The sequence below is a fragment of the Podarcis pityusensis genome, assembly GCF_964106645.2.
Source record: "Podarcis pityusensis genome assembly, chromosome: 5".
Lineage (NCBI taxonomy): Eukaryota > Metazoa > Chordata > Lepidosauria > Squamata > Lacertidae > Podarcis > Podarcis pityusensis.
In genome coordinates, this window is record NC_138032.1 from 77648051 (window position 1) to 77878346 (window position 230296).

The 230296-nt window shown below is 42.8% G+C and overlaps 8 protein-coding genes and 3 long non-coding RNA genes across 22 annotated transcripts; 7 read left to right on the plus strand and 4 right to left on the minus strand.

Moving 5' to 3' along the window:
- Positions 1–1119: 1119 nt before the first annotated feature.
- BMPR1A (bone morphogenetic protein receptor type 1A) lies at positions 1120–58279 on the plus strand. Its single transcript, XM_081005010.1, has 13 exons — positions 1120–1617; positions 25796–25916; positions 37263–37476; positions 39987–40149; positions 42421–42523; positions 43189–43288; positions 45149–45248; positions 46744–46888; positions 48406–48598; positions 49260–49557; positions 51158–51333; positions 52275–52405; positions 53054–58279. Exons 3-13 carry the CDS (start codon positions 37410–37412, stop codon positions 53177–53179), a joined length of 1602 nt encoding a protein of 533 aa, XP_080861136.1. The 5' UTR covers positions 1120–1617; positions 25796–25916; positions 37263–37409; the 3' UTR covers positions 53180–58279.
- MMRN2 (multimerin 2) lies at positions 57018–83657 on the minus strand. The gene is made up of 7 exons (XM_081004910.1): positions 83172–83657; positions 69913–70035; positions 68658–68764; positions 66895–66969; positions 65964–66116; positions 62557–64431; positions 57018–60334 (listed from the first exon to the last, which is right to left on the minus strand). Exons 1-7 carry the CDS (start codon positions 83429–83431, stop codon positions 59955–59957), a joined length of 2973 nt encoding a protein of 990 aa, XP_080861036.1. The 5' UTR covers positions 83432–83657; the 3' UTR covers positions 57018–59954.
- Positions 83658–90817: 7160 nt separating this feature from the next.
- Positions 90818–91361, plus strand: LOC308477649 (stathmin; the record flags this gene model as incomplete). The annotated part of the gene is made up of 1 exon (XM_081006378.1): positions 90818–91361. Exon 1 carries the CDS (start codon positions 90906–90908, stop codon positions 91359–91361), a length of 456 nt encoding a protein of 151 aa, XP_080862504.1. The 5' UTR covers positions 90818–90905.
- Positions 91362–100846: 9485 nt separating this feature from the next.
- On the plus strand, positions 100847–121023 carry SNCG (synuclein gamma). The gene is made up of 5 exons (XM_081005120.1): positions 100847–101203; positions 110915–110956; positions 111399–111526; positions 116538–116630; positions 120627–121023. Exons 1-5 carry the CDS (start codon positions 101083–101085, stop codon positions 120645–120647), a joined length of 405 nt encoding a protein of 134 aa, XP_080861246.1. The 5' UTR covers positions 100847–101082; the 3' UTR covers positions 120648–121023.
- A 1906-nt stretch (positions 121024–122929) lies between these two features.
- LOC308478202 lies at positions 122930–124994 on the minus strand. Of its 2 annotated transcripts, none has more exons than XR_013986907.1 (3): positions 124484–124994; positions 123868–124060; positions 122930–123067 (listed from the first exon to the last, which is right to left on the minus strand). It is a non-coding gene; the product is annotated as an uncharacterized lncRNA (long non-coding RNA). The 2 variants fall into 2 exon arrangements; XR_013986908.1 differs by having other exon boundaries at positions 122930–123070.
- LOC308478201 lies at positions 124161–129442 on the plus strand. Its single transcript, XR_013986906.1, has 3 exons — positions 124161–124363; positions 127168–127230; positions 127721–129442. It is a non-coding gene; the product is annotated as an uncharacterized lncRNA (long non-coding RNA).
- A 5692-nt stretch (positions 129443–135134) lies between these two features.
- On the plus strand, positions 135135–138764 carry LOC308476926 (uncharacterized protein). The gene is made up of 3 exons (XM_081005122.1): positions 135135–135404; positions 137562–137624; positions 138530–138764. The coding sequence occupies exons 1-3, from the start codon at positions 135341–135343 to the stop codon at positions 138655–138657; spliced, it is 255 nt and encodes an 84-aa protein (XP_080861248.1). The 5' UTR covers positions 135135–135340; the 3' UTR covers positions 138658–138764.
- An 828-nt stretch (positions 138765–139592) lies between these two features.
- GLUD1 (glutamate dehydrogenase 1) lies at positions 139593–175157 on the minus strand. The gene is made up of 13 exons (XM_081005005.1): positions 174576–175157; positions 161709–161789; positions 160572–160627; positions 159860–159923; positions 157633–157727; positions 153316–153495; positions 148266–148403; positions 146717–146854; positions 146504–146584; positions 143974–144097; positions 143251–143342; positions 141710–141772; positions 139593–140973 (listed from the first exon to the last, which is right to left on the minus strand). The coding sequence occupies exons 1-13, from the start codon at positions 175021–175023 to the stop codon at positions 140854–140856; spliced, it is 1680 nt and encodes a 559-aa protein (XP_080861131.1). The 5' UTR covers positions 175024–175157; the 3' UTR covers positions 139593–140853.
- A 426-nt stretch (positions 175158–175583) lies between these two features.
- Positions 175584–210790, plus strand: SHLD2 (shieldin complex subunit 2). 7 transcript variants are annotated; one of them, XM_081004926.1, is made up of 12 exons: positions 175618–175962; positions 177111–177425; positions 178615–178690; positions 181343–181440; positions 195270–197430; positions 198449–198556; positions 200186–200380; positions 201100–201234; positions 203285–203491; positions 204001–204235; positions 208462–208577; positions 210270–210790. In XM_081004926.1, exons 5-12 carry the CDS (start codon positions 195993–195995, stop codon positions 210440–210442), a joined length of 2607 nt encoding a protein of 868 aa, XP_080861052.1. In that variant the 5' UTR covers positions 175618–175962; positions 177111–177425; positions 178615–178690; positions 181343–181440; positions 195270–195992; the 3' UTR covers positions 210443–210790. The 7 variants fall into 7 exon arrangements, with proteins under 7 accessions (XP_080861056.1, XP_080861052.1, XP_080861055.1 ...); XM_081004929.1 differs by having other exon boundaries at positions 177111–177159; XM_081004925.1 differs by lacking the exon at positions 178615–178690 and having other exon boundaries at positions 177111–177565.
- LOC308477000 lies at positions 182641–229296 on the plus strand. Its single transcript, XR_013986331.1, has 3 exons — positions 182641–185944; positions 186326–186926; positions 229287–229296. It is a non-coding gene; the product is annotated as an uncharacterized lncRNA (long non-coding RNA).
- LOC308477471 (synaptotagmin-15-like) lies at positions 211775–227219 on the minus strand. 5 transcript variants are annotated; one of them, XM_081006084.1, is made up of 10 exons: positions 224398–224497; positions 223945–224080; positions 220783–220960; positions 218188–218330; positions 217483–217778; positions 216839–217009; positions 215208–215328; positions 214193–214372; positions 213953–214092; positions 211775–212210 (listed from the first exon to the last, which is right to left on the minus strand). In XM_081006084.1, the coding sequence occupies exons 1-9, from the start codon at positions 224404–224406 to the stop codon at positions 213959–213961; spliced, it is 1368 nt and encodes a 455-aa protein (XP_080862210.1). In that variant the 5' UTR covers positions 224407–224497; the 3' UTR covers positions 211775–212210; positions 213953–213958. The 5 variants fall into 5 exon arrangements, with proteins under 5 accessions (XP_080862210.1, XP_080862212.1, XP_080862213.1 ...); XM_081006085.1 differs by lacking the exon at positions 211775–212210 and adding an exon at positions 226870–227219 and having other exon boundaries at positions 213948–214092; positions 224398–224525; XM_081006086.1 differs by lacking the exons at positions 223945–224080; positions 224398–224497 and adding an exon at positions 226870–227219.
- Positions 229297–230296: the final 1000 nt, after the last annotated feature.

Genomic DNA, 230296 nt, shown 5'->3' on the forward strand with positions numbered 1-230296 from the left:
GTGCGTTGGCAGCACCGTGCAAACAAGGTGGAAGGGCAGCATTCGCATTCACAACTCTCATAGGAAGCACGGCTTCAACAAACAACGGCGGTCAGCGCTTTCTGCATCCTGTAATACCAAGTTGGGGTGGGGGGTGGATATTGGACTGAATCACATCAGGGAGACTCAGGGCCGGATTTAGGTTTGATGAGGCCCTAAACTACTGAAGGTAATGGGGCCTTTTATATGTCCGGCTCTCCTTTGTCAACAGCAAATTGTTGATTTTTTTTGCGTTGAATGTATGCTATATGGTAATTTATGGCTCTAATAGGTATCTAAAGCTTTTGCACATGTTGCCATGCAACCAGTCCACGAGAAGGCACCCTATACTGTATATAGAAATGAGCAAACCAGTTTTATTTTAGGGAGCAAGCGGTGCCCATTACTTACATCATAGGAGGCTACACAACACAAAACACTGTTGCTGTATGTAGGTTTTATTTTATTTGTTTTTTTATCTTATATTTTGGAAATGTACACCCAGGTTTGTTTGTTTTTAATTTTTTTGGGGGGGGGGCCAAGAGAGTGGGGTCCTAAACTATAGCTTGTTTTGCTTATACGTAAATCCGACACTCCCTCTCCACGTATCAGGTAGGTGAGGAGATTTGGTGCAGTAAGGAAACACGTCCCCACCCCCGTCGAGGGTTTCCAGGGAAGGGAGATGGCGGAGGAATGTTCCCCCGCCCCCCGCTTCTCCACAGCGCCTCGGGCCCTTCGGCAATCTCCGCCGCGCGTTCGGCCGCTCCTTCGGGGTGAGGGGCGGGGAGGTGCCGAGCGCCGCCGAACGAGCCCAGGTTGCTGCCCGTACTAGGCAAGGAAAAGAAGGAGCAACACGGCGGCGGGCGGCGTCGAACTAAGGCCGGTCTTATTCGGCGGGTTTCCGTCGAGGAAACGCGAGGAGAGAACGGGAGCCAGAGCGAGACAGACAAACAGACAGACACCTCGACGGTGCCTGCCAGCGAGGAGAAAGAGCGCGCGGCGGCGTCCGCCTCCTCTACCCCCTCCTTTTTTTATTCCCCTGCGCGCGAGCGAGCGAGCGCGCGCCCCCTCCTCGGCCTCCTATTGGACGCCCTGCCGCCTCTCTTCTCCTCTCCCCGCCTCCCGTTCCGTGGCGGCTGCTGCTGCTGCTGCTAGAGCTGCTTTCAGAGGCAGCGGCCGTGATTGGAATAATCCGGGCGTTCGCTCGCTCCCGAGAAGCCCCTTCGTCGTCTTCGCTCACCCCTCTGCCCAATTATATATATATATCTCGCTCGCGCGCGCCTAGGGCACTCTCATGCGCACGCGCGCGGATCTGAGGGGAACGGCGAGCCCGGGCGTCGAGTGAGCGGGAGGCGAGAGAGCGAGGCCTGCGCGCCTGTGTGTTGTGGGGCAGCCCAGCCACCCTCTCGGCTCCCCGCCTCCCGCCGTCTAGCCCAGAGCCGCGTCGCAAGGCCGGAGCGGCGGTGAGGAGGCGGAGGGCGCCTTCTTCTCCCCTCCCCAAACGACGACCCTCTTGACCCGCCTCTCAAGCTCGGACCGCTCCGGTGGGGGGCAGAAAGGAAACCCCTTGGCCAGGAGGATGACGGGCCCCCGACGAGGGTGAGTGGGGCGCGGTGTGTGGCGGCGGGGAAGGAGGGGAGATAGGTGAGGGAGGCGACTAAATGGCGGCGGGGGAAGGTGTGGAGTCCGCAGGCAGGCCTCCCTCGGGTTTCGCCCTCCCGCCTCCTCGTCTGAAAGGGGAGACGTGTGGACGTGAGTGCGTTTGCTTCCCCCTCGCAACCGGTGCAGAGGAGGCCTGGCCGGTGGCCCTGACGGAAAGGCTGCCCTCCCCGTCTTGAATTTAATAATAATACATTTTTATTTGTACCCCCACCCATCTGACTGGGTTGCCCCAGCCACTCGCACGATAAAAGGTTAAAACTTAAGAAAGGCTTCCTTAAAGCGGGTGGTGCGCACCGTTCAGCTCGGTGGGATTCACTCCGGATTAAGTATAGGATCGGGCTGCTGAAGAGAAGCGAAGTCGGCCGGCCCCGGAGTTCTTGGTGTCGACAGAGAATCGACGCCTCCAATTCCACCCCCCCCCCCAAAAGCGGCCCGCTGTGTCTCACTACATAACTTTTAAAAAAATAAGTCCCAGGTTTAACTAATTAAATAACTCGGCCTGAGCTGTTTGCTAGCCGTGGAAATGGCCAGCTAACAATAGGTCGTTTCCATTGCTGCTTCTCTTCTCTGCCTGCTACCATTTGGAGAAGGGGGTCTTTTTTTCTTTTTTGAGGGTCCTGGGATTGGTCGTTTGCTAGGAGCCTTTTGGCACTTTTAAGTTGCCCTTTCTCACCTTTCCGTTTCCGATCCTGGTGTAAGTTTTTGCGTTTGGTTGTCTTCCTGGAGTGAGTGGTGCTACTTACTTAGGGGAGAGGCCCTTCATTTGTAGTGTTGATTTTTAATTAACAGAATTACTTAATATCCTTTCCACTGCAGCCACCAAAATAAGCAATAAATATTAAAGGAGTTGATAGCCGTCATAATTAGAAGTGTTAATCAAGCTCCAGTAGTGCGGTGTGTGCTACTTTTCTGCAGTGTATTCAATGTTACAGTGACTAGGTAACCCAGTAGCAGTTGCACTTACTTCTTGGCACATTTGACTTGGTTGGAAATAAGATCAGTGGGCCTTGGTTCCAAGCAGTGGACTGCCAGTTTTTGAAAAATGAAATTTTATAAAATGTAAAGTATAAATCTCCTACTAAAATGAGTACAGCAGTGCAGTTATGGCTATGTCTACTCACAAGTCCTTTTGAATTCAATGGGGCTTACTTGCAGGATTGCAACCTCAGTGTCTCTGGAAGTTTTAGGTTTTAGGTTTTGGTGTTTGAATGTGGTGGTTGTAGCACCTGTTTTGTTCAGTCACATATCCAGGAATAAATTAGCTTTAATGAGGCAAGACATTCATTTGTGACTAGCTGTTTTTTGTTTGTTTTTTTGTATGGTGAAAATTGATACATCTGGTTTGATAAGTCCAGTATGATGATATATTCATTGGTTCTGTAAAAGGTAAAACAAAGTAAAAGAAATGGGTTGGTAATGTTGTTGTTTAGTCGTGCCCGACTCTTCGTGACCCCATGGACCAGAGCACGCCAGGCACTCCTATCTTCCAATACAGTTCTATAAAATGAAAGTTCTGTGATACAAGGAAAGAAAATAGTTTATAATAGACAGCTATTGTAGCTAAATGTTTCACAAGTATGTTCTAAATCATTGGATAGCCAATCTGCAACATGGGTTCCAAAAGTGGTTCAGGAAGTGGGATGTTGAGATGTACTTGGGTCCTTTTGCCCAGTTTTGGCATTTCTGTGCACTTCTGCCTCCCTGCCTAGCACTCACTCTTTAGACAAGAGGTGGAAAGTCCGCCAAGTGAACTTGTTTGTTGGTTGGCCACCACTGTGTTAAATTCACTGTAGTGTTTTCTTTTTACATTTTGTCATAACAATTCATGTGAATTAGAACTCTCCAGTTAGTTATGTTTATGAGAGTTTAACAGGTGTATTTTCTATTCCAAATACATGACTTGACTTGCAGATGCCTTGAACTGGCACCACACCAGAAGTCCTGATCCTAGTTCTCTGTTATATAGGATTTAAAAATCAATGTGAAGTTAACAGAGAAGACAATTGCATTTATTAAGTTTGGGTCCTGCAGTTCTTGAAATATACTCCAAGCTCAAAACAATTTGGTGCAAAAAACCCCAAACTAAATCCACACAGTGGATTCAGTTGTTTGAATGCTAGATCAATATATTTTGTGATTTATTCATATTTAGACTGTAATGCACAAATCTATGAAAAGCATTCATACTAATTACACTCCTTCACACTAGACTTGGCTGTGCCCAGTTAATTTGAATGTAGTTTGCCTCCAAGTAAGTGAATTAGGGTTATATATGCCTAATAGTTTAAAGATTGCAGCTTGGTTCCTTGAAATTAAATAAGGTGTTGAGGGTTATTGTTCTACTTTTCATGCATTTAGCAACTATGTTCAATTATTTGAACTGTGTAAATACTACATCACATCTGTGTATCTTTTCCTTCGTTTTAAGAAGCATGAGAGTTTTTGTATTGATCTGATATGTAAAAGGGCACCTACTGTAGTTGCCTTTGCCTAAGGCTTGGTTTTGATACATGTTGTTTCTTGTATGTGAAGGCATGTTGTTCAGATGGCCAATACATATCATTAATTTTTGAACGGCAGTTTTGTGAATCAGTTCCTGAGAACCACTGTGAATCCCAAATTCTAATAATAAACTCAGTTCTCTTAAGTGTGGATCCTTTAGGTAGGCCAAACAGCACCCATCTGTTTACAAGAGGAAGGTATCAGCAGGCTTCCAGGGGTGGAGAGGAGCCAAGGTTTGGTGAGGCATTATTCCATTAGCTCAAATGGGCCTGGGAAGAAACCCCCGAAATAGCCCAATGAGGACTGAACATGGTCAGTGGATAGTCAGTGCTGGCTAACAGGGGTGGTGATGAAGAAATGAAATGGAGCGTTCTAGGAGAATCGTTGTTCAGGTCAAATCCTGAAAAGGAGTACCCCTATGCTGAAACATTTTGCTGCGGGGCCTTAGTTTAAGTCTTTCTGTCATCTTATGATCACAAAACTAGTGTTCTTACATTAAATATATACTGTAGAAAATGAAGCTTTCTTACTGCAGAATGTTAGCTTCTTGACAATAACTTTCAAGTGCACAAAGTTTTTTAAGGTACAGTTATTGAAAGTTCTGAAGAAGCAGTGGAGTGAGATCTTAAAGGTTAAACATGTTTTCTGATGGAATGTTCTGACTAGCATTGTTTTGGGCCTAAATTGTGCGTTCTGAATTTGCAACTCCTTCTGATAAAGCTCCCTCTGAAGCAGGATAAAAGTTAGGCTGAAAGTGTGTGTGAGAGAGAGATTAAAGGTATTTTCATCATAACAAAAAGAAGATTAAGGGGGTATGTTTTTGAAGGCCATCCTCAAGACTATTTAGTTTGCAGGTCAATGGGTTTTAAGGAGAAGAAAGATATATTCAGTATATAATTGGTAAAACTTCGTAAGCTTTGGAGCAAGTTGCCTGCTGCAATGTAACTTTATGTTCTAGCAATGTAACTTTATTCTAAACAAATTCACTGAACTTGGTGTTTTTTAGTTTTTTAAAGTTCCATCATTTCAGTTGGGCTACTTGGAATACTGTACTTCATGAGTAAAATATGTTGTTTATAGTTCATTCCTACACATATTTACTCAGAAGAAAGTCCCAGCATGTTTAATAGAGCTTACTCCCTAGTAAATATGTCTAGCTAACACACATCCCAGATAATAACTGTCATTGAACTTTGAGGACCTAATTTTCACATAGACATGTGTAGGATTGTGCTGTTACTTCTCTCATGTAATATGTACCATATATTAATTAGCAGTGTATACAGTGGTACCTCGGGTTAAGAACTTAATTCGTTCTGGAGGTCCGTTCTTAAGCTGAAACTGTTCTTAACCTGAGGTACCACTTTAGCTAATGGGGCCTCCCGCTGCCGCCACCCACACGATTTCTGTTCTCATCCTGAAGCAAAGTTCTTAACCCAAGGTACTATTTCTGGGTTAGTGGAGTCTGTAACCTGAAGCGTCTATAACCCGAGGTACCACTGTATAAATATTTGCCCACTGATGTTCTTAAATTTGAAGGTAATGAAAGTTGATCCATTAAAATCTATTACAACCTGCCACTTTTTCTTACCGTAGGCAGGTAGCAAGGGTCCTCAGGTAAGTAAATTTCTCTTGAGAATACTCCATGTGGGTAACACCCCCCCATACAATCTAGGTACTTATCTTTGCTGTTTAAAGCCATGAGAGAAAGCACAGATAGTCCAGTCATTACTGGCAGTCTTGAAACATTAGCGTTATGCCACATGTGAGCAACCTATGAGGTACATATGACCCTCAGAGGCCTTCTGTGCAGTACCCATGGGTGTCCCAAGATGCCACTAAAATCCCACATTCCTCATCACAGCATTTCATTACTCACATTCATTGAGGGAGTTAGGCAAGTGCATGCTCCCCTACCCATCAGTATTGTGCTTCTCTCATACTTCTTTCTGAAAGGCCCTGGGCTAAGTAGCTGCACAATTTGGGAGAGGGCTTTTGCAAGTAAGCTAAGGCTCTCCTTTTTTCGTAGCCTTTCTCATAGTTCAGAGCCACACTGCAAGCTGAGCTAGTCCACGTCTTTCATTTCCCCTTGTTGCCTTGCAGATCCCACCCAAATGGGAAAGGTTTGGCAGAGGGACTTGGTGCTCCTGATTTTTGTGTATGTGCATACCGTATTTTTCGCCCTATAGGGCGCACTGGCCCATAGGACGCACCTTGGTGTTTTTTTTGGGGGGGGGGGAATGAATAAAAAAAATTATCCCCCCCCCCGCCACGGGGCTGGGGCAGGGGAAGCCCGAGCTTCCCCAGCCCCCAGAACAGGCTGCTATCCGCAAGCCTTGCGAGCCCGGCGGCAACTCCCGGGCTTGCGACACCTGCGCGAAGCATGGGGCACCCTCCGGAGGGCACCCCGTGCTTCGGGCTGCAGGCTGCTGCCCGCAAGCCTTGCGAGCCTGCAGCAACTCCCGTCGGGCTTGCAAGGCTTGCGGATAGCTTCCTGAAGCCTGGAGAGCGAGAGGGGTCGCTGCGCACTGACCCCTCTCGCTCTCCAGGCTCCAGCGAAAGCCTGCATTCGCCCCATAGGACGCACACACATTTCCCCTTCATTTTTGGAGGGGAAAAAGTGCGTCCTATAGGGCGAAAAATACGGTATATTGGATTCTGTACTCGTCATGTTTGTAGCTTCAAAGAGGAATATCACCTCTTCCCCTCCTCCTAGTCCCGGCTTCTGTTAGTAGCCTACAATATACCATAGTGCAGAGAAATTTGAGCTTTGGGATGCACCAATTGATGGGGTCGGTAGGTGTCTGTGAACAAGCATTGTGTATATTAAATATTATTAACTATATTGTGAACACTTTAATTTACAATATGGATATTTAATTCAACGTGTGGTTCCTAGGCTCTGTGTTGAGGTATTATTGCGGCCCATTTGTTCTGAGATATTGTACCACCATGATATGGATGGCAGAAAAGAGGTGTCTCCACCCACCATCAAAATTTGGCTCCCAACGATTTCCCCCTGTTGATTGTGCCTCTTAATCCTGAAAAATTTGCCCTCACCTGCTCTATGGGTTGCAGGAACAAAAAGAATGGATAATTGAGAAAAAGAGCTGTGTTGGTAGGGATGACAGATGCGCTGTACTACAGAGAGAGAAGAGAGCGTGAATGGTATGCGGAAAGAAAAGGAGGGAAAGCTATTGGAGAAGTATTCAAAGAAGTGGTAGAACAGAGCAAAAAGGGACTAATAGAATAGGCTAAAAAGAAAACACTGTGTTAAAATAACAAGTGGCTCACCGAGGTATTGGTATGGTGTGCCCCTGCACTAAGTGTGAAGATTTGCTCCCAGGTAGTGTAGAGAACTGGCATTGGACACATCTTCATATTTCCTTGTGATAGCTCATTTTCAGCTCCTGTGTTTTGTTTTCTTTTTCCTCTTTTCTTTTGCAAGTAGACCAGAGGTGTCCAAACTTTTTTCAAAGGGGGCCAGATTTGATGAAGTGAAGGGCCGTGAGGGCTGACCAAAGTTGTTGAGCTTTTTTTAGGATTGAAGTTGTGGAGGTATTAGGCCCCCGAAACAGACTTTGGACACGCCTGAAGTAGACTGTTGTAGTGTGTTGTTACCTGCACACCAAGTATGAGGGGGAGGAAGTTATTTACCACCTGTATGCCATGGATGCTGTCAGTAGTGCTATTTTCTAGAAAAGAGGTGCCAGAACTCACCATGAATGCCTCCCTTGTTCTCTTATAATGGCAATGGCACCCACCTGAGAGGTGCCAGAACTGAGTTCCGGTGAGTTCCAGCTGCAAACAAGACCTGGCTGTCAGGTAGATGCCCTGGACACTTAGACAGTATGTTCCAGACAGAACTGCTCATTGGAAGGGTGCTGCGAGGTTGCTAAAGAATCACATTTTTACCAGCCACAGTATATAGTAATTGCATTATACCTGAGATACAAGCACTTCCCTGAGGGAAAACATTTGGCTTCCTTGCAACACATGAGCAACAACTGAACAGTTGTTGCGTTATAAACAGATGGCCTGGAAAAATTCCAAAGTGATGTCTGCAGTGTGCACTAGGGATTCTGGGATACATATCTGGGAATGCATACTTGTTTGAACTTCACATTTACTGTTGTTCACAGTACTGAAATTAGATTATCTAAAACCTAGGAAACCAGGGTGAGCACAAACCAGTTTGAAAATTAGTAATCACTAAGAAAGCAAACTGAAGTGTTAATAGTGAGTGGCAAACGGGTCAAAGGCAAGGTTGAATTCTTGATTTAAAAAAATAGTTTTGTAGGTGCAAAATGTAGATATCTGGCTTGATTATTCTAGATTATTCTTGAATCTTGTGTGAGTCACATCTGTTTAACCTAACAAGCCCGCTAAAGTTATTAGCTCACAAAGCAATTACTAACCCACCTGCCTACATATACCTGTATCTGGCCTAAAATAAAAATTAAAAGAACCAGTCTTTGTAAAGATTCCCTATCTAGTTGCTTAGAGACAATTCTTATTTGCAGCTGGGCAAGCCTAGGTTGGTTTGTTGTTTTTGCATGGTCATGATAGTGTGTATTGTGATATTCTAGGATTATACTTGTGTTCCAGAAATAGGAAAATATTCTGCTGCATACAGCAATGTGTTGCACTGCTCTAGAATCTTTGCTCCAAAAATAAGACTCATTTACATACTACTACATTACCAGCAAGTGATCAGTTCCACAACTGTTCCAGCAATACAGTATTAAGAAGCTGCTGTTTTAAAAAGGATTTATTAAATGTGAAAAACTTTGTTTCCTCAACCACAGATAGTTGTATGACTGCACACTTCTACTAATGGACCTGGTAGTAGATATGTTTAATTCAGAGCAAAGTGTATTGAGCTTCAAGTAGAAATGTAAGAATCCCCAGAAGTGCTCCAGTATTGCATAACTTAAAGCAATATGCATTTGATCATTAATGTGGCATATAATAAAAGCAGCAGCACATCTCCTCTGAAGTCTAGACTGTGATTTGTAATCTCTCTCACAACGTGCCAGCTGAATCTTTCAGCCAAACTATAATTGACTGAATAGAACTATGAAATGCTTTCTGCAAAAAGTGTCAGTCTAACAGAGATTTTTGAGACTAGATTGATTTTAATCACTGAAAAAACAGATTGTGAATCACATTTTCCATGTTAATCCATCTATTTCTTGAACAAGCACGCATACCATTTGGCTGCTAAAACAAAATGTTTTCTGTGTTTTTTGCAATGTAATAAAGTGGCCTAGCTATACTAAGCACTATGCAGCCCACATGCCCTTTGCACTACAGAATTTGTATGTGTTTAAAGACAGAAAGCCTTCACAGTTGCTAATGATTTTATTTGACTTTATTAATAAGGACAATAATCAAGAGCACTTACTTGAAGACAGCATGCTAAGAACTATTCAGAAGCAAGGGTTGGTAGTTAATAGAACAGCACTTCTTCAAAAAATGGGAAGTCTGTATCCAGGGCCTTTGACTCACCTTATAAACCTGTAATCTCTTATTCAGTTGGGAATAAAGTCAGTTGAACTCGATAGAACTTACTTCTGAGTGCATATGTATAGGATTGCACTGTAAATGTTAGGGATGTGCATTGGGTTCAGATGAATCCTAGAATGAAGTGGACTGCCTCATACAAATTTTATGTTTGCCAGAGGTAAAGCTCTTTCTACAAGGTGGCTTGCATTGAAGCAACAACTTTGCCTTAGAAACCTAGACAGTCGCTAAAAATAATATGGACAAGTAGCTGCTGAAAGCAATGGTATTGTTGCTAAGCTTACTGTAATGTCAAGCTGGTTCAGACCTGGCCTTGGAACTGAATCAGACTTGGTCACCCTGATGGGTGACTTTTATCATGAGAGAAACATGGGAAGGAGTGTGACCTTGTTATTTCTGCTCAGTCTCTCAGTGGCTTTTGATAGTGGCTTTTGATATTTTTGACCATGGTATCCTCCTGGACTGACTCAATTGGATGGTTATCCAAGGCATTGTATTACACTGGTTCCATCCTTAGTTTCAGGGCTCCTGGCACCTGTGTTAGAGAGTTCTGCATCTTTTCATAATAGTTAGCTGATTTCTGATTTTAAAATTTTGCATAGTTTTTATTGTATGGTTTTATGGGTGACTGTTGTAAACTATTCTGATTTTTTTTTTAATGACTAGCAATATAGATAAATTGTTCCAATATAGCTTTTTATTTTATTTAGATGCATTAAAATTTGATAATTTTACTTAATAAAATACAGTTTGCTGTCAGATACAAACTGTTTGATAATATGCATAGCCTTATTACTCCAAATAAACCCCTAATTTACATTTTGTAAACTGGGGTGGATATGTTAAGCCCCTAGAGCTGTATTCTGCAGAAACTATGGCTCTCAGTGTGGATTTTTTAATGCTCTGTTAATGAATTTTAAAGCAGTATTAATCAGGTTACTTCTTGACTTCCACACTCTTAATAGTGCTTTTCCAGGTCACACCTTTTTTTAATGTGAAACTATTATGCTGAAAAATTTTCTGGCATAAGGAATTAGAAGAGAGAGTGTAAATTAAATTGTGGAAAGTCAAACAACAGATGTCAGCTTTGAAGTCTGAGATTGTCCAATAAAAATAAACTAGAAGAAAGGGAATCAAAATGTGGAATTAAACATCTGCTTGGCAGCTGTGGATATCTGTCTGTCTTAAATTCTAAGATGTGGCACATTGCACCTTCTATTTCTTTACATTTATATTCTATCCTATTTTGAAGGTTTACAATCAAACTATAAATCTCCATTTAACTGTCTCCATTGTTTCTTTCACCTTTTGCAGTGCAGCCAACCCAACCATTATGAGCCCTGCCAGTCACAGTGTCCTTTCCCGTTCTCATTCCAAAGCTGCTGTGATACTCAATACAGTGGTACCTCGGGTTAAGAACTTAATTCGTTCTGGAGGTCCGTTCTTAACCTGAGGTACCACTTTAGCTAATGAGGCCTTGCGCCGCCACTGTGCGATTTCTGTTCTCATCCTGAAGTAAAGTTCTTAACCTGAGGTCCTATTTCTGGGTTAGTGGAGTCTGTAACCTGAAGTGTCTGTAACCAGTGGTACCTCTGGTTACAAACTTAATTCATTCTGGAGGTCTGTTCTTAAGCTGAAACCCTTCTTATCATGAGGCGTGCTTTCGCTAATAGGGTCTTCTGCGCGCGCGCGCCTCTGGTGCACGATTTCTGTTCGCATCCTGGGGCAAAGTTCGCAACCAGGAGCAGCTACTTCCGGGTTAGCGGAGCTCGTAACCTGAAGCGTTTGTAACCAGAAGCGTCCGTAACTAGAGGTACCACTGTACAAGAAACCCAGCTCCCAATAAATGTATATCTACTATCCCAAACACTTCCTGTCTCTTAACCATGTAGCCTGATCTTTCCCTCATCAAACCCAGTCCCCTGAGGGTAGCTACCTAAATGCCTGCAGGGATGCAGCTTCCAAATGCACTGACTGCCCAGTGTTAGAAACTGAGATATGAAAGCTAGGAGCCAAATGGTACCTTAAGCCTAGGTTATGGGCGTAGCAACAGAATGTCCAGGTGCACTTTTTCATAACAAGAATGCAAAGCTGAAAATGAATGAACTGCAGCTAAAAGATTATGTTCATTTTTCACTTGGTCTAGTCCTTCCCCTGCCCAGCCCCCTAATATTCTTAGGAGGGTCTCTTCTCTAGTCTTCCAAGGGTACATTGAGGTGGGGAGGACTAGACCATGTGTTCCATTCAAAGTTATATTATGTTGCCTTTCAGGGTAAGCAACTAATTCCCCTTATTAGGGGCTCCTGGAAGACACCCTGGGTACAGATTGAGTTTTCCCCTCCATCTCTTTCTGAGACTGTCCAGGGCAGCACTGAGGAAAATTTGTAACCTCTTCTTGAAAACAACCCTTTTGACATGGAGTAAGTGGAGTTTGGTTTGGGCCCCGGGTGTGCCACCGCTCACCTCAATATTGGATCACTTTGCTTTAAATATCAGCAATTTCAGGCCTGGGAATCTAGGGGAGTCTATAGAATTAGTGACGTACTATATGGAGAACAAGTCATTAAGAAGGAGGCTGTCATTGTGCTGCTGTAGGGTACATTGTTTACATGGTTGTAGCTGCCTCAGGCATGTTCATTTGCAGCAAATCCCTATGGAAGGGGACAAATCTACAAGATGGGGGACCAGCCTCTATGCTTTATAGCAGGGTTCAGCAAACTTTTTCAGCAGGGGGCCGGTCCACTGTCCCTCAGACCTTAGAGGGTGGACAGCAGACTATATTTTGAAAAAAGAAAAGAAAAGAACGAATTCCTATGCCCCACAAATAACCCAGAGATGCATTTTAAATAAAATGACACATTCTACTCATGTAAAAACACGCTGATTCCTGGACTGTGCGTGGGCCAGATTTAGAAGGTGATTGGGCCGGATCTGGATGAATCTCCAAATGCATGAGTAATATTACATTTACTGATACTTTCCTTGCTTCAGTAGTAGTAGTAGTAGTAGTAGTAGAAGAAGAAGAAGAAGAAGACATTAATTTAATTAATTAAATAAATAAAATAATATTTATATCTCACCCATCTGGCTGGGTTTCCCCAGCCACTCTGGGTGGCTTGCGGTACATATAAAAACATAGTAAAACCTCAAACATTAAAGACCTCCTGATACAGGGCTGCCTTCAGATTTTTTCTAAAAGTCAGGTAGTTGTTCATTTCCTTAACAGCTGATGGGTGGGCGTTCTACAGGGAGGATGCCACTGCTGAGAAGGTCCTCTGCCTGGTTCCCTCTAGCTTCACTTCTCGCAGTGAGGAAACTGCCAGAAAACCCTCGGAGGAGGACCTGCATGATGGGGTGGAGACACTTCTTCAGGTATACTGGGCCGAGGTTACTTTGCTTTGTGCAGGTTTGTAACTGAAATAAGTCTGTGCTGTTTGTAATGTTTAATGAAAATAATAAAATTCTCTTTAAAAAAATCTTATTCCTAGCCCTATTTTCCACCCACCCGCAGTGACTTCGAGTGGAAAAAATTCCACTGTTATATTTTTCTGTGCAATATTTTCCATTCCTAAAAATACATTTTCCCCATAAAATTAATCATTAACATAATGAATCAAATAGCTGCTAGTTGTAATGTTGTAATTAACTTTTTCCAGATGATTGTCCCTAGGAAGTACTTGCACACAGCCCTACATACAATTTCAGTACCTTAACTTTTTCTTAAACTTTAACTAACATATCCTAATAAAAACAAATTCCAAACAAATTGCTACCCAAGTGTGCTTTATTGATCCCCGCCCCCACTCAGATAAATTTAAATGCTTCTGGTTTTTTGTAAAATATTTAATATTTATGCAGCATGCAAAATGAACTTTGAATACTTTTGATTAAGGTTTGTTTACCAAACAGAAATAAATCTGTCACATCACCCCTACTCCCAAGTGACTTAAGTTTAAGTTGAGTAAAGTGAGCTAAAAGTTGACAATCAGGGTGCTATTAAAGAAGCAGGAAGCAAAGAAATAAAGGAGAAAGTGAGAGCTGAGAGACAGGTTTTGCTTCCTCACCCACTCACTTGCATGTACCTGTCTGCCTCTGTGGCTCAGGAGCAAAGTAGGTAGAGACAGAAGCAGACAAGCAAAAGAAAAAGGGATCGCTTTGTTTTCTGCTCACCCCCTGCCCCCACAATTCAAGGAAAAAGAACAGGGGCAGCTGATTGGGAGGGGGCAATAGGTTATACCTTTTGCTCCTTCCTGAGTTGCAGCTGCAAAGCTGAACCATAGCTGGCCTGAATCACATATTATGAATATGATTTTGCAAGGCAGTTGTGCACTGAAGCTGCTGGGTGTTTAAGCAGCAGCTATGGCTATAGTACCTTAGTCTGGGACTGGCGCTCATTGCCAGTGCAGTGACCACAGATTAGAGCAGAGAAAGAAAAATCATTTTTGCCTGGACACTTCTATACTATACTGGCATGCCAAATATTTCAAAATTTTAAATATTTTTAGGATTACAGCCCTCAACCATTTCTAATGGATTACTCATATCAGTTTTGAATTAAATAACTGGTGAATCAGTTAAATTTGTGTATGGGAAAAACATTTCTGAAGCATGAAACATGTTTACTTAATTTTTAGAGATGCACACATTTGTCCTTGTAGGCATAATCTTGGTAAAGGCATTCCTCCTGTGGTTGAGAGAAGGGAGAATGCCTCTGAATAAGTCGGTTGGCACCTGAGGTTTTTATAAGCATTGGAAATTAAAAAAATATCCTGCTGTCCAGTTTGATTAGGGGCATCCTTTTAGTTAATCAATATGTTATACTGATTTTTTTTTTTTAAAAAAAGCAAGTTCCAACCATTGCTGTGACCCAGGCCAGTGGCCCATCAATTGGGTTGTTATGAGAGATGTTTCTAGCATGTCAGACTGTAGATTAAAATTATTTTGCTATAGTGCTTTGCCTTCGCTTGAGAATTTGACATCTAACCAATTGTATCAGGATATACTAGAAAACTTCTTTGTTCATATGATTTGACTTGCAGTCTATCTTCTGTTCTAAAATCCAAATGTGCTTCCTGAAATGCTCATGTGTGTGTGTGTTTGTGTGTGTGTGTTTATTTGTGAAGGCTAAAATCTACTTGGTATTTGCAGTGTATAAGAATGGCATGGGAGGGGGGAATTTAACACTAACATGATTTTTCCCCACATTAAGGTTAGAGTCCTATAACCACTTAACTGGGAGTAAGCACTGTTCAGTATTCAGTTCAATGGATTTTGCTTCTGAGTTAGGCATAGGATTGCACTGTAAAATAACTTTTATCAAGGAAATACTGGCTCAGTAGATAGTGTCAGGAGCTCGTCCTACACTCGAGTAGGACCCTGGTAGAGACACATGCCTGATTGGCATGTTCTCTCCCTCCTGGTCGATTGTTTGGAAGTGTCAAAAGCTTTCTTCTGCCCGAACATCACAGTGACCGATGCCAACAGACATCGGCACACTTAGGGATCTGCAGAGTGTTCGCAGTTTGCGTAACAGAACTCAGCAACTCAGTATTTTGGCTAATCAACATGGCTCCCTCTCTCTCTAGCATCGGACAGCAAAAAGAAAGAACAAAGGACAATAGTCCCACTTCACGGAACACAGTAACACAAACATCCTGTCTCCGTCACTTCCCACACTGTGGAGTTAAAACATACCCTGTCATGTGAAAGACAACAATCCCATGACTGCAATCACGGAGCAGGAATTCCAACAGATAGTAGGTTTGCCTATGTTGCACATGAGGCCTGCAGAGAGGTACAACTGTGAAAGAAATAATCTAAAAATACATTGCTGAAATGTTATACATGAGTGAGCAAAAAGGGATGAGAGGAATCAGCTTTACAGAAAGCTGTTGTATCATTGCCATCCTGTTTCATTGGGTCATATACTGTGTCTATCTGGGTGGCAGGGTTCGAAATTAGCACGGTGCCAGGCCTAAAGATTCGTGCCTAAAGACTAAAGATTCTTCATTTGTGAGCACCTCAAAAAGGCTGGGTACCATTTTTGTGTGCCTGGCTGACACTCAAGGATTACTGAAATGCATGTGCTTTGAAGCCTCAAAGTATATGTTAAGGATAGACAAAATGTTAAGGAGTTTAACAATAAAGAGTAGAGTGTTTTGAAAACTGTAAACATAATTTCTACTAAAATGCGATATTAACAATGTGTCATTTATGTGAATTGTGTATTAGTTTGTGCTTATCAAAATAATGAATAAAAAATGTTGCTGACCCCCCCCCCCCATGGCAACTAGACATTCTGTTTTGGTGCCCACAGGCTCCTAGCTTTTCTACCCCAGTTTCTAACACTGCTGGGTAGTGATTATACTCCAATTTTATACCAGCCAATTGAGTTTTAGATTGAAACCCGGACATGAGCACCTACTTCCCATCCAGGCAGGGGTGGGTGCTCACTACCAGCTATTGCTCTGGAAAAATTCTGGGGACTGAGACTTCAAGTAAAGGACCCTGAGTGCCCTTGCTCCTGTAAGTGCGCATGGTCTACTTCTAAAGTGTGCTGTCAGATACCTATGGTTTTATAGAGTGGTAAATAAGTAAGTGTGATATGCAGCACATGCTCATCAAGAATTCTGAGAGGGCCCACCTGAACTCTGTTTACCTTCCTCCTGCACATGCCCAAGTTCACATATGTGTGCTGGCAGTGTGTTCGGACATTAGGGGAAATAAAATCTGCACAAACATCCCATCTCTACCTCTGTCTGTTGTGAGAGAGTGAGAAGGGCTTCAATGGAGTGATACTGAATGATGTCCAGCCACTTGGCAATGGAAATGCACTTGTGCAACTGGATTTCTGGTTTCTCTTCTTTCTCATCCAGCTCCCTGCACACACCCAAAATCTGCTCCAGACGATCCCCCAAGACTCAAGAGCAGATTTTGAAGTTGTGGGGAGTTGTAGTGGGGAAGAAAAGATGAAGGCCTGTTGTGTGAGTGGGTATCTGCTCATGACCTCATTCATGGTTATAAAATCAATTGGCATGTTTATAGAAGAGATACCTGAAATATCTCATGGGAGCCAGTGTGATCTAGTAGTAGTGTGTTGGACTATAACCTGGGAGACCATGGCTTGAAATTCCACTTAGTCATGAAGCTCATGGAGTGACCTTGGACCAATCACAGTCTCTCAGTCTAACCTACCCTGCAGGGTTGTTGTGAGGATAAAATGAGGAGGGGGAAAACTTTGTATGACATCTTGACTTCCTTGGATGAAAAGTGGGATATAAATGTAATAAAGAAATAAACGTTTGTTTGACCTAGGTTTAAATTGATTCATTTTAGTAGTGTTAGTGATAGATTCTTCTAGATCATTTTAGCCTATATAGTAGTTTTAATCAGTCTTACCCATTCCTGCTTCCAAAGGATTCTAAGTATGGCTGTCATAGGAGAAAAGGAGGACATTTGCAGGTGCATAATATCTCCTCTACCCCAAGATACAGCTCGGTCATGATTCATGTGTTGTTCAAGCTGAGGTAACTACCCTCACTTCCTTCTCAGATCAGATAAAGATATAAAGGAAAGGAAAGGCAGTAAAACACACTTTTTAAAGAAAATGTTTCCCAATTAAGGAATGTATTCAATGCTGCATGAACAACCTCCAGTCACACAACAAGGTCTTCCCTTCTTCTCTGGCCATGCAACCCTCAAATCTATATCAGAGGTACTACAATGGTCTGGAGCAAATTTTGAAGTGCAGGGGAGAGGAGGGGAAAGTTACATTGCACAAATGGAGTAGTAGCATTGGATACAGTCCATAGTGTTTAAACTACTCTTTACACTTGGTAATGTGAATTGGGCTGCTCTGCATGAACCATCTTTGAGTGCAATCAAACCAAGTTTATCTGTTTAAACAATGCAATCCTATGCACATGTACTGTACTCAGTTGCAAGTCCACATTGGTTAAAAGGATTGTGATGTATGCCTTAGGCAAGCATCCTGGCGTAGATAGTTCCTCTCTCATTGCGACCCTCCAAATTTCACTTAAGCTGGTAACAAATCCATGCAACAGAGGCCACCTCTGCCTCCCAAAGCACTCCCAGATAAGGGACTGTAGCACTGAAGCTTAAATCATGTTAGAATCAGAATAACTAAAGGAGCTTAGCTTGGGATCGATTATACCCTCTTTTATTAGTTGCTATACTAGAGAAGCTTACTGCTTGCTTAATAGATTTTTATTACTGTACTGGTTACTATTGTGTTGTTTTATATAGCTGTGGTTCTGTCAGCTAAACCTGTTGTCATTGACCGTGTTACAGAAGTAACAAAGGGCATTCTCATTTTTTCATGAAGCGTTTAATCCATATTTGCTTACTGCTGCTATGGAAAAGACAAGTGTATCAGTAGAGAAGCCTCCTTAGGTTGCATGTTGTTATATTTATAGCACAATAGATCCCTGACATGGTTGAAGTTTGAGTGCTTTCCATGCATCTCTGCCAATGCATCTGTTTTCTCTTAATTTATTTTCAAAGATGCCAGAATGAGTGCATGGAGACTATTTTGCCTAATAAAGCAGAGACATTATGAAAGTGCATAAAGGATGCTGTACTGTTGCTTTTTCATAGTGGTAATGTGAGCTGAGACTATAGCTAGGGCTTTGTATTGCTTCATTCTTTGGTGAAAATCAAATGCTGATAAGGATGCCAAATAATTTTGACATTAGTCTTCTGATGCTACATTTTTTCAGTTTAACATATCTTCCATATTAATTTAGTGTTCAACAGTAGGAGATTTACTGGGGGGGGGGGGTTAATAAGTATTTCTGTATCCCTGTCCTTAAAGCTTATTGTCCTATAGAGAAATGCTGGCTCATCAGAACATTGCTAGAGTAAGGTTTTCCCACCCATGCCTGTCACAATGTGAATCAGCCTTCCTGGACTTAGGAAGTCGTGGAAGAAACTGGAAGTAAACACTAGAGAAACTGGAAGTAAACACTGACAAAGAGCTCCCTGTTGTGTGGGAGGAGTAAGCTTTGCTTGGGCTAATTCCAGCTAACATCTACAGCACTGAACCATAGTTTAGTGTTACATGTGAACCCAGCTGGTGTATAACAAACATAAGTGACTCTCCACTTCGCGTTTGTTTGAGACACATTGACTATACCATACAATAAGATGCTCTCTTCTCCCCTTTTGCACTCCCAGTTCCCCCTTTCAGTTCTGTGTTCATGGTAACTATAATTTACCTTTATGTCTGAATGAGGCAAGCTATGGTCACTGTGAGCCATTGTTTACTTTCAAACCAAAATGAGAAACCATTGTTTGAACTGAGCTTGTAATGCTGGTTTGCAGGCAAACTGATTAGATTTAACAGCACACTGTAGTTACCCTGAACCTGGATGGGAGAGAATAAAAGTACACAAACCTGAGGTACATCCCAATAACCAAACCATATAATATCTGAACCAAGTATCTGTACAGAACTTAAATGGAGTTTGCTGTGGCTCTTATAATGGTTAATGTACTAATGGACTGTAAAGAGCGGTATTGAAATTGTTATGTAATTGCAGCCATGTCCAGGAATCATTTGCACAGTTTGCTTTATTTGTATTGGGTGCGTGCCATTTATATATACACAAGTATAACCAATAACAAATCCATTTTACTGTTTGCATCTTGGTTATTCCCCTGTAATTGGTAGAATATCCATTGCATCAAAGAAGACAGCAGCCTCCCTAGAAAGCAGAGCAGAGGAAATCTTCAGAATATAAGTGACTTTAATGACAATTGTTCAGCTTAAGCAAAAAAGTAATGCATGTAGACAGCACTGCAGATAATTCAAGATATGAGCTACACTATCAAGTGCTGTGGATCACAGACTTTAATCGTAAACAAGTTCCACTGAAATCAATAACATTTCTGAGTAAACATTTTTAGCATTGTGCTATAAGTTTATTGTGAAACTAAGATGCCTCAATTCCTGAAAACAGACATACATCAATAGATATGCTTCAATAAATGTTTCTAAAATTCTTCTTTAAAAAAAGAAAAGAAAAGAAAAAAAGCTTAAAACTCCTAATATTTCCCGCTTTCAGCAGAATAACTCTATGAACCAGTGCTGAGATGCCATTTTAAGAGGTTAAATTACTTTCTAAATGTTGCTGTGAAGCAGAAGGGAAGGGAAAAGATCAAGTTACTCATTCTTCATTCCAGAGCCTACCACTACACTTGAAGGCTGGAGACATGCTGGCTAGAATACACAGTTGCCAGTCGTCTTTAGCCCTGCCCCCACTCAGGGGAAAGACCAAAAGAGATTTTCTTTAAAGGGGGCCTGGAAAGGGAAAACAATTTTTCTTTTCTCCAGGATTTTTTAAGTGCAGCTGCCATATCATCTACTATGCTGATCATATAATCACAGTTGTCGTGTTTTTAGTTATTACTTCGCCAAATGTTACTTTTATACGCGTAAGAAAGTTTTGGTCCCTTTACTTTTTTTTCAGGGTGAACATAAACTAACCTAACTAGTTGATAACTGTGTTGCACGAGCTGGTACTTTATTCTTAATTCTGTGTACCGTTATAGAAAGAATGGAGGAAATTGCTTGTTGACTTTCTCTCACAAGGGTGCATGCACTCTTACATAAAGAAATGAACCACTAGTAATAGCTACACATTGACGTGTATTTTCTCTTTATGCTCAAAAAGCTCTTCAGCTCAGTTGTAATCAAATGAAGCAGGAAAGGCTTGTACCTCTTCCTTCTCTCCCTCAGTATTTTTCATTGCAGTCAGGACAGTATGCTCCTGTCCTGGCCACGTCCTGTAAGAACATACCTCTTAATGGTGGAGAGGAGGCTGCAGGAGGGTGGGGTGGGAGGAGAGAGACGACAGCTTAATCAGCAAGGGTCATACATTTTGGGGGGTTGATTCAGAGAGGCAGGCATGGTGATCAGATGGTTACGTTTATTACAATATTGCTGGTTTCCCATAGCTGATCAGGGACATTGGTAGGAAAAGAGTTGGTCTTGAGCACAGCTTATGATGTAAAGCAAAATAAGAGCAATGGCAAATCATGATTTTTGTTTCTCAAGAGGCTAAAGTTTCCCATTATGCCAATAACCGCCACATCTTTGACTTCTCCCTTTTCAGACACATTTATGAGATTGATGTGACCATATGAGGATTAATATATATGGGGCAGATTATGAAACAAGGGTGGGGAAGGCACATCAATCTAAGTTTATAGGAGCTGGTGATTGAAAGATGTCTGCCATTCACCTGGAATTTGGAAACACACAGATGGTGGTTCAATCAGTTTAGTTGGAAGGGGAGGAGGAATCCAGTTCAAATTATTTGTGTGATGCACCACTTGCCTTTAATCTTGGGACTACATAAGCAAATGCACAATTTTATCCATGCAGTTAGCTACTTAAAAATCAAAGGTTGCCTTACATGAATACATTTGTAAGAAATATGTCTAACTTTAATGGAACATTGCTAAAAAATTTCTCTCAACTTTTTGTGTTTATACTAGGTCAATCATTATTATAGCTAGTAATACCTGCCTTTAAAATAAATAAATAATGTTTTGCGTGGCTATTTAGTACATTGAGTTCCACAAAGATGTGATGTTAGTTTGCAGACATGCAAAATATGGAATTTCTATTTTTAACTCGTGCAGTTAGTTGTATGCATGCAACAGAACTGTGAAAAAAAGAATGATACCTCTGATCAGTTTATTGCTAGTTAAAGATGTAGTGACTGAAAAGTCTGCTTTTATTATACTCCAAGTGTGGATATACACAGGAAGCACTGTGTAAAAGTCTCAGCCAGATTGAAATGTGCGTGTTTCTGAGATTTCTCTGACCATTTCTTTCTCAAGTTGCGAGTTGGAAAAAAGGCTCTCGCAGTTTTTAGCAAAGTATTGTCACAGACTGCTGTAACTGCTTGTGGTCCTGCAAAAATTCTATAATCTTTGAAAGTCGTTGGCTACAGTATTTATGTGAAGTACAGTGGTACCTCGGGTTAAGAACTTAATTTGTTCCGGAGGTCCATTCTTAACCTGAAACTGTTCTTAACCTGAAGCACCACTTTAGCTAATGGGACCTCCTGCTGCCACCGCGCCACCACCATTGTGCGATTTCTGTTCTCAACCTGAAGCAAAGTTCTTAACCCGAGGTACTATTTCTGGGTTAGCGGAGTCTGTAACCTGAAGCGTCTGTAACCTGAAGCGTCTTTAACCTGAGGTACCACTGTAGCCCTATGATGGGATGTACACACACTATTGTAAAGTATTTAGTTTCTGTGTTTGGAAAAATTACAGAAGTAATGAAATTGGCATGTATAGTTAGTAAACAGCTTCTGAAACATCCCTCAGAATATGTAATCCATAGACATAACCACAGGAAAAATGGTGGGGATCAAGATGTCTTGCCATAATTTGGGGAAAGAGAATAATTGTGGCCAGTTCAGTTCAGTTCAGTTGCAGTATCTAGCCTCTAGTTTTTATCCCACAACTGATTCACATTTGAAAAACTTTCTTCCCCTATTTTTCCCCCTGGCAGTACTACAATAGCACCTGCTTCTTATATGAAGCCAACACAAGTAGTTGCCTCTCTTCCTAAGATCAGCCTTAAGGCATTGAAATTCCTAGGCAAGCATTTTTCTCCCTTGTTTACCCTTAATACTGGAGAGGTAGAATTGAGGTTTGATTCTTTCTGCATGCCTACATCATGCAATCATGGAAATATGTCTTAAGTAGATTTTTAAAACATGGAGAGGAATTCTTAATATTTTGGATTGGTAATCTTTTTTGTATTTTGGAGGAAAGAATAGATGAACTGAACTTGCTTATTAACAAATTAAGCGGCATGGTACTGTTGGAGCGCTCCTCCATCTTGATTGCTATTACTCCTCAAGTGGAAGAAGCTTCACTTTACTGTGTGTTATGTGCCCTCTGAACTAACACAGGCTGCTTTACATCAGTTCTGTTGTGAAGTTCATTGAACTTCCTTACAGCTCATTGAAGTTTGTGCCGCTCTTCCATGAAAGCCTTGTTGTTGTTGTTGTTGTTGTTGTTGTTGTTGTTGTTGTTTAGTCGTGTCCGACTCTTCGTGACCCCATGAACCAGAGCACGCCAGGCACTCCTGTCTTTCACTGCCTCCCGCAGTTTGGTCAAAACCATGAAAGCCTATGGGTCCGCATTTCTGAAGCAGCCCTGCCCACAAGCCTGCATTTTCTTCTTGCAGAAGGTGATCAAGTCAGTGATTTTAGCTATAAGGTGTGGCAATAGGAGAGGGAGTTTGATCAAGGATTGAATCACTTCTGAAGTCTCATTGAGTGTGGGGTGGGGTGGGGCTTTGACTGGCCCCACCGTTTTCCACAAAACGTCTCAGGATTCCATCTGTTCTAAACCTTGGGCTTGTTTGTGGATGTTATTTTCGCACACATTGTGGCTGTGGGAAATTTAATAAGGTCTCAAGTAGGACATGTAGGTTTGTCAGAAAAATGATATAGCAGATATTCTGTTGGTGTCAGTACAGCAAGAACCATGCTCCTATTTTCAGTGGTTTATATGCGTTCCAACAGACATTAACAAGATTAGTGAGATTTCAGCAAATGCGTAGGAAAAACACTTTATGTTTTGGCTTTACAATTATATTCTATAGTGTGTGGGGAAAAACAAGAATTTTCCAAATATAAAAAGAGTGTTTGATAAAGAGGTTTAATGTCAGCCTGTCTATTCAGCAATGACTGCAGTCTTTAAGAACTGGTGTTATCTGATATTTGAGTTAGTTTCGGGTTGCTCCATTTTACACAAATTTATTATTGATTCCCAAGGCCTGTTAAACCAGTGATAGGAATACTTACAAATGTGCATGGAGGCAGAAACATTATGACCTTCTTGTAATGACAAAGGTTATTATGAAGCTTTGAGGTAGCAATCCTGAAACTTATTTTTTTGAGGGCTGAGTGCTTGATTGTCTGCTCATGCCAAAGGCAGAACTGCACGTGTTAACCTTTGGAATTAGCTTGAGTCAGGCTCATTAGCTTGCTGTGTTCAGCTTAACCAGAACATTATGGACAATGTGGAAGTCTTTCTTTAGCACAGGACTAGGGAACCTGTGTCCCATCAATTGCTTTTGGACTACAGTTCTCGTAATAGAATCATAGCAACCTGACCATTGACCACATTGGTGGGGGCTGAGAAGAGATGGTGACCAACAGCCTCTGAAGGACCACAGGTACCCAGGCCTTCAAGATTTTGAACTCTGCATGCTGACACAATGTAGTTGGACAAAAATCGACTTCAAAATCCTAAAGCACTAATGGGGCACCTGTGGTTCTCCATATGTCCCACTCCTGATTTAGGATTTAGAACCCTTATTTTTGCCCAGCTACATATCAATCATGTGCAACAGCATCATTTTTATGTTTGTAGTGTTTTTTAATAGTATTGAAGTAGCATAATTTATTGCATAGTCATGCAGCCTTTCTGGCAGCTGGTAGGAATATGCTGCAGGCCATGTTGCATTCCCACTGGAGGTGAAGAGCAACCATCAATTGGTGTCAAAATACGCTCGTAACTTTTCAGCTCTTTCACTTGATGGCATAACAGAAGGTGGGGAGAACATCTTTAGTGTTTTTGAAGTAGGCACATAACAAGCTACAGAGCCTTTGTGTAGACATTTTTCTCAGCTGCTTCTGCCTTCATCAGTGTTATGTTCCTGTGTGTGTGTGTGTGTGTGTGTGCGCGCGCACACACACACACACACACACACACACATATATTTCTGCAGGAGGCACAAGGAAGCTGTTTTTATACTGACCTGTAGATCTTAATGAATGGTTAGTCCTCAAATTTATTCCTGGTGCTGAACATGTTTGTGATTTTGCCATGGTCTCAACCTTGTGAATACTAGCCATTCCAAATGGAAATCTGTCATAAGATTTACATACAGTTTCACAAAAATATTGAAGCATGTACATGGACACTCTTAAAGATCTGAACCACACAAGAGTTCTGAACCACACAATAAGGGCTGAGAAAACAGAGCAGTGCCCTTCCATTTTACCCTTCTGTATTTCTGACAAACCTATCCATCTTGCTGGGGTGGGGAGGAAGTTTACAGTAGGTAGAGTCTGTGCAGAGAATTGTGTTCCTCTAAAGATTCAGCCCAGCATAATTATCCTACTTTTCAGGAGTGGCTTGCTATAGTTATACAAACCTACTTCTCAACCTCTTCCACTTCTCCCACACCCTATCAGCCATATAGCTGCTATACAGAGTCCAGGAGCCAGCATACTACCCCACCTTCCAAAATACGTATTCACAATGCAAGATTTCTCCTCTTAACTTAAAGCCAGCTTTGACCGTTTTAATCACTTGCCTTTCCCCATAGAACTGCTTTTTTATTTTTTAAAAAAAGAGACGGGAATGCAATTTTGGGGAGTGAATTGTCAAAATAGATCTTATTTATGGCAACAATTTATTTAAAACTGAGGGCCAAGCTAGGAACTATTACAGGTTCTTTAAGGCACTAGATCACATAGGAAACTGAGAATATTTAAATTCCTGAGTGATAGCATTTTTAGAAGCCTCAGCAACCAGATGGTTAAGATTCTTCCAGTCCTTCCCTAAGTTAACATAGTTACTACACCAAGTTTTATATCCCCACTTCAATTGTTTTTGTTTTTGACTATGCCAAGACTATAGAAGTCTGTTGGTTGTCATCCTGAATTATATACAGTTAATTGCATATGAAAATGGAGCCTGTATGTATGTAACACTTTGAAGAATTGTGTTGTTGTGCATCATTGCAGATGATGGCGAGCATCCAAATAACTACTTTAGGCATATCCAACAACTCGGGCATGCCTAGTGGGATTCATGGTGTTATCACAGACTGCTTTTGAAAGCCCCTTCAAAGTACTTTGCTACACAGTACAGAGAGGCTGTGTAGTGTTAGTTTGTGTTATTTGCAGACTAACATTTATGCGCACAAATACTCTATAGCTGGTAGGATGAAACACATACACATCTTTTTAGTTCTTAAAAAGCCTGTTTGAAATTAAATTCCAACTCTTTTCCTGTCTTACAGCTTTAAAGAAATATGCATTGTTACAATTTTATTTTGGAATTGATGAAGTGGAAATACAGATGAAACAAGTTTGCAGGATATCAACTCTACAGCACCATTTCATCCCACTCATCAGCAAAAGGTAACAAACATCCATTCAAAAATGGGCTCAATTCAAATATAACATTCTTATGGGCTGTTGGATTAGAAATGTTAACTTTTATTTAAAGCACCAATATCCTGCCTATCTTAAAAGTTCAAGGTGGCTAGCAAAATTCTGGGGGAGGGGGGTCTATAATATATCTCCTGGTCAGATTCAAAGCTGCAAATAAACAAAACAAAGCAAAAAACACGAACCAGCCTTCCTTGCTGTGCTGGTTTTTTAGTCCTCACTGTAGCAGGAGGGCATGAGTTTCATTACAGGCACTTGAAACATAATTGACAATCAGCGTCCATTGTATTTCATATTTGAAAATATCATATAAAATGCCTGTTGGCTCTCCTTGTTGGAGAGGCTGATTAAATCCCTTTTCAGACACTTTGTAAACTTCTAGGCAAACTATCAACCAATCCTACTGGTCAGAGTGGCTGAGAAGATCAAAAGGGATGGTGCCTTAACCCTTGGCAGAAAAATAATAGTTTAGCACAGGCTTTCTCAGCCTCGGCCCTCCAGATGTTTCTGGCCTACAACTCCCATGATCCCTAGCTAGCAGGACCAGTAGTCAGGGATGATGAGAATTGTAGTCTCAAAACATCTGGAGGGCCGAGGTGAAGGAAGCCTGGTTTAGCATATGATATTTCAAAATAGTCTAGCTCAGTTCAGATGTTTTTGATTGCTGTTCCGTTTATGGGGTAAAATTGGTCCAATATCTGATCTATCATTACATGCAGAAGTTTGTTCATGGTTGGACACATAATAATGAGTCTCAGCAGAAACTGGCCCAGATAGATGGACATTAGTATGTCATTGTTTAAAGCAATGAAAAAAGAAAAACTTTTTTCTCTGGACCACACCACACCACATTATTTTATTGATAAGAAGTACATTGCAAAACAAGAAGAATCAACTACTAGCAGTGCTTGATTTATCATATAGAAAACAACTACTTCATAACATGATCACGGGACATCCAGAAAGTGTGAAACAATGCAGCTACATAAGAACATGACTCATTTCCAAAATATAATTCTAAATGAGCCTCTTACACATGTATGTTAAGTGTGTATACAAACTCAATGAGAGGTGTGAGCTTGCAGTATCACTTGATGCTCCTAGTCTCATTTTGAAAAGCTAGTTACTCATATTTTGAAAATAGAAAAATATTTTTACATTATACTACACTAAAATGTTTCTTTGATTGTCCTTGAATCTTTGTAGCACATTTTCCAGCCTCTCCTGCCACACTTGTGTGGTGCACCACACCCTCTGAGAACCACTGTTTTAAATGAATGGTGATGAAATCTTATTGGCAAAGTTATACTTCTGAGTATTTTTTAAGAGAAAGGTCCTGTTTACACTCTAGTTTGAAAGATAGGCTTGGATACATTTATCCCCTTCAGAATGCTCTCATTGGATAAGGCAGAAGAGGGAGTTTGCTGAAGATACTGATGAAGTAATAGTAACCAAAGTCCAAGGGAACAAATAGCAAGAAAAATTCAGGGCAACTTAAAGGAAAGATATGAAAAAAATCATTTATGATATTGAAATTTGGGACATAATGGTGAGTGTCAAGTAGAATAAACCCATTCTAGTAAAACACTTAGCTTGGTATTATTGTAATTTTCACCTGCTATTAAAATGAGATAATTCAATAATTAAAATTATGATTTTGTTTCTGTTCAGATAGCTTTCATTGTACTTACTTTTGTGAGAAGTTCTTGATCCAGTATCTAGTTTTATTTCACATTCAGTTTTAAATTGTGTTTTTATGTTGCAAATGCTGAAATTGTGGAGAAACATAACAAAAGATTCATAAAAATGCATCATAGGGGAATTTAGGTAAATATTGTGTACATGGCAAAATACATAATGATCCCAAGCAACATTTCCTTAAAATATGTGTCCCTTTAAAATTTTCACTCATCTTCCACAGAAATGAAGCACTTGCTTTCCTTCCCAAGCACATTATAATTTTATGCTAAGAAACTTTGGGATTCCTCATAAAAAGTCCCCCCCCCCCAATATCAACACTGCTTAGCATTGATTTTCATGAATTGGGGGGTACCATGAAACAACCTTATTTTAACACTTTAAAAAACTAAGGGAAAATACCAGTCTGTTGCTATTGAAGTGTGAACATTATCTTTGTACTCTGTTTTGTTCATCTACTGAAATTTTGATTGGTTTTAGAGTCTGTTTTGAAACTGTTTTTAGACCTACCTTGTTTTGAGCTTCAGGGAATACATTTTTGTGAAAGAATGTGTCCATAGTTGTTTAGTCATAACACATTTATGATACCTAAAAATACATAGTTGCCTGTTTATCTTGCTCTAACTTGAAATCAACCACTTACTTGATAAGAGACACAAAACAGGAGTCCTTACAAACTTGAATTAAATGTTGCTCCACAACTTCCTCTACTATCAGCCAACTGTTCTGCTCAGCTTAATAGTTTTCTGATACCCTTTGTGGGCAACACTGAAAACTCTGGTATTTCTGTTATTGAAACTCCTTTGGCCATAGTTCCTAAGCACAGTTGCTCACAATGCACTCATTGCATTCCAATCAGAGCAAAATACAGTCATACCTCGTGTTGTGTTCCGCTCTTCTTACGGACTTTCAGCTTACGAACGTGGCAAACCCAGAAGTATTTACTTCCGGGTTCGCCGCCCGCGTATGCACAGAAGCAACCTGCGCACTATGTGCAGAAGCGATTGCTCGCACCTCACACATGCTCGGAAGAGGCTCTCTAGTTGTGGACTTTTTGGGGTGCAAATGGCACCCCAAAACGGATTAAGTCCACAACTAGAGGTACCACTGTAGGTTTCGTTGGCCGAGTTTGAACATCATGCTTAAACCATAGTTTCAGTATTATATAAATGATTCTGGACATGAGCCTTGGGTTTGCCCTCTCTTTTGTAGTTCAGGCATGAAAATGAGATTGGAAGAATCTGCTTTCAGGTTAAAATAACCATGGTTGTCACTACAGTTACTCTAGAGTTTAGTTTATTGGAACAAGTTAGAATCAATCCATGGTTTCTGATCCTGGCATTTCCTGTGTGTTGTTTCCTTCAGACTTCTCATAATGAAGCACTCCAGCAGTAAAACAGCGCACAAACCTGATGTTGGGAATTGTTGGATTGACTTTAGATCTTTTCAGTTTAAATGGTGATCCTAAGATAGCTGTGCATCTGAAAGGGCCAGTTCAGAGTTCCCCTCCATCTACTTCTGTTAGAGTGGGGAGAGAGAGAACAATTTGCGTTTAGTGGGAATGGTTTGAACACACATTCTGGAATGTTTCTTAAAGTATTTTTCACCTCACATTAAAAGGTTGCATCTGCTTTGACCATTAGTTTGCTTCCAGTAGTCCTTAACTTACTGAATAAGTAGTTTCTGTCAATCCTTTTGCCCTCATTACATGGGTGTAGCTCGGTTTCTCGTTAGGGGGGCAGGCAAAGCATTTTTTAAGGGGATCAGCCAAAGTTGCTCAGCTTTTTGAGAGGAAATCACTGGTAGAAATATCCCCCAAAAGACATCTGCTGGCGCCACCCCCCAGCTATGCCCATGCCTCACTATACTCCATTCTTCAGCAGGGAAAGATCCATGAATGCCACTGTTGCTAACTCACACTCTTGTGTGACTCTGTTCTTCCACAGCACAGTGGTACCTCATGTTACGTACCGTCCCCCTTAAGAATGCTTCAGGTTTTGCACTCCGCTAACTCAGAAGTAGATGCCCCTTGTTGCGAACTTTGCCCTGGGATGCGAGCGGAAGTCGCGCTCCAGCGGCGTGGCAGTAGCAGCAGCAGGAAGCGCCATTAGCAAAAGCACGCCTCATGTTATGAACAGTTTCCGGTTACGAACGAATCTCTGGAGCAGATTAAGTTCGTAACTGGAGGTACCATTGTAGTTTGCTCACTCTGGCCGTGGGTACTCTTTCCTGACCAGACAAATGGAGATACTACCCTCTTTTCACCAATCGGGGGGAAATCTGCCCCTTTGGAAACAGAATATGCGGTGCAAATAGCACCTCCAAACATAAGGACATTTAATAAATGTGCAACATAAAAATATAAGAAGAGCCTGTTGCATCAAGCCAGTGGCTCATCTGGTCCAGCATCCTCTTCTCACACTGGCCAAACAGTTGCCTATGGGAAGCCGCCTCTCTCCTGTGGTTTCCAGCAACTGATATTGAGAAACCCCAAAGTGGAGGTAGAACATAGCTACCATGGTTAGTAGCCATTGATAGCCATATCTTCATGAATTTGTCTAATCCTATTTTAAAGCCATTGAAGTTGGTGGCCATCCCTGCCTCCCATGGGAGCAGATTTCATCGTTTAACTGTGCACTGTGTCCAGAAGTACTTCCTTTTGTCTGTCCTGAATCTTTCAACATTCAGCTTCATTGAATGTCCCCTAGTTGAAAGACAGAGACAAACCTGTCTCTATCCACATTCTCTACACAATGCATAATTTTGTACAACTCTATCATGTCTCCTCTTATTGATCTTCTATGAAAATCCCAAACTGTTAAAACCTTTCCTCATGGGGAACTATTCTATACCATCGATCATTTTTGTTGCTCTTTTTGGAGCCTTTTCCAGCTCTACACTGTCCTTTTTGAAGTGAGATGACCGGAACAGTACTTAGTATTCAAAGTGTAGCCGCATCATAGATTTGTATAATTGCATTATATCATCAGTTTCATTTTAAATTCCTTTCCGAAAGTTCCCTAGCATGGAATCTGCCTTTTCTGCAGCTACCACACACACTGGGTTGGCATCTTCATCAAGCTATTCTCTCCGAACTCCAAGGTTTTGCTCTTGTCAGTTACCACCGGTTCAGACATCAAGACCATGTATCCTATGCAAAACTAAGTCGTCTCCCCCTGCATCATTTTCATACTTGTTTACATTGAATTGCTTTTTGACATTTTACAGCCCATTCACACAACTTTTAGAAATCCTTTTGGAGCTCTTCACAATTGTGTTGTGTTTTGACCATCCTGTACAATTTAGAATCATCAGTTCCTCAGTTCTCACTCTATAAAATGAGTATGTTAATTACCTTGTGCATAAATGAGAAAGAGTTGCTGTGAATTAGATCATAATTATAAACAAAAGTGTGTTACAGCCTGGTGTTGATAAATGCTAGGGCTCTGTGTAATACTACTCTTAGCTTAACAGTTAGTAATGCAAGAATAATAGAGTGAGCTCCATGTATTGCTTCTCCCACTTCCTTGGACTCCCCCACCCGCCCTCTAATGGTAGAGAGGAAGGGAGGAAGTTCCACACTCTGATTCTGATTACTTAACTATTGTGAAGCAACCAAGAGCATTGAATCTGAAATGTTGGTGTTGCCCCTCTACATTCTTAGTGTTAGATTCACAAATGTTAATGAATGATACTAATGAGTTGGGCAAATCTTCTGACCCAAAGTTCATCTGCGTAAGTCCTGAGATGACATGATTTAACAAATTGTATGGTCTAACTTATCATTCTACACTTTCACTCTTCAAACACTTTCCCATAACTATAGCTGGGGTCCCCCCCCCAGCAGATATGTCACATCTACCCCATTTAAAATCTTAGAAGCCAGTTCCACAGATTAAAATCTGCAGAGCACATGGGGTCATGCCCTGTGTTTTTAATATCTTGCACCCTTAAAAATGTGTTGACAATCAATTGATTTCTCTCCTCTTCATCCCAAACACCCCCTCCAAAACCCAGCCCTATCTAATTCAAAATATTTGTTTCCCTTAAATATTCTGATAGTTCTTTGTTTAATTGTCTGGAATGTCGCTGGCATACCAAGAAGGCTGAAAGTTGTAACACCAAGTTTTCTTGCACTGTGGGTATGCAAGAATTTGTGTGCCTCATTCTTCTGAATTACTTAATGTTTTATATAGCGACACTGAACTGCAAAACAACGGCTTTTAACATTTTATCCTTAAATAAAGTCCTTCACTGTTTTTGTCTGTAGGGATGGCAGGAGGGGGAGATTGCTTACTGAAGGAGAAGACAGTATTCTTATGCTAATCCAGTCTGTGGATAAGGAGCAATGCAGCCATGCAAACAATGGAAGTGGAGCCAGAAAGTCTGCTGTGTAGTCTAGCACGCCTTGAAAAGCATATGAGACAGGGCGCCTAGGGCTGCTTAAGGGGAGGGGCCCAAGAAAAGGGGAGCGCTTTACTCCAAGTTATTTTATGGAACTGGCAGATGACCAAAGAAAGGAACCTTACTACGTAGACAGAGAGAATTAAGATGAGGGGGATGAGAGAAAGGAGTTTCTGAAATCTGCTTTTCAGTTTTCATAGACTAAAACCCTAGCTTTGGCTTTATTTAATGTATGGCTGCAATTGAAACCTCAAATTCAGCTTGAAAAGATTTTCACATAAAACTATAAATATTACAAAAAGCTTATTTTAAGAGAAGATGCCAACTTTGAACAGGGTTTTGTTAGATTCACATGGTTAAAATATCTGATCACACAAATCACTGACCAGCAAAATGCCCATTTCTGTTAATTGCCTTTATATTTAACTTCTGGCAGTGTTTTATTTAATTTATTCATACTCAACCTTTCAAAACCTTCATCTGCACACACTATACAGTTAGAAATGAGGCATACCATCCAGCTGGAGTTCTACTTAAGTGGCTTACCTATTCCTGAAGGAATGAATGTTGTAATCTAAAGTTATCAGCTTGCATGTCTTGCTGAAGAATGATAGCAAGCATTTCTTCTTGGCTTATTATCTTTTCAGTATGCTAATACTAGGTAGTAAAAGCGAGATGATGAATTCTTAAAAGAAATACCAATTGTATAGCAAATTAATATCCTTTTTTGAACGCTATGATTTCTCTACACAAGGGGCAATAAAGCAGGCACCTGGAGAACTCATTCTGCAACATAATACTAACATTTATTAATGGCAGTTGGCAATTCACCATACTTTAAAGGGAGGGCTGTTTAAATTCCATAGGTGAGGTATAAGGATCATAAATAAATATGAACCTGTAGCAGATTATTTTGGTGGTTTTATTTACGTGTTCAGTTTTTAGTATGCACAGTGGTACCTCGGTTTAAGAACTTCTGGTGGTCCGTTCTTAACCTGAAACTGTTCTTAACATGAGGTACCACTTTAACTAATGGGACCTCCTGCTGCTGCTGCGCCGCCGCCACGCAATTTCTGTTCTCATCCTGAAGCAAAGTTCTTAACCCAAGGTACTATTTCTGGGTTAGCAGAGTCTGTAACCTAAAGCGTCTGTAACCCAAGGTACCACTGTATTGCATTTTATGAAGTGAGGGGCTTTTGCAGATTCTAGTCAACAAATTCACAAGTTATCTGTCATTGGGCAACAATGCTGAGCGAATGGAAGTTCTCTCTGCCACCTTTTCCCTGACTACAGTCATACCTCGTGTTACAGACGCTTCTGGTTGCACATTTTCCGGTTGCACACCGTGCCAAACCCGGAAGTACCGGAACAGGTTACTTCCGGGTTTCGGCGCATGGATCGTGACCTGCATGGATCATGTTCGCAACCCAAGTGTCCACTGTACTTCACTGAGAAAAGCTCCTTCACAAGGCAAAGGAAGTGCCTCTCCAGCTCTGCATGGCTGCCAGGCAGTCATGTTTAGTGAACAGCACTGTCTTCTTTGTTCTTGCCTCCTACCCACCCTCCTCACTAAGGAAAAAAATCCTCTTCGAGACAAAAGGAGTGCCAGCTGTGTTAACTCCATGTGGCTGGTGGGCAACAACAGCTGAGTGATGACAGGTTGCCTTGGGGATGCCAAGGAACGCCTTTGTCGGTGCTGGTATGACAACCCCCAATCTAAGCAACTTATACATTGGATGACAGTAAACCCACCAACAAATCACAGAACACGTCTGTAGACACAGAAGTGACATATGAATAGATCACAGAATTTTAGAGTTGGAAAGGGACCCTTAGGATCATCTAGTCTAACCCCCTGCAGTGCAGGAATATGCAGCTGTCACAAATTGGTGATGGTTTTCAGTGGCTCCTTTGTCAAAATTTGATGAGTGGGGAAAGAAACCATGAAAAAAGTATGTAGTGTTCAGACTATTCTAATGAATCTGGCATGCGCACTTACACTCACATTCCTTTTCTCTTTCTTGATTTTCTTCCTTTTCCCTCTCTCCTGACGCTTGTAGCACAGTGCCCTGTGGAACACCCTCCCGGCATATGTCAAGGCAATAAGCAACTATTTTACTTTTAAAAGACAACTGAAAGCGGCCCTGTTTAGGGAGGTTCTTAATGTTTGATGCTGTATTGTTTTCAATATTTGGGTGGAAGCTGCCCAGAGTGGCTGGGGAATAAATTATTATTATTACTCATTTCTACTTCATTTTCCCCTCCCCTTTCCCTCCTCATTCAGTTACTCCACTTTCCAGTTACTCAAATTCTGATTTGATAATTGAAAATCATATAGAGCTGAAAGAGGAAGTGAAAAAGAGCATCACTCTTCTAATTTTGTTCTTAAGTTCTAGTACTTTCAGAGGGGTGGTGGTGTGGTAACCACCCTCATCACAAAGTGGGTAGTGAGCTAGGGATAGGACACTATTGCGTGTCACATGGAGTATCACATTGACCACTCCAGTTATGAACAAACATGGCAATTTAAAATCTTTTAAAATATTCTGAAATACACAGTCCTCTGTTATAGGCAAACTGTTTGTAATGCATTTTATTAATATCAAACAAGTGCATATAAATCTTACATAGCTGATCCTAAAACATTAAGCCAGTTCATTTTGTTCTTTAAATTACACCCAGAAACTCTCCTAATCAAAGCATTTCTTAGTTGAACATAGCCTCATTTTTTGCACTTTTAATTACTTCATTTTCATTTTTATTACAATGATTACAAGGCATTGAAACAACTCTGAAACGCTTTTTCCTCTGGCTCTCAGAGAACTCAAATGTCTGAGCATCTTTCAGAATGTATTAGAAAAAAGCTTTAAATGGCCAGGATAAGCAAGGGGTTATTTGTGTTAGCCCTTGTTGATAGGGTGAGGTAAAAATCAATTAAGTTAGTATGCTACATACAGGAAGTACAAATGACCAAGGTCTGCCACTCCAGAAGCATAAGCTTAGTGTAACTAAATCCTAGTGGTTTATGCAAGTTAGCTGTGCCACAAGTTATGTGGTAAGGTGAAAAAACACCAGATCATCAGCCAGTTGATCCCCAGGGAAAATTGCAACCTGGCTCCGGATATGGGTCATGAAAGCAGGATTTGCAGCTCTGCCTGCCTGTCTGCTTGCCTGCCTGCAATCTCTGATTCTTCAAGGGGAAAAAGAAAGTAAAAAATAAAATAAAATAATCTTAAAGGCATGGTCATTGTCTTAGGTTCTTACACTTGGTCCTAGATAAACTCATCCCTTATATATAATCACCTTAATTTTGGATACTTGGGTCCTTTTAGCCCTGTTGTTTTTGGGCCATCAGAAGTCAAATGCTCACACATCTAGGAGAAAGTCCAGTAATGTTGACTATTACTGGTGTGGGGACCCCATATTTGACAGTCTTTTGTGCTGATTTGTGTGAGTTCACACATTTTACAATGTCTTGCACCCAAGGAAAGCTTTGGGCTGGATGTGATTCAATGCCACCTTGTTGAGGACACTGTCCTGGATCTGTGGGTATATGATTTATGGTGCCCAAAAATATTTTGGGGTCACACACAAAGTTTCTTAGTCATTCCTACGTTCTTGGACTATATTTGGCATGTGAATGCTATATTTTGACACTGACTTGCTCTGAAGGAAAGTGTTGGGCTGGATGCAAATACCGTCTTAGAAAAGAAATTTGAATGCTTATTTTGGGATGATTCAAAACTTACGACGGGGCGTTCAGCCCAACTTATTAACTTTTTAATTGTTATCTGAGGTCATTGTGCATTCATGACCATTACACATGCACAACAATTTTGACTGGGGAAAATTATTCTGGAACTGAAAGGAGACAATCTGCCAGTCATGGAAACGTGATTCAGGGATATAAAAACTTTAGGTCACGTTTTAAAAAGGTTTTCTAATTGAGAATCAATTCTGTGATTCTGTGACAATATTGAGGGCTGTGTACAGTCTGAAATGACATAAAGCAAATGTAAAATCAATACAATAAAAGCTGAAGACTTTTTGACACAGCAACACTATCCGAGACCTAAAGGCTAAAATATTCATTGAGACTTTTAAAAGAAGTTTTAGGTGGAGATATTCTGGACAACTATTATACTCTGGGCATAGCCCAACGTTGAATATACATCAATTGCTGTATCCACAGATAGGCTATTCCATTGCAATGGTTCTATTTCTTGTAGTGAGGAAGCTGCTTTGTTTCTTCATTACTAAGAAGTCACAGATGTGTGAAAAGTAGGCCACAGGTCGAAGGCTGCATGCCCCCTGCATGCGCAAATTGAAAGTGACAGACACCTCTATGCTCTGCCAGTAATTTGCCTCCATGTTAAATGCCTATGAAGCAGTAATTAAAATGAAAAGTTCTTGGGTCCTGCCAACAGACAGATTGAGTTATTTATGGTAGAAGCAGCCACTAACAGTAATTGCAGCACATCCTTGAACAAATACAAGTTTTTTCATTCAAGAATAGCGCCAGGCTGACAGGGGTCAGGAGGTCAAGCCCACTCAAACAAGAGGCCAAAGAAAGGCAAAATCAGTGTTCTGTTCATCTTAACACAGAATCTGTATTGTCTATATTAACTACCTAGGTGTCCAAATTGCTGTTTATTCCTCTGAGACCTAGTTAGGCCCTATTAATCATTTCAAAAACATCACTGTGAGATTACCAAAAGCTGCTACATTTTAATATAACCATGTTTGCCCACTTTGTTTCTGAAGTGTACTTCAAAATGGTAGAGCAAATTTTACTGCCTTCCTTTTTATGCAGTTGAGCAAACATTGGAAAAGTGTTTTCTAGACAGCTTTGTATTTAAAGAAAAGTCTTTTTTTCTAGTAGATGTTTGTGCACTGGTGTGTTAGAATGGAATTATTACCATTCTTTTAAAATTCTAAGTTCTACAGCAATTTCACATTTTTAGCTACATAGGTGTTATCAATCAGCTAGTTGTCAACTATTAATTTTAAAATGTTGTATAGTTATCCAATGGATTAAAATACAAATAGGTCATATTTTAGTCTTTTAAATATACTTGTATATGTTTTATCACTTCAAGCTTTTACTGCATCTTGTCCATTTGATGCCCCCCTCCAGTTTTCAGAGTTTGGGGAATTTGCATAATTTTATTCATCTGTTCAAAAATGCAATTTTGTTTCGTTTCTTTTTTCCAGAAAACAAATTGGAATAATTAAGCAATTGCGTCAACTGGCCACCAAGTCTTCTAGCAGATTTTGCTAAACAGTCCAGCTTAGAACTTGTCAAGCAGCAGGGCAATTTGCCAAAGTTGACAGTGCACAGGAAGGATTTATATTCGAACAATGATTTGTCTGAAAGTTTACATCAGATTTCTGGGGTTCTATGCAGTCATCATTTCTCAAGTTCAAGGTAAAGTCATACTTGTAAAACGTTTGAAAAAGAAAGTTTTTGATGTATGGAATGTTCATGTGCATAGCCAACATTTTATGTTTTAACTGCAGTCTGAAATAGATGCAGATAAGCTGCTGTAGTTTTTGAAACGTAGAAACAACATGGAAGCTGTTGAAATGGAAGACTTTTTTGTGCACACCTGAAAATGGTTTCCATCTTTTTCAGCAACTCTCAAACCCTCTGGTTTGAAACAAAAAACATCAGTTACATTTTTACAGAAAGGGAGATTTCGAACATAACTTTCATAGAGAGTCTATGAAACCGTCTGTCTGTTGTTAACAGGACATGCTGCCTACCTTTTAGTACTATGATCCCACTTTATTGCTAATATATAAGAGCTTGTTACCAAGAATCAGGCTTTCTTGGTTAGTCTTCTATTTCAAAATCAGTACGGGGGGGCAGGGCTGGCTAACTATAATAGACCTTAGTACTGAAAGCTGGAAAATGTTTTGATTTGGTACATGCTTCATTGACATGTTAAGATTTTGCTATAAAAAAATATTCCAGGTTCTGTTTGATGTTTTAATTTGTTGGAAGCCTCCCAGGCTGGAGCAACCCAGTTAGATGGGTGGCATATAAATAATAATAATAATAATAATAATAATAATAATAATAAGTTCTTATTATTTATGCAGTTCATACTAAACTCAATGATAAAATTCCTTTGTATTTTGAATGGTGCAGCATTTGCATCTGTTGACTAATTTCCATCTCTATGGACAGTCTTATTCAGTGAAAGCTTCAGATTTTTCTGAGTTAATGTGGCGGCTATAATATTTTTAGACAAAGGACCCTAAAGGAAAAAGGACACAGTGCACTTAAGGAATCTAAGTTATCAAGTTCTTTCCTCACACAGGGAAGATTACCTAGTGAGTGCACACGCTGCTAGTCAGAAGAGTCTTCTAGCCTCCTTTTGACAAGGAGGGAATCAGGGTAGATATGGCTGTTTTTATGAGACTAATTACTTGAGACTAATTGCAAAGTCATTATTCAGGTATAGGTCTCTCTGAATCACCCAGAAGACTATGTAAACTGTGAGCTGAGTCATGGAAAAAGTCAATCAACTGAAATTTATAGGCGTAGACGAAGGTTCATTTAAGCGAGAAAGCAAAGATGTTAGAGATATCCAAAGATACCTGCCTGTTTTATTTATTTAAAGTATTTAAATACTGCTGCTCAGTTCAACCTCATTAAGTGGTTCACAAAAGAATATCACAACAGGCATCATTTTAAAAAGTTACAATAAAATGGAAATGCAACTGTTTGTTTAGAAGAAGCAGTAACAACGTTATTTGGCTCCTGGACTCCGTTGAGCATGCTCAGTCCTTTGAGGGCACCATGTTGGTGAAGGCTAACTTAGATTCTGTGCCCATTATGGATAGTAATTGAAATAATATTCTGATTTTATGAATATTGTAAGTGTTAGAGGAATCTCAGTTTAATCTGAGAGATGTGGCCTTCCTCAACCTGGTGCCCCCCAGATGTTTGGACTACAACTCTCATCGGCCTCAGCCAGTGCAGCCAATATGCAGGGATGATGGGAATTGTAGTCCAATAACATCTGGAATGCCACAGGTTCCTCACCCCTGCTGTAGAAGTATTCCTACGCATGATCCCTAGCAAAGTAGAAGTTTGTACAAATTTAGTAGGAATAAAAACTCAACAACCAAATGAAAATTGTAAACAACTTACTTTTTGAGATAATGTCAAAAAAAGAGAAATGGATTTGGAATTCATTTCCATTAAATTTCATATAATTATCAGGACAGAACTAACATTTATGTTATTAAAACATAATTATTGTATTATGCTCAGCTGCCTGCAATATCAGAATGTTAACATTGATATTTCAATTACCTACGTTAATTTATGTTTATGCTTGTTAATTTGAAAGTCAGATTTTTAAAAAATTAAAAAGAAATCTGTGGTGGTTCACTTACAGGTACAGTGGTACCTCGCAAGACGAATGCCTCGCAAGACGGAAAACTCGCAAAACGAAAGGGTTTTTGGTTTTTTGAGTTGCTTCGCAAGACGATTTTCCCTATGGGCTTGCTTTGCAAGACGGAAACGTCTTGCAAGTTTGTTTCCTTTTTCTTAAAACCGTTAATACAGTTGCGACTTGACTTCGAGGAGCAACTCATAGCACATGGTGTGGTAGCCTTTTTTGAGGTTTTTGAAGACTTTGGTGATTTTTGAAGCTTTTCCAAAACTTTTCCGACACCGTGCTTCGCAAGACGAAAAAAACCGCAAGACGAAAAAACTCGCGGAACGAATTAATTTCATCTTGCGAGGCACCACTGTAAATAAGTTTTCAAGTTAGGTTTTAAGTATGCAAATGAGCATTCCAGGTTTGCTTTGGGACGAAAACAGAAGGACTATACAGAGGCTACTGCAGCCGAGAGTTCTAAACCTTCAGTGTAACCCTGCCTTCTGAAACAAACCATTATGTTTGTATCTACATTATACAGGGCAGAATCTAGACAGCATGCTCCATGGGACAGGGATGAAGACTGATCCTGATCAGAAAAAGCAGGAAGATGGAGTCACCCTAGCTCCAGAGGACACGTTGCCCTTTTTGCAGTGCTACTGCTCAGGGCACTGTCCAGAAAATGCCATTAACAATACATGCAAGTAAGTGGTGTGGGCAAAATAAAGACTGTTTCCTCATATGTACAAGTTAGAGTAAGGTTAGAGGTTTCAAATATTTTCACTGTCCGTTCTTGTTTCTCAGTTCCCTTGTTCCACCCTTTTTCAGTTCATATACTATTATGGTCAGGTGAAATGACTTTCTGAATTGAGGATTGGTTAAAAGCTTTTAATAAATTTCTTAGAATTTGGCTATACCTTGTCTGTGGCCTCTGAGGAGACACAAACATGGTTTCTGCACCTGCAGAAAATTTCATTCAGGAAACCTACTGTCTTCCAAGGCACCTTTTTAGTGGCAATTGAATTGGTGAGGAGTGTGATGATGAGTGTGAGTTATAATTGTGCTCCAAGTGTTGAGCTCCCATATTTGAATCCCATACACCAGATCAGAGTCGTACTGAAACCAGATATTTGTTCTTTCCCAAGGTTGCCTCTTCGTTCCACCACAATGAGGCCATTGTCTTCCGTAACCTAGCTTCAGAGTTTTGAATGTTTATTTTTCCAGAACCAAAAGCTTCTTGAGTAGTCTGGATCTGTTTATTTGTTATGAGGGTGCCAAACCCAACATTTCACCCACTAGTATCTTCAACAGTTCACCTGTGCCTATGCCTACAGACCTCCAAAGTTCCCTACTCCAAAGTGAAGCCAGAGCTGTAGTGACTTCCATGGTATTCCTCCAAGGTCCACTGCTGGACCTCCACCATGCTGCTACTTGGCTACAACGTTTGGTTTTCACCTGTAATCTGCTTGATTACAAGGCAAATGGAACTGAGCAATGTCTTTTGGAAGGGCTGCACTTGCGTCCTTGACCTCATCGTATCTTTCCTGCCTCTAGTAAGCTAGCTTGCTTTACTACCCGTATGTGTGCAATAGCACAGAGACCACGAAGAACGGGTTGCTTACTTGTAACCTGAGACTTTCCAATAGTCATCTGTGCAGACGCACAACCCACTCCCTTTCCCCACGGTAGATGTAAGTATGGTTGTTATCTCCTGCATAGTCTTCCTATAGGGCTGTGGTTTTTGAACTGAGCAAGAATGCAGGAGCTATGTCCCTGAATGCGTGAGCATGGAAGGTGGGGGCGGGGCACTTGCCAAATCTCTAGACTAGCTTACATGTCTGCACATGTGTGTCTGCACAAATAACAACTCAGAGGACTACAGGTACAGCTAAACAACCTGTTCTTCTTGCATAGCATAAGGGGATCTGATTTGGTCAAATCGTTGGTCACATTAGAATTGTTGCTTTTTATTGCCCTCTAGTGTTTGTTTTTTATATAGTTTCTATATCCAAATATTACATTCATGTGGTTGATAAATCTAGTAGATATAATTTTTAAGATGGAAAACCCATCAAATAATTTTGAAGGCATATGTTTTGATTGATCATAAATGTCCTATTAAATGTTATTAATACTGAATTGAAAGATTTCTTACTTTTTTATTATTGACCCGAAGGGGCCATTTTACCTTTAGCTGCCTTGAATCTCCAGGCATTCAAAGGCTGAAATCTCAAGTACAGCTAATGGGAAACAAAATCTATTGAAATCAATGATACCTGTTTATGTGTGGATAGGATGAGAATGAAAAAAGAAAAAGAAAGAAAGAGGGAAAAGTTCTATAGCACCAAATTTTAATGATATCTATTTGGTGGAACAGACTTGGATCTTGGCACATATGTTGAGGGAGATTAATCTAGACTTCATTATTTAATTTTGTGCTTGAGAGTAATTGAAGAGCCGTATTTCAGCTGGCTTCTCTTAAAAACAGTTCAAATTATGAGATGCAGTCAGAGAAGCTTCCAGATTTTGAAAATATTGAATTGGTGTTTGCTTAATTACTAGGCCTTGAATAAGAATTGGTTTAAGTGCTGATTTTTGCAGGCAATAGAGGATTGATTTTCCATGGGTATGTACAATATTTTCAGTGTCACATGATAGGCATGACTAATGTATAGGAGGAGTCTTAAAGGTTTTTTCATAGTTAGCATTAATCTTGGAATGTAGTCTTCAGGAATAGTTCATCTCCCTGGAGTACCTCCCTGGAGTACCTACCATGACTTTCCCACACCATCAAGTAAATCCAACCCTGTTTTATCTGTTCTGAAGTCCCTTGTTTCCTTTGAGTGCAGTATCATGAGTGCCATGTGTCCATTATACTGGAAGGAAGAATACAAGACAATAATCTAATAGATATAAATAGGTTGGTTGAATGCAGAACAGTACACGGAGAATTGAAGTCAATTCATCTGTTCCAGAACTAATGGACATTGCTTTGCCATAATCGAAGAAGAAGAAAATGGCGAAATTACGCTTGCTTCAGGCTGCATGAAGTATGAAGGCTCAGACTTCCAGTGCAAGGTATTCCAGCTGTCTTCTGTTGCATGTGAACCCAGGCAGCTCCCCACACTTAATTCCAATATTTGCTGTTCATGCAAGTAATTTGCTCCAAAAGCCTAAAATTGGGAGATTATTTCTTTGCCAATTTTATCATTTCTAACATTAATAGGTTGTCTTAAAACCCTTACAGCAAAGCTGTAAAGCTCAATATTATTGTCCCCATAATGTGCACGAGAGACTGATTCAGAGTGGCATACCAAAATGCGAGACATAAGAAGGTCCTGACAGGATTGTGTGAACCTGAATTGTTTGTAGAAGCACAAAAAATAGGTGGGGCACTAAGTGGGGAACACTCTGCTCTCTCTCTCTCTCTCTCTCTCTCTCTCTCTCTCTCTCTCTCTCTGTGTGTGTGTGTGTGTGTTTTGAATGGGCAGGACAGAAAATGGGTGCAGGGGATAAGAATAGAATGCAATATCCTGGGAAAAGGCATGGCTTTCTGGAAACCTAAGCACTCCGTGGTAGAACATTTTGCTGCAGATCCCACTCGTCAGTTTTCTTCTGATCTAATCTACTTAGCAAAAATCTACATAACTTTAATCTTTCCCTTTGTTGTAACTTATGTAGCTATAGAGGGTTGTTCAGAGAATGCTTGTGACAAAATATGCATCATTTCTTTTTCTCTATAGGACTCTCCAAAAGCACAACCACGACGGACAATTGAATGCTGTCGGACAGATTTCTGCAATCGAGATTTGCAGCCCACATTACCTCCTCCCATAAGTCCAGGTATGGTGCTTCCTAGTATTTCCAGAGTATGGTTTGAAGGTATGTGAGACCACCACCTGCTGAAGATGATCAGGCTGGATCTGGTTAGTGCCTGGATGAGTGTCCACCTGGGAAATAAATGCATGTCACACAACCTTGGGTTCTGCAGCAGAAAAAAATGTGGACCATAAATGGAAGAAAATGAATAAATATTCCACAGGCAGGATCCTTAGGGATGTGAACCAGGTTTTTGCATGGGCACTAGGATTTCTGTCACAAACCCTTCCCACTAGTTCCCTTGACTGCAGCAGCTAAACCCAAAGCAGCATACAGCATCAAAAAGTTGGTTTATTTCAGCATAAACATAATGGGAGATAAAAAGTCTGGGGAAATAGAACTATCTTTGCTTGGCACCAAAAAGATGTTGGAATAGATACTGGGTGAATTCCAGCGACAGATTGTCACAGCCAATAAATCCCTCTCCCCAACTACCAGCTGCATAGCCTCAGGCAGACAGAAGACTGGTTATGAGGGAATGCTACCCTTGGGGTAAATTCTCCCCCCCCCCCCACTCCTGATGTAGATGTTAAAGGGGGTGGCAGAAAGGAACCCTTTGGAGCCCCATAGCATAAATGCCAGAGTCAAACATTAGTCACACTGCACCACCTTCTAGAACCAGCCCTCTGTAAGTTTATGTACTATATTTATTACAACTAAATATACAAGTCATTTCATATGGGGATCTCAGTACAGACCAAGTTGCCCTTTCTTCCTTTGGATGCGATAGAACCAAATTAGCTGTGTTTGCTGTTCTGCCCATGCTGATACTTTGCATTGACTATCATATTTGTTCATCACCCCAACCAAGTTTGAGGAGCTTGGAGACCTTAAAGCGATTATAGCATCTTGACAGGCAAACAGTGACATGTTGCCAGTCAAGAGATCACTACCGCTATTCTCATTAGGCTTCCAAAAAAATTATCCAGCCCTCTCAAGGGGCTCCAGAGATCATTAAAAATTTAGGATGCTGCTTGCTGTTTGGAAAGCATTTTTATGGATCTGCGTGAGGGCCTGCCCCCAAGCTATCAGCATTGTTTGGGCTCATTTGTGAATGAGGAAGTCCCTGGTTCAAATTTCAGCTCTGTCATGAACTCACTAGGTGGCCTTAGGCAAGCAACTCACTCTTGGTATCTTCCCTCCCATCTGCAACATGGAAATTAATAGTACTAACTTGACTTACAAGTTTGTTGTAAGGATTTCAGATAATGCATGGGAAGTGCTTTGACCACTTAAAAGTGCTAATGTTAATTATCGTGATCATTATCATCACAGTCATCAGCGTTGCTGCCTTCAGCAGTCTCCCCACCACTTTTCTGATTTTTCACCAGTCTCAGCTTTGCTTTAATTCACCCCCCACCCCGAAAAGCTTGTATTTATTTCCTGGTGCAGTAATAAGAAAGTAGTAAGCGTAATCTGAACCTTAAACCACCACCACCACCACCACCCCCCCGCTTCTCTAACTTGTTTTTCAATAGTTATTGTGTTTCATCAGAGGAAGCTAAACCAAGCTGGATTGTCAGAGGAGTGGTAGTGGGAAATGTCCTGTAAATCACGCACCAAAGTCTTACTGCATTTGATTAAAAAGAATGAGTGAATTCTTAAAATAAAAATAGTACAGGAGCCCTATCCTTGGGGATCCCGCATGCCTACTGGTTAAAAGGAGGCCTTCCACACAATTGCTGTATATGTAGCTATGTAAGAGTTGCAACGGGCAGTGTGGGGATGGATAGCTTTCCAATATTCCCTAAGTTTGTCTCATATTTCCCAGAGATAAATTTACCTTTCATTTTAATTATATTAATATTTTGTTCCTTTATGTAGGTGGCATCTTTGATGGCAGCATACGTTGGATGGCTGCATTTATTTCTATGGCAGTCTGTATAATAGTTATGATCATCTTATTTAGCTGTTTCTGCTACAGGTAAAAATCTTGTTGGGTGATATCCTATTTTTCATGCATAGCGTATTGCAGATTTGTTGCTAACTAGTTAGATCGCTAAGAATGTCTGGAGGTATTCTAGAATCAAACACGGTTTGATTTGCATCAGTGTGAAAATAGTCATATGTATGGAAACCAATCTGATGTGAAACTTGGCACAGATAGCTCACTATTGTGTACACTCTACATATACCGAAATATGGGAGTGTGTTTCAAGCATATGGCCTTGTCCCCACCCTGCATCTAGCACCCTCTAGGTATTTTTGGACTACAGCTCCCATCAGCCCTTGCTAACATAGTTAATGATTCAAAATATCTGGATGTCAGCAAGATGGGGAAGACTGATTTAGAGTACTGCATGTGATCTGGGGTATACCCTTTTCTATGGCAGTCAGAGTCTATTTATGGTTGTGTTTGTATACATACCATATCACATACATACATACCAGGAGGTTGGACTAGATGATCCTTGGTGTCTCTTCCAACTCTACAGTTCTATGATTCTTTGATTCTATGATCTGATGTTCCATATGCAAGGAGGAAGAATGGGGAAAGCAGAAGAGACTCAGTATTGTGCTCCATCCTGTGCATGCACCAGAGGACTCTGTGAACTGATCCTTAGACTACAATCCTATACACGTTTAATTGAGATAAAGCCCAATTGGGACCTACTTTTTAGTAGACATATAGACGATTGCACTATTGACCTAATACAGAGTAAAGATAGCAATCTGAGCAGTATGTGACATTGGCATTTTTAAACCCTATAATTAGGCAACTCTTAGCATGATACTATTTTTGTATCATATTTAGTGTCTTACCTCTGAAACTTGCCATTTGTAACTCACCTTGGTTTTGTTTTTTAAAGCAAAGTTGCAATCTGGCTCAGTCACTTGCTGCATCAGCACTGGAGAGCTTAGAATGGATTATAGCGCAGCTATGCAACCCACCCACCCACCAGTCATGAAACGTTGCCTCAGTGCCAGCATTGCAGAAAGGCTACAGTGGCACCACAGCTTATTCATTGTCACACATATTCAGGATTAGGGTGCCACCGTCCTAATTTAGCTATGAATTGTTCAGTTTTATCTGAGTTTAACTCTGTACACAGTAAAATCAGAAGGGGACCTTGAACTTGTGCTCTTCTTCACACTCTGCTTAGCATGCAGAGAACTAAACTGGGAGATCCAGCAATTTGATATGTGGGTTTAATATCCAGAGCCAATAATAATAAAGGAGACCACAAATTCAAATGACATTGGCCCCTCAGTTCAGGTATTCATTTCTGTGTGCAGTTTGCATTTGTCAGGCAAAATTGAAAAGCAAGAAATGAAACTATATAGACAACATTTGCTCACTGATGCAAAAATTGATTTTAAAAAAACCATCAGTGCGCAATAATTTGGGAATTATGACACTGTATGCATAGTTACTTAAAATAACACCATGTTATATCAAGATGTGTTTTCCCCCCCAGGCATTATTGCAAGTGGGTAGCAAAGAGAGGATGTTATAATCGTGACCTGGAGCAGGGTGAAGCCTTTATTCCATCTGGCGAGTCACTTAAGGATCTTATTGACCAATCGCAGAGCTCTGGCAGTGGTTCAGGACTTCCTCTGTTGGTAAGCCTGTGGTTTACCTGTGCTTCTTCTGCTGAGAGTTCTTTATTTTACAGCAGTCATGTAGTTAACAACTTGCCTGGAGTTTTTTGAAGCTGAGCGAGGAGGCTGGCAAGGTGGGATAGATTGCCCAGTCTTTCTTCTCTGGGCCTACTGAATTTCTATGCTGTCTTCAGAGGACGGTACTTCCCCTCCTCCGTGCTTGCCTGGCACTACTAGTCTCCTAGCATGCTAGTTTTTTAAAAAACACACAACTTATTGGGAAGGCAGTTTTATTTGAGGGGTGTGTGTGGCAATTTAAATACACAATTTGTTTGTTTAGAAAGAAATCTGAAGAACCTATAAGGGAGAGGTGGACCCTGTCCCCAGATCTTTCAGTCCCCTAGGCTGAAGCCACATTAGGTGGAAGATGGACTCCCTGGGTGGGAGAAAGGAGCCTGCACTATCTCCTCAGTCTTCAGCTAGTCTGTCCTGCTTTCTGCTTAATCCCACAGTGTAGTAGAGACAAATGGGGAAGGTTTCTGGGAAACTGATTCACCAGTCAAAATACATCGTCAAACCATTTGGGATACGCAGAGAAAGTTTTCAAGAGAGACAGGTTTATAAAGTTAAATAATAGTTTCTGCTAGTTTTTCCTGTACATTTGGAAAATTCGGGTAGGCCCTAAACTACAAGCATGTGCAAAACATCATGGGAGGTCAACGCCTCCTTTCAGGTTTCAGGAAGGAGCAGCTGACATCTTTATACAGAAAAGGGCTTTATTTTTTCCCCGGTTTGGGGAAAAGGGGAGCAGAGGTGGAAATAGCTTGTCCAGTCAGCTCCCGGAGGGCAGAGATTTCAGCCCCTGATTATGGGGAATCGGTGAAAGAAGTTTGTCACAGTCAGATGGGTAGTCTTGGGGACTGCCTCAGCAATGGTCCTTAAATAAGTAGGGCAAAGTACCGTACTCAGGGTGTGGGAAGCACATATGACACTGACTAGAACAATTATAGATGGAAACGAGGTGAGTGTGAATGTCTCCTGTCCCTCACTCATCCTAAGCTAGGTTCCTGGAGCCAAGTTATTAGAATACAGGTTCTGGTCAAGTGGGTAAACCAGTTCTTTATGGGGTAAAAAAACAAACAAACCCAAACAAAAAACCTCTCACAATTTGTTCTTAGGTTAAAAGATAAACATTAGATTGTTGAAGACGTGTTTATGTCAGAACTGGGTTTTTCTGCACACCGAGTCTTGCCACAGTTCCAGTGAAATTCATTTCATGTTGTGTTGACCCAAGACCAAATATTTCAAATATGTGGATTGGTTCCATAAGCAACAATAAGAAAGAATTCATTTCTTGATCTGGTTATGATTTAGCTTGTTAAATTAGTGGCAGATTTTTGTTTAACTTAACAGCTCCTTTTTAATGAATTGTTTGAGTATCCACTATTTTCTGTGAAGAAGCAATGTCAGAATAAGAGCTTCTAAGCACTTGGTCAGCATCCATAGAATCACTCAGTAATTTTAGATTTCTTCTTCAGGTCCAGCGGACAATAGCCAAACAAATTCAGATGGTGCGGCAAGTTGGAAAAGGGCGATATGGTGAAGTCTGGATGGGTAAATGGCGGGGTGAAAAAGTGGCAGTGAAAGTGTTTTTCACCACTGAAGAAGCCAGCTGGTTTCGAGAAACTGAGATTTACCAGACAGTTCTCATGCGCCATGAAAATATACTGGGTAAGTATTGAAAACTGTTTTTGGATCAAGATGTGGTGTCATTCTGAGAAGAAAGACAAAACCTGCTAAAATCTATTAATGTAGTTCATCTGTAAAGTAGAAATCCTGTTAATTGAAAGGGATGACGATGGGTGTTTTCAGGGTTGTTTTTTTATGATTCTAAAGGCAGGAAACTGAACTCTGTAGTATTTTCCACTCACTTCCAGGGCAAAACTCCATCTATCCTCAGCAGAAGTACTGCTAAGTTAGGAATCTGAGATTTGTAGTATGTGTAATTTATTTATTTTTCACACGTATACCCTACTTTCCTGACTAAGCTGGAGCCCTAGTAATTGAAAACATAAAGCAACAGAACAAATGCTAAAAGCATTATCAAACAATAAAAACAAATCAACAGCAGATTATGAAATTGCCTCTTCAAAGTCAGACTGTAATAAAAACAAAACCTGGCAGATTATATGTTTAATTCTCTTCCTAAAAGACCACGTCTTTTAGGCTTGTGATTTGTTGCCAGGGAGTTAGATGTTTAAATGGGTTGGAATGGTGGAAAAAGCCCCACTCCATGTCACAGAAACGTCTACTCAATATCCATCCCTGGCACAGTGTTAATTTCACTATTTGTGGGAACTTTCAGCACTAACTATGTTTCTAACTTCCACAGGTTTTATAGCAGCAGATATTAAAGGCACAGGCTCCTGGACCCAACTCTACTTGATTACTGATTATCATGAAAATGGGTCATTGTATGACTTCCTGAAGTGTACCACTCTGGACAACAGATCTCTGCTCAAACTGGCTTACTCTGCTGCTTGTGGCCTATGCCATTTGCACACAGAGATATATGGAACGCAAGGCAAGCCTGCTATTGCACACAGAGACCTGAAAAGTAAAAATATCTTGATAAAGAGAAATGGGACTTGCTGTATTGCTGATTTGGGCCTAGCTGTCAAATTCAACAGGTAGGTAATCCAATCCTATCCTTTGTAAACTCATGGAGGTATCTGTGCACAAATCTGAAAAGTGTGATGGATTCATTTGGCTGGTTCACAACTGCAGAATCTTTGTGCATAACAGGAATGTTCCCGAAAGAATAAATATTTTCTTTGCAAAAGTGGACTTGGGAAAGAATAATTGAGACAAGGTATAGCCACAAAATGTTCTTGGACTAGAGATCTCGGAATGTCACGCACACAAAAATAAATTACTCTGCTTTCAAAGAAGAGGGAGACAAATGTTGTTACTGTTCAGCGTTCTATTCTTCCGTGGCAGTTTCAGACACTTCACTCCCTTTAATGCTCAGTTTGAAACAAATTGAACTGACAGCTATAAATTGCATCCAATATGCATTCATCTACAAATAGTTTACTTCATAAAAATTCTTCATGCAGGCTGTTTAAAAGACTCCTTACTCCTGTGATCTTCACATTAGCAGGCAGGTTGGTTATGCTAGTCTTTATTTAGCAGATTTTTAACCCACTACTTAAGATATTTTCTGAACAAGACAGCTTGCAAAGTACACATCCAAAAATAACCAATAAAATATAATGCAATAAATGATTTAAAACATCTTCCTAGTAATTCTATTCAGAGCCATCACAAAAATAACAAATATCCCAGTGTAACACAAGCGTACCAAAAAAAGACCATATCACCATTTCTATGGCTCATCTTACAATTAGCCACTGAAGACCATGGCAAAGAGGTGGGTCTTAAAGGCCCATTTGAAAGTATTGATGGGTGGGATTTGCTGCTATCACGTAGTACAGTGGTACCTCTGGTTGCGAACAGGATCCGTTCCAGAGCTCTGGTCAGATCCCGAGGAATTCGCAATCAGAGATGCTGCTTCTGCGCATGCGCGCGGCGTGGTTTAGCACTTCTGTGCATGCGCGCGCAGCGAAACCCAGAAAAATACTTCCAGGTTTGCCACATATGTATCCCGAAGGATACGTAGCTGGAGGTGAACGTAAGTAGAGGTACCACTGTATTGAGTTCCACAGCTGCGGGGCCACCACCAAAAAGCATCTATTCTGTGTGTCAGTCATCTATCTGGTAGCCATTGGCAGCCAGGAAGTGAGTGCATGGAATTTCACCCAGGTTTGGGGCTGTTGAAGCAGCAACACAGCCCTCTTCTCACCAGCCCAGTCAGCTTCTATGCTGCCTGCAGAGTACGTGGCATCCCTTCCTCTGTGGACACTACGGAAGCCAAACTGGCTGGCAAAGTAGAAGCAAAGCACTCCGCTAGCCAAATCAGCTTTTCTGCAACTGCCACCTGCTTCCTTTGCTAAGAGTGCCTGTGGGCCTCATGGACCAGTCTTTTGCAGTGGGCAGTGCTTCTAGCCAGCACCCTTTTTTTTAATTAGTCTGCTTATTGCTCATAAAACCAACATTTTTGCAAGCTGATATTTTCTAGGGGCTTAGTATCAAGGCTGTGTTACACTGTTAAAAAACCCCCACTAGTTTAACAACTGAAGGGAAAAGCTTCATTATTGTAGCTACTGCTTCTTGTTGCATGCTAGTTTTACATTATTTCAACCATACAACATTTTATGTTAATTTCAGTGATACAAATGAAGTTGATGTCCCTTTGAATACCAGAGTGGGAACAAAGCGTTACATGGCTCCAGAAGTCCTAGATGAAAGTCTGAATAAAAATCATTTCCAGCCATACATTATGGCTGACATCTACAGTTTTGGCTTGATCATTTGGGAAATGGCTCGGCGTTGTGTCACAGGAGGTAAAGCCTACATCTAGTCTTCAAATATGATAATGTGTATGTCCCAAGTCAGGAGTGGGGAACCTTTTTTTGCTTCATGGGCCAAATCCTTACCAGGATCTGCATCATGGGCCAAATTTAATAGGTGTCAAAATCCCTTACACTTAAATCGCAGGGACTTAAGAGGGGAAGCAAGAGAAGATTCACAAAGCCTTTTCCAGGTCTCTTTGTGCTTCCCTTTTAAGTCTCTGAGTTCGTAGGGAGATTTGTAAAAGGCTGTAAGAAATCCCTGTGCCTCCTTTTGAGGGAATAGCAGCTCTGGAGCTGTCTTAAAGCCTCTAACCCCAACTCTTCCTTTTCTCCATGAATCCCCTAGCACTCCCCCCCCCCACCGTCTTAACAATCAGGGGATGTGCCAGGCAATCCCCTGACTGAAAAGTGTATGTGCTGCACCCACAATCTCTCTTGCCAGCAACATGGCCTCCAGAAATTGAAATCGGTGACTCTGATTATTTATAAAATTAGTGTTGCTCTGTACATTAAGTGCTGCTACTCCCAGTGTTCCCTTTTTCTACCAACCCAACTTGTGTGGGGCTTGGGGTGTAGCATGGGTAATGGGGAAGGCAATATGGTTTTGTGACAAAGCAACCTGTCTCTCTCTCTTGCCTATTCTGTCAAGTGTAGCATCTGTTGAGATCAGCATGAATGTTCTCTTTTAGTTTCTCCTTTCTTTGCTGTTCCCTATTCCCTTGAATGTGCAGGTCTCTCAGCCTCTATGTATGCGGCCCACCCGAACTGCTTGCAAGTAGGGTGGAATATTTCCTTTTGAAATGCAAAAATAAGAGCCTCTCTTAAGTCTTGTAATGGCCTAAAATCAGAAGCAGGTTTGGTATATTGGTCTTGTCTGCAGCACATGGGATAATTTTGAATTGCATGCTTAAATTTATATCATTTATTTGCAGGTATTGTTGAAGAGTACCAGCTACCCTATTATGACATGGTGCCGAATGATCCTTCATACGAGGACATGAGAGAGGTCATATGTGTTAAGCACCTGCGCCCTATAGTATCGAATAGATGGAATAGTGATGAGGTAAGCATGCTGAAAGAAGGAGAATCTAGTTGACAATTCTTTTTGCCCCACTTATGGAAATAAATTTTAGATTTGAAGGGAAACATTAACTTAGAATTTTTCATTGTTTGCTGATTGGAATCCCCCCCCCCCCCAGTCTTCACTGTTACCAGTAAAACCTTTTACTATTATTTATCATGATGCATGAACACTACCAATATTTTATTCTTCTCTTATTAGAAAAGGTTTACTTAACAATAATTAACTCCAAACAGCAACAGTATTTCACTTGTATTTGGTATTAGGCAGACATCTTCACTATATTGTTTTTGGTGCCTGCAGAAAACTTTTTTATTTCGGCAAACCTTCCCAGAAATGTAAATATGACATGTTTTTTTAAAACATAACCGTATTTGATTATGTATCTTTTTTAAATTGATGGTTTTAGTTATCTTTTGCATTTTTAAAGTCATTGTTTTTAACATTTGACTTTATTTCTATTGCAGTTCGCTTGTTGGTTCATTTTTGTAAACCGCTTAAAAGCTTTGATTTAATTATAAAAGCCTATAAGTGGTTTAGAAAAACGAGCCAACAGTTGTTAGTATAGCAGTGTACAAATCCTGTTAAATACATAATTGTTCATGCAAGAATTCCTTTTTCTATTTTCAGTGTTTAAGAGCAATATTGAAATTAATGTGTGAATGCTGGGCCCACAATCCTGCCTCTAGACTTACAGCTTTGAGGATTAAGAAGACACTTGGCAAGATGGTAGAATCTCAAGATGTTAAGATTTGACCAAGAAATGCCATTGGACTGCTATGCCTCTTCACTCAAGCAAGTATAGGGTCTGGTGGGATGGGGCTGGGTCTGATTTTCAGCCCCCTTCCTCACCACTTTTACAGGCTGCTAATATTAAATTTTTCAGTACTTTGTAGAAAATGGTATCATGTACACTATATGGTATACATGTGGATAGCCTCATTTTACTTTTTTTTGTTTTTGTTTTGAGCTGCGTTGAGATTTTCTTCACATTTTCAAACTCCCCTAAAACTCATTGAGTTCTGAATTTCATATTCAGATGATAGTGCTTTCTGTGAAAGCCGTAAGTTAAATGAATTAAACAGCGGAGGTGGGGGGAATAAGCTTTTTGCCTACCTGATGATACCTTATCAAGTCTTGGTGGATTAGCCTGCAGTCTGGGGCACTAAATAATTTACAAATTCCTTATGCCTTTTATGGTTTTGTGTGGGCGTGCCAGGATTTTTCTGGTGCCATTTGGAGTACCTAAGAAGCCATTTAATTTCATGCAAAACTACTATTCTCTTTTGCAATGCATATGGAACCTATTTGGATTTCAAAGAAAATCAGTTTCTGCCTTCCTCTGTGCTGCATGGAAAAATTATATACGTTTCATGACCAAAAACCAAAACGGCTACTATAAACCTATGCAGTAAGTCACCGTCAAGTGTGATGTGAAGAACAGACCAGAATACAATTCATACTCCCAGTGCTACGAATTCCCCAAAGACTGAGCACACAACATGGAACAGTTAAACGTCTCCGATAATTTAAGTGCCTGTAATCTTGTACTGTAAACTGTATCTTAGCTAGCTTTAAAAAAGGGAAGTTATTTATATAGTGTTCAGTGTACTTTTATTAGCTACATACCTGCTCTTTTGTATATGTGTAAACATAACATACTCACATCTGAAAATAATGAAACTTAATAATCATATTCAAGGTGAATGTGACTTGCAGAAATGTTGGATAGTCTGTCAAAGTATGTGCATGGATACTACAAAGATATAAAAATTTCCCTTTTAGAGGCATTCATTAAGACCCTTAATGCAATATTAGAGTGAATTCAAATAAATGTGAGGATGTGTTAAAATTTTGTTCTATAGGTTGCAAACAGTAAATGGTCAGGCAAAAGATTGCAGTATTTTTTTTTAATTTATAGATGTACAAATCTTATTTAACATTTCCTTAAATCATTGCTTTTTTCAGTGATGCCTTTAAAGTATTAGTATCAGCTGAACAGTTCACGGGATACATAAGCTATGAATTAATTTATTTTGAATGCAACAAGTCAGACAATATTGTGCCACGGATCTTGAGCAAAGGTGTGTCATTTCTTTTCCGTCCAGTACCAAGAAAGCAATTGGGCTGACGTTCTAAAATGTCTTTTTGTTTTGTTTTGCACAGGTAGCTGGTAAATATTTGCCATAAATCAAATTATTACACTAGACTACTGCTTTCAGGGAACGCTTTCCACCGTTAATTGACGTGTTTAAGAACTTCTGCATGGATTGCTGTTTGTCAGAGAGTATTTTGAAGATTCAAGAATTGTTTGTAGGTACACTCAGTCCACTTGCTGGGCCTGTTTGGCCTCAATATTACATTCTCGTAAGCCGAGTATATACTCTAGGACACTTTCAGCTGTCCACTATGGCTCTGAATAGCAGAGGAAGATCAGTAGTGGTAGACAAGTGGTCTCGGGAAGTCTGTCTGCTTTTACTGATCATCTTGAGGCACCTCTGACATAATCTCTTGAGGAACCCCAGGATTCCTGGGAGTGCAGATTGAAAACTGATGTAGGCTATATTAAAATACAATGTTAACAAATACATGTTTACGAGTTTTGTCAGAATAGTTGGTGAAGTGTATATTTTCCATCATCCAGAATGGAATATTTGTTTTCTTGTTTTAAGTGCCATGTAAGTTGGGTAGCTTTTTAAGTGGTGCATTATATGCTGACATTTAATTTTAATATTGACGAGAATCTAAAATAAAGCAAATGCCAATACTATCTCAGAGCCACTGGGTTGCATCCAAATTAAGTTATTTGCCCTTAAGCCACTTTTTCTCCCAATGAGAACTAACTTAGTAATGACTAACTTTTCACATTGAATTCAGTGGAACCTAAGTTTAACTAACATGGTTTGGATTTAGTCCATTGTTCCTAGAGTCCAGACATATCTATGGGCTATTTCATGTCCCTGATACTCTCTTAGGAGACATTTTAGCTAGAGCAGAGGGAATAGCCCATTATTTCTGAACACACTGCATTTTGTAGTAGAAGCAACAGATGTCTGGCATTTCACTTTCTAATTGGAAGCGCCACATTCCTTCCAGCTATGCAATTAGTAGAAATGAAATTTGCCTCAAAAGGACTTGAGATTGTTAAACAAGTTTTGAAATAATTTCCTTCCAAAATTTAGTACTATTAGCATAATGTTTATGAAAAGTTTTGTTCTTTTAGCTAGCTCAACTGTGACCTTTGCTAATTTTTTCTTCTTGATTTCATCACATGGGAGTAAGATTCAAAATCTCATTTACTAAAGTAAATTTTATTTTTGATCTCTTGCCCTCTCCACCCCTTGGCAATTTTACATAAGAGCAAGGGGAGAAATTGTACTCTGGCTTCTTCATGGTACTAATCATTCTGTGTCCATGTTTCTTTGGATCCCTTCTACCAGTTGTATGACTGTCCCACCTATATTGGGGTTTGTTTTTTAATGACATCTTTAACACCTCTGTAGATCACCTTATTGATCTGACCAAAGCTGTGCTTGGAAGTCATTTGTTGCACTCATACTAATTCAGCAGTTGTAAAAATGTTTGACTAATTCATGATTGTAAATTAATTTTCAATTGGGAGTAGATGCAAGTAGCAATTCTGCTATATGGTTGCACTTGATGTGTGGTAGAATCCTTCTTACTATTTGGTGGCCAAACAGCCTCACATATGAGCTTCTGCAGTGTGGTTTTATCTCCAGGCTACCACCAAATATTCCTGGTGGCAGCTTGCAGACAAATGACATATATCTGATTCACCTGGTGAGCCAATACAATGTGAAGGATGTGGCCACTCACAGAGGCATTTTCAAGTGGCCATGACATCACAGCCAAAGAGTGAGAAGTGACCTTAAATGTGGCAAAATTGAATTATACCATTCTCAAGAGAATTGGTATGTTTTTTAAACATTATTGCCTTATCATAACGCCAACAGACTCATTTCATACTAATGTTATCTTTTATTAGACTATGTTTAGTATGTGTGTGTGTCAATTCTTTAAAAACACATGCTTGCTTATGTCTTCCATTGTGTACTATACACACTAGTAATTTCCCACTTGCAAACGAATGTGTACCTTGAAGCTTTGAGAGTATCATGATAGTTAGATTAATGAAAAGTATAATGGTTTTATTGCTCCCTTGTTCCTTATGAAGCGGACTTTTCAACTCTCCCTCTTTTTTAAGGAAGCTGCAGCATTTTGCAAAGCTGTGCCACCCTTGGGAATTTGAAAGCAGCAGGGGCAGCTCCATTTAAGCCTGTAAGGAAGGTTGGTTAGTGTTAAGAAATTAACCCAAATGCTGAATGTATTTTGCAGTAAGGAATACTAGAGGAACGAGAATGAATGGAAATCTCCCCTTGGAATTCTGTTTGCTTGTTTTCTAAAATATTCCTAAAAGCCAATATTGTAATTAAATTGGGTGGTGTTTTCTGCTCTGCAAAATATTTTTCTCCCATTAACCATTGTCATCTGAGAGAACTTATTAATTATCTAATAACAATCAGCCAAGACTATTGGTATATATTTTGAATATCACACTTCTTTTTTTAAAAAAAAAAAAGCAAAAAGCCATCATTTCACTAAGTTCTGACTAGTGCCATAAAAAAACCAAACCTATTTGCTTCTTATGCCATAAAAATGCCTACCTCCATAAATACATTTCTTGAGTGGCCGCTGTCACCTTTTGCTTGATGTAACACCTTCATATTCCCAGAATCAGCCTCTTTATGAACCCATAACGCCTGTTTGTGTCGCTAACAGCATCAGTTTCCCATGTCTATTTCGATAAATGCTTTCCCCTGATACTCTTCTCAGCTCTAAACATTATTTGTCATTGGCCTCATGACACTACTGTCATTGCATCTGTACCTTTCCAGTGCAAGGGAAACAGACTTTTCCATTTCCCCCATACATTTGTGAGCACTACAACTTCTCTGTTTAAATAGAGTAAGCTGACAACACTACAAATTTGTAGGTTGCCTTCTTCAGTAATGCTGTCTGACGTCAAGGTGTGATCTGAAATACTAGAACAAAATTTATTATTTTCACGCTGCATACTAATTTAAATACTGAGTCTTCTGCCCAGTTTCAATGTGAGAGGACTCAGATTTGGCTGGTCTTTTAGAAAAGTAATTATGTACCTTTTGCCTCATCTTGTGATGGTAGCTATTGTTGGCCTAGTCATTCATATTGAATCCTCATCACTTATATCATGTCTCCCAAACCCATTTTGGTGGATTGCAGAAGTTTGTAGAAAAAGAGACGGGACAGGTCACCAGACACTTCTTTACTACAAGGGAGATTTGTTGTGTAAACAGGAGTGTTCTTGCACAACTCCCACTCATTCTAAACTGGTGTTAAAGTTTCTGGTGGATTGTGCCCAAAATGAAAGACTTATTTCTTGTATCAAATGTGGAATTAACAATACTTCAAATGATCATCTCATTGAACAATTGCCTTGTTGTATAGTACCCCTGAATGCAATATAGATGCCCACATACTGTATTCATGTTTTGTGCTCTGACTTACCCATGCCCAATATAAAAATGTACAATATTGTATACAGAAAGAATAATGTAGCTAACCTATAGAAGATGTAAATAAAAAGGAGAGGGTGAAAGAAGCAGTATGATTATACTCATTTTGTTATATATATATACCACAAGTTTAGAATGTTTTTTAATTGTAACAGGCTAAGTGTCTTTTTGTACAGCATCTGATTTAAAAGGTGCCTTAAGTTTACCATGAATTGCTTTGTTCTGTACACAAATTTATGTCAATGTATCATTTTTAAGTAAATAACCTTATTTTAGTAAACATTAGTAATATATTTGTTTGTTAACCGTTGCATATTGGTGATCAAACATCCACACACATGGTTGTATGCTGAAGATCATGTCTCACAAGTAATTTGTACTGCAGTATAGTCGTACCTTGGAAGTCAAACGGAGTCCATTCGACTTCCAAAACGTTTGAAACCAAAGCACGGCTTCTGATTGGCTGCAGGAAGCTCCTGCAGCCAATCGGAAGCTGTGGAAGCTCCATCAGATGTTCAGGCTCCAAAGAACATTTGCAAACCGGAACACTCACTTCCGGGTTTGCGGCACTTGGAATCCAAGGTACGAATTGCTTCCTTACTTCAGTCTTTCCTGGTAACTTTTCAGATGCACCAAAAGTGGAGCCCCAGACATTGATCATTCACTGGTTCTGTGTATTTTTAAAGTAAAACAGGCCATTCATAATTGCAACAATGTGCACTCCCATGTGTTCAAACCAAGGTCCAAAATACCTTGTGAGAAGTTTCCCTCCACCATTCTGCAAGAAAAATCTCTTGAATCTGGGTGCAGAATTATACCTCATACACAGCATCAGGCTGCTGTTAAAAATGTTACCCCTTCTGTTTTGTTCTTCCATCTCCCCTGTAGCATGTGAAACCGCTTACCTCAAGTTGTACATAACATACGCGCATAAACCTTAGGATTGCCCCTGTCTGCTGAACCTTTTTCTGTAGCATTTATAAAACAAACCACACACATAGTTTAGTTTTATCAAAGTACATACAGATAATGTATATTCACAGTTATCTTTCTGCAGTTTTGGAACTTAGCTGGAATCATGCATATGAGGAGTTTTATTCACAATAATTTGGCCTTGAAATAATCATTTGATGTCCAGTATTTGCACATCTACATGAAACTGGGTTAAATGCTTATCAGTGGAAGTTTTATGATTCCTGCACTTGAACTATTAAAATGTGCAAAGCAAAACTACAGCCAGGTGTACAAAACAAAGAGTATTTATTGAGAATGTACGCAAAGTGATACAGTCCTCGTAAGTATAGACACCATAATTTCATAACACTTTAGGAATAGAAATGCCTCATTTTGTTCATCTGAAAGTCCCTCCTGTGTGTTTTCTGATATCGCTAGCATGACAGAGAATGGCACCATGCCAGTTTTTTTTTTATGTAGGAGTGCCTGTCCTGGATTTTTTTTATATAAAAAAATAAATCTTGAAATGAATGATTTTCCACTGGAAACTTATATCCGGTGAAGAATGAACAATGTTCTTATAAATAAGACAAGGGGAGCATTTTTAGTCTGAGGAAGAATAGAATCAAATGCATGATAAAGTATCAAAGGGATGGAGCGGGGAAAACCTGGGGCTTCCTGATATTTCCCATAATCCCTGACTGATCATGGCTAGGGCCAAGAAGTGTTGGGAATCCAGCAGCAGCTGAAGGCCACAAGTGACCCATCCTTGCTCTAATGTCTTTCACAAAGCCTTTGCAACATACAAACTCCATTTCTTCCTCATTTGTGACACCGCTAAGCAACGACTGAACTATTTCTAGGAAGCAGCACTGAGGCGAATCAAGGGCTGGGACTACATTTAAAAGTGCACACAGCAAAACTCGCCGTCTTTGGGCTAGTACAGGTTAGCCGTGTGTGTATAGCAAAGTATCATTTATGACTTTGGGACCTTTTATTTTTCAAGTTTTGAATATCAGAAATCCAGCCATGCTTAATCCAGCTGGGTTCTGCTTCGCTCCAGTGCCCTGCACCAGTTCAAACCACATGAGCTCACCCTTCTTGAGCTCCACAAGTGCAAAAGTAGCCAGAGAGCCTCCACTTGCCTTTCTCTTTTTGGTGTCGATGAGCGTCATTCTTTGCCGGTTGCTGAAGACCAGTTGCCCCAAGGCAGGTCCTGGTGCAAGCTCCACGCTGATGGCAACAAGGTAAACCCCAGTATGAGGAGACTTGAAGTAGCCGTGTTCAGGGAAATAACCCCCTCCGTAATTAAGATACGTTCCGTTGAGGCTCAGCTCTCCTCTGGCTTCCGAATACCTCACATAAAAGGCCACATATGTACCTAGATGGGGGAGAGGGAGAGTTTACATACAGTGCATACAGTTATCCAAAGTCCCAGAACATTTCCAGTTTACCGTGCAAGATGCTTTCAAGTGTCTCCCAGGCCAGGCGCTGAGGTGAGCTTCCATCTCAAAAACGAGGTAGGTCTTCCATTTCCCCAAATTCTTCCCTGCTTGGATATTGAGTACAGCTGCAGAATTCCTGGATTTGTCACTGCCGCTGCCTCACATTACAAAGCCACCCCTGCCCCACATTCCCCCTTTGCCAGGTACTCGGATGAGGCAAGAGGGGAATGTTTGGGGTGGCAAGAGGTATTTTTCTTTCCCTCCGTGACTAGGTGTTTGGGCTTACGGGAGCGGTAGTTGCTCTAAGGGCTTCTGTAAAGGGAAAAACTACATATTCCAAGGCACACTGTTGGCAACTATGACAGGATAATGGTTTGGGGAGGGGGGGGCTCTTAGTGTGCATTTGTTATACCTACTACTAGGTAAAGAGAAGGGAGGGGATGTTGGGGGGGGCAATGGGGTGGCGAGACCATCATACCAAATCTGCAGGTTGGCTCTGGAAATTTGCATGGGTTTTCCCAGTTGTCAAAATGTTGAAACACACCTTTCTAGACTACAGCTCAGAGAAAACGGAACAAAAGCACTGTTCTGCCAGGAGATGGAGCTACACTGTAATTCAACGAGCAAACTAATTCAAGAAACCACTGTTGAGTTCTGTGCCTCTTTAGCACAAACTCCCCGAGTTATTTTGTTCACTGTTTTACATAATTGGCCGTCTCATGGCACCCGTGCCGCCCTTTCAGGAAAAACAATTCAAGTGGAAACTAAGGTTCGTTTGCATAGGATAAGACTTTAAAATACTCAGTATTATCCTTGCCCCCATCTGTGAAACTTACAATATCTTATGTGCCCTTTTGTTCCATGCAAACCCACCCCTGTAAGCCATTTATAAATCTCACTGAATTTTATCACAGAGTTTTGCCAGCATATGGCATGGCAAAAGTGGCACTCCTATAGAAGAGGGAATTTCAACAACTTTTAAATACTTATTTTCTTTCTGTGCAATGGATTACCTACTTTCCACACTCCAAGTAAACTCTGGTTTAAGTTGAAAATGCTCATTTGATGCTAAGCTTCAGAAAGTGCTGGCATCATAATGGCTCTTGTACCTTTGTTAGGATGTGTTCCGTCAAAATTCAGAGTGTAGCGGACTAAATGTTCTCTTCTGCACTTATTGACAGGACTGGCTTGATGGAGTCCAGAAGCTTCCTGATCAATAGTTCAGAATAAGAGTGGAGTTTGCCGAGAGGAAATATGAAATAGATCTAGAAGTTCCTGTGGACATGAAGCTGCCCAAAGTGGCTGGGGCAACTCAGCCAGATGGGTGGGGTATTATCATCATAATCAACAACAATATCATATGCTTTAATGCAATTGAAATTTAAGAAGTTGCCTTATGCTAGGTCAGGTTATTTGTCTGCCAGGGATGGGGGAATCTTTGGCCTAGTATGTTGCTAGACTCCAACTCTCATCATTCCTGACCATTGGCCATGCTGGCTGGGGCTGATGGGAGCTGGAGTTCAGCAGCATATGGAGGGTCCCAGGGCTCCCTGCCCATGGCCAAGCCCACAACTGCCTACTCTTGACTGGCAGCAGCTGTTCATGGGTGTGAACTAGTTCTTTTCTAACCAGGGCTTCCCATGCTGTAGAACACCCAGCAGAGATTCGGCAGGCATCTCTTGGAGACTTCCTTTCTGCACCACCCTGATGTTTTGTGAGAGGGCAGTATATAAATACTTTTATAAGTACAGTGGGACCTTGGTTGTTGAACTTAATCCATTCCAGGAGTCCAACTCCCAGAACCATTCGAAAACCAAGACGCGGCTTCCGATTGGCTGCAGGAGCTTCCTGCACTCAATTGGAAGTTTGGCTTCCAAAAAATGTTTGCAAACCAGAACACTTCCTTCCAGGTTTGTGGCGTTTGGGAGCCAATTTGTTTGGGAGCCAAGCCGTTCGGCAACCTAGGTACCACTGCCAATGAAATATTTACACTTATTTTGCATCACCCTGGAACATATTGATGGAGGGTAGTTAAGAAATATTTGAAATATAATAAACTTCCCCAAGCTGGTTGGGCCTGATGTCCAAAACATCTAGAGAGCCTCAAGTGGGTAGATCATGATGAGGTTATTATAGGCGGTTGATGGAAGAAACGTACCTGTCTCCAGGATCTCTGCATGTATCTTGTTTCTTCCGTTTAAGGTACCTTCCCTACGACTGCTGGCTTCTTTCTTGTCTCTCATTTTTTGCCCCTCTTGAAGCTGCTTCCTCATCCTCCTGCCCACCAGCGACTGAATCTTTGTGACATCCAAGCTTACATTTGCAGCGGCTAATTCCTTGTTGCTTCCAAACAGCTTTTGAAAGATCTGCAGGTGCTCTTCAAGGATTTGCTGGGCTGACGCAAGGTCTTCCCTCAAATTCTCCACTGAGCCACTGAGTGGTTCCACTAGGCTGGCTATGGTGTAATTACAGCAGAAATCAGCACCATCCCTCTGCAACTTATATTTATGCATCTCCCTGCTGAGGTGCCCAATCTCTTTCTTCAGAGTCATGATATCGTGATATGCTGGGTCATCCAGAGCATCCTCCATGGCAGCTTCATGGTTTGGCTCCATGTGTTCCACTCCACTGCGTTGGGTGGTAACCTCCTGCGCTGTGTCCTCTGTTTTCCTTTCCAACATAGGATGCTTAAGAGATATATGGACATTGGGGTTGTCTCCATGGTCCATCATCTCCAAAGAGTGAATTGTCTTCATAAGATATTCCAGTGTATAATTTTGCTCCTTGAGTTCGTCAGAGATTAGCCTGATAGTCTTTTGAAGCTGCTCTATGGATAATTCTACAGGACTTGAGTCCTCTTCCAACAAGATCTCCATGTTTTCTTCTCCAATCAAGGCCTTTAGTGCTAGCTCATGTCTCATTGCATCAAACAACAAAGAGTTAAAAGAGCTGTTGAGATATTTGATATGCCCGTGCATCTTCTCATCATTTTTTTCCAGGATGCCAATATTGTCAGACAGCTTTTCTGCATGAGAATTGAGGAGGGACATGCCACCTTCCAGCTTTTGACTCTGCTTCTGTTGGCTTTCTAGAACCTGATGTATAATAGGGAAAGCTGCATTAAGATCCTTTAAGCGTGCCTCAAGTTGCTTTATTTCTTCTCTGTTGACCTGAGTGATGTTCACTAGATCCTCTGTAACAACATGTGAAGATGGTGTTTCGCAATGACATTCTTTCAGAGACCTCTCTAAATCCCAGTGGCTGTCTTCAATATTGGACAGAGTGTTGTTGAGAACAAGAATCTTCCTTTCCAGATCATCCCTGTATTCCTCTATTATAAGACTCTTCTCTATTAAATCAACTCTGAACTCCTCCAGGTCGTGCTTCAAGGTGGCTTTCAAGCTCGCAATGGAATCGGTTAGTTCTGTGTAGTCCTCATCAGACTCATCAAAAATTTTGGTCAGCTGCTGTGCATGCGCTGCCAGGGTCTCATTGAGGATCTGAATGTCCCTCTCAATAAATGCTTCGTTTTGACTGCCAAATTGTATTGGGTATACTGCTAAATTTCTATTCAGAGTCTTGAGCTCATCTTCAAGCTTGTTTTGCTGCTGTCTCATGTCTGTCAGGCTGCTGTTTAAGGCTGACAAATAGAAGTGTTGTGTCTTTTGGTGTCTCTTGAGCTTCAGATCAGTGTCTGCTTTGATCATGGTGAGATTGTAGTGTAAGGCTGCCTGCTGCGAGTGTAAATGACTCTCTATTTCTCTCTTCACATGGTCCACTCTCAAAATGTTGGCTTGAACCTTGGATTCAAACTTCGTTCCCAACTCTTGAAAATCTTTCTTGGGCACGGTGCTTTCTTGGAACCTCTCTATACTTTTCCGATTGGCCTCGACGTTCTTTGAGAGATTTTTCACGGCAGCAGAAAGATCCTGTAGACTTTTATTGAAGCTTGCCCAGGCTGGGTCGAAATGCTCCTTCAAGAAACTCTGCACATGGGGAAAGAGTGTTTGCTGGAGGAATTGCTCCTGTACTTCTGAAATACAAATAAAAACAATATAAGGTAACGTGGGCAGTTATTCCTTTAGAATTGTGTGCCTGCCTTTGACGTCAATTCAGAAACTGCAGCTGGTGCAGAATTCAATGGCCACACTGCTGGCTGGAGCAAGACAGTGCAAGAAGATAACACTTTATTGTGGCACAACTGCATTGGGTACCAATTAGCCCAAGGCAACTCAAAAGTGCTGGTTTGGACCTATAAAACCATATGCCACTCAGGAACCCCAATAGCTCAAGGGCCACCTCTCCCTACATGAACCATATCAGATTCTGTGGTCATTATCTGAGACCCTTCTGCCCATGCCTCGTCTGAGGGAGGAGGCACAAGAACAGGCCTTTTCAGTGGTGGCTCCTTGCTTGTGGAATGCTCTCCCAAGGGAAGCACACAGGGTGCCATCTTTAGTTTCAGCCACCAGGCAAAACATTTCTTTTAAACCAGGCCCTCAGCCCCTAAGTTGGAGGGTTTTAGATATCTGTGGCCTCTTACTTGGATGGGACATATGTGATTCTAGGTTTTTATTCTGTTCTGGTTTCTTATAATTGGTTTTAACGCTTATACTATTTTGTACATCACTTTGGGCCACTTTTTTGTGAAAAACGTGACTCATAAATACAATTAATAATAATCATTAAATGCCGATGATGGAATCATAGCTCATCCAATCTTGAATGCTCAGGCCAGCTCAAGCACTCCCCCAGCAAATATACTTAGGGCAGGGCAAGCAGCACATGAATTATTATGTAATACAATTAATTGCCACCCTTCCTTCAGTGAGCTCAGAGTGACTTGAGTGCTCGACACACCCAAACACCCATTTTATCATCACAGTAACCCATAAAAATGGGCTGAGCCAAGCTCAGACAGTGAGCTTGATGACTGAGCTGGGGAAGGAGATTTTGAAGCAGATTTTTACGGCCAGTAATTTTGTGCCATGGTTCCCTCTGAGCACCCTCGATTCAGACCAGGAGTGGAAGGCACTTAAGGACAAGGATTCAGAAGGGGAGGAAGAGACTATGTGGCAAGTTGCAAGGTGCAAAACTTGCTGGAACGACTTCACAGCTCCCGTGCAGTCTTTGAACCCTTGCTGCTATTCTCAGACTCCGGAACCTTGGCGCTTGCTCTCAGACCGGATTTATTGTTGCAGCTCCTTTGCCTTGCAATAACATCTTGACTATATCCTGCTCTTTTTCCAGCTGCTGAGTTCGTACATTTAGGCTGCTCTGCTTAAAGTATACTTCTTTACGTACAAGTAAACACACCCGTTATCTGGTTCTGGGCTGGAGCCAGGACTATGAGCGCAAGTGGTGTGTCAAAACTTGCAAATACAAATGCCTCCTCTTAAACTTCTCCAAGCTAAATGCACACCATTTCCAACCATTCTGCAATAGGGCTGGGCTTCCAGATCCCCAACGTGCCCTCATTTAGTCACACTCCAGTTTGTCAAGAGTCCTGCCCGTCAATGACTTGTGCACCCAACTCTGCCCACCCTTTTGTGGCTGTGCTCTCACCTGATTGGTTGTGGCTCGCTGCTCGCCTTGTGCTGCTGCCGTTATAATGAAGCACCTTCTGTAAGACTCCCAAGTTGCTCGTGGCCTGGTGAATATCGTTCTGCAGATCTTCCAGCAGGGCTTCGTGGCTTTCTTGGGCTTCTGCGATATCTCCTGATCCCAACAACAAAGGGCAGGAACAAATGAAACCATTTACAATGTACCTCAGCCTGGAAGGTAGCATTACTTGGAGGAAAGCATTAGAAAACACTGCAGAGCACCCCTGCACACAGCTAACAGCTGCCTGCTCCACTCTGCCCCCCACTCCACCCCCAGCCCTATAGACCCAGGAGAAATGTCAGGGAGAACCATTACAACACCCGTTGTTCAAGTACAGTGGTACCTCTGGTTGCAAACGGGATCCGTTCCGGAGTTGCGTTCGCAACCTGAGCAGAATGCAACCCGCGCCTGCGTGTGCGTGGAATGTGATTCGCCGCTTCTGCGCATGCACGTGATGTCATTTTGAGCGTCTGCGCTTGCGCAAGTGGTGAAACCCAGAAGTAACCCGTTCAGTTACTTCCGGGTCGCCGCGGTACGTATTCTGAAAGAACGTAACCTGAACCTAACGTAACAAGAGGTAAGACTGTAATTTAAGGAAGATTTGGGCCATTAGTTTCTCATCCATTTGCAAAGCTCTGTTAGGCTGCAACCCTATGCTTACTTACCTGGGAGTAAGTCTCACTGAACTCAGTGAAGTTAACTTCTAAGTATTAATAATAATAATAATAATAATAATAATAATAATATTCAGGTAGCTATGCTTTGCTTGAATAGACCAACACCATACATTGCAAAAATATTCTATCCTATGAAGAAATGTCATGCAGATGGATAAATGGTTTAAGGGATGCATTATTCTAATGGTGAAACAATATATTGAATTAAAACATACTCTGGCTGGAGAACTCTTCTTGTTCTTCCTCCCAGCTTTCCGGCTGATTGGTGGACACCGGAAGAAAATTAGGATCTGCAAATTAAGTTTGCCAAGTCAGTGATTCTCTTTTTGCAGTTCAGCACTGTGGGGGAGGGTATTTTCATTTAGGTAGAGTCTGGATTCATAAAGCATCCCTAACATTAATCTCTTGCTTCCAGACATGCTGGTGAATTAGAATTATAGCACCTAATATATAAATAAACATAATTACCATGGGTATAGTACTGTATGAGTATTCAGAGCACTTCACAGTCATTCTGAGAATCCTTATGACAGCCATGTAAGGTAGGCCAATTATCCCCATATTGCAGCAGTTGGGGCAGAATGAGACCAAAGTACATAGGCTAAGGTCAATGCAATAAAATAAAAATAAAATAAAAATAGGAACTTTGCCAACTTCTCCAACCTCTGCCAATCTCATCCCCCTACTCTACCAGAAGAAGACAAAAATGCAAAAAGATGTGTATCCAGGAAAAGTGTTTATGAAAATGCACATATTTTGTGGGAAAATCACATAAAAATACGCGTTCTATCAGGAGTAACTGCTTGAAAACATGTATATTAGTCAACACTGCATAAAATGTGTTTATTAGGAGAAATTTGCACTAAATGCTGATAATTTTTATGATTTTTCTCAACAACACCACCACCAACAAAACTGAATGTGAGAAATGGGAAATGGGAAAAACCAAAATGGGTAATACTAGCCTGGTAAAGAGGAGACTGAGAGGAGATATGACAGCCATCTTCAAATATCTAAAGAGCTGCCACACGGAACATGGAGCAACCTTGCTTTCTCCTGCCCTGGATGGTAGGACTCGAACCAATGGCATCGAGTTACAAGAAAGGAGATTGTGACTAAGTGTTAGGAAGAACTTTTTGGTGGTAAGAGCTGTTTGACAGTGGAACAGACTCCTTTGGGAAGTTTGACTGTGGAACAGACCTCCTTCCCCGGAGGTCTTTAAGCAGAGACTGGATGGCCACTGGTCATGGATGATCTGGTTGAGATTCCTGCATTGCAGGGGGTTGGACTAGATGACCCTTGGGGTCCCTTCCAATTTTATGATTCTCTGCCCATCCCTTTCCTTCTCCCAGCTGAACAAGACTCACTGCTGTTACCTTTGCAGCGTAGCAAGGAGCAGACTGCACTGCAGTGACTTCCACATTGCAAGGGGGGTGACCCAAGGGGCCTTGGGATAAAAAAGGTAAAAACCGTCCAGGGGTCCTTTACCTAAGTCCAGTCAAAGGTGACTATGGGGCTGTGGCGCTCATCTCACTTTCAGGCCGAGGGAGCCAGCTTTTGTCCACAGACAGCTTTTCCGGGTCATGTGGCCAGCATGATTAAACCGCTTCTGGCGCAACGGGACACCGTGATGGAAGCCAGAGCACACAGAAACGCCATTTACCTTCCCGCCACAGTGGTACCTATTTGTCTACATGGACTAGTGTTCTTTTGAATTGCTAGGTTGGCATGAGCTGGGGCAGAGCAACAGGAGCTCACCCTGTTGCAGGGATTTGAACCGCCAACCTTCGGATCGGCAAGCCCAAGAGGCTCAGCGGTTTAGACCACAGCGCCACCCGCATCCCAGGTCGACTGAACAAGCCTAGCGCATGCCCAGCACAAACTAGATGCATCCTGTAAAGTGCCCCGGTATATTTTATGGGATATCCCTACAGCTGTGTACAGCCTTAACATTTATTCACCTTAGGGCTTTGCTTACCGTGATGTTCACAGTTCCTGCCAAAGTAGCCCGGGCAGCACTTCCAATGCAAAATGTTCTTGACTTTTTGTTTAACCTGATAAACGGGCTTCAAAGCTGCTCTGTACCTAGAGGTAGGAAAGCAAACACTTGAGAGATAGCAGGCAAACAAAATTTCAGATGATGAAATTGGGTATACTGATACCCTGGCTTTTTAATAGAGAAATATGCCAACTGTCACAGAGCATACCAGTTGGTAAATCACCCGCAATTCAGAATTTAACGCTTTATTAGCAAAAACACAATCACTACTGACTTAGCTGAGCGTCAGGCCTAATGAGCACTGCGATTCAGTCCCTGTTGGTCTTCTTCTGTGTAAACAGTTGCTGAGACTGAAACGCCCTGCCTTCCCATAGCCATCTAAGTCCCCTCTTCTCCAGGGCTTTCCCAAAGCAATTGGAGACTGCGCCTGCCTGCAATCTGCTGCTGCTCTGATCATTTCAGCCCTCTTCTGGTTCTGGGAGATGGGAGGAGGGGAGCTTGTCACAGCAGGAGGGGGAGACACCCGTGACTCATCACCCCCTCTTAGCCTCCCCTCCTCCACCTCACCTGCGTCAGCTTCTACTTGCGATTCTCGACTTCTCTCTGCCACAGTCTCTCCCAGCTCACTAAGCCCTGTTGCCCCTCCAGCTTCCGACACCTCTTCCCAGTCTTCTCTTCTCCCTCTGACCCCTCATCATTGTCCCACAACTCCTCCTCAGGCTCTGATCCTTCCTTTGGTAGTTCCCCAGCTGGTTCCTCCCGCCATTCCTCTGCATCCAACCAGTCCATGACACCAACCTAGCCTATAGGGGGGAGGGGACTTCCATGAGAAACCTGGTAGAAAATGCCTCATCCTTGTGGGAGCTGGCATGCAGCAAAGCATAACATTCAGGAATGCACGCAAGAGGAGAGGTCCCACTTCTGATCTCTTTCCATCCTTCTTTCTAGATAACTTGAACGATCTCTTTACGACTCATAGGATTGTTGGGATATTTTTCTAGGAGCATCCTGGCAGCCTCTGCACATATAAGGGAACTGCAAGTGGCTTGGGCTAAGAATCACATCCAGCTGGCAACCTGCCCTTTCTCTGCCCTCTCGTCATCTCTAGAAACAAATAACCTGGGCACTATAGCAATGTGAGGGGAACAGGGGTCTCCCAATTCCAGGATATGCATAGTGCAGGCAAGGCCTTAAAGTTATCATGAAACCCCATTAAAGAGGCTGTCACCCTTACATGATCTTCTGGCAATCTGGAGTCCCATTTGGACATGGTTGCTGAGACTTAATTACGTATTTCTCTGTCTTGCAAACAGCAATATACGTGACCAGGCGGGACTGCGGAAACGAGCACCAGTTCCTAGGGGAGAAGAGGGAAATGCAGGCAGGAATTGTGAGAACAGCTACCATTGGTCTCTATATCAGGCAAACATAACAGTTTTTATTAAAGATCGTATTGTGCAACAAACAAAAGAAAGTACATATAGCATCTTCACTTTCAATTCATAGATTCTCGTTCACAATTTGTTTACATTTGGTATGAGACATTGTTGTCATAGGCATTATTATAATTGGGGTGGGAGAAAGAGGAGGGGGGAGAGTGATGGGGGTATTGATCTTTCATTCTATTGCGCAGTGCTTGTCCAGGCTTTGTGTGACAGCATCACAGGGTTGGAGATTATATATATATATTTGTTGGAATTGCGAGAGATTGGAGGGTCCATTCGGCTTGGTTGGTTTGCTTGAATGTGGAGCAGGGGGGAGATTGTTGAGTCAGATTAACCATACTGAGTCATATGCTGGGGTGGGGGAGTAGGTTATTGTGTTGTTGTGCTGTATTCGTAATAAAGGCGAGCCACACGGGGCTGAAGGCATCCTCCTTTGCTTGTCCCCTTGCTAGTTTAAATGTGTCTGTTATCATTTCTAATAGGTCGGTTTCTCCTACATTTTGGTACCAGTGGTCCACATTCCCTCCTCTATGTGCCTTTCATGAGTGCACAGCAGGCAGAATTTCACAGGGGGAGCTTTTCTAATCAGTGCATCATCCTGCTAACCAAATGCTTCCTCCTCTGGTTTCTGTCTCCCGTGTGTTGTGGCAAAAAATCCTCTCTTCAAATGTACTGTTAAAGTCATAAAACCCCTGTCCTGGTTTGCTTCCGGTTACCCTGCGCCAGGGTGGTGTAGTGGTTAAGAGAGGTAGACTCATAATCTGGTGAACTGGGTTCGCGTCTCCGCTCCTCCACATGCAGCTGCTGGGTGACCTTGGGCCAGTCACACTTCTCTGAAGTCTCTCAGCCCCACTCACCTCACAGAGTGTTTGTTGTGGGGGAGGAAGGAGAATGTTAGCCGCTTTGAGACTCCTTAGGGTAGTGATAAAGCAGGATATCAAATCCAAACTCCTCCTCACCTCTTCTATCCACAGGTCAGCCTTTCAAAACCTGGTGCCCTTCAGATGTTCTGGACTCCAACTCCCATCAGCCCCAGCCAGCATGGTTTAATGGTCAGGAATGATGGGAGTTGTAGTTCAACAACACCTGGAGTTGGTGAAGACTGTGCTGTGACCTGGTCCCAGAGCTCACCTTCTTGAAACTAACAGTTGGCAGACACTATGCTTTGGCATTTTTGCAAACATGAAAAAGGCTGCCCTTTGCCTGTGCAATGTTGCAAAATGCTGTTTGCTGAGGGGCCTCCCATCTTGCTGCACATAGAACTGTGCTGGCACGCAGGTTGCGAATGAGATCTCTTGATAAACAACATTGTGCTGATATAAATATCCCTCTCTTTCTCGAGAAGTAGGCAGGCCAGCAGACAACAACACAAAATGTAACGTTTCCACACAATGCCACCAGCGCCATGCAGGCAATTCAGAAAGGTCAGGAGACCTTTCCACTCGGCTGCTGTAGGCAGATTTGCATTGAAACTGGGTGGCTTTCTGTCGGCGTGGAGAGAGCTCACACCTACGAAAGAATGGCTGGACTTAGCTGCAATTTTATATCTTCCAGTGGGAACTGATCCCTGATAATCACCATACATGGGAAAGTTTTTGCTTTAAGGCAGAGTGGCAGAAACAATGGGAAAGTGCGTAAGGCAGGAGAAAGGAGGCTGAGGTCACTTCTTGCAGGAGCGGGAACTTAGCAACCAGTACACTGAGGCAGGAAACCAAGGAAAGCAAGCCCTGAAAACAAGGGTCGCAATCCATCCAAAAAGTTAAGCACATTTAAAAGTACTTTCCCAAAAAAACCCAGAGTCCTTTCTTTTGGGGATAATTCAGACTGAAATTCCCAGGTGTCGGAAAAGGTTATTTATGTGTGCTACAACTGCGGCCCGTGTTTTGTTAGCCCCAAAATGGAAAATGAGTGAGGTCCCAACCAAAGAAGAATGGCAACTTAAGTTGACAGAATATGCACAACTTGCAGACTTAACACATAGAATAAGAGAACAAGAAGAACATACGTTTAGAGAAAATTGGAAAACGTTTATTGAATATATGGGAAATAATTGTGCACAGCTGAAAACGCTGGCGGCATTAAGATAAGTTCAACAGTGTAAATAAGTTTTGATGGATGCAATAATGGAATACTGAATGGTATAGTTTTTGTAAAATATGCAGGGATTTATGATATGTAAAATGAACCACGGAAAGAGAAGGGAAGTCATTGATATCTTAAGGATGTAAAATGAGTATTTTAAACTGTAAAACAGAAAATTTAATAAATTTAATAAATTACACACACGCACACACACACACAGAGAGAGAGAGAGAGAGAGAGAGAGAGAGAGAATGAGAGAGAGAGAGAGGCCGGTGGTGACACAGGAAAGGGTCTTCTTTGTGGTGGCGCTTTGGTTGTGGAATGTGCTCCCCAGAAAGGTTTGCCTGGCACCTGCATTATTTTATTCATTATTTTATTATTAGTTATTAAATGTGTGCAGCGCTGTTCATTAGCAGATCTCAGGGTGGTTCACATTATAAAAACACAAGGTAAAAACGCAAAACACATAATGAAAACAAGAATAATAGCAAAGCAAAACAATGCCCCCCCCCAAACATAAAAGGACATAGGATGTTTGTCAGCCCAAAGCCTGATTGAAGAGAAATATTTCAGCCTGGCATCTGAAAGTGTATAATGAAGGCGTCAGGCAAACCTCCATTTATTCAGATTTATATGAGTCCTGATTTATCCTACAGGCATAGGGCAGTATACAGAAGCAAAAGAAGTACAAACTTAAGGAAAACTATACCAAATTGATTTTAAGACCTTATGAAACAACAGTACATCAAGGGGAAACTCATAACATTGATCCAAACCCTCCAGGTATGAATAAACAAACACAATTGTATATAACAAAAAGTAAGATTATATGTATTGGGAAAATTTTGGGAAACATCACGCAGGGTGGGTAATATGGAAATAAAACAAAATGGGAATATGAGGGAAGTCCAGAGGAGGGGGGGGGATATGGAAAATTGTTAGAGAAATATTGTTAGAGGATGTATACATGGAAAACCCAATAATACACACACACACACACACACACACACACACACACACCACCCCCCACACACACCCTCCTTGCTCCGCTTCCAAAGACTTGGTGGAAGAGGTACATATTTTCCTTTTGTCTAAAAGAATGAATTGGGCCCGGAGAGTTTCATAGACATGGAGCCACGACAGAAAAGACCCTTTCCCAGGGACCCACACCTCATATCTCATCCAACACATGGACCATTATGAGGTCTTCTTTTGTGGATCTAGGGAGATGGGGAGGTAGATCGGGGAGAGGATGCTCTTTCGAGTTCTTGAGTTTGAGGTTTTCTATGGCTTTAAATGCATGTGAGATACAGGACTGGCGGTGGACTCTGTTTTGTCCTTTGCCTCAGGCAGCAACATTTGTTTGGCTGGCCCTAGGGGTGATGGTTTCATGGGGTTTCTCTACTACGAAAGTGTAGTTCGATGAGATCACCCATTTTATGACACCGTCTCCTAATGGGAAACGTTCTCATTAGACAAAAGTCCAAAGGCGCCAATTCAGAAGCATTACAGGAAGCCGAGGTCATAAGATGGCAGGCTGAAAATGGATTTTTGATCCTCTTAAGATGTGTCCAAGACTTTCCCTGCACTAGATTAATGCAATGATAAAATGTTTTCTCTCTTCTGAAAGCATCTTTTGTTCCTACTTAATTCACATTATCGCCACCGCAACAGAAGAGATACAGCCAATTCAGAAAGTGGTTTGCATTTTGGTTTTGTCTTTACGCAAAGGGATCGTCCGCTGTAGTAACTGCAGCTTAGATTTCAGATTTCCCTTACATTAGCTACCCTGTGCAGGCAAGTCCAAAGCCATTGTCTAGAATAATTGAACAACTCCATGTTTCCTTCTAAACCACTGTCATCAGAGCTTGTTCCTTCTCTGACTTGGCTGAAACCATCCCTTCAGGAATCACACCAATCAATGATGCCCCTTTGCCAAATCAACATAAATCTCAAAGGGCCAAATAATCTTAGCTTTGGAAGGCAGCTTTGGAAGGCAGTTGTGAAGAAGAAGAAGAAGAAGAAGAAGAAGAAGAAGAAGAAGAAGAAGAAGAAGAAGAAGCGTTTAGGGAAGCTTTTAATGTTTGATGTATCATAGTATTTTAATATTCTTTTGGAAGCCGCCCAGAGTGGCTGGGGAAACCCAGCCAGATGGGCGGGGTATAAATAATAAATTATTATTATTATTATTATAAGAAGAAGAAGAAGAAGAAGAAGAAGAAGAAAAGGAAGAAGAGGAAGAAGAAGGAGGTCTTCAGTTGTTGTTTGAATATGTTTTCGTCCAAAACACAGGGGCTACTTCTGGAGACAAACTGCTACCAGCATATAACACTTGGGCAGATCCTGCAGACAATCTGCTACCAAGCCAAGTTCAAGGTTTCAGAACATACATATAAGGACCAAGTTGCTTGATAGGCCACCTTATCCCTTACATATGTTCTGCAGGAGAATTTCTCCTCAATGTTCCCTAAATTTCCACAGCAACTCAGAGCTGGGCTTTTAGTGTGGCTGCCCCTGTTTCATGCAATGTTATACCTGCCGATACCCCATGGAATGGCAGCAGTTTGGCTTTTCTTGTCAAGTTCTCCCTTGTCTGTCTCCAGGTGGAGATGATTTCAGCCTACTCCAGGAGCAAGGAACCCCACGGCCTATAAACTGGATCAGGCCCACAGAGCTATTTCAAGTGGCCCACCATTCCCTGAACCCACTGATATTTTTCTAGAAAGAGGTGCTAGAACTCACCATGAACACCGCCCTTGTTCTCTTATACAGTGGTACCTTGGGTTACATACGCTTCAGGTTACAGACACTTCAGGTTACAGACTCCGCTAACCCATAAATAGTGCTTCAGGTTAAGAACTTTGCTTCAGGATGAGAACAGAAATCATGCAGTGGTGGCGCTGCAGCAGCAGGAAACCCCATTAGCTAAAGTGGTGCTTCAGGTTAAGAACAGTTTCAGGTTAAGTATGGACCTCCGGAACAAATTAAGTACTTAACCCGAGGTACCACTGTAATGGCGAAGCCCACCTGAGAGGTGCAGGAACTGAGTTCTGGTGAGTTCCAGCTGAAAAAAACCTTGCCTGAATCCCCCCACCCCTCACCCCATCACAGCATTGGGCCTTATTCTGACTTGTCGTCATTCCCTGCTGAAGTTCAAGGGACTCAATGCCAGACGGGTTTTCTTCCTCTAAGTGTTGCAATATTTTTTTTTAAAAAACAGACAAACAAACCAAAACAAAACAGACAGATAGATTACATAGATCACAGTGTCTGTGATTTTTTCCCCCTTCTACCTGAGACAGGGGTGGGGTTTATTTGGTTTGGGGTTTTTTTAGCACTTTTGGTGCAAACTTGACGGTTTGAAAAAGGGGCCTGATTAGAACTACAAATGTTTTCCGGTACAACCAAGCAAAGCAAACAAGCAATTAAGCCTCAGCATTGTTCTGGCTTCCCTAGAAGGAGAGCAGTGGGGATTTTCGCGCAGCTTTTATCTGCTTCCAGCGCTTAGGAGAGTTCCTGCAGCCCCCATTTATCACCCAAATGCGACAGTCGGAAATGAGAAGCTGCTTATATTAAAGATCTGGCCAGCCTATCGAAAGCAGGGAAGCCTGTGTGCAAGTGTGTGATAACAACACCGCACCTGAAATAAATCTTGCTTCATGGCTTCGGACTTCCCTCCTCAGTGACAAGCACCAGGCCATGGTCACACCAAGGTCCATTTCCTGTGAGGTGACTTTATTGGAGACCTGTAGCCATTCCTAGCCTAGCTCTGCAGTTATGCAATTTTCAATATTCAAATCGAGCCCAAGGATGTGTAGGCCAACAAACACAAAACTGAAAAGCCCACGGTCAAAACCCCTATGAAAAGGTAAAGGAGCCCTGACAGTTACGGTAAGTCCAGTCACAGACAACTCTGGGTTTGTGGCACTCATCTCGCTCTATAGGCCGAGGGAGCCGGCGTTTGTCCGCAGACAGCTTCTGGGTCATGTGGCCAGCATGACTAAGCCACTTCTGGCAAACCAGAGCAGCGCACCGAAACGCCGTTTACCTTTCCACCGGAGTGGTACCTATTTATCTACTTGCACTTTTTGGTGTGCTTTCGAACTGCTAGGCAGGCAGGAGCTGGGACCAAACAATGGGAGCTCACCCTGTTGCGGGGATTCGAACCACCAACCTTCTAATCGGCAAGCCGTAGGCTCCGTGGTTTAGACCGCAGCACCACCTGCATTCCTCAAAACCCCTATAGCATTGTAATATTCCACCCGCCTCCCAAGGAATTTGTCTGAACTGGGGGAGAGAAGAGAGAAAATGAAAACACATTTGTTCATGTTCTCCCTGGCCTGTCGCAGCTGCAGTAGGGGACAGGCTACCAACCTGCCATTGCTAGTTTATAAAGTGGCATCAAGTATGTCATCAGCTATAAAAATTCAGACTCAGCGCCAACTCCCCAACTGTTTATCTCCCCTCCCCCAAGCAGGTGAGATATGCTGGTATCTCATAATCATCAGGGCTCATCAACTTGGGAAGGTAGCCTGTCTAGGAGAAGGAAAACTCTGATCCTAAACCTCCTCTGGCTTGGAGGACATCTTTGGGAGAAGAAATGGCTGAAGAGTAAACCCTGCACAAACCCAGAGTGGAGTCCCTAAAACGGTTGGATGGTGCCTGGTACATCTCTTTCCAGCAACTCCTGCAGCCAAGCTGGTGCCAAAAGTATTGCTCTGCTTTTCGTTGGACCACTCCACAGAGGCCAAGAGTGGTCTTGTCATCTGGGCAGCCCAGGACCTCCATCCACACTGCCCAAGTTTGCACCCTGGAGAGGTCACTTCGGTGCTGCTTGACTTCACCCCCAGAGGCGTGCTCCATTGTCTCCTGAGACAGATGGATGCCAACAAGTAATCATCAGCTATCCAAAGCCTTCGAGCGCACATATTCACAATTACAACCCATTATTCCCCATTGTTGAAGCACCTGGGTAGACTGTAAACAAAAGCTTAGAGATGGTTTTCTCTTGACACCACACCATTTCTCAGAATGCTATCACCCCCAGCACAGCCCCTTCTGTGGCTCTAAGGAACAGGCAAAATTTCTTCTAGATTTGATTCTCAGGTTAATACACCGATTTTCACTGCTCAATTCCAGCCTCTGCCTGCTTGTCCCTGTTTCTACTGATGACAAGAGTCGGGCCAAATAAGGTAACAGAGTGAAAGTATGTCAGGATTGCTCATCCCGGAAACCACAGCGGTCCAGTGACAAAATGCATTGTCTTTCAGGAAGTATGCAGCTTCCACAACTGAAAAATGTATCATCTGGATAAGACCCAAGATACAAATAATGAATGACACCAGAATTCATCAGAATGCACCATCACAAGACAGAATTCCAGCATTTTGCTCTTTTGAGCAAGAGCCAACCTCCAGAGATGGGGAACTGGTGGGCTGTCAGATGCTGCTGAACTGCAGCTCCCATCATTCCTGACCATTGGCCACACTGTGATAGTGCAGGATCTAAGAACACCCCCAGACTCCACACCAGTTCCTTCAGGAAGAGTGTGGCCCCATTCAAGAGCAGCAATTTCATGACCTCCCAGACCTGCAACCCTTTCACCCATGGAGATGCCACCTCACCAGGATCCAGGCTCAGTTTATTAGTTCCCACCCAGCCCACCTCTGTGTCTAGACACTCGTCTGGGGCCTGCACAGCCATTTCTGATTTAGAGGAAGGGGGGGGGGGGAGTTCCAAAATTTCCTGATCTTAGAACTTGTATCCGGTCACATCACCAAACTTCCTTTCCATATCTTCTTTGTAATCGCAAAATACCGGAAAATGTATTGAAATAGCAGATTCTCCTCCTCCAGACATACATTGAACCAACCACCTGTTGTGAGACATGAGCCGACAGTATAACATTGTATATGACCTTGTGTGGGAAAACATCCAAAGGCCGGGATAGATTTATATATAGCCGACGGATGTCTCCATCTGGCAACTGAAATGGTTTCCTCTCACGCCTACACTTGAGGCCTTTTCAGACACGGTGCATTTCCAACATGGAAAGCCCTTTCAACTTAGAAAATGTGCAAAAGCCACATGGAGACCATCACAACCGCCACATGTGTACGTGAGGGAATGCGTGCGTACCTTTTATTTTTATTTAGAGAATTTATATGCCGCCTCCCATTTCTGTGACAAATTATCAAAGCAGTTTGCATATATAATCAATGAAATCCAATTAGTAGAACTAAATTGGAACAGCAAGGAGGGGCAGGGAAATACAAAATGAATCCCAGAACAGAAAAGATGGTAATCACAGAAGCAAGTTCATTACAGAACACAGGGCTTGTTTCCCCCCACAATTCAGTGCTAATTCCAAGAGCAGCGCTTAATTTCTCTCCATAGAAGTGAAGGATGGCTATTCTCTATCGCCCTCAAAGACACCACTGTCTGGTGGTCTCAGTTTTTAGAGTGGCACAAGAGCCAACTCTTTCCTACTGAACTGGAAACTGTTGCCCTCCAGATATTGCTAGATGATAGTTCCTGCCATGAAGTGGCAGCACAACAGAGAGGAGGAAGAGGATGCCAGCAAGTTGTGTATCCAGGACTGGGCCACACTGGGGCAAGCTGACGATGGGGAAGGAGAGGTTCGTGTAGGAAGTACTCACAGAGTGACAGATGATGACGAGGGGATGGGGGTCAGTGCACAGGAACCAGAGCAGCAGGACCCATCACCAGAGCCAGAGGGGCCTGTCTCCATTAACACGGCAGACTCTGAGGCATTGGGAGCAGCGGCACTCTAGGAGGCTGAGGCAGGCCAGGGCCCACAGCCCAGCTCCCTAGCTGGCCAGGTGGGGCATATTAGCTCTGGGTTGTGACTCCTCACCTGGAGTAGGCTTGGAGCAGGTGAGGACCACATGCCTTGTCAATCCCAGATGCTGCAATCAGCATTCAAAGTATAAAAGGGCAACAGAGCTGAGGTGCTGTGTCTGTTCAACTGCTCCAGGATCTCTGTGGGACTGTGCTTCCTTGGACATGTGGACTGACCCTGGTCTGGGGACTTGACATACTGACTTGCCGTCAGGTCAGGCCAGAGGTTCGGGACAGCTCCCATCATCCTTGACCTTGGTCCATGGTGGCTGGGGCTCATGGGAGTTGGAGTCCAGTGTTTACAGCCAGTTTTCCCAGACCAGACATTAAGCTATCCAGTCTGTAGTTTTCCAGATCCCCTCTCAAATCCCTTTTCAAAAACTGATGTCCACTTTCTGGTCATCAGATGCAGAAGCCAATTTTAGGGAGAAGTCGTGTGGTTTGCTTGGAAGGTCGAGAATTTCGCTTTTGAGTTTTTAAAGAACTCTTGGGTAGATACCACCTGGACCCAGTGATTTGTTCATTTTTAGTTTGTGAGTAAGGTCTAGAAATTTTGTCTCTTTTCACTGTTTCCAACCAGTTCAACAATACTTACATTTCCCACCAGGTAAGATTAAGTCCAGTGTTAGACTCATAGAACTGTAGAGCTGGAAGAGACAATGAGGGTTATCTAGCCCAGGGCTGCCTCTCTTCTGATTGGTTCCATGACCAATTGTTCCAGGGCACAGTATTTAGGAGTGTATATAAATGTTACTAGAGGTAACCAGAACAGGCATGTAGCCAGTTTCTGTGAGGGTTACATAAATCACTCATTACTATGACATTTCCCCCCTTTGGCTGCCTTCTCGATTTCAGTCTTCAACCCAAGAATGCCCTGGGCATTTCTGATTAGGGAGTGTGTGTGCACCGGCATGTGCAAAGAAACTTGTCATAAAACAATTAGAAACAGCTCAAACCATGTGTCACACGTCACCAAGTATTTGGCCTCAACAAACAATTACACCCTCAGGGTTGAGTCTGCGCTAGTTTCATGACACTGGGTGCTGGCATCTCTTTAAAGAGTGGCTTCTCTGTTGTAGTTGCGGATGGGTTGAAGGAAGAAGCTGAGTCCTTACAGTTGAGGTTAACCGATTCTGATCTCCCCACAAGGAATCTGCCCTGCAGTCCTCAGGTGTCAGCCACTCCAGGCGCATTAAGAAGGGAGTGTCTCAAATGCTCCGTCAGGGTAACTTAGATGTCAACGCAGCTAACTGCCCTGTTCATCATGCCGTGAAGATAAACAAAGATCAGCAGCCAATATGATTCACAACAAATCACATGCATGAACAAGCAAAATGTCATCAAAATAATTCTGGTTTGCAGCACCAACACAACCGCAGCATGTAACATACATTACATCATCAGAGGTCAGATTGATGCTGCAGTTCTTGAGGAAGGGGCTTTGGTCAGCAATAGAGTACATGCTTTGCACACAGACTTCTGCATTTCATCCCTCAGCTTCTCTGGTAAAAAGATCTCAGGTAGTAGGACCAGAAATATCTACCTGGTGCCTTGGAGGCTTAGATCTACTCTGCCATTTGGAGTAGACCGTGCTCAGTGGGATGGACCAATAGGTAGCTTTATATTGTTATGGATTTCCAATTGGATTTCTTTTAAGTCCTGAGGCACCCCTGGCCAACCAACTTGAAAAAACATTGTATGTATCATTCGTTGGAGTTTGGTAAATATACTACAGCTGTGTGCAGAAAGTAGTCTGGTAAGACTGCTGCCTGAACGAATAAAAGGAAGTTAACTTTTATTAACTCCTGCAAACAATGTCATCCTGGGCACAAGCTCATGTGTGTCCACTATGGAGTCATGAGGTTAAGGGAACACTAGGAAAAGCTAAGAAAGTCTGACTAGAGAAGGAGAAGGAAGTATAAGCCTGAAAAGAAGTAATGCACATGCCAACAAGTAGCTACCAAAGAAGGAACCAACAGGAGGAAAAACAGGTTGCCCGTCTATAGACCCAGCCCAGTTCAGGTAAACAACTACAAACTTTGTTGCTTTTACTCCCAACACCCCAGCATTTCATCAACGGGATGAGATGACCCAAAGCAAACCACAATCTCTGCCAAGCCAGAAATCTTGGTTTGTTTCCTTTCAGAAAGAGCAGGGAGGAATGAAGTAGGTGCACACTAAGCGATAGTTTATGGCTTAATATGATGTGGGGACACAGCCTATGTGTGGATTGTGTGCACACGCGCTAAATTTCTCCTTCAGAACTTGGCACACTTATTCTCTGCACACCAGTGGCTGCATTGTGCCTCTTCGTAGAACCGTAGTTGGAGTGTTGTGAATATCAAGGAGTTACACTCTGTGCTAAGTGGAAATGCTGACTCAGTATCGTGTGATGGGTCAGCCTTAGGAGACACGGGGTGTTGCCTAACTGGTTTATAGCCAGCTAGTATAAAAAAGGTATGGTTGACTTTTCCTCTGTATGTAATACCACCTGTGTATGCTGATTCCTGGATGTAAGAAGACTGCTTTATGATGATGCAAGACTGCAACTGGAATAAAGCCCTGCTTAAAATGCAGCTTGACTCTCGAGTGCTTCATATGGGGCTGCCGTACATCTCAACAGACGGGACCACAAGAGTCATCTCTAGTCCCACCTCCTGCATCTTTCACCCAACATGGGACTGGAACCCACAACCCTGAGATTAAGAGTCCTATGTTCTATCAACCCTCTCCCATGAGCCCATGTTCTGAGAACCCTTAAACCCTCGGCAAACACAGAAGGGGAACCATGTTGAACATACCTCAGAAGGTAGAGAGCACAATGGAGCACAGCAAACACAATATGGAGACCATGTTTTTTGGGTTTTTTGGAGAGCTAGTAAGCTAAGATGGTAAGAGACACAAACACATTTCCTTTCCACATTTCCCTTTCCACATTTCTCAGCTAAGGTGGGTGCTTACCTATGGTAACTGAGACTTTCAAAGCAAAGGAACCAAACATTAGCAGCACAGAGTTGTAAATATAAAGAGTTGGTTGTTGTTGCTGCGGCTGCTTCTGCTGCAGGCACAGCTCTGCACTAAGAGGTATTGCAATGAAAAATTGATTAAGCTTTCTACATTGGTTTTTATATCTCATCAGCCAAGGACCTCTTTACATGCCCTGGACATCTTTGAAATGTACTGGGGAGCCCTGAGATTTCACGAGACCTTGCCAGGAACTGCCGCAGCTGCTTCTCCTTCTGTGGCAGTGGCAGAGCACCTATAGGGGTGCAGCCCCATGGGATTCCACTTTATGGGTGGGCCAACCCCGTCTGGAAGTAAATCCCATTGAACTCCAAGGGGCTTACTTCTGAGCAGACATGTATAGGATTACACGGCACATCCCATTGATTTTGATGAATAAGTCAACATGAAAGACATATCAGTAATTGATTCTAGCTGAACAACGCTCCAAGTTCTACAGCAATTTAACTCTTCTGCCCTGTTTTACACTGACACTGTTTAATAATTTCTTGTTTGCTTTATTCCGAATTTGATTGCTTCTGTTTTCAAATGGTGAGCCACCTCGAGTAAAAGGTGAAATATAAATCACTATAACAAATACATTTCCAGTTTCACTAAATATTACAAATAATAGCCAAGGCTAGCTCTTCATCAGTTTTGCGTGTGTGTGCGTGTTTAAACTGTAGGTGAATGGCTGTAAAACTTAATGTGCTTGCACAAGTTAGGTCTAAGCACTGAACAGAAACAAACCATCTCGTTCCCTTGCTACCATTAATACCCATTTGTTTGCTTTTGGTTGCTAATAGGCTTACAAGATGAAAAGAATAATTAAAAATATGGGATGCTTCCATATCTATGGCTGTGTGGTCCAGTGACGTTCTAGAATAAACTGCACCCCTTCCTAGAATGCATATCTAAAATCTCCAACTATCCTTCTAATTCCAGAATTATTTCCTTATGAATACAATCCTATACACACTTACCCTGGTGAATGTGACTTATTCTGAGTGAAGCTGACATATTCAGGGCAACCTTCTATGTGTTTACTCATGAATAGGGTGCAACACAGATGTCACAGAAAGTCTTTTTGGCCCATACTTACTCATGATGAGGTTGATGTTCTCTGGCATCATCATAATCCTTCACATCATCAGTCACAATGGTGGCAGCCAGGTGGAGGACTTCTTCTCTGATGTGTTCCTTCCCCAAATATTCCTCTGGCCAAGAAGATGGCTGTGGGTCTGTTAGCATCTTGCGGTCCTGGGGCCACTGCTTGTGATCTGGATGCCCAGGGTATCTTGAATGCAGGTCTGACTCCACCAGCACTAGGGTGCCACAGAGGAAGAAGACCTTAGCTATCATCGTGGGCTCCTTCCTTGGTGCTCTTACACTTCCCTGCACTTCAAATCAAATTGCTCCTGCAATCCCCTTTGCACCATTCCTTAAGCTCAAGCTTGGAAAAAGGAATGGCACGTAACAAAGAACGGAAGCAATGGTATCGGCCCTCCCAGCTACAGTGGAAATGTTAAAGGTCATCAGACAATGTGGGTTCCTGTGGGGGGCCCCAAAGACCTCAGTCGGGGAGGTGGTGTGTGAGTTTGTGTGTAGGAGAGAGGCAGGGGGTGGTCGTGGTTGATTCAAGGGCGGGGGGACGGGGACTTCTGTGTGTTTTCCTTACTAGCTTCTGAAATTATCAACAGACAAGAACTGGATCTTTTATCAGCTGCCTTCTTGCTGGGGAGCAGGAAAAGGATGTTAGCTTTCGTGAGGAGGCAAGGAAAAGAAAATATTTAGTGATGGAGCAGTTTTCCCAAGCCGCATGCCACACACTAAGCAGCCCGATGCAGCCACAGAACACGCTGAAAATTGCTGTGACATAAAAGCAGGGCTACATTTACTTTGCACTCAAACATATTAACATCCTGTGCCCAGGATGTCCAAATTCTGCACCAAGAAAACAGGATCCGAGATCCTGCAGCCTGTATACATAATACTGTTTTGCATAATGCTTTCTGTTTTTGCTATTCATGGGAAGGAGCAAGGAGCTATGCAGGGCATTGAAATCCCACAGCAAATAGTCAAAATCATCCAGCTGCTATTGCTTACATATTTTTGGCTATATTTTTGTAGTCATGAGGTCTAGTAACTTGCTTTTTTTTTTAAGAAGCGAAGGCTGACATTTTCAGAAAACTGAATTCTGTGGTCATTTCCATATTCTCTGCTCCTTTTCTGAACTCCAGTGGAGACCCACAGCCTTGTTTAAAGACTAGTACAAGCTGGTTACAGCAAATACCACAATTTATTTCTATATCTCCTTACCTTATACAGTGGTACCTTGGGTTAAGTACTTAATTCGTTCCGGAGGTCCGTTCTTAACCTGAAACTGTTCTTAACCTGAAGCACCACTTTAGCTAATGGGGCCTCCCGCTGCCGCCGCGCCTCCGGAGCATGATTTCTGTTCTCATCCTGAAGCAAAGTTCTTAACCCGAGGTATTATTTCTGGGTTAGCGGAGTCTGTAACCTGAAGTGTATGTAACCCGAGGTACCACTGTATATCCTACATTTCTTTCATCATGCAACCCAAGGCAACCTACATGTAGTTCTCAGGCTGTCTCCCATCCAGGGCAGCTGACCAGACCCACACCTGCTTAGCTTTAGCAAGATGGTGGCCTCATTATGGCTTGAATGCTTCAAGATTTTGATGCCAAATACAGACCAATATGGCGCCCTGAGAGAGGACAAAATTTGGAATCCACCCCCTACTTTGAGCAAGTACCCATATAAATGTAGGCTTTATTATTTTTACTAATAATTTGTGCTCCTTCAACTAGGGGCCCTGTATGGGAGAACCACCCACACTGCCCTACATCTGGCGCTGATCGCAGGACCATCTTACAACCTTCAGTATTTCAAAGATGAAAACTCTTGCACATTTAAAACATGCCATTCTCACAGCAAAGATCATTCCCTGAGCTGCCCATCCATACTATCACATTGACAAAACTCTCTTCCACCTGCTGCACTGTTCATTTACTCTAAAGTAGTCTGGCTTACACTGATATAGAAGCTAGAAAGATTGGGGATTTGAAGTTGTTAGGATAAAATTGCCATGCCCCAGTTTCACAAGACATTTGGGACAAATGAATCTCTCCAGGAATAATCCATCATCTTCTGTTTATTACAAGCTATACTTTACATCCCTTAATTTGTATTGTGTTGTCTGTCAACTATTATACAGTTCTCTGTACGGATGCTGCTGCTTTCTCATGTTTGATATTTTGCTTCATCTCATTTACCACCCTTAGTCTGCCTAAGTTCCTTCTGTTCAATAAAAATAAATAAAAATTATTTTTTTTAAAATTGCCACCATCCTATTGTAGATGCCATTACATAGTTTGGCCACTAGGCAGGGCTGGACTTAGTTGTATCTGGTTAGAGACAGGAGTTTTCTGTTGCTCTTCTGTCTGTAGAGAGAGACTTCAAGGTTCTTACCTAGCTTCCTAAATAGTGTTTCCTTCCGTGACAACTGTTCAGCACTAACCTGATCAGCTGTTCTTTGGGAAATGACGCACTGTGTGCATTATGTCATGTCTTAGTGGCCACCCTGAGCCCGCATTTTTTAACGCACTTAGAAACTGAAATGCATCCTCCTCCTTCCAGGATTTCTGGAGCCCTGCCTGGGAGAGGGAGTGGATACCAGGAACAGGAAGTGGATACCAGGAACAGGGCAACTCCAACTGACATGTTGCATGCTCCCCACTCCAGGGTTCAGTTCCTTGGAAAGAAGGTCCATGGAGCCTATGTTGTCTTTTGGGTGTATGGTTTTATTTTAACCTGAGGGCAGGATGCATGAGCTCCCGGCATTAAGAGTCCAACAGATCTCACTTCCGCATTAGGTTTCCAGTGAAGACCTCACCGCCACCAAAGCCATAGCTTTGGGATTCAGTCCACAGACAAAGTCAAGGCTGCCTGTGTCTCCAGCTTCCAGCCCAGTCACAACTCTCTCTCAGACACTACCATCCCTGGTTCATTGCTCTCCAACCTAGGATTCAACCATCTAGTCCAGCATCCTGTCCTCACAGTGGCCAACCAGACAGTGACGTAGGAAGGGGGGTGCGGGCCGCCCCAGGTGTCATCACTGGGGAGGGGGGGGTGACAAAATGGCAAAAATATGTGTTTTTAAAATAAGAAATTATTATCGTGGGGAAAAAAGGTTTTAAGTGCTTGTGTTCACAAGTAAATAAACCATAAAATAACACTTGCAACTGTATCTTTCCTTATTTTAATAATTTCAATGTGGTGGTGGGGGGGAGTGACAAGAAATTTTCTGCACCGGGTACCACCTGACCTTGCTACGCCACTGCAGCCAGATGCTCAGGGGAAGCCCACAAGCTAAATCTGAGCACAACAGCATTCTCCCCACTTGTGCATCTCAGCAGTTAGTCTGCAGAGGAGAACTGCCTTTGATAGTGGAGGTATGGTATCATGGCTAGTACCCCCCCCCCCATTTAAATTTTGCTTGCTTTTTGTTTATAGAGTTTCCCACCAGAAGATCGCAGGGCAGGTTACAACAACATAAAAAATACAATTTTGAACATCAGTTCAATAACCTTAGGAAAGTCTTTCTCTCAGCCTCAGTCTCCTGTCTGTGAAATGGGTGCGGGGAATGATACCGATTTGCCATGCAGGGCTGATGATGTAAGGATTATAACAAGCTAAAGCATGGCAAGTTCTTTATACACAAAGGATGTTATTACATCACTGTTGATAATAAGGTCAGGGAGAAAAAGATGTAAAAACACCCAAAAAAGCCCTAACAGCCAGAATCTTTTTAGGACATATTTTTGATGGCAATTCCTCAGGGTCACAATTTCTCTGCATATAGTTTGAATAATTTAAATGAGTTTTATGCTCACAGAACTGGAACAAGGATTCGGCTGTTCTCGGTGAATATATAGGAATGTTGTGTGGATTTACCACCTACTCACCCGACTTAGAAAGTGTGGACTCCTTCTGCCTGCCTTTCTCTCTCTCTCTCTCTCTCTCTCTCTCTCTCTCTCTCTCTCCTTCCTTCCTTCCTTCCTTCCTTCCTTCCTTCCTTCTCACTCACTCACTCACTCACTCACATCTAAGCATATTTAAATCACCTGACTTCCTCCAAAGAAACCTGAGGGAGTACCCCTCACAGAGCCCCTCAATTCCCAGCACCCTTAACAAACTACAGTTCATTGGACTCTTTGAAGGAGGGCATACCCTCTAATATTTCTCTGATGAAAATAGGTTCATCCCATGCCATAATGATAATTTTACTATTTATACCCCACACATCTTACTGGGTTGCCCCAGTCACTCGGGGCAGCTTCCTACATATATAAAAACATAAAAAAACATTAAGCATTAAATAAACTTATCTATACACGATTGTCTTCAGACGGCTCGGGGGTCGGATAACTCCATACCCTCCAACATTTCTCCAATGAAAACAGGGACATCTTAAGGGAATGTGGGACATTCCAGAATCAAATCAGAAACCGGGATGGCTTCTCTAAATCAGGGACGTCCCTGGAAAATAGGGACACTTGGAGGGTCTGGTAATGTACTTTAAATGTATACTGTAGATAATTTGAACTCAAATAGTCTCAGGTAGTAGGACTGGGAAGGATCGCTGGCTGAGATCTTGCTCAACAGCACACCACTTGCTGCATGTAGTCTAATGGTTGAAAGAACGAGCTTTGAAGTCATTGGTCCAAATTTCACCTCAGGATATGGCATATCTGGGTACCCTCAAACAGCACGTTTTCTCAGCTCTGACCCCACACCTGCTACAATAATTTACAAAATTGTTGTGAAGATAGTTCAGGAAGTCTATGTGACAATCCCTAGCACTTAGGGAAACTCCTGTATAAACAATAGGTATTACTGTTTTAACTTTCCAGCTTGTATGCCCTGTAAAGTGCAATCTAGACTTTTTAAGAAAGGGATCCATCAAAGAAAGGAGTCACAAAACACCATCCACTGGGTGAGCAGAAGCGCCTAACATAGCAGAATGCAGGACTGGCTTCAGAATTCAGCTTTCTAAGACTCTGGGCATCCATTGCTTAATATTAATTTAAGTTTCTAGTCCTTTTAGTGTGGAAATGAGCTTGAAAGTGTGTTGAGAAATCTCAGAAGCTGGAGGCATATAACATTTCCCAGCAGCTATGATGCCTCACAAAGCAAACAGCAAAAAAACCAACTTATCCAAAGAGAATTATGCAGATGTGCTCAATAGGCATATTTTATACTGTTCACAGAATCCAGCTTTTCTTGGGGCAGAATTTGGATTGCCTAGGTGCAGAATTTTAATATTCTTCAGAGCAGAACATGTTTGCTTTCCGCTCCTTAAGTAGCATTGTTTCATTACCACATGGCCAGGACTTCAACTCAACAACTGTGCTAAGTGCAGCAGGTCAGTTCTCTTTAAAAACTCTTGGCTCTCTTATGTACCAAGCAAATGATAGGAATATGCAAGCATGAAGACCTGTAATTAGCCTTTATCGCAAATCCAATAGAAGTTGCATTTGCAAGAATCCTCCTTCACCCATCTCCAAAAATCAATTGTGCATGTGCATAAGCCTCTGAGTGTGGAGCCCCAGTGGCAGCCATCAGCGCATGGATAAAAATTCTCTGCAAAGCTTCCAGGAAATCAGGCAAAGAAGGGAAGATGTCTGTGAGGAATGCCATTTTGTTGTCTGCAGATCTGGATCCATTTCAGACCAAGGATGGTCCAGGGCAGATGGTCAGCGCCAGCCAGCATGACCAATGAAGGACTGGAGTTGAAGACTAATAATCATCTGGAGGACCACAAGTCTCCACCTTTGGTGAAGGGTATGACCTGGACGCGGGTGGCGCTGTGGTCTAAACCACAGAGCCTAGGGCTTGCCGATCAGAAGGTCGGCGGTTCGAATCCCTGTGATGGAATGAGCTCCTGTTGTTCAGTCCCTGCTCCTGCCAAACTAGCAGTTCGTAAGCACATCAAAGTGCAAGTAGATAAATAGGTACCACTCCAGCGGGAAAGTAAACGACATTTCAATGTGCTGCTCTGGTTCGCCAGAAGCGGCTTAGTCATGCTGGCCACATGAGCTGTCTGCGGACAAACGCCGGCTCCCTCGGCCACTAAAGCGAGATGAGCGCCGCAACCCCAGAGTTGTCCACGACTGGACTTAACGGTCAGGGGTCCCTTTACCTTTTATGACCTGGACTAGATACATAGCTGATTGGTACAGCAATACATTGCATGCAGAAAATCCCAACTTCTGTCTACAGAATCACCATATAATCTCAGGTTTGGTCCTAGGGTTTCCAACTTGAATAAAATATGGGGGGGAGCAGGTAAGCCCTACCCCACATAACTGATCACATGATGTGGTGCACACACACCATTTGAGTGGCAATGCCCATCAACTTGGAGGTGGCGGCCCCCACAAATATTTTATTGGGGGGGTGAAGACTCCTCATCCCCTAGGAGTTGGCTCCTATGCTTGGTCCACGTGAACAGCAGACAGAGGTGGAAATGAGAAGCAAACTCCTAGTGTAGAGTAAACAGATTGAGAGAAGTTTTTCTGTCCTCTCATAATACCAGAAATTGTGGCCACCTAACAAAGCTGAAAGTTGGAAGATTTCAGACAGGAGAAAGGAAGTTCTTCACACAGTGCATGGTTAAATGACTGAACCCACTCCCCAAAGAAGGAGAGATGGCCACCCACTTGGATGGCTTTAACAGAGGATGAGACAGATTCATGGAGTCTATCAAGGGCTACTAGCCACGATGGCTTTGTCCTAACTCCACTGCTGGAGGCAGTCTGGGACAAGTGAAGGGGAAAATGGAATGGAGTTGCTAGAATGCTGGAGAGAAGCACTCCACACTGCAACATTTCATTGCAGTTCCCATTCGCAAATGCTAAACATTATTATTAAAGCTCCATGTGCAAGGCTGATTGTACTCATGCAGTAAATGTCATAGAAGTCATTTAACCTGTGTCAACTCAGATGTTCAACTCATGCAAGTCCATTTGTTTTTCTGAATCAACATGTCTAACATTTGATGTCAACATGTGCTCCAAGATCCCCCCAAGCACATGGATCTCACATGTAATCTTTGGGCTGATTCATGTGACCCATCTGGTATTTTGTCCCTTCTTCCAGCAGCACCAACACAAGGAGAAATCAGGTAATCTGCCTTGCCTTCACAGCCTCTGTTTATAGAAGTCACTGCATAATGGGCAAACCCAACAGGGCAGAAGTTGGGTTCCTACAGACTCCCCTGTGAGTCTCTGCTTTGGGTGTAACATTGATAGTGAGAATTCAGGGGTGGCTTTCAGAAGTGTTTTCTGACATCTTTACTTTGCTGATACACTCATATTTTGCTCTTGGTTATTAGCTCCTGGCTTTTTCCATGGAGCCAGTGAAGGTCAAAAGGAGAAAAGTCTATTAAGGAAAGGAAAACCCTTTTAAACTAATTGTGTCAGTAACAATATGTCGATTAGTGGACTGCAGCTCTAATCTCAACTTGGATCAATATTTTATTTATTCATCTCTCTCCGTGCTTATCACAGAGGACTCTTTGCCTGGTGTCCAGAATATAATGTTCAGCTCATTTCCTCCTTAGTGTTTTGAAAGAGGAGGGATTTTCAAATGCAAAAATGCATATGTGTATTCAGGACCAAACTTCCAAATTATATTTTGTAGTTGGAAACCACAGAATTTGGCTGAGTCTGTGTGTAGCCGCCGCAGTGACAGGAGCAGTGCTCACCTATTGGAGTTCCTGCAGCAAATTATTTTGGAATCTACTTCAGCCATGGCTTCTTCTGACATTCAGGTGAAAGAACTAGAAAAACGTGCTTCTGGACAGGCATTTGAATTGATACTTGGCCCTCCTTCAAAAGAAGCTGTTCCAGAGTTTCCCCTCTCTCCTCCAAAGAAAAAAGATCTCTCACTGGAAGAAATTCAAAGGAAGCTAGAAGCAGCAGAAGAAAGGCGCAAGTCCCATGAAGCTGAAGTGTTGAAGCAGCTAGCTGAAAAACGAGAGCACGAGAAAGAGGTGCTGCAGAAGGCAATTGAAGAAAATAACAACTTCAGCAAAATGGCAGAGGAAAAGTTGACCCACAAAATGGAAGCTATCAAAGAGAACAGAGATGCACAAATGGCTGCTAAACTGGAGCGCTTGAGAGAGAAAGACAAGCATATTGAAGAAGTACGGAAGAACAAAGAAGGGGGAAAAGAATCTGGTGACAACGAAAGTGTTATGTACTGAGTTGAATAGGATCCAAACTGTAGCAGTCTGATTGGTCCTAGAACAATAGGATCCAAAAGGCAGCAGTCTGATTGGTCCTAGAACAATAGGATTCAGAATGCAGCAGTCTGATTGGTCCTAGAACAATGCAGCAGTATGATTGGTTGGCAGGAACCACCCAATCCTGCTCCAGATAGAAGTGAATCCACAACCTGATTGGCTTACAGTAGAATTCCAGAATTAGCCAATCATGTGCAGCCCATTGTGTAAATAATGTATATAAAGCAGATACTGTGAGGGGACATTATTCATTCCTCCTCACCACTATGAGCTGAATAAAGAGCATGAAATCACTTTGCGACTCTGAGTATATTTCACTGGCGACGAAGGTGGGATCCCGCTGAGCTGACTGCCACACACAGCACCGCAGCACCGCCAACTGCCGCACCGCTGCCTCGCACCGTGTATCCAGGCTTCAGCTCCGGGGCACAAGGAACTCAGAATGGCAGCCAACAGCAGCTTCTCGCCATTCAACCCAGCATCTGGAGACTGGGAAGCGTACGCCTCCCGTTTCACCTTCCTCCTAGAAGCCAAAGGGGTCACCGACGAAGAAGACGCCAAGAAGAGGGCGATATTCTTCAGCGTCTGCGGAGAGGAGACGTTTGAAATCGCCCGGGCTCTCCTTGCGCCTGAAGACGTCGCTACTGTTCCATACAAAACAATAATGGAACAGCTGAAGGGGCACTTTTCGCCGCAGCCCTCAGTGGTGGCTCGTCGAAATGCCTTCTACGCAAAGCGGCAAGCCCCTGGGGAAACCATAACTGGGTTTGTGACCTCTCTCCGCCAAGCCGCCCGGTTCTGCAACTTCTCAGAGCTGGAGAACATGCTTCGTGACCGCCTCGTCGGTGGCCTGAAGGATGAGAAGCTGCAACGGCGCCTCTACGCTAAGAAGGACCTAACGTTCCAGGTCGCTCTGGAGGAGGCCCTGGCAACAGAAGCTGCCGAGAGGTCGACCCAAGAGGCACGGCCGAGCCTGCCATCCCAACCGAGGGTCCACCATGAAGACCTCACCGACGACTCAGGATCCGACAGGGAGGAGGTGCACCGAGTACAGCAGCGCACTCAAGCAGCGCACAGACCACAGCTGCCTCGACGAGAAGGAGGGAACTGCGCAAGCTGCGGGGAGAGTCACGAGAGGAGGACCTGCCGTTTCCGCAACGCAGAGTGCAGGCAGTGCAGAAAATCGGGACACATCGCCCGGGTGTGTCGGGCTCGGCCCACCCGACACCAGGCATCAGATGACCAATCCAAGAGCCCCAGGTCCCGGGGCCCAACGCACCAAGGCAACTCGACGGAGCTCACGGACTTCCAGGTATACCAGTTGCCCCACCCCAACGTAGAGAAAATTTATGTAGAGGTACAGATAGAGGGGGCCCCATGCCGCATGGAGCTTGACACGGGTTCAACTCTATCCATAATCTCGGCAAGGACCTTAAGGAAACTGTGTCCCACTGGGGGTCCCAAACTCAGGCCGGCCCCATTCACCCTCCGGGACTTCCAGAAACGTAAGGTCCCCACAATGGGGGTGGGGACCTTCAGGGTGCAATACCGAGGGCGGACGCGGCAACTGGACTTGCTTGTGGTCAAGGGCCCCTACATTAGCTTACTGGGATTGGCATGGTTTGGACCACTGGGGCTAGCTGTCACCGGGGTGAACCACACTAGCTTACAAGTGGACGTGGACGCCATATGCAAGGAATTTCCAGGGGTTTTCGATGGGAAATTGGGACAGTATACGGGCCCCCCCATTGCGCTACAGCTTGACCCCGCAGTACGACCGGTCAGGCTCAAGGCCCGCCGGGTCCCGTTCGCCTTGAAACCCCGTATAGACGAGGAATTGGACCGACTCGTAGAGCAAGGAGTGCTGGAGCCGGTGCCTAATGCTCCCTGGGAAACCCCAATCGTCACACCCGTCAAGCCTAATGGTTCGGTCCGCATCTGCGCAGACTACAAATGTACCATAAACAAGGCCCTCACGGCCCACGCATACCCAGTGCCAGTGGTCAGCCATGTCCTTGCCACCCTGGCTGGGTCGAAAATTTTTGGCAAGCTGGACTTGGCCCAAGCATATCAACAGCTGCCAGTAGATGAGGCCACAGCAGAGGCACAGACGATTGTGACGCACAGAGGAGCGTTCAGGGTAAAGCGGCTGCAATTCGGTGTCAGCGTGGCACCAGGCATATTCCAGAATATAATGGACTCTCTCCTTAAAGGGATTCGTGGCGTCACCCCCTTCTTCGATGATGTGTTGATTGCCGGCCCCACACCAGAGGAGTTTGAGGACCGCCTCCGCACCGTTCTGCACCGTTTCCAGACGGCGGGTCTCAAGGTGAAGCGGGAAAAATGTCTACTAGGAGTGCCTCAGGTGGACTTTCTGGGATTTATGGTGGACGCAGAAGGGGTCCACCCGACTGGGGACAAGGTACGGGCCATTTGTGATGCCCCAGCGCCCAAGAGCAAGACTGAACTTCAGGCCTTCTTGGGACTATTGAACTTTTACCATTCCTTCCTTCCCCACAAGGCGGCGGTAGCGGAGCCCCTACACAGACTCCTGGACAAGCGGGCCCCTTGGGTGTGGGGCCAGCGCCAGGAGGCCGCATTCCAGGCAGTCAAGGACTTGCTTGTCTCAAACTCGGTCTTGGCACACTTCGACGAGAGGCTGCCGGTGGTGCTAGCATGCGACGCCTCACCCTATGGCATTGGAGCTGTCCTGGGGCACCAACTCCCGGATGGAAGAGAGGTACCGGTGGCGTACTTTTCCCAGACACTCAACACAACCGAGCGGAACTACTCGCAAATCGACAAGGAGGGTCTGGCAATCGTAAAGGGAGTAAAAAAATTCCATGATTTCTTGTACGGGCGGCCCTTCACCGTGGTGACTGACCACAAGCCGTTGCTTGGCTTGTTTGCCCCCGAAAAGCAGACCCCCCAAGTGCTGTCTCCTCGCGTCCTCAGGTGGTCAATTTTCCTTGCCAGCTACCAGTATGCACTGATTCACCGACCTGGGAAGGCGATGGGCCATGCGGACGCCCTCAGCAGGCTACCACTACCGGAAACAGGCCCTGACCCAGCACCTGCACAAGAGGTTATGAGCCTGGAGCTGCTTCCCGACCGCCCCATTCAGGCACAAGAAGTTGCACACCATTCCAAGAAAGATAGGGTCATCTCCCGGGTCCTGGACTGGGTGTGGAGGGGATGGCCCAGCAGCAGCCCCGGGCCAGAATTCGCCGGCTACACAACCCGCAAACATGAACTGTCGGCCCACAAGGGGTGCCTGTTATGGGGAAGCAGAGTCGTTGTTCCCCAGCCCCTCTGCAAAAGGGTCCTCACAGCCCTACACGAGACACATCCAGGGGTAGTAAGAATGAAGGCCCTTGCCAGGAGTTATGTGTGGTGGCCGGGGATCGATGGAGAGATAGAGGCCTGGGTCAAACACTGCCAGGCCTGCCAAGAATCCCGCCCAGATCCCCCAAGGGCCCCAGTCCAGTCCTGGGAGTCCGCCCGAGCACCATGGTCACGCCTGCATGTGGATTTCGCTGGCCCCTTTCAGGGGAAAACATTCTTCATAGTGGTGGACTCCTACACCAAATGGCTGGAAGTCGCACTGGTACCGTCCACTTCCACGTCCGCAGCCATCCGGGTACTACGCAGGCTGTTTGCAACCCACGGGCTCCCTGACACTCTCGTCTCAGACAACGGGACTGCATTTACGTCAGGAGAATTCCAAACCTTCACAGCGCAGAACGCCATCCGCCACATCCGTTCGGCGCCGTTCCACCCTGCCACCAATGGCCAAGCAGAACGCATGGTGCGGACCACCAAGGACACCCTTCGCCGCATGACGCAAGGGGACTGGGAGTACCGCCTTGCCACATTCCTTCTAGCACAGCACAGCACCCCCAGCTCAACGACTGGCCGGAGCCCCGCTGAACTACTAATGGGTCGGCGCCTTGCAATCAGATTGGACCGCCTTCACCCCGATAGAGCTCAGGATGAGGTAGTGGTGGGGGAAGGCAGGAACCCCCGGACCTTCGAGGCCCAGGACCCAGTGTACGCAAAGAATTTTGGGGCAGGCCCAGCATGGGTACCCGCCACAATCACCAGGGTCACTGGCCCCGTGTCGTACGAGGTGCTAACGGATGGGGGGCAATGCTGGCGCCGCCACTGCGACCAGATACGGCGACGATTCCCGGGAGAAAACCAGGAGGAGGACAGGTCAGAGGAGTCCCAAGGGAACAGCGGGGCAGTGAGGCCCATAGAGCAGGAGGGGCCAGCAGGAGAGGCAGAATCAGTAAATACAGAGAGGACCCGTGAGGCCGAAAGGACACCGGAACCAGAACCACGACTGAGCGAGCCGGTTGCACCAGACCAAACAGCCGCATCACAGCCAGCATCCTTGGAACACGAGCCAGAACCCGGAGCCCGGACCAGGGAACACCCCAGGCCACAACGCACACGTAGGCCGCCGGCATACCTTGAGGACTATGAATGCGACCTCCCGGGCAGGACTGGAACTTAGAGGGGAGGGGTGTTATGTACTGAGTTGAATAGGATCCAAACTGTAGCAGTCTGATTGGTCCTAGAACAATAGGATCCAAAAGGCAGCAGTCTGATTGGTCCTAGAACAATAGGATTCAGAATGCAGCAGTCTGATTGGTCCTAGAACAATGCAGCAGTATGATTGGTTGGCAGGAACCACCCAATCCTGCTCCAGATAGAAGTGAATCCACAACCTGATTGGCTTACAGTAGAATTCCAGAATTAGCCAATCATGTGCAGCCCATTGTGTAAATAATGTATATAAAGCAGATACTGTGAGGGGACATTATTCATTCCTCCTCACCACTATGAGCTGAATAAAGAGCATGAAATCACTTTGCGACTCTGAGTATATTTCAGAAAGCGACTGGCTTCATCCTGGAAACTCACTTTCTCCCCTTTGTCTAAATATCCAAAGACTGTATTGGCCAGTGTTTTTGTTAAGTTTCTAGAAAACTGATGTAGAGCTGTATAGTTAGATCCAACTGTACACATGCTTTGGGGAGTTAGAGGGGAGCCCTTTTCATGTTCACTCTTTTTCTAAAATGTTGTCTTTCCAGTGTAGCTATCTTGTTGCATTTCTTCTATTCCAGTGCATTTGTTCCTGGATTGATGGCTAGTGCTGTATTCAGTTCTGACATATTTGTGAAAGAAATATGTAGTGTAATGCTCATGCTGAATCTGTTACACTTCAGAATCTGTCAGTTTTAAACATATTACTGTAACCAAGTGACTTAATAAAAGCTGCACAGTGCTCTTAACACAGGTGACTGTTTCTGAGACTAGCATGACTAAATATGCAACTTGGGCATAGCTATGGCTAGAACATTTTGATGCAATAAAGAACAAAAAATGCTTCCAAGCAAAAAAAGAAAAAAAAGAAAGAAAGAAAGAAAGAAAGAAAGAAAGAAAGAAAGAAAGAAAGAAACCACAGAATTTGACCTGTTGGAATAATGTGTCCACAAACTTAGTTTGGATCCAGACGAAGTCAATTCGGCTTATGTTCCGTTGAGTTAACGAACTGAAGAAGAGAAGAGTTTGGATTTGATATCCCGCTTTATCACTACCCGAAGGAGTCTCAAAGCGGCTAACATTCTCCTTTCCCTTCCTCCCCCACAACAAACACTCTGTGAGGTGAGTGGGGCTGAGAGACTTCAAAGAAGTGTGACTGGCCCAAGGTCACCCAGCAGCTGCATGTGGAGGAGCGGAGACGTGAGCCTGGTTCCCCAGATTACGAGACTATCGCTCTTAACCACTACACCACACTGGAACTGGCCTAAGTTCTGCAAAAAGATTCCTTTAGGAACAAAAGAAGCTTCTGTAGGGCTCTCCATCCAGCTCATTTGGTTGATAATGCCAAGGTTGTAGGTTCAATCCCAATATGGGATTGAACCAATGAATCAATCAATTCTATGATTCTATGAAATCATGGGTCCATCTAGCCCAGGGTTTCAGCCAGGGGATATTCCCAGTCCTGACTGGAGAGGGTGAAGATTGAACCTGCAAAACAGAACCCCTCCACTGAGCCACAGCCTTTCTGACAGACCTTTAGAAGTGGGCCTCTCACCACAGTTCTCCTTCCAGGACTTCTGCTTTCAAATTCCTTAAGGTCACTAGAGAAGGAGAGAGTTCCATCATTGTAAAAGATGCCATTGTCCATTAATATATTACCCTGCTCAGCCTGTTCATATGAGAGAGGGGAATATCGCTCATACGGCATGAGAGTCGTCTCTGTGTGTGTGTCATTTTTCATTTAGACTCCTGTTGAGATGCAGCAAAAGATTGAATTCATAGCTATCCGGGAAGTCAAACTCCTATTATGTGTTTATTGCGCAAGTGATTTATAGGTCATTATTCTTCATGATACTGCGGCATATTCTCTATTCCTTAGCGGGCCTCTCTGCTAACACTTCCAGTTTTGTCCAGTTCTGAGAAGCCACATTTTCAAGGACCCAATTATTTATTCTGCACCTAAGGAAGCCTAATAATAAAAAAGAGATTACCGTACTTTTCCATCTCAAGAAAATGGTGGGAGATGGCACATAGTTTTTGAGCTTTTTTAGGGGAGGATTGCCAGAGTTTTTGAGCTTTTTTTAGGGTGGGTTGCCAAAAATCGCTCACCCACACGTGTCCAAAAATCCGACTCTCATCTGTACCCAATCGCCCGCCCAATTGCCGCAGCGTCAGCCAATCAACACCAGCCATTGATGCAGCAACCAATAACACGCCCAATAGCCACTGACAGCCACGGCAGCAACCAATCAAACGTCCACCCTAAGCACTATCCACTTTTTAGCATATTTTTAAAAGAAAAAAACCTAGTCTTATACTTGGAAAAGTACGGTAGTTATTGTTATACCTCCTGTTGTTCAATTTTATTTCATGCAGAAGCCCTAATGAACAGAGAGCTTGAGAAGCACCCCTGCTTCAGTGGCAGTGGGTCTCCTCTGGCTTACCTTGTGGCAGCACCAAACTGGGTCCAGGAGCCACCCTTTAAATTTCCCACAATGACTCCTATGAAGCATCACTCTGGAACATTATGGGAAATTTAAATGGCAGCTCCTGTACCCAGTCACTTTTTCAAAAGGGAGGCAGAGGGCAGGCATTTGTGGTCTGCACCACTGGGACTCTGGCAATTGCTTGAGAGAGGGTGTTCCTTTTCAGGCAGAATGCTTGAGGAATTTCAAGGTGGCCCAAAAGAAAGCTTCTTAGAGTTCTTCTGCACACAGAGTGAATTTCACCTGAATGGAAACTTGAAGTGTTTTCCAAGCAGTGCTGGTTCCATGTGCCAGTGGGTCCTTGTCTTCTTCTTCATTGGCGATCACGCGTTTCCAAGTAAGATAGTCTTGCATGAACACGGTCTTAACAGTGAGTCTGTAAGTGACTGTGGAGGCCAATTCTGGATCCACACGTCCTTCCACAGTGGGGGCATAGGTTTCTGGGCAGGAGTTGATCACGGTGAAGGTTTGCCAAGCATGCCTTCCTCTTAGCATGTTTCTCCCTTTTGTCCTGAGTTCGTGCTTCTTCAAAGTCCAAGACACCTTTGGTCAAGGCTGCTCTCCAGTTGGAGCGCTCGTAGGCCAGTGTTTCCCAGTTATCAGTGCTTATACTACCTTTTTTTAGATTTGCCTTGGGAGTGGGCCCTTGATCAAGATACTCACAGTGGGGCCTTCTCCTCCTTCACACAGTTGCTGCTACCTTCTTGCTTGGCTCTCCCTCTCCCAGTTGGATCATCTTCTGGAGATACAACCAGATGTGCTCAGGTTTCTGCTCCTCTTGTTGCTTGCTTCCTCACTCAGAGCATGCACCAACAGCAGCAACTACAGCGAGTGATTGACAGCAGTACCACTGCTAAAGGGTGGGCACCAGCTGGGTAGCATCAAACCACTTGTGCGCATTAAACCACAGTTTATTGCAAACTAAGGTTAAACATTGTGCATGAACCAGGGGTCTCTCTCTCTCTCTCTCTCTCTCTCTCTCTCTCTCTCTCACACACACACACACACACTCACACACACACACACACCCCTCTGGGCTAGAGGAGGAGTCTGGACGAGTTATCTCCTCCAACCATTTTAGCTTCCTCTTGGACCATTTTGGCTCCCATATCAATACGTCACTGAAACACCAGAGCTATCCACAGTCTTTTGTTGGGTCTAAGGGCTTGGATCTAGAACAGGCTTCTTCAAGCTCAGCCCTCCAGATGTTTTGAGACTACAATTCCCATCATCCCTTACCACTGGTCCTGCTAGCTAGGGATCAGGGGAGTTGTAGGCCAAAAACATCTGGAGGGCCAAGTCTGAGGAAGCCTGATCTAGAAGGAATACAAAATTTTCCCCATCTAAAGCTGACCTCCTTAGCCAACACATGCATGCAATTGCTGTTTAGTTATTTATTTCAATCAACATCCCTCCCTTCCTCCCCCAAAAGAGCCCAGCTGAAGATCTTGTCTGCTTGTTCCCATCCCCTTTGTCTTCATCCCTGACGTCCATTATGCTGATTCAAGTGTGCTAATTTTGCACAAATGGGGCGCACAAACACAATCAGCTGAGTGGTGCCCTGCTTCCCTTGCCTTTGTCCATGCTAGCTCCAGCTCCAGACCATCACATATTGGGGCGAAGATCCAAAGGGAGACTGTTATGCATGTTGGGCTGAATGCACTTCTCCCTGCAACGAGGGTTCCTGATTGTTGGGAAGATTCTATGTGCATCCAGCAAATGCATGAAAAGGCCCCCTCCTACGACTCCAGACTTATCTGTCCAATGCGCAAAAGCCGAGGATGTGGGGGAAGAGGCTAGAGGGGCAAGGGGACATGTCAGTTGCTAAGAGCAGCATTCAGTTTCTGAATTGAGAAGTGGGCCAGGCCTGCCTGGACACCTTGCTCTGTGATCTGGAAATCCTCATTCGCCCCTGATCCGAAGGGTGTGATGGGCTGATAGCAGGCTATGAGCCTTCCAGTAGAGCCTTCCCAAGCTTTGGGCACTATGATAAGATTCTGCAGCTAAAAGCCCTGGTCATCCCTGGCTCAGATACAACCCTGTTTGAAAGATGAGACAGATTGCTTGCTTGCTGTGAATCCAGGCACTCTCTGCATCTCCTATTTGCTACACATACTAAGCCCCTCAAGATCTTTGCTTTTTTTAAAAAAAAAAGTCTAGTTCCCGGGAGCATGGCTGCAGAAATAAATAAATAAATAAATAAATAAATAAATAAATAAGCCCCCCTCTCCAGCTGAAAAGCATCTACAGAGTGTCCTTGAGTGAGCACTGCAGCAGATCTTTAAAGGCGATGATCTGGATGCTTTCCAAAAAGTCTCTCACTTACCTCGGCATCCTTCTTTCCCCCCACCCCCAACACCACTCTAAAACCTTACCAGGCAAATCCATATCATTAATATTTCAGCACCAGCCACTTCGCAGGCATTGGCTACGCTGCAACGTACCTCATCAATAAGAGCTGGCAAGGACGATACAGTCCACCAGGCGCTGCTTTTCGTCTAGCAGAGGGATAAGAGCAGGAGGAGGCTCTAGCTAGAGAAAGTGAGCAGGAGAGTGGCACTGCAGAGAGCCGGCAGAGTACCACTCCATCTCCCAAAGCTTTTCTACAGGGAACCTCTCGGCAGGTACCGCAAGAGCAGCCCAGCATGGATGTCTTTAAGAAAGGGTTTTCCATTGCAAAAGAGGGTGTGGTGGCGGCCGCAGAAAAGACCAAGCAGGGAGTGACCGAAGCTGCAGAGAAGACCAAAGAAGGGGTGATGTATGTAGGTAAGAGTCTCTTCCTATTACTAAGAGATCTCTGCCTATTAGGAGTGGCTGTTGCTGCAATGCAACGGGGGGTGGGGGGAGAGAAATCCACATTTGCTGGGTGACCTTGGGGAATGACGCTACCTTTTCCATACCCCAGGGGCAGGTAGTCATATTTTCAAAGAGGGTAAAGTGAAGGTGTCCCATAATATGTCCCTTGATGAACTAGTTTTGGAAATATAAAGCACATGGCATGGTGAGAGTGATGCCAACCTCCCCTGGACCTGTGCTTTTAGCAAGGGTTTGAAATGCACTGATGTAAAGGCTGCGGTTTTCTGTATGCACTTCTTTTGGAGTACATCCAGGGAGCAGGACTTATTTCTGGGTACCTCTGCAAAGGATGGAGGGGCAGGCAAGCAAAGCTCTGCTCCAGGAGAAAGCTTCACCTAGGAGCAGTGGTAGGAAAAAGGGTGGCTAACCAGAGGGAGATCATTTATGATTCAGCATTTAAGTCATTATAGGTCATCCCTTTCATGATGCACCGATCTTCCCAAAGATTTGCAAGGGGTATGAATGAATGAATTTATTATTTTGGTCACAGACTGGTTCCAGCCCACATACAGTACCAAGGAAGTCATAAAAACACGATAGGGATACACTTGAATTTGCAATTAGGAAGATTTGCAAGGGGGTCAAGTGGCTGCCAGGGTGGGTGGTGGGTGCTTTGTATATATATATATATATTTAAGTGCTTTTCAGCCTTGCCTTGGTTTTTGCATTTAGTTGTGCATCATTTTCCCAGCAAAAGGAGCTGCTCTGATGCATTTAATTGGCTGACAACAAAGTAGTAGCTTGTGTTATCAATTAAGGGCTGCAGAAGTTCTTGCTCCTTCTAGAAACTCAGTGGAATTTGGCTTCAATTTGCCCTGCAAGGAAGATAGCCAAGTTGCCCTTGAAGCCAGGCACACAGTGGAGAAGCATTTATGAACATGGCCATGGTCTGAGACTAGATGAGGGATTTGTTTTCCTTTTTTGTAGCCTTTTTTTAAAGGCTGCAACCTCATCACTGTAGAAGTAAGCCACGTTGACTTCAATGGAATTGACTTCTGACTAGACATGCATGAGTTTGCACTGTAAGTTCCGTCAATGTTTCCCATTCCATAGGGAGACTGCTGTTTTTACGATGCTCCCCAGAAGGGTGCAAGCTGCTATTCTCTATAATAGAAACATTCACCCTCCAAAAGCCATGAGCATGTCTGAAAGCACATAGAAACTGCGACAAACCGGTGTTCTGAAACTCAGCTGGAACCACTTGTAATCCTGTTAGTAGCAGATTTGCCAGGGTCTCCAATGGCCAGAGTTGGAAAGGTAGTAAATAACTTATCAGAGCTGGCTCCTTCCATTTCAAAGCAAAAATAGAAAATAAGTTCACTCAGCTCAAAAGCAAAATGTTAAGGCTGCAACATCCTCCTTAAAGACTTCACAGAACACTTTGAAAAATGACATGAAAGGTTCCTTCCTACCCTTCTCTCAAATTCTCAGTGCTGCTGGTGATTTTACTCTAGTACTGTAGTCCTCAATCACTTCAGTCACATGCTCCCGAGATCCACTTTTTAATATTTGAGGCATCTCCATTCTTCTTCCTTGGGTGTCCACAGGATTTTTTTCCAACGGGAGAGGGAAAAATTTGAACACCAAAAGAGGGAGCAAGCTAGTTTCTCACACACAAAACAAGAGGAATAGTATGCGTGCATTTTGCTTTGTATCTCAGGATGTACAAATGCTGGTTTAAATGAAAGCTGTCAGTCTAGATATTATGGTTCAACTCCCCTCTGTGGACACCTAGGCATCCATCTTCCTTTCTCTGTTGTGGTCCCCTCTCTCGTCTCCCCTCTTCATCCTCTTAGAGCGGAAGTGCCCATTCATCACCTTGGCAAACACATTTGCTTTGTTACAGTCACGTGGAATGGGAGGGAGATGGTCACATTGTAGCATAGCTGTCAACCTACAGATTTGAAAATAAGGGACCAGCAGCCTTGAAAATAAGGGACCAGCAGCCAAAATAAGGGACGTGCAGCCTCACCTGTTCCAGGCACTCCAGTCTTCCTGTCCTCCTGCAGTCTGGTCAAACTCATGCTGGTAGCTTCGAGAACACTGTCCAACCAACTTTGTAACCAGAGGTTCAACTGAATAGAATCTGAATCACATGCACCACAAGGCCTATGCAGCCTCAACTTAAGATGGCTCCCTGGCCTAGCTTTGCACTGCAAAGTTTGCAGCAGCACATGCAACAAAATGGCGTCCAGCATTCAAAAAACCCCTCAGCTTGCATTAACTAGCCACACACAAGGCATGCAAGCTCCACCCCCAGTTGTTCTTAGACTTCTTATTGGGTGAGCAACACAGCCAAGCAACACAGTTGGAGCCTCCCTCCTCCCTGGCCGGCAGGGAGGGAGGGAGAGTAGCTGCTTCCTTTGAAATTTAAGGGACATCATTTAAGGGACATTTAAGGGACATCTATCAATAAGGGACAGCAGCGGGACATGGCGCTGGAATGAGGGACTGTCCCTTCAAATAAGGGACACTTGACAGCTATGCATTGTAGGTCAAGAAACAACTGAAAACCAGTGCCCAGGAGAAGCCGCTCCGTTCAGCTCTGCAGATTCAGGCTGAAAATTTCATGAGGACGGAAAAGGCTTGCATTCACAGCTTTGCTTCTGAAGTTTGCCTTCTCTGCCCTTCAGATCTGCAATGATCTGACGTGGTCTTTAGAGATAGAGCTCTGCCACCAGTTCTGAAAGCTGCTCCTGAGTGATGCATTGTTGCGGGTCGAAATGGTCCGTTTAAATACTAAGAACAATAATTCGTAACTGAAGCTTTTCAGTACTAAAAAGTGCCAGAGAGGGGCTATTGGAGGAGAAAGACTGAAGAGCTGTGAGAGATGTTGAAGCTGCATCAGGAAGCTTAAAACAAGATTGTCAGCGGTAGATTGTCAAGTATTTTCCAGCCCTCTTGGGCACAGTAGGCTGCCTTTTCTGATTACAGGCGCTCTATATCCTCCCTGCTCAGCCATGGTAATTGCATCCTTCTGAGCAAAAGCATCAGACTTGATCAGTGGTGGTGCATCCTTACTGTGGTTTGGTTTCAATAAGGGCTGGCCCAGGACATTTTGCATCCTAAGATGGAGCAGCAAACCCACACCACACCCACAGACCCACACCCACACACCCCATCAAGATGCATAGTATTCTTCAAAACCAGCCAAGTTATTTTGGCACCTGAGGCAGAAAACCCCACAAGCACCTCCCCCTGGGAAGAAAAGTACAATAACAATGAACAGAATCGCTTAACAATGCGTTGCTCTTTCATGACACCCGTAATCTGCTGCCAGAGGCAGCTGACTCACTCTGTGTAATGGTAGGGCGGCCTAGACGCATGTGTTAGGATTCCGATTCTGCAATAGCAGCTGTCCTATCAGAACTGCAGTGGTCACCACACTGTTGTCTGCATCGCCTTTCTTGTTAGCTATGTGTCTGGGAGGGGTAACCCAAAAGCATGGCCTTTTCTCAAACCTACAATAATATTTTTATTATTTATAACCCACCCATCCAGCCACTCTGGGCGGCTTCAAACACATATAAAAACATAATAAAACGTCAAACATTTAAAAAACTTCCTAATACAGGGCTGCCTTCAGATTCTGGCAAAAAAGTTTCCTGCATATTTCACAACTTTATACAAGGGGATTTTTAACAGGGGCAGCTCTCCTCAGCTTTGCATGACCTAACAAATTTCCTGCTTCTGAACAACTTTTGAAGGTGCACGAAGGAACTCTGCCTGCTTCTGGATCTAGCTGACTTCCCAGCATGACAAAGATTCATCTGCCTATCCAATGGTTTTTTTTAATGACCATGACAAAGCCCTGCATTTAGGCCAGGGGCATCTTTTAAGGAAAGCAGTACAAGCCTCCTGCTGTGTGTCAGGCTATATATCACTAGCTGTAGGGTTAAGAACATAAGAAGAGCTGGCTGGATCAGGCCAATGGCCCATCTAGTCCAGCATCCTGTTCTCACAGTGGCGCACCAGAGGCCTGTGGGAAACCAGCAAGCAAGACCTGCGCACAAGAGCCCTCTCCTCACTTGTGATTCCCAGCATCTGGCATTTGAGAGCAACCTGCCTCCGACAATGGAGGTGGACAGTTCAGGGATTCCAGCCACAGACTTTTAAATCTCCCACTAAAGGAGGAAATAAGGCTTCTACTGCCTGGCTCCCCTCATTTGCTGTTATGAGCATGGCGTGGCTGCAAATACAAAAACATAATAAAACATCAAACATTAAAAACAAAGTAAATGGGAGAAATTGTACTAGTGGCTCCTGTGAACCAAAAAAACAGGCCCATGTAGTAGCCAAAGGGCGCAAATCCTTTTGCATTTAAAAAAAAAGGGTGACTTTAGCCTGTGCAGATAACATTTAACAGCTGCAAAACTAGTGCTTTTAAAATACACTGCTTCTTTCTGATTTAATCTTAACTAGCTAAGTCTGACCTTGGAAGTTGCCACATCTATGAAAATTTTAGCACAACATACTTCCATTGAGACACTGAAGAATTGCAGACTGGGAGTGGGGTTTGCATCCTAACCTGGAGAAGCTCTTTGATCCAATGTGAGGGAAAAGTCCCTCTTTCCCTTGGGATCTTAGCAAACCAGTCCCTTGCCTGGAGATATTCTTGGCCTTGGCATCAAATCATGCCGTTTATTAGCAGCCAGTTTTTTGCTGCACTGAAAGGGATTTCTGGCATATCCCTCAAGATCCCTATTGACTAAGCACAAGTAGCGATACTGATGAGTCACTGCAGAGATGGAGAAGAGCAGTGGCTGGTCTTGCAAAGGCTGCTGCTGCTGCTGCTGCAGGAGGACACAGCATCTCTCTGCCTAACTTGCATACTCCGCCCCTAGGGCACACACTCAAAGCTGAGTTGTTTTTGCTTCACATGGTTAACACAAATCTGACTGCACTGCAGCTTGAGTTGCGGTGCTGTTTATGAGGCCTTGGCCTTTTTCGTTCTGCCAAGTGGTAAGTGGCTCACCTGATAGGCTCTGCAAGCTGTTAGAGCATGAGACCAGAGCCTCCCCAGAGTGTCCCTATTTTCCAGGGACAGTCCTGGGTTTACAGAAGCCATTCCAGTTTCCGATTTGATCCCAGAATGCCCCGCTTCTTCCTAGGATATCCCTATTTTCAAAATGTTGGAGGGTATGGTAGGACGTCCCTATTTTCATTGGAGAAATGTTGGAGAGTATGGACTTATCCGACCCTCGAGCCATCTGAAGGCAGCCCTGTATAGGGATTTTTTAAATGTTTAATGTTAATAAAATAAGAGTAAGAATAATAATAATAGAAGAAGAAGAAGAAGAAGAAGAAGAAGAAGCAGCAGCAGCAGCAGCTGTCCCTATTTTCATCAGGGAAATGTTGAAGAGTATGTGAGGCTCTTAATCCCAGGGTCGTGGGTTTGAGCCCTACATTGGGCAAAAGATTCCTGCATTGCAGGGGGTTGGACTAGATGACCCTCATGGTCCCTTCCAACTCTACAACTTTATGATTATAATATCCAATAGGAGCAATTCAGATAATGTAGCCAAGATATCTCCCCTCAGTGGCAGCATATACTTGCTGTTGTCATGCTCTGTTCCTTAACCACCAGAGACCAGTCAGCCAAATGATGTTCCTAGCTGGTGAGCAGAAATGGGGAGTTTAAAGCATGGAGTAAGAGATGCCTCTCCTGTGGACCATTAAGGCTCTTGAGACCCCATTATCCTGCCCCTTGTCTCCACCCATGCTATATTTTAGGACATCTCCATTGCAGAGCAAGGGACTCACAGAGACCAAAACTCATCATAACAAAAATATGAAGATGGAAGAGCAAAGTTTTATGGACAGATTGCACAATGGGAAGAGCTGGGAGCTGAATTTCTGGCCTGGGGCAAATTTGAAGAGAAGGCAGGGCATACAGCCTGTATCTCTGGAAAAGGAGAGCTAGCAAGGACTAAGAAATTCCAGACTGAGAAATAAGGTAATACAGTGAAGATGAGAGCAGAAATGCTACAACAGGGTAAAGTTATGTGGGAACAGCCTTCATTCTCCCTCATCAATAGACCCTGGTGTTGACCCATTCTGAGGATCTCTTTGAGGGCTGGCTCCAGGTTTGATCTCTACCAAGTACCATTCTGTGAGGGAGCCTTCCAGTCACTAAGATCCTGTGCGCTTATCCATTTATGTAACTGCAATGGGCATCAGGTGGCTTGGGCCTACTATTAAAATTTCCCACAATGCCCCAGATCAGCGCTATACCAGCAGCATTATGGGAAATCAAAATGGCTGTCAGCTGCCTAAGGTTTCCGGGCCTAGCACACAAAAAATTGCTCCACTCTCTGTGTGTGATGTTTTGCACACACACCCCTCAAGTTCATTTATGAAAAAAAGAAAGAAAAGAGAGCATGCTTTCCGACAGCCAGCTGTGGCGGGGAATGGGTTGACTTTGTAACCTTATACACCCAAGCTGCAGGCAAAAGTTTAAGCTGCTGGAACAACACCCATTTTGTCTTTGGTTGGCAACAGCTGTACTTTGTTGGCAAAGCTTTGCGCTGGCAGGTCGGGTTTCATGCCATGCATAAGGCGAGCGTGAAGCCTGACTCACTGGGTGTGGTCCTTAAAGAACACAGAGCAGACCAGACAAGCTCAGAATAGCAACACCAGAGCTGCCTTCTCCTGGCTTTTGCAGGGACTTTCAACTCGGTAACTGTGTGAGACTCCTCACTCACTGCTGTTGCTAGTCCCTCCCGGATAATCTGAAGGAGATGGTGCCAGTAAGGTCATGTAGTAGTAGTAGTAGTAGTAATTTATTTATATCCCCCCCCCCCCATCTGGCTGGGCTTTCCCAGCCACTCTGGGCGGCTTCCCAAAAAATATTAAAATACTGTAATACATCAAACATGTACATAATACCGTTTCCTCTGGCTCTGGTGCATTGTTTCAAAATGCAAGACGCATGGGGCAACGCATTGCTTGGAGGCCGGATCCACGGCCCCTGCGGTTGCCTGACCTTGCCTCACGGATGGACCAGCCCTGCTGGACCCTTTAAAAGGCTAGGCACAGCGCTCATTTGGCCGTGGCATTCATCAAGGGTTTAAATTCCTATGGATGGCAGTGGATCGAGGCTGCGGCGTTCATGTGTGGCTGTGCTAACCTTTCGATGCTCTTTAAAACCTTCAAAGAGAATCAAATGATGTACACAGATTCACAATGCCGTTTTCAGTCAACTCACCAGACAGGCTAGGGCTTGTTATGCTCCTTTGTTATTCCTACAGGCTTAGTTTCCCTTCCAGGCTTACAAAAAAAAAAGCACAGGGGGTGGGGTGAGTGATCTGCTTCTCCTTGAGGGCTGAGCTAGCTTTATCCACGCACCACCCCTTCCCACTTTATTTATTTGTCATTTCCATTTCTAGCCTGCCCTTCATTAAATTAACAGTCCCAGAATTAGGTTGAAACGTGGAGGAGAAATCACGGGTGCAGCTTTGTTGTCAACTCAGGGGCACAGTGTGGGGAGGGCTGCTAGGGCAATTGCCCTGGGCGCATTTTTCGGGGGGGGTGCCACTGCTTCCGCTGCCCTCCCTGAGCCAGCCTTTCGCTGCTTTGCGAAGCTGGGATCTGATTAGATCTCAGTTTTGCAAAGTACCTCAGGGAGGGCGGCCTGAGAAGGATGCAATAGCCACATGCCCTTTGACCCTGGCCGCACAAGGTGGCGAGGCTGGGATCAAGAGGTACGTGGCTATTGTGCCCTTCTCCATGCCACCCTCCTCAGATCCGAGCTTCACAAAGCCACTCAGGGAGGCTGGCATGAGCGTGCAACAGCTGTCCAGAGGCATTGACGGCTGGGCAGGCATTGTGGGCTTCCTCCGTTCCTCACCTCACTTCTGGCACGCATGCGCAAAGACACATACCCGTCCTGGGCACAAGGAGAAAAAAATTGCCTGGCCAGCTGCGGTCAACTGGCAGCAAATTCAAATCCCCAGCACTACCTCTTTTTGAAAAACAACAACAGTATACCTTAAGTTTGAGCTCATCTATAGCTAACCAATGTTTGAAGGGCTACCTCTGCATTTAAATGTGTGGTTGCGGTGGGAGGAAATCACACTACGCTTGTGTTAACACAACCAACCAAATCAGTCATGGAAGATTTCATACCACTCTGTGGATAGTATTCATACTCCCCTCCATTATTATTATTATTATTTTAAAAACTAACACTATACCACTTTCATACAGTCCAAAGGCTCCTTTTATTTAATACATGGATAAACTTGAAAGTCCACGCTTTCAGTTACGCCACACAGACACACAGCAACCCTCTCCCACAAATACCTATTTTCAAGTTTTACTGGCCTCTACCTATCAAATGAAGGGATATTTGGAATTCTGGCGAACAGGTCACTTGAAAATCTTAAAACATAATTATAAAACAACAACAAAGATTTGAGGATCAGTTTCAAATGAGCTGTTTGAGGCACACTCCCAGTAGTTGTTTGTTTGCTAAAAAAACAAAAACAAAACCTTGTTCATGCTACATCAGACCTAGTTTGTTGCAATACATGCTGATATGCAACATGATATGCAGAATTCTTTGATAGCAACTGATCTGTGATTGTAATCATTATCAAGATTGATTGATTGATTGATTGATTGAATCCCCTGGTGTGAACTAGAGGTGGGTGAATCTGTCCATTTCAGTTTCTCTCCTTTTCTCATTTTTCCATTCTTAAGTTCAGTTCTCCACATTTCTGTGATTTTTTTTAAAAAGCCCTCACGAAAATTCACCAGTATTTGAATGTGAATTTCCCCTAATATGCTGTTTTGCCTAATAGACACATTTTAACAAAGCAATTTCCCTAAATTAGTGTGTTTTTGTATCTTATCTTCACTAACATAGATGCATTTTTATGGACGCTTTTACCTCAGCTTGTGGATGTATGTCAACATTATTTGGCTTATGTGCACTGCAACATTCAGAATAGCTGTGCATTTTGATGGATAGCTGTGTTTCAGTTCTTGTATTATTTCAGAAGGTGCAAAGTAAGTTTGCCCCAAAATGCAAACTGAACGAAGCTTCTCCACTTTCCCTAGTATGGATGCAGCCTTAGCTGATTTAGGAGGTACCAACCTCTCATGCAAAAAATACCCGAAGTCAAATCCAAAGAACAAAATGTCCAGCTTAGGGGAAGAGGTGGGTGGAGGTGGCTTTGTTGTGCAAGTGGGCCAAATCCATTTTAGTTGTGCAACCGCAATTTTCTGGTATGCGATCAAATCCTCCCTGCAAAATAGCAACTGTCTAGAACCCCCCCCCCAAAAAAAACCCTTTCTCCTCTCTATTCCCACCTCCCCACACGGGAAAAAAAGATGCCCTCTAAAAGGCTTTTGTGTTGTACATTTGTATGGGCTCTCACCATGCCACTTATCTGAAGTGCCTTATTGTCTTGGATTCAGGAATCTCTGATCCTTTTGTGTGGGGATGAATGATTCATCTGCACTTTGCCTAAGTATGCCTTTGCTGTACATACTGTCATGCTACCGTGAATGTCAATTGAAGGCGCTCCCCCCCCCCCCCGTTTGCTTTTTTACAAAAAGAAAAGCACAAGGATCAATGAAAACAAGCCTGAAAATACCTTTTCCTCCATTTTACAGGGACCAAAACCAAAGAGGGCGTAGTGCAGAGTGTCACTTCAGGTAAGATCATTGCAAATTCCCACGTTATGTATTGAATTAGCAGGTTCCATTTTATGCCTTCGGTTCACTTCCATGAGTGGCGTTTTTTTCTTATACCTGTGACTACACTTACACTCTTTGACTACACTTGTTCCCAACAGAATGGCTCAATTGGTTAGAGCGTAGTGCTGGCAACGGCAAGGTTGCAGGTTCGATCCCCATAAGGGTCAGCTGCATATTCCTGCATTGCAGCGGTTGGACTAGATGATCCTCAGGGTCCCTTCCAACTCTATGATTCTATGAGATTCTGTGAGAGCTGACAGAAAACATTGCCACTTTCAGAGCAAGCAAGACTTTGGCAAGACTTTTACCAAAAGTTTATAATTAGGTCCCCCTCCCCCCCCAAAAGAGAATGGTTTGCACTGTAGCTCATCAGATCTGCCTATTTCTATTTTATGTTTAGTTGCTGAGAAGACCAAAGAACAAGCCAACCTGGTGGGGGAATCTGTAGTGGCCAGTGTCAACACTGTGGCAAAGCAGACCGTAGAAGGAGCAGAGACCATTGTCACCACCACTGGGGTTGTACAAAAGGTAGGCCAGAACATAAGCATCACAAACACATGTTCCCCAAACTGGACTTGCCAGGTAAAGCCCATGGTGGGGTATTTGTAGCGGAAAGTAAGCAGGCTGGATGGATTAATAACTCCTCACCCCTGACAACCTCACCTCTCATCCTTCAGTCATCTGAGAAATAAACCTGGTGAACTCCAGATACTTCACACAACATCTACCATTGTTCCTGACCACTGGTCAGTCTGGGTGGAGCTGATGGGAGTTGTAGTCAAAAACCAGATTGAAGAAGGTTGGTATAGATGGTTAGCACTCAGAAATGTTCTTGGGCTGTGTACACTATAGCTTTAAAGCACATTCTTCCTCTCAAGGAATTCTGGGCACTGTAGTTTATCCTTCACAGTTACAATTCCTGGCAACCCTTAACAAACTACAGTACCCAGAATTCTTTGAGGGAGAAAAAGTCCTTCAGGTGTGCTTTGAAGGTTTAGTGTGTAAGCAGCTTTAGATGACATGGGGGAAAAGAGCAGGTCTTCTCAGTCCCAGGATGGCTATATGCATCTTCTTGGGGGGGGGGGCAGGATAGCACCATCATTGTCCAGAGTTCTTACACACTCCTCTTACAGAGTCTTCATTTTCTGCCTAGCATCTTGACAAACAGAGAAGATGTTTGTGCTTCAGGGAAACCACAAAGCTTTTTCTTTCCTGCCCTGGCATGTGTGAATTTCAGTGCCAAACAACCTCCATTTAACCGTTCTCGTCTCAGAACGGGGATCAACTTTTCCATTCAGATGATGCGGCACAAAGCTTGCTTGCTGCAATGCAGGCACCGACCACTCGTTCACCAGCCAATGCTTGCTCAATTTGTAAGTGAGCCGCGGACGCTGGACCAATTAGGCAGACAGCAGATGCTTGGCCTTGTTTTGCTGCATCGCCTCAGTTCCATTACAGTTTTATTAAGGCTCAAGCCAAAGACCAGAATACGTCAAAAAATAAGTGATAAAATCACAACACACACGGCAATAACACATATATATCCTAAAATACAATTTGAGAACAATTGATTCAGTAGATTCTCTGTGACATAGCCCTGAAACAAAACTCTCTGGAGTTTTTCCTCGCAGAGCATAGAAAGCTATGGATCGCATTTAAAAGTCACATGGTGCAGGCAGTGGCAGACATAGAGCAAAGACAACTATCTTATTGTCTGTGTAAAGATAGCAACATCAGAGGCAAAGGAACATATTCTCACCATCTTCAGAAATGCCACTCTTCAGTGGATTAAAAATGTGTGTGTGTTGTGGCTGCCCCCATCCTCTGCCACTTCTGGAAGTTCCACTCTGGGCATAAGCTCAGGTAAATAGTGTGTGTGGCCAATTTTTGAGACACAAGTTTTCCACCCAACCAGATTTACACAAAACAGTGGGTTAATATTTAAAAATTACACATGTGGCCTCGCCAAGTCTCAGAAAACTGAGGTCCATCGTGGGCATGCATTCAGGTATCCTTTTTAGCTGTAGATGTGGCCAATTTTGTATTTTATTTTTGAGATACAACTGAAGTGCTGGCTGCCACTTGGATGAGGACAACATGAAAAGCATGCCCACACAGGATGCAGCAAATCCACTTTCGGCAGCCACACTTCTACAGACCTAAGCTTTTGGTATGTGCCTGAATCCCTCTCGCAAAATAGTGACAGTCTGCAGGAAGCCAGTGCGAAATATTGGGAGGGCATGTGAAGATAAAGGAATGATGGAAAGGCTCCTGTTTGATACAACCATAAGCGCTGCCCTGTCATGTTCGGAGTTTGTGCTTCTAACTGGGGAAAACTTGTGAAGTTATAAGAGAAGAGAGGAGAGAGAGGAATTAAATTAAATATATATTATGCAAGCTGACACTCCTTCATCCTGGAAATGTGTCGGACGCTACTGTTCCAGTTCAGAGAAAGAGAAAATCTCAAGAGGCTTGTTCCTGCCTGGTTAAAAATAGATTGGTGAGTCAGAGAAGTAAAATCATGGTGTGCGGAATGCGGCCTGAGAAACAAACAGAAGAAGATTCTCAAGCACGTCACTCATCATTAGATACGAGCTGAGCATGCTGGGCAATCACAGGCATCTGATTAATTAGTTATATGTTAATTTGATTTTTAAGCCGTTCTCCATGAACCCTGTTCCCAAGGGTGGTTTACCATACCAAAGGTTGATGAACTGAAACCACAAAATGCCCCAACTTGTGTAAAACGTATTTGAAAAAAATCAAGAACCGTACATGGACATCGGCTAATTTCACTAGCCTTATTGAATCAAAGGCCTGGATGGAGGAGAGAGGTTCAAAAGCCTGATGGAAATCGTGTCAGCCGCACATCCAAAGAAGGGGGTTCCATAGAAGAGGGGCCACTACAGAGGAGGCTCTAACTTGTGTCATTGCATTATGGGTTTCACCCAGTAACGGGACATTTTAAACACACACTTGTCCTGTTCCCATATAAAGAAGGGTGGGTGGGTGGGTGGGTGGATGTGTGACAGAGAGAAGAGAGAGAGAGAGAGAGAGAGAGAGAGAGAGAGAGAGAGAGAGATTTCCCCAAAAGGAGCATGTAAGAGAAGAGTGTAAAACCTTTCCTTACCTTGCTGTGCTCCATGGATTTAAGCAATTCCCTCTCTTCCCAGCTCACTAGTACTATCTGGGGAAAACAGCTTAAAAGCACATTAAGGAGACATAGGATGGGTTTTGCTCCTCTTCTTCCACCAGTACATGCTCCTTCTTTTCAAATGCATTTCAAACCCCCTTGGCTTTACAGAGGAATGAATGCTTAAAATACGCAGTTGTCCAACGTACCCAGCTTAGCCCTGTCAGAGAGTGACATTTCTTACTGATCCTCAGCCTCAGTGTCCTCAGTCTAGTCCTCACCAGCCTTCAAATTTGTGTTCAGATTCAAATTTGAAATTCCAAATGAGGCAATTTATCAGTGTGCATGTTTCATTTCTGAACCTGAATATTTCAGGTTCTATCTATCTATTTATCTATCTATCTAGTTCTTTACTTGAATACATATTATCACCACCACAAACCATACATTTCAAAAATTCAACAGTAAACATACAAGGTCCAGTTAGAGGGAAATTATGTATGCAGTACACAATTGTAGGCAACCGCCAGAAAAAGCACAGAATGGGATACTGGGACTCGGCTTCTTGATAAACCCCCATTTTAATTTTGAAAGCTAAAGTTCCATTGCAGGAATGGGAAAGCTGTGGCCCTCCAGACGGAACGCCATTTGCCATGAGCCCCAGCCAGCATGACCAGTGGACAAGGTTGATGGGAATTGTAGGCCAGCGACATTTGGAGGGCCACAAATTCCCCATCCCTGATTCATAGGCTTCGTAGTATTTGAGCAGTCAATCAATATACTGCCCTTCACCCAAACATCACGGGGGGGGGGGGGGGGTTACAACATAAAGGAAAAAAATGCTAATAATAATAATAATAATAATAATAATAATAATAATAATAATAAACGCCACACACCCCACACACATTTAAAAGGCCATAGAATTGACCAGAATGTGTGGCACGTCTCAGGAGCCAAAGAGGAATGTCAGTGCAATTGCGAGTGGTTCCATTGACCCTCCTTGTGGTGTGTTAGTCTGCCTGTGTCTCAGATCTACCTATGTATATATAGAGATATAGAGATATAGGAGCTGCAACAGAACAGGACGAGGAGGAAGTGCTAGGAAGGAGCAGCAGGGGAGGAAGGAGGAAGCAGGCACAATAGCCAAGCTTCCCCCTGGTGGCTCAGCGACTGGCGATGACCTACTCTCAAAACAATAAATATACTGACCTACTGGCTTGAGGAAGGGGAAAACACCATGGGGACAGCGACCATTATTTATAGGGGCTGTGAGAACTAGATGGAACTAATCTAGGATTGTAACATAGGCTCTAACAGTTTCTGTTTGGCAAATATCCGTTCCCCTGCCCCTAACACCCCACTCGAGCGCCATCAGAAACCTTCTAGAACAGTCCAAACCCCTGTAGTTATTATGTCATCTCTCTGACCAAGCTGAACAGAGCATCTGTTCTTGCTAGACACCAAAGTGCCCCTTCGCCGGAGGTAAAACAATGAATATGCATCCAACCAGGAAGAGGAAATGGGTATGTGAGCCCAGCCAGCCAGGTCTGCTGCTGCCTGGGGGTCTGGTCATGGGGAGCTGGTTCAATGCCTTCCATTGCCAGCCTGATTTTCCTTTGAGGTTGCCAACTCCCCCCTGCTCCCCCCCCCCCGCCACCGCCATAATGGACTGGCTTGCTCTTGAACACTGAACAGCTTGGCATTCAGAAATCAGCAGGTGACACTGTGGGGAGGTAAACAGTTTGCCTGGCTGATGTCTGCACAGCAAGATGGTGGAAGCTGGTTGGAAAGCTGCCAGATTTCATTTTTGTCGCAAGAACGTTGCATAACCTTGAAAGGGATTCAGCAATAACCCTGCTAAGGAGAGGCAGTGAGGCCAAGTGGGCAGAGATCTTTTGAGATCTGGATCCAGAGAAGTCTCACTTCAGCCTTTTCCCCCTGATGATAAAAAAACAAACAACTCTGCAATAGTTCCTCAGTATGCTTCTGCAGTATGTTCCTATTTTCTAGGGATAGTCTCGGGTTTACAGAAGCCGTCCCGGTTTCTGATTTGATCCCAGAAGGTTCTGCTTTTCCTTAGGACGTCCTTATTTTCACCGGATAAATGTTGGAGGGTATAGAGTTATGTGACCCACCAAGCCAATGAAATAAGTAACTATACAACCTTTAGAAGACATCTGAAGGCAGCCCTGTATAGGGAAGGTTTTTTTTTTAATGTTTAATGTTTTATTGTGTTTTTATATATATTGGAAGCTGCCCAGAGTGGCTGGGGCAGCCCAGTCAGATGGATGAGGTATAAATTATCATTATTATGGATTATTATGTCCCTATTTTCACCGGAGAAATGTTGGAGGGTCTGCTCTTGCCCTCCTAATGCTCTGCCTTGTGGTTTACGTCCCACAGGAGGACTTAGAGCACCCAGTGGAATTTGAAGAGCCACCTGCTGCCACTGCTGAAGATGACGCCCCAGTGGAAGCCACAGAAATCAGTGCAGAGGTAAAGCACAGTCACAGCCCAGCTAACCCCAGAATCCTTGGCTGGTCTGGGGTTTTTCTCGCCATCTATTGCTCTTTCCTTACTTTCTCTGTGCTGAGCTGGTTTCCATTTCTTTTCTGCATACAGGTGATTTCAGATCTTTTCTCTGCTGATCATAATGCCAAAAATACTCCCCTTTTGTTTGTCTTTCCAGCTACAAGCCCATTCCTGGCCTGTCTGGCTGGAAGCAGATAGTTGTCATCAAAATAAAATAAAATAAAAATAATACCCTGCCCTATAGTTGGAAGTGGGTCAGATTTTCTCCCCATTGCATACATGCACATTTACTTTGTCCCAGGCTGTGAAAACATACCCCCCCCCCCAATCCTGGGAACTGTAGTTTACTTCTCATACTGCAACCATTCCCAGCATTCTTATCAAACTACAGTTCCCAGGATCCTTTGCGGGAAACTCACGTGCTTTGAATGTATGGTGTGTATGCAGCCCCAGTGCTGCATCTCGGCAAATGGGTTTTACAGATTTCTCAAATGATGCAAAACCCTAACTTTTCTATCAAATTTAAAAGTAGAACAGTGTACGTAGCACAAACTGCCTGCAGCTTGGGGTGGGGTCAAAAAAGAACGACTATCTGTTTCCAGTCTTTGCTTACTAACCTCAAACTACTTACTGGGATGATTCTAGAATGAGTAGTTTGTAGCTTAAGAGCTGACTTTGATGGAGCATTTTTCTGGACCAAGTGACCCCTTGATAATGCACTGGGCGTATTTGTTTGTGCATATATTAAATCTTAGCATATATCAACTTTTTTCACTATTTCATTTTTTTAAACCATTTTTTTAAATTAAGTTTCAAATGCAACTTTTTTTCAAACAACACACACACACAATATAAATCATTCATCCATGGGCAGGTAAGAAATTCTAGCTATAATTCATAACTCCATTCGAATCCTATATGAATATACCAAATCTATCACTTTAACCAAAAAGGGTGTTAGAAGGAAGGAAGGAAGGAAGGAAAATTTATAATTCAGGTTCATTATAGCCTATAAAACTAACTGAGTCACATTCTGGTGGACCTAAGTTCCAGGACAACAAAACCTAGAAGGTTAACCAGAGGGAAAATGGCTAGCTCATAGGATCCCTAGTACAAGCCAATAACGTTAGCTGATGCAAAGCTCAGAAGGTACCTTCAGCGCATTTTGGGGAATGGTACATCTCAGGAAAAGTTAGTGTGGTGTTCTTCGGATTTGTTGGACTCCATTTCCCATCCGTCCCGGTCATCATGGCTGATGGCCAGAGACGATGGGAGTTGGAGTCCAACAATATCTGAACTGCCAGCTTTCCCCCTTCCATGATTGAATAAAGCAAATGAACTCAGGTATCTGGGGTGCTTACTGCACCTTGTCCCCATTGTTTTGCCACACCATTTCTTGATCAGGTAGTGCCGCCAGTGTGGTGTAGTGGTTAAGAGTGATAGACACGTAATCTGGTGAACCGGGTTCGCTTCCCCGCTCCTCCACATGCAGCTGCTGGGTGACCTTGGGCTAGTCACACTTCTCTGAAGTCTCTCAGCCTCACTCACCTCACAGAGTGTTTGTTGTGGGGGAGGAAGGGAAAAGGAGGTTGTTAGCCGCTTTGAGACTCCTTAGGGTAGTGATAAAGCGGGGTATCAAATCCAAACTCCTCTTCTTCTTCTTCTTCTTCTTCTTCTTCTTCTTCTTCTCCTGTGCCACCAATTAAGGTGGGTTTTTGGGTGTGTCTCTGTGTGTGCCCTTCTTCCCAAGAGCTTGCTTAGTGATAGCACACCAAGTCATCATGTTAGTCCTCAGCTGGGGACCCCACCGATGGTGCCATGGTGTCCTTCCAGGTTGGAGAGACAGATGAAGGTGATTTCCATTTGACACCCCAACCCAATAGGAAGGAGGACAGTGGAGAATCCCATAAATACAAAAAGGAAAGAAGAGATATAAACCAGGAATGTGTGTAGGTGCCTTGTCTGCCAGCCAATCATCAGAGGAGATTCCAGCAACTGCCCTCCGCTCACTGCTATAGTTCAGAGCAAGTGAGTAGCAGAGCATGAGACAACCAGCTGCTGCAGAGCAGAGACTAGTTGCTGATGGTGGTGCAGAGCCAGTCTACATGTACAGAACCCTCAAACGGAGTTAATTTGCAACTTGAATTGTTTACAAGGGAATTGCATCCTCTGAACGGTTGCTGAATGGCTCTGTGATTCTTCACTGATCATTCATTTAGAAACACATTCTGCCTAAGCAGGAGCCTCCAAATTCAACGCCAGATTTCCAGAGAAAGAAAGTTATACGACGCTGTGGAACAGGCTTACTCTGACCCACCCACTGTTGGCCCCGACTCCCGCTGACGCATCCCGTGAGTCAGGGCAGGCCTAAGACATTCTGCTGCCTGAGGCAAAGGACAACATGCCCTTCCCCCGACCCCACCCCACCCATTCCATTTACAAAAACCTGACAGGAATGGCATTTGCAGCATCCTTCAATACTGGCAATAGAAAACATGGTTGGTAATACACCACCCTGTGCAAGGCCAACATTTGACTTCCTCCCCCAGCTCTCTTGGCTCTGGCTTAAGTCAGGCTTGAGAAGGAAGTGTGAGGCTCTGACAGGGTCCTAGAGGCCTCCTTCATCCTTCTCCAAGTCTGGTAAGTGCTTGCCCGGCTTTGGGAAGGAGGCAGGAGGATTCTAGGACCCTGTCGGAGCTCTCACAACTCCTTCCTGCAGCCAGGCAAGTACAGTGGTACCTCAGGTTAAGTACTTAATTCGTTCCAGAGGTCCGGACTTAACCTGAAACTGTTCTTAACCTGAAGCATCACTTTAGCTAATGGGGCCTCCTGCTGCCGCCACGCCGCCGGAGCACGATTTCTGTTCTCATCCTGAAGCAAAGTTCTTAACCTGAAGCACTATTTCTGGGGTAGCGGAGTCTGTAACCTGAAGCGTATGTAACCTGAGGTACCACTGTACTTTACCAGACTTTGAGAAGGTGCCCTCCTCGGCTGTGCAGCCATACTGCTCACACTGCCCTAAATCCACCTCTGTAAGATAGAATGCTCTAGCACAGGGGTCAGCAAGGTTTACCTCGCCTGGGCCGGTTAACTCCAGCGGAGATTACTCCGTGGGCCAGATTGCACACGCGTCTGTGCAGACGCAATTTCCGGCTGCGCAGAAGCGAGTCACCACACCATGCTGCGCACTGGGACTAGCCAAGCGGGTGGCTCGGTTCGGGGGTGGCTCGGGGGCTGGTTAAACGACCCCCGTGGGCCACTTGTGGCCCAAGGGCCTTAGGTTCCCAACCCCTGCTCTAGCACACCTGGGGGCAGCAAGCTAGTGTAAGGGGTACAGGACAAGCTGTGTGAAGCACCCAGCCCTGTCCTCATACAAGGCGGATTGCCTAGGAGTTCAGGAGGAACAGCATCTGTTGTCTGAGTCAATTGCTCACTCTGCCCAATGGAAGAGCCAAGCTACCCTAGAGAGGAAATGTATCTAGGATGTCAGCATTCAGCAAATTTCAGGCCCACACGGTAACATATAAATATACATACACACACCCCCCTCCAGATTTCTCAGGGTCATTCCACATTTTCATTTTTCTGCATAACAAATATATTCTTTCTCATTGATGCAAAGGGTGAAATATCTCTTTTCTGACACTGGCACCTTTGCTGAGGAGGGTGTCTACTCAGCACACTTTATTGTTTGTTTATTCCTATGGTGCCACCAAAATAACCACTTACATGCCTGATCATAAATATCAACATGTATGTTGCCTGGCAGAGTGGGGAACCCCTCCTACGGTCTACTTACTCATTACATTTGATGACAGCTCATTCAGAGGCATGTTTACTGCTCCTTTTCAAAACTTTCTGCATGTGTATAGAGATCTTGCTTTCCCCTCTGGCTTCGGAATTGACTTGGATTTTGGTGGGGGGCAAATTAACCTGTTTTCTTGTTTTTCTTCTTCCCAGGGCGAAAATGAAGGAAATTAACCCTCCTAGTGTGAAAAGTGGGAATCCCAGGAGTAAATGCAGAAATGTTAGCTGCCACCAGAGCAGGGAAATCACTCATCCCCTAGGCTAACTTCATTCAGCACTACAGTCTTTCACTTGCCTCATACCGACATATCATAGATGTCTAGCAGACTCTTGACCATCTGTTTTAGGGAAACTGTGTGCGGCAGAGCTCTGTCTGTCCCCGTCTCCCCCACCTCCTTTGTGGCTTCCTTCCTTCCCCATCTTCAAAGCCTTCTGAGTGTGTGGTTTGGTAGCCGTGATATAGCACAGTCGTGGTTGAAATTGCTGGTTAATGTCTTCTGCCCATTAGCATCAGCACTTGAGATCCCTAAAAATGGTGGACTTTTTTTTTTTTTAAGAAAAAAAGAGAGACAAAATAAAACAACTTGTTTCAACTAAGTCTTTGTTTGCGCCTTCTCAGTTTTTTCATCATTCTGACTGTGAGTCTTGTTGGTTATAGTAGTTTTGCCTTTGTAAGAGGCATACCACACCAGCATTAAAAAATTAGAGGGGGGAAATGAGTGAGTGGTTGGTTTATATTATCAGCTGATCAAAGAGGATACATTCATCACAGTCTAATCTTGTGCCGCCAGAGCTGATCCCTTTTCATTAATATCTATGAATGCTTTAAACTCTTGAATATGACAAAATCTATATCAGTATGCCTTCCTCCAAAGCGCATCTCAGATTTGCTTAAATTTGCAGCTGTAAGACAAGTGTATCAGATTGTGGTCTGGTGCATATAAATGTAATTATGCTGAGCTTGCCAAACAACTAACAACTGTCTGAGTTTGAGGCCCCCTTTGAACTTGAGGTCCAGGCCAAATGGCCCTCCTGCACACACAAACACTGTCTGGCCTTGCTTGTGATACAGCTGAGGAAGTGGGGAGGGCCTCTTTCATATATTTTGCAATCCTTAGACTGGCAGGGAAGGGATTTCCAGTGGCATCCAGGAAGCTATCTGTGCAGGTAGAATATAGAAGCTAATCTTCAAAGAGGATGCAAAGCTGTCATTTGGATCCATCGTCTTTTCCTTGCATCCCTAAGATAAACACAAGTCGCCATGTTCCTGGCAGAGGCTTCTGCGAAATGCTTCCCTTTGCAAAATCAGCAAGAGCAGAGCCAGGGCAGTGTTCATCTCTTAACAGAGACCACTCACAGTTGATTTGATGTGATTTGCTCAGTAGCTCTTGGGTGGAGCCAAGGATTAAAACAAAACAGACGATCCAGAACAAGCAGTGTGAGTCATATATTTCCCCTCACTCGCAACTAAAAACAAGCACACTTCTAAATAATCCTTGAGCCAGATGTGTGTGCCTAGTGGTGTTTCTTGCAAAAGAAAAGCCTTCGGGTGTTGCAACATAAATTGGGGTTCTTCAAGCATTTCCTTGCCTCAATTCACAGATTTCGCGGTCTCTGTGTACTGCCCACTATCTATGCCCAGGACATCTTTGCCACATGGTATGGGGCTCAACTGTCTGTTTTTCAACACAGATCCAAAACGTAGGAAGCTGCCATATACTAAGAGTGTGTACACACTACAAATTCAAAACACAAGAATCTTGGGAATTATAATTTGGACAACCACTCCCAACACCCTTAACAATCTATGGTCCCAGAATTCTTTGTATGTGTGATGTGCATACACAATTATACCACTTTAAACATGACGGCTTCCCCCAAGGAATCCTGGGAACTGAACTCCATTAAAAGTGCTGAAAGCTGTTAGGACACTCCTATTCCCTTCACATATCTACTATTCCCTGGGAAGAGGAATTGGTGGTTAAACCACTCTAGGAACTGTAGCTCTGGAAGGGGAATGGAGTCTCCTAAAAACTCTCAGCACCCTTAACAAACCACAGTTCCCAGGAGTATTTGGGGGAAGCCATGACTGTTAAAATGCTGTAGCATTGCTTTAAGTATATGGGGCAGATGTAGCCTAAGTCAGACCACTGGTCTGTCTAGCTCAGTATCAACTATATAGACAGACAGGAGTCACTGCCAACCCTACCTTGACATGCCAGTGTTTGAACCTGGTGTTTTTTTCATGCAAAATATGTGCTCAGCTGCTAAGACATGGCTCCTCCCTGCTGTATAACTGCTTCATCACCTCATGTCTCCCCAAGTTCCAAAGTGGGCAAATGCCCCAAATCCAGGCCTTGTTTTACCTTCCAAGGAACCACTCAGCTCAAGGTCAACACAAAAGACAGCTGCCTCAATGGTGCCTTAACGCCCCATCTGTGTGTTTTATTAAGCCAGCAGCAAGCTGTTTCTGTTGTCTTCTGTTCTCAGAAGTCCATGCATTGCCTGACGGGTTCTTTCCTTTCCTCGCCACCTGACACATCTGGACTGTACTTCATATTTGTTTGCTGGCTTCAGGTGGCTGTTTGCTCTCTCTGCTTTTTAAAATTCCGAGTCAAGAGATGAGAGCCATTAATGGCCTGTCCAGCGCTGCATTAAATGGTGAGCAAAACACGCCTCATTTACTAAAACACACTAGTTTGGCAATACGATTGCTAGAGTCAATACCGGTGATCCCGCGAACGGAAGCTCGGGTAAGTATTGACACAAACTCTGCTGGCTGCATGACTGGATTAGAAGAACCACTAAATAAAACTCGGCTCACCACCATATCAGAAGGGGGAAAGATGGCTTAGTGGTTTTTAGTAGTTTCTTGCATTTCATCGTGTACCAATTCTGTTAAATAAATCAATAAAAAGGAAAGAGTTTGGAAGCAAGTAAAGTACGTAATATGCACAAATTGCCTAAAGAGGGTGTGCATACAAAAGACTGTTAAGACTTAAATGAATTAACCGAACCTATGCCATTTAAGATACTGCATCTATCCCATGAATGGTGCACAAAGGAGGATAAGGGGCCTGTACAGAGACATCTGACCACCAGTATGTTGTGTTCTTGCAGGCCTAGGACAAGGAGGAAGGGCCTTGGTTTCCTATACCCTTTTTCGAAGGATGGTACTTTGTAAATAAATGTTTAGTGCAATAGAAATGAAATCCATATGTCAGAGCTAAAAATCAGAATGCAACCTTTGAGGACACTTCTGGAAAGGCAGGAGTAGCCAATGTGGTGTACTTTGGTGTATAATGTGGTGTACTCTATCCAACATGACAAATAGTCGGGGGTGAAGGAGAGTTGTGGTTCAACAACATTGGAAGGGGGGCACCACATTGATTACCTCAGTATTGTGGATACACAGGCCCAGATACGAACGGACATTGGTGCCTCTCTCACACAACTGCCTCTGTGTTGCTCCGTGCTGACGTACCCGCCATTTGCTCAGTTATTTTCCACCGAGATTCTATTCAGAAGGGATGAGCACTATTCCCACTGATGCAGAAAGAAAACGCTTGCTGAGACACACCTCCCACCTGGGAAAGGCGAAGAATTTGGCATTTTGACACGTGCCTTCAGTTTCGTTTATCTGGGCTTAAAATGCTAAGCTACCTGAATGCTCCACCTATTGAAAATATTTGCCCAGTGAGCATGGGGGGGGGGGGGTCTTGGTTTATATATAAAACCAGCATAGGCTGGAGACACTGCTGCAGAATGTTTAGAAGGCCGATGTTTTAAATTTGGTTAAGGACGGAAGCTGTTGAAAACAACCATGTCTGGAAAGCAACCATGTTTTAAGGGCTTCACTCAACAAGCTGAAGGGACCGTGCAGGATGCTGGTAAGAAACTCACTCATCTATCTATCTATCTATCTATCTATCTATCTATCTATCTATCTATCTTGGTTTCACTTCAGATGTCCAATGAAAAGGAGTTTTGTTCTCAGGGCTGGTTTATACATTCTCAGTAGCATCAAGCTGGTCTCCTTCCTTCTTGGTCTCTGCTTCTTGTAAACCAGAATGCACCCCTCTGAAAAAGCATCTTGCAGATTGAAGACACTTCCAACTATGATTCTATGACTCTAGGAACTAACTCTTCCAACTCTATGATTCTACAACTCTGTGGCATAGCAAGTTAGGCTGCATCCACACAGCATTTTATTCCATTTTCACTAAGTTTCCTTATCTGATAATTTCCACATTTTATGCAATCTTTCCCACAATTTAAAGCCATTTCCGGAAAAACAGTGGAATCTAGCAGAAGTTTAGTGTACATTTCCAGGTTATTTGGCTCCAGGGGGGAAAATAATCAATTTTACAACCAGTTAACTCAGCAAATTGCGGGAGTTCTGTGTTGTAGTCTCAGGTGAAGAAATTTCAGGCAGTATTCAAGCATACAGTTTTTTCTACCATATCAAATTTAGCACCACATGGCAGTATATTGAGCAACAAGTCACAGTTCCATAATGCAACAGGTGAGGCAGTATAAAAGAAACATTAAAATCTGGGGTAGATGTGCTAGCATTATACGGTAATTAGAATTGTTGGTATCCATCTGTCTTGGGAGACAATGGAGGAGTGCGTCTTTGGGGGTGATGTCAAAACATTGGAAGGTTACAGTGCCTGCTGTGGCTGTAGAGACCGATACAGGAGAGACATGCTTTGTTGCAGCTGAGGCAGATGAAGGTTGTGCTGTTGAATGCAGCCTTAGACTTCTATAAACAAGGTGTTGTTGTTTTTAAATGCTTGAAGGAGGCTGAATTTCATTTTAAAAAAACCCACCCATGTGCAGTCTGAAATGGTATAGTTCAGGAAGAGCTTCACCAAAGAACAGGTTAGCCCTTCAGCAACAGGGATCTAACTATGGCATTTCTTGATTGACATTATATGGTCTGCTTAATAGTCCTGAGCACTGACGTGGATGCAGCTTACTTTTATTACGTTTATTCCATTGTATACTGCCTTTCCTCTGGAGAGCTCAGAACAATGTGCCCCACTCCCAATTTTATCTTCAGGACTACACTGCAGGGGTGCCAAGTTGAATAAAATTGGGGAGTGAGCCCCACCCCACATAAACGATCACACGAAGTGGTACACGCACACCATTTGAATGGCAATGCCCATCAATTTTTTGGGGGGGGCCCTCAAATATTTTATGGAGGCCCCCGAGGGGACCTCAGCCCCTAGGAGTTGGCTCTTATGCTATGCTGTGAGATAGGTCAGGCTGAGAGATGGAATAGCAATGCAAGCATCAATGGTTGTTGTTGTTGTTGTTGTTGTTGTTGTTGTTGTTGTTTAGTTGTGTCTGACTCTTCGTGACCCCATGGACCATCACACGCCAGGCACTCCTGTCTTCCACTGCCTCACACAGTTTGGTCAACCTTATGTTAGTAGCTTTGAGAACACTGTCCAACCATCTCGTCCTCTGTCGTCCCCTTCTCCTTGTGCCCTCAATCTTTCCCAACATCAATTAGGGGAGTGGTGTGAGCTAGCCATCACTGTAGTACGCTCAGAGGAATGGTGAGATTTCTTTTCTGTACCGAAGTTAAATAGCCTTTCCTGCTCACCCCATTACTTGTGATGTCACTGCTTTCCCCTCTCCTAAAAACAACTCAGTTCTGAAAAACATGTACATTCATGTCCTCAGATGCCACTGATCTGCTAGGTCACAACCATTCACCCAGGTGCTGTGATAAGGAAGATCTTGTTTTTTCTATGATATCTATGTACTCAGCATGCACTCAAAGAACATCTTGTTATTGTCTGCTGATGCGTGTCTGATAAAGTTATCAATCTGAACCACAATTCTAACCTCATGATGCAGGACCACACAGCTTGTGGACCCACCAAGAGGATCTCACAACCCATCAACTACAAACGGAAAATGTGCCAGGGATTCATTAAAACCCTTCTGGGGCTTCTGCATGCATGCATGGGTCTGCAAAAACACACCACGGATACCAGATGATCCTCAAGTATTGCTGATGTTTTCAGCTTGGTGGGGGTTACACTTTGCTAGGGGCGGGGGAGAAATGTGATTCAGATCACATTAAAAGGTGAGCCAAACTGATTTGCACTTCCTGAAACAATACACGAACCGAAATTTAGCCATCCTTCAAAATTTGCCACTTCTTCAAATTTTGCAACACAGTTCTCCGATCAAGCAATATGTACAAAAATGCCTATGCTATTGTAAAGTGTACAAAAAAATGCATGCACTGGTGAAAATAATGCACAAAAATGTTATATAAGGGGGACTGCCTATGAAAATATGCATATTAAGCAAAACTGCATACGAAGAATGTGTACATTAGGCGAAAACACACTAAAATGATGAATTTTCATGAGGACTTTAAAAAAATAATAATTTGCAAAATGATCTCAAAATTTCTACACATTTTTACAAATGAACTTAAGATGGGAAAAAATAGCAACTGAAAGTACCCAAATTTACAGATTTTCTCACCCCTACAGTTTGCACAGGTTTTATTATAAACTGCTCCAGGAGAAGAATACATCCTGAAGGAAACCTATGATATAAATAAAAATAAAATGAATATTGCCCTTTGATTTTCTTAGTGCCTTCCCTTTGCACAACTCATTTTTTTAAAATTAAATAAATCTCTTTTTTCTCTTGCTTGCAGTAAACAAGGTGGGACAGGCCACGCAGCAAGTTGTGGACCAAGCTACCCAGGCCGGTCAGAAAGGTAGGACTCGAAATTGCTACTAGCTTAAAAGCAGATTGTCAATTCAGAATGTTCTGTGCCTGTTCCATTTATGATATGTGTATACAACCCTTGGTAGGTTGCATAAGGTCAGTGGTAGCCAAGCATCTGCTTTGTAAACATAATGTCTTTTCCCAGGGGAACTCTGAAAATTATAGCTCTGTGAACACGGCAGCTGACTCAGTCTTTGCCAGTGTCATCCCAGTGAGGAAGGCGCGCACACTGGAATTCTGCCAAGTGCAGGGAAAATGCAGCAACATCACAACTGACCTCAAAGCAAGATCCCATCCCTAATCTCTGACTGGCTAGGGAAAGGGGAAGCTGGGACATGAGGAGTCAATGAATATTAAGTGGGCTATTCTGCTTTTGCAGGCAGTGGTTGTTCAGACTGGGCAGCACATGGAAGCTACACATTAGGAACCAAGTGCTTGGGAAACCCAGATTAGTAACATCCTTCCTTCCCTTTTTACAGCTGTGGACCAAGTGTACAAGGCAGCTCAAGATGGTGTGACCGACCTCGAGAAAAAAATTGGACTCAAGAAATGATGGCCATCGTGATATTGAAATCAGACCAAAGAACGTTTGGCATCCTCAGATTCACACTTCCCTCTTCCATTCTGTCATAATCCTTATACTTACGGAAAGCATGAAATATATTCTCTCCACCCCTCCTTTTCTGATTTGTAGATTTGCAGTCCAAAGAAAAGAAAGAAAAGGATCATATCGCCACCTTCCTTCAGAAGGAAAAACGTGCCAGATTTGGACAACTGAATTGTCTAACTACCTAGTCCGAGGCATTTCGGCACCTGTGATTGTCATATGGCATGAAAAAAGAGGGCTGCCCCCGAGATAAGATTTTTATATCCCCTGCCAGTCTCACGCCTCATTCTTGTAAAGACAAGACATCATACTACCACCAGTATATCAGGAGTCATACCAAGGATGGAATTAACTCCTTTTGTCTGCTTTCTCAAAAAAATAGCTGTCAACTGCCTGCCCCTGGGCCAAATTAAGCAGTACGTTTATGGTCCTCCTAATTTTCAATCCTAGAGGCGAAAGAGGAATGGAAATGAGCAGCATCAGTGACAGAGGGATTTTGGCAGGAAGCCATTTCGGTAGATAAGGTGTGAAGCTTTGTCCCTTGCTTCTACTCTCTTGTTAAAGTGGTCCCCCTCTGGCAACACTAGTTGTTGACCCAGGAGAGAAGGGTTTTATTTTTCAAAGTTATTCATATTGACTTTCCCTGTCCAAAAAATTGTTAGGCTCCAGGAGCCTGCCATGTAGTGCATTTCTTGGAATGTTTCCCATTGCAAGAAAATGTGGGTCAGCAATACAGCACTGTACTGTTAGCCCTCCACCCTATAGGACCACAAATAAACTGCAATTTGCCATCGCTACTGAACAAATAACAATCAATGCGCAACTTTGCTTGTCTTCCTGAGATCTGAACAACTGCACTGTGCATAGCCAACCTGCACCTTGTGTGCACTTCTGCACATAATGTCTTTTACCACTAAACCTGTGAAGGTTTTCTGGTGGATGTATTTTGAAATAGATCAACTCCTTTCTTGGTCTTTATCTGAGAAATGGGCTTCATCTATATATAGTTTAAAACACAGTAGGTGGAATGGTTTCTAATGCTGTGTTAGTTTGCTCCACCATGGAGCTAGAGGTGTGCAGCCTGACAGTGCAACACTGCATTGTGAGTTCTCCATGCAGGATCAAACAATTGGAAGAACTACCACCACTTCTGATACGCATTATCGTGAATGCGCAGAAAAACCCATTGCCATCTGGGATCAGTTTTTGAGATCTCAACAACTGTACTGTGCACTTCCAGGCTGCACTATTTTTAGTTGAAACAGACTGCTTTCTTTAGCAGAGTAGTCTGTAATTGTATTGAAAACTCTGCAGTGATGCAATGTTAAGGCAGTCATAAGAATGGCTCTTAAGGCAGTCAATGGCAACTTTTGCAAAACTGCAAAGTTTATTGAGGAGGGTGCAGGATAGCAATGGAACACTGTGTTGTTCGCTCTCTTCCAAGCAAACACAACCAACCAACCAACCGGTCATAGCAATACCCATAAAGCATAATTGTTAACACAGAAGTACTATTTGTTGCTTTACCTTTCATGTCTTTCCTTTTCTTGACTTGAATGTTAATAATAATAATAAATATGCATGACAATCTCAATTCTTTTGGGTGCTTACATGTGACTGAGTTCTATGCTGCATTTTCCCCCATGGGAGTTGACAGTAACTTGCAAGGATAAAATCACAGGTGAATAAGTGGTTGTCCAAGCCACCCAACCCTCCATGCCTACCTCCTTTCACTGTAGGAGCACTTTAAGATTGGGCATCATGTGGCATGGTGCAAGGAAGTCCCTGGTTTTATTTAAACCACACCAGCCATTCATTTCAGGGTGTGAGACCTCCGGGTATAGGGCAGTATATAAATTTAATAAATAAAATAAATTCGGCAAGGCGCAGGAGATCCACTATCAAGATATAGCTTCTTATGGATCTAGCTAGCTGAATTATACTGAGCAATTTTGCCCAGAATCATTTACTTTTACTGCCAGCAGCTCTTGAGGGTCTCCAGCAAAGATCTTACCTATCACCTAGTCCCTGAGCAGTTACCTAAAGAAGCAAGGGGTTGTGCACGGGCCCTTCTGTATGCAAAGCATCCCTTCCGTCCTGAACCCCTGGCCTACCTGGCAGCAAGTCAGTCCAGGGTCAAGCCACGTGTCCGAAGCACAGTCCCGCAAAAATCCTGGAGCATCCAAGCTGAGGTCTATCAACATGGGCAGTTGAGCAAACACAGCCCCTCAGCTCTGCTTCCCTTTCTGCATGCTGATTGCAGCATCTGGGCTTGACGAGGCAGATGACCCTCACCTGTTCCAAGCCTACTCCAGCAGAGGAATCACACACCGAGAGCTAGTGAGCCTCACCTGGCTAGTGAGGAAGCTGGGTTTGGGGCCCTTGCCTGCCTCAGCCTCTTGGAGCACCCCTCCCACTGTTCCCTATTCCCCAGAGCCCACTGTGTTCATGGAGACAGGGGCCTCTCTGGCTCTGGTGATAGGTCCTGCTGCTCTGGTTCCTGTGCACTGACTCCCATCCTCTCATCATCCTCCATCACCCTGTGAGTACTTCCTACATGAACCTCTCCTTCCCCATCCTCAGCTTGCCCCAGTGTGTCACAGTTCCAGCTACACCCCTCTCCGGGATCCTCTTCCACCTCCCCGTTGTCCTGCCAGTTCATGTATGCCAAAGTTAGGCCCTTAGATCTGCCAGTCTTTTGGTGTATGTGTTTTTCTTTGAATCAATCAAACAAACAAACAAACAAACAATCAAAAACACCTTCAAAGCAGCCCTGGGGAGTCACCATTCTGATCAGAGAAAGGGAGATGGAGCGTCAACATTTTCCCTTTGCAACATTTTGTCCATCTAAGGCCTCTCCAATCTGATATTTGCCCCACTGGAGGTGGGGATGTTGGCGTACAAATAGCAAAGAGTGGGACAACCTGGGCAGGGCCTTAAAGCCAAGGGCAGAGTTTCAGATGGATGCATAATGTGATGGGGACCCAGTGCAGGGATGGGAGGATTGGTGTGAGTGACGGAGAGATCAATGCTTTTCAGAGGCGAGTTTTGGGTTAGAGGTTAAAAGACTAAGCTGTGACAAGGGAGGCCAGAGAGCCACAGCACACACCCAAAATGGTAAATTTGCATCATTTATTGTGATGCAAAATTTTGAAATACTTTTAGACAGATTATTATTTTGTAATGCCCAGGACAAATAGCCCTGCTTGTAATAGACCCAATTTCCCCCCTCTGTGTGGTATATGAAGCCACTGAGGATAGGTTCACCCAAGTCAATTTCTCACTCTTTGACCAGATCATTGTGTGTGTGATGATGCCCTGCAGATTCCACAAACAGCCTCAGGTTAAGCAACACTGATGCACATTTTCGCATAACATGTCAGTGTTACTGCAGTTTCTCTTTCCAGCCACGGTGTGGAGTAGAAGCCTAAGAATATAATTCTCAGGGTTTGCCGTGTTTTCTTTCCACAGCTTGTGAAGCAGTGCATGCTGATGTTAGAGATTAAGGCACATGTAGGAACAAGACAACTGACCACAGTAGAATTTGTTTTCTAAGTGCACAGAGTCAGCCCAAGGCATTCTGCTAGGTAGGGCAGTGAATGGCAGTTCCTCCCTTCCTAAATAGGGAAGCAGGGAGAGTTCAATTCAGTTTGAACAGAAAGGCAAACATACCTAATCCGTGCTTCCCAATACAATACAAGAACCAAAACACAACGATCCTTCAAAATTAACACAACTCAGTTTTGCAGTGCAGTTCTCGACCTAAGCAATGCTTACAAAAATGTATATATTGGGGGGGAGGAGTGAATAAAAATTAATATGTGTATTACTGAAAATCATGCGTTGTAGTAGGGAAATCTCCTTCAGAAAATGTGTGCATTTGTCAAAACTGCATATAAACATGCATTAGGAGAAATCTGTAGTAAAACACTGGTGAATTTTCATTTTTCAAAATCCGTAAATCGGTGCAGAAATGTGGAAAACTGAATTTAAGATGGGAAAAAAGAAATTGAGAGAAGTAAAATGGACAGATCCCTCCATTCCTATTCCCAAATCAAGGTGCAAAGTATGGTGGTAACTCAGTTTGTTAACTTAATCTGTTCCGCAAGTCCATTCTTAAACTGAGACGCACTTTCCCTAATGAGGCCTCCCGCCACCAATGCCCTTCCACCATTCAGTTTCCGTTTGTAGACCGAGGTAAAGTTTGCAAACCAGAACACAACTTCCGGTTTTGCGGAGTTCGTAAACCAAATCGTTCGTAAACAAGACTGTTCTTAAACCGAGGTACTACTGTATCTGAACCAAGGCAAGATATTTGGGCAGCTAGCTGAGCCCGAAAACCAAGCAAGCGGCTCTCGCTTCCCTGACAGTAAAAAGAGAGTGGTGAAAAATCAAATAACTATTGTTTGCCCTCTCATGACACCCAGAATCATGTGTGGGAGCACTCATTTCGCCTAATGGTCGGACTGGGTCCCAGCATCACCGCAGATGACAGCAGCTAGGGGCCTACTTCAGAATGCTGTAGGGTTTTTTTGGGGGGGGGGCAGGGGAATGTCATTGATTCAATAATAGTGCACAACACAACATGTCATTGACATAATAATAGTGCATGAGTGGTCGGCTTATTTTGGACCACCCACACAACATTCTGCTGTGTTAGCTGTTCTGTGATGCTCCATCCCATACAGCGGCAAGCACTGAGATCAGAGAAATGACACTTGTCAAAATTCTCCCTTCTTTTTAACACTTAAAAGGCCCTTATCGCTGCATCACATACCAAGCTGAACAGATATGCTTTCCAATATGCATTGTAAACATGAAAGAAAACTCTTCTCTTCACCCAAAACTGTATAAATAATTACTGATGCTTGCCAACTGCCACCTTAAGAGACTGGGAAAATTGCTCTTTTGGGAAGTGAGTAGTGCTATTTTTCTAGAAAACTCACCATGAGCACCTCCCTTGTTTTCTTTTAATGGCAATGGCACCTACCTGAGAGGCGCTGGAACTGAGTTCCAGTGAGTTTTGGCTGGGGGAAAAAGCCTCATTAGGTCTTATTTCTGAGTATATTATTTCTGTATTAGGAGTGCACTGTTAATGAATGCTGAATTTTGAAACCGTGGAAGTATGGGGGATTTTTCTTCTCTTCCCCTCCCCATTTTTTTCTTTAGGTATGAAATGAGCATTTTGTCACTCTCAGGGCATCCGATCAGTATCTGGCAGTACACATAAAACTAGAAAAACTGGAAAAGGTTAAGAGGCTGTCTTGCCCGTCAACCTACCTCAAGGACTCTTAAAAAAGCATAAGCTGTTGTTTTAGCGATATGGCATGTTGTCTGTCTGGCTGGTACGCATACCTAACATTGCCTAAAAGTGTACCTTGGACGCCATAGAAAGCAACATAGAAAGCAAGCATCAATAAAGAGCAAGGGAACTTTGGGTTCTGAGAGCAAAATGCCTACCTTCTCATAGGTATTTTTAATGTTATTGAGATTTCTAGTCCTTTCCCCCTTTCTCAAATCCAAGACTCGCCGGAGGAATGCATGTGCATAGAATGTAAGGTGTTCAGGAGACAAAAATAGCTTTCCAGTGTGAAACATAAGGTACATTTTACCACATGTATTGGCTATTGTTCCCCCACCCCTCAGCCAATGCCCCCACCCGAACAACCCCTAAACAATTGGGTTCTTCTATACCTGAAAACGGGGGGGGGGGGGGGAGAGAGAAATGGTGGTACTACTGGGATAATCAATCTTTGATTGATGTGCAGCCCACCAACCAAAATCATAGATTTGGTATAATATAATTGGATAACCTCTTTTTGACTTCTTGGATAGAAAGATGCCCAGATTGAACACTGGGAAAACATCAGCGGAAGAAAAAATAAATGGATACTACTCTGGATTGAACATTAAACTTAACATTTACCTGAAATCTGCTTCCTTTCATTTCCCACCCATTAGCTCTCTAATTCTGCCCTCTGAGCACCTGAGAACAACAGATTCAGAAATAAGGCTTCTATGCTAAAAACCATTTGTTTGGCTTAAGCCCTGGCACTAAAAACCAATGCACCAGAAACTGAGAATTGGCAGGCAGGCAGGAAGTGATTCACTGACTATGGAGCACTTTCCATCCTATGCCTGCACCTTTGTGTCTGGAGCAGGAAAAGGGTGAGGTATCCTGGTAACTGTTTCTGCCGGCTGGCTGTTGCTATCAGAAACAACCAAGAGTTAGAGATGGAAAAGTCCATAGACTTCAACTGGCTACCCCCATGGGCCAGTTTGTGAATGGTGAGACTTAACGCAACCAAGGGTTGGATTTTAGTTCAAGAACCCTGGAACAGTGGCATAACTGCAATGAGTCATTGCCCATCCTCATATACATAATGCTCATCATCTTTTTTTCAGCACCATCTTCCAACAGGTATCACCTGTCACAGTCCCAACTCTCCCATCACACAAGTGGTACCCTTGACTAGCATGGAGGCGAGAAGTTCATCACATAGCATTGTCACATGGGTGGATTGTGTGAAGCCACCCATTTGCAAAGGCAGAATCCATCTGCCATACAATGAGCCTCAGCACAGGAACATAGGAAGCTGCCTTATGTGAACACCAGAGTCAAGACTATTGGTCCATTTAGCCCAGTCTTGTCTATTCTGAATGGCAATGACTCCCCACCAAGAGGTTGTGCACATCTGCTGTTACCTGGTCGTTTTAACTGAACTCAGCGGAGAAGCTTCTGCAAGCAAAATATTGTCTAACACAGAGTGATCTTTCTTCTTCCCTGGAGGAGTCCTTCCATCCGACGAACCCAACTGAGAGCATTTTCCAGAAAGGAAAAATTCAAGCAGGTCGGCACAGTTTGTGATCCACCAGACTGAACATGGTTTTTCAGTCACAGATCAGAGGCTTGCCTGGTGCCATTTTTGCACCCCAAAAACAGACGGCTGAATTAATCTCCTGCACAGCTGCATCCAGTTTGGTCACAGGTTTTTGATTTGAAGTTTATGTGCTTTCAAACACAGTAATTAGTATCTTTGGCCTGGTGTCATTTCTCCCTTCCCATACATTGAAATTTACCGTTATTTGGCTTTATAAAACCTCCGGCTCTTCTGAAAGCCATCATTATGGAAAGGTTTCATAACAGCAGGCTGGCCAGCCCAGTCCACAACCACTCTTGTTTTGCAGCTGTGGAAAACTACTTTGGTTAAAAAAGATTTTAAAAGTGCCAAACCCCACCCTCTCCCTTGCGGGGAAGAATACAGTAATTCCAAACATCCCTCCACTTCCTTTGAAGTCAGGAGTTGGTGACTAACAGAGCTCTGTGGGTTTTTCTGGATCCTAGCTGGGAGGAGTTTGCCTGTCTATAAGAGCCAACTCTTTGGGAAGCAACAAAACAGGGCTGGACTGCATTTGAGAAAGTGACCGTCCGTCAACTGGTTGGGGATCTACAAATCAGGGAGTAGGAGATCTCATCCACACAAAAGCAAAAATGTTTAAGCTGAATCTTGAAGAGGAAGGAAAAACACTGACCGGGATGGCTTCCCAGGTTGCAGGTAAAGACACTGAGGTTATGTCTTTGTTCTTGTAAAACCACCAGTCTATATTCTACTTTTTCAGTCACAGAAAGATCTATCCTTAAGTAACGCCAACATCAGACTTGGGGTGGGTTGTTGTCTTAACAGCAACTTGATGTGCAGGTATTACTATCAATTTATTCTCTATGCTGTTAATAGCTTTGAGGTGAATGACCTCTGCCTGAAACCCTTGAGTCACAGGAGTCCAGAAATGCACTAGGCTTGATGACAAAATAGTCTGATCTCATGTAAGACAACTTTCAATGATTTTACCTGCTGATCATGCTCCAGTGTAATAGGAAAAAAGGCTGCAAGAGTATTAATTGCACAAGAGCAGATCGGTTATTTTTTTCTTGGTATGTTAGCAAAGCTCCCTGGGACCTATTTTTATTTTTGTTACCATATATGTTCAACTTTCTTCTTCTGCCTTAGTAAGCCTCTTTGGAATACGGTGGGGTAAAAACCAAGCATGAATAACTTGGATTTCATGAGAAGGCACTTTTCCTTTCTGGTTTTTGCCTTTCTGAGAAAATACCCCTCCCCACAAAGTTAACGTCTGTATTGTCCCTACAAGGGGGGATGGGGGGTGTACCATACTGCAATGCCCACATGAGTTTAGCCAGGATTTGGGGGGGGGCAGAACCTCAGTTAGATATGTATTTTTATTGATTTCTATTGATTTAAGGGAGGAAGGTGCCCCTCCCTGCCTACGCCCATGATTGCCCATATTTATTTTACAATTGAAAATGGAAACAATGGAGGAAAAATGTTTTCTGGCATTGCAGAGCTTTAACAAAAATGTGTGAATATAATTCAAAGTACCTCAAATTGGATTTATTATTTATAGATACAAAAAAAGGTTTGATTTTTCTGTCAAGAAATGTACCGCCTACAGTAATTATCCTGACCTTTAAATAAAAGTTATGGAAGGGCATGGGTCTAGAAAGCCAAACAAAGACCCCTCTGTTTCATAATTGTTCAGGTTTTCCATGCAAGTGTTTATACCAGGGCTTGTAATCAAGGCACAAAATGTCGTTTTAGGATTCCAAAATAAAACTCATTATATAAACAACAGGGTTTGCCAACTGACCCGAAAACAGCCTGGCCGACAAAAAACCAATAGGCAACATTTTCTGCAGTATGTGGCGAAATATCACCAGCTATTGTCTAGAAATCCAGCTTCTGTTCAAGCTATTGCAATGGCTTGCTTGAAAAACTGGCAGTCTTTCTAAAGAGTTTGGATGGAGACCGTAAATTGCTTTTTCTCTCTGAAATGCTGGATTCGCTTCTTTTCTTTTCTTGAGCTGGACTGCTGTGGCCAACAGAAATTCCATAAACGGAGTTTTCCCAACCTGCCAGGAAATGCTTCAGCTGAGATTTTTCTGCTTTGGTCAAAAAGCAGTAAAAGGCCCATGATCTGGTGAGAAAAGTTGGCAAATCTTCTGACCCGGGGCAACATGGAGGATTTATGCAAGTTCCTTGAACAGTGTGTATTCACTATCACAGAAATGCAAAACTGAAATGCATCTTAAAATGTTAATGATCTCAGACATCAGCTCATCAAGTTACAATTAAGAGTGACCAGCTAGGATAGGAACAGTTCTGATAGACTGATTAAATAGCCACTGCCAGGTGAGATACAGAAGAACCAAAAGCAAATAAATCTCTCAGCAGACCTTGTGTAATAAGCTATGTTTCTCTTCCTGAAAATGATTTACGACAACATGTGGGATCAACAACAAAATGTTGCATTGTGAACTGCTCCTCTTATGGATTTTTGCCAGCCAGTGTGTCTTCCATGATTCTGTTCTATATAGTCTTTCCCTCTGGATTTCTATTTCCGTCCTCCGACAGCAAAGCCAGCATGTTGACCCATTAAGCATGCTCAGTTTTTACTGGGGTCCTCCTCCACTCTTCTAGGTTTTTCCTTTTTTTTTTTTACCTTCTGCAAACCTTGGGAGTCCATAAAGGCTTGCTGATACCTCGATTGTGTGATGGGGTAATGCTTTTTGGCTATGTAAGAACCAACTAGGAGTTTGGTATTAATATAAAAGATACACCATTCACGTGCTCGGTACAATTCAGAGAATTGTAAATTTTCTATTTCTGTGATTTATTCTTATTTTTTACTTGTAGTTAATTCAGCAGGTCAGGCTGTGCAGAAAGCACTGGACCAGGCTACAGAAGCTGGTCAGAAAGGTAAGGAGGCATCCTTCTAATAACCTGGGCAATTCTCAAAATGTGTGGTATCTGGATGGCTTGTAAATATAGAAAAGACTTGGTGTATACCTTCTAAATTCAGATTTCCTCCACCCCTCCAGTACAGACTTAAGTGGGGAACAGTTTTTCTGTTCCAAATAGTAAATCTGTGTTCAAGTAACTGGTATTATAGGGTTGCCATACATCCAGGAATTTCTTGACATGTTCTTCAGGGGTCCTACATACCCATCTGGGGGAAATTTTACATTTTTAAACAAATGTCCTGGGTTTGGGGGGGGGGTTGTGTGTGCGGACTGCTCTGGTTCATACTTGGGTGACCTGGGTGGCAGAGGGGCTATCGGGCGATTGCCCTAAAAAACGCTCTACAACTTTTTGTGTCCAGATTTTTACCTCTTCAAATATGACAACTCTATGTATCAGGAGACAGAAAACTCAAAAATCCAATTTAGCTCTTTTCCACTGTGCTAAATATTACCTTGAGCCTACCCAGGTGGCTAGTGTTCAAGTTAGCAGCCTACACAATAAGCATTCTGTAGCTCCTTTCCAAGCTCAGTCAAAAAAGCACACACTTTGCATGCAGATGTCAAGTGTAACCCTTGGCAAATCTAGCTTAAAATAAGGTTCATGTACCAACGTAATCGGAAATGCCATTGGTGGAGACCCTGCAGAGCCATTGTCAGTCAAGAGCAGACAATAGTGAACTAGATCTGAACTGCTGCAAGCCAGCTTCTTCATCTGGTGAACGGGTTCCTTAAACAGCATGTAGACTTTCCTTCCCACATGCACTTCCAATACAGTCCTACATCTTATGGAAAAAGCAAACCACATATGTAGTAAGCCATTGTCTCTCACCTCCTTAAATTGTTTCCCTTTTTGTTTTGAAGTGGTAGATGACACCTGCAAGGCTGCACAGGATACTGGAGAAAAGGCTGCACAAAGCCTAACAAGCCAGGTAACTGCCTGGGGCAAAGCCTTTGGACAAAGTGAAGAACAGAAGAACGTTTCAACTTAAACCTATTATACTGTTTTCTCTTATTATATATTTAATGGACCGAAATTATTCAGGTGTTTGGCATATATTCTTTACACCTTCATTAAAAGTGAAGCTATAAATCCCTATACATTTCATTAAATTAATCTTTAACAAGGTGCATTTTTTTTACATGGTGGTTCAATATGACTGTATTCAAAAGTGTTCATGAGGTTGGTTTCGCAGAAGGTGCTAGGGCGTGTTAAGTGGGCATATACATTTTATGCGAGACTCGAGTGCACACATAAGCATGTAGGCACACACATAAAATGTAATATGTGGCTTTAACTATGCATCATCTAACTAAATACTCCTCAGGTCCCACACAACATTCTATGTGAGTGGGGGACCCTCCCCACCCCACTGTGAAGATCCTGTGTGCAAAGCTCAGATGAAACTCCATTTCATTAAAACTATTTAGAAAAACTTCAAAGTTTTGAGAGAAACTATGTATTAGCATGATTATGCCACACAGCTGTAAGAGTTTTGGCTGGACGAACTAGGGAACTGTTGGTCACCGGCAAGAAATGTAGCAGTTTGAAGTGGAAAGGGTATAAGAACTGAAACATTAAGGGGGGAAAGGGTTCAGGACAAAATGCAAAGTTTAAGGAAAGGGACAGTTCAGAAAACTCAAGGGACTGTTCACACACGTCTGCTCAACACTTGATATCTATAACACCCAAAATAGTTTGCATACATTGAACAGCCGTCAGGAATAAAATGCATCAGTAACTCCTTTGTAGCATCCCAATTCAAACCAAGGAACGTTTACACATTGTACAAATTTGATTACCAGTACTATGAAAGATGCATGAAAAGTTCTCTGTCTAATTCCAAATCCAGCTTCATTCTACTTACACTGAACGTTTCAGCTCTCGTGATGTTGCGAAAAGCTATGAAAAACACAAACCAGCATATGTTTGGAAAGGTCAACTTTTAATAATTGCTTTTGTTACCATGTTATGTCATGAGTTACAAAGTCGCTAGAAAAAAGCATGAGTTCTGGGAAGGCTTGGGTTTGGGTTTTTTTAAAAAAACATTCATATTCATTACATAAATACACCTGGCACTTTTATAGGACTCCTCTGGACAAAATACCTATCAAGAATCCTCAAAACTGTGATCGAGTCCTGGCTTCAAGGCCCTCTCTGTATTAAACTATTTATGTTCAGAATATGCAAACCGCCAAAAAAAAGAGAACAAAGTCAGCATGTTAGGACACTACACAAAGTTTGTAGTAGCAGCTTGCCTCCTTGTTGCCAATGATTTAATTGTTCATTGAGGCAATAGCTAACGCTAAAAGCTCTCAGACAATAAAACACAACTGAGTAAGAGGCTACACAAGTTCTTTGGACTACCTAAGATTATGCTCAAGTACATGTCAATTCTTATTTTAAAAAACAAGTTTAATGAATATGCTGCGATAAGATTAAACACAAGAGATAATTTCGCTGGGTGCCTGTACAACAATGATACTGCTTCAGCTTATAAAAATACTAGCTCCCGGAACCCATCTTTTTACGTGCACCTTGCAGTGCTTGAGTAGAGGATGAGTACATGATTTAAAGGCATCCCTGTAACAGGAGCACAGATTATAAAAAGAAACACACATTGCCTAAGGGGAACCAGGTATATGATGCTGCTAAGTGTAAAAATGAGAATCCTATCAAAGATATTCCCTGCAGGAGGCCCGTTCTGTCGCTGATAATGCCACCGCATTGATCATCCAAGGCCTTTATTCAAAGTGCCAAAGCTGGGAGAGTCATTGTTTGAAAACCAAAGTGCATGAATAGTTGGCTATTTGCTCCAATAGCACACACTCGTGTGATCTGAAGCTTTGCTAGGTTGCTTATTGTGGCTAGACCACAGGTTCATACAATAAAAAGGTACCTTTTTTAAAGTTTCATGGCAAAGAATACTTAGAACCTCCCCCCTTCCCCCAAAACAAGTGCATATGAACTGGTTATCTTTAGATATCTTTCGGCATGAAGCACTAACGCCCAGATTTATTTATTTTTTTAATGATGAAAGACTAACTCAAACTGAAGCCAACAGAGAATCATATCCGCTATAGTTAAGTGAGAAAAGAGGGGTTTCTGTGGTTATATGTAAACTTGAAATACGCTTTCTGAAGAGGGTATGCAACAGGGTGCCAGACCTTGGCAGATGACTATCCGTTTATGTGAAGGTCACGCCAGCTTCATTGTACACCTTGAAGACTTTCTCAATTGCATTGACGTAGGCAGCTGTTCTCAAGTCTAGACCTAGATTGTACTTCATAGCAGTACGCATGATTTGCTAGAGAATACAAAAATGTTACAATGTGAGTACAAAATATTTACTGAGCTCTTATTGAATACACGTACAATGTTAATATTGATCTGACTTGGAGAAGTCATTGAATAAGGAATATAATGCTCCTTAATTAGCTCGGGTTTCATATTCATTTTCTAAATGGCACAAGGTAGCCAACAAAGTGGTAACTGAATACTTCTACAGTTTATTAAGCACAGGGACCTACCCATTCTTTCTAAATGTTGGGGCATTGACATTCAGCTACTCTGATCCTGGAAGAGGCTGAGAGACACACCACAGAACTGATGACAGAGCAAACCATTTTAAGTCGGCTGCCGTTCCAGACAGATGGTAGAAATGAGGAGCTGCCTCAGTGTATTCACTCTGGTTTAGCTGAGAAACAGTGCAATCATATGCATGTACACACTCTGCTCAAAAGGGCTTACTATTGAGCTTACAACAGGGAACAGGGCAGCCTAAGGCAACACTAATAAGGTACTTCAACAGGCAGAACAGACTCCACTACTTGTTGCTATATTTATAGGTAGAATATTTTTTTTGCTAATCAGCAAGTTAGAAAAATAATAGAGTTCATTTAATGTTCTGTGTAGGTTACCCAATGCAATCCAGAAACTGGAGCGAGGAGGAACAATTTCACCCTATTATGTGCCTCTACAATTTACCTCTGGAGATAAGGTGTCCACACAAGTTAAAGCTTCCACCGTTACATAATACATACCCTAGCAGAACGCTCCATGGTGTAGGCCAAACCAGAATGGACAATGTCTTTTTCAGATGCACCCTATATTGAAAAGAATTGCAATGAGTAGTCAGTCTGAAACCAGCCACAGACTCCATTTTGTATTTTTTTAATATTAGTGCTTAAGGGATTGATATATTATGCCACTTTTTGTATTCCCCTTTAACTGCTGGATAGAAAGGGAAACTAGCCAAAGCCAAACCAACCTAAATGTGTTTAATTTAACAGTTTATATTCAGTTGACATACTAACAAGGCTATTCCCTCTGGAATTTCTATTTAGGAAGCCAAGCAATAGATTATCCCGGATGTATATAACATGCATGTAATTCAGTACACTTCAGAGTACTGTGTCAGTAAATATTCAAAGTTGGACAACAATTATGGGAAGCTGCAAATTCCCAGCCTGTCTCTATGTCCCAGCTGCAGGCCTTCCCGGACCATTAAAAGGAAATGCACCTTCGTGGTGAGCAAGATGGTTCCCCAGTTTATGTGGATACTGCACAGAGTATCCAGGAGGACAAATCGGAGTCAGATCTACTCTGCCCACCCCACCCTCCGAGGTCTCCACAATACATCCCAGGTCAGCCCATTCATCCACAAAAAAATCATGGATAAGTCACTAGCATTAATTAACAGCACTACAAAGTCAGAAGGCACAGTGAAACAACTACCAGGAACTTGTGGACAGGGGAGAAGTTTGCTATGGGGCATGGGACGCAGGTATCCATAGTCTCATCTCCCACAGTGACCCCCATACACTTTTGCCAACTGTCCCATTGCCTGTGATCACTGGAATGGGGCACTCACACTCTTTCCTGTTCCCCAATGGAAACTTTGCCAAGGCACATAGTACCATGGTATCAATTCAAGCATAACAAAGTACACAGAGTCGATAAGCACAAGAGCATCTTGCTGCATCTCTGTGTCAGCACTTTGTCAAACGTTCAGGGCCCCCACTCTATCTCTCACCTAGAAAGTGCAGTGCTCCCACCCCATACTGTGTTCAATATCTTCCTTTCCTTTCCTCCACACTAGTCAGAATACATTCATCTGGGCTGGTACCAAAAGGAAAGCATCAAGAGGTAGTGCCTTACACTTGTGTGACCCCCCCCCAAAGTAGAGACCCCTTTTAGGGTCAACCTACTGGTAACCCACCAACAGCAGCCATACTGATGTGGTCTGACTTTTAAGTTGTTTCAATCTAGGGAGTCTGCCAGCTCCCACCTCTAGTACCCAGCTGGGGCTTGTTACAGCACGACATGTTCAACATGAGCTGCCATGGACTAACAAAGATTGTGGGTAGGTATTAAAAAAACTGCATTTCCCCTCCAAAATCCAGCAACATCTGGAACTATAACCCACTGAAAGAAGCTAAACAAAACACATATTATGTCCTTCATACTATAAGTAGTGAGGTATTTTACTCTAGTCTGTTGTGCCCACAGATTGGTTTCTCTTTTTTTTGCAATAGACATTTATCAGGTATGCAATGAGCAAAATCTTGCAGCAGCTACTTACAGATATTCTATCCTGGAATTCTGCAGTAGGCACAACTGGAATACTTCCACCATGTTTCCCAAACTTTCTTTCCAAGCTTTCCTGGACAGACACTGAAGGAGGGAGAAATAAATAAGTCATGCTGCTTTCCTATGCATGATTCTTAAATGAAGCAAGTTTCAGTCCAGACAGTTACAATCCAATTCTATGCCTGCTTATTCAGAAGTAAATCCTGCTGTATTCAATGAGTGTGCAGCCCTGGCTGACTCAGAAGGCAAGTTTCAGTAGTCCCACTCAGAAGCACTTGCTTTGCTACTTCTAAGTTTCCTATATTTCAACTGAAGCAATTCTGCTGCAGGAAGACAGAACTCTGAAGCAATTCAAAGACAGACAGCTGGGTGACGAGACTTCTAGATTAATGCAAAATGTATCTACTTCCACTTTTAAGATGAAATTTGCTTTTCAGTATTGCCAGTATCTATAAACTTTCACTATAGAACAGAAAATATGATTCTCCAGTATTATTAATTTGTATTTACATAGGGTTTTTTTTGGCAATATTATTCTATGTATTGCATTATGCCATACAAAAACAAGTTCTGCTAAAAGGTTCTGTCAGAATGTATCATAAACTAATTCACAAAACTTGAAATCTTCTAAAGAAAGTGAGTTTGTTATTAGTAGATGGGATGATACAATTTATTACTGAATCTGCATAAAGTGTGCAGTACTTGTTATACTTACTTAGCAAGTGGTAGTTTGAGTCCCTTTCATATTTAAAAGTCAAGCGACCATAGCTGACGTGGTTCAGGTTCTTCAGCCACTCAAAGTAAGACACAGTTACACCACCAGCATTTAAATAGAGATCCTGAATAGGACAAGATTGAAAGGTTTTGTGTGTGTTTTTGGTAAGAAAATGCATTGTAGGCAATGTAAAGTCTACTTCAAAACTGCAAAAGATGGTAGTTTGGAAAGGTACGCTTTGCAACAGACCAGTGGCGTAGCGTGGGGGGTGCAGGGGGGCCGGCCGCACTGGGCGCAATATCTGGGGGGGGGGGCGCACTCGCACTCGCAGCTCTCTGCCCCTACCGGGTTAGGGGGCGCAAATTACTTGCTTTGCCCCGGGTGCTGACAACCCACGCTATGCCACTGCAACAGACAGAAATTGTTAATATCACGAATTCTAGTACCACTTTGTAAAATGAAAAATAAAGCTGGTTGAAAAATCCAGTTTAGCTGCTATTACAGATACCAACACTCATTGAGCACAACACACTTCAAATTGGGTTCAGTTGCTGGGTGTCACCTTTGCAGCTTCTTCCATCTCATCTTGACTGCATTTAAATGGGGGTGGGGGGTTGAAGCAGAGGGAGCTGAGGAGGCAGCAGTCAGAAGCAGACCTTGGAGGGTATAACATCTTTGCACTGGCTGCTAACATGCTACGGGCACAGGCAGTGCCAGAGGGTGGTTAAGTGCCCCCCCCAAAAAACCCCAAGGTGGTTTCTTGCACCCCATTGCTGGACTCTCTCATAATGGATTTTCAGATGTGAGCTTTCCCTTCCATGACATTGCCACCTGTACTACCCCTCATGGGGATTTCCCCCCTACTCCTAAAATCAAGACGATTGTTCAGGTATTACCTCCTGCAGCTGTGCAATGTTTGATGTACTGGAAGCCAAAAAGTTACCAACAGCAGATGGAAACCCCAAGGTGATAAAGCAAGCCAAGTTGTTAGTTGTCTTAACAACTGGAATGCAGTGACTTAAGTAGAGTCAATCAGGAGCTATGCCTTTGCTACCTAGGCAAAGGCCAGAATTCTTGCCGGGTTGTGGGAGGGTTTAACTATATGAATTCTTTATACATCATATAAACATACCTCTTTTTCACATTATCAAATTAAGTAGAAGCAATTATTTAGAGTATGCATGGCTGACGAAGCCCGGCAGAACAAAACAAGCTATTATTCCGGGAATCCTTGTCTTAAGTTCTTTCGTCTGATACCTGATACAGCAACTATATTTTGCAAAGGCATATATTAAGATCTTTCGTATCTTTCGTCTGATACCTGCATACAGCAACTGTATACAAGAACTACACTTTGCAAAGGCATATGTGGAACATTACAAACAACAAGTTCATTTTCTGCAAGTACTGCTTCTTAAAGTTGTTGCGTCTGACATCTGTATTCGTAAAGACATACGTGGAACACAAAAAAGCTTCTATTTGGACAGTACGTATATAAGAACTGATCTATTTGTATTTTCTGTTCAAAATGTTGGTCTTTAATGGCTTCTACTTAATTTGATAATGTGGAAAGAGGTATGTTTATGTGATGTATAAAAAATTCACATAGTTAAAACACGGCCAGTCACGTTGTGGGTGTTATTGTTAGTTGGATTTACGTAACTATAGGTTTGATAGTGTGTGTGTTGTGGGAGGGAATAGAGGGCTAGCATATATATACCATCTGCCTATGGGACTTTAAGGTTGGCTGGCACTGTCCAAGGAGTACTCTCTCACTGCTCCAAGTCAAGCCACAGTGAGCAGCAGCAGCAGCAGCAGCAGCATAGAAGCACCCCATTCCTTCGGATGCGGACTAGGGGCTTGTGAGAATGTGGCTGTGAGTGATGAGAAATGGGGTGTTGTACTAAAAGCCTGCACTTCTTTCCCTTTACATTCCAACTAGGCTAAATGACAGTACAGGCGGCACCCCCCCAACACTGGGATTACATTCAAAAGCATCACGCGTTTAAGTGAAATCGTGTATATTTGAAACACCATTGAAAAAGCCTTCAAACACCCCATTCTGTTATGAGTAACAGCTTGGAAATACAGAAGTGAAAGGAAAGATAAATCTGATCAGTGTTAGTAGGCTTATTTGTATGGGAAACAATTAATCTTCAACCAGGATGGATCCCTTGCCCAAAATTCATTTTCAACTTGAGTCCTTGAGTAATTTTATAACTCTGTGGTTTTCTTTTTTAACTATCAATTTACAAAGTTATGCATCAAGTTGTGATGTATTCCCCTGTACCAAATGAGCATTCCTTACCATCCTTGCCATAGAGAAAATGGAAATTCATAGGGTACAAATCCAGCTCCATTAAAATCATTGGGAATTTTGCTAAAAATTTCAATGCGCTCCAAAATGATAGCACATTTTTTTACTGGCAAGTTTTATATTCCCAGAAGATATCTGGCATGTAAATCAGGTATGTTTTTTTTAAAAAAAAAAATAATGCTAATTTTGGCATGGAGGAATTATATACCTTACCGGAATAACCATGATATTCCTTTCCAGGAAGATTTTATCTGCCTCGGGAGTTGTGGGTCCGTTAGCACCTTCAGCAATTATCTGGAAAATAAAATAAAATATTACAGCTGAATATAGATAGCTTGTGATCAAAAATAACACAATTTTTCCATAGCAAGAGGATCACAACTTCTGGATCCATTATCAAGCATTTATTCTGCAGGCTCCTCTTACTTTTGCTTTGACCTTGTGGGCATTGGCCTTTGTTAACTGTTTTTCACTGGCAGCTGGGATGAGGATGTCACAGTCTGCTTCAAGAATGTGGCAGTCCAGGGGCTGTGCCTTTGGGTAGGTGAGAATCGATCCATGTTGCTGTTTGGATACAAAAGGGAAGTCAATGGCTCATTCCAGTGAATTCAAATAGAACAGAAGTTTCAATAATCCAATCTGCTTCTATATCTAATTCCATAGAATTAGGTATAGAATTAGATCCAAACAAGCAAGGGCCAAAAATGGCCTGGAGACTGCCTGATACACCTAAATTTGGGATGGATAGAAGACAAAATATGGCAGACTCATAATAACAAATTCAAAATTGGGGGGAGAGAAACTATTTTATATAAAGAAGTCCTTCCCCGTCTCCTTAAAAAAAGGGCCCCATTTAAAGACCTTGCAGGTACTCTCAGAAGAAATGACACCAGGTACCGCTGGGAGTACCCAGAAGGTAACTCTTTAACTTATAAACATAGAATCAGAGATGGAAAGGAAGTAGAGAAATTCTGTAGGAAGTATCATAAAGATTTTGGAGGTACAGACCCCGCTCTGGAAGGTGCAGTAGGAGGACAGGACCCAGAACAATCAGAGGATAGTGTAGACAGTCAGGAGGAGGAAGAAGATAAAAATAGGAAGAAAAAGAAAAGTAAAAAAGACAAGACAAGACTTTGAAATCTAACCAATATGGCAGATATGAAAATATTAAGCTGAAATGTAAATGGATTGAATGGAAAAGTAAAAGGAAATAAAATAGCACATATTTTAAAGAAACAAAATTTAGATATAATTTGTTTACAAGAAACACATATTGCTAAAAGACATAGATTACTGATAAACAAAGGACTTTTTTTGGAATTTGTATCATCAGACAGCACCAAGCAACGAGGAGTAGCTTTGTATATTATTTAAAGATGAATTTATTTAAAGATGAATTGGGAAGAGTGATTGCGACACAAATTACAATACAGGGGGAAAGGTTGTAATTGTAGGAATATACGTCCCGAAGGAAAAGAAGGCTGATTTTTTTAAAGATTTGGAAAACAGGCTAATGGAGTACATGGACCAAAATATTATTATGTTAGGAGATATGAATGGAGTATTTTCTTTAGAGATGGACAGAACAATAAGGAAATCAGAGTCAAAAGAAGGGAAATTACCACAAACCTTCTTTGCAATGATTGAAAATTTAAATTTAATTGATGCCTGGAGGTTTAAACACCCACTAGACAGAGAATATACTTTCCAGTCAGAAATACATCAGTAGAGCAGTCGGATCGATGCTATATGGATCTCTAAGGAAATTTCCTTAATGGTAAAGTCAGCAGATACACTTTCCAAATACAAATCTACGGTTAAATTCTGTATATTGAGTAGTCCTAACACAAATTTATGGAACACTTTTCCCCCTGTTTTATTGATCAAAATACTCAGTGTACCTTCTCCATTGCCAATATGTTGTTTAATTTTGCTGTACAAATTTGCAATGAAATCAAGAACCAGTTTTTCATACCAATTTGTAATCTTCCAACTCCTTTGGGTCAAGTCCATCAGGATTCCAGATTGCACCATCTTTTTCTCCAATGGCAACACATTTTGCACCGTAACGATGAAGATACCTCATAGAATGCAATCCTACATTGCCAAATCCCTGTTAAGAAGATAAGTATATTTAGGCTCAAGATCACTGTACAAATAAACGGGAGATCTCAAAACCTTTGCTGGTTAAATCACAACCTACTGTATTTTTCACTCCATAAGATGCACTTTTTTCCTCCTAAAAAGGGGAAATGTCTATGCGTCTTATGTAGCGGATGTGTGGTCCCTGGAGCCAAATCACCTGAGTGCGATGCGTGCCGTTGCCCCACCCTCCAGGGTTGCCAGCAACCTTCCCTTTCCCCTGAAGCCCCAGGAAGGTTTGGGAGAGGCAGGCAAGCTGTGCGACATTGCCTTGCGCTCCCGGGCTGCTCTCTTTGAGAGAGGCTTTGCCGACGGCCTCCCCTTTCCCCTGATAGCTCCGGGGATGTTGGCTGGACGATGGCGGGAAGAGGCAGTTGCCAAGAGAGGGGAGAAAGAGGACGGAGAGGAGGGGGACTGAGAAGCGAGTGGAGAGTCATGGTAGAGGGCAAAGGAGAGGCAGAAGCAAAGGGGAGAAATTGCAGACGTCGCCTGAGGAGTTTGGGCGAAAGGGATGGAGAGGAGGAGGCTGGAAAAGGGGGCTGTGCTGCTTGGGGAGGGAGAAAAAAGTGGGGAGAAGGAAAGGCTCCCAAGCCTCTGCAGGAGGAGAGCGATCCCTGCAGAGGCTTAGGATGGAAGCTGAGCCCCGTCAACCATATGGCTGGTGGATGCGCAGCTTCCCTCCCAAGCGTCCCAAGCCTCTGCAGGGATCGCGCTCCTCCCGAGGAGGCTGTGATTCAGATTATTATTTTTCTTGTTTTCCTCCTCTAAAAACTAGGTGCGTCTTATGGTCAGGTACGGTATTCACATTTCAGGGGATGCCATGTTTGTTACTGGGGATATAAGAAATTAGCTGAAAGTCCATGAAAGATTTCACCATCACCCATTAAAGCAATGTGTTTAGTTTTCACAAAGGTTACACTGAAATATACTCAGTTTCAAGAATATTTCTTCCTCTTCCCAGTAGTTTGGAATGCTGATGCTAAACTCTTTAAGCTGGAGAAAAGGAGGTTTGGATCCTCCTAGAGGAAAATTCATATGGTTTTGGAACCCAATCCTAGATGTTTGCACTAGAATGACTACTTAGGATGCAAGTAAATTTGCACTAGCATATGCCATGCCCTGGCTGGATGCGGAGGAGTGGTGGGAGGCAACAAATGGGGAACCCTTAAGGAATCCCCCGGGGAAGAAGGATCGGAGCCTAGTGGAAAAACGATGAGTGGTCAGAGGGAGAAGGAGCAGACTGGGAGGCGGTGTCAGAAGCAGAAGAGGTGACAGGGTCTAGTGCACAGGAATAGGCTGCTGCAGGGCACATTTCAGACTCCAAGGCAGAAGCCAGTGAGTATTCCGCTCTTGCTCCGACCAGCTTCCCTCCCACCTGGTCTTTATAACCCACAGAGAAATGAGACGAACAACTTCCGGGGTGGCGCCATCGGTAATGGCGGACTCCCTCTGATCTGGAGGGACTAGCTCCACGGGAAACGGGTCTTTCCCGCTACGGCGAAGCGGGGACCCTTTCAAAAATCACAGGCGGATGAAGCCTGTGACCATGGGACTCGGCGGGCACCTTTAGTGCCCCCCCAACCCGCAAAGGAACCCACTAACGGGCTCCGGAGCGAAGAGGGGGAAGTGGCGCGGTGCTGAGAGTCAACTGCTTCTTCCGTGGAGCGAAGCCGCACAGCCGTTGCCGGAGAGCGCTGCCTTTTTCCTGGGACAATTTGGCTTTTAAAATAATCACCCGTGAGTACTTAAATCTCGGACAATTGGACTCTAAATAACAATTTGTGAGTAGAAAGGAAAATTGGACTTAAAAATTTACTTTAATTTGGCACTGAAACGGGAAGGTCTAAACAGGAAGTCAGCCTTCCGTTTCTTTGTAGATAGATCAAAGCAAAGACATGGCAAACTAGAGTTCAGAAAATCGCTTGTAAAGGATTAACTTCCATCATTTAAAACTGTTGAACCCCCTTCGGAAGCAGGAGAAGAGGGGGGATTTTTTCCGGACTGTTTAAACCTGCAGAAGAGAGTGTAAAGCAAAGTAACTTTCCACCGTCTTGATCCTGGAGCGGGGTGTCAGGACTGACGTTCTTTGGGAAGCTCATTGACCAGAGACAAACGTTTTTGACAGATAGTTAAAAGAAAAGAAACATAGTGGTTCCACTGTTCCTTTTCGCATTTTAAAGGAACAAATATTGACAAAATATCTGAAAAAGGAAACTTTGTTGTCAGATCTGCCTTTAAAAGAAAAGAACAAAAAGAAGTTCTTCCCCTAGAGAGAGCCTGTGAAACAGTTTCAAATTCTGAATCGGGGAGCTTGCAGCTGCTACAGATTACGATCGTGGGAATAGCCTTCTGACCTTGCAGAACAATGTATTCAGAAGCTCTGCTGCGTGCTTTCTGTAAAACAAGTGCCCTACTGGAACAGCTACATGAGAAGACGGACTTGATGACTGATGCAATCAGAAATTTTGGACAGGCAGTGGGAAATTATATAGAGCCCACCCAGGATTCAAATCAGGAGTGTGCTCTGACAGAACAGATGAGAGAGGATGTTGCTGAACCTTGGGCGCCAGAGATGAAGGGAGCTGTGGCCCAGCAGGAACATGAGTTCTTGGATTTGACAAATGAACTTGGAAAAAGCCAGATTTGGAAAGATAAAGTTTGGTTTGGTTTGGAAATGGGGGGTTGGGTAGACCCCCCTATGCAGAGATGTTTGGACTTTTCAAGTCTGGCAACGGGCCGTGAAATGTTTGGGGTTGTGGGGGCTCTTAATTTTGGAGGGACTTTGAAACATGTTTTTAAATACCACATGGAGTTTAGTGTGGACTATGGAAAAGGGGCTGATTTGTCAAGAAGGGTCAAAAACATTGTTAAGTTGGAGTTCCCACGAGTGAAAGGAGCAGGAGACAAAGTAAAGTACAGGTATAAATATGAAGAAGAGCCGCGGAAGGGACATGGAAGGGACTTGAGGGCCTCGGACATAAGATTACCAGGTTAATGTGCTAGATTGATGAGATAGAAAGGACTGACAAAACCCGGGACCAGGAGGAAGAGACGCTGGATGAAGATTGGGAGGGGAAAAATTTTTTTTTATTAGGATTGTTTTATAAAATTGATGAACGCTAGAAAAACGTTGGAACGAAATTATTTGGCTTTAGCAAAAATGCTTAAAGAATTATGTAAGAATATTATGGTTATGAGAAATTGGTATAAATAAGATCTAAGTTTTAAATTTTAAGGTTTTTTTATAGTAAGATAAGATCAAAATAGATTAAGGTAATGTAATGACAGAATATTATGAAATATGGAAAGGATTTGCTGCGACAATTAATAATTAGGATACAAAATAAGGGAGGGGTGAGGAGGTCAAAGAAAGAAGGTAATGACAGTTAAGGATTTGAGAATATTGGATTTGTTTTTAAATGTTTGTGGCACATTTTTGTCTTTTGATCGTGATGTGTTATTTTTTGATTCTGATTTTTATTAATTTGTATTGCTTGATTGTGGCTTTTTTTTCCTTTGTTTTTTCTCTTTCTTTTTCTTTTTTGTTTCTTTTTTGTAATTCTAAAAATTCTTAATAAATATCATTTAAAAAAAAAAGAGAGAAATGAGACGAACAGAGCAGAGGGTGGTTGTGTGCAGATGCAGCCCAAGACTGCGTAGGAAAGACCCTGGAGAGGAGCCGCCCTAGTAGGCACTGGGAAGGTGGGGACCTTCAGTCCTTGCAACTGCTTCATCGGGGCAAGACCTCCTAGAAAGCGTTTCAGAGACCAGTAGGCTAGAGCTGTGGTTGGTTTCCTTGAATAAATAATTTCATTGTCTTCAGTTGATTTATTGTTTTTTTACTGACCAGCCCTGACAGTTTAGCAGTCTGTGCAGCCTATTTCAGCTAATTTTTAAATCAGTTACTTCAGAGGGAAAAGGATGCAACCTACTTCCAGCTTTATTCAAGGACAAAGCTTGCCTGTCTCCATTTCCCCCCTTATTATTTCCCTGTTTGTTTGGGCACAGGCACACCCCATTTCAGCTCTGCCAACACAAGCATTCCAGAGTGGCAGTGTTGGCATCCCTTTGTTTTCACAGGTCAGAATTCCCCTCTCGCTTATTAATTGGCAAAAATACAGTAACCCATTAGTACAACCCCATATTTAGTAAGGGCAACTTTCCTTTTTAACAAATCTTAAATTTGATTCTACGTAGCTCTAAATAAAGGATTCTAGCAAGCAATACAAATACAAGTTTCTGAACTCCAGGTAACTGTAAAATTCAAAACTCTGACTGATACAATCATATTAGAAAGAGAAGTACTATTTGTGGCATTTACCCAGCTCCATGTTTTTAGTTGCTCTTATTGTTATGTTATTATGCTTAGCTGTTCATGAAATTTTATGGAAACTAGCTTGTCCTGCACCCTGGAATCCACTGAGATGAAGGGTAGGCTATAAATGCTTTTAATAAATGAATAAAAAGTAGTCTACTTTCAGACTACGCAGGTGGCACAGGACCTAGAATGCAGTACAGCAGCTACTGCATGTTCATGAAACCCCCATACACTGGAGGTTGCTTTACAAAAAAGGGCCTATCTACAGAAGATACTACTTCCAACATGATTGATATATAACGCACACAATTTTTTCTAAGCATTACACAAAGATTTTTTATGAAGTCAGTTCCTGCAGGCTTATGATCTGTCACAATACAAAAGGCAAAAAGAAAAGGAGCGAGACCTCTTTACCAATGTCAACTACAGTGTCTGGTTTAGCAGAATCTGAATGTCATACTGTGTGCCACGTCTGTTCTTTAAGGTTCTAGCAATATCCCATGAGATGCATATTATCATTTAAAGCTTTTCTCTCCAGTGTGGTTACTATTCTAGACAAAATTACCTGGATAGCAAATGTCTTATCCCCAAATCCTGGAGTCATTCCCAACAGACTCATATAGGATGCTTCATTAATGAAGTTCTCAATTCCATGGAAGACTCCACGGCCTGTGGCAGAGATACGACCATGTATACCACCTTGGCTTATTGGCTTTCCCGTGACACAAGCATGGGCGTTAATGTCCTAAAAAGTAATAAAAAAATTTAGTTAGGCTCATTCCCATGGGAAACATCTGTCAAAACATCTGAATTTTTATGTGTTAATGATGTCTAATGAGTTTCAGCTTCACTGAAGTCAACATATCTAGTTGCTGCTCCTGCAAACAAATCAGTTTATCACAATACTGTACTTTCACCAATTTAAAGGCATTTGCATGACATAGGATGCCTTGAAGATCTGCTTACTGCCCAGCAAAGTGCCATGCAGTAAATTTAGCAGAAATATTAATGTAATTGCCAGAAAGAAGAGATACCAGATTACTCAAGATCACCTTGACATATTTTTAAACAGCTTTTTAATTAGATTTTACATCAGTGTGCATTTGCTCAAGGGGTGGATTTGGTTCACAGCAGGGTTTCCTGACAAGTAATGACACACACCAGTGATTTCTGTGAATGGGTACACCCAAGTTTTGAATGGTTCATAAATGTCATTTGCACCCTTTAGGTAACGGAACAGCTTCCTCATAGTTCACTTATTGATTCAATGTATCTTAAAAAGCATGTTAGTCTAGCTTTGCTACCCTGCTATATTAAAACAAGCTTATAAGAAATCCCAATTAAACTATGCTTAAAATATTATCCACTTTGGGTAGACTTTGTCGACTTTGCAATAGCACATAAGAGGATCTGAACCTTCTATGGGCAGTTTACAACTAAATCAGCCAAAGCTGTTTAATCACCTTTAAAATAATCTGGCAACGGGAACATAAAATACAATTATTTGAAAACTATTAGCATAATCCTTTAATTTGTTAAAAGCCCAGGCAGATATCCGAGCCTATGCATAGCAGGGTAACTCTTCTAATTATATAGTTCTTTCTGCACTTTTTTGGTTTCATCTTCTTTTTTTCAGACTCTTTTAAAACAGCTGAAGCATGTTTCACTGCTCCCTCAATGAAAACAAAGCAGAGAGGGGCTGGCTGGTTAATTTGTAGTTTAGCACATGTGTATTCATTACACAAAGGGTGAGTTAAACATGAGGACCACCACGAAAAGCTGGCAGTCTGGTGTCAAGTTCAATGTGTGCTTCCATAACACAGGGCTGCCACTGGAGGGAACACCTCCCACAAATGACAGATGGAAAGCTTACTCCCCATATTACCAACGTTCTGGACAATTTGAACTTCCTTAACAAACTTCCATTTCCTTCCATTTTTCAACTGCCTCTTTATCTCTAAATTTACTTTTTGCAGGAGCCCCTTAAAACTCTCGGCAGCATTCTTCTTCTTGCTACGCCTTAGAACAACATCTGACTCATAGCATAAAACTATTTTCTTTTGCTGATGACTCATATAAGAATTGCTTCATTCACAAGTGAGCATTAGTGTTTTTTCTCATAGCAAGTGCATCTGGGATTACAATCCCACAACCACAGGACCCAGTCCATAAACCTGCTATATCACACAACAGTGTGGAGTGTTGTGCTTGGCACACCTAGAGTGCAGGGCATGAACAGGGACAAGATACTGCATGACTCAACTGGTCTGGAAGCAGCTGTGGCATCATAGGCAGGTTGGCACCCAACACTTTGGTTGGGAGCTGTTGCACCTACAACAGAATCAATGGGTGCTGCAGAGCAGCTTGGCCATTTCTAGCTTGTCAAGATTCAGGTGTCTGTGCTGAATTGGGAAAGGACTGTGATTTTACAGCAGGAAACATCTGAGGATCACCATCAGAATGTTTTATAGAAAGTCAACTAGATTGTCTTACAGCTAAGATGTCACTCATGCTTTTGGGAATGGGAAATTACTCTTCTTGAATATACAATGAACAACTCTGCCAACTCCTACTTATTGCAAGCTTTTGGACCCCACGAAACACTTTCATGCACGCCTATCTATGCACTTTTGAAAGCAGAAGTTCATACAAGACCACAGAACTAAGCTTTTTCACTTTAAATGCACGTGAGGCATGCTACACTGTTGCTTCAAAAAGTTAGGCAATACTTGAACTGAAAATGAACTGGGTTTACAATTCAATTTGACTAACCTTGAAATACCAAGTCTCAAACTAATTCCTAGGGCAACACATTGCATGAAACAATTACTGAGCTAGAGATTTTCAACTGACACTTAAAACCTGCAGGTTTGCAGAGAATTATTAACTAAGTTACACCAATACTTATGTTTTGCCTGTTTTTAGGCATCCGATGCCCAGAACTAACATGCAAACATTCCCAGGGACAAAAAATCTCTTAGAAGTAGTGCCTTGAATCACAAGATAAAAGAGGAAAACAAAAACTGTACAGGGACACTGGTCTACTGCCCTGAATACTAAAGAGTTTGCTACAGTAGAATTTAATCACAGCAACATGCTCGTGGGCCAAGAAAGATTTTAAGTCTTAACACTTCTCATTGCTTTCTACTTTGTGTTTATTAGAATCTTTATCGTTTTGCCACTCAACTTGCAAACAACGTATAAATTGAATGTAACAGGCCGAATGAAGAAGCTGCTCCAGAAACTTGTTTCCATAGCCCCCTTGAACAAGCAAAATGCTAACTCACAGCAATCTAGCCAAAGGAGCTGTGGAATAATTCAAAAGCTTTCTCATGCATGAATAATTAAGAACTCTCAAAGGCCAGCCTGTTGTATCCTGAAAAAGAAACACTTTTCCTGTTGCGGTATAAATTCTGACAGGGAATTCAATCTGCTTTACCATGAGGCATACTTCTGTTTTCTCGTGCCCTGTTATTCAGAGATGAGCAAGTGTTAAATGGAAAGAGGCAAAACAAAGCCAGGACGTATAACCACCACAATTATTTTTCTATTAAGAGACTAAGGTCTACCTCCAGTTATACTACAATGAATAAAAATATACAGTGGTACCTCTAGCTATGAACTTAATTCATTCCAGAGGTCTGTTCTTAACCTGAAACTGTTCTTAACTAGAGGCGTACTTTTGCTAACGGGGCCTCTTGCTGCCACTGCGCCGCTGGCACACGATTTCCGTTCTCATTCTGGGGCAAAGTTTCCAACTCAAGGTAACTCTTCCAGGTTAGCAGAGTTTGTAACCTGAAGAGTTTATAACTCAGGGTACCACTGTATAGACAGCTTTAGAGTGAATTTGACCACTGGCCAGTACTACTCCAACTTGCGGCAGCTGGACAAAATCTCAGGAATAGGCCTTCCCCATCACTACAATGATTTCGTCCCAATAATCAAGATTCCCTGTGTGACCCCCAGCTACTATTGTCTGACTGGTTCCAGTTGGTGGTTGCAGGTATGAGTAGCTCAGAGGCCTGAATCTCATTTTATGAATAGGCCTGAACAGCAATATTCAAGAGGCTCCCTAACACACAGAACTAGTATACAACAGAACAGGATTTGACCCAGCCTTTTCTTAGCATGATTTTTCCTTGGTTTGTACATTACCGAAGAGGTAGACAACTGGGTGCCCTTCAGATGTTAGGCTCAGAACTCCCATCAGTCCCACTAGCATGGGACATAATTTCACCAGAGATTATGAGTGTTATAGTTCAACAACATCTGGAAGGCACTGCATTAGAGTAACATTAGGTATATGACTCTATAATGCAAGAATTAAGATTGGGGGAACAGGTTCTACTACCATATGTACAAGTTCCTGGGGGCTGCAACGGGCCTTAGCTTCTCATGTGTACATGCAATAGAAAAACTCAAGTATGGATGTATATTATGGGAACATTATGGTTCATAGAATGTAGCCACACTAACTTCATCAATGTGTGAAGCTACCCAAATTTTTTAAACACCACCAATTTAGAATTAAACAGCCCAACAATTTACTGAAACAGAGGCAATTACAATTGTTTTACTCTGCAATATATAAAAGCATCAAGCAGTTGCTATAACAGCTTTTACTAGTTTTGTACATTCAAAATTAACGCCAAAATTCTATCAGGAATAAGACTCAAGTAGCAATACAAATGACTGTGGTGCCGGCTTGTTAAAAAGTGATACAAGCCTTCTGCATTGTATTGCACATGTGAAGTATCACATATCTGTCATATCTGTTAGTCATAGTGCTTAAGGTTATAGAAATGGTAAATGTTGCACAATTGGCAAAATGGGTTGACTAATTCTACCTAGATTAAAGCGTGTGCCTTCACTCAGAACTTACATAGTGTCCTATGGTATTGGCATAGGTGTCTGCAATCCAGGACATCTCCCTCTCACCTGTGCTCATGTCAGGAGCAGGCACATCAACACCAGGCCCTGCAGGCAAGATTAAAACCATCAACACAATTCAAACACCAAGTCTCAATTGTATCAATTTACAGCCAACCTTAAGTGATCAATATCATAGCAACTCTTATACTGTTTTGTGAACTACAGTACAGTACAGTACTGGTTTGTGCTTTATAAACAATGAATCAATATTTCTTATGATGCACCCACATTTTGGAGGCTGCTTGGAAGACTTCTGGATCAGATGATTAATTATCATCATCATAGTCTATACACCAATGCAGCAGCACTGTATACTAGAGCCACATGTGAGGTTAAGGGAAAGTGGAACCATTCCTGGCTTTTCACATGCTCCTCATTACTGAGATGTTTGTCTCTCAAGTTAATATGACTCAGGAACAAGTTTGTGTTACTCGGTTTACTCTGGGAAAAGGTATTTAATGCTTTTGTCTAATTTTCTTCATGGTTTTGGCGTGAAAGTGCATTTAGGATTAATGGCAGCCTAGAATCACTGTACAGAGTTTTTTTTGAAGAAATATCTTTAAGCAGGAAAACAAGGCAAAGATAACAATAATTCATTTCCAGAAGTATTTTCCTGTTAGACCAGAAGCAGTTCAGTTCTTTGCAGTATTCCTCATGTAGGGACAAGCCCCTTTTTACAGAGTTATGTCTGGTTATGAGAAGCCATTCCAAATTTTATGGGGGGGGGGGAAGGGAATTCACATCTAAAAAATGGAAACAGAACAATTCACGCACTAGTGCAACTTATAAGGGACATTAGTAAAGGCTGGAAAACACAGTATAAGATAGTCATTCTGAAACCATCGTGTTATTTTGGAATGCTATGACAAAGCCTTGTTTTTTGGTTGCTACAAGGTGGAGCTTCAATTTCCTTCCTCAACTTCCTTTAAAACTGGCACAACTTCGACCAGCGTGAAAAAGCTAACAGTAACAAAATTGCTCTGAATAGCAAACTGACCAGGTTAAGAAGAGCTATTTTGCTACGTTTGCACAGCTGTTAGCTACTCAGGTGCAATTCTGGGGCCATAGAATGAAAGCATTAACTCTGCACAAAGCAAATACAGTGTTCAGAATTATTAGGAAAGAAAGCAAAAATAAGTGACAGCTGCTGAACAAGTCTATGCTACATCTACATGCAAACATGTGCAACCCTGGCCACAACCACATCAACAAGGTCTTGGTATATTTGAAAAATATACAAAAGCAACTAAATACTCTGGAGTATGCCAACATCTTTCTTTTCAAGTAGAGATGACCAACAGCAACTAGATCTGAGCCATAAAGCAGTTTTGCAACTGGGACCTCTAAAATTTAATCAAAGTTTGGTAAATTTTTACCCAAATATCACACGGCAAAGCCCTTACTAGAAAAGTTATGTTGCTCTTATGGTACAATCTGACCGCCTATGAGTGGGTCAGAAGATGTGTATATGTCAGTGCAATATACTATGGACCTTGGGCTAAAGTATAAAGTCAACCTCTTGGATTCAGATATTGGCAATCCCTGTTTTAAGTAAAGACCAAGTGGCTTAAGCTTAGAGAAAAAAGAGGCAAGGGGAGTTTCAAAAGGAACAGATAATGGGTTAAATCTGAAAGTAAGTTAATGGAACGAAAGATTCCCATCCTCCCTTTTTCCAGCATGCCCTTTCCTCCATCCCACATGATAAAGGAGAGCCCCAATATTGGACAGGTTACTAAATAAAACTGCACTGTATTATAAATATGGGAGCTCTACTCAGTGACTGGATGGAAGGTGTTATCTGGCAAGTCACTCAATTCTCACTGGGGAAGTAAACCTGTGTCTGGGCTGTATCACTTCAAACCATATGGGGGAATTGGCATGGCTGGGTACACCTCCGTAAACAATAACTCTTTGTGCGTGGGGAACCAGCAGGTCAAAGAGAAGCTAAAACTCTTCTCCGCATTCAGTCACAAGAGTCTGCAGTCAGAAGTGGTGCAGCCCAGACACAGTCTAACTTGATAGATTGGTTGGAATAAAGAAACAAAGCACTTTGCATGTACCTAGAGGTGATAAATGCAACAATTACACTGTGGTGCATGAGTTACTCAAAGCATGCTAAGCAACTGCTAAAAACTTTCTGGAGAGATAAAGGCAGAAAATGCTGCTGCATAACATACCGATAAAGCCCTTCTTTGCGAGTTCTATGGTAAACCGTCTTGTGATTTTTTCCAATTCATTATCCTATAACAAAAAAGCAGTTAAGGTCCAGGTCGCAAGACATCAATCATTAATGTCATATGTTAAAGATTTCATCAAGAAAAACATTCAACAATACTTGTGTTTCCATTGCTTATGTGCTCTTAGTCATACTACAACAACTCTGCTCCCCCCAGTTACAACTCTGCTCCCCCCAGTTACATTGTGCTTGAAACATTCCAAGCACCTTGTAAATGCAGTGCAACTACAGGAGTAACCTCTTAATCCAATCTCTGGATCTAAACTTGGAACAGCAGGAAGGAGACATGGGATTGACCCCAACCTTGCAATGAATTTGAGGAACAGTGAAAACATCCAGCTCTTCGGGGGGGGGGGGGAGCAGTGTCTTGGTGAATTTAAATGTTTGGTTGGCTAACAAGGTCAGCCAAAATCTGTGGACCCCTGTAAATAAATTTAAGCAATGTAACCTTTTACATAGGAGATTCTGAAACACCTTACTTGTTTTAAAACCTTAAATTGCGAATGCATTGCCTATGTTTCATTCCTCAACATGCTACAGAATGCAAGATTTCCACCCCACTGTCACAATAGCCCTACTATAGCAGAGTAATTTCTCAAACTTACCCAACCTAAACATGCTGATTAAAAGATTTCTATCAGATTGGAACTTACTGTATAATTTCTAGGATTGATCTTTACACCAGCCTTTGCACCACCAAACGGCACGTCTGAAAACAAATGTTTGTGCTTAAGTTAAACAACAATATAAAACTTGCAAAATAAGAGTAGGGGTAAGTGATGGGGAAAACAGAACCTGCCACTACTGGTGATAAGTATTTGGCATTTTCTATTTTTATTGATTAACAAAATAATATATATACCCCCCCCCCTTGCAGAACATCAGGGTGGCATACAGCAACATAAAAAGCATTTAAAAGCAATGCAGATTGTTACTGGCACTGAATCACATATATATGGAGATAAATCATAGAAACTGAAGAATTTTGCTGAGCCCAAATTCCCAAACATTTCGAAGCTGGGAAAGAAAGCAGGGGAAAGACTACAGGACCCTGAGATATAATCCTAATCCCTCTTTAAGAAGGGAACACCTAAACTGGCCTATGTGTGTGTTTTAAAACAATGAATTAAGTCTGACTTATGAATTAGTGGGGCTTAACAGGCAGCTTTAACACCATATAAATTGTAGGTTGATTTTGTGTGTTCCCAAATCCTGTTAATCAGTAAATATGGTTATTCCCCATATAAACCCTCTCTGCTGCCAACACATCCCACTAATTTAGCCCTGTTAGAAAGTTCACAAAAGTTACTAACTGGCAAATAATGTTTACTAGACTGCTGGGATATGGTGGAGAAGGGATGAGTTCTGTCATTCCTGCAGCAGCTATATTTCTAGGTTGGGTGTACTAGCTTTTATTCTCTGGCAGTCAGCTTGGTTTCCATGCTGGGCACAGAAGAGGGTTGAAGTGATCCATCTTCTCTCCACAAGCCAATTTCCCTAGCTGCATGCAACTCTTTGTTGCCCATGGCTAACAGGCAAGTGCTTAAATAAAGGCTATGCTAATTCAATGCTAAACCTAAATTCCTTCTCATTTTAAGCAGATAACTGCTTCACTGAAAACATCAAATGAAGAACAGTTGGAATTAAATATTTTATATATAATAAATACATAAGTAGCCTATCTCATATTCTAATGTAATGCTTGAGATTTAAGTTTGACATGGCCTCAAGATTCTTAAATAGCATTGGCAATGACTGAACGTACATGGACCTTTACAAACATCACTTACCCACTACGGCACATTTGTATGTCATTAGAGAAGCCAAAGCTTTCACTTCATCAACACTCACTTCTGTACTGTACCGAATACCTGTAAGGAAAACAATAAGCCAACTTAAGTTTTCATAGTCAAGTAGAAACAAGCCTCAAAGGCTAATAATTAAGTGCCATTTGCACAAGAAGCATTGCAAAAGAATCACTGTAAAGAAGTCCCACACAAGCAATTTTTCAGTTCTCTGGAGACAGACAAAAAACACCCCAAATTTGTATGCAGCAAAGGTATCCAAGAACTAAAATACTACAAACTTTGGGTCTATGGACCACAATAAAGCTGTGTGTGTATTCAAGGACTAAAACTGAGTACCCTTCCTTGATTAGTAGCAATTAATAAATATGCCAAGAAGCTTACTGACACAATCTATCCTGAATGTTTGCGCTAGAATACATACCCACGCTAAGGAAGTTTTTAATGTTTGACTGTTTAGAGTATTTTGCTAGATGCTGCCCAGAGTGGCTGAGCAACCCAGTCAGATGGGCAGCATGTAAGTAATAAAATTATTATTATTGGTTAACACCCCTGCAATTCTGGCATTGTTTTGCAGTGTTACAGGCAAAGAACTGGTATACTCCAGTTCTAGCCCTTATGCACTGGAGCAAAATGCTGTCTTCACATTTGGTTGTTAGTGTGTGGTTTGGAAATTACTACCAAATGCAGGAAGCTGTTGCTCAAGAGGCTAGTTTTGCTTGCTTGGAATACCTGAAGAATATGAATAATTTCTACTTTAAAGAAAAAGAATTATCCCCCTTCATTTTGATATTACAGTGACTTAACAGAATCTTAAAAAAAAAAAATTATCCTTTGCCTTTTGTGAAAGGGGCTGAGCAATGACCTATGAATTACTTCCTCTTGATATACACTTGCTCTGGGAGAAACAAACAATTGGAAGGTGTCACTTTAGCCAATATATATATTTCTAGAGAAAGCCTGCAAAGAAAGGTCAGCTAAATGTACAAAAGTGGCTTCTAGCAACTCCATTTGTATTTAAGAAACACAAAATCAGCTCAAATGATTCCTCTTTCAATTCTGCATCTAGAATGTAAACTAATTGTTTAACTATAATACATGAAAAATTAGTGTTAAGACAGGACATGCTGCCTTTCTCAAGGAACTACTTGAACCATAAGTTGTGATGTTGTTGCCATTAAGAAAATATAAGTGCAGGACCACTGATAGTTGAGACAGTACAATGAAACAAGAGCCATCCACACTGTTCTGTGTAGTTGCTGCATTCTGAATATGGGTATTCCCTTGACAACTCTGGTATCATTTGCTGGAGCAGAAATGTTTCAGTTTACATTCGCCTTCATTTCTGAAGCCAAGCTAGTAACTGCATATGGAGGAAAGAGATGAACCACTTTTTAATGGTAACATGCCTGGAATGTACAAGGGCATACAGTATTGCAGTGTTTGTTCTATCTGGAGTCAACATTTCATCATTCCAGTCTTTCGGAAGCACATTAATCAGAGGCATGCCTGCTGTCTGCTAGCACACTTAGGGTTGCCCAATCCCCTGAGCAAGGCAGCAAGTTCAGTAACTGTCACGACAAGTTCATTCCAGCAGTTAGAAATTTACCACGTTGGATCCACAAGGCACTTTTTTTTTAAGCGAGATACTGTACTGCTTTGTACTGAAAATGCCACCAACACCTTTAGAAAGCATAAGCAGAAATTCAATACTTGAGAACCCAAACTACACTGTATATGCACTAGAATCACTCAATACCTGGGCACCCTAGATAAGGATATACATATTAATTTGAGTATAGTGATAAAGTTTCAGTCTTAGTTTTCAGTCAACTTATTATTCTTTCCAGTTTGACTGGAACCAAAGACTAGGACCCAAAGAACTATGGGAGTAGTATGTGAGCTCAAAAGACATTTCCAAGAGGTAGAGCATTCACCCACCCCCAACCCCACATAAAAAAACTTTTCTAAACCCGCTGAACTAGTGCAAGCCCCTTGTATATGTAGCTCTCCTGAATCACAATTAAGGATGGAATATTTCCAGCTGCTTGGTGCTAGAATCAGATGTTTAGTTGATAATCCTTTAAAGACCTGGGGGAGGGGATCCTTCAATTTCTTTGGTATTTAGACAACTTAATATCAGGGATTCTTCAGGATTGCTAGAGCCTATTAAAATTAATTCTCAAATAAGTATACAGTACTTACATGAACTATCTCATTTATTTTAAATGACCAAACTTCAATAAATGAAGGAGTTTCATAAACTGCAATTTGAGACAAAATCCATTCAGCTTTGGACCATCTGCAATTAGGTGCACTACAGAATACGGAACACAACTAATCTTCAATAGAATAAGACTGTATGTAATGTCTGTCTGGCAGCTACTTTTGTTACACCCTACTATGGAACTGGAGCTAATTCAGCAATAGTAGGTTACAGATGTAGTGCATGAAGGTAAAGACCATTATTAGCAATTGTAGTCATATTCCCAAGTCAATGGAGTGGTGAATTTGACTAGTCCAGAGTGCAAGCAGCTTCAGTTCCATCTCTAAGTAAAACGAATACAGTATTATTGAATATGATGCAGCTGTAGTGCATATAGCAAAAATGGAAATGGACAATAATGAAATGGCGGGGCATTGATATGTAGGAGTTAAGTAGCTTTATGTTTAAAGTGCTGTGGATGTATAAATATCAGCAAGTATAGACTTTACTGTACTTAAAAGAGCCTAGAAAACTGCTTCAGGTATTCTGTGCAAGGAAGCTAGTTGTTCATAACTGCAATACCTCAAGGACCACCTCTTTCCATATGAACCTACCCGGACCCTGAGATAATTTTCTGAAGCTTTTCTTCATGTGCCTCCTCCTTGAGAGGTGCGGATGGTGGTAACATGAGAATGGGCCTTTGTTTGCAGTGGAATGCTCTCCCCAGGGAGGTTCGCTTGGTGCCTACATTATACACTTTTAGGTGCCAGGCAAAAACATTCCTCTTTAACCAGGCCTTTGGTTGATTGTCATCCGATGCCCTTAAAAAATGGGGGGGGGGGCATTATTTGGTTTCTGTTTTTATTAGGATTATGTAGTCTATGTTTTTATATTGCAATTTTATTTTGTGAATCACCCTGAGGCCTGTGGGCATAGAGTGGTATATAAATCATCATCATCATCATCACTACTCACCCATTCAACTCAACTACTGAGTAAGATTCCACAGCAAACCGCCACCCCTATAGATTGTAGTGGTAACAACTGCTAGGAGCTTGCTATGGCTTTTCCCAACTCCCATTTGAAGTACTACAGAAAACTGCACACTAGTTTGACAAGAGACCATGATGGGCTACAAAGAACGTGTGCACCAATGAGCAGCTTAGCTCTGCAACACCATCTCAAAGTACCTGCAAAATTATCACCTGTAAGTCAAGCTGGGACTAGGGGAGACAGTGGTTCAAATAACCTCTCAGTCAAATCACTGGTGAAGGTATCAGTCTTTGTTCCCGATCAGCAAAGAAGGGAAATAACTATATTGTATGCATTTGGAAATGCATCTAGGTTTATCAACATGACATGTAATTTTAAACAGCCCAATTTGTTGCATCAGCATACCAAAAAGGTTAAAATGTTGTATCTTGGCAGTATCTGTTTGACGGAACACCAGAAGACTAAAAAGAAATAAACTAAATGGCAGGAGGATCTTGTTACTGATAGCTCACTGATACTTTGTTTTTAATCAAGGAAGCTATGAAAACTACCCACTGTTTCATGAAGCTAAACAAAGAGCTCCATTGGAAAAGTGCTGAAGGGCAGGGGTAAGGCCCCTACATGGAAGTTACACAGCAAAGTTAACATTTCTTATTTGGTTGTGCACAATACTGTTATAACTCCTAAAACTCAAAGACGATGAGACAAGATGCTTTTCTGTAAAAGACTTAAATGACTCATAGCTATGCAAAATACTTTCCACTTGAACCAGCAAAGAATCTTACTTGTTTAGGGATTTTCCTTCCCTGGCACACCCAAAAATGCAAGTTAACTTAGAAAGACATTGTGATTTATTAACAACTGATTCACCTCCTTTGCAATGGAACAGTAGTGAAAGTTACTCTGGAATCATCAGCAAACTTGAGAGCAATCCTGTGACTTCTGCTTATGAAAGGAAGAATAAACTATAGAGTTTTAAAATATATATTTCACATATTTTTCCCCTATGGCTGTCTCCATATCAACACACCCAAACTAGGTTAGCTACTCTCAAAAGAAAAAGATTTTTTTTAAAGTAACATATATTGCTATACGCATCACAGACATAAGAAAGTAGAGAAAGAGGGATCATTTAAAAGGTAACCAAGTTTAAGTGACAATAAATGGCAATGATGGGGACATAATGGTGGCAGCAGGAGGCCCCATTAGCTAAAGTGGTGCTTCAGGTTAAGAACAGTTTCAGGTTAAGTACGGACCTCCGGAACGAATTAAGTACTTAACCTGAGGTACCACTGTATTTGGTTTCCCTATACAACACCAAGCCACACTTGAGTGATCTGGATTTAATACTATTTAGACATTGCTAGATATATACACATTAGATATTTTTTAGTAATAAAATCTTAATTGAAAGGAAAAGTGAAGATGGTTGCATTGACAATAAGAACCTTCTAAGTATGAACACAGGACAAAACAAGTTGGCCAATTTGTTTCTGCTTGTGGGATTTCCATAGGCATCTGGCTAGTGAGAACTAGATGTTGGACTAGTTGGGTTTTCAACCTGATCCAGCAGGGCCCTTCTGCTTATGTTTATGACATGAACAAATGAAGTTGCCACATACAAAGTCAGACCAATGCACCATCTAGCACAGCACTATCTACTCTGACTGGCAACAGCTCTTCAAGGTCTCAAAAGATGAATCTTTCTTGGACTTGTTTTTTTCATACAGAAAGTCCCATGTACACTTATCACTAATTTATGACTCATGTTCCGTAAGTACCACTACCACTCATAACCATATGAAACTAATCGTATGAAGCTAACGAAGTGTCAGATCACTATTGTCCATTGCAGCAGCCTCTACACAGCCTTAGGGAAGGGACAGCCAACATCTTGTTAGGCAACAGGTAAGAAATGGCATTAAAATACCCCACAGCACATAAGGACAAGTTGTGTCATCAGTGAATTAAAGAATCACACTGGAGTCTGCCAATCTGAAATTGTCTTTAGAGTTTCCCTATTATATACATTTTTTAAAAAAAACACTGTATAGTGCAATATGAAAAGTACATGACTGCCAACATACACGGGCATCACTTTATTGGGGCCAAATTCAATTTAAGAATGGATGAGAAGGCAAAAAGTTCAGAATGCTAGGGCCCATACTAGAAATCTATAGGATTTAATTGTTGAGCAGATTCATGGGAGGACAAACTACCTTTATACTAGTATTTCCAAATTTGTTTTGTTTTATGCACACTATAAAGAATATATGGTTCACTGAGTAAACAAACAGCATTTGAGATTTAAATAACAGCAGTAATTCAAAAGGTAGCAAGTGATATAAAATTATGTAGTTAGAAACAAGTAACCATAGGTAGTTTAATTTTTATGTTGTGCTCCAACAGAGACACTTGCAGTTATTAATCTAGTATTGGTTAAAACTGCTACGACTTTAAATATATTACATACCAATATGCAAGGCTGGCAGGATTTAAGATCCCCTGTTTGAACAGGATCCGAAGTCAATCATCTACTCTTGCTGACAAAAGAATCAGCACAGATTTGTTCATCACTATAGGATCAAGAGTTTACTTTCAGGCCCAGAATCTGTTGGTCTAACAAGCTTTTGCTATGAGAAGTACAGACAGAGTCAGAAGTTTGTTGCACATTGCTAACTCCTACTTCCTGTAGTGGTTACATTTAGTTCTCTAGGCAGCTGTCTATATGATTAACAAGAACAGCTGTAGTTTCTCGTTAAGCACCGCCTTGAAGCACGCAGTCAAACAGGCAAAGTGAGATCTTGGGAAATTTTTGCATTTCTTTATATAAATGATGACTTTTTATATAAATTATATTATTTGTATTAATGAATTACATTATGTGCCAAGTGTTACATCAAACAGGATTTCTTTTATTAGTCACTTATATAGAGCATTTGCAATTCCCTTATCCTACAGGTCAGCAGTACCATGCATTAAAAAAGAACCCAGCAGTTTCTATCTGCTTCCCACCACAAGTATGGTAGAGCAGGGTGTGCATATGTGAGAGTTGGGGGGGGGGGGGAAGAGTCAGAACACCATGTTGCTTCAAACCACAAAATCACTAGGTGCATTACTATATCTCAGTATGCCAGTTCTGATATGGCAATGCTATCTATCTTACAGAGTTGTTTAGATTATTAAGATAATGTGTTAAAGTTAAGATAATGTGTTAAACCATAGAAGGTTCTCAAATTGTGGTCTATGAATCATCCGTGTGTGAGCACGATTCTGGTGAGTGATGGAAAGGCTGCTTCTGTACAACGATTCCCTCCCCCCGCCCAAATGGGGGTAAGTGCTTTTAGTCTAGGGACAAATTTATCCAATAAGCAAACAAGGCACTGTAGCCCCTAGGTCAGCAACCTTTTTCAGCCATGGACCAGTCCACCATCTCTCAGACCATGTAGTGGGCCAGACTATATTTTGGAAAAGAAAAGAAAAATGAATTCCTATGCCCCACAAATAATGCATTTTAAATAAAAGCACACATTCTATTCATGTAAAAACACGCCGATTCCCGAACTGTCCGTGGGCCGGACTGAGAAGGCAATTGGGCCTTAGCTTGCTTATCCCTCCCCTAGAGCTTATGATTTTCCTTTGATGCAGTTTACTACTTTCTGCCAAACAAAAAATAATAATTACCAGAAGGGGACCTTCTCAGCAACTTGGTCCAAGTCCCGCACTGTAATTTTCATACTACAGCACTGGTTGTAATGATGTTGGTATGAAAGAAAAATGTTTATAAAGTGGTCCACCAAGACTACCAAGCTGTCAACAACAAAAGAGAGCTTGAAAACTGCTTCCCTAGAAGCACTACATAAATGCTCAGTATGAGCTACTTAAAAGAGCAACAGTTCTATGGTAGATCACATGCTTTGCATGCAGAATGTTCCAAATTCAGTGGCCTTGAATCTCCAATTACAGGGCCTCAAGTAGCTGAAAAAACCTTTGTTTTTAGAAAAATTAACAAGTGAAGCACTCTAAATTTCACCGAACGTGTGACATCATAACCTTAGTAAAGAATAAAATTAATTCAAAATCCTTTGACTGATTAACATTTCAATGTATGCAAACCTTTAAAAAATCCACCACTTTTGACCTTTTGACTTTAATCTTCTGAGTATTTAACACTGATCCTGGTAAACAGCAGGTCTTATCTTTCAGCTTAGTAGTTGTTCCGTCCTAGATTAATGATTTCTTTCAGCTATGCTGACAGCAAACAGCCAAAGCCAAATTTTGTTTATTATCCAAGCATCTACTTGAAGCTCAAACATTTACTTTATCCTATCTACCCCAAAGGATCGAGCGTATATATTTTTTAAAATCATAAGTAGGCCCCAATACTGGTGTTTCTAAGTAAATCTTCCTTAAATTATCAATGCTATATTAAGAATCAGTATATCAACATCTGTCAGTACACAGCAGTGAAGTCATAAAAAGCTTTGCTTCTAGCTTTTCCAAGTACTAGGATATAACGGTCAAACTTCTGCAGTAAGGTGTCCAGGCAGGATGTGAACACCATCCCTAGCTGAACAGTGAGGATTTATTTGGGCATGGGTTTTTCTACTAGTAAACCCCACACTATTATTTTTTCTTAAAAAGTAGTATTGATGTGGGGAAAGGGTCAGATATTCACAGCTGTCCCAAATCTCCCTGAATGCACACAAACTTTTGGAAGCCCCTAAAGGAACTGTCTGGATCCTATTACAAAAGAGGTCTCCTCTGGGATGCAAGATTTTATTTTTCAAGGAGTCAGCCAGCAGCAACAAGCTTTCATAGCAAGCCTATCAAAAGTATTAGGTACTTCCCACTCTAGGGCACATTATGGACACCTGGAGCTTAGTTTACTAACTTGGGGAAACTACGCATCTCAAGAGGCAGCTGTATGGGTGGCACAAACAACTGGATCTGTGCTTTTTGTCATACTCACTACATAGCTCACTATCCCACTCCTTCCATATACTTTTTAAATTTAAACTTACTAAGTTTTTAATAATTGCAAATAAGTAACAAATGAAGCAGACAAAGAGTTGGAGGAAAAGGGAGCTAGGGGCATGACTTAAACTTACCCAAGGGATGATATAAATTTGGTTACCACCTCCAGCAGTCACTACAAAGCTACATATATGCAACATCACTACTTCTCAGCTGACTTTCTACCACTAATACTGTTTTCTCTACATAGAAATTGTTGAACTAATGCATGAAAATCATAGGAATTATGACTTCCCAACTCTGGGGAAACTTGAGTATGGAGCAGGTCACTAAAGTGTAGAATGGGGATTTTAGGATCTCAGTTGCATTTACACATAAGCCAATCCAACCTAACCGAGCTTCTTGTGCAATACTGTATGCTCTATTGGTAACTAGGTGCTACTCAATAAAACACTGATAAAAGTTAATATTGCAAAACTACTATGTCAGCAAGACATAGGAGCTGCAAGCAGAATACAGCAGTTGCTTTGTGCATCTCTTAGGTTATCTTCACCATAATATCTGGTCACTAAAGGATAAATCAGTTCTCTTCCAAAGGAGTAGTTATTTTACTCACTATTATTCGTACAATCATGTGATGTTAACCAATTTTGGAAAAGATTTACGTTAGATATGGTTCTGCTAGTATTTATATGCTGTGTTATAGGATTTCCTTTCCATTTGTTATTCAGATTTACTGAGCATTTATCTGGATGTTTCAATTTCTTTTGTAAACTCCACCGTCTGAAGAATAAACATACATACTGTTCTGTATTACCAAACTTAGAGCATGATTTTGGCATACCAAACAGCTCTTGTACTTGCATCTGAGGCTGATACAGCCACTGTAGATTAAGCAAAAATCACAGGAGCTTCAAGGAGGACAATCCGAATAAATAACCAGCTTCTTTGAAACTTTGTACACTAAGTTCCTCTAGTCCACAAAGGATCTTTTTATAAAACTCAACAGGAAAGAAGTCTGTGGTGAGCTGCTGCAAGAATCTGGAGGAAGTTCAGTTGTCATAGGGCTGAGATGAGGAAAAATGTTGAAATGATTTTCTTTCGGAACAAGAGATTAAATTCTCTGATTGCCAAAATGCACCTTAACAACCTTTGTACCAATGTAACCTCATCAGGAGCACAGAATACCATAGAAAGGATGTTTTTAGAGTTCTTTTTGCAGGATTTGCCCTTAGGCAACTGACTGCCACATGCATTATGGTCTAATATGCCCCCCACCCCAATTATGTTTTTCTAGCTACAGCAGCCCAAATATCTATTTTTTTATTAAAGCAGTTTCAGTGCTGGGCAGACACGTTTAAACCTCTCCACAAAGCCTCCTCAGGAGGATGCAAATTGTCCCCTTTCTGATCCTTGGCTTCCTCAGCTAATCTGCATGGAACTTATGAGATGTCACAAGAATAAGCCATGCTGAAAGTCTTACTTCTGAGTAAACATGTATATGATTGCATTATAGTTCTACCCTGATCACACAAGCAAGCAGACAAAAAAATTAAAAGGCACTTATTTAACTTAATGATAAATGCCAAAGCTCTACTCCTCTGTCTTCTATGAGCGTATGTTCTCATGTGTGGAGTGAGGCACCTAATACTGAATAATCCCTACAGGATTACTCAACAGTTTGCCTTTGGAAACAGTATTTCCTCCTCCATTCCCAAAGAAATTAAGTGTTGCCTCCCAAGGCACAAATAATTACTTCCATCTTACATACCCTCAAGGCACATTTACTCCCAGCGTCATGGATATAGATATGGTGCTAGAGTATGTACATCATAGACGAGTTCTTCTGCAGGAGAGACTGCCTACTATACAGCATATGACTACTCCCGAAGGAGCAATTTTTAAATAGTAATTACTTAAATTATATAGGTGGTATGGTAACAATTATGGAAAAGCACATAAGAATTCTACACTTTATGTAGTTAGCAAACTAGAAAACAATTTCTGTAAGAAGTGTAGGAAAGAAGACCAGTGTTAGAAACTGAGATATGAAAGCTAGGAGCTAAATGGCACCTTAAACCTAGGTTATGGGTGCAACAACGGAATGTCTAGGTGTGCTTTTTTTATAACAAGAATACAAAGCTGAAAATGAATGAACTGGAGCTAAAATATTATGTTCATTTTTCACATAGTCTAGTCCAGGTGTTGGCAACCTAAGGCCCATGGGCCACAAGTGGCCCACGGGGGTTGTTTAACTGGCCCACAAGCCACCCCCGAACTGAGCCGCCCGCTCGGCAAGTCCCCGCACGCAGCGCTAAACCAGCACAGCACGGGGCAGGAACATGCTTCCGCTGCACCAAAAATTGCATCTGTGCGTCTGCGCACACGTAGATGCCGGAAAAGACATCTGCACAGACACAGGACATCATGGGCACGGGCGCTCATGCGATCCGGCCCACGGAGGGATCTCGGCTGGAGTGTACCGGTTCAGGCGAGGTAACCTTGCTGACCCCTGGTCTAGTCCTTCTCCTGCCAACCTCCCTAATATTCTTAAGAGGGTCTCCTCCAGTCTTCGGAGAGTAGTTGGAAGTGGAGAGGCAGAAAAAGGTCCTCCTTTCCTCCTACTTTTAATCTGAAATCTTAGGTGTAGTACTGCGCCCAGAATTCAGAAACTGCTCAGGGTAATGAAATTGTAGCAAAATGAGCCTAGAACAATGAGAGTTTCAAAACTGGAGAAGGTATGTACTCTTGGTATGTACTATTACAGCAAAGCTGAATTTCTCAGCTTTTAAAGGGATTTTTTTAATATATATTTCCTCCCTTTACTGCTTAGAAAGAGCCCACTGCAGAGGTTTCTCTGAATATTCTTAACTATTTTTTGTGGTGGGTGCCATTTCTCTTCCACAATAACCCCAAACAGTGCAAGATCCAAGGCACTGTGGAAAATAGGAACATAGGAAGCTGCCTTATAGAGGTAGTTGCCCTCCAAGATTTCAGGTAGAAGTTTCTCCCAACCCTATTTTGAAATGCCTGGGATTGAACCTCGGACCTTCTGCTTGCGATGCAGATTCCCTTCATGATGCCAGTGATGCCAACCTGGCAGCCAGGCTAGCCACATATTTGCCTGCACAAAATAGTTAGTTGCCATGTATTTTATTCTTTGCATGTGTAAAACTGCCTGGTCGGCAGAAATTTAGCAGGCAAGCTTTTCACATCTTTGTTCTGTGCCAACTTCACCAGTTAAGAGATTGCTCCCACTTTCACTTTCAGCTTCTGATGACTTCTGCAAGTCATTTCTTGGCAGATGCAAAGAAGACATCACATATTTAGAATGAGAGAATCTGAGACACAAAAACACACACACCTCACCAGGTGATCATGGGTCAGTCTCTCTCATCCCAAACTACTTTAACATACTGTTACAAAGCTAAAAATAAGTGGAATCCCCGATCACATACACCACAGGAAGGTAGGTTACATACAAATTCAGTACTATGATACTTCCTGTTAACAACTATACTTTCTAATGGAGTCATCCCAGGTACAATAATTGATTGTGATAAATTAAGTGCTGAGCACGTATGTGCAAGTGACCTAATCCAAGAAGCCTCATCTTATATGCAGGTTTACTCCAAAGTTCTTTTGGGTTACACGGGACTTACTCCTAAGTAAACAGGCACAAAACTAATCTTTTTTTAAGCTGGTGAAACCACAATAGTCATATTAGAAGGGAAAGCTCTCAAGGGGGCAATGACTACATTACAGCCAACCCACTCAGCAGACCTGTTTACTTCAGTAGCAAAGTACATGGTGTACACACACCCAATGCATACGGTAACTCCAGACTATGTTGATGGGGAAGATGGTAGGAAGGCATTTACTTTGCTAAAGTTACTGATGAGAAAAACTCATCTCTGGGCTACCCCCTTCAGTGGTCCACTGCTGCCAAAAAAAAAAAAAAGCTAAGAGTCATGCACCACTTCAAACACTGTGCACTTTCCAAGCCACAATGCATACACAGTTATTTTGGCTGGGACACAGAATACAGCGCTAGTTATCTTGGCTGGGACTATGCTGTTTCCCATTCATTGTGACTCAGGGTTCCCCACCCCCTCGTTTTCTTTGGTTTTAATGAACAGGCTTTGAGATGGCCTTTTTTTTCTGCATTGGGGCTCAGGTAGAGCCATTCAGAGAGGGAGGCGCATCAATCAACTCGGGAGGAAGAAAACCAAGCAGCTTGGCGAGGTGGTTTTTATTATTTATACAGTACACCACCACTTCTTCCAAGGAGCTCAATGCGGTGTGCACGGTTCCTCTCCTTCCAACAACCCTGTGAGGTAGGACTTGCTGTAAAAACCGTGTTTATGGAAGACAATTCTACTCGGCTAGGAGTGATCCCCAAAGAAGCAGTTAAACTCAAGGCCACCCAGCGAGGTTCGTGGCTCATTCGAACTCTGGTCCCCCAGGCCATATTACAACACACTGCTGGCGTTTCTCAAACTTAGGTTCTCGGCTCTTGTCGGACTACAACTCCCATCATCCCTAGAGCTAGCAGGACCAGTGGTCAGGGACGATGGGAACTGTAGTCCTACAAGAACCCAAGTTTTGAGAAAACATTACGCCGCGCACGGAAATAAGCGGAGGAGGAGGTGGGTATTCGGGGAGGCGAGGCTCACCTCCCTTGCAGGGGGTGCGGTGCTGGCTGTGCTGCGCCCGGTAGCCCTCGACCACCTCCCACTCGCCGTTTTCCCGCTTGATGGGGAAGGAGACGCTGAGCACGTGGTTGCAGGGCTTGATGATGCGCAGGATGCCGCGGACGCGGTGCCGCTTCTCCTCGGGGCTCTCGCGGGTGCGCAGCCCTTCCACCAGCTTGTCCTCCACGATGCCGGCGCCCCGGTCGAAGAAGCCCTCCACCATCTTGAAGAAGTTGGGGTCGTCCTCCGACGCCGACACCGCTTGGCTGTATTGGCGGCGCCCGCCGTCGTCCCGACTCGTCGTCGTCGCCCTCCTCCTCCCCGGACCGCTCCCCGCCAGCAGGGCAGCCGCGCACGGCTCCGCGCCGGACAGCGCCGGCGAGCCCGCGGCGCGGACGGGCGCCAGGAGCTCCCCGAGGCAGCGGTACATGGTTGCGGCGGCGAAAAGGGGCTCGTGGGGCGGAGGGGGGGCGGCCGGCGGTTTACCTCAGCGGCGGCAAAAGGGCAAGGGAGACGCTGGGCTGGCGCTCGCCGCTCTGAGAGGGGGGAAAACTGAAGGGCGTCGACGCGGCAGGGCGGGGAAAAAGGGGTGGGAGGAGCAAAGGGAGGAGGAGGAGGAGGGAAGCTGCTGCCCAATGGCTCGACGACAAGGGCAAGCGGGCCCCCGCCGCTGCCTTTAAATGGGCCCCTCCGCGGGAGGCAAACAGGGGGCGGGCCCAAAGGGTGGGAAAGGGAAGGGGTAATGGTAATACCTCCTCCCATTGCGCAGGCGCACCCATTCCACAAACCGCCACCTCCTTCGGCGGCTGTGGGAGGAGCCCGTGTTTTCGGGCGGCGCTTTTTTTTTTTTTGGAAGCGCGCCTGCGCGGTGCGGCGGCGGAGGGAAAGCGGGTCTGAGGTAAGAGAGAGCTTTTTGATTGGGTGAGGGATTCCGGTTTGTCCCGCCTCCTTTTTAGCAAAGCGCGCGCAGCGGCGGTTGTATTTTAACCGTGGGGGTGTATGTTCGGGGGCGGTAAGTCGGCTGGTTCCGGGCGAAGCCGGTGGGCGCGGGAAGGTAGCTGCCCTGAGGCTCCCCGCTTTAGTAAATAAAGGAGGGCCTCGCTGGCCTCTCGGTCCTTCTGACAGGCACCGCGGGCCGCCTTGCATTCCTCTCCTCCCGGGCTTAGGCCTTCCCCTGTATTGCGCTGCTCGGGGGTGGCTTCCCTCAGGCTCTCCTGGAAATGTCTTGCCTCACACTTCGCACACCGCATCCATGAGTGACCAGTGCTGCTTTCTTGTTTTTTATCGGGGGGAGGGAAGTAGGGGAAACTCGCCAGGAAGTTTGCTTGTTTATTGCGGGCCCAGTCGCAGTGCGAGGCAGTGGCAAAATGTAAGATGTTATTAATCAACTCAAACAGACCATGATCTGGATTAGAAATGACCACAGTTTTATTGATTACGGATACAGGTGGATTTTTGGCTCGGGCATTGGGTGCATGTATATACGTTCCAGCCCCCCGGACAAATAATAATAATTAATTTTAAATGGGTGAAGGGACTCAGTTCCCCAGAGTTCCTGCTCAAAAGAACTCCTGCAAGTGACCCTTTAGTTTTTGATCCAGAGTACTACTTACTCAGTTTTGCTGAAACTTACTAACTTAAAACATCAAGCATTTAAAACTTCCCTATACAAGACTGCCTTCAGAAAGTCAGAGTTCTTTATTTTTTTGACATCCTACGGGAGGGCATATCACAGTGTGCGCTCGACTATAATAATTATTATTAATAATAATAATTTATTACTTATACCCCGCCCATTTCCCCAGCCACTCTGGGCGGCTTCCAACAGGAGATTAAAAATACATTAAAATATCAGAACAGGGCTGTCTTCAGATGACTACTGAGAAGGCCTGGAACAATCCTGGAAAAAAATTTCCCTTACGAAAATAGCCTAGAATCACTGTTTATCTGTGGTGCAAATGACCAAAATTGGTGACAGTGCACCTTTAAGACTGTGTTTGCTCTCTTGGAGCTGATTCTACTCTAAGAAATGGTTATTTTTCCTCCTCCATACCTTGGCAGATTGCTTATGGTGTGTTGTTTGCTTATGGTGCACACAAAGAGAGTAGCAGATTATTATTTTTTACAAGTAAACAGCTGACTGGCATGCTCACTTAGAACCAGTAACTCTTTTGATGGATAATAAATTAATGCATTGTTTATATGTTGCCTTTCTACATTGAGTTTGCCTAAAGCAGCTTACAAGAAAAATCCACTTACTATTAAATACAAAACACAGAGGTTGAGGTCAGTGGAGAAAGCAGGTTAAGGAATAAATTCAAAGAAAATGAAATCAATAATTCAGCAAGCATAGAAAAAAACAAAAAGAAAGTTAATATACAATAAAGTTCCAGCTGCTGGTGCTTCTCTTTTTGTCTGCCAAGGAGCCTTAGCAGCCTGGCTTAAATACAGTTGAAATAGAAAGATTGCCTCAGTAGGTTAGATAATTTACAGCTGGCTTTCTTGGTTCTCTTCCAGAGAAGACAAACAGCAGGAAAAAAGAGAGATGCTGGGGAGGGCAATGACAGTAAGTAATTTTCGCCAGCCTCCTGGACATTCCAACTGCTGACTTAGCTAGAGTTTGCTTGCCAAGACTTGAAAGGAAGGGATCTAGCCGTGAAACAGCAAGCTGGAATCCTCCTGTCTCATGTGTGGTTCAAATATAGGAAGAGCTTCAGTTTTCAGACTGGGGCACCTACTAGTGGACAGGATGAAGCCTACCAGCCTGCTGTTAGACTGAAACAATAACAGCACAAGGAATGTTCCAAGGGAAATAAGTACCTCTTCAATCAGGTAATTTGCTTTCCACCAGCGAACTCTAGAAGTAGTGCCCTATTCAGAGATGTCAACAAGAAAGCTGCCAGGAGTGTTTCGTCCATTCGTAGCACATTTCCTGGGAAAAGCAGAAATGTGTGACTGCTTTTGTTCAGTGGGTAACTGGAATTAACCACATTTCTTGAGTTTGCCATATAATTTAATATTATTGTTTCCTGTGTGAGACACCATATCAGTTCTGCAAAATGTAGCCCACATTGGAGATAAGAATGATGCCTTATTTACATCAATTCTATCAATGACAGGCTGTACTGTGCACACCGCCCTGTGTGTGTGTGTAAGGTTATCTCCCACTTGGACTACTGTGACATCCTATCTTTGAAGGTGACTCTGAAACTATAACTGAATGCAGCATCTAAACTGGTGACTGGAGCAGCCGCCAGGACCATATAACCCTGGTTCTGAAAGACCTACATTTTACGCACATGTCCCAGAGTTTGAGAAATAATAACTTGGCCATAACCAGAGAATTGACCCATGGGATTTAAATTTAGTTCTCCAAATCTAACTCCATCAGCACTGCACTAGTTTTTCTTACTATATTTATAATAAAGGTCTGTCAATTGGGTAATGTGTAAACATTAGACCATTATAAAATACTTTAGCCCTGACTTTTACAGGCCTATATTTTAGCTCATAATATCAATCTCAACATGTTGTACCTGGCAGTTTGAAACACTGCCCTTGCATTAAACTTGTGTTGCCTATATGATCTGTGGGCCAGCATAAACTGGTTTCATGCACTCTGTACTCCCTTACTGATTCTTGCTTGCTATGGCCTTTTACATAAATATTTTTCCTTAAAGTTCTTTATCAGGTGCCTGGGTATTGCAACATCAACTAAGGTTACAGGGCTGGGAATACATATGAAGTGGAAAGAACAGTGTGCATTTAAATTAGTTTATGATTGTAGGGAGATTGTTCTAACCAATTTTATGGAAAACAAATAACCTTAACAAATAATACTTTTGAAGCAATATTAATAAAAACATGTTGGCTATAGCATCCTTAGACTATTGCCTTGTATTTCAAAAAGTATAGTTGTCTCTTGGTATGTAGAAAGAGGAATGGGATGATGTGTTCAGGGTGATTTAATGGCTGGAGTTTTTATAGTTTGTTGTTTGCTGTTCTCCATTTTGTTATGTAGGTTACATTATGTTGGCAGTTCCCACTGACAAATATTGGGGTGCAGTTTTATGTGTCAGTAACTTATGTGACAAAAGGTATATCTTACTTTCCTTTTATAACCACATTTACATTCCACCAATTCATGTAAAATATTCAGGCACTATACAAGAATACAAGCACAATGATTTTTTAAAAAAAATGCATGAATGGCCATATTTTTGTGCAATGCATAATAATCTCCTTTGAAATAATGTTACTTGCTATAGGTTGATGCAAACCATAATGTGGCCAAGCCAGTTATATAAGCAAGTAGCTGCTTTGCCCTTTCAGTATTTGTCTTCAAGAGTGTTTTGGACTGAGTTGTTGGAGTACACACATTTTTCTTTTTGTGTTATGCTAACTGGAGTTTTTGGCATTACAACTTTCTGGTTATGTGTAGATTTAAGCATGTTGCATACATTTTCCAGATGAAAGGGAGCTTCCTATTGCCTGGTTCTGACAAAGTTTTCTCTCTATGGTTTCATTTCTTGACCATATCTTTCTTGACTTATATATTCTCCACTGTAAGAGTGATTTTCCATAGTTCAGTGGCGAGTTCTTAAAGGCATGTGGATTCTGCAGAGGAAGCATCTTCAAATCAAGTCTGTGTTTATGAGAGAAGCCAATTTGACTGAAGCATGAGTAAACCACATCTTCCACCATGAGTCATCTTGCAAATCCCAAGCAAGAAAAACTTTGTAAAATGTATATTTTCGCTTAAAGGAGCACAGGGGTTTAAAGGCGAGAGCTGCTATAAGAACAAAACTGAATAACTAAACTGCTTCTTTTTCTACCATCTCAACCTTTTGCAGACATAATGGGACATGGTTTGCAAAGGGACATTGCCCCCTGCCCCCCATGGTTTGTTTTAAGCGTAGTTTGTGAACCCACCACAAGCCATGATTAGAAGGGCAATCATAGTTAACTTTAACTATGTGCTGATGTCACTGCAACAGGACTCCCTAGTTCAAGGACATGGTATGCAGGCAGGCAACAGCCCTCAGATGGCAGCAATCCTTAATGAAAACCAGGGATCTGCTTCTGCTTTTCTTAACACAATCTGCACTGACTAGATTTTAGTTCTGGCCTTTGGAACATATCTATTAAAATGTAATTGAAGTATATATTTTTGGAGTGTGTACAGAGTCATTTGGTATCTTCAAGCAAATATTAAAAGGCACTATTACTTGTGATGCTTGCTGAATTCCAGTTAAAACTACTGACTATTCTCTGCAAAAAAAAATTGGGAGTTGATAATTTTGGAGCACAATTTACCAGCACAATATTGCACTTGATAACTGCAGCCGAGACAGGGTTTTTCTATTAACCAAGATAAAGAAGCAAGTTGTTTACTTGCTTATTGGTACAGCTGGTTGTTGTGTGAGTAGCTGCTAAGCTCCATAAGCCCTTAGAATTCATTTTCTTTCTTCTGTAATGCTGCCTGTGTAGAAGATCCATCTGCTTAGTTCTCTTATTACTAGGTTTCCTGATGGTGTGTGGGTTATTTAGTTATTTATATTTTTATTTACAGTATTTGTAGCCCACTCTTAGTTGTATGTTTTCAATCCCACTGTGGGGAACAAAGTAATAAAAATAAATGGTAAAAACAATATAAAAAAATCTACAAAATATTATAAACAGGACCAATAAACAGTGCTATCATAAGTTAAACAAGCAAAACTACAGCAACGAAAAGTAACATTTTAAGTTTAACCAAATATGTATGTAAAAACAAGCACAACATTTAAACTGATTAAACAACCAACGGTATTAGCAATAGTTCCCAACCCATACAGTGGTACCTCGGGTTACAGACACTACAGGTTACAGACTGCTAACCCAGAAATAGTACCTCGGGTTAAGAACTTTGCTTCAGGATGAGAACAGAAATCACGCAGTGGCAGCTGGAGGCCCCATTAGCTAAAATGGTACCTCAGGTTAAGAACAGTTTCAGGTTAAGAACGGACCTCCAGAACGAATTAAGTTCTTAACCCGAGGTACCACTGTATTTTACTCACGGCAACCCACTCTCTTCCTCTTTGTCTCTCATACGACGAGGGCCCCACTATGTGCCAACAGATTCTCTCTCTCTGGCTTTTGAGTAACTTAACATATTTCATCCCCAGCTGGTGTTTTGCTCCCCTTCCCAGGCTTGAGGAAACTCACAGGCCTCAAGGTCAGCAGGGCTGCCAGGTACTGGCATGCACATGGATATGCTGGTTCCCCCACCCTACACTGAATATTCAATCTGCCAGCCTTAAGTATGCATTTGTCCCATCCACCTGCCCACCCAATGAAGAATTTAAAGCGTTATGATAGCTGACTCTTTTTTAAAAAGTAGTTCTGGTCTTTTACATCTTGGAAAATAACATTGCTAGTTTTCACAGTTGTGTCATAGATGAGGGGTCACCCAAAGCAAGGAATACTTGAATGGTAAAAAATGTCTCAGAAGGGCTACATAATGTATTCTTTTTTCCTTAAAATTAAACAGCTCTAGAAATCAACATCTTGCTGATTCCAGATGTCTTATAGATAAGTGGCATTTGAGCTAGAAACAGCCCAAAGTCAGTAGTGGCAGACTGGTTTCTTTCCTATTTAAAATTAGCAGAACTGTTTATATAAACAGAGAACATTTTGTTGAAACTGCTAACATTCACATGCCGATAACAAGCAAGTAGATAACCGAGTTCATTATTTTTTGTTTACAGTGAAAATGCCTTTTTGAAAAAGATTTAGCAGTATGATCCTGTGAATTGATCTGAGTTAAGCTGCAGTGACTACTGAATTGTATTCAACTTTCTGTGAGGTGAGTTGGGGGGGATGCTTCAAGACTGTCACAAGATTGTGGGTAGGATTAAATCACATGCTGGCAAATTCAGGTTTCACCATTAAAGCTGATTTGGAGGACTTGTGCAGCAAACCTACTTCCAAGAATATCAGCAGCAATAAGGAAGGTGACAGGAAAAGGTACAGGAAAGTGTAGAATAGTGTTTGCTTTGTACAGCATTGTCTAACCTGGCAAACGTATCAAAATGAACCCTCAATAAAAAGGTTGCCTGGAAGCAATCAAAACCTTGGCTAGAATTAGATATAGAGATTGAAATATAAATGGGAATGCCTGCTTCACACCTTTTGGTGAGGTCTTACTCCTTATGGCATCAGTATCAGAAGTTAAGCTGATGACTGGCTGTGAGCCTCAACCTCTTCTGACACTTCAGTTGTGAATCTGGCTCACAAGACTCAGTTGGTTCAATCGGAATCGTTTTAGGAAAACTAACATTGGGGGGGAGGGGTTAGTAAATATTTTCAAAACAGTATAAAAAAATATTAATTTTATGGTAATGTTGGTTATAGATTTACTTTTGAGTTCTTCTATGAAGTTGTAACTTACTTTGGGTCCATCCTGTGAGGAAAATCAGGCTATAATCAAGTAAATAAATATGCTGTCCCTACATACAGACAACTTCACCTTTAAGCATGTTCAATATGTGTGCAACTCCTCATATGCACATCGCGTTGAACCCAGAAGTGACCCAAAAACATCACAAAAACGGGTGGGGGCAGAATGGAGTGTTTGCAGGCTTTTTCAGTGGTGTTTCAAATATATGTGATTTCACTTAAATGTATGGTGTCCTGGAAAGTAACCCCTATGTAAATTGGGAGTTGCCTGTATTCACTTTAAAGTGAGCCATCCTGTTCAATGAAGCTTATTGCCAATTAAAATTGTAGAAAATTAGCTACATATCAAGCTAACTTTTAAAATATTGTTCAGAACTATTAATGCAGATGTCAGGGAACTGCCATCAGTGCCGGAGGGAGAGAGCAAAATCCAGAGGGATCCCAGAGAGCGTCCCGGGATTGGGAGAAGCAGCCCATCTTCTGGGGAAGAGAATCAGTGTAGCACCAGTGGAGATGGGGGGCAGATGGGGGAAGCGGCGAGGCGGTCCCATGACTCCTTGCCGGGGACCAGCGGGGAGAGTAGGGGTCCTCCGCTGCCTACGCCCTCCTTGCACAGAAGGCTTTCGCGCAGAGAGAGTAGGAGGAGACTAGGCGTCAAAGAGCTTCTTTGCTGGAAGAAGTTTAAGAAACACCCACTGACGGATTCTGCCAGCGATTGAGACAGCCATGGGTGAGTGGCTGTCCGGACAGAAAAGGTTCACTCAGGCAACCCAGCCAGGTGTTTGCACCGGCCTACGCACGAGCAACCCCTAGAACCATTACAGCAGAAAATTCCAACTTTATTCCTTGTATTCCATAGATTTGCCTCACATTTAAATGTGAGTGAGTACTTTAAGCTACCATTCTAGGGGAAGCTCAATTACATTCTGCATGGGTTTTTTTCATAAGTAAGTTGTTACAGAAAGACTGAAACAAAACACCTGTTCATTTTAAGAAGATCTCAGAGGTCAATAGCTAGTGAGAACTTCAACCGACATTTGGAAGTCAGCAAAAAGAAAAGCTAAGCAAGTAAACGTAGTAAACAGTGTTACAAAATCTGTCAAGAAAGTACAGTGGTACCTCGGGATACAGATGCTTCAGGTTACAGATGCTTCAGGTTACAGACTCTGCTAACCCAGAAATAGTACCTCGGGTTAAGAACTTTGTTTCAGGATGAGAACACAAATTGCATGGTGGTGGCACGGCGGCAGCGGGAGTTCCCATTAGCTAAAGTGGTACCTCAGGTTAAGAAAAGTTTCAGGTTAAGAACGGACCTTCGGAACGAATTAAGTTCTTAACCCGAGATACCACTGTACTTGCCTCCGGGAACATTTAGCCGCATTCTGTATTCTTGGGGTGCACTCTGTTCTCTAGATAGTGGTGTTGGAGCCAGTGTATTTTGCTCTACAAACAATTTATTTGTACGTAGCTGGCCCCATAATAAAACTGGTGCCACTAAGCAGTAAATGCTTCCCAAGGGAGGAGCCTGTGCACATAAGCTTAGCAGCACGTACAGATACGGACGTTTATGTGCTGTGTTCACACATGCTGCATAGGAAATAAAAAATGATGTAACATCTCTTAAAATTTGAAAATAATTTTTTGTTAGAGCAAAATATTTCATGACCCCAAGTACAGCAATCAGCTTGACATTCAAAATGCTGTAATCCTTATCCATTGTTTGTTCCCAAAACACATCTGGGCACAACTCTGTCCCAAATCTATCTTGAGTAGAAAGCACTTCCATTGCATAAGTTGACTATGCATTACACTTTAACCAAGAACACTTGACATTGTATAACTGTAAATATTTCTGATTGTACCAAAGATGTCTATTCACATTTTAGATCAAGTGTTCCACATCACTGAATTCTCGGAAATGCAAAACTGTTTCTTCCTGACCAGTTTCCTGTGAGTCACTAATATACCTTTGCAGGAAACTAAAGCAGAAACTGTTGTAATAACATATGATTTCAAAGGGGTAATTATAAATTTGGGTTGTGAAGTCTTATTTCAGGTGAGGGGAGTGAGGGACAGGTTATGGTGTGTTTGTGATGCCCATGACAGTTTCTCCAGTTTGCAAATGTGCCGATGTGTCCAAAAATGTCAGTGGCTGAAAAGGTTGGTATCCCCTGATCTGAGAACACCTGCAGTAATTTTCAGCCATGAACTGGAATGCCCAAGGTTTTCAGTTTCTGCCTTTATATTGGACAGCCCAGGTTGTCCATATCTTCGCTACTACTTGCAAGGCACCTAATCACACCCATGATTGATGCCTAGGAATAAAAGTGTATATATATGATGGCATAACTATACAGTGGTACCTCGGGTTAAGTACTTAATTCGTTCCAGAGGTCCGTTATTAACCTGAAACTGTTCTTAACCTAAAGCACCACTTTAGCTAATGGGGCCGCCTGCTGCCGCCGCGCCACCAGAGCACGATTTCTGTTCTTATCCTGAAGCATTATTTCTGGGTTAGCGGAGTCTGTAACCTGAAGCGTATGTAACCTGAGGTACCACTGTATGGTGGGAACAGAATTGCAGCTGACCCTTGAAGAGCAGGATTGGATGACCTTGTGGTACAAGACAAACATCAATCTATGTTGGCAAATGTGAGGGAGGTATTAGCATGTTAATGGTACCTGACACCAAATTGGGTGGCTCATATGTCATTGAGTTCCTTCCTCATGTGCTGGAGGGACTGCCAGGATATTGGCACTTACTGGCACATGTGGTGGGACAGTTGTTTGGCTAGAGAAATCAATTCATTTTGGAGACTGAATCATGTGTACTCTTTCCACCTCACTTGCTTCGCGCCCCCCTCCCCCCGGAATGCAAATTTAAATAAGGCCTTGAGTAGTTTTCAGCTTGAAATACCAAGTGTTTCTCTTGTCCTCAAATTGTGATTTTAAACGTGTGGGTTGTGCACATACTACATTTTCATTCTAGCTGTCCTTCTGTGTACAACAGTAAGCGTTATATAAGTAACCTCCAACAGCCAGTTAGGCCTCCTTAAATTTAGGTGTGCCTAACTCTGCATAGAATTAGGCTGTTAATTCTTTTGCCAAGAAGTAACTATAACATTGATCTCTAATTTGGTCTTTGAAGTGCCGAAAGATAATTTGCTAGACAAAATAGAACCCCCCCCCCCCCACAGATTATCGTGTGTGTGTGTGTGTGTGAGAGAGAGAGAGAGAGAGAGAGAGAGATGGTATAGCAGTGCTTTGTGTCAAAATACTTTCTATCTTGTTATGTTGCTTGTGCAAGCCCTTTTTTTCTTTCATGGCTTCTAATTGTGTAGTAAGAGCCGTTACAACAATCAGTTGCAGCTCGTAGCAAAGCTCAAACTTGCTGATGCAGTTAGTCACATTTTAAGAGATCATTGACCCATCAGTAAGACTCTGACCACCTCAGAGATAAAAAGCTAATGTTCTATTGGCCACTTATAGTGGAACAGATTAAGAAATGGTGTAATAATTAACAAAGGTAATGGAAATGTGCCTTTTAGTTCTAACCAGTATATGTCAGTTGCAGGTTTTATCTCTCTTTTTTACTTTGGTACAGCATCTAAATGTAATATAAAAAACTGATTGCCATATGTCACTAGAGAAATGCAGGGCAATTGACATTTATTAACAGCCTTACTGTAGCATTCTCTTCTTCCATAATTTTAAAATTGTTATCCCATATTCTTCTGTGTATTAGATATTAAAACGAAATGAGAGGTGAAATGTGTTTAAGGCTTTACAAGCATTTGAGCAAATAATTTTAGGATTGCTGCATAAATAATTCATGTCTTAAAAACACATTTTTCAGATAAAGTAACTTGCATTGTTTCTGGCTTGGCTATATATTGGGGTTTATACCAAAAGGCAGGGACGCGGGTGGCACTGTGGGTAAAACCTCAGCGCCTAGGGCTTGCCGATCTCATGGTCGGCAGTTCGAATCCCCGCAGCGGGGTAAGCTCCCGTCTTTCGGTCCCAGCTCCTGCCCACCTAGCAGTTCGAAAGCACCCCTAAGTGCAAGTAGATAAATAGGTACCGCTTTATAGCGGGAAGGTAAACGGCGTTTCCGTGTGCTGTGCTGATGCCGGCTCGCCAGAGCAGCTTCGTCACGCTGGCCACGTGACCCGGAAGTGTCTCCGGACAGCGCTAGCCCCCGGCCTCTTAAGTGAGATGGGCGCACAACCCTAGAGTCGGACACGACTGGCCCGTACGGGAAGGGGTACCTTTACCTTTACCTTATACCAAAAGGCAGCTTAGGTTCTGCTTGTTGCAGGTGATTAGATGGATATCGGTTGATTTCAGCTGAGGGTGTGGGCAGGGTGCTTGACTGGGTCTGTGCCGTGATGTGCCTGCTTGACACTTGTCCTTTCTGATTTTATAACAAGGGTCAATGAATGCCTCATAGGCCTCCATGAGATGAAACACAAAGCATTCCTTAGCATTATGGGAATGATCCTCTGTGAGCCTCAAGCTCATACACACCTCCCTTCTCTTTCTTCCTCCTGCATGGCCACAAGTTCAAGCATTGCTTCCTGTTTTAAATTAACCATGGTTTATTCTTACGTCTTGTAGTTTAATGTTACTTCTAAATTCAACTGTTCTTGCTAACCTGAACGAGTGAGTACTTGCAGGTCTATTAAAAACCAACTGTTGTTCCTTCTCATCTAGGCAATTATAGTGCAGTGTCAAATTTATCATCTTTGGGGCAAGATGCTCAGGTGGATCAACAGTCTCTTGGATGAATCCAGTTATTTGGATTCAGGTATACAGTGGTACCTTGGTTCTTGAATGGCTTAGTTGTTGAACAAATCGGCTCCCGAATGCCGCAAACCCGGAAGTAAGTGTTCCAGTTTGCAAATGATTTTTGGAAGCCAAACGTCCAACGCGGCTTCTGCTTGAGTGCAAGAAACTCCTGCAGCCAATCGGAAGCCGCACCTTGGTTTTCAAATGATTTCAGGAGTTGAACGGCCTCCCAGAATAGATTAAGTTTGAGAACCAAGGTACCACTGTACACACTTAGTTCTGCTGCGGTCACCTAGTTTGAAAGCATAGCGTTAGATGCAAGATTGTATCCCTAGATTGTAAACATTTAATTCCAAAGCAACAGTTTTTCTTTTTATTATTGTATAGATTTAGCTACAGTCTTTGTGTAGAAGATGCAAAGCTATAAATAATGTAAAGTTCCCCTCTGATTATACAAAATCTCATTGAAAGTAGACATGGCTTGGGAGTGGATGAGTTTTTTGTAGCCTTCTTCTACATAGCAAGAATTTCATGAACCTCAACCCAGCTAGCTAATGTGAGAGAGAGCCCCACAATCTTGGCATCGATATTCAGAGATTGTAGTCTGAATGAACATCTGTCAGCAGTGATTTGGAGTGCTGCCATTGAAGAAGGTTGTTCCCGTCTGTGATACCAACCTCTAGGAATGCTGAGTGAAACCAGCGTTCTTCTTTCTCCCCCTTTCCTGTTCCTCCACTGAAAGGGTTTGTTTTTTTAAAATTAAATCAGAGATTAAATTAAACCAGTGTGTTTTAATGAAATCTGAGATTATGATGATTTTGTCAGGTCAAGCATGGACTGCTTTCTTTACTTAGGTGATCTTCTATTTCTGAATTGACCTTTGCAGGAACCTAATTTAGTGGGAAACATTCCCTGCTGTTTACAGAAAGTAGCTTAGTATATCTCTCTCTGTGTGTAGTACAGCTCCTCCTGTTTTTGTTAGTATGGTTTAAGTAGTGCCTCAATATAATGATAACCCTACTATTTGGGGAAAATGCATTTCTCCCAGAATCAAGCACAATACAGCTTCTCCAGAGTTGTTGCTGCTCTAGAGGCTCTATCTCAAATTGTTTATAGTATTTTGTTTCCTACTTTCAGGAAGTTCTTCAAAGTAGGAGGAATGAGCAAAGAATTGAAGTGCTTTATATACTAATAGTATTCTCAGGTGCTGAGTTATGATGGCTATGTAATTTAAATGATGCTACTGAGAAAGAAGAAGGTATCAGCATATTTAGAGGAACCCTTTGGTTTGTAAAAGTTATAGGGGAAAGCTTTAGGAACACCCCCCTCCGCCGCCCAGGAGCCATAGAAGGCTACATGTATGTTGTGTGGAAGGCCAAAAGCAAGAGGAGATCATAGAATCATAGAATTGTAAAGTTGGATGAGGAATTGAATGGAGAATCCCAAAAGGAGACATTGTTGGATGACTAGAACCCTGACTAGTAGTACTACACACTGCAAGATTTTGTTGCCGTTCCCACTTGTATATTTTAGTTTCTCTTTGGTTGTAAGACAAAGCAGAGGTTGGATGGCTATCTGTCATGTATGATGTAGTTGTGATTCCTGCATTGCAGGCGTTTGGATAGATAGACACTTGGGATCCCTTCCAACCGTAATTCATTGTATATTTAAACTCTTGTACTGATATTACTTCTATATGGCTATTGGTTTTAAATGTTTAAATGGATTGATTTTTTTTTTTACCTATGTGTACACTGCCCTATGGGAAGAAGGGCTGGATAGAATTATAACAAAAGTAAGTTAAATGTAATATACTAATGAACAAATGGGGCAAGTGGTCTCAAACCTATGCTCTGTGGGGTTGACCTAAACAAATTATTTACTCTTGTCATTCCTCTGTCACTTTTGAACTCTACAACTCAGAGGTAGCAAACTCCATCCTGTTGATAGTAGGCCAGTGCCTAAAGTTTCATCATTACTTTTGTCAAACACTGCATGACCTTTAATCTCTACTTTGGCACTGCTGTTTCCAGCAGTATTGCATCTTTCTCAGAGTTTGTGGTTCATGATGACCTTGGCTGATCTTTTTCTTTTACCAGACCTATTTAAATCCTACAGATGTTATGAAAACCTTAGCCTTGGATTAGGCAACACTGAACAGTGTTCTCAATTTCTCCTTTTTTACCTTCTGTCTGCTTCATCCCTGCCATTATATTCTCTTTATAAATTACTTATAAATACTGGGTTATTGTTTCCGCTGGATGTGATCAACCCACTGTGCTGTTGAACTTGGAACAGTTGCTCATCCACAAGATCCACAAGATCCATGAAGCCACAATAAATACTTTGTTCCTAAAGCACCCATTCCCAATTGATCCTGCCCACTGCATCTCACATTCCTCTTTCACTTTTGGTGTGTCCCTTTGTTCTGATTCTTCCTAAACTGAACTGCTTTGGCTGATTTTTGGCTTTGATCCTGGGTTATAAATTGGTATTATTATAATGAGGCTATTATTGGACTGTAATTGAAATCTAATAAAAAAATTATTTCATAAAAAAGGAATCTCGGTTTTAGATTTCACTTGAAATAAAACACTTGTCCATACTAGGGCAGACAGTAAATAAATAAATATGTTAGGGTATGTTTAATATTGCTGCAGAACTGGATTAATTATAAAATGTCTGTATATATATATATATGCCTCATACAGTCATGCTACAATGTAGAGTCTACTCATAGTTTTCTAAGGATTTGGTGACCTCTGATGGGCAATGTGATGGGACGATGAGCTGCTTGTGTGTAAAATCCTAGTCCCTCAGAGTTTGGTCAAGTTTGCAAACCTCTGTCTGTAACGGAGCCCCTTAAACATGGCTCCGTCAGTCACTGGCAGATTCCGACAGTGGTTGCTTTCGGAATCGCTTCCAACATAAAAGCTCCTTAACGGAAACACGTCTTCTGGACTCTCTGCGTGACAGTTTCCGGCGAGGAGTGGGTGTCCCTACAGGAGGTCCTGAAACCTCCCCACTGTTTTCGCTGGAAGTGTCTCTGAGCCATCCCTCCAGCTCCCTTTCCCTCAGCTCAGCTCCTCTCCCCCTACTGGTTCCCTCTTCAGCTGCTGAGTCTCTCCCAACCTGTGTGAGCCCTTTCACTTCCCTTCCTTCCGATGGCAGTTCCCTGACATCCACCTCCCCTCCAGGGCCCCCTTCATCCCCTCTCGCCCCCTCCTCTACGGGCGGTGAGGAGGCAAAACCCCGGAATGAACTTCCTTCATCTTCCGATGTCCCGAACACTTCTCTCCACCTGTTGCGGTTCCTGGTCTCGAAGTACTCCTCCTCCTCAGAGTCCATCTCCCCTTCCCCTTCCGATTCCGAGAATCCTTCCAACTCCTCCTCCTCATCGGTGGTCCCAAAGTATTCCCTCCGGAACCTCTCCACAGGCTGAGGTTTCCTTGGGAACCTTTGATGGAACGTTTCTATCAATACCTCGTCATTGATATCTTCTGCCATTACCCAAGTGTTTTCTGACTCCGGTTCTCCTTCCCACGCTACCAAATACTCCACCTGATCCCCCTTCCACCTGGCGTCGAGGATTTCTGCCACATGGCTGCTGCATTCCCTTTCTTCTATGACCGGTCCCCGAGTGGCCATCCCTTCTCGTCCCCCCTCATACGGTGACAGTAACGACCTGTGAAATACTGGGTGCAGTTTCATGTGGTTGGGTAACCGGAGCCTGAAAGCCACTGGGTTGACCTGTTGAATGACCTCAAAGGGACCCAATCTCCTGGGTCTTAATTTCTTACAACCTCCTTTGAACGGCAACCCTTGGGTTGACAGCCACACCCTATCTCCCACCCTTATGGTTTCACCTTCCCTTCGGTTCTTGTCTGCCTGCCTCTTGTATTCTTCCTTCGCCCTTTCTAAGTTGAGTTGGAGCTGACGATGGATTGCTTCCATTTCTTCTACAAAATGCTCGGCTGCCGGGACACCCCATCTCTCCCCTTCTCCCCCTGGGAAAGCCCTGGGATGACACCCATAATTAGCCAAGAAGGGGCTCATCCCTGTGGACACATTCTCGGCATTGTTGTAGGCAAATTCCGCCAGCGCCAACTTTTCTACCCAGTCATTCTCTCTGTCATTGACATAACACCTCAGGTATTGCTGGAGGACCCCGTTTGCTCTTTCCGCCTGCCCGTTGGTTTCAGGGTGCCGGGCAGTCGAAAAGTTGACCTCCACCTGCAGTAAGCTCATGAGCTTCCTCCAGAACCTGGAAGTAAATTGTTTTCCTCGGTCTGAGACCACCCTCAATGGCACCCCGTGCAACCTAAAAATGTGTTCTACAAATAACTTCGCTGTCTCTTCCGCCGTGACTGCATGCGAGCAGGCTACAAAGTGGCACATCTTTGTTAGTAGGTCTACCACCACCATGATGGCTGTTTTCCCCTTGGACTTCGGCAGATCAGTCATAAAATCTATCGACACTGCCTCCCAAGGTCGTTCTGGGGTTGGTAAGGGTTCTAATAGCCCCGCCGGTGCCCGCCTCTCCCCTTTGGCTCGCTGGCATTGCTCACACCCTCTTACATACTCCCGTACATCTTCCCTCACCTTAGGCCACCAAAATTCCCTGGTGACCAACCACATGGTTTTGTGTTGTCCAAAATGCCCCGCCGTGGGGCTGTCGTGCAACTGCTTGAGTACCCTCCCCCTTAAGTCTCCTTCAGGGATATACAGTGCCCCTTTGTAATACAAAGCTCCATTTCTTTCCTCGAAACCCCCTGGTTCCTCTCCCTCACCCCTAAGACCTCTGAGCTTATTCTGGGCGTATTCATCATTCTCTGTTTCCTCTACCAGTTCTCTTTGTCCCACCAATGCCGCCCCACACACCCAGCGGTCCTCTGGAATGACATGTCTCTCTTCGGGTGCTCCCTCCCCCTCCAAATATTCAGGTTTGCGTGAGAGAGCGTCCGCCCTAATGTTCTCTGGGCCTGGCACGTAACAAATCTCAAAGTTAAATTTGGAGAACTCCTGGGCCCATCTCACTTGCCGTTGGTTGAGCACTCGTGCCGTCCTCCAATACTCTAGGTTCTTGTGGTCAGTGCACACTTGCACCTTATGTTGTGCGCCAATTAGCAGGTGCCTCCATCTCCGGAACGCCTCATGAATGGCTAGTAGTTCTCGGTCATACACCGTGTAGTTCCTCTCGGATTTGTTCAGCTTTCGCGAAAAAAAAGCACACGGTCTCCACTCTGACTCCTCCTTCCCTGGCTGCAGAAGCACCGCCCCAATAGCTCTGTCTGATGCGTCAGTTTCCACTCTCATCGGTTTTTGTAAATCCACATGCAGGAGTTGTTGTTCCGAGGCGAAGGCCCTTTTTAGTTCCTCAAATGCTCGCTCCGCCTCCTCAGTCCAAACGAACTTCTTCTTACTGCTGAGACAGTCCGTAATGGGCGCCGTCAGGTGGGCAAAGTTTCGGATGAACTTACGATAGAAGTTCCCAAATCCTAGGAACCTCTGCACATCCTTCCTTGTTTTGGGTGTTTTCCATTCCAGCACCGCCTGGACCTTGCCGGGATCCATGGCCAATCCCTTGTCTGACAGGCGATACCCCAGGAATTCCACCTCCTTGGTATGAAACTGACACTTCTCCAGTTTCACCCACAGCTGGTTGGCTTGCAGCCTGCTCAACACTTCTCTGACGTCTCTCACATGCTGCTCCTCATTCTCAGAATACACCAACACGTCGTCTAAGAAGGCCACACAATTCTTGTAAAGCAAAGGCCCCAGGACATGGTTCATAAACGATTGAAAGCACGCGGAGCCTCCTTGTAGGCCGAAGGGCATAACTAAATATTCAAATGCCCCCAAAGGGGTGAACATGGTGGTTTTCCATTCATCCCCCTTCCTTATTCGTATCAGGTTGTACGCCCCCCTTAGGTCCAGTTTAGTAAAAATCTTTCCCTTCCTGACCCTTGTCAAAATGTCGTCAATCCTGGGCATAGGGAAAGCCACTGGTTCTGACACTGCATTTAAGGCCCTGAAGTCACACACAAGCCTCGGCTTGTTCGTGTTTTTTTTATCCACAAAAAACACTGGGCTGCCCCCCACCGCCCTGGACTCTCTGATGAACCCTCTCTTCAGGTTCTTGTCAATGAACTCTCTTAGCTCCTGCATCTCTCTGTCTGACATGGCGTACAGCTTGCCTACAGGGAGCTGTGCCCCAGGGAGTAAATTTATTTGACAGTCAAAGGGTCTATGCGGGGGTAGTTGGTCAGCTTCCCTTTCGCTGAAGACGTCGCGGAGATCTGCGTATTGTCGTGGTACCTTCACGTTCTCCGTTACTTCAGTCCCTGCTAGGGTGGCTTGGGCCCCTGCCAAACCCTTTCCCTCTTTGCAGTGTTCTAAGCAATGTGCTGAACCAAAAGAAACCACTCTCTGATGCCAGCCCACCAGCGGATCATGTAACGCTAGCCAGCTCATCCCCAATATAATGGGAGCTCCTCCCAAGGTGGCCACATTAAACGCTATCAGTTCGGTGTGCCTTGCCACCTTCATTATCATTGGGACGGTCTGCAAGCTGACTTCTCCTCCCAACAGCTCCCTGCCATCGATCGTGGTCACCTGCAGGGGGTTGCTTAAAGGGATCGTCTGTATCTGGTGTTCAGCTGCAAACTCTTTGCTCATGAAATTGCAGGAGCTGCCTGAGTCCAACAGCGCCTTTATCTTTAGAGGGTGTCCGTTTGGCAGCTCTAGCGCCACTTCTATCACTAGGGCGGGTTTAGGAGGTTCTGGCGTGGGCACTTTCACTGCTCTTTGGCCTGGCTGCTGTGCCCCGACGGTGGCAGCCAGGCGTTGGCTTTTACTTGCTTCGGTATTTCTTCCTCTCTTCCCTCCACAGCTCCTACCATCCCTTGCCATTCCTTCCTCTGGGGGCAGACTCTGGCAAAGTGACCTGGCTGTTGGCAGAGATAGCATTTCCGGGCGCCTTTTCCCTCCTTCTTTCCCCCCTCACTGGGCTTTGAAACTGCGCGCGCGCGCGCTGTTCCGATTTCCATCGGCTCTGCCGGCGGGAAAGTTGGCTCTGGAATGTCTGGAATGCGGAACTCCTTCCAACGTTCCCCCTTCCCTTCCCGCCTCTCCAATGCTCTCGCCTCCTGGCGCGCTCCTATGGTCAGCGCTGATTTGGTCAGCTGGTCCATAGACTCCGCCCTGGGCGCCCGGGAAAGTTCGTCTTTCACAGCCGAAGAAAGCCCTTCTTCAAAGAGCATTTGAATGGGTTCCGCCGATAGATCCCACCCCAATTTATGGATCAACATGGTGAACTCAGTCCAGTACTCACGGACAGATCGGCTCCCCTGTTTGCAAGCCATTAACTGTCTGCGGACCACTCCCTGTTCAATATCGCTGGAAAACATCAGATCCATGGCGCGAAAGAACTTCATCGTGTCCTTTAGGACGTCACTATTCGCTGCCATCAGGGGTCTAACCCAGTCTCTCGCCCCCTTTTCAAGATGCCCAATCACGAAAGCCACTCGTGATTCCTCGTCAGGGAATTCATCAAACTGCAGATTGAGGGCATATTGCATCTCTGTCCGAAAGCCATGATAGTCTTTGGGCTCCCCCCCAAACTTCTGCACCAATCCTGGTACCTTTCTGACGAGCTGGGTGTCTTTCCCCTTTTTGTCTGCATCCTGAGCCCTCCTCTCCTCAAGCCTCGCCGTCTGCAGCGCTAGCTGGACCTCCAACACCCGGTACCTTTCTTCCAGGCTTGGACCCGCTCCAGCTCCTGCTTCTCCGGTTCCGGCTGGGTTGCTCATGATGCCTTCTCCTGCACAAGCTGCTCACGAAGACTGTCGGAATGCTGTGATGGGACGATGAGCTGCTTGTGTGTAAAATCCTAGTCCCTCAGAGTTTGGTCAAGTTTGCAAACCTCTGTCTGTAACGGAGCCCCTTAAACATGGCTCCGTCAGTCACTGGCAGATTCCGACAGTGGTTGCTTTCGGAATCGCTTCCAACATAAAAGCTCCTTAACGGAAACACGTCTTCTGGACTCTCTGCGTGACAGTTTCCGGCGAGGAGTGGGTGTCCCTACAGGAGGTCCTGAAACCTCCCCACTGTTTTCGCTGGAAGTGTCTCTGAGCCATCCCTCCAGCTCCCTTTCCCTCAGCTCAGCTCCTCTCCCCCTACTGGTTCCCTCTTCAGCTGCTGAGTCTCTCCCAACCTGTGTGAGCCCTTTCACTTCCCTTCCTTCCGATGGCAGTTCCCTGACAGGCAACTAAGAATATGGATTAAATATTTTCTGATAAAATGAGAGGCAAATGTTTCTTATTGTAACCTACTCTGAGTTCCTCTTTAAGAAGGAAAATAGAATATAAATAATTGTTTTATGTGTTAAGTAATAAATGCTTAAGAATTTTATTGAGCGTTGTGCTTGTTTTTTAAAAATATTTTACAGAAGATCAAAAATCTGGAATACGTATCGGAGATCTTGGGCTCCTGATTTCAAGTGGAAGCATTCATGATTGTGCATGTTTCGCCATCACTTAAAAAAAATAAAATGCCAGATGTGAGCAGAAGCTGATGTCCAAAGTGCCAAGTAGCAGTGAACATCCTGATTTGAATAATATGAAAATCATAATATTTCAGCATAGAAACATGACTGAAAAATTTCATTGGTTATGTTGTCATCTTGTCTTCATGCATTTTAATAAACCTGGATATTTAACTAAAAGTTAACAAACACAGCTAAGTTTTAGAGACAATTGTACTGTATCCCTTAAGAAGTCTGATGCTGTTGAAGCATGTTTCCCAGCTTCACTGTGACTCTTCGCTAGGGACCAAAAGTAATAAGGAGCATCCCATAAAAGTCACATGGGTAGAAATGGCTGTTGGACACCATAGTGTTCTGGGCTCTTTAAAACACAAACTACCGTTATTAAGTCTTTCAGTTGTATGATACATCTCAGTTTGTAATGTTTTATTAGGGATACTTACCCACCTTCCAAAATCAGTAGGATGGAATTTTTTATTTGGGTAATGTGTATGAAATATTAATATTGCTAACCTTTAATGAATTGTTTGAAAAATGAAGAGTGATTATGTCACATTTTAAGCACTGTGTGTTAAATGAACTATTATATTAAAATTTTCTTCATAATCAAAAAACTGAAAGAACAGCATGTCTGCAGCACCTCAAATTCATATTTTCTTTGGTGCGCCTAGCCTCCCAGCCTCATTAAAGACGTCTAAAGAAGAGAGGTTTTCAGTATCTACTGCTGAAAAATGGCAGAAACTCTACTTTTCATTACCTAAGGACACTTTTAAACTTTGTACTAGAAAATGTATGTTTCTTGGACATGTAGATCATCGGACACCGAATGATACAGAATTGACTGCTCAGTCCAAAGATCACTTCCCCCCAGATGGTGGGAAAGAATATGGGCTGACTGATGTTATTTTGACAGACTGTGGAGCTGGTGCTGGAAGAGTGAAATTACTCAGCAATGAAGCTAAGCACCTTCCATATCAGCAGCTTCTCACAGATATAAAAACAGGTGAACCAAGCAAGCAATCTGAAGATGCTGAAGAAGGTACCAGTAAGATGCATAACCTTACTATTCCTCCCTTGGCTTCTAGTACCGAAAAGTTTAGCAGAGGTCTGGAGTCTATAGGACAGGATGAGAAACCATCAGATGTTCCGTGTGCTCATTACCAGCTCTTGAATCAATACTTGGAGGGATGTTTCCCACAAGTAATGAAACAATCAAAGACTGGAAAACCACTAAATGTGTGTTCAAATCTTCCAGTTTCAACAGACACTGAATTCCTTAGTATTCTGACTTCAAGCCAAGTTGCTCTTCTTTCAGGAGGGCATGCTGTGGGACAAAATGAAACACAAAGCAAATCTACAAAGGCAAGTGGAACAGAATTGGATGGACTTTGTAGGGAAGATGAAGCATCCACAGAATTGCATATTCAGTTAAATGAAAATGGTGGTTTGTGTGCAAATATCACTGATACAGATAGCTCTCTTGAACTGTTTGACTTTGATAGTACCGTGAAAAGCAACTCATATTTGAGAGAAAATAGCTTTCAAGAAAATGCTGATATGCCTACAGACCATTTGTGTTCATCTGATGATAAACCTAAGAAAGAGGTACATTATATTGAACCATGGAAGAAAGGAATATTGTGTTCCCAAGTCAGCCACACTGCTAAAAGATCTCAAACATCTGAAGATATTTCACCGGCAACTTACATTACACTTGGAGACCAACAGCAATCAAAGAAAGCCAAATTGATTTGTTCTCCAGTTTGTGCAGTTCCACAAATAGAGCAACTGAGAATTTCAGGGTTTAAGAAAGTTTTGAAACACCCATCCCTGCTTAAAGACTGTTTATGCAAAGGTCAGAAGTACACCGTCTTAGTCACAGTTCTACATCCTTGCCATATTAAAGAAATACAAACAAAGCCAGGATCTAAACTGTCCTCAAGAGTCCCCCTAGCCACAGTCGTAGTTTTTGATCAGTCTGAAGTACAACGAAAGATTGCATTGTGGAGAGCAGCAGCATTTTGGTCACTTACAATGTTTCCTGGCGATATCGTACTATTCACAGGTGAGGGTTAAAATGGCGCTTATCAGTTCATTTTTGACATTTTCCATAAGAAGTATTTTAGATAGTGAACTGGTCGATGGTATATACCTTTCTGCTGAGTCTCGGGTACAATGTTAAGTGTCTCCTGAAACACATTCCCTATTGTAAGCACATTTATAAAAAACACACTACAGCTATAGAGATGTGGTAGAGGAGTTGCTCTCCAGCCCCACCCTACAATTAATGCTTTCTAGCTATTAGGAACATCCAAGAAACCTCTATCAAACAATATCATAATGCATAATCTATTTCCCTCCGCTCCCCGCATTTGTTTTTTAATACTGCCTTGATTTAAGGCAGCAACTGAATTGGCGTACAGTTAAATAAGGGATTTTTCTTTTCTCAACATGCATCTGCTCAGTTTGGATGATCAGAAACGACCTTTGCACTCACTTCTCCTTCCCTCGCATGTGGCATCACTGTCAGTTTGCAGCTTAACAATAAGCATGATTTGCTGTTGCACTGGAATTGAAAAGCATTTAGTGTTTGCCCTCCAAAGTCAGGGTTTGAAGTGAGTTTCTGATTTTTGTTGGGAGGTCAAGTGCTGATCAGTGTTTGCTACAATGATGGAGGAGAAAGAAAACAGTTGGTGGCTCAATTCATAAAAACATGGATTGGAGGCTTGGCAAAACTCTTATGCTATCTCCGAAGACTCAGCTTTGAAAAATCATTCTTTTCCCCCATCAGAACTGTATTTACTGTCGCCCTAACAGAAACTGGCAGTGGTGAAGGGTTCTCCACAATGTGTTTTGAAGCCAAAATTTGGATTCAAAGCTGGACTTTTAATATTACCATATCTTTGCCCACTTCAGACAGACTAAAAAGTCATGCAAAGCTTGAACAACTTGGTGGTGGCTTTCAGTTTTTGAACAGGGGCTAGTCCAGTTTGTAGATTTGAAGTGGGATATGTCTGTGTCATCGTTGTCCATCCCCCCCGCCCCGTGGTGACCTGGACTGAGGTTTCTTCTCTTCGTTGCAGATGTGATTATAAATGAGAATCGCTGGAATGGGGAAATATTGCTGCATTCAACGTTCACAAGTCGGTTATTGAATCTTGGAAGCTGCTCGACTATTAATCAGAACAAATGTGAGCTTTAATACTTTGCATACAGTGAACTCTTGTCCCAATTCATGATTTCCTTAATAATTTAAATCTAGTATTTCCCAAACTTTCTTGAAATGGTTGCATAGTATCTGTCAGATGACAGTGGTGGTTGCTCGTGAGTAACTAGGCAGGACTCAGACCTGTCTTTTACAGGTTTTATTTTAGTACAAACTATTTACAGGGCAGAGCCACAAGTTCATGTCTACCTCAATCGCTAGCAGAATCCGGGAGTGCTTGTTTCCTGGACCTACCCCAACATAAAAGTCCCATTACGCCCAGCCATTTCCTTCCTTCTTTGCACTTTAGACTTCTGCGCAGGGTGGGTGACGGAAGGGGCATGCTTCCTTCCTGGCCGGCTTGGCCAGGAGCGGTACTGAGGCTCCCACCAGCATCCTCTGGTCCTTTCACCTCTTCCCCACTGGAGGTGGGGCTTTCCCCATCACCGGAAGAGGAACTGCTTCGCAAGATTTTTGGAGGCTCCCTGTAACACAACTGCCCCTCTGTTTCCTGCCCCTGTTCTGATGGCAGTTCCCTGACAATATCACTTCTTTTACTAAAGTTCATACCCTTCAGACAAATTTAATCCAAATATTTAATGCACGAGGAGCACTAGAATGTGTGTGGCATACCTATGGCTCAATCAAACATTTTTCTACATGAAATGTGCATGTTATATGCTTGTCCAGTTACTTTCTTCCCTATCCTGCTGTCCCCAATAATACCTCTGTATCCCAATATCAACCTGAATTTCAATCTATGTGCAGACATTAGGTTCAGGGAAGGCATGAGTGCAGGTGATATGATTGAGCATCAATTTCTGTCTGCTGCTGAGAAGAGCTGAGGATGCTGTTGTAGAAAGAAATTGAACAGGGCCAATGTGATAAAAAAAAATCCTGAATAAACACACCATACTCATCAGATAAATGATGCCTTTTTTAAACACATGAATCACAGTGGCAGCATTCACACATCATGGTAAACCACATGGCAGATTTGCAGAAGGCTCTTTCATTCCTTCCCTCTAGCTAGCAGTAGCAGCAAACCATGATCCCCGGAGAATCATGATTTGTTCCACAGCAAACAAGCCATGGTGTTATCAAGGTTTGTGTCTGGTTTACTAATCAAGGTTTGTTTGGATGAAACAAGCTATGGTATAAGCTTGGATACAACAACATGGATTGTTGCTCCCACTGGTTAGTGGAGAGGAACAAAACTATGTTTTACCCTGATGTACAAATTGTGCCTTTATGAGTGCCTTCTGAGTGGTATTAAACTAAGTTTTACTCAGTAGAGCCGCTGAAATTCACGAACATGACTAAGGTCCATTAATTTCAATGGGCTTACCCTGAGTAAAACTTAGTTAACTATCACTTCTGAGATTGTATTTGCATTGAAGATATATCTTTTAAATTTATTTCTAACTGCTTAGAAGCTTATTTTGGCATTAAGTAGTACATAATTTTTAAATTATTATTTCTGAATTAAGTTAAGAACATTGCTAGTTATGCTTGCAAGTGATATTTTGGTCTGGGATTACCATAGGTGAAACATACAGCCCCCCTGCCCAAAAATTAGAGATATTTTAAAATTTTTATATATGTTCTTTTCTAGTCTCGCATATAGTGGATGTTAATATTCTCCAGGATTTGCTGGCATATGTGTCTTCCAAGCAAGCCTATCTTCAAGCTCTCCCCCAAAGGCAGACCCAGACTTTGAATAATATACAACATATTCAACTAGATCAGCTCAAACCAGATAGATTGGTGCACACAATAGTGAAAATTATCAACATCACCGTGCTATCAGGTGAGTTGACTTTTTAATCCTATATTTCACTGGGGCTGTATCTTAAGATTGAAAAGAATAAGGTGGACATGGTAGTTCCCTAGCTACAGATTTTAAAAACCTAAGAGTAGACCTTGAAAAGATACCTCCCTCCGACTTACCTGTCTGAGAGAAAACAGCCACTAAGCATGTTAATACAAATATTTGAAAGGAAGCTTTTATGTCCAGGATGCAGAGTACTATATGGCTTATTCCATGTGCCCAAAGACTTGTTTTTAAAAAACATCCCTTCATGTTCCACATAGTAATCCCTTTTCAAAACCAAGGGGACTTTCAAAGTACATAGTTTGTGATCTGGCATGGAGATCTGCTGTTCAAAGGGGGAAGGTCAAAACCAAACGTAGTTCATTGTCTTGTAGTCTAAAACAGCATATAAATACAATATATTTGATGGGGCCAGGTCACTCAATGTTTGGGAAAAGATTTTCAGGAAATGATCAACCATTAACTTGTACCATTTCCTAATTGTGGTTCATAATAGTTTCTGAAAATATGATTGTTTAATATGGTGTAGTTAACCAGGTTTCACCTGGTGCACGTTCAGCTGAATTGATAGTTTTCCCCTCTTGCATATAATTTTAGGTGTCAAAATTCTGCTTGACTTAACATCAGCACCCTCAACTACTCCCCCCTCAACTTCTATATAAATCATGTTTGCGTTTGCAATATTTTATCTTTAGAATCTACATACAGTTACAAAGGAGAAACAAAAAGAAAAATTATTTTAACAGTGGAACAGATGAAGGACCAGCATTATGGCTTGGTGTTATGGGGCGCTCTATCAGCTCACTGTCCTCAGCTTCAAAGGAAAAGAGGTAAAAAGTCACTACTTGGTTTAATGCAATATTTGTGGAATTCTTTGTGTAATCCATTGACATAGGGCAACAGAAGGGAGCAAACAGTATGTTATCATTTGACCCTAATCTCCTTTTTGTTTGAAATGGCTATCTCATACTGTATAATACAAATGCCTGTCAAATATATGGCTGATTTCTTACTTCTGAAATAGCAATATCAATCACTTTTGCAACTGTTTCAGTTTGTTTCCAAATAGTTACTAACTAGTTAAGGCTTTTGTGTTAAGCAACACAAATTCACACAGTAGTCTTGACTTATGTTAGAACTAGCAAACTGCCTATCGTTATGTGCTATATGTCCATGTATATTGCAGGGTCATCTTGTATGTCCCTGTGCAAAAATATTAAGATTTCTGCTCTTTAAACAACTGCAGGTAGCTGACTGCTTTTTATAGCATTTATTTCAAGCTCTGCTTTGTTAAATTAAGGCAAAGAAATCTAGCATTGTGCCCTTCTTTGTCATTCAACCTTGCAATTTAGTCTACAGTTAGTTTTGTGAGTAATTTGAAATTTCAAACAATTTGTGTTTAATCATTAAAGGACTATATCTGGAAGGTAAGATAAGACTTGTGTTCTTAACTGTCCAAATATCTATCTCTGTTGAAAAACCCTAAATGTTCCTATCAAGACTACCAGGATCAGGAGTTCACTTCATGCCAACCAGGGCTGTAGGTCATGACAACTGAGCATTATGACTGATTCACCATAGAGCAGCATGTGGTGGTCATTCATAGTACTACTGAGCATAGGAAAATAGATCAGCATACAGAGGTCATTTCTGTTGGAAATCAAAGTATTTACAAGCCATTATTTCATTATAAATATATTAAGTATGTGAGAGCGTAATCTTGAGCACATTCCTCAGAAGATACAGTAACATTTATTCTGAATATAAAGAAGTGTTCATATGTATTGAAATTGAAATACCACTATCTTTTGTTGCAAGGATTGTAAAGAGATGTTGGGCAGCAGTTTTGGTCATGATCTGTAAGCCAGGAAATTGAAATCTCTTCCCAGCTATGAGTACACTAGGAGACCTTTAGCGGTTGCCTTCTCTCAGCTTGATTGTAATGAAATATTCATCCAATAGGAGCAAGCCCAAACCATGCAATACGTGACCTGTGTGGGAATTGACCATATGTTGTGTGTCTATGTCATTGTCATAGCTGTCAACTTTTTCCTTTTTTTAAGGGAAATTCCCTTATTCCGAATAGGATTCCTCTCAAGAAAAGTGAAAAGCTATGGTGATGGGTAGGCAAACTAAAGCCCGGAACCGGCCCTATCACCTTCTAAATCCAGCCCGTGGACGGTCCGGGAATCAGCATGTTTTTACATGAGTAGAATGTATGCTTTTATTTAAAATGCATCTCTGGGTTATTTGTGGGTCCTGCCTGGTGTTTTTACATGAGTAGAATGTGTGCTTCTATTTAAATTGTATCTCTGGGTTATTTGTGGGGCATAGGAATTCGTTCTTTATTATTTTTTTCAAAATATAGTCCGGCCCCCTGCTGAAAAAGTTTGCTGACCCCTGGTCTATGTGATTTGGATTCTAAAGGCATTGGCCCTGTGCAAACTTTCATTGGCTGAGGAACCTGTGGCCCTCCAGATGTTGCTTGACTACAGCTCCTAGCATCCCTGCCATTGGCCGTGCTGGCTGGGACTGATGCAAGTTGGGGTCTAGCAGCATCTGGAGGGCCACAGCTTCTCCACCCCTGCTTTACATTCACACATGGGACAGATGCATTTGGTGAGTAGGATGGGTTGGTCCTGATGTGACTTCCTCCACCACTCATAGCATCTCCCAAGCAAGATGTTTGTGTAAACTAGGCAAATTTATCTGGTTTGTAAACACTCAAAATGCTATCTATTTATTTTTTGCACACAGCATTGAAGGTATTCCTCTTTTTCATCATCTCTGAAAGTGCACTATTCCAGCCAAAGTTTTCTGTGGCTATTAACAAGGAATTAGAATCTAAAATTCTAAGTGGAGTTATTCTTTTCTTCTTAGACCACATATGGGAATTCAAATACCTATTTGTAAAACACAGTCCTATCTCTGGTGAACTCGAATTGCATACAACACCATGGACATCTTTGGAGTGCCTCTTCGATGATGATAGAAGAGCTATTGAGTTCAAAGAGAAGTTTCAGAAGGATGTCAGATCACTGATGGGTATAACTACTCTTGCTGCACTACTGGAGGAGAAATGTTCTGGTGAGATTTTCATTCTTTTTTCTTCCCTCTTTTTAAGGGAGTGGGATTCTCTTGCTCCTTTATTAAATTGTACTGAAGAGCTTTGAGAGGGCAAATTACAGCAATTAAAAATAAAAAAGGAGCACACAATGCCAAGTATCTAATTAAATTAGAGTTGTCCCACATCTGTGCAGTCCTGGTGATTGAATGCCAACCCAAAGGGAAATATGTTTAATGCTCTTTCAAGAAGTATATGGACCATTAGGAAAAGAGAACTCCAAGTGTCACTCCCTGTGTCCTTGTTGGTCTAATTTGGTTCAGTGAAGAAGAGCTGTTTAGGCTGCAATCTAACACACCTTAAAAACAATCCAGTTGAACTCAATGGGGTTTACTGTAAGATTAAGATTAGAATAAGATTAAAATTAGTTTACATGATAGTTCAAGTAGCTACCATTATTCAGTTGGCAATAATGATTTACCTGTTTTCTTGGCAGCAGAAGAGACTAGACAACTCCTTTATGTTTCCATAGGAATGATCCAAGTGAAAGCCTGCATCTCAGAGTTGAAGTTTGCTGTTGCCTCTTCTCCACATGGACAACTTGTCTTTGATGATAAAACTTCACTGCAGCAGATATTTGCTTCTCTTACTCAGATCACCTATGCGGGCTGTGCAAAATGTGGACTTGAACTACAGATAGATGATAACAAGATCTACAGACAGTGTGTTAGCTGCTTACCCTCTAATAAAGTGAAGATATTCTACAGGTAAAAAAGTGTGTATATAATGAATATATGAATGAATGTGTGAGAGTGAATGAGAATCACTTTACGGTAGCTGCCATGTTAACATATGAATCTGGCCCGCAGGAGTATTATTGTAAAAGGGGATACGTTTTATTTATACTTCTACATTCTCTCCATAACATTGTTTTAAAGGGAATCAATCCAGTCTGGTGAAATGCTCCCAGGGTCAGATTGAGTCAATTACATTCACTAGGCTTGTGGTTTTCTGTCACCCTACTCTTACTGCTTTGGTATGAATGGGTAGTAGAAAAACTGATAATACTTTATGTGAGTTTTTCACAGAGGGTTGAAGGGTAAGTAGATTCTTCTGGTAGATGAAGACAAATCCTATGGAAGGGCAAATGTACAGCTGTGTGCCTTGGCATCCCTATCCTGTTGCAGCCCATAGCAATGGGCACCTTGTGGAGGAGCCAAGTGTCTCACACCCCTTTCTGGGAATTATGAGATTAGCAGGCCAGGTTATAAATGCAACCTTTTAATATAAGCATTGTTTACACCATTTAAATATTGAACGTGATTATGGTGTATAAACCCAAAAGACCATCAAGTTCCCATTTAAAGTATTAGTTTAGTTTTTATGTCCTTCCATATTTTTCTTGAAGGGGTTCCACCCTCGTAGTACCTTACCAAGCAAACAATGTTGTGGTGCAACAGGATAAAAACACCTCAGTCTAACAGAAACTGTGTTTGGTCAGTGTTACAGAACTAAGTGTTAATGCATATATTTGTATAAATTACTATTACTTCATTACAAAGTGTGATTTTTGGGTTGTTTCAGCCAAAGTCCATCCCAGTCACACAAGGACTTCAGCTTGTGCAACAGAACTTCCCCTTCCACTCCTCTCTTCCAAAGGGAACCCCCAAGAACAGCTTTGGTATACATGCAGGGGGAGGAGTGGGGAAGTTCCATTGCACAGGCAGAAACAGGATATACAAACAGGATGATTTCATTGTATAGAAATCTCTATTTTTATCTATCTGTTTTGGTGATTCCCATGGTCATAAAAGTTGCTGACAGAGCTTGAGGCTGAAGTCCAAAAGGTTTATGGGTACCAGTGTAACACAGAGACCCCTGGAAAACTGTTGGAGCAGCAGTTCATTAAAAACTAGAAACAGCATCATGTTTTAAGAAGCCAATTACCTTGCTGAAATAATTCAGCAACTTCAGTTGGAAGAGAAACCTCACAACAAACACTAGGTGGCAGTAGTGGATAGTTTATGCACGTGGGAAACCCCCGCCCCACAAAATCCACAGATGCATCTGACTTTATTATATATAGGAATAGCTGATATTTGAGGTGGTCTATTTCAGAAATGTTAAGGGCTTTGTAGCAACTCTGCAGTTAGCATTCACATGGAGACAATTCACTGTAGAGAGAAGCAAATGGCAGGTTTGTCCATAGTCTTATACACTGAATTTTGTACAACATAATTTTGTACTTGTCTGCAAGAGAAGTATAGAAAGCCTATTATGAAAATGCAATTTGAAAGGGTTTCTTAAATGAATTTATCACCTACCGATATTTCTTTTGCCTATTAGATTTGTTGAAAGGCAAATACTGGATCGGATTTGCATTTATGATTATGGATTCTTGTCTGGTTTAAGGAACTGCATAAAACAATTAAATTAACATGACATTTCTCTTTCCTGGTCCACTTAATTGCTGCTTGGGTTTCTACAGCTTATTTTAAACTCTGCAGCAAGGATTGAAAATAATGGCAGGGCGGGCAGTTCAGAATGTTAAAGTGTGCCTTGCATCTCTCTTTCTCTCCCTGTATGTATATTAATGTCAAGTTTCTATTTCAGGTGTGGGTATGTGAATTTACATCCTGCCTTCCGCCTCCCTCCTCCCAAAAATGGAATTTAAAATATTGTAATAGTTAAAATCTGATTGTTTGTAGTAAAACCAAATAATAGTTACATCTAAAGGTAAAGGGACCCCTGACCGTTAGGTCCAGTCGTGACCGACTCTGGGGTTGCGGCGCCGAGGGAGCCGGCGTACAGCTTCCAGGTCATGTTGCCAGCATGACTAAGCCGCTTCTGGTGAACCAGAGCAGCGCATGGAAACTCCATTTACCTTCCCGCCGGAGCGGTACCTGTTTATCTGCTTGCACTTTGACGTGCTTTCGAACTGCTAGGTTGGCAGGAGCAGGGGCCGAGCAACGGGAGCTCACCCCGTTGCAGGGATTTGAACCGCCGACCTTTTGATCGGCAAGTCCTAGGCTCTGTGGTTTAACCCACAGTGCCACCCGCATCCCAATAGTTACATCTACAAGCCTTTAATTTCCTGTAGTGGTTTTGACTTTATAAGAGCATGACTTTTGGTGAAATCTTTCCCAGTGACCTTATCAGGAACTGATAATGCTGTAGTTAGAAGCCAGTGTCCTGTGTTAATTATTTAGTATATTTCAAAATTAAGCATCTCAACCTGCTTCTCTTTGAAATTGCAATTTATTTGTAGTTGATTAAAAGTATTAGTGGGAGACTGAAATAGCTGCTCAGCTGCCAACCGATTTGGTTCACCTTAATTGCTTGCATACAGAGAGCGAACTGATTAAGCACCACCATTAGTCAAGTGTTTGGAACTTCAAAGCTGAGAACGTCCTTGACTCAAGAAGCCAAAAGTTAGATATGCTTGAGTATACTCCCCCCCCCTTGAATTTATTCTGAATCACATGACCTGTTTGAAGGGTCAGCTGCAAACATGTATTTATTTTTTATTTTTTTAAAAAAGCTTAGTCTTGCTCTACTTTTCTCCCCTCCCCCCTGGGTTCTGCCTTTGTGTATTTGAACAACAAATGGAGGTGTTCATAAGTATAGAGCTTCATGCCATTTATTACTAAAATAAATGAGTGGTACTGTTTTCTTTGGGAAATATAAGGTGTTGTCTTTAGGCACAGCCCTCTTTGACACTGGATGGTCTCCAAGATCATCATTTCAGTTATAGGGTAGAGAACAAGACTCATAGCAAGTTTCAGGTGCCTGTCCTTTGATATTTTCAAGATTTTAATTGCACTATAGTTAAACTGTTTCATTTAAATACAGCTTAATATACTAACAGTATTACTGCACCATAACTTCTCCCCCCTGCAGCCCCCAATAAGCGCTCAACTGTGTGGTTGGGGGATTCTCAAGAGCAGGCTTCCTCAACCTCGGCCCTCCAGATGTTTTTGGCCTACAACTCCCATGATCCCTAGCTAGCAGGACCAGTGGTCCGGGGTGATGGGAATTGTAGTCTCAAAACATCTGGAAGGCCGAGGTTGAGGAAGTCTGCTCTAGAGCAAGGGAGTTGCAATTGATAAGCTCCCCAAACTGTATTTTATTGTGGTTAACTTATAATACCTCAGAATAACCAGATATATGTACTCCCCTCCCTATATAAGAGGCTGAGTCAAAAGAACAAAGGTATTGATTGCATTTCCCCAAAGATTCTTCCAATATAGAGATCTTCTCTCTAAGTAACAATGCAGTTGAGCTTATGCCTACGGATCCTTGTTCATCTGGAATTACAGGGGCTTGAAAATATGAGCATATAATTTTGTGGCAACCTTTTGAACAGAGTCTTTTCTTTTTAGAAATTTAACACTGTTCTTCCTAATACGTATTTTATTATTTAAAATGCCCAAATCCCTGATATTCAAGTACATGAGATCTAGAAGGAATTAAAAATTCTTCACTTAATCATAGTTTCCCCTCTTGCTCATGTCTGGAATATCCAAATAGTGTTGCAGTCTGGCTGTAAATATTCAGCATCTAAAGTGTCTTATAAATATATTACCACTTTAAAATACAAGGAAAGGCTACTGAAACAATACACTAGCATATTGTGTAGAAGCAAATTTTGCCTGCTTGTTCAATCAAGGTACCTTACCGAGTCGTTAAATCAAGATAATGCAAGAAAAAAGAACTTGTCGTGGATAACAGTATGCGACTGAATGTGATAATACTCTTAATTATCTTATCCTCAGGTTTAATGAAAAATTAAGCCATTAAACACAAGCACTGACAGGACACGTATTTTGAGTACGCTTAATTAGTATATTGATTGTTAAATCCCATATTGATATTTCTTATTGTTTAGGTAGAGAATTATGCAGAAAATCTGGTTTAATATGCTGTTTGCTGTAATAAACATTGACTTGACTTGACTTAGCACTGACAGCACTTTTCCTGTTTCCTCCTTTAGACCTGCACTGATGACTGTAGAGGATGGGAAATGTGATGTGTCCGTTCAAGTGGCGTCAGAACTAATGGAGAAAATGTTCCTCAATATTCCAGCAGAGTGGCTGAACAAGGCTATAGGTAATACACTATGAATTGCAGTGGTACCTCGGGTTACATATGCTTCAGGTTACATATGCTTCAGGTTACAGACTCCGCTAACCCAGAAATAGTACCTCGGGTTAAGAACTTTGCTTCAGGATGAGAACAGAAATCGTGCTATGGCGGCAGCAGGAGGCCCCATTAGCTAAAGTGGTGCTTCAGGTTAAGAACAGTTTCAGGTTAAGAACGGACCTCCGGAACGAATTAAGTACTTAACCTGAGGTACCACTGTATTTGTGTAACTGAATAAAAAAAGCAGACAAAACTTAGTGATCAAATGTTTGCGGCTATTCAACTTCTACTTATGTGAAGTGGGAGTTCTCCCTAATGCCAGTCCTTTAAAAAAAATCATTAAACTTAAACTGGGAGAGGTTTATTCAGGTGTTTCTCCGACAGAGACATACCAACTGTTCTGGGAACTTTTTCCACCCTGGGGGCAGAGGCCTGGTTTGCACGCTCCATTAAACCGTAGTTTGCTGCTCCTGGCTCTGCCATGTGTGGGGGAAAACAAACCAGCCTGGCTTGTTGCAACATGCAAACATAGGTATCATGGGTAGGTAAGTTGAGGGTTATGTGGTCTGGGAGGGTAAACTGGGCCGTTGGGAACGTTACTCCCTTTTCTAAATATATTGCAGCCTGACAATCTTAGAGCCCTTATCTTGTGCTTATCCCTGTCTCAGGCCTCTTTCCTTTGCTTTTCACAATATCTTGGTAGGCAGATATTGGCTCTAGCATGAGAAAAAATGGTATAAAACATCATTTGCCTTTTGCCCCTTTGCCCCCACTATCTTGTTTTACTTTGGCTTGCTTTTATAACAAAAGCGCACAAACCAGCTTTGGCCTTGAGGTGTGGTCACAAATGAGGAAGGAGTAAAGCACTCACAAGCACCAAACCATAGTCCAAGCAATGGTTTGATGTTATGTGTTAACCAGGCTGTAGATTACTTCGCTAAGTGAATTGTTAACTACAGTTTTGCATCTTCTGAATGCCATTGAACAGTGTATCAGCCCTTCTACTTTAGAGAACCACAGGAGAGAGGGGTGGTGCTTCTGTGAGTATTCTGCAGACATCCACTGTGCCCCCTTGTACAGTCATGGGGTTTCCTCAGTACAGTGGTACCTCGGCTTGGTGTTGTATAGGGAAACCAAATACAGTGGTACCTCAGGTTAAGTTCTTAATTCGTTCCGGAGGTCCGTTCTTAACCTGAAACTGTTCTTAACCTGAAGCACCACTTTAGCTAATGGGGCCTCCTGCTGCCGCCATGCCGCTGGAGCACGATTTCTGTTCTTATCCTGAAGCAAAGTTCTTAACCTGAAGCAGTATTTCTGGGTTAGCGGAGTCTGTAACTTGAAGCGTATGTAACCTGAAGCGTATGTAACCTGAGGTGCCACTGTATTGACCAAGAATCCAATGTCAGTAGCAGGCTTCACTCTTTTTGAACACTTATATTTTTAAATTTTAGATAGTTGTGAATGGATTACCCTGCTTTACTGAAAGTCACAAAATGCTTCATATTGTTCTAAAGGAAAGATTATTGGGGAGCCCTGTTAGGGCCTATTTTTCCTGTTCTTGTATGAGGAGGCTTGTCCAGGGAGAATAGCTTATCTTGAGTGTAAACTGGAAAGGAGTCGTGTGATAATAATGTTTGAACCATTCATTGTTTCTTGCAGCGCCTTCTTTAGAGACCACATACGGCATGATAGTAGCAGATCTGTGTCATTCGCTGCTCACAGACACACAAGCATCCTATATTTTGGAAATCAGGAGCCATTTTGTACTGGATGAAAATAGCTACCCTTTGGAGAAGCTTTTCAATTTGCTGGATTTTCATCTTGATCTCTGAATATATATACGGAAATGAAATATTTATTTTTAATGATTTATAAAATATCCCAGATTTTGTATTTTTATAGATACCCTTTGTATTATTTATGAGCAGCAATTATTTCTGTGCAAGATCCTTCTGGTAATTATTATGAAACTAGCTTTTGTGACTAATATTGCTCTTGCCATTATTTTTCTTCTAGAAGCAAGATTATTGGGGTATTTTGAAAACATCCAGTCAACATTTTAAATGTCTTACCTAAGAAACTACTTTTCCCTACTCCACCCTTCCATATGAACCCCAATTTTCTTACCATTTTTTACCATTGTACAGTGATATTTATAATAAAATTCACTTTTGAAAGTAGATGTGTACTTCAGAGTCTGATCTTTCTTTATTCCTCTGAAGAGCCTTTCATGGACTTGCAGATTGTGACTTCAGCTATTTTTTAACAAATCAAATAAAACTGTTGACTAACACTTCTGCATTCATACCAGAAATCTCTCATTTCCTGGATTGAAGTTAAATGTCACTACAGAATTGCAGACGTGTTCCAGAGCAAACACTTGTTTCTATAGTGACATTCAGAGAAAGAAAGAAAACAATTTAAATTATATTTCATTTAATAGAAATCTAATGAACACATGCCGCTACCACCACCACAAAAGCTGATCTGTTTATTAGGCTTGTTCTTTGTGGGGCAGGGGGATCAATTTCTAAACTACAGCCTTAAATTGCTTTAACAATCATTTCCTCTCCCCAGTGAGCCTTAAATTGCTTTTACAATCATTTCCTCTCCCCAGTGTATCCTTGAACCTCTAGTTGTTGTGAACTTTGGATGGTTTGTAGTGGCCCACCAACATTTCAGTCACATGAGAACAAATGCCCACAACTGAAGCAACAAGAAGTCAGCATGGGCTAAGGTAGAGACTTTTTCTCACACACTGAATGGCTCTGTCTCATGACTCCCTTGAGTGTGTGTTGTAACTTGAGGAAAAATGCAGAGCGAGATTCTGAGAAGCTATATCACCACAATCAGAAGCAATTACTTGGCTGCCGTTAACCACTTGGCGTGCAATTTTTGCCATCTGAGTGGCTTCCCTGAATATACAAGGACTTTCCTTTAAACGTCTCTGATTGGATTCTTCCTATCCATCATGAGGCAGCTTTCAAAACTCTCAAAGGGGTGGGTGTGGGTCTCACAATTAATTGTGTTGCAACAGGCCAATGCTTAAGGGCAAACTCAGTCCTATGATAAGGAACCAGCAGGAAGCAGCCCTAAACTGACACCAACTCACTAAACAGCCTAGCATCTTATGAGAAGCAGACTACAGTTACCAGAATAACACATTGGTTCAAATTGTTTTTAATCACATAAAATGTATTTTTATATATAACAAGAGATAGACACAGGAAAGGGACAAGGGAAATGCATTGTTTCTAAGGCTTCACAGCACTTGTTTTAACATAATGCAAAACGTTACAGACTAATAACCAAAGCATAACTGACCCCAAGCAAAAACCAAGTAACTGCTCTCAGCTTGCTCTGTCGGTAAGAACAGCACATAAATAAACTTGATTTTCACTTCCTTTGTAAGAATGTAAGAGCTCTGTTGAATCTGGCGAATGACCCATCTAGTCCAGCATTCTGTTCTCACAATGGCCAACCCAGATGCCCAAAAGTAGGACTTGAGCACAACACCCCACTTTCCACCTGTGATTCCCAGGAACTGGTATTCAGAGGCATTTTGCTGCCAACAGTAGAGGTCACATTCGTATATGGAGTCTGTAATTTAAAAAAAAAGTTTTATTATTCATTTGCTCTCCTCTTTAATTGTTTTTGTTAGTTCACTGTTTTAATCAACAATATATATATATGTGATGTGTTTCCCCCCAAAACCAGCTTCAAAACAAAGTGAAAAAATAAATTGTCTGGCTGCAATGTGCACACATCCCAAGTATGACTTTGGCAGATACAACTCAGAATTACAATGGAAACCAAGATTGAAGTCTGGTGCTTTCATGCTTCACATTAATTAACACTGCATCCTGCTTCAAAGGGAAGCCTGTTTCATTTCCTCATTTTCTTTTTTTCCTTCACTGAAGAATAATTTAATGATTAGAAAATATCACGAGCTGAACTCTCGAGTGAGTTACTGAAATTAAATTACCTTTTCTGATTTTTTAAAAAGTGGCTTGCGCACGACTTTAGGAGAACATAACAAATGGTCACAGCTTGAATTTTTTTTTTTTTCTGACCTAAACAGAAAGACTAGACTCAAACAGGAACTTTGGATAATGCTTCCATTCCCCCCCCCCCTTTTCACCATTTTGCATTAGCACAACACATGCACACAGCCTGGTGATTTAGGAAGCCCGCACTAGTATAATCCATTATCATTCTGCCTGTGACGAAACAATGCTTTAGTCAACCTGAAGCAGAATCCATCTTCTCAGAGAGACGGAACAGCACAGAAGCTTTGTCCACCTGCCTCAGACTAGTGAGATAATGGAAATGGCTCTAATAAATGAGGCCAGAGATTCCAAAGCCAGAACGCTGCAGATGTGGTGCCTCCAACTAGCTTTAACATGCCTTCTGTGCTCAATTATATCCTTAATGCACTTACAGTACCTCCTAATACATTTGATTAATTGATATTGCTAAGGAAACTCTTAATGGCACCGTGCTTCCTAACCAAGGGTTTAAAATACAGGGATCAAGCCAGCAGAATCTTACGTTCTTGCCCTATTCTGCCTTGGTCAGATCTGGAGTACTGTGTCCATTTCTGGACACCAAAAGTTAAGAAGGATATTGACAAGCTGGAATGTGTACAGAGGAGGGGGACCAAGATGATAAAGGGTCTGGAAACCAAGCCTTATGAGGAACGGATGAGGGAATTGGGTATGTTTAGCTTGGTAAAGGGGAGACTGAGAGGAGATAGGATAGCCATCTTCAAACATTTAAAGGGCTGTCACATAGGATGCAACTTGTTTTCTCCTGCTCCAGAGGCTAGGATCTGAACCAATGGATTCAATTTACAAGGAAGGAGATTCTGACTAAGCATCAGGAAGAGTTTTCGGACAGTAACAGCTGTTTGACAGTGGCACAGACTTCCACAAGAGGTGGTGGACTCTCCTTCCTTGGAGGTTTTTAAGCAGAGGTTGGATAGTCATCTGTCATGCAGAATCTAGTTGAGATTCCTGCAGTGCAGGGGGTTGGACTAGATGACCCTCAGGGTCGCTTCCAACTCTGCAATTCTATGAAATTTCAGTGGTCTATGGTATATGTGGCCAACACTCTCACGCTGATTTGGGAGCTCTCCTAATTTTAAGGATCAAATTCCACTTTGCAACTGAGCAGATCTGAGGTGAAATCTGGCGCTTTTAGCAACGTTGTCAACTGTCTTGATAACTAGGTCACCCAACATCTGTGATGGGCATAAGCTGAGGATACATCTGAAGAACCTGTTCCGGAGACAGCACAGCAGAAAGCTCTTTGCTACAGGTATCCCTTGCAAGAGTGCTTACCACCTTTCAGGTGCTAAGAGACAGAGCGTGCCACCTCTTCACCAACTCCTTGGGCTTACTGATCATTTCATTCCAGTGCTCCAGTTCCTTGCCCCTGGTGTACATGAAAGGCCCAACAACCACACGGCCCAGTGAAGTTTCTAAAACAGGAAGGAGAAAAGAGAAAAGTCATCAGATTCGTTGCTATGCAAAAATAGTATGCAGGTAACCAGATGGCAGTAGTGGAAAACAGCTCCTTACCTTCTCCCTCCGAATCCTGGAGCACAGACAGGCTCAGGCTTGCTGTATCCAGCTCCTGCTGGTCCACCTTGAAGCTGAAAGTCTCATTGTACAATGGATCCGAGGATGCAGGAACAACCGTGGTCTTTTTGCTTTTGATGAATTGATTATGCTTCATTAGTGACACTTTGACAAATACACCTGGAATGAGGGGATGAGGCTGTAAACCACTCAATATAGGTTGGAAGCATTCAGAGGAGCACAAATCCACAACCCACAACCCCTTCTCCAAGTGTTGCACCTTAAGGAATTACAGTTTGGAATGCAACCTCCATTATCTCAGTGGATGTCAGGCGGCAGAGGAGCCAACCCCCACAGCAGGTTGCCAGGAACGGATAAGACAAGGAAAAGTTCTTACCAACTGCTTTTTATTCAATATTCACAGAGAGAAGTTTGGAAATGCAGCCTCGTGGAATAATGGCGTTGCCCCGAGTGAGTCTCCACCCCTTCCCTCTCTCCATGCGTCATCATTACGGGTGCTGAAAAGTGCCCTCTGCCTTTGAGCTCTCTGCTCTCCTGCTTTCAGTGCTTGCTGGATTCTGGGAGAGGGGGCAGGTCTGGAATGCTTTCTAAAGACACTATGTCCATCAGCTGGTGCTTCTTGTTCCTTCCTTCCCATTCTTTCCCAGCTTTCCCCCTCATCTGCCTCTGAGCTGTGACTTCACTTAAACCCCTGTTGTAATTCTGAACTGTCTTCATCTTCTCTGGAAGGGTCAGGCTGGGGAGGCGGTCTCCACCATTCCTCCTCTGCCCAGTCCCTGACAGTGGACTGTGTTGATATCACAAATATTCAGTCTTGGGTTTCCAAAACTTGGGTCTCCAGCTGTTTTTGGACTACAACTCCCATCACCCCTAGCCAGCAGGGCCAGTGGTCAGGGATGATGGGAACTGTAGTCCAAAAACAGCTGGAGACTCAAGTAATGTGCTGTATATAGGGTTAATTTCTCAAAACCCAATTAAGCCTTGTGTTTCTTACCGACAGCATGTCTTTCATTCTGGAGCTTCAAGCCCTTAGCTCTCAGGACTACCACCGTGAGACGGCCCAGATAGTCATTGTAGCTGAGAGAAAACTGGAGGTCACCATGTTCAGAAGGCAGCTTTGGGGTGGAGAAGAATATTGGTCAGCTGTATTGAAAAAACTGCACTTTATCAAGAATTTAATATTAAGAAGCAAATCTTTTCCTTACTCCACTAAGTTTAAGAGCAGGGTTATTATCCCACACCATAGATATTGACACCATATATTGTCTTTGTGAACTGTAGCTTACTGCTCACAGGATTCAATTCCCAGAACCCTTAACACACTCCACTTCCCAGGATTCTGGGGGGGGGGGCATGCACTTTAAATGTATGTTGTGGATGTGAGCAGTGATGTGCAACAGTGCCCAATAGCTATTAGAGATACCTTAGGAAAAGGCGAAGAGGTTTGCCATCCATGCCCGCTCATTTACAAATGCAGAAGGAATATGTAGTGCTTGTCATTGGCACCAGGAGTTTGGTCCCTTCCTCACCTTGCTTTCCCTGTCAAGGGGCAGGTTTATGCACAGACTGAGCACGTGCAGAAAGGAAAAGTCTGATGCGCTCCCAGTAGGAAAGGGCATTAAGGATACTAGTTGATCTGGAACAGGTGTGGGGGGAACCTTTGGCCTTCCAGATGTGGCTGAACTATTTCAACCACCTCTAGCCACGGACCATGCTTGCTAAGACTAATGGGAATTGGAGTTGAGCAACATCTGGAGAGCCAAAAGTTGCCCACAGTCTGGGGTTCTAGCCCCCACAGCCCCTGAGGACTCATAACATCAGGTAGTGCAAATGGAGTCGCACCAGATCTGTATCAGCTTTGGATGGGCATCTGAATATTGCTCCAGAAAACTGACTGTGCACACAGCTCCCAATCCAAGAAGGAAATCTGTGCAGATCTCTTTCCCTTAAAGGGTGTGTTTTTATTTCCCTCTGCTCCAAAACTGTACAATGTACATTTATTCTATCCTTTTCTCCCACTCTCTACTGCCATTTCAAATTTAGTAAGGAACAATCTCTCCACTCATAATAGAGCTGTTCAACCTCAAAAGCACAAGAAAAAATATTTCTACCAGGATCTCTGGCTTCCTGAAAGCTTATTCTCAGGTTATTGCTTTCATTTATGGGGAGGGGCCTGCTCTCACTTTAATTCTGACTGATTAAATTTGCAGCACAGAAAGGGCTTAGTTACCATGTGAATTCATGTGAGGGCTGGTTATCTAGGGGTGAGCCAGGAAACAGTTCCATCCTGTTGACTTCGATGGAACTGAACCTTGGGTGGAACCATAAAACGCTTATCATTTCTTGGCCAGATCATGCCAAATGACAATTGCAATATCTGCATTTTGAACTGTACCCTTAAGATACACAAATCAGGCTATACAAGAATCACAAGGTGGCAATCTTCCTTACATGGGAGAAAGTACCACTGAACTCAATGGGAAGTACATATGTGTAGGATTGTCCTGTGTTTTTACATTTTCTTAGCTCATCCCATCTGACAGTTTAGTGTGTGCTGAGTTTTCTAGAACACCCCTATCTACACTCAAGGTAGGATAATGATTTAAGCTTTAATGAATCACCTACCTCAAGGGTATCGGCTTCCAGATCTCTCCAGACGATCACTTTGCCATCACCGCTAAAGGATTCATTTTTCAAAGGGAATATTACTTGGCCTAAGAGAATGTGTTTCTTCTGTTTGTCAACATGGTAGACACAAAACTTCAGTGTCCTTTGGTATAAGGCGCTACTGGAAATCTGGATAGTAGCAAACAGAACATTGTAAATGAGGTTAAACGGTCTCATTTCCCCCAGTAAATACTCTCCCAGTTGACCACTGTGAGAGAAGTGTGTGTGTACAGTAATGTGTAGTTTGGATCTCAGTTATCAGGTGTATGGGAGGCAAGAATCTACAACATCACATCAAAACAGAAGCAGTGCAAGCTATTTTGTTGCCTGAGGCAAAGGACAAGATGGTGCAGTCCCCATTCTGTGAAAATCTGACAAGACTGGTAGCTGCATTTTACTTCAGCACTGGTTGAAGGAACAAAGTCCTCCACCACACTGTAGGGCAGAAAGCTAGCTTGGGGGTTGTAGGACAGACAACATAACACACAGTTCTAGCCATGCTCTGCCCCTCAGAATTTGCCACCTGAGGCAGTTGCCACACTTTGCCTCTTGGGAGGGCCGGGCCAGCATAAATGTAATATTCCACTGACATGAAAGCTTACTTGGAAAACAAAATTCTCATCAAACTGGGGGTTGAGATTTTTGCGCTTGGTCTTAGACTGCAGATAGCGCCTCTCATCGGGCAACAGGTAGATTTTCACCAAAGGGTTGCAGGAGCTAGAAGGAGACTGCAACTTCCTGGCTTTGATCAAGGAGACGAGGAGCCTTTCCGATTCTTGTTCGTATTCCACTGAGAACCAAAGCCGACCAATGTTACCCTCTGGGAAGTCTGTTTCGCTCTTGTCTTCGGGAAATCTGTACAGCTCTGGGTTGATGGCTCCGACAAGGTACGCGCCAGCTTCACAGAGAGGAAGAAACAACCCAGATCCTTTGAGTTAAGAATATCAGATCTACAAAATGGAATGTTCCTGTACAAACCTGTACACCTCTGCAAACTGTGAAACTACAGTGAATGTATTTTTATATTATTATTATTATTATTAATTACATGAGTAAGACTATGTGTTGACCTTTTGGCACAAGGGTTTAGATTCAAACTGTAACAACACTAGGTTCATCAGGGGTAAACTTGATGCCTTTTATGCATGATTCCTTCCACCAACAGTATACAGCCTCCACAACCTGCATTGGTCCCACAACAGACCCCATCTGTAGTTCAGACAAATTCCAATTCTGCTTCCAGATTTCTAACACTCTGTAGTCCAGCTTACTCATTCAGTTTACTCATTCAAATAATATCAACCTACCTAAGGAATGGAAAGAAGATCGAGGCCCAGAGTCAGGGGTGACATAGAGGTCACTGTCCTCCTGAATTTGTTCTCCATTTATCATATCAATCCAAGCTTGCCTGTGAAATTTTGGTGGGACGATGAAGGGGACGCTTTTCGTCCTGCAGAAAAGACAACTACCAGAGTCAGTCATATCAAGCTAGCAAAAAAGGTGTAAAATAAACCCATTTTTTGATTTAAACGTGCACTTAAATTCCTCCGCTGAAATCGGTAGACGATCTTGGTTTCAGATAGAACGTGACCATTGTTTTTCTAGACATTTTCTACAGCTGCATTATCATTTATACACATGAACACATCTAGCGGAAATGGAAAGAATACGGTAAACAAATTAAATGCTTTTTAAATAAAAAAATAGTTCCTTGGTTTTAAGGAACTATTTTTTTTTATTAAAAAGAAAAACAGTTAAAAGACAATAAGTAGTGCAACCCTTCTACCCTAAATCAGAATAATTTTTAAAGGGAGTGGGAGATGATCAGGTTTTCCCCCACATAAACAATACATTTCATTTAGAATTTGAACTCTCTCTATCTATCTATCTATTTATTTATCTATCTATCTATCATCTTAGATCTTCAAGTGTTACTGTAGTTCTTGTGCAGCAAAAACAGCACCCTCATAAAAAAGAGAATACTTGGAGAAAGTCTGATGTGTACAGAAGTATCAAAAGTGTTTTTTTTTGGGGGGGGGGATGAAAGGGGAAAAAAGACCCCACCCAACCCTGTGAAGAGCCTGATGAAGACTGAGCATGCTCAGGACAGGATGCTAACCGACTGTTGGAAGGAAGAATGGAAAACTGAGGGGAGGGGGGAATGGAATGGAGGCATACCACACTGCAACAATCCACTTATTGTTACCCAAGTGATGCTGGAGCCAGAGGTGGGACTAATGTCCTGATCCAGAGGCCCAAAGGAGGTCCTGTGTGAGTGAGGTGCAGGGATACCAAAGAAGGATGTCATAAAGGATGTCAACTCATAGCAGCCTTTATGAGCAACTCATAACAGCATTTACTTACATTTGAGATGCCTCATAAACTCTCATGGCAGTTTAGTTTCAAACAAAAGATGTCTTTACATATCCCTATCTAGTCTTAATTCTATATAAAACATTTTGGTTAGTTTCTTGTTAATTTTGTGTTCACATTTAAAAAAAGATGTTTCTTGTATTAGTTTGTTTTTCTACTAGCAATAGTAGGAAACACATCCACGTGTTCTGTCAGTGTAGTATTTCCCCCCACCCCAAGTAGAAGAATTAGTCATTTAATAAATTACTCTCTGTCATCTTTTATGGGCAAATGTGAAACACTGAGATACAACTTAGCACATTAAAAAGTGTATGTTGCTGTTTTATTGAAACTAGCATTGTCATGCCAAGAGCAGTGGAATAGTGTGTGTGCGTGCGCTATTGTGTGTGTTATTGGGTTGTTGTTACTCTTATTTTGATTCTGTATTTTGTGGTTTTACATTTTGATTTATTCTGTGAACTGCCCTGAGACCTGCGGGTATAGGGTGGTATATAAAATAAACAAAACAAAACAAAACAAAACAAAACAAAACATGTTCAATTCCAGTTCTTTATTAGAAGAAGGAGTGCACTTACAGCACAGACTCAGGATAGACACCAAAGCAGCAAGGGGTTGTAATGACTTGCCCAAGAAAGCATCTATGCATCATTACCTTGCACAAAAATAGCCTATCTCAATTTGGCCAGAACCTCCCATTAGTTCACCTGCTGATGAGGGCATAGGTGGCAGGTATCCAAATCTCACGACTAGCTCCCGTCCCTAGGCCAATCACCAAGCTTCCCAAATCCACAGATAAGCAGGGCATCAAAGCAAGCCAAAGCACATATCAAAGCAAGTGAATAAATATATGTAAGCTCATTCTTTCAGCAACTATCAGTTACGGTAGTTTCAGGGTTATCTTGACAGCCAAGATGGCGTTTGCAGGCCTTCCGGAACATTTTCATCATCATCATCATCATCATCATCATTTTATTTGTATGCCGCCTTTCCACAGTGTAAACAACGCTCAAGGCGGCTTACAGCATGACAAGATTTACATAATTACTAACTTAACAAAAGTCATACACAATAAATAAAGCACATAAAAAGGTACACATTTTCACCATTTGGTTCTACACAACCAGTGGGAAAGATCGTTGGTTCATGGAATCTATAAACAGTGGATCACTGAAATGGGTTAGCCACTGACAATCTGGGTCTCTTGTCGCATGTTCTGCCCCACGGTTTAGAATTTGATAACTGACAGCAGACGTAAAAATAAAGTACAGTAGTACCTCTGGTTACGAACACTTCTGGTTACGAACGCTTCAGGTTACGAGCTCCGCTAATCAGGAAGCAGCTGCTCCTGGTTGCGAACTTTGCCCCAGGATGCGAACGGAAATCACGCGCCAGAGGCGCGCGCTCAGCAGAAGGCCCCATTAGCGAAAGCGTGCCTTAGGATAAGAGCGGTTTCAGCTTAAGAACGGACCTCCAGAACAAATTAAGTTTGTAACCAGAGGTACCACTGTAAAATAAAATACACTATTTACCTTGCAACATTTGGCTCCTGCAGGCGAACTGGGTCCTGGACTGGGGAAGCGGGATTAGTAAGTTCTTCATAAGAAGCCTTGAAGTACACATTCTTCCAAAAGAGGTATACTGCTATCCCAAGAAGGAGCAATAGAAGGATGCCTCCGACCACACCTCCAGCAACAGCAGCTACTTGTTCTGATTGAGCAAAAAACACACACACACACACCAACACTTCAGTGAACAAAAGATTTCAGATGTTCATTTTACAATGGAAGCTTACATTTAGAACATGGAACTTCCAGACTGTCACTATTTTCAGGTGGGATTCATTCACAAGCCAGGAGATTAAGGCTGCATAATTAAAGTTGGTTAACGTTTCTTGTCCGGTTAGAGTACCAAATTATGGTTTAATGTGAATGAGCAGCAGGCTGGTGCATGGCAGTAGAGTCACGGGAACTGAGTCGCTCTCTTGTATGCAAGGCCCCAACCCCAGCTACAACAGTGCAGTAGCAGAATCAGTTCACCTTCCACACATAGTACTAATGGCTAGGTGGTTTAATGATGGACATCTACTTGCAGAGAGTTCCCATAAGGCACAGCCTGCCACACTAAAGGCTTAGTCCCTCACAAAAGCCAGCTGACCCTCAGGGGCATGGTGATCAAGGAAGAGCATAAGAGAACTTTGTCATGTATACTTCCACCCAGAGATGCCAACAGGGAGCGTAGATTAATGTACAATAATAAGATACTATTTAGGCCTCTCAATGGCTAAATTTCAAGTTTTACATAATATTTTTTTAGCCACTTGCAAAAGAAGACACAAATTCACGTAAGATTTGCATACACTTTGTGCCACATGTAAATGTGTACTCTGTCTTCTTTTCCAGGTGGAGGCGAGGGCCCAAACATAAACCAGAGTCCACACACTAGTACTGTAATAAGGTGTCTGGTAGACAGAATGAGCAGTGGAATAATTCCTCTGCCTGTACCATTAGCTACAATATCTGTGACAGTACAGCATAATACAGCCTGCGCTGTGTGCGCTTGAAGAGGTTCAGAACTTGACATTTACGCAAGTGTGACGTGACCAATTCTTTGCCCACAGCTTAATCATATCCTTAAACATATCTGACCCACCCATGTGGCTCAAGGCCAAGCTGCGCTTTCATTCACGGTGGTGCAATTCCGGAGTAAATTTGTGGAGTCCAAGCAGAAGCGCTTAGGATTTACGCCACTGGCAATGGAAGCAGCATTCGGCTCGCTGGTTTTTAAGAGCAAGTTTGCCCTATCTGATCCAAGAATGAGGCGATACAAATCAGGAAATAAATCAGGAAGGCAGCTAGCACTAAAACATGATGTGGGAACTTCTGTGCAGAGGGGAAAATGGGCGTGACTTCTTTTTAAAACCCGCATGTTGTTGAGAAACAGGGCATTGTTCTGTTATTCACTGCGTATTTCCCCAAGCAAAGCGACGTTCTAAGAGAACTGCTGCGTTTTCCTTCTGGATGGGAATTCTGCAGTATTTGGCAACATCCGTTTATTTGCAAATATGAGCACTGGGCATGGAGGAGCAGACAGGCAGCAGCAGCCTTCAGCACAACACCAGTTTCCGGATGTCGTGGGACTACATTTCCCATCTCCCCCGGAAAGCACTACCAATGGTCAGGGATGATGGGAGTTGCAGTCCAGCAACATCTGGAGGGCATCATAGCTCATCTGCTTTGCATGGAGAAGGTCCTAGGTTCAATCCCTGGCACATTCAAGGGGGCTGGAAACATGCCCTGTCTAAAACCCTGGAGAGCCTCTGCCAGGCAGTATGGACAGTTCTGAGCTCAATGAACCAGTGGACTAACTTGGTATAGCTTCTCATGTCCCTGTGAGAGTCCATTGCTATACCCCCAAGGAGAGTGAAAAATATGCATGAGCTGGTATATAGTGTTTAGGATGTTGGACTTTGGTCAGGGGTCCCACTCGAAATCAACCATCAGTTTCACTGGCTGAGCTTGGCCCGCTCACCGTCTAAGCCGATCGTTTTTCTCTGGGCCACGCTTTCAGAATAAAAATTGGCTCACACCTCACCAAACTTTTTATTGAATAGAAATACATTGCAGAATGAAAAGACACAACTCCTAGCAGTGCTTGATTCATAACATAGAACACAACTGCTTTATAATACGATCACGGGACATTTGGAAAGTATAAAACAATGCAGCTACATAAGAACATGACTCTTTCCTAAAATGTAATATTGATTGTTCTTGAATCTTCCTGCCACACTTGCCATTCTCTCCTGCCACACCTTTTGAGAACCACTGGTGTAAGCCTGCTTAACCAAGGGACTGTGTGCCTGCCTTTCCTTTCCTTTCCTTTCCTTTCCTTTCCTTTCCTTTCCTTTCCTCATTCATCATTCCTCATTCCTCATTCCTCATTCCTCTTTCCTGTCCTTTCCTTTCCTTTCCCCTGCCCCAAGGTCACAGCACTGGCAATTACCAGTCTTGCAATGGTATCATCTGTGAAAATAATAATAATTCTGCACCTGCCCCTCCTGCTCCACTAAACCACTGATCACAAATCCTCCCAAACCAACTACAAAAGTCAGAAGTCTGCATACTGATTGACTGAACAACCAAAGCCAATGCTTCCACTCTTGTAATAACACTCATATCTGGTTTCAAATCATATCTAGCACGTCCTGTTTAAATGTTTGGATTTTTAAAAAATGTGCTTTATTTGGTGCCAATTTCCCCTCCAGCATTGTTCCAGCCAAGGGAGGGGAAGTAGCTTTGTACCTGTCACAAGGCAAGCAACCAATCAGAAGTCTTCATAGATGGAGGAGCATAGGCAAATCTGTCTACAACTACCTTATACTGTCCATGGGAAGAATGTGTTCCTCCTAAATCTCAGAGGAAGGCTGAATCCCTGACCAAGGCTCATGCCTCAAGCAATGCTCACCTGCACGACCATTCTGTCAAAAACCACTTTTCAACTCCAAACTGCCACTTTATCCTTTCACATCCTGCTGAATTCTAGCTTCAATGCCACCATGCATGGGAGATGTTTCCTGGCGGATAGCAGTTTTCAACCTTAATGAGCTATTAAGAACAGTGGGCTGTTTTCCAGATATTGAGAAAACATCATTAAGCACCAGCAAGCAATTCGCTTAAATAAAATATGATCACCTAATAGCTGTTCATAACATCTCGCTTCGTGATCCAGGATGCTAGCTGTTCGAAACGTTTTAATGGTTAATGTTGGGCACCCAACGGCAGGGCATGTCAAAGGGACTTCTTCCGTTCCCGCCGCTCTCCTCTTCCTCTATACAAATGGACACAATAATTGGGAATGCTCAACAGCTTTTATCAGGCATTAGGTGTTAAAGCACACTTTAAATACTCCAGTCCATGCCAGGGAACCCACTCAAAAGCTCTCCTGCAAATAGTAAGTGCAGTCCTTTCTTCACTTGTTCAGGCACGGCCATCCCTTTTCTAGCATCTGTGACTCAGCCATTTTCTCAGGGAGGCATGAAGAAGGTGGAAAGCCTCTTGATGTTCCCTTCCTGGACCATCCCATGCTTGCAGGTAAGCAAACGTTTAGGTAAAGGGGTTGAGATCTGCTTCCCTGTTTGTCCTTACCCTCTTCATGGGCTCAGGATGCCTCTTTCCATCACACAAAGACTAGAGGTCACTAGGCATCCAGGTTCCTCCTCCAGGAGTCCTCTCCATCCATCTCTGGCTTGCCCCTCTGTTGCCATCTCTTTTCCCTTCATCAAGAGATCGTTTTATCAAAGGATGCAGGACATTTTAATGCCAATTTGTGCAGCTACATCTTACTCTACCGGAGTCTCTGCCAGCAATCCCGTGGAACCCAGCGCTGATTTTGAATCTGAGTAGGTAGGAAATGTAAGGTATAGAGGGGTGGTCCCTAGTGGTCCTTCACACTTGATTTAGGCTGAAACCCTATACCCGCTTTCCTGGTAATAAATCCCCTTGAACATGATGTTGGTTACGTCTGTGTTGACATATATAGGGTTGTACTGTTAGTGTGTAGTGTGTTACTTCATAGAATTGTAGAGTTGGAAGGGACCCCGAGAGTCATCCAACCCCCTGCAATGCAGGAATTTCAACACATGGTCCCTCATCCAACCTGCAGCCATACCAGACCCTGCTTAGCTTTGCAAAGGTGCTAGCAGTTTTAGGGATGAATTTGCACACATACTGTATTTCTGTTTCTGCTCCGTTCCAGGCAATTGTTAGGTAATACGTGTTGTTGTTGTTGTTGTTTTAATTAAAAGGGTCCATTTTGTTCACAGTTTCTTGCCCTGCGGCAATACCCTTTCCATAGACTTTGGGATGATCTACACCACAATTTTATATCTTTTATCTGCTTTGGCCTCTCATCCCAAACTCCTGTAAGTTGAAGTTTGCATAGTCTCAAGCTCATTGACAATTTGCTGCCTCGTCATGATACCTGAAATCAGCTGCCTGAGCAACCATCTCACTCTGCCTAACAGTATGGCAGGCTCTGCTTTGAAGCCGTTGCTAACGGGTTAGAAGACATTTTAAAGCATATATTTAGCTTAACAAACAAATCATTGTCTTAGCATTGAAATGAGTGAAATATGTGGGTTCTCTAGAGAATGAAGGGTGGGATCCTGCAGAGTTCCCCCACCCAAAAACGATTTTCTTCCCACTTCCCCACCCCCAAGAAAAGCATCTCCAGCCTCAACAAGCCTCTGGCTGGCAAGGAGACCCTCCTCTCCTCCTCTTTGGGCTCAGGGGTCTCCTTGTGAGCCACTAGGACTCTCCAGGGTACTGCCCATTATAAGTGATTTTGTGTATGCACCCAGGGGCCCAGAACGGAACCCCCACATAAATTGGGAGTCACCTATACAAGTAGTGTAAAGGTTTATTTGAGGTGAGTTCTGGAACCTTTTCTTCTGGAAAAAAAAGCACTGCCAGCACATGATGCAAGGGGGAGAAACAGGTAGCACTGAAATCCACAACAGCTGCACAGGTTTTATTTGTTCTACATTATCAAAGGGGTGTTTTAGTCCACCCTTCAGGCCTGTTCCCAGGACAGTGTACATAAAAGCAATGCAAGAATTCAAATACAGATGCAACATCCTCTTAGACTAAAATGACAGCAGAGGTTCTGGGATTCTCTCCTTCTAACCCAAGGGGAGGTGACCTGTGGCTCTCCAGAAGGCAGTACACCACAGTTCCTATCACCCCTGCCCATTGACCACAATGACTGAGGCTGATGGGGACTGGAGTCCAACATATATCTACAAAGCTAACCCTGTTCTAATCTAAGGTTTCTTGAAATAGGATGCTCCAGACCCTAGGCAGGTGAAGCGGGTGGGTTCGGAATGTATCTGTCGAGGCTGCTCTGAAATACTGTGGCTGTAACAGCTGGGTTACAAAATTCCAATGCACAAAGCCCAGTGGTCCATTGCCTCTATCTCCTGTAGGTGTAGAGAAGCAGGAATTTCAGCAGGTGCAGCTTGTCATGGGTTTTTTTTTGGGGGGGGGGAGAGATGCTTCTGATCAGTTTCCTGCTTCTGCATACCTCTCTGTGATACAGGAGCCCTCACCTCCCTTGCAAGTTGCGCCTGGCCACAGAGACGAAAAGCACATGGCGTGCAACTTTTAGTATTCCTTATTGTGGCGGTTTTCTGCCAAAGAGCTCTCAAAGCATCTGACAACCAAGAAGTGCCTGCTTTAATGAAACAATATCATACCATATTAAAGCAGATCGGCAGCTTAATCGTTGCACAGGGAGATTAAACCTGGCTGCTGGCATTCCACCAGGGAGACACTGGCACCTCCAAGAGGTTGTCTTGGCTGAAATTCCAGGCATTTCCTAAGCACAAGCAAATACAGATCTCCCCTGCTCCCCCTGCAACACCTCTTTCAACAGCATTGCCTAAGCCAGTGACACTTTCAAAGACAGGAGCTTCATGACTCCAAATGAAGGAACCTTGGGGTCCCTTACAGCTCCAAAATTCTATGAAAGTTGCACTGCGCTCTCCTCTTCCTCCCCCCCCTTCTCCAATTGCAAAGTTGCCCCAGTTGTGCACCACAGCTCCACGTGCTGCTACTTACCAGACATGGGTCCTAGGAATACAGAAGCGATACTCTCTCTCTCACTGATGTTCCAGCTGGGCAGCCCAGAGCTTCATCATTCCCATCTACCCAACGGAGGTTTCAACTCTCGGAGTCCTTTCTTCCTAGCAGCTGTTCTTTTCTCCCTCTTCTCTGGGGCAGTTGCATCTGGGCTGGGGCTGGCAGTAACAGCAAATAAAAAAATAAATAAAAGCCCAAGCAAACCCCCAACGTCTCTCCTTCCCTGACAACCTCAGGTGCCAGCTGATAACTTTTTCCCACATGGATCTGGATCACCTGAGGTTAGAGGGAAGGAGGAGCAAGGACTGGCTGCACTGCGCTGCACAGCTCCTTACCTCTCCTCCTAGTCTCCCTGTGGATGTTGAATAAATAAACAGCTCCTCCTCCTGGTCATCAAGTTGCTCCTTGAGATTTCAAAGGCTGCTGAGACCTGGCAAGTCTAAGGAATCTAAGAGAGGGACAATGCAAGTGGGCCCTGCCAGCAGCCACCCCTTCCTTCCTGGAAAGCGCAGGGTTGGCGTCCTCAGAGCATCCTGACAAAAAACGCTGGCAGCTGCCAGAAGCGTAACTTGCCTTGCCTTGTATTTTGAAACAAAGCCCCCGAGGCCTTTTTGGGATATGCTGTTTGGTTTTTCTCAAGTAAGTGGAAAAATAAGAGATTTCTTTGATGGTTTGACGTAACCTTGATCCAATTAAAGGCTAAGCGGAATGGAAGCAGGATTTCCTCCCATGCCCTTTCTCCATAGTAAAGGACCCCTGGACAGTTAAGTCCTGTCAAAGACGACTATGGGGTTGCGGTGCTCATCTCGCTTTCAGGCCAAGGGAGCCAGCGTTTATCCGCAGACAGCTTTCTGGGTCATGTGGCCAGCAACAGGACATCGTGACGGAAACCAGAGCGCATGGAAACACTGTTTACCTTCCCACTGCAGCGGTTCCTATTTATCTACTTGCACTTTTTGGCGTGCTTTCGAACTGCTAGGTTGGCAGGTGCTGGGACAGAGGAATGGGAGCTCACCCCATCGCGGGGATTCGAACCGCTGACCTTCTGATCTCTCCACTGCCTTCTACATGCAGAAGCCAATCGCATCCACTGATGAAAGGACAGCATCTTCCACTGCACCATAGCAGCTATGTTCTACCTCCACTGTTGGAGGCAGTGTGCCTTTGAATGCCAGTTCCTGGGAACTGAAATTGGAGAGAGAGCTCTGTTGCAATCAAGTCCTGCCTGCAGCCTTCTTGTTAGTTACTATAAGAACAGGATACTGGACTAGGCTTGATCCACCTGGGCTTTCCTAAGGGCAGCAGGTCATATACGCCACACCAGGGGCTATGTTGCTCCCCTCCAATATATTTTTTGGGGGGGCAGGCCCTCCAAATGTTTCAAACAATCAAGGGATAGTGGAGGCCAAGTGTGGAGCTGAGCGTGGCTTGGCTTCCATGGCTGGCTCCGGCTGCTGTTAACCCTATAAATCGGCAGCTGGTGGCGCTTGGGCCAAACTGTGCTCTCCACTGCCAACCTTTGAGGCAAAAGAGATGTGTGGCCAATGAGAACCACCTGCTCCAAAAGGAGTTGGGCGGAAGTTGTCTCCTTGGCCTGCCGCTGCCCCCACTCCCTTCTCAACGCGGCCCTCCAGTAAAATGGCTTGCTGACTAGGGCCACGGAAGAGCAATTCCTCTGAGTCTTTTACATCAGGCATCCACAGAGGAAAAACCGGCGTTGGGAGAGCCTCGTAAAGTTTTAAAGCTTGACAGTTTTCTCCTTACAGTGGCATTTGTACAGAAGACGTACCAACAGCACCACCTCGTGTCGTTCTGAAATATTGCAACCACCCAAAAATGAGGGTTAAAACAATCAAACAAACAAATAAATAAATACGGAGCAGGCAGTTTTTCCTATGCCAGATCCTAACAAATAGCCAGCTAGGAATCTGCATCAGGATATTGCTACTGTCAATAAAACTATTATTTAAGAAAAGGCATTCTTGAAACACTGGGCTGAACAATTGTTTTGTGAGCTTCTTCCAGGCTCAGTCTGTGCCTGCTTTTCTTCTGGGACCTTTTCCTGCCTCTACCCTTGATGGTTGCCTCAGTTGCCTCCTCTGCTTGCATATATGTTCCTGTTCTTCCAAAATTGCTGTGAGCTTGGAGAATCTGTGACGGGAGCAAGAACAGAGACTCCCTGGTTAAAAAGGAAGGAGGCAGCAAGGGAAACAGAGAGAGAGAGAGAGAGATAGAGATGGTGGTGGGGAGTTTATATTTTAAATGTTGCTAGACTACAATTTATTATTGCATTTATGGTCCACCTTTTTATTCCAGGAGCTCAAGGTGAGGTAGGTGTAGGGAGAGTGACTGAGAGAGAACAGAAGAGAAAGACTGGCCCAAAGCCATCCAGTAAGCTTTGTGACTGAACAGGGATTTGAACTCTGCTCTCCCTGGCCCTAGTGCAACCCTCTAACCACCACACCAAACTGGCTCTTCAGTGCCATGTCAACCCTGACCACTGGCCAGCTGGAGAGTGCTTGGTGCTGTACGAATGTGGAAAATGTCCTCGTCAGGTTGCATGGTAAGAGGAGAGTGCAGTCACAGTAAACTACAAAGGGCCACTGACATAAATCATCTATCTTAAACAATAATAAGGTATTTATTAAGGAAATTGCCTTGTTTCCAGAAATACCTTTAAAAAGAAATACAAAGAAACCTAAAGTTGTCAAATAATAGACAAATTCTGAGTTCCTTTAGTAGGTGGAATCTAGGTCATGTTTATAATGGCCCAATTGAATTTTAGTCCATATGTGTCCAGTTTCCTTTTCATCAGAGATAAGATGAGATGTCCTCTCCTTAACACAATAACTTTCATTTTTATTCTTCTTCCAACCATGCCAAAGAATTTCAGTTCTCAGCTGAGGGAAGTTGCTTACAAAAGGAGACCAGAGACATGTTTTAAAAAATAATAATCATGTATTAATCTCTGTTATGATTGTAAGGGGAGGTTATATAAAAGTGATAGATTAAAGCAAGATTTGCTTGCATAAATGCAGTTAACTGCGCTTCAATCTGCTACAGAGGCAACCCTGCAGATTATCACAGGCCGGGGTCAGCTTGCAGTCCCAGATCACATTGTAATGCTACCCTATCCATGAAACATTGTTACCTCTAAATGACTGACCAGCAAATGTATGGTCAAGATGAGGCACACTGACAGTTGTGGCATAATACCATCCTGGAACTGGTATTATTGGGGATACAGGCAGGTTATGCTTCTAAATATTTAGCACCAACCTGTGCCCCATTGAAGATGCTTTACCCTGAGAGGTCATTTCTGTTGTGCGGAGGAAAGCTTAAACACATTGCAGTATTCCCAAAAGATAGATCAGAGGCAATTGTATTTCATCTGGCAGAGCTTTAC

Bases quoted from the DNA above. Each gene is read 5' to 3' on its own strand.
- SNCG (XM_081005120.1), top strand. From the start codon at position 101,083: ATGGATGTCTTTAAGAAAGGGTTTTCCATTGCAAAAGAGGGTGTGGTG. The intron at 101,204-110,914 runs GTAAGAGTCTCT...TCCATTTTACAG, and splicing joins AGAAGGGGTGATGTATGTAG to GGACCAAAACCAAAGAGGGC. The intron at 111,527-116,537 runs GTAGGCCAGAAC...TACGTCCCACAG, and splicing joins CCACTGGGGTTGTACAAAAG to GAGGACTTAGAGCACCCAGT.
- GLUD1 (XM_081005005.1), bottom strand. From the start codon at position 175,023: ATGTACCGCTGCCTCGGGGAGCTCCTGGCGCCCGTCCGCGCCGCGGGC. The intron at 146,855-148,265 runs GTATGAAAAACT...GTATCCAAACAG, and splicing joins AGTTGGAAGATTACAAATTG to CAACATGGATCGATTCTCAC. The intron at 141,773-143,250 runs GTAAGTAGCTGC...TTTTCAATATAG, and splicing joins AATTCCAGGATAGAATATCT to GGTGCATCTGAAAAAGACAT.
- LOC308476926 (XM_081005122.1), top strand. From the start codon at position 135,341: ATGTTTAAGCTGAATCTTGAAGAGGAAGGAAAAACACTGACCGGGATG. The intron at 135,405-137,561 runs GTAAAGACACTG...TTTTACTTGTAG, and splicing joins GATGGCTTCCCAGGTTGCAG to TTAATTCAGCAGGTCAGGCT. The intron at 137,625-138,529 runs GTAAGGAGGCAT...TTTGTTTTGAAG, and splicing joins TACAGAAGCTGGTCAGAAAG to TGGTAGATGACACCTGCAAG.
- LOC308477471 (XM_081006084.1), bottom strand. The intron at 218,331-220,782 runs GTAAATAGTGTA...TCTTTTCTGCAG, and splicing joins CAGGAGCCAAATGTTGCAAG to GACGAAAAGCGTCCCCTTCA. The intron at 215,329-216,838 runs GTAGGTGATTCA...TCCACCCCAAAG, and splicing joins TGGAAGCCGATACCCTTGAG to CTGCCTTCTGAACATGGTGA.
- BMPR1A (XM_081005010.1), top strand. From the start codon at position 37,410: ATGATTTGTCTGAAAGTTTACATCAGATTTCTGGGGTTCTATGCAGTC. The intron at 42,524-43,188 runs GTATTCCAGCTG...TTTTCTCTATAG, and splicing joins GCTCAGACTTCCAGTGCAAG to GACTCTCCAAAAGCACAACC. The intron at 51,334-52,274 runs GTAAAGCCTACA...ATTTATTTGCAG, and splicing joins TCGGCGTTGTGTCACAGGAG to GTATTGTTGAAGAGTACCAG.
- SHLD2 (XM_081004930.1), top strand. From the start codon at position 195,993: ATGTCTGCAGCACCTCAAATTCATATTTTCTTTGGTGCGCCTAGCCTC. The intron at 197,431-198,448 runs GTGAGGGTTAAA...TCTTCGTTGCAG, and splicing joins CGATATCGTACTATTCACAG to ATGTGATTATAAATGAGAAT. The intron at 201,235-203,284 runs GTAAAAAGTCAC...TTTTCTTCTTAG, and splicing joins TCAGCTTCAAAGGAAAAGAG to ACCACATATGGGAATTCAAA.
- MMRN2 (XM_081004910.1), bottom strand. From the start codon at position 83,431: ATGATAGCTAAGGTCTTCTTCCTCTGTGGCACCCTAGTGCTGGTGGAG. The intron at 66,117-66,894 runs GTATGTTTTAAT...TGTTGGGATCAG, and splicing joins AGAAGAGTTCTCCAGCCAGA to GAGATATCGCAGAAGCCCAA. The intron at 64,432-65,963 runs GTGAGAGCACAG...TTTGTATTTCAG, and splicing joins AGCGAGCCACAACCAATCAG to AAGTACAGGAGCAATTCCTC.